Source organism: Aotus nancymaae, unplaced genomic scaffold (genome assembly GCF_030222135.1).
Source record: "Aotus nancymaae isolate 86718 unplaced genomic scaffold, 86718_ANA_hifiasm-v0.15.2.pri h1tg000016l, whole genome shotgun sequence".
Taxonomy (NCBI): Eukaryota; Metazoa; Chordata; class Mammalia; order Primates; family Aotidae; genus Aotus; species Aotus nancymaae.
Genome location: NW_026988428.1, coordinates 40,114,998 through 40,358,301, shown reverse-complemented (window position 1 = coordinate 40,358,301; position 243,304 = coordinate 40,114,998). Strand labels below are relative to the sequence as shown.

Here is a 243,304-nt window from a genome sequence, read left to right as displayed (position 1 = left end):
CCAGACATGGTGGCTTATGCCTGTAATCCCAGCACTTTGGGAGGCCGAGGCAGGTGAATCACTTTAGGTCAGGAGTTCAAGACCAACCGGACCAACATGACACAACCCCGTCTCTACTAACAACACGAAAAAATTAGTTGGGAATGGTGGCACACACCTGTAATTCCAGCTACTCGGGAGGCTGACACATGAGAATTGCTTGAACCCAAGTGTCATCACTTGAGCTGAGATCACGTCACTGCACTCCAGCCTAGGTGACAGAGTGAGACTATGTCTTAAAAACAAAACCCTTCCATGGCTTTTCATTGTCTTCAGACAAATCCAAATTCCTGAAGGAACAAGGCTTGATGTTACGTTTTAATTTGAATCTATCACTATTTTATTTCAAGTAGTCTACAAGGAGAAAGCTAGAGCCAACAAGAGAACCTATGAAATATTTATATCGGCAGATTGCTTATCTAAAGTCTAGTAGGTCCATGTATAGTTTAGGTTTTAAAAATTCAGTTTCCTATACCAAACCCATCAAGTAGATTAAAGAGCAATTGCAATGTCCCAGAACAGGTTTTACTGGCTTCATAATCATCATGCGCTCTGTTAGAGGGAACATTCCTGTGAGATCAATCTAAAACTTTAGCATTTAAACAAATATGACAGCACTCTCTGCTGCTTTTCAATAGTTTATGATAACAAGAGACAGAGCTTATCATATTTAAACTGAGATGTGACTTTGGCCCCATCTCCTTTTGTTTATTATGCTCCTGGGTCAATAGAACATATTTGAAACTGTCCTTATAAACCTTTTAACATTAATCAGGAAAGAAGGCAGGGAAAGAAATAAAAATAAACCAAGCTTACAACACACTCACATTTAATCATTAGGTCAGCTGACTCTCTGACTTGCTTTCTCATAGTTGTTTAGTGCCTATTGTCCTAGAATCACATAGACCGAATAGTATAGTTCCCCTTAACTGCTCTATTACACATATCAACTTAAACGTTAAAAAACGGTTTTCCATTTGAGATATCCTTTTGGTCCTGCATACCAGTGAAACTAATGATATCAGCTGATCTGAAGGACCCCATTGACATCAGCAGTTCTGAAGTATCCCTGACTCACCAAAGAATGCAGACATTCAGGAGATGGACTTGATCTCCTCCCATCTCCTTGCTCAGCCACCCTGCGATCATTAAACTCTTTCTCTGCTGCAAACCCAACTATCTCAGTGTATTGGTCTGTTGCTGTGCAGTGGGCATACAAACCTGCTGGTCCTGTAACATATTCTCTAGTCTCTCTTCTTTATTTTATTAACAAGGAAAATAACTAACACAGGAGTACTTCAAGTTTTCAAGCAACTTACTTGTTTTAACAGGATTTTAACTCCCAAGGCTTCTCATCAAATATTGATAAGATCAATAGTTTATTTTCATTTTAACCAAATAAAGTAGATGATGAATAATTTTGACTTCCACATTCCTTAACTTGGCAGGCAATGCTCTGGCCATGGCTTACCTCTTAGCCCCATCTCTTACTATGCCCTCCATTGAAGTCCAGGCTCTGTCCATATGAAATTATTGGCAGTTTCCCAAAAGTGCCATTTATAGTTTTGTGTCTGTGTTCCCTGTACCAATCTTATCCATGTCTTAAGAATATGCCAAAACCAATAGACAGTTGGGTTAAAAATGCACCTATAACACTTCATTACTTTTTTTTTTTTTTTTTTTTTGACACAGGGCATTGCTCTATCACCCAGGCTGGAGTACAGTGACACAATCACAGCGCACCGCAGCCTCAACCTCCTAGGCTCAAGCAATCCACCTCAGCCTCCCGAGTAGCTGGGACTACAGGCATGAGCCACCACACCACACTAATTATTGTAGTCTTTGTAGAAACAGGGTTTCGCCGTGTTGGCCAGCCTAGTCTCAAACTTCTGAGCTCAAGTGATCCACCTGCCTCAGCCACCCAGAGTGCTAGGATTACAGGCATGAGCCACTGTGCCTGGCCGATTCATTATACTTTTTTTGTGCGTGTGTCTATTGCCCCTACTATTCTATAACTTTCTCAGAAGCAGAAATCATGTCATTAATTATTTTCCCCACAGTCCACCTCAGTGCTCAACACATATGTTCATTAACTATTTGTAGAATAAATGAATGAATTCATGAATGATTGAATTAACCATACCTTTACAGAATAGATCATCCCTTTAGATACTAAAATCATCCAGAGTAACAATAGGACTTAAACTGAAAGGCAATCCTTGAGGCAGAGGTCAAAGTCTACAAACAACATGGGAGAGCCCCATGGGGCAGCCAACATTGGGGCTGACAGATATACCCCGAAAAAAAACTAAAAAGGATGGTAGAGCCAGGTAGTGTAAGGCTTGAAGGAGAAAAGGGTTTTGCACCTATGTGGATGAAATCACAAAGGGAAACTGAAAGGTGATACTGCCTCCCAGTGGTATTTGAGATAAAGGCTTCTATGCCAGAGCACTTTTAAGGTATTTTTCTCACAGTGAGTGGTTCTGAACTATTGAGTGTGTGTGCCAGACATTCCTTAGTTTATCTCATTTAACCTTCCCAATGACTCCTTGTAGAGATACAGCATGTGGTTTTGGGGTTAAATGCATAGACTCCAGAGCCAAGTTGTCTGATTCTCTGCTTAATGTCTCTCCCACTTACTAGCTGTGTGACTTTGGACAAATTAAGTTCTCTGCAAATTGCCCCTTCTTTAAAATAGGAAAAGGCTGGGCACGGTGGCTCATGCCTGTGATCCCAGCCCTTTGGGAGGCCGATGTGGGCTAATTGCTTGAGCCCAGGAGTTCAAGACCAGCCTGAGCAACACAGTGAGATGCCATCTCTACAAAAAATAAAAATAAATTAAAATTTTAACCCTTTTCCAATTTTCCCCAAGAATACTTGCCGGCAGCACTTGTAGCTGCAGCATTTATCCAGAGATAACTTTGCCATGAAATATCTTGCTTTTATTATTATTTCTACATTGCTCTAGTATACTGACTTTGGAAACAAAAGACATCATTCTATTAACAGCATTCTGTTTTCAGTAGTGGTATTTCCACTTACAAAATACAGTAATTCGTGATCACTAAAAATGTCAAATCCTGGAAAACGTAGCATTCTTGATCACTAAAAATGTCAAATTCCTGGAAAACAAATGATGATACTAACATCATTCTTGAACAGTTGTTGGCCAAGACTTATTTGATGAATCTGATTTTTCCAAAATAGATGATTCTGATGATTCCAATGACTTAGATGTTAGTTCTGTTTAGAAATAACTCCAAGAACAGTTTTTATATTTTATTTTCACATTGGAAATCAGTCAGATTTGTTTCAGCCTCAAAGAGCATGCTTATGTAAAATTAAATGAGTTCTAGCAACAAGCTGCATTTTTTTTTCTACACAGGAAAGGGGTTAAAAAAAAAGAAATATATAATAGGGATAATATTGGTACCTATCACATAGAGTTCTCATGAGGGATAAATTCTTTTCCCACCCCCTACCCCCGTGATAAATTCTTAAAATGGTACCTGACATCATGGCAAAAGTTATATACAGGCATACCTCATTTTATTGTGCTTCACTTTATTATGCTCCATAGATATTGCATTTTTTACACATTGAAGCTTTATAGTAACCCTGCATGGAGTGAGTCTATTAGTGCAATTTTTCCAACAGCATGTGTCTGCTTCGTATCTCTATGTCACATTTTGGTATTCCTTGAAATATTTCAAACTTTTTCATTATTATTATATCTGTTACAGTGATCCATGATCAGTGATCCTTGATGTACTATTGTAATGGTTTGGGGGCACAACAAACTTTGCCTATATAAGAAGACAAACTTAATCAGTAAATGTTGTGTGTGCTCTGACTGTTCCTCCAATCTGCTGTTCTCCTGTCTCTCTCCCTCTCCTCAGGCCTCCATATTCCTTGAGACAATATTGAAACTAAGCCAATTAACAACCTACAATGAACTCTAATTGTTCAAGTGACAAAAAAGAGTCCCACATCTCTCACTTTAAATCAAAAGGTAGAAATGATTAAGCTTAGTGAGAAAGGAATGTTGAAAGCTGAGACAGGCCAAAACCTAGACCCCTTGCATCAAGCAGTTAGCAGGTTGTAAATATGAAGGAAAAGTTTGTTGTGGTTTTTTTGAGATAGGGTCTCAGTCTGTTGCCCAGGTTGGAGTGCAGTACCCCAATCTTGGCTCACTGTACTCTCCGCCTCCTGGGCTCAGGTGATCCTCCCACCCCAGCTTCCTAAGTAGCTGGCACCACAGGCCCACGCCACCACACCTGGCTAATTTTTGTAGTTTTTGTAGAGACAAGATCTCGCTATGTTGCCAGGCTGGTCTCAAACTCCTGGACTCAGGCAATCCTCCCACCTTGGCCTCCCAAAGTGCTGGGATTACCGGTGTGAGCCACTGCACTCGGCCTTAAATTTGAGACAGGGTGTTACTCTGTCACCCAGGCAGGAGTGTAGTGGTATGATCTTGGCTCACTGCAACCTCTGCCTGTCTGGCTTAAGCAATCCTCCCACCTCAGCCTTCTGAGTAGCTGGGGCCACAGATGCATGCCATCACACCCCACTAATTTTTCTGGGTTTTTTTGTTTGGTTAGTTTGGTTTGGTTTGGTGACTGACTTTGGAAATAAAAGACCTCATTCTATTAACAGCATTCTGTTTTCAGTCGTGATATTTCCACTTACATAATGCAGTAATTCTCGATCACTTAAAACGTCAAATCCAAGAAAACGCAGAATTCCTACGCATGATGTTAACATCATTCTTGAGCAGTTGTTGGCCAAAGATTGATTTGATGAATCCAATTTTTCCAAATCCATCCATTCTGATGATTCCAGTGACTTTGATGTTAATTCTGTTTAGAAATAACTCCAAGAACAGTTTTTATTTTGTTTTCACATTGGAAATTAGATTTCTTTTCAAATTGCTGTCAGTCGACAACGTTTTGCCACGTTGCCCAAGCTGGTCTTGAACTCCTGAACTCAAGCGATCTGCTCACCTTGGCCTCCCAAAGTACTAGGATTAAAGGTATGAGCTATCAGGCCTGGCCTGGAAAAGTTGATTCCTGAAAAAGTTCTGAAGAAAATTAAAAGTGCTACTTCAGGGAACACACAAATGATAAGAAGGTAAAACAGCCTTATTGCTGATATGGAGAAATTTTTAGTGGTCTGAATAGAAGATCAAACCAGCCATAACTTCCCTAAGCCAAAGCCTCATCTACAGCAAGGCCCTTACTCTCTTTAATTATATGAAAGCTGAGACAGGTGAGAAAGCTGCAAAAGTTTGAAGTCAGCAGAAGTTGGTTCATGAGGTTTAAGGAGAGAAGTCATCTGCATAAGTTAAAAGTGCAAGGCAAGGCTGGACACAGTGGCTCACGCCAGTAATCCCAACACTTTGGGAGGCTGAGGCGGGTGGATCACTTGAGGCCAGGAGTTTGAGACCAGCCTGGCCAACATAGTGAAACCCTGTCTCTACTAAAACTACAAAAATTAGCTCGGCGTGGCAGTGCACACCTATAATCCTAGCTACTTGGGAGGCTGAGGCCTGAAAGTTGCTCAAGCCTAGGTGACTGAGGTTGCAGTGAGCCATGATTGCACCAGTGCATTCCAGCCTGGGCAACAGAGTGGGCAAAAAAATAAATAAAATAAAATAAAACTATGGTTTTCAAGTGACACGTGACTATCAGACTAACCACTCTAGCCCACAATTGCCATAGGTATCATTACACAGTAAGAGTGAGTGGCAGATCGGCACATCAATAGCAAATGGGTTCCCTTCATACTTGTAAAGCTCTTCATGATGCTGCAAGCTTTCTATAATTCATATTTTCGTATAGCTGGGTGTTCCATTTGAGAGACTGAATATATGAACAGTGACCAGATCATGTATAAAAACAGAACTCTGACCCACAATCTACAACGTGCCAGGGAAACCAACCCCCTTATCTATAATAAACAGCACAGGAAGCAAGCCTTCTACAAGTCAGACTTGTAGAAAGTCAGACTGCTATCTCTCTTAATGATCCTAGAGGCCAAACAACAACCCCTGAAGCAATGGGCCCAAAATGCCCTAATATCTTACAGTTTCCTTAATTTTGTCATAGCTTCCAACATAGGTCCAACCAACCAAAGCCAAACATGCACCCCTAAACCAATCACATACCACATCCTACTTCTAGTTTGCCCACGTACAGAGTCTCCATGCCAACAGCCTCCAATTAAAGAATACCTTGATGGATTCCCTTTTTCCCAGTATAAAGCTTTCCTACTACTCTCCCTGCCTTTGAGTTCCTACCAAACGCAAATGATGGTGATTGAGTCGCTTGCTATAGTAAGGTCTGAATAAATAGCCTGTGCTTTTCTTATTTGGTTGATATTTGTTTATTTCCACATATTGGAGCTAGTAATCCACGAAATTCCATGAAGAACTAATTTCCAAAACTTTTTCTTTTTTCTAGACACGGTTCCCTCTGCTGCCCAGGCTGGAGTGCAGTGGCACGATCATGGTGTACCACATCCTTGACCTCCCAGGCTCAAGCCATTGATCCCCCCCCAACTTCAGCCTCTGGGGTAGTTGGGACTACAGGCGCACACAACTACAGCTGGCTAGGGGTGTGTGTGTGTGTGTGTGTGTGTGTGTGTGTGTGTGTGTGTGTGTGTGTGACTGATCTCACAATATTGCCCAGACCGGTGCGGCCTCAAGCGATCCTCCTGCCTTGGCCTCCCTAAGTGCTGAGGTTACAGGCATGAGCCACCGTGCCAGCCTCCAAAACTTTTTAAAAGATACTGGCGTTATTTCTAAAACATCCAAAAAATTTATTTAGATTATTAAGATGAAGTAAAAAGGATGCTCCACGCATCTTCATCTTAATAACCTAAATCTTAATAACTTAAATCTTAATCTAAAACTTCATCTTAATAACCTAAATCAACATGTTACAGGTCTGACATTTCCGGAGATCCTCTTCCTGGAATGCACGCGGCCTTCTACCCACAAGAGCGGTGACCCTAGTGCCCGAGTGCGTAGGCAGAGCGTCACTGCGGCTCCCGCAGCCCCCGCCCCCACCAAGCGAGAACTACAATTCCCGGCGGCCCCCGCAGAAGGCGGGCCGCGGCCCTAGGCGCCTGCGCAGTAGCGGAGCCGCCGGCTGTGCTGTTCCCGCCAATTCTTGTGGTATCCCTGCCTGGGTTGAGTTCCGCGCTCCATGGAGACGTTTGACCCCACCGAGCTGCCCGAGCTGCTTAAACTTTATTACCGGAGGCTCTTTCCCTACTCTCAGTACTATCGCTGGCTCAACTACGGCGGAGGTGATGGAGGCGGGGAATGGGGTCAGGAGCGGATTATGAGGAGGTTGGAGGCGGGGTGTCCTTAGAATGACAATGTGAAGCGCCGTCAGTGCGCCTGGCTTTGTGCCGTGGGCCTTCTTATGCTCTCTCGAGCTCGCCCCACCACTTCCTAGGTGTAAATGGGCCGAGACAGGATATAATGACCAGCCTGCGGCCACACGGTAAAAAAACCGAGCCGCCGCTCCTACCTCTGCGTGGTCGGGCTCACATTAGGTACCCCGTTTACTTGCCGCGGTGCCCAGGGGGTTACTGGGGCGTATCTGCAGAGGCCTGGTTTGCATCAGGAGCGGAAGAGCCTCTCTCAGAGGAGTAGTTTCTTCCTTGCAGCTGAATTTATTAGTGCAAATCAAGGAGAGAGGGGTGGCATTACATATTTAAAATATTTCCGCATCTGTTTCGTCTTTTGTACCTTTCCCTAGCAAATGTGGAATGGTAACCGCTTCCAAATTAGGGACTAGGTCTTGTGGGGTTGTTTGTTTGTTTCTTTGTTTTTACGTCTACCATGGTGTTAAGCATAGGGGGCTCATCACAGATATCTCTGGCTGGGTGCCGTGGCTCAGGCCTGTAATCCGAGCACTTTGGGAAGCCTAGGAGGACGGATTACCTGAGGTCAGGGGGGGACCAGCCTGGCCAACATGGTGAAACCCGTCTCTACAAAAAATACAAAAATTATCTGGGCGTGTTGGCACGCGCGCCTGTAGTCCCAGCTACTCAGGAGGTTGAGGTGGGAGGATCGCTTGAACCCGGTAGGCGGAGGTTGCCATGAGCCTAGATCCCACTTCACTCCAGTTTGGGCGACAAAGCAAGAAGCGAGACTCCCTCTCCAAAAAAAGAAACATTTCTCATTGGCTAAAGTTATGTCCCGAGCCGAATAAAGTAGCAAATTAACTTTAAAATGTACATTTATTTTCCAGTGATAAAGAATTACTTTCAACACCGTGAATTTTCATTCACATTGAAAGATGATATTTACATTCGCTACCAGTCCTTCAACAACCAGAGTGATCTGGAAAAGGAGATGCAGAAAATGAATCCATACAAGATTGATATAGGCGCAGTATATTCCCACAGAGTAAGATCTCTTTTTTTAATGTATTTTGTTGTTTTATTTTGTACACCAAGAATGGGTTGGTTCCTCTAGCATTTTGAGATTAAATTTTTAGAGTTGATTCTAGATGAAAAGCCACTTTTTAATTGGCAAGTATATTAATCCTTTTTTGTTCTTTGACATTTTACATTGCTGATGAAATCGTTTGAGAGTGAATTGGTTGCATTCTTACTAGGACAAGAAACTTGAGTATCTTGCTACTAGGAAGAGGAAGTCAACATGATTTAAAAGAGGAGGCCGGGTGCAGTGGCTCACACCTGTAATCTCAGCACTTTGGGAGGCTGAGATGGGCAGATCACATGAGGTCAGGAGTTCGAGACTAGCCTGGCCAACATGGTGAAATCCTGTCTCTACCAAAAATACAAAAATTAGCTGGGTGTAATTTCAGGCACCTGTAATCCCAGCTACTTGGGAAGCTGAGGCAGGAGAATTGCTTGAACCCGGGAGGCAGAGGTTGCAGTGAGCCAAGATCATGCCACTGCACTCCAGCCTGGGCGACAAGAGCAAAACTGTCACAAAAAGAAAAAAAAGGGGAGGAGGGGAATAAAAGAGAATTACATTCTCTCCCGCCATGGAAGTTATTCTTTTTTTCTTTTAATTGTTTATTTTTACTTAGGTCAAATATGCATATAAAATTTACCATCTTTACCACGTTTATTTATTTATTTTTTTACCACGTTTAAATGTACAGTTCATTCATAATAAATATTTATATTCTTTTTCCTTCATACCCCTGGAGTTATTCTTGTCTCTTCTCTTTCTCACACTCCCATACCCATTCTGTTAGGAAATCCCTTTGGCAATACCATGTATATCTAAAATCCAGCCATTACTACCAGTGCTACCAACATTATCATCTCATCTGAATAACTATAAAAACCTCCTCAGAGTTTACCCTTGTAAAATCTAGAGTCCATTCTCAATACAGAAGCCAGAGTGATCCTTTTAAAACAACTCAGATTCTGTAATTCCTCTACTCAAAACATTCTCTAGTGGCTGCTCATTTCACTGACTAAAAGTCACTCACTTCTCTCCCCCTCACTCACTTCATTCCTGTCACACTGACCCTTGCTCAAGCTGTTTCCACTGCCTAGAACCCGTTTCTACAGGTATCTACTTGGTTCATCTCCTCACCTTCTTCAAATCTTTACTCAAATAGCACCTTCTAAGTGAGGTCTACTACAACCTACCACTCTCCTACCCCCTACCACTGATATATACTAAGTGCCTGTAAGAGTGCCTAGCAAGAGAGAGTACCCCATAAATATATGTTGAGTGAATGAACAAACCAAAATTGCCCCTCTCCCCTTCTCAAATATACACACTGGTGAGTGGAGGGCATATATACATAGCATAATAGCTTTTATGTGGAGTTTTTCATGTTATATAACTTGTTCCTTCTATCAATCCTCATTTTTTTTTACAAAGGAGAAAACAGGCCCAGAGAAGAATTTGAATAGTTTGCCCAAGCTCATACACAATTTTTAAATGATAGAGCTGGGACTTAAACCCAAATACTTTTGCTAACTAATATTGCTACGTCAAGCTTTTTAAATTAGAATTTGCCTGGCATGGCTTTAGGTCTGACTCTAAATCCCAGACCTGTCTCTCATCATCAAAGTAAGGGGAGATGAGGTAATAAAAGGCAGGCAGAAAAAATACTTTGGAGTTGTTTACTTCCTCTTTATAGGTTGAGAATTTAAAAAAAAAACTTCTAAGAATCCAAGTCACAGCACCAAAAAAAGAAAAAAAAATTTTTAAATAAATTTTTTAATAAAATAAAAACATTTTTTAAACTTCTAAGAAAGGTTAGGGTACCAGTTATGTATGCACATGGTTTACAAAATCAAATACTTCTATTTGGTTTTTTTTAAAAATCTGATACCAGGCGGGGTGCAGTGGTTCATGTCTGTAATTCCAGCACTTTGAAAGGCCGAGATGGGCAGATAACACTTGAGTCAGGAGTTCTAGACCAGCCTGGAAAACATGGTAAAACCCCATCTCTGCCAAAAAATACAAAAACTTAGCTGGGCATGGTGGCACACACCTATAGTCCCAGCTACTCAGGAGGTTGAGGCGGAAGAATTGCTTTAACCCAGTAGGCAAAGGTTGCAGTGAGTGAAGATCGCACCACTGCACTCCAGCCTGGGTGACGGTGAGATGCTGTCTCAAAAAAAATCTGCTATCCTTTTTTCCCCTCATTTTTTGCTACCCAGAAGCAACCACATTTTTACTTTTTTTTTTTGAGACGGAGTCTAGCTCTCTTGCCCAGGCTGGAGTGCAGTGACTCTATCTTGGCTCACTGCAACTTCTGCCACCCTGGTTCAAGTGAATCTCCCACCTCGGCCTCCCAAGTAGCTGGGATTATAGGCTCGTGCCACCACAGTCATCTAATTTTTGTATTTTTTTATTAGAGACGGTGTTTGGCCATGTTGGCCAGGTTGGTCTCAAACTCCGACTGCCAGTGATCCACCAGCCTCAGCTTCCCAAAGTGCTGGGATTACAGGCGTGAGCCACCGTGCCCAGTCCCAGAAGCAACCACTTTCTTTTAGCTAATTCTTACAATATTTGCCTGCTTGTTAAACATGCCTGTATTCCTTCTGTTTTTACATTTTAAGCATAATCTTGTCTTTCCACTCTGGCAGATGATGTGCATCGTTTTTCATCTATTATGCTAGATTCTTATGGGACCTTATAACTCATGTACTTCAAAATAAATTTTGGGAAAAGGAAATGCTGGGGAATTTTTTTTGCCCTCAACGCTTAAAAAATTTCCCATTCCCACCTACTCTTAATATAATTTTCATTAAATTAAAAATTAGGGTTAGGGCAGGGCACAGTGGCTCATACCTGTAATCCCAGCACTTTGGGAGGTGGAGGTAGGTGGATCACCTGAGGTCAAGAGTTTGAGACCAGCCTGGCCAACACAATGAAACCCTGTCTCTAATAAAAATACAAAACTTAGCCAGGCATGGTGGTGCATGCCTATAGTCCCAGCTACTCAGGAGGCTGAGGCAGGAGAATCGCTTGAACCTGGGAGGTAGAGGTTGCATTGAACCAAGATAGTGCCACTGCACTCCAGCCTGGGCAACAGAGCAAGACTCTCTCAAAAAAAAAAAAAGAAAATTAGTGTTAGATAACTCATTCAACCCCAAATTCTTTGCCAATTGTCTAATTCTTCCAATATATTCAGACCCAGCAGATAGTTTGTTGATTTTATCTTGAAGAAATTTTCTTCTTTAGCCTTCTGACCTCCAATCTGGATTGATTGCTCTCTAATCCTGAAAAATAAATACAATCTTGTAATCACCCTAGTTTCCTTTCACTTCTGTCCTAATGCTGTAACTCCCTTGTTTAGGTGGAGCACATCCTCCAGGAGATTCTAGAGAAATGATGCATGGAAGACAAAATGTTTGACACCTAGATTTCTGAAAAATGTCTTCATTCTACCTTTATACTTGACTGATGGTTGAGGTTGGAAATAATTTTCCCTTAAAATTTTGAAGACAGTGCCACATTATCTTCTCATTTCCAGTGTTGCTGTTGAGAGGACTAATGCCTTTCTGATTCTTCTTCCAATGTGTTATACCTGGAAGCTCGTAGGATTTTCTTTCAATCCCATCTGTCTCTAATGTTCTAAAATTTCACAATGATGTGCCTTGGTGTGCATCTTTTTTCATCTATTATGCTAGATACTTATGGTCCCATAACTCATGTCCTTCAGAATAAATTTTGAGAAAAGGAAATTCTGGAGAATTTTTTTTTAGAACACAATTTTGACTACCTGTTTTTTCTCGTATCTCTAGAAATCCTAAAATCAGATGGTAGGCCTTTTCAACTGATTTTCTATTTTTCTTTCCTCCTATTTTCCATCTCTTTTTTTGTTCTACTTTCTGGAGGATTTTCTCAGATGTTTTCATTTCTGCTGTTGCATTTTAATTTCTAAGGGCTTTTTTTAGAGCATCTTGTACTTTTTTCATTGATATGTCTTAAATCTCTGCACATATCAATGATACTTTTTTAAGGTTTCTTCTGTTATACTGTTTTCTCCAGGTTGCTTTTTTTCCGTGTTTTTTCCCCTCTCATATTAGAGGCTTTTCCCATATGTCTGATAATTTTTTGTTTGTGCTTATATTTAAGAATGGAATGCTAAAAAGCTGATTGAAAGCCCTGGGCCGGTCAAGCACAGTGTGTCACGCCTGTAATCCCAGCACTTTGGGGTGCCGAGGCAGGCAGATCACCTGAAGTCAGGAATTCAAGACCAGCCTCACCAACATGGTGAAACCCTGTCTCTACTAAAGATACAAAATTAGCCAGGCTAATACATGCCTGTAATCCCAGCTACCTGGGAAGCTGAGGCAGGAGAATCACTTGAACCTGGGAGGTGGAACTTGGTGAGCCATCATTGTGCCACTACACTCCAGCTTGGGCAATAAGGGCGAAACTCCATCTCAAAAAAAAAAGAAAGCAAGCTCTGGGCCAAGTGTGGTAGCTCACACCTGTAATTCCAGCTCCCAGCACTTTGGGAGGCCAAGGTAGGCAGATCACTTGAGCTCAGGAGTTCAAGATCAGCCTGGGCAACATGGCAAAACCTCATCTCTACCAAAAAAAAAAAAAATTATCTAGGTATGATGGCACACACCTGTAGTCCCAGCTACTAGGCCAGGTACTAGGGAGGCTGATATAGGAGGATCTCTTGAACCTGGTAGGTGGAGGTTGCAGTGAGCCAAGATCATGCTATTGCACTCCAGCCTGGGTGACAGAGTGAGACCTTGTCTCAAAAGAGAAACAGAAAGCTCTACACATGGCTGATATTTCTTTACCGCTGTGATCTGGCTGGGCCATGTTATTAGGGAATTACTGATGTCATTTTTTCTAGATCTTTGCTATAATGAAAACTCCACTAGAGCAGAGATCTGTGTTTCGAACAGGGATCTATCCCTGGAGTCTAGAACAGTGCCTGGCACATCTGATCAGATTCTTTTTTTTTTTTTTTTTTTTTTTTTTTTGTGAGATGGAGTCTCGCTATCACCCACGCTGGAGTGCAGTGGCGCCAACTTGGCTCACTGCAACCTCTGCCTCCTGGGTTTAAGCAATCCTCCTGCCTCAGCTTCCCGAGTAGCTGGGATTACAGGTGCCTGCTACCACGCCCAGCTAATTTTTGTATTTTTAGTAGAGACAGGGTTTCACCATTTTGGCCAGGCTGGTTTCGAACTCCTGACCTCAGGTGATCCACCTGCCTAGGTCTCCCAGAGTGCTAGGATTACAGGCATGAGCTACTGTGCCCAACCCTGATCAGACTTTTCTTTGTTTAGATGGAGTCTCATTCTGTCGCCCAGGCTGTAGTGCAGTGGTGCAATCTTGGCTCAGTGCAACCTCCGCCTCCTGGGTTCAAGTGATTCTCCATGTTCCACCTTCCAAGCAGCTGGGACTACAGGCGCATGCCACCATTTCTGGCTAATTTTTGTATTTTTAGTAGAGACTGGGTTTCACTATCTTGGCCAGGCTGGTCTTGAACTCCTGACCTCAAGTGATCTGCCCACCCTGGCCTCCCAAAGTGCTGGGATTACAGGCGTGAGCCACCATGCCCAGCCCTGATCAGATTTCTTTAGAGAGGAATCTTCCAGCCTCCTGCCTGAGTTGGTAGTGAGAGTACAGATGTAGGGGGAAAGTGCTGGGTCTTAACATTCCACATGTAAATGTCTAATTATTCCCCCTAATATCAGTACAACATACTATTCAATTGTACCTGTTGTCAAAGTTCAGATACCTTCTGTATTATGCTCTCCAGAAAATAATTCAGGTGTCTTCTGCCAGGGAAATGAAAGAGCAGTCACCTAGCTCTTCAAGCTAAGTATAGGAACCTGGTGAACTAACTGCTTCTTCGCTATTCTTTGAACCAATCCTTTATTTTTCCCTTCAGTCAAGGGTGGCCTTGAAAATCTTACTGTTTTTCATCTCAGCTTCACCACTAAACACACTTACTCATTCCAGCAATACCTGGTATCACCTATCCCTGAGCTTTTTGGGGATTCTGAGGTATAAATTGGGTTGCACCTCTTATCTTTCCTTACTGACAGCCTAAGATTTAGTTTTTATGAATCTCCTCAGTTACCACTCCCTTCTGACTTAGTTATAAAAAATTGTGGTGATATACCCTTGGGTTCTTTTTTTTTGAGACAAAGTCTTGCTCTGTCACCCAGGCTGGAGGGCAGTGGTGCTACCTCGGCTCACTGCAACCTCAGCCTCTGGAGTAGCTGGAACTACAGGCAGGAGCCACCATACCCGGCTAATTTTTTGTATTTTTAGTAGAGATGGGGTTTCACCATGTTGGCCAGGCTGATCTCAAACTCCTAGCCTCAAATGATCTGCCCGCCTCGGCCTCCCAAAGTGCAGGGGATTACAGGCATGAGCCACCAGGCCCGGCACCTCTCTGGTTCTTTTTTAAAAGGCTTATGTCACCGGGGGCTGGGAGGTAGGGGACTAGGGGAGGAATAGCAGGGGCAAGGGGTATTGGAGAGGGATAGCACTAGGAGAAATACCTAATGTAGATGATGGGGTGATGGATGCAGCAAACCACCACCATGGCATGTGTATATCTGTGTAACAAATCTGCATGATCTGCACATGTACACCAGAACTTAAAGTATATTAAATAAATTTAAAAAAAAAAAAAAAAAAGGTTATGTCATTTAAAAAAAAAATTAACATCATTGTTGTGGGGTTTGGAAGGAACAAACTAAGTACCTGGATTTTGGGCGGTTTGTTTTGTTTTGTTTTAGATGGAGTATTGCTCTGTCACCCGGGCTGGAGTGCACTGGCTATTCACAGGCATGATCCTCCTGCTTCAGCCTCCTGAATAACCAGGACTACAGGCATGCCACCATGCCCAGCCAGTACCTGTACTGAGTCTTCTTTACTTGGTAGATCATAGCCTCTTTTTTTTGAGACAGTCTTGCTGTCTATCATCCAGGCTGGACTGCAGTGAAGCTATCATGGCTCACTGCAACCTCCGCTTCCCGGGTCCAAGCAGTCCTCCCGCCTCAGCCTCCCAATTAGCTGGGACTACAAGCATGTCCCACCATACCCAGCTAATTTTTACATTTTTTTGTAGAGATGGGGCTTCGCCATGTTGCCCAGGCTGGTTTCAAACTTCTGGGTTCAAGTGATCCTCCCACCTCAGCCTCCCAAACTGCTGGGGTTACAGACGTGAGCCACTGCACCCAGATGATACATAGCCTTTCTTTTTCTTCTGAGACAGAGTCTCACTCTGTCGCCTAGGCTGGAGTGCAGTGGCATGATCTTGGCTCACAAGAACCTCTGCCTTCCAGATTCAAGTGATTCTCCTGCCTCATCCTCTGGAGTAGCTGGAAATACAAGCATGTGCCCCTACACCCAGCTAATTTTTGTATCTTTAGTAGAGACAGAGTTTTACCATTGGCCAGGCTGGTTTCGAACTCGTGACCTCAAGTGATCTGCCTGCCTCAACCTCCAAAAGTGCTGGGATTATAGACATGACCCACAGCATCCAGCCTCTCATAGCCTCTTTATAATAAAGCCTCAGTTCAGACTAAATGGGGAGATCTTTTTGAATTATTGAAAAATTTTAAATACCTGTATGTATAGTAACAAGTAAAACACCTCACAATAGGCCATTATTTGTATATGTTCCCTAATCAGAGATCTAAAAACAGCTTTATTATTATCCTTATTGACCAACAAACATTTATGGTGGATATGTATTCATTAAACCCTGCGGTTAAGTTTGTGAAAGTTAAGACCCATCAATTGTGTATGTGTGGGATCCAAAATAATGAACTTTAACTGACATACAGTTGGCATTATAATACTTTCTTTGTTTCTTTTTGGCAACTTTTTCCATCTGTGTAGAAAATAAGCAGATTTAGCAATGTGACAGCTCTTACAGAAACTCATTGATATTTTGTATTTGTAGCCCAATCAACACAATACGGTGAAGCTGGGAGCTTTCCAGGCTCAGGAAAAAGAACTGGTATTTGACATTGACATGACAGATTATGATGATGTGAGGAGATGTTGTAGGTGAGCACTGTGTGTCTTGCTGTTAGGGTGGGTGATGTCACCGACAATGAGTAATGATGACTCTGCTTCAGTTCTGCAGACATATGTCCTAAGTGCTGGACCCTTATGACAATGGCCATACGCATCATTGACAGAGCATTGGAGGGCAAGTATCAGCAGTTTCTGAATGGGGCCAAGTACAAAAATCAGTTTTCCTCTGAATATTAGTCTCTCTATTTTGTGATCAAATCTCATAAATTTATTTCTTTTTTTTTTTTGAGACGGAGTCTCGCCCTGTTGCCCAGGCTGGCATGCAGTGGTGCAATCTCGGCTCACTACAACCTCCGCCTACTGGATTCAAGCAATTCTCCTGCTTCAGCCTCCTGAATATGTGGTATTACAAGTGTACACCACCACGCCTGGCTAATTTTTGTATTTTAGTAGAGACAGAGTTTCACCATGTTGGTCAGGCTGGTCTCGAACTCCTGACCTCATGATCCAACTGCTTCAGCCTCCCAAAGTGCTGGTATTACAGGCATGAGCTACCCGTGCCTGGCCAAACCTCATAAATTTCTAATATATCTCCTTTAAACATATGAAAGGAAAATGAAAGACAAGAATAACATAGTAGTGGAATTTTAAAACAGCTATTTAACAAACCAATGTATCTCCTTTTTTTTCCATTTCAGTCAATTGAGTGGTCAATACCTATGTTATGTACTATCGTAGATGAGGGGAATGTAAAAGATAGCAATGCATACCTCAAATAGGTTATGTAGTCTAAGAAGATGACCATTAAGAAAAGTGAAGATAGCCAGGCACGGTGGCTCACGCCTGTAATCCCAGCACTTTGGGAGGCCGAGGCAGGTGGATCACGAGGTCAAGAGATCGAGACCATACTGATCAACATGGGAAACCCCGTCTCTACTAAAAATACAAAAAATTAGCTGGGCATGGTGGTGCGTGCCTGTAATCCCAGCTACTCAGGAGGCTGAGGCAGGAGAATTGCCTGAACCCAGGAGGCGGAGGTTGTGGTGAGCCGAGATCACGCCATTGCACTCCAGCCTGGGTAACAAGAGCGAAACTCCATCTCAGATAAAAAAAAAAAAAAAGAAAAGTGAAGATAACATTTGTGTTAAGTAATATATACAGGATGCTCTGGGGATCTAGAACAGCAGGAGTATATACTGGAGTGGGAAAAGATTGGATCAGAAAAGGCTTGTCAGGCTGGGCACTGTGGCTCACACCTGTAATCCCAGCACTTTGGGAGGCTGAGGCAGGTGGATCACCTGAGGTCAGGAGTTCAAGACCAGCCTGACCAACATGGAGAAACCCCGTCTCTACTAAAAATACAGAAATTAGCCAGGCATGGTGGCACATGCCTGTAATCCCAGCTACTTGGGAGGCTGAGGCAGGAGAATTGCTTGAACCTAAGAGGCGCAGGTTGCAGTGAGCTGAGATCACACCATTGCACTTCAGCCTGGGCAACAAAACTGTCTCAAAAAAAAAAGAGAAAAGGCTTCTCAACAGAGGTGGTAATGGTGATGATGATGGTAGTTAACTCTTCATAGGGGTCTTATTATGTGCCAGGCACTGTTCTAAGCACTGTAAATATGTTAGCTCTTTTAATATTCCTAGACCAAGTCTTTAAGGATAAATGGCAATTGGTCAGGGACAGTTGGAAGCACTGGGGCATAAAGAAATTCTTCGCAGAGGCTGGGCACAGAGGCTCACGCCTGTAATCCCAGTACTTTGGGAGGCCAAGGTGGGTGAATCACTTAAGCCCAGGAGTTTCAGACCAGTCTGGGCAACATGGCAAAACTCCCATCTCTACCAAAAATTAAAAAATTAGCCAGTCTCATAACCCAATCTCAAAATAAATAAATAATTGATTAAAAAAAATTTTTTTTTAATAAAATAAGTTTTTAAAAAAGAATTTCCTAGCAGAGAGGCCAGGATGGGTAAAGAAATGAAGCAAGAACATGGGGACCACAGGAAACAAGTAATTTAATATATAATAGTTAAGGAGTTTATAGATTTGTTTTAAAACTTATTATTTCTCTCCTCTTCAGAGGACTTTGGATTTAAGCATCGTCTCTGGGTATATTCTGGAAGGAGAGGTGTTCATTGTTGGGTCTGTGATGAGTCAGTTAGAAAATTGTCTTCTGCAGTACGTTCTGGGATAGTTGAGTATTTGAGCCTTGTAAAGGTAAGGTCCTCTGAATTCTAATTTGCACTGCTTTATTTTCTCGATGTTACCAAGCCTGATATGTTTATTGTTAAAGAAAATAAAACTATCTTTAATGGCATTCACATTGTAAAGTAAATGAAGTTACTGATAGACCGTTTAAAGTCATAGTAGCTACATGTTTTTTTTTTTGTTGTTTTGTTTTAATGGAGTCTCACTCTGTCGCCCAGGCTGGAGTGCAGTGGCACGATCTCAGACACTGCAACCTCCGCCTCCCAAGTTCAAGCAGTTCCCCTGCCTCAGCCTCCCGAGTAGCTGGACTACAGGCGTATGCCACCACGCCTGGCTAATTTTTTGTATTTTAGTAGAGACAGGGTTTCACCGTGTTGGCCAGGATGGTCTCAATCTCCGGACCTCATGATCCGCCCACCTCGGCCTCCCAAAGTGCTAGGATTACAAGCGTGAACCACAGTACCCAGCCATAGTAGCTACATGTTTTAAGATATTTCATTTTATTTTGCTATAAATCTTCCTTTGTGACATATGTAAAATGATAAAATAGATTTATTACATATAAAATAATAGAACACATTAAAGTTTGGTTTTGGTTTGGGTGTTTTGTTTTGCTTTGAGACATGGTCTCACCCTGTCACCCAGGCTAGAGTACAGTGGCATGACCACAGCTCCCTACAGCCTCGACCTCCTGGGCTCAAGTGATCCTTCTCCCTCAGTCTTCTGAGTAGCTGGGACTACAGGCATGCACCACCATGCCCAGCTAATTTTTAAATTTTTTGCAGAAACAAGGTCTCACTTTATTGCCCAAGCTGTTCTCAAACTCCTAAACTCAAACTATCCTCCCACCTCGGCCTCCCAAAGTGCTGAGATTACGGGTGTGAGCCACTGCACCCGGCCTAAGAATTTTTTTTGTTTTTGAGACAGTCTCACTGTGTTGCCCAGGCTGGAGTGCAGTGGCGCAATCTTGGCAACCTCCGCTTTCCAGGTTCAAGCAATTCTCCCATCTCAGCCTCCCAAGTAGCTGGGATTACAGGCACCTGCCACCATGCCTGGCTAATTTTTGTATTTTTAGTGGAGACAGGGTTTCATATTGGTCAGGCTGGTCTCGAACTCCTGACTCAGGTGATCTCCCCACCTCGGCCTCTCAAAGTGCTGGGATTATAGCGTGAGCCACTGTGCCCAGCCCTAGAAATTTTTTAATTACAATTATGCATCACTTAACAACGAGGATACATCCTAAGAAATGCATGACTGTTCAAAAGTCATGGAGTATAATTAAACAGACCCAGATGGTATAGCCTACTATACATCTAGATTATATGGTATAACCTATTGCTCCTAGGCTATAAACCTGTACAACATGTTACTGTACTAAATACCGGAGGCAGTTGTAACACAATGGTAAGTATTGATATATTGATGTAGCTAAACATACCTAAACATAGAAAAGTCACAGTAAAAATACAGTATTACAATCTTATGGGATCACCATCTTTTTTTTTTTTTTTTTTTTGAGATGGAGTGTTGCTCTTGTTGCCCAGGCTGGAGTGCAGTGACACAATCTTGGCTCACTGCAACCTCCAACTCCCAGATTCAAGTGATTCTTCTGCCTCAGCCTCCTGAGTAGCTGGGATTACAGGCATGTACCATCAAGCCAGGCTAATTTTTTGTATTTTTAGTAGAGATGGGGTTTTGCCATGTTGGCCAGGCTGGTCTCAAACTCCTGACCTAAGGTAATCCACCCACCTCAGCCTCCCAAAGTACTGGGATTGCAGGCGTGAGCCACCATTCCCAGTAGGACCCACCATCTTATATACTGTCCATCATTGACTAAAACGTCATTATGCTGCACATGATTGTATTTCTTTTATGTTGTATATATGAAGTTCTTTTTTGATGATTTATTTTTCAGGGTGGTCAAGACGTTAAAAAGAAAGTTCACCTAAGTGAAAAAATTCACCCTTTTATCAGGTCTGTTGGAAAAGTCTCCATGCACTTCAAGGTGTCTGATTTACCAGCATGTGCCTTTAGAGTTACCTTGCTGTCAATTTTCACTGCTGGGTAGCATTTTATAATAATAATAGCTATAGTTAATTCAGTGCCTATTTTATGCTGCGGTATTCGTAATAGGTGCTTTATAGATGTTCTTATTGCTCTTCACAACAACCCCACAAGAGACTTGATGGTATCTCCATTTATAGATAAGGAAAGTGAGTTTTAGATTGTATAATGAGCTTGGCATCACACAAGTTAGTTGTTAAATTTAGGATTCATGCCCTGGTCTGTGTGACTCCAAAGCCAATGCTTTTTCCACTGAATTCACTACTTCTCTAGGATAGTGGGAAAAGTGTTAGGAGTAAAAATTCCTATTCTGCCACTTACTATGATCTTGATAAAATATTGCTGCCTCCATTTCCTTATCTCTATGATGGGGAGAACAACATCTACCTGTCGCACAGAGTTGTGGCAATGATTAAGTGAAAGAGTAAATGTTAAGCATATTTGTAAATTGCAAACATTATATGATCGTTGAGATGTTAATACAAGCAATTCACAGTGGAAATTGTGAATTTCTGCATCCCCCATTCTACTACTGATACATTATGGTGTCCTAGGCTGGTTGCTTTCGACCCTTATTGCGTATATTAACCTTCTAAGTTGTGAGATTTAAAAAGTAAACATTTCTTGTATACCTATTCTGTGCCAGGTTATTTTCCCTTAAAGTGTCTCATTTAATTATCATAACCCTACAAAGGATAATATTCCCATTTTACCTAATTAAGTCCTAAAAATGTCATGAAAATAAGCAGTAGTCTTCCCCACAATGGCCGCAATACCTGTGTGGCAAATGTGTTGCTAATAGTGTTAGGACTCTGTTGTTATTGTTGTTCCTACAGAAAATCTATAAACATAATAAATAAATACTTTGAAGACTATGCCTTGGTTAATCAAGATATTCTCGAAAATAAAGAAAGCTGGGATAAGATTTTAGCCCTTGTTCCTGAAAATATCCTTTCCTGTGATCATTTTTGTGTTAACTAGTTGTTTTGATCTGTGATATTATAAATGTGTAGATATGTCTACTTGTAGGTTCTCATATACTTATAAGTATAATCTTTTTTATACAAAATATCTCCTGTATTTCTAGAGTTCAGTATCTCTGGTCTGGCACATAATAAAAAAAAATGAGGCCATGTTGCAAATCAGTTTTCTCATTTTGGAAGTTGGTCCTGGAATTAATGGCTAAAGAATGGTGAATCATATAGTCAAAATACATGCAGACCATGGAAAACTTTACATTATACCTTTTGGTTATTTTGGCATTCTTTCTGTTTATTATCACAATATTTCTACAGGGGAAGATTTCAAGGATACAACTGGTGTTGGTTTGTTTGGTTGTTTTGTTGTTGTTGTGTGGTTTTGTTTTTGAGACAGAGTCTCACTCTGTCACCCATGCTGGAGTGCAGTGGTGCGATCTTGCTTACTGCAACTTCTGCCTCCCAGGTTCAAGCAATTCTCCTGCCTTAGCCTCCTGAGTAGCTGAGACTACAGGCACGCACCACCACATCCAGCTAATTTTTTGTATTCTTTTTAGTAGAGATGGGGGTCTCACCATGTTGGCCAAGCTGGTCTCAAACTCCTGACCTCAAATGACTCACCCACCTTGGCCTCCCAAAGTGCTTGGAATACAGACGTGAGCCCATGCCCAGCTGGATACAACTGTTGAGTTTTAACATTTATGGGGTTGTTTTTTGAGACAGAGTCTCACTCTATCACCCAAGCTGTGGCGCAATGGCACGATCTTGGCTCACTGCAACCTATACCTTCCAGGTTCAAGCATTTCACCTGCCTCTGCCTCCCAAATAGCTGGAATAACAGATATATGTCACCATCCCCAGTTGATTTTTGTATTTTTAGTAGAGATGGGGGTTTCACCATGTTGGCCAGGCTGGTCTTGAACTCCTGACCTCAGGTGATCCACTACGCCTGGCCAACATTTATGTTTTAAGAAATGTTAATAATTACTGTCTAAATATTTATAAGATAGCCTTGTGGTAGCTTTGCACAGTGGCAGTATCATAGCCAGTGAGGTTTATCCAAGGCGTGATTATCACTAATTGAAAAATTTTCCCAATACACCACCATGAGATTTGAAATATAGTCGGCGTTGGCAATTTTTGACAGTCTCTACAGAGACTGAATTAAAAAAAAAAAAAAAAAAGACACCCTTGTGGTAATACATATTGAAAACTAAGTTGTTCATTGATGTCCCCTAAATGAGTCTGTTCCTTAATGACCCATCACCAATTCGTGATGAACTTCAACAAAACTTCCAAAAGTCTCACAGTTCACTTCAGCGTTGGGAGCACTTGAAGAAAGCAGCCAGCAAATGTCAGGTATATTCCATTGAAATCTCTATTATAAATATAATAATGCAATTCTTAATTAAATTGATTGTTTTGCTTGGTCAGTTAAAGATGGTTGCAGATCATTTTTTTAACTTTCTTTAAAGAAATCCTCAACAGTTCCTACTGATCCTCATGCTGGCCTTGTATCTGCTTTTAGAATAACATCAAAAATGACAAATGTGGACCCTGGCTGGAGTGGGAGATTATGCTCCAGTACTGTTTTCCACGGCTGGATATCAATGTCAGCAAAGGAATCAATCATCTACTGAAGAGTCCTTTTAGTGTGCATCCTAAAACAGGTACTACATGAAGAAACTAAGGAAAACTAAAAGAAAAATGAGTTGCTGTTGGCTTTAGTAAGCATGGCTTTAGGTCTGAATATATATAATGTCCTATGATTTTTTAAAGGTAAAAGAATTTCTCTGTCACCTAATACCTAAATTAGTGTTTTGTTGTTTTGTTGTTGTTGTTGTTGTTGTTTTTGAGACAGAGTTTCACTCTTGTTGCCCAGGCTGCAGTGCAGTGGCGCGATCTTGACTCACTGCAGCCTCTGCCTCTCAGGTTCAAGCAATTCTCCTTCCTCAGCCTCCTGAGTAGCTGGGATTACAGGCATGTGCCACCACGCCCAGCTAATTTTTTGTATTTTTTTTAGTAGAGATGGGGTTTCACCATGTTGGCCAAGCTGATCTTGAACTCCTGACCTCAGATGATCTGCCCGCCTCAGCCTCCCGAAGTGCTGGGATTACAGCACCGCGCCCAGCCCAATTAGTTTTTTATATTGTCAGTTAAGTAGCTACCAGATGAATTTCTACTATGTAACTGTTTTTCAGTTGGGTTTCTGAAGTTCCATGTTAGATTTGGAGAGGACAGTCAAAATCTTAGAACAACAGCTCTCATTGTACAGATGAGAAAACAGTGGCCCAAGATGTAACTTATCCAAGGTCATGAAAAGAAAATTGTGTGTGGCCATATGTGGTGGCTTTCTTCTGTAATCTCAGGACTTTGGGAGGGCAAAGTGGGCAGATCAGTTGACCAGCCTAGGCAACATGTCTAAACCCCTCCTCTACAAAAAATACAAAAATTAGCCAGACAGGGTGGTGCATGCCTGTAGTTCTAGCTACTCAAGAGGCTGAGGCAGGAGGATCACTTGAGGCTGGGTGGTCAAGGCTGCAGTGAGTTGTGATGGTGCCACTTGCACTCCAGCCTCGGCGACAGAATGAGACCCTGTCTCATAAGAAAGGAGAGGGAGAGGGGAGAGGGAGGTTTTGTTTTTTTTTTTTCCAGACAGGGTCTCACTCTGTCACCCAGGCTGAAGTGCAGTGGTGGAATATCTCAGCTCACTGCAGGCTTAATCTCCCAATTTCAAGCAATCCTCCTGCCTCACTCTCCTGAGTAGCTGGGACTACAGGCATGTGCTACCATACTCAGCTAATATTTTGTATTTTTTGTAGTCATGGTTTTGCTGTGTTGCCCAGGTTGGTCTCAAACTCCTGAGCTCAAGCAATTCACAGGCCCCAGTCTCCCAAAGTGGTGGGATTACAGATGTGAGACTGTACCCAGCCTCATTATGTCATTTTTGAGCTGTGTTGAAGTCCATATGGTATCCAAGGGGGGTATTATAAAAGAGTAATTTCTATTTCATTTCCAAAATGCTTTCTAAAAGTGTCTGACATGTGGCTATCTGTATTGATCTCAATAAATAAACCAAGCCAGTGTAAATATAATATTTCCATATATTTTGCCTTTTTTTCATGACTCACTAAATCTGAGATTGTCCTGAACTTAAAAATGAAATATTTAAATATACTTTATTTCTAAATATATAAATAAAAGTAGGGATAAGAGCAAATGGGAAACAGCTCAACAGTCTTCACATCTGGGTTTTTTTTTTGGGGGGGCTATTTTTTAAAGAGAAATAAAAGGCATGCTGAACATGGTGGTTCACACCTGTATTCCCAGCAACTCAGGAGGCTGAGGCAGGAGGATTGTTTCAGGCCAGGAGTTCAAGGCCAGCCTGAGCAATATAGTGAGACCCTGACTCAACAAAAACTCAAAAACTGGCCAGGCACAGTAGCTCACGCCTGTAATCCCAGCACTTTGAGAGACAACTGAGGCGGAAGGATCACTTGAGCCCAGGAGTTCAAGCCTGCAGTGAGCTATGACCATGCTACCACACTCCAGCACGGGTGACAAAGTGAGACCTTAACTCTTAAAAAAAGTAAGGGCACAGCTAATGTGAAAGTACTTTAATTTATGTTTCTAAATACTGTTGTTAACAGATAGGTTTAACCCTTTGTCTAAGCCTTAAAAATTTCAACCAAAAATAACTTGCAGGAGGCATCTTTAATGATTTATAGTCCACAATCATCAGTTTACAATTTTTGCTTCTTACAGGTCGCATATCTGTGCCTATTGATTTGCACAAACTGGACGAATTTGATCCATTTACTGTTCCAACCATAAGGTATGTTTCAGATCATTGATCACTCCCTGTTTGTGATTATTGTTCTGAATTTTAAATAAATTAGATTAGCCTCGTACTTAGAGGAAGTAGTTTCATGGGCATGGTATATTTGGTATGGAAACCAAATAAGGTTCAAAGGTTACATGATGATGCCCTAATAGAACAATAAAGCTTTTTTAGCTGCTGTTATGTAAGAAAAAGATTAAGGTCAAATAAGTTTAGGAAATTCTGACTTAAACAGATTAAAAGTAGCTTTTACTACAGTATTTCCCAATCTTTCATATAACATGCATGAAAAACTCCAAGAAGAGATCATGGTGTTTAGAACATCCCAAATTTGGTTGGCTAAATAATTTTTTCACAGTAAATTTTATGTGATTCATGTGCTGTTCTCTTGTTCTGTTACTTGCAGCTTCATCTGCCATGAATTGGATGCCATTTCCACTAATGAAGACAAAAAAGAGAATGAAGCTGAATCTGATATCAAACATAGAACCAGAGGTAAGATAATATATTGAAGCTTCACTTTAATACAGGGTTTTTAAATAGATATCCATCTGTCACTCCAGTAATTAATTCTCTGATTCAGCCAGAATGGATCAGCGTTCGTCCTAGAACTACATACAATGTGTTCTTTTTTCAACAGTTGCCCAAGTGATATTATTGAATCCAGTCTGATTCAACACATATTTCTTAAGCAACTTCTAAATGCTGGGATCTATACTATAGATTAAACTATCAATAAGAATGAATAATCAGTCTCTGAGATTCACCGCCTATTTATTTAACAACTATTATATATGCAGTACTTTCGTTCTTTTTTTTTCTGATGCATCTAGGTGAGTTTTATGGTAAACATATGTCTAAACTGTTTACCAAGGTGCATATTCAAGAATTTGAAGAAGCTAAGGAAGTTCTAAGTCTTCCCGCTAATGGAAGTCAAATCTTCTTCTAACACCTAAGAGATGCTGCAGGCTGGGCATGGTGGCTCACACCTGTAATCCCAGCACTTTGGGAGGCCAAGGTGGGCAGATCACCTGAGGTCAGGAGCTCAAGACCAGCCTGACCAACATGGAGAAACCGCATCTCTACTAAATATGCAAAAAATTACCCGGGTGTGGTGGCATGTGCCTGTAGTCCCAGCTACTCGGGAGGCTGAGGCAGGAGAATCGCTTGAACCTGGGAAGTGGAGGAGCCAAGAGTGCCACTGCATTCCATTTCATTCCTGGGCAACAAGAACAAAATTCTGTCTCAAACAACAACAAAAAAGACAAGATGCTGCATAGCAGCAGTCCCCAGTCTTTTTGGCATCAGAGTCTAGTTTTGTGGAAGACCATTTTTGCACAGACCGGGGAGGAGGCAGGGATAGTTCCAGGATGAAACTTTTTTTACCTCAGATCATCTTAAATTCTGATACGGAATGCACAACCTAGATTCCTCACCTGTGCAGTTCACAATAGGGTTCATGCTCTTATGAGAATTTAATGCTGCTGCTGATCTAACGTAAGGCAGAGCTCAGGCAGTAATGGTCACTTGCTGCTCACCTCACACCTGTACTCCCAGCACTTTGGGAGGCTGAGGCAAGAGGCTTACTTGAGCCCAGGAGTTTGAGATGAGCCTGAGCAACACAGAGAGACTCCATCTCTACAAAATAATAATAATAATAATTAGCTAGACATGTTGGCACGCACCTGAGGTCCCAGCTACTCAGGAGGCTGATTGTTTGAGCCCAAGAGGTTAAGGCTGCAATAAGTCTTGATCACACCACTGCACTCCAGCCTGGGTGACAGAGGGAGACCTTGTCTCAATAAAAGTATAGGGCCGGGCACGGTGGCTCATGCCTGTAATCCCAGCACTTTGGGAGGCCAAGGCAGGTGGATCACGAGGTCAAGAGATCAAGACCATCCTGGTCAACATGGTGAAACTCCGTCTCTACTAAAGATACAAAAAATTAGCTGGGCGTGGTGGCGCCTGTAATCCCAGCTACTCAGGAGGCTGAGGCAGGAGAATTGCCTGAACCCAGGAGATGGAGGTTGTGGTGAGCCGAGATCACGCCATTGCACTCCAGCCTGGGTAACAAGAGCGAAATTCCATCTCAAAAAAAAAAAAAAAAGTATAGGGCCGAATGTGGTCGTTCACACCTGTAATCCCAGCACTTTGGAAGGCCAAGGCAGGCAGATCACCTGAGCTCAGGAGTTCGAGTCCAGCCTGGCCAACATGGTGAAACCCTGTGTCTACTAAAAATACAAAAATTAGCTGGGCGTGGTGGCACATACCTGTAGTCCCAGCTATTTGGGAGGCCGAGGCACAAGAATCACTTGAGCCAAGGCAGAGGTTGCAGTGAGCCAAGATCGTGCCACTGGACTCCAGCCTAGGCAACAGTGTGAGACTTCTCAAAAAAAAAAAGCATAATTTCTTTTTTATTCTTTTTAAAGAACTATATGAGAATTCTTAATTCCATGCAGACATACTAGTAAAATCCAGATTTCATGTGAAAATTCTAATTCTCAATTATATTTTCCCATTGGGTATCATTATAGATTATGTAATTAAATAGATGAATAAAATTGTATATTCTTTTTTTTTTGAGGCAGAGTCTCACTCTGTCACCCAGGCTGGAGTGAAGTGGTATGATCTCAGCTCACTGCAACGTCTGCCTCCTAGGTTCAAGAGATTCTCCTACCTCAGCCTCTCAAGTAGCTGGGATTGCAGGCGCCTGCCACCACGTCCAGCTAATTTTTGTATTTTTAGTAGAGACAGGGTTTCACCATGTTGGCCAGGCTAGTCTCAAATTCCTGACCTTCAGTGATCTGTCTGCCTTGGCCTCCCCAAGTGCTGGGATTACAGACATGAGCCACTGCACCCTATCTATATTCAAATTTTGGTTGTGTACATTTTTTTTAAGCTATTTTATAAATCAAAGAATACTTAATGGAGGCCAGGCAAGCAGATCACCTGAGGTCAGGAGTTTGAGACCAGCCTGGCCAACGTGGCAAAACCCCATCTTTATTAAAAATACAAAAATTAGCCAGGCATGGTGGCGGGTGCCTGTAATCCCAGCTACCTGGGAGGCTGAAGCAGAAGAAATGCTTGAACCCAGGAGGCAGAAGTTAGAGTTAGCCGAGATCGCCCCACTGCACTCTAGCCTGGGAGACAGAGCAAGATGCCATCTCAAAAAAAATAAAGAAAACAGGATACTTAACGCAAAAACTTCTGATAATCTCCAAAAGACCTGAGCCTGAGCAATATAGCAAGACCTTGTCTCTACTAAAAATAAAAAATTACCCAGGTGTGGTGGCACTCGCCTGTGTTCCCAACCACTGGGAGGCTGAGGTGGGAGGATCATTTAAGCCAGGGAAGTCAAAGCTGCAGTGAGCTGCAATTACACCACTGCATTCTAGCCTGGGCAACAAAGCAAGACAATGTCTTAAATGTAAATGCATGGGCCCGGAGCGGTGGCTCACGCCTGTAATCCCAGCACCTTTGGAGGCCAAGGCAGGTCAATCACAAGGTTAGGAGTTCAAGACCAGCCTGGCCAACATGGCAAAACCCCATCTCTACTAAAAATACAATAAAATTGTATTTTAGCTGGGCGTGGTGGCAGGTGCCTGTAATCCCAGCTACTCTGGAGGCTGAGGCAGAAGAATCGCTTGAACCCAGAAGGTGGAGATTATAGTGAGCCAAGATCGCACCACTGCACTCCAGCCCGTGTGACAGTGGGAGACTCCATCTCAAAATAAATAACAAAGGCATGGCCTGACTTCACATTTCCAAGGTCTTGTTTTATTAGTAAAACTATTTATTGTTGAAGCCAGAGTGTCTAAAGAAAAAAAATGTTGAATGGGACTGAACACATAGCAATAGATTATATTGATCTAATACTAGGAAACCTGACTCCCAGAGTAGAGATATGTACATGTGGTTTTCTATTTTAGAGCAGCACGGTCCAATACAGTACCCACGTGTGACTATTAAGCACTTGAAATGTTTTAAATGTAATTTTAATTAATTTAAATTTAAAAATGGATCATTCAATTATTGGAAAACTTAAGTATTTCTTAAAAACTTAGATATGTAAGCCTACTTTTTCAACTGTATTCAGAATTTCTGTCAAAAAACACAAAAATAAAAATCTAAATATAGATAAGTATTTCTTATAATATGGAATCTGAATCGAGATGTACTTTAAGTATAAAATTTACATTAAATTTCAAAGACTTGGCCGGGCATAGTGGCTCACACCTATAATCCCAGCACTTTGGGAGGCCAAGGCAGGTGGATCATGAGGTGAGGAGTTCAAGACCAGCCTGACCAACATGATGAAACCCCATCTCTACTAAAATTACCAAAAAAAAATTAACCAGGTATGGTGTATTGTGCCTGTAATCCCAGCTACTGAGGAGGCTGCAGTAGGAGAATCACTTGAACCTGGGAGGCAGAGGTTGCAGTGAGCCGAGATCATACCACTGCACTCCAACCTGGTCAACAAAGCAAGACTCAGTCTCAAAAAAAAAAAAAAAAAATTAAAGACTTGTCTGAAAGAGAGAATGTCAAATATCTCAATTTTTATTACATGCTAAAATAATATTTTAGCTGAGCATGGTGGCATGTGTCTATAATCCTAGCACTTTCAGAGGCCAAGGCTGGGTGAATCACTTGAGCTCCCTACAAATACCAAAAAAAAAAAAAAAATTAGTCGGGCACAGTGGTACATGCCTGTAATTACGGCTAATCAGGAGGTAGAGGTGGGAGGATCCCCTTGAGTCCAGGTGGTCGAGGCTGCAGTGTCAAGACAGCACCACTGCACATCAGCCTGGGCGACAGTGAAATCCTGTCTCAATAATAATAATTTCACCTTTTTTAATGTGACTAATACAATATTGATAAGTATATATGCTTCTCTCATATTTCAAAATTCTTACAAGAAACTTAGTTACATTTTCAGTTACTCTTACTGCCAGTATGCTAATTAAAATTATAATGTACATTTTTCACAATTTAGATTATAAGAAGACCAGTCTAGCACCTTATGTGAAAGTTTTTGAATGTTTTCTTGAAAACCTGGATAAATCCCGAAAAGGAGAACTTCTTAAGAAGAGTGGTAAGACTATGCCTTTCCCTTCTATCTAGTGGGATCTTAGTATTAGTAAAAATGAGCAATTTTTGAGTCCTAGTCTTTCTTTGCCCTCCCCCCAAAATTTACTGATTTATCTTACTATCTTTAATGTTTCAGAAATTGAGGTTCCTTAATTCAATTCAACACATAGTTATTAAACACGTTCTAAGTATCAGGTATTATAAGGGAGACAAAGATGAATGCCTCCTTGCCCTTAAGAAGTACTAGCTTGGCCAGGCGCGGTGGCTCACGCTCACGCCTGTAATCCCAGCACTTTGGGAGGCTGAGGTGGGTGGATCGCGAGGTCAAGAGGTCGAGAGCATCCTGGCCAACATGGTGAAACCCCATCTCCACTAAAAAATACAAAAAAAATTAGCTGGGCGTTTGGCACGCGCCTGTAGTCCCAGCTACTTGGGAGGCTGAGGCAGAAGAATCGCTTGAACCCAGGAGGCAGAGGTTGCAGTGAGCCAATACTGTGCCACTGTGCTCCAGCCTGGCAACAGAGCAAGACTCCGTCTCAAAAAAAAAGAAAAAAAGGAAAAAGAAAATAAAAAGAAGTACTAACTTGATCAGGCACAGTGGCTCATGCCTGTAATCCCAGTACTTTGGGAGGCTGAGGCAGTTGGATCACTTGAAGTCAAGAGTTCGAGACCAGCCTGGCCAACATGGTGAAACCCTGTCTCTACTACAAATAGAAAAAATTAGACAGGCGTGGTGGCAGGCACCTGTAATCCCAGCTACTCAGGAGGCAGAGGGTTTGCTTGAACCCAGGAGACGGAGGTTGCAGTAAGCCGAGATCGCACTATCACGCTCCCGCCTGGGCAACCGAGCGAGACTCCATCACAAAAAAAAAAAAAAAAGGTACTAACTTTGTACAAACCAAAAAAGTACAAAATGTTAAGAGATTTTATCTGATGGACTCCGACATTTGATATGAAAACAATGGTATCTGAACTTTTCCATGAGCTACTATAAGAATTCTAATTCCTAGCCAGGCACGGTGGCTCATGCCTGTAATCCCAACACTTTGGGAGGCTGAGGCGGGTGGATTGCCTGAGGATCAAGACCAACCTGACAAACATAGTGAAACCCCATCTCTACTAAAAATACAAAAAAATTAGCTGGGTGTGGTGGCGGGCACCTGCAATCCCAGCAACTAGGGAGGCTGAGGCAGGAGAATCACTTGAACTTGGGAGGCAGATGTTGCAGTGAGCCAAGATCATGCCATTGCACTCCAGCCTGGGCAACAAGAACAAAACCCCATCTCAAAAAAAAAAAAAGAATTCTAATCCCTAGGCTGAGCGTGGTGGCACACACCTATAATCCCAGCACTTTGGGAGGCTGAAGTGGGGAATCACCTGAGGTTAAGAGTTCAAGACCAGGCTGGCCAACACAGTGAAACCCTGTCTCTATTAAAAATACAAAAATTAGCTGAGTGTTGTGGCGGGTACCTGTAATCCCAGCTACTCAGGAGGCTGAGGGAGGAGAATTGCTTGAACCCAGGAGGTGGAAGTTGAAGTAAGCCGAGATGGCCCCACTGCACTCCAGTCTGGGAGACAAAGCAAGACTCTGTCTCAAAAAAAAAAAAAAAAAAATACAAAAATTAGCCAGGCGTGGTATTGCATGCCTGTAATCCCAGCTACTTGGGAGGCCGAGGCAGGAGAATCGCTTGAACCCAAGTGGTGGAGGCTGCAGTGAGTCAAGATCGTGCCATTGCACTCCAGCCTGGGTGACAGAGCAAGACTCAATCTCGAAAAAAAGAAAAAAGAAAAGAAAGAATTCTAATCCCTAATGCCAATATACCATACCATAAGGTATGAGAAGCATTTCTACAAGCAGAAATTTGATGAGATATGGGTATAGAGGTGGGAAAAGGCCAAGGGTTGCTCATTCTTGAAGGAACAGCAAGAGCAAAGACAGACAGGAAAGCATCCAGTCACTGTGGAAGCCATCAAGTAGTACAGGTAATCTAGAAAACGGTGTTTCTGGAAGTGGTGGGCTATAAATCCAAAGATGCAAGCTGAATGGCCTTGAATTCCAAGCTTAGGTGTTTGGGCTTGGTTTTGGCCTTAATTCAATAGGAAGCTATTAAAGGTTCTGAGGAAGGGAATGCCATGATTGTAGTTTTATCTAGAAAGATAAATCTGGATGAGGCAGGGAATAAAATAGAGCCCAAGAGGCAGCTAGAACAGTAGCACTGGAGATCTCCAAAAGGTGCAAATACTAGAACCATCCTTGAGACTTGTTAATGATTTAGAAGTAAAGACATGAAAGATAGAAGGGAAAATGTTACAGAGGCCAGGGGAAAAAAATTCCAAGATTATCACATGTCAGATACAGTAGGAAACTGATAAAATCCTGCTGCATATAATAACCGGAAGGAGATGCAAAGAGGATAGCAGTGTCAAATGAAGAGTACTCTGAACGGGAGATACCTGAGCATATGTATAAGCCAATAGGAAAAAAATCAGCAGATTGAATATTATTTCAAGAGATTCATGGATACTCTAGAAAACTGTAACAATGTTATAGCAATACAAATTCTCTTGCCACTTCATTTTTGATTTAAATATGTGATAGTTTAAGGAGTAGTGCCTAAGGTAATGCTCTACTCATAGTAGACACTCAAATGTGTGATTATTGAATAAACAACGACTCTGAACTTGGAAAGCCTGGTTGAAGCTGCCATTTCAACTGGCCGTATTAAGTCCTTTGTATTCTCACTGTTCCATACTAGCTCAGCCTATAGTGTGGGCTTCAGCAAATGTGTAAGCAGATCTTTGTGCATGATGTGAGTTTAGTAGAAGCATTAGGCAAATAAGAATGTAAAAATAAATGGGCTTTGTTTGTTTTCCTTTGCTGTTCTTCCATATATTATCTATTCTATTTTAGATTTACAAAAAGATTTCTGAAGACAGAGCTCCTCAAACCAATGTGGATATCTTCTGCCTTCAACCAAAGATCAAATACTTCAAGAGCCATTTAATAAATATGGCAGAACTATGTATGTGTCTTAAAGCTCAAAGTAAATTTACCTTTTCTTGAGAAATAATTTATGTTGAAAAGATTTCCTGGCCAGGTGCAGTAGCTCATGTCTGTAATCCCAGCACTCTGGGAGGCCGAGGCGGGCAGATCACCTGAGGTCAGTAGTTCAAGACCAGCCTGGCCAACATGGCGAAACCCTGTCTCTACTAAAAATACAAAAATTAGTTGGGCACAGTGGCACATATCTGTAATCCCAGCTACTCGGGAGGCTGTGACAGGAGAATCACTTGAACCGAGGAGGCGGAGGTTGCAGTGAGCCGAGATCGCAGCCACTAGGCGACAGAGTGAGACTCTGTCTCAAAAAAAAAAATTTCCTGAGACCACCAAAGGAAGAGTGTCAAGGTTCCTGGAAGAAGAAATAAAAGGAGGTGGGCCAGTGCAGTGGTTCACACCTGTAATCCCAGCACTTTGGGAGACTGAGGTGGACAGATCACCTGAGGTCAGGAGTTCAAGACCAGCCTGGCCACCATGATGAAACCCTATCTACTAAAATAGAAAAATTAGCCGGGCACAGTGACAGGCGCCTGTAATCCCAGCTACTCGGGAGGCTGAGGCAGGAGAATTGCTTGAAACCAGAAGGTGGAGGTTGCAGTGAGCCAAGATCACGCCACTGCACTCCAGCCTGGTCAACAAGAACAAAACTCTGTCTCAAAGAACAAACAAACAAAAGGCATAAGTGGATTGCAGATAATTTTGTAAAATTTAATATTACATAAAGATAATTCTAAGGCTTCTGATATAAATACCCAGTTCTATCAGTTGCCATATATAGAGGTAAGTGAGCAGTAATAGGCCCAAGACTCTTATCTCACATCACTTTATACGTCATGTTTTTGGGTGAATGAGGGTTTTGTCCTTAAGTTTTAAGCATTTAATTATATCTGGAGGGCCAGTTGCAGTGGCTCACGCCTGTAATCACAACATTTTGGGAGGCCAAGGCAGGCAGATCACTTGAGGTCAGGAGTTTGAGACCAGCCTGGCCAACATGGTAAAACCTTGTCTCTACTAAAAATACAAGAAAATTAGCCAGGTGTGGTGGTGAGCACCTGAAATCCCAGCTTCTCACGAGGCTGAGGCAGGAGAATCACTTGAACCCAGGAGGTGGAGGCTGCAGTGTGCCAAGATCATGCCACCGCACTCCAACCTCAGCAGCTCAATGAGACTCCGTCTCAAAAAAATAAATAAATAAAACCTGTTACACTTGTGAAAACACTTGGGACTTTTTATATATCTAGGTACTTCATTTTTTTTCGGTTTTTGTTTTTGAGACAGTCTCGCTCTGTTGCCCAGGCTGGAGTGCAGTGGCGCGATCTCAGCTCCTGCAACCTCCATCTCCCGGGTTCAAGCGATTCTCCTGCCTCAGCCTCCCAAGTAGCTGGGACCACAGGCACGTGCCACCAGCTAATTTTTTTTTTTTGTATTTTTAGTAGAGATGGGGTTTCACCATGTTGGCCAGGATGGTCTCAATCTCCTGACCTTGTGATCTGCTCGCCTCGGCCTCCCAAAGTGCTGGGATTACCTTTTTTTTTTTTTTTGAGACAGAGTTTCCCTCTTGTCGCCCAGGGTGGAGTACAATGGCACAATCTTGATTTACTGCAACCTCTACCTCCCTGGTTCAAGCAATTCTCCTGCCTCAGCCTCCCAAGTAGCTGAGATTACAGGCATGTGCCACCACACCTAGCTAATTTTTTTGTATTATTAGTAGAGACGGGGTTTCACCGTGTTGGCCAGGCTAGTCTCAACTCCTGACCTCAGGTGAGCTGCCTCACCTGGCTGGTACTTCAATTTTTAAAGTCTGATTTTGTGAAATGGGTTCTAATGTGTCAGATTTTTCTTGCCTTGTTTTACAACCAATCTAAACAAAATAGTCATTCTAGTTTATATTCTGTCTAATGAGAAAATTTGAGAAGCAAGCTGTCAGGCTGGTGCTTTTAATGACAATGAAAATTTTCCTTCCTTTGCATTTCTTTTAACATTGTTTCCTCTACAATTAGTCTTTGTTTTAATCTTTTGGTTTATATGAAACAGACTATAATGCAGTGAACACATTGACTCTTTGACCTATATTTTAAGAAAATTCCTGCCAGGCACTGTGGCTCACACCTGTAATTCCAGCAAGTGATTTGGGAGGCAGGTGATTTGGGTAGATCACTTGAGGTCAGGAGTTTCAGACCAGCCTGACCAACATGGTAAAACTCCATCTCTACTAAAAATACAAAATTAGCCAGTGATGCATACCTGTAATCCAAGCTACTTGGGAGACTGAGGAGAATCGCTTGAATCCAAGAGGCAGAGGTTTCAGTGAGCCAAGATTGCACCATTGCACTCCAGCCTGGGCAATAAGAGCGAAACTCTATCTCAAAAAAAAAAAAGAAAGAAAATTCCTCATTATTTGGTTGGTTGGTTGGTTGGTTTTTGGTGTGTTGTTGTTGTTGTTGTTGTGGTGGTGGTGGTGGTGTAGCTGGAGTCTTGCTCTGTCACCCAGGCTGGAGTGCAATGGTGCAATCTCGGCTCACTGCAACCTCTGCCTCTGCCTCCTGAGTTCAAGCTATTCTCCTGCATCAGCCTCCCGAGTAGCTGGGATTACTCAGGCACACACTGCCACGCACAGCTAGTTTTCTGTATTTTTAGTAGAGACAGGGTTTCACCATGTTGCCCAGGCTGGTATCAAACTCCTAACCTCGGGAGGATCTGCCCGCCTGGGCCTCCCAAAGTGCTGGGATTGCAGGTGTGAGCTACCCCACCCAGCTGAAAATTCCTCATTATTTGAGCTTATGTGTACTATGGATTATTAAGTCTTCAGGTTCTAAATACAAAATTACTAGACACTCATTAGTCCAAAACTAATCAGTAAAGAACTCAGAATGAGAATGGAAAGACTGGTACTGTGCTTTTAAAAAGAGATGTTTTAAGCTTTCATTATTGTTTAATAAATATGTCTAGCATTAAAGTGCCTTAACTCCTGGGCTCATGGGATCCTCATGCCTCAGCTTCTGGAGTAGATGGGACTACAGGTATGCACCACCATGCCAGTCTTATGTTTTGTTTTGTTTTGTTTTGTTTTTTTGTGTTGTGGAGATGGGGGTCTTGCCATCTTACCCAGGCTGGTCTCTCAAGCAATCCCCCTGCCTTGGCCTCCCAAAATGCTGAGATTACAGGTGTGAGCCACAGCACCAGCCAATATTTAGTTCTTAAAGACAGCAAAAATATACCCAAAGACTACTGACTTCCCTTTCCTTGATTTGCCAATTCAGTAATGTATTAGAACCGTAGAAACAAAGGGGCACAGAAATGGCTTCTATCTTCAAAATTGCCAACTTAAGAAAATCACTGGCTGGGCGTGGTAGCTCATACCTATAATCCCAGCACTTCAGGAGGCCAAGTGGGCAGATCACTTGAGGCCAGGAGTTCAAGACCATCCTGGGCAAATGGCAAAACCTCGTCTCTACAAAAAAATACAAAAATTAGCCAGGTGTGGTGGCGTGTGCTTGTAGTCCCAGCTACTCAGGAGGCTGAGGTGGGAGAATCATTTAAGCCCAGGAAGCGGAGGCTGCAGTAAAACAAAAAGAAAATACATCCTTCCTTGACTAGTCATTACCACAGAGGTAGGAAAAAGTGTGCTTGCTGGGGAAGAAAGAAAAATAGTCAATATGAGGCCAGGTGCGGTGGATCACACCTGTAATCCCAGCACTTTGGGAGGCCGAAGTGGGCAGATCACAAGGTCAGGAGATTGAGACCATCCTGGCCAACATGGTGAAACCCCATCTACTAAAACTACAAAAATTAGCTGGGCATGTGGCACGTGCCTATAGTCCCAGCTACTCAGGAGGTTGATGCAGGAGAATCTCTTGAACCCAGGAGACGGAGGTTGCAGTGAGCTGAGATCATGCCACTGTACTCTAGCCTGGTAACAGAGGGAGATTCCATCTCAAAAAAAAAAAGAGAGAAAAATAGTCAATATATAGTTTTGTCTAAGGAGATGATTGGCTATTTCTGGTCCTTTCTTCTGAAGGTAACTGGACTAAAGGACTGCATTGAAAATCTTCCAGATCATATATTAATTATATGTACAATTTAATAGTAACAAACATTTTTTATTTTATATAAAGATTACATGTAATAATTTTATGAGGTAGACTGTTTCTTTTTCCAATTTGTGTGTGTGTGTGTGTGTGTGTGTGTGTGTGTATACACAGACTAATTTAATCTTCCTAACAATCCTATCAAGTAGCTACTATTTTTCCCCTTTTACAGATCAGGAAACTGAGGTGAATATATATATAGGTTAACTACCAGAACTCACCTAATAGATTCAGACAAAGGGGTCTTATTTCAGAATCTGTCTTTAATGACTCCATAATATTGCCTCTCCTATTTGAGGAGGATTTCAGATTTTCCCATTCCTGGTAAACCCCACTATCTCATTTAATTCTAATTCACTAATCCTAATCCTCATTTCACTATGGTAAGGATTTCAGACATGTTAAAGTAGCTTTCAAAGCATTTTAAATTTTCACTGCTTCCCTTAAAAGGCTCCCACACCGGGTATGGTGGCTCACCTCTGTAATCCTAGCACTTTGAGAGGCTGAGGTGGGTGGATTGCCTGAGTTCAGGAGTTTGAGACCAGCCTGGATAACATGGTGAAACCCATGTCTACTAAAATACAAAAAATTAGCTGGGCATGGCAGCATGTGCCTGTAGTCCCAGCTACTTGGGAGGCTGAGGCAGGAGAATGGCTAGAACCCAGGAGGCGTAGGTTGCATTGAGGCAGGATCAGGCCACTGTACTCCAGTCTGGGCAACAGAGTAAGACTCCATCTCTTGGAAAAAAAAAAAAAAAAAGGGCCACAGTCATTTTAAAGCTATTAAATCAGACCAGCCACAGTGACTCATGCCTATAATCCCAACATTTTGGGAGGCTGAGGTGGGCAGATCACCTAAAGTCAGGAGTCCAGGTGTGGTGGATGCCTATAATCCTGGCCACTCCAGAGGCTCAGACAGGAGAATCGCTTGAACGCAGTAGGAGGAGGTTGCAGTGAGCCGAGATCACGCCACTGCACTCCAGCCTGGGCAACAGAGCAAGACTCCACCTCAAAAAATAAATAAATAAAATAATGTTGCCTGGTTTAGCTAATTCAAGTACAGCATGTATTTGTTGAGTTCTTTTCTGGGGCAGAGAGAAGATATGGGAGCCTTTTCATTAACACAACACTGATTTTACATCCTACTTTTCAAGAATACAGTCGAACAAAGTATGATTTCTTAAGGTGGGGTCCCAGACACCTAGAATGAATAAGCTTAGAATATCCAAGAAGTGCCAGGCGGTAGCTCAAGCCTGTAATCCCAGCACTTTGGGAGGCCAAGGTGGGTGGATCACCTTGAGTTCCAGACCAGCCTGACCAACAGAGAAACCCATCTCTACTAAAAATACAAAAAATTAGCCAGGCGTGGTGGCACATGCCTGTAATCCCAGCTACTCAGGAGGCCTAGGCAGGAGAATCGCTTGAACCCGGAAGGCTGAGGTTGCAGTGAGCCGAGATCACCCATTGCACTCCAGCATGGGCAACAAAAGCCAAAGTCTCATAAAAGAAAAATCCAAGAAGTGCCCAAAATAGCAAGCAAAGGAATTGTATATATGCCTATGTTCTTTTTTTCTAGGAAGGAGAATCTGCAGCTTTATAATTTCAACAGCGGCCTAATTCTTTGTGAACCTAAAATAAAAGGGTGAGAATCTATTTAAAGAGTTTATTCAAGGGCAGTGTGAGGATGGACCAACCAGAAAACCAACTCCAAAGAATGGAGTCAACCTTCAGAAGTAGGGAAGTTAAGATTTCATTTATTTAGACAAAAACAAGAGTTTGTAGCTGGATTACGTTATCCATACAAGGTTGGAACATAATTACAGAATATGATTGGTTATAAGCAGCGTTTTTGGGAGGGGTACAACTAACATTGTTACAGAGAGTTTAACAGTCATGAGTCTCTGTCATCTGGTGACATCGTTTGAGTGTCTTTAGTCATTGAACAGAACAAGACATCGAGTTAGATCAATAATCTGAACAGAAGTTTTATGTGTTTCATCACATCTCTTGGTTTAAAATGGGGTTTCGGCTGGGCGTGGTGGCTCACGCCTGTAATCCAAGCACTTTGGAGGCCAAGGCGGGCGGATCACCTGAGGTCAGGAGTTCAAGACTAGCCTGACCAACATGGTGAAACCCCGTCTTTAAAATAAAATAAAATAAAATGGGGTTTCTTTGGGCGGGGGGGAGGGTCCAGCAGCTTTTAAAATGTTAATTTTCACACTGTGTGTTCCAAAAATAATTGGTTAGCCTAGGTCACTTTCACCGTCCAATGCTGTGAATGCAGTTTCTGTAGCATTCGCTATTTTAATGTCCTATCTTCCCTGCACTATTTGAGAAAGGGAAATCGGGAAGTGGCCTTAATACCGCGGTCGCTACTTGGCGGACCGGAGGGCGGAGTCGGCTTCGTACCGAGGACTGCGTAGCTTCGAGTCGAGAGCTCCTGCCAGGCCTGCGCGTCTTGTTCTGAATTCTTACCCTTATTTAGTCCTTGTCACCACCCCCGCCGTGGGAACAGCCCAACGTTCACACAAAGGAAGTGGCTGCCGACAGCTCTTGACCCGGAATCGGATCCTAGTCCCACCCACTCCGCTCCAGGTTTCCTTCTGCAACAGGCGTGGGTTCCGCTCTCGCTCGCTCTCTTTCTGCCGCCATCTTGATTCCGCGTTCCCTGCACAGTAAGTACTTTCTGCGCCGATACTCTCTATCCGCTGCCATCCACCTTTCTTTCGGGCTAAGCTGCCCCGGGGACTGAGAGTTAAGGAGAGTCGGAGGCTTTACGGGGCCACAGGGTTCCTACGCGCCCGTGGGCCTCCGGACAAAATGGGGTCTGCGGTTGGTGTCCTGGCAAAAGCAGGGTAGAAGGGCTGCGCGCCGGGCCCGGAATCCGAGCCTGCAGAGATGGGAGCAGTTGCAGTGTTGAGGGCGGAAGCGGAGTGCGTCTTGTTTTGGGAACTGCTTCATGGAATCCAGAGAGGGTAAGGGGTCACAGACTTAGAACCCCAACACCGTTCTCTTTATGACAAGCAAGTGTTGGACTTACAGCACCGTCTTTCCCCTCTTGGGTTCCCAAAGCCGTCAAACGTAGTCCAAGAGCACAGGCAATGTATTAGGAGTGGAGGGGGTTCACAGTAGCGTCTGAAGTCTTCCATAATCGGAAGCCATACCGAGATCCTTTCTCGGGTTGAGTGCACTGGGAATTGCTGGCCTTGATACAGACGTGAGGGTCACATCATATTTACCTCTCATTCCCAGGTCCTTTGGGGAAGGTTGATTCCCGAACACCCTCATGATTTTTTTCTAACAGCCCTCCGCAGAGTTTTTAAGAATACTTAAAAAAAACTGGGTTGGGCAAGTGAATGTATCCCAGTCAATTCAGGCCTCCTTTTTATTCCTTCAGAAATGCCCGGCGAAGCCACAGAAACCGTCCCTGCTACAGAGCAGGAGTTGCCGCAGCCCCAGGCTGAGACCGGTAGGTTCCCCTACCCCTCTTGCCATTAATTAAAATTGACCCTAAAGCCATTTGGTGAGCAAAATGACAAAGGGTAAATACACTTTGTAAGAGGATGGGGTTGCCCATTTACCAAGGAAGATAGACCGTTAAATTAACTACTGTCCTGGAGATACTACTTTAGGAAATTGGAGTAAAATATATTTTTAAGATTCGTGGACGTTAGAAGTTCTCTAGCTTGCTTTCTATGTTATATGTCTGTTGTCTCAAAAGAAGCTCTTCTGTGGAACCCCCACCTCACGAAGGAAAACTGAGCAGGGAAGGGGTTCAGTGATTCTTACCTATTGGAACTGGATGACACAGGCCAAGGAGCCCGGAGCATTTGTGGAGCTCCAGTCAGCAAGTTGCATCAAGGTTTTAGTTAGCACAGCTTGGCATTGTGCCTTTATCACATGTCTGGATGAGATGCATGCTGGTGGTAAATGTGTCCTGCTGGGCCCCAGAGTCCTCCTAGGTCGGATAGCTTGTTTATGGGTTGAGATATTTCTAGTGTGCTGGAATAGTTCCTGCATCATTGTGTGAAACCCTGGATTGAAATAAATCCTTCTTTTATCCTCAGTGTTGAAATTAATGAGCGTGAAGGCTCATTTTAAATTCTGGTTAAAACATATCTCTGTAGAAAACGTAGGAGGAGGTGGTGAGAAGTTCTTAAAATGATAACCTTTCTGAGTCAGTTGTGCAGAGCTAAATGAAGGAGATCTTCAGGCTGTGATCCTCGTTCTCACCTTTTTATGATTTTTTTTTTTTAATTTCATTTGTTATTTAGGGCAATTCCTGTCCCTTTTTGGAGTTACAGTAGACTTGCTTATAGTTGAAAGCATTAAGCTTCTTCCCACCTGTTTGATTTTAGCAGCTGAAGGGATTAATACAGCTGCTAGGAAGGAGAAAGGGGAGCTCTGAGCTGGCGTATAAACAATATGAAATTCTTTGAGTACAAGGGGTCTAAGAAATGGAAAAAATAAAGTACTGATCTCTTAACGATTCTGTAATTTCAGTACTAAACAAGATTTTAGAGATTGTGTAATTGAACAACTTAATTTTGCAGATATAAAGACTTGAAATTCAGGTGAATTTAGAATAATCTGATTCAAGCTTCAAAACTAATGCCTTTATTTCTGAAACAGTCCTTAGTGCTATTAAACGTATTCCTGAATAGTGTGAGTTGTACAGTAGGTTTATATTAAGGGAGTACCCCAATGATAAATACACAGGATCTTGTCTGTGATGATAGTCTATTAGAATGAAGAAAGAAGCTCAAGGAATTGGTTATGGTGTCAAAGCAAGTATTTGAGGCCTTTTTCCATCTTGAGGTCCAGTCAGAAGAAAATACGTTCCATGTTTTTAATTCTGATGAATATGCTTGGTAGTATTTTCCTGTAATCGTTAGAATTTGGCCTGTCCACTCTCAGGTTTAGCCACCTTGTCTTTTCCATAGTAAGATGCCATAAGAACTTCAGAATTACTGGTTGAGTGAATTTCGAATTTGAATTTTGGTATTATGGGCTTCCCTCCCCTCCTTTAACATTCATTTCTAGACGTTGAGCATTTGTTGATCCAATTCTCTGTTATCTCTTGAATGCCAGAGATAACTTTTACTGTCATGCCAAATATTGGTGTATTTTGACAGAATGAAATACTTAATTCCAGGGTAAGGAGTGGGGATCCAGTGTATTCTCGCCACTCCAATTCTCTCTTGTTTATTTATTTATTTTTGGAAACAGAGTCTCACTCTGTCACACAGGCTGGAGTTCAGTGGCACAATCTCAGCTCACCACAACCTCCGCCTCCTGGGTTCAAGTGATTCTCCTGCCTCAGCCTCCTGAGTAGCTGGGATTACAGGCACACGCCACCACACCTGGCTAATTTTTGTATTTTTAGTAGAGATGGGGTTTCACCATGTTGGTTAGGAACTCCTGACCTCCTGATCCACCTGCGTTGGCCTCCCAAAGTGCTGGGACTACAGGTGTGAGCCACAGCGCCTGGCCCTCCAATTCTCTTCTTCTAAAATAGCATTACAATCTGGTTTAACAAGTTAGGTTACAGTTACATAACACAGTTCTTACCCTTGTGAGTAAGCTGTCTGCCTGGAGGTGTAATTCATCTTGGATTGATGTCTGAAGAATTAACATCACTTAGGAAGGTTTATAGAGACTGTAAGTTCAGTCATTTTATGGTTGGTTTTCTTGTTTGGGTTTTGAGAGTAAGTAAACTGGTAAGGTATAAAGAAGCTAAGTGACTCAATACTTGGTATTAAATTCTGAAGAGTTTCAACTTTAGGAAGAACTGAATTGTGCTATGCACCCCCTTCCCAAAACTAATCTAACAGTTCAATTTTTCCTAGCCTAGTGGAAGTCTGAAAGTATACAACTCCATTTTTTCTCATTCAGTTCAGATTCCCCATCATTATCACTACTCACTACTTTTTGATATCTCTTTCCGTTAGTTCATGATATTTGGGTGGACAGAGTAGCACAGCTGTTCTTCTAGTGGTAATTCTATTGGCTGTGAGAAAGATTTGGGAATGTAGTCCATTTCAGGAAGCAAGGGGAGGACACCACTGGAAAAGAGTAGAAAGCATGTTCCCAACCTACCAAGGGGCTGTGCTCCCCATTTAGAGATAGGCTGCTCTTAGACTGTTCTCCTCACCCTAAAATAGTTGGTTTGCTTTGGTAGAACTTGGGAAGTGTGAGAAATTAGGAGAGGAATGGCTTCTCACCACTGAAAAATGTTTGGGGAAGGTTGTTGTTGCCTGTCACTTTTATCTAATCCTGCGTAGTGACTTAGAGTGTCAGATTTAAACTCCAGAGCTTCCTATGAGGTATGTTGTACCAAGTTGGGCTGCATAACTCACCTTTTTTCTCCCCCCCCCCTTCCTTTATCTCCTTTTGCCTTTTTCCAGCTGTGCTACCTATGTCTTCAGCCTTGAGTGTCACTGCTGCCTTAGGGCAGCCTGGACCTACCCTTCCCCCTCCTTGCTCTCCCACCCCACAACAGTGCCCTCTGTCAGCTGCTAACCAGGCTGCCCCATTTCCTTCCCCCTCTACTGTTGCCTCCACCCCATTTGAAGTTCCTTTTCCCCAGTCATCCTCTGGAACAACCCTACCTTTGGGAACTTCCCCTGAAGCCCCAACCTTCCTACCAAACCTAATAGGGCCTCCCATCTCCCCAGCTGCCTTAGCTCTGGCCTCTCCCATGATAGCTCCAACTCTGAAAGGGGCCCCTTCCTCTTCAGCTCCCTTAGCTCTGGTTGCCCTGGCTCCCCACTCAGTTCAGAAGAGTTCTGCTTTTCCACCTAACCTCCTTACTTCACCGCCTTCAGTGGCTGTAGCTGAGTCAGGGTCAGTGATGCCTCTGTCAGCTCCCATTCCTCCCCCACAACCAAAGACTAATCTTATTAAAGTTCCCTCTCAGGTAGTCCCTAACTTGAAAGGTAACCCCAGTCCTCCAGGTATAGTCAGTGCTGTTCCTTACCACTGTGTGACTCCCTTGGCCTCTCTTCAGTCTGGAGTGGCCTCCTGTCCTCAGATAACACCCACCACTACCCTAGCCATCACTTCCCCTCAGGTCAAAGATTCCACCATTTCCTCAGCTCTGATTTCTCCACAAAACCCAGGAAGCCTCAGCCTGAAGGGGCCTGTTAGTCCACCTGCTGCTTTATCTCTTGCAACTCAGTCTCTTCCTTTGATGACCTCTTCTCAAAAGACTGTGGGTCCCAACACCCACCCAGATTTTCCCATTTCTCTGGGCTCTTATCTTGCACCTTTACATCAGAGTTCTTTTGGTTCTGTCCAGCCGTTAGGTCAGACAGATTCTGGTGCTTTGTTAGACCCTACAGTAAAGACCATTTCTACAGATCATTCTTCCACAGGGGCCTCTTATCCTCCTCAGAGATCTGTAATTCCTCCCCTTCCTTCCAGGAATGAGGTAGTTCCTGCCACTGTGGCTGCCTTTCCAGTGGTGGCTCCATCTGTTGACAAAGGTCCCTCTACCATCACTAGCATAACCTGCAGCCCTTCTGGCACCTTAAATGTAGCTACCTCTTCGTTATCTCCTACGGCCTCTCTCATTCTCAGAAGCTCTCCTAATGCCACTCATCATCCTTCAGTGGCCCAGATTCCCATTTCTTCTGTTGGAACCACCCCACTTGTGGTGACTAACCCCTGTACTATTGCTGCAGCACCTGCTACCTTGGAGGTAGCTACTTGTCTTTCTCCTCCAATTTCCTCAGGTCCCATAAGCAATGTGGAACCAACTTCCCCTGCTGCGTTGGTTATAGCACCTGTGGCTCCCAAAGAGCATTCTCTTCAAGTCACAACCACTCTGGGGATACCAGTCTCTCCTCCTCTGCCGGACCCTAAAGACGTCAAAAATCTCCCCCATTCAGTATTGATTAAATTTCCAACACAAAAAGATCTCCAAACTGTACCTGCCTCTCCTGAAGGAGCCCCTTTCTCTCCAGCCCAGGCAGAACTCACCACCAAGAAAGACTCTGCTGTCTTACCATTAGCCCAGGCAGCCCCAAAAAAATCTCCTTTTTTCCAAAGTACATCCTCTTCTCCGGAGATATCTCTTTCTCCTGAAGCCACCCTAGCAAAGAAAAGCCTTGGAGGACCTCTCCCTGTAGGTAAACCAGCCAGCTCTACAACCTCTCCCCTGGGTGTTAAGTCCCTGGCCTCTGTAATCAAGACAGATTCTGATGCAGGCCCAGACTCTGCTGGTCTGCTTCTGAAAAGCTCTCTCACTACCCCAGCAGTGGCTGCATTTCCTTTGGAAAGTGCCAACCCTACTGGGGTGGCTCCCACAATTGCCAAAGGTACCTCAACTTATACAACTACAGCCAGCCCTTCTCTAGAAGGAACTGTCTCTTTAGCTCCTAAAAACCACCCAGCTAAGGAAGGTACTTCCACTCTTACTACTTTACCCTTGCTTCCTACAGCCTCAGAAAATTGCCCTGTGTCTCTGTCCCCCCAGAATACCTCTGCTTCTCTGACTACCTTAGTGCTGGCCCCTGAAATTCCCAAGTCTGTGCCTTTACCATCTCTTCCCCCAGCTGGGACTCCTCCAGGTACAAAAAAGGTTGATGGTATTTCTCATACTTCAGCACTGGCACCTGTTGCTTCCTCTCCCAAAGGGTGCCCAACTGAGGACTCTGGTGCTTCTGCTACTGCATCTTCCAAAGGAACTCTGACTTACCTAGCTGACTCCCCATCTCCTTTAGGGGTTAGTGTGTCTCCTCAGACTAAAAGACGTCCAACCAAGAAGCGTTCTGCTGGCCCTGATACTCCTATTGGAAATCTCTCATCCCCTGTTTCTCCAATTGAAGCTTTACTTCTTCCAGAGAACAGTCTTTCTTTTCAAGGCTCTAAAGACTCACCAAACACAAAGCATTGTCCTGCTCCTCCATCCCCCAAAGGGGCCCCTACTCCCTCAGCTCTGACTCCTCTGTCTCCCAAAGGAGTAACACAATCACCCAAAGAGACCTCCACTCCTTCAGCTGTGAATCCACCCTCCCCTAGAGAGGGCCCAGCTACCCCAGCCCCCAAACAGGTCCCCGCTCTATCTATGACTTCTTCCTCCCCCAAAAAGGCCCCAGCAACTCCAGCCCCCAAAGGAGGCCCCGCTACCCCATCCCCCAAAAAGACCCCCACACCCCCAGCTGCAACTTCTCCTTCCCCCAAAAGAGACCCAGCTACTCCATCCCCCGGTGAGGCCCCCACTCCCCCAGCTGCAACTCCTCCCTCCCCAAAAGGAGGCCCAGCTCCTCCATCCCCCAGAGTGACCCCCACTTCCCCAGCTACGACTCCTCCCTCCCCCAAAGGAGGCATAGCTAGGCCATCCCCCAAAGGGGCCCCCACCCTCCCAGCTGCGACTTCAGCCTCTCCAAAAGGAGGTCCTGCTACCCCACCCCCCAAGGGGGCCCCAGGTACAACTCCTACCTCCCCAAAAGGAAGTCCAGATACTCCACCTCCCAAAGGGTCCCCCACTCCCCCAGCTGCAACTCCTTCCCCAAAAGGAGGCCTAGCTATGCCACCCCCCAAAAGGGTCCCCACTCCCCCAGCTGCAACTCTGACCTCTCCAAAAGGAGGTCCAGCTACCCTACCTCCCAAAGGGGCCCCCACTCCCCCTGCTGTAACTCCTTCTTCCCCAAAAGGAGATCCAGATACCCTACCTCCCAAAGGGGCTCCCACTCCCCCAGCTGCAACTTCAACCTCCCCAAAAGGAGGCCCAGCTTCCCCATCCCCCAAAGGAAGCCCCACTCCTCCAGCTACAACTCCTCCCTCCCCAAAAGGAGGCTCAGATGGCCCACCCCCTAAAGGAGCCCCCACTCCCCTAGCTGTAACTCCTCCCTCCCCAAAAGGAGGTCCAGGTACCCCACCCCCCAAAGGGACCCCCACACCCCCAGGTGCAATCCCTCCCTCCCCAAAAGGAGGTCCAGGTACCCCACCTGACAAAGGGGCCCCTACTCTCCCAGCTGCAACTCCTCCCTCCCCAAAAGGAAGCCCAGCTACCCCATCCCCCAAAGGAGGCGCAGCTACTCCATCCCTCAAAGGGGCCCCCACTCTCCCAGCTACAACTCCCTCACCTAAAGGAGGCCCAACTACCCCTACCCCATCCTACAAAGAGGGCCCCACTCCCCCGGCTGCAACTCCATCCCCCAAAAGAGGCCCAGCTACCCCATCCCCCAAAGGGGACTCCACTTCCCCAGTAATGATTCCTCTCTCTCCTAAAAAGGCTCCAGCAACTCCAGTTGCCAGAGAAGGCCCAGCTACCCCATCCAAAGAAGACTCTACTCCCCCAGCAGTGACTCCTGTCTCCCCGCAAAAGGCCCCAGCAACTTCAGCCCCCAAAGGAAGCCCAGCTACTCCACACCCAAAAGGGGTACCCACTCTCCCAGCTACAACTCCCTCCCCTAAAGGAGGTCCAACTACCCCATCCTCCAGAGAAGACCCCACTCCCCCAGCTTCAACTCCCTCCCCCAAAGGAGACCCCACTTACCCAGCAGTGATTCCTCTCTCCCCCAAAAAGGCTCCAGCAACCCCAGTCCCCAGAGAAGGCCCAGCTACCCCATCCAAAGGAGATTCCACTCCCCCAGCAGTGCCTCCTGTCTCCCCCAAAAAAGCCCCAGCAACTTCAGCCCCCAAAGGAGGCCCAGCTACAACTCCTTCCCCTAAAGGAGGCCCAACTACCCCATCCTCTAAAGGGGATCCCACCTTCCCAGCAGTGATTCCTCTTTCCCCCAAGGAGCCTCAAGCCCCCAAACAACCCCCTACTTCTTCCTCTCCCAAAAAGGCCCCAGCAACTCCAGCCCCCAAAGGGGCCCCCACTTTGCCAACTATGATTCCTTCTTCCCCCAAAGAGATCCCCACTACCCCATCCTCCAGAAGGGACCCCACTCCCCCAACAGTGACTCCTCCCTCTAAAAAGACCCCAGCAACTCCAGCTCCCAAAGAGGCCCTCATTCCTCCAGCTATGACTCTTCCCTCCTCCAAAAAGACCCCAGCAATTTCAGCCCCCAAAGAAGCCCCAGCTACCGCATCCTCCAGAGAGACCTCCAATCCCCCAGCAGTGACTCCTCCCTCTTACAAAGAGGTCCCCATTCCCCCAACTATGACTTCTCCCTTTCCCAAAGAGGCCCCTACTACTACAGCTGTGACTCCTCCATCCCCCAAAAAGGGCCGAGCAACTCCAGCCCCCAAAGAGACTCCCACTTCGCCACCTGTGACTCCTTCCTCCCTCAAAGACTCTCCTACCTCCCCAGTTTCTGTCACATGTAAAATGGGGGCCACTGTTCCTCAAGCATCTAAAGGGCTTCCAGCAAAGAAAGGCCCCACAGCTCTGAAAGAAGTACTTGTTGCCCCAACTTCAGAAAGTATGCCAGTCATCACAGCTCCCACTGGGAAAGGTCCACAGACTAAGATTTCTGCTACTTCACCTCCTATGTGCCCAGATCCCTCAGCTAATAATGGTACTAAAGGACCTCCTTCCACAGTGGCTCCAGCCCCTCTACTCCCTGCCCAGAAAGGCTCTTCAAAGACAGCAAAAGGCAAAGATGCTTCTCATTTTCCAAAGGGCCCCTTGGCTCCTCCTGAGTCTCAGGCATCCATCCCTCTAACAGCAGCTGCCTCTGAGAAAGACCTTCCTAAACCTGAATCAGCATCTGTCTCTCTAGCACCCACCCCACCAGTCTCTCTGCCTCTTGCTCCCTCCCCAGTTCCCCCTCTGCCTCCTACACAGCAATTTCTGCCGTCCTCTCCTGGGCTGGTGTTGGAATCACCCTCTAAACCCCTAGCCCCTGCTGATGAGGATGAGCTGCCGCCTCTGATTCCCCCGGAACCAATCTCTGGGGGAGTGCCTTTCCAGTCGGTCCTCGTCAACATGCCCACCCCTAAACCTGCTGGAATCCCTGTCCCAACCCCCTCTGCCAAGCAGCCTGTTCTGAAGAACAACAAGGGTATTTGCCTTGGTTTGCTGTGTGCATGGTGTGTCTGTCGCCCACACCCCTCTTGGGGGCTAGCCACCAATACTAACCCTGTGATGCGCCGCTTTCTTCAGTGAATCTGCTTGAGTTTGGACGTAGAACATAGAATGATAATTTTAAATGCGAAAGTTCTAGGAATACAAAACCAAATCTTGGTTTTCATCCCTTCAGATAGATACATAGTACCTTGTATATCATCTTGTGTGGCCCAGGCTACCCTGAGCATGCCATGCCATCTATTTTACCTAGTGGATCTGACATTGAAAACCAAGACCTGCCAGACCTTTAATTTGCTCTAATCCCTACCACATCACTAACCTTGTCCCTGGGCCTGAGATTTGCTAAAATATTAGAGAATTGAACTATTTGTATTTCTTTTTCCCTTCTTATACTTAGTAATGACCAGTTACCCAGGGACTCCCTTTTCATAAAAATGTAGAAACCTGTTTTTCCTAGCCTGAAAATGGTGCAGGTATATGCTTTTTTTCCTCAGTAGTCTTTACTGATGCTTGGCCTTTCAATTGAGAGAAACTTATGTGAATTATATTTGGAAAAATTAGAGTTACAGATCGACATCATTGAGAATCTTCTAACTATATTGATTAGATCACATTGCTGGGGTGAACGGTTTGAAAATGAGGCTGAATATATGTACATGACTGCTTTTGACTTCCTCCAACCCAGTTAAAAGTTGAAGGGAAGCCGGGCCTGGTGGCTCACGCCTGTAATCCCAGCACTTTGGGAGGCCGAGGCGGGTGGATCACGAGGTCAAGAGATCGAGACCATCCTGGTCAACATGGTGAAACCCCGTCTCTACTAAAAATATAAAAAATTAGCTGGGCATGGTGGCGCGTGCCTGTAATCCCAGCTACTCAGGAGGCTGAGGCAGGAGAATTGCCTGAACCCAGGAGGCGGAGGTTGCGGTGAGCCGAGATGGCGCCATTGCACTCCAGCCTGGGTAACAAGAGCGAAACTCCGTCTCAAAAAAAAAAAAAGTTGAGGGGAAGAACACCCTACCTGTTAGGCCTCCAACGTGTGGTCTCATTGTTTTTTTCCACTTAAGTGTATCTTGGGGGCACCTTCTGGCAGAACTTTTCAGGGACAATTGGACTATTGGGTAAAATTTAGAGTCTTATGGGTCATTATTTGCCTGTGCCAAGAAACAAAGACCCTGAGGGAAAGAAAGCAGTATGTTAAACTGTTCAGCTCTTTCTAGTGATTACTCCTCATTTCTGGGTTTACGGCTGGGTCTTTACTAGATATATATGCACTAGTTAGTGACCAAGGGGCTATCAGGGTGGCTTCACACAAGCCAGTTGGTTTACATTTAACATTCTGAGGTCTAGCATGAGGCATTGACTTCTAGTCCAGGCAGGCTGTGGTGAAGTACCTTCTCTTACAATTTCTCCTATAAGGTAGTAAAAGTTGCTTCTCATCTTAGGATCTGGAACAGAATCTGACAGTGATGAATCAGTACCAGAGCTTGAAGAACAGGACTCCACCCAGGCAACCACACAACAAGCCCAGGTGGGTATTCTCTAATAACTGGTATACGTAATTGGGTCAAGGAAGCAGGGTTGATCAGAGCAACTTTTGTATTTGGAACTGTGACCCTTCATAAAGGAAAAACCACATGGAGATTGTACTATCCAGATCTTAGATTCTGGTTAACCAACAGCTGTTTTATTCTCTTAGCTGGCGGCAGCAGCTGAGATAGATGAAGAACCCGTCAGTAAAGCAAAACAGAGTCGAAGTGAAAAGAAGGCACGAAAGGTAAGATTTATTTGAAAAGGATTTCAGGGCCAGGTGTGGTGGCTCATGTCTGTAATCCTAGCACTTTGGGAGGCTGAGGCAGGTAGATCGCCTCAAGTCAGGAGTTCGAGACTAGCCTGACCAACATAGTGAAACCCTGTCTCTACTAAAAATACAAAAAATCAGCTGGGCGTGGGGGCAGGCGCCTGTAATCCCAGCTACTGGGGAGGCTGAGGCAGGAGAATCACTTGAACCCAGAAGGCAGAGGTTGCAGTGAGCTGAGATCACGCCATTGCTCTTGTTGCTGGGCAACAAGAGTGTGATTCCGTCTCAAATAAATAAAATTTAAAAAAAAGAAAAGCGGGGGCCGGGCGCGGTGGCTCACGCCTGTAATCCCAGCACTTTGGGAGGCCGAGGCGGGTGGATCACGAGGTCAAGAGATCGAGACCATCCTGGTCAACATGGTGAAACCCTGTCTCTACTAAAAATACAAAAAATTAACTGGGCATAGTGGCGTGTGCCTGTAATCCCAGCTACCCAGGAGGCTGAGGCAGGAGAATTGCCTGAACCCAGGAGGCAGAGGTTGCGGTGAGCCGAGATCGCGCCATTGCACTCCAGCCTGAGTAACAAGAGTGAAACTCTGTCTCAAAAAAAAAAAAAAGAAAGAAAAAAAGAAAAGGATTTCAGGATCTCATGAAGCACCTTTATAGAGAGTGGAACTCTTTTTTTCTATTTCCGTAGGTTTTGTGGGAACAGGTGGTATTTTGGTTATTCAAGTAAAGCAATAGAAGTAGCCGGGTTAGCAGCTTACACCTGTAATCCCAGCACTCTGGGAGGCCAAGGCAGGTGGATCACTTGAGGTCAGGAGTTCAAGACCAGCCTGGCCAACATGGCGAAACCCCATCTATACTAAAAATACCACACACACAAATAGCACAGTGTGGTGGTACATGCCTGTAGTTCCAGCTACTGAGTTGGCTGAGGCACAGCAATTGCTTGAACCTGGGAGGCAGAGGTTACATTGGGCTGAGATTGCACCACTGCACTCCTGCCTGAGTGACAGAGCAAGACCTGTCTCAAAAAAAAGGTAACAGAAGTTACTATGGCAGAAAAGCCATTCTCTATTGTATGAACTTTTCTTAGCCTGGGGAAAGGCTTTGCTTTGGATGTTTCTTGCTTCTTTAGACTGCTTCTAAAGAAGTTGAAAACCTGATATTTTCTCTTTAGGCTATGTCCAAACTGGGTCTTCGACAGGTTACAGGAGTTACTAGAGTCACTATCCGTAAATCTAAGAATATCCTCTTTGTCATCACAAAACCGGATGTCTACAAGAGCCCTGCTTCGGATACCTACATAGTGTTTGGGGAAGCCAAGGTGAGTAATGTTTTCTTGGGCATTGCTCTAGACCAGGGTTTCTCAACCTCAGCACTGCTGACATTTTGCATCTGATAGTTGTCTGTTATGGAAGGGCTATCCTGTGCATTGTGGATGTTTAGCAGCATTGCAACCAGTTTTGATTACCCAGAATACTCCATTGCCACATACCCCTGGGAGACATAATTACCCTCAGTTGAGAACCACTGCTCTAAACCTAAACAACTACTTTTTATACTGTGATACATACTATGAGTGAGGGCAAGCAGTTTAAAGCTATACAGTAAGTTACCTGAAGTGAGTTTACAGAGAGAATTGTGAAACTATATGATTTCCTTTTCAATGACTGCAGACCGATCTACTTACATGGATCTGTATTCTCTACCCTGTAGATCGAAGATTTATCTCAGCAGGCACAACTAGCAGCTGCTGAGAAATTCAAAGTTCAAGGTGAAGCTGTCTCAAACATTCAAGAAAACACACAGACTCCAACTGTACAAGAGGAGAGTGAAGAGGAAGAGGTATACTAGGAATAGTAAATCTTTTACACTTTTAACTCGTGCCGTATAGCAATGTGTTTGTGTTGGTGAGTGGATTTTATATTGTTTAGGCTCTTGAACCCTGTTAAGTAGTTTTGAGCTATTAATATAGCTCCCAACACTTTGGGAGGCCAAGGCAGGGGGATCAACTAGATTCAGGAGACTCCAAAGCTGAACTGCTGAAATTGTTCTTGCCTTTAATTTACTGCTTTTTCCCTCTCCTCTCTCAGGTCGATGAAACAGGTGTAGAAGTTAAAGACATAGAATTGGTCATGTCACAAGCAAATGTGTCGAGAGCAAAGGCAGTCCGAGCCCTGAAGAACAACAGTAATGATATTGTAAATGCTATTATGGTAAGTGCTCAAGCCTTTGTTCCTTGATTCCCTTTGCCCTGACCAATTATGAGTAACTTTATTTTCTCTGCTAAATATCAGCCAGTTAGGGAACCTCATTCCAGAGCCTCTTCTGAGTTGCCATAGGTTTTAGTGACCTGAATTCTCCTGATTTGCCTATAAGAACCACTAATTATCTTTTCTCTCTCACAGGAATTAACAATGTAACCATCTGAAAGCAACTTTTTTTGGTGTCTCAAAGGAGTAACTGCAGCTTGGTTTGAAATTTGTACTGTTTCTATCATAAATAAAGTTATGGCTTCTTGTTGGATGAACTCAGTCAGTGACTGGTCTCTTCCCCACACTCCCATCCCCCCCCACAAAAAAAAACTGTAAAGGTTCTGGTAATTTATTAATTATTCCTAAGGCCTCCCTCATTTGTTTTTTGTGGGGTTTTTTGTTGTTGTTTTCAACAGCAAGACAGAGTCTTGCTCTCGCCAGGCTGGAGCACAGTGATATGATCTTGGCTCACTGCAACCTCCGCCTCCCAGGTTCAAGCGATTCTCCTGCCTCAGCCTCCCGAGTAGCTGGGACTACAGGTCCCAGCCACCACATCTGGCTAATTTTTTGTATTTTAATGGAGATGGGGTTTCACCATGTTGGCCAGGACAGTCTCAAACTCCTGACCTCGTGATCCACTCACTTCAGCCTCCCAAAGTGCTGGGATTACAGGCATGAGCCACCGCGCCCAAAGGCCTAACTCATTTGATAAGGTTTAGTGCCACAGATTTCCCACTTAAAATCTCAGACTTTCTACCTCTTTTAAGATGTTACTATTCTAGGCTGTTAGGACCTTCTTAGCTTCAGGAAATACAACTTGACTATAAAGTTTCTCATTTCTGGCCGGGCACGATGGCTCACACCTGTAATCCCAGCACTTTGGGAGGCCAAGGCAGGTGAATCGATCACTTTAGCTCAACTAGGAGTTTGACACGAGCCTGGGAAACATGGTGAAACCCCATCTCTACAAAAACATAGGATCACTTGAACCCAGAGGCAGAGGTTGCAGTAAGCTGGGATCGCACCACTGCACTATAGCCTGGGTGACAGAGTGAGATCCTGTCTCAAAAAAACTTGGTTTCTCGACCAGGGGTGGTAGCTCATGCCTGTAATCCCAACACTTTGGGAGGTGAAGGTAGGTGGATCACCTGAGGTCAGGAGTTCGAGACCAGCCTGGCCAACATGGTGAAACCCTGTCTCTACTAAAAATACAAAAATTAGCCAGGCATGGTGGCAGGTACCTGTAATCCGAGCTGCTTGGGAGGCTGAGACAGGAGAATTGCTTGAACCCGGGAGGCAGAGAAGTTGCAGTGAGCTGAATTCATACCATTGTACTCTGTCCTGGGCAACAAAGAGCAAAACTCTGTCTCAAAAAAAAAAAAAAACTTTTATCAATTCCACTTTCTTTTCCAGATGTTAACTGTTAGCAGATCCTGATTCTTCTGTATCTAGTAATCAGTCCCTTCACGGAACTCTAATCTTTTTTTGTTTTTTTTAAGATGGAGTTTCACACTTACTGCCCAGACTGGAGTGCAATGGTGCATGATCTCGGCTCACTGCAACCTCTTTCTCCCAGATTCAAATGATTCTTTTGCCTCAGCCTCCTGAGTAGCTGAAATTACAGGCCTATGCCACCATGGCTGGCTTATTTATGTTTTGGGGTATTTTTGTTTTTGTTTTAATATTTCTAGTAGAGCTAGGGTTTCACCATTTTGGCCAGGCTGTTCTTGAACTCCTGACCTCAGGTGATCCACCCATCTAGACCTCCCAAAGTGCTGAGATTACAGGCATGTGCCACCTCACCCAGCCTGAACTTCAATCTTTCTGAATGCACAATGGGGCTTCTGTGGCCTCTGAGTAGTTTACACTGGCTACAATTTGACATGTAAGAGTTTGGTATAGGGTTGAAGAGGTTGGAGGTAGGTGAAAAGGCTACCTCCTGAAAGGGGAGATTTTGAGTATAGTGTAAACTTTCTGCTCTTAAGCATATTTTCTACACACATTTTAATCTATAAAGTAGCTTCTGGTTAGGATAGCCATAATTACATTAGGACAATAAATGAAAATCAGGATTGTCCCAGGCAAACTAGAACATAACATTTAGTTTACAGGTAGCTATGTAGGAATTCCAAGAAAAACTTAATTCCAACTAGTGAGGCTGAGGCAGGAGAATTGCTTCAATCCAGGAGGTGGAGGTTGCAGTGAGCGTAGATTGGGATATTGCATTCCAGCCTGAGCAACAACAGCAAAACTCCTCTGTCTCAAAAAAAAAAAAAGCCATGCATGATGGCTCACACCTTGTAATCCCAACACTGGGAGGCCAAGGCAGGAGGATCACAGGTCAGTAGTTTGAGACCAGCCTGGCCAACATGATGAAACCCTGTCTTTACTAAAGATAAAAATTAGCTGGGCGTGGTGGCGAGTGCCTGTAATCCCAGCTACTCAGGAGGCTCAGGCAGGAGAATCACTTGAACCCAGGAGGCAGGGGTTGCAGTGAGCTGAGATCGCAGCACTGCACTCCAGCCTGGGCAACATAGCGAGACTCCATCTCAAAAAAAAAGCGGGGGGGGGCTAGGAATCACTAGGGGAAATGCAAATCAGAACCACAATGAGGCCATGCACACAGTTCATGCTTGTAATCCTAGCATTTTGGGAGGCCCAGGCGGGCAGATTGCTTGAGCACAAGAATTGCAGACCAGCCTGAGTAACACAGCAAAACCCTGTCTCTACAGAAAAAAATTAGCCAAGTGTGGTGGCAGATGCCTATAGTCCCAGCTGATAGGGAAGCTGATCACCTCGGCCTAGGAGGTCAAGCCTGTGGTGAGCCGTGATCCTGCCACTACACTCCAGCCTGAGTGTCTTAAAATTTTTTTTGGCCAGACACAGTGGCTCAGAGCACCTGTAATCCCAACACTTTGGGAGACCCAAGCGGGCAGATCACCTGAGGTTAGGAGTTCTAGACTAGCCTGACCAACGTGAAGAAACCCTTTTCTCTAATAAAAATTCGCCAGGCATGGTGGCACATGCTTGTAATCCCAGCCACTCGGGAGGCTGAGGCAGGAGAACCGCTTGAACCCAGGAGACAGAGGTTGCAGTGAGCCAAGATTGCACCATTGCACTCCAGCCTGGGCAAGAAGAGTGAAACTGTCTCAGAAAAAAAAATTTTTGATTTTTTATTTTTGAGATGGAGTCTTGCTCTGTCGCCCAGGCTGGAGTGCAGTGGTGCAATCTCGGCTCACTGCAACCTCCGCCTCCTGAGTTCAAGCGATTCTCCTGCCTCAGCCTCCTGAGCAGCCAGGATTACAGGTGCACGCCACCACACCCAGCTAATTTTTCTATTTTTAGTAGAGACAGGGTTTCACCAAATTATCCAGGCTGGCCTTGAATTCCCGACCTCGTGATTTACCCGCCTCGGGCTCCCAAAGTGCTGGGATTACAGGAGTGAGCTACCATGCCCAGCCAGAAAAAAATTTTTAATTAAATTTCAGCTCACTATAACCTTGGTCTCCTGGGGTCAAGCGATTCTCCTGCATCAGTCTCCTGAGTAGCTGGGGTTACAGGCTTGCAGTATTGTGCCCTGCTGATTTTTGTATTTTCAGTAAAGACGGTTTTACCATGTTGGCCAGGCTGGTCTCAAACCCCTGATCCGCCTGCCTGAACCAACTAAACAGCTAGGATTACAGGCTTTAGCCAATGCACCCAGCCTCATTTGTCAGTCTTAAGATCTCTGTTTTATTTTATTCATTTTATTTTATTTTATTATATGAGACAATCTCACTATGTCCCTCATGCTGCAGTGCAGTGGCAGGATCTCATCTCACTGCAAACTCTGCCTTGTGAGTTCAAGCAGTTCTGCCTCAGCCTCCTGAGTAGCTGGGATTACAGGCACATGCCACCACATCTGGCTATTATTTGTATTCTTAGTAGAGATGGGATTTCACCATGTTGGCCAGGCTGATCTGGAACTCTTTTGTTGTTGTTGTTGTTTTAGGCCTTTTTTTTTTTTTTTTAGATGGAGTCTGCCTCTTTCGCCCAGGCTAGAGTGCAGTGGCGTGATCTCCGCTCACTACAGCCTCCACCTCCCAGGCACCTACAGGCACGTGCCACCACGCCCATCTAATTTTTGTGTTTTTAGTAGAGATGGGATTTCACCATATTGGCCAAGTTGGTCTCGAACTCCTGACCCTGTGATCCACCTACCTCAGCCTCCCAAAGTGCTGGTATTACAGGTGTGAGCTACCACTCCTGGCCTATTTTTGGTTTTTCTGAAATGGAGTTTCGCTCTTGTTGCCCAGGCTGGAATGCAATGGCACAATGGCATGATCTCGGCTCACCACAACCTCAGCCTCCCGGGTTCAAGTGATTCTCCTGCCTCAGCCTCCCAAGTAGCTGAGATTACAGTACACCACCACCATGCCCAGCTAATTTTGTATTTTTTTTTTTTTTTTTTTTTTTTTTTTTTTTTTTTGAGACGGAGTTTTGCTCTTGTTACCCAGGCTGGAGTGCAATGGCGCGATCTCGGCTCACCGCAACCTCCACCTCCTGGGTTCAGGCATTTCTCCTGCCTCAGCCTCCTGAGTAGCTGGGATTACAGGCACGCACCACCATGCCCAGCTAATTTTTTGTATTTTTAGTAGAGACGGGGTTTCACCATGTTGACCAGGATGGTCTCGATCTCTTGACCTCGTGATCCACCCGCCTCGGCCTCCCAAAGTGCTGGGATTACAGGCGTGAGCCACCGCGCCCGGCCCAAATTTTGTATTTTTTTAGTAGAGACGGGGTTTCTCCATGTTGGTCAGGGTGGTCTCGAACTCCCAATCTCAGGTGATCCACCTGCCTCAACCTCCCAAAGTGCTGGGATTACAGGACTAAGCCACCCCGCACAGCCTAAAATTTTATTTTCTACCGTTTCAATACCCAGAAATGAGATAGCTAGATTTTTAATCTCTGAATTAAGCACAAAATTTCCCGACCTGTGTTCCAAGAGTTGCTTTTACAATCGCACTGATTTGTTGATCTAGTTCTTAGAAATCAGCTAGCTCTTGGCAGGGCATGGTGGCTCACACCTGTAATCCCAGCACTTTAGGAGGCTGTGGCAGGCGGTCACCTGAAATTGGGGGTTCGAGACCAGTCTGACCAACGTGGAGAAACCCCGTCTCTACTAAAAATACAAAATTAGCCGGGCGTGGTGGCTCATGCCTGTAATCCCAGCTACTCAGGAGGCTGAGGCAGGAGAATCGCTTGAATCCAGGAGGCGGAGGTTGTGGTGAGCCAAGATTGCGCCACCGCACTCCAGCCTGGGCAACAAGAGCAAAAACTCTGTCCCAAAAAAAAAAGAAAGAAATCTTCATTAAGACCAGGTGCGGTGGCTCATGCTGTAATCCCAGCCCTTTGGGATGCCAAGGAGGGCGATCACCTGACATCAGGAGTTCAAGACCAGCCTGGCCAACATGGTTAAACCCTGTCTCTAAAAAAAAATAAAATAAAAAAGAAACCTTGTCTGTACTAAAAATACAAAAATTATAGCCAAACGTGGTGGCGGGTGCCTGTAATCCCAGCTACTCGGGAGGTTGAGGCTGGAGAATAGCTTGAACCCGGGAGGTGGGCAGTGAGCCAAGATCATGCCATTGCACTCCAGCCTAGGCAACAGTGCGAGACTCTGTCTCAGAAAAAAAAAACACTACAAAAATTAGCCAGGCATGGTGGCAGGTGCCTGTAATCCCAGCTACTTGGGAGGCTGAGGCTAGAGAATCGCTTGAACCCAGGAGGCACAGGGTTGCAGTGATCAGAGATCATGCCATTGCACTCCAGCCTGGGTGACAAGAGCAAAACTCCATCTCAAAAATAAAAATAAAAATAAAAGAAATCTTCATTAACTTAGATCTTTCTCTGCCTTTTCATTTGGTATAAATCTGGCTTAACAAAACAGACACTGCCTACACGCATTTAATAACTCTAAGAAAGCAGCAACTCCCAAAGGACACAAGTTAAGGATGAAAGTTGCTAACTGCTCTTGGCCAACTGTATGATGGAGAGTTGTGTCCGGGAGTGAAGAATTTCCTCTTTTGTTATTTAAAATGGAGACTAAGAGACTGTGGTTAGCAATTCTTAATAGCCTGTGTCTCCAGTCCTTGAGAGTCACTTGGGGCTGGTCCGGTGGCTCACGTCTGTAATCCCAGCACTTTGGGAGGCTGAGGCGGGTGGATCACTTGAGGTCAGGAGCTTGAGACCAGCCTGGCCAACATGGTGAAGCCCCATCTCTACTAAAAACACAAAAATTAGCCGAGGCTGGTGTCAGGCACCTGTAATCTCAGCTACTCTGAAGGCTGAGAAAGAATCACATGAAGCCGAAATGCAGAGGTTTCAGTGAGCCGAGATCGATTCATTGCACTCCCGCATGGGTGACAGAGCAAAACTCCGTCTCAAAAACAAAATAAAAAGAGTCAGGTGGGCGCAGTGGCTCACACCTATAATTCCAGCACTTTGGGAGGTTGAGGCAGGCGGATCACCTGAGGTCAGGAGTTCAAGACCAGCCTGACCAACATGGAGAAACCCATCTCTAGTAAAAATACAAAATCAGCCGGACGTGGTGGCTCATGCCTGTAATCCCAGCTACTCGGGAGGCTGAGGCAGGACAATCGCTTGAACCTGGGAGGCAGAGGTTGCAGTGAGCCAAGATGGCACTACTGCACTCTAGCTTGGGTGACAGAGTGAGACTCTGTCCCAAAAAATAAGAAATTGTAAGATTCTTTTGGCCGGGCGTGGTGGCTCAGGCCTGTAATCCAAACACTTTGGAGGCCAAGGCGGGTGGATCACCTGAGGTCTGGAGTTCAAGACCAGCCTGACCAACATGGTGAAACCCCGTCTTAATAAAAAATAAAAAAATAATAAAAAATAAAAAGATTCTTTTGTGATTTTTTCATTTTAGTTCATTAGTTAGTGTTAGTGTATTTTATTGTGGCCCAAAACAATTCTTCTAACGTGGCCCAGGAAGGCCAAAAGATTGGACACCCCTGGTAAAGCTACTACAGAAATGCAGACAACTAGTGATAGGATGTAATTTACAATGGGAAGCCAGGCACCGTGGCTCACTCCTGTAATCCCAGCACTTTGGGAGGCAGAGGCGGGTGGATCACGAGGTCAAGAGATCAAGACCCTCCTGGCCAACATGGTGAAACCCCGTCTCTACTAAAATAAAATTTAAAAAAAGAGAAAAATTGGCCAGGCGCGGTGGCTCACACCTGTAATCCAAGCACTTTGGAGGCCAAGGCAGCCGGATCACCTGAGGTCAGGAGTTCAAGACCAGCCTGACCAACAGGGTGAAACCCCGACTTTATTTTGAAAAAAAAAAAAAGAAAAAAATTTTTTTATTAAAAGAAGTTGTTTTTTTTTTTAATTTCTTTAAAAATAAAAATTGGGCTGGGCACGATGGCTCACACCTGTATTCCCAGCACTTTGGGAGGTCAAGGCGGGTGGATCACGAGGTCAAGAGATCGAGACCATCCTGGTCAACATGGTGAAACCCCGTCTCTACTAAAAAATACAAAAAATTGGTTGGGCATGGTGGCACGTGCCTGTAATCCCAGCTACTCAGGAGGCTGAGGCAGGAGAATTGCATGAACCCAGGAGGCGGAGGTTGCGGTGAGCCGAGATCGCGCCATTGCACTCCAGCCCGGGTAACAAGAGCAAAACTCCGTCTCGAAAAAAAAAAAAATTAGCTGGGCGTGGTGACTCTCGCTTGTAGTCCCAGCTACTCCAGAGGCTGAGGCAGGAGAATTGCTTGAACCCGGGAGGTGGAGGTTGCAGTGAGCCGAGATCACGCCATTGCACCCCAGCCTGTTGCATGGCGAGGGAGCAACACTGTCTCAAAAAGAAAAAAAAATTTACAATGGTAAGTAAGATTATACTCTCTATTTCCTTCAAGATTCTCCTACCTAGGCAAGCAGAGAATAATAATTTCACCTTTAAGAAACTGAGGGAGGACCAGGCACAGTGGCTCACGCCTGTAATCCCAGCACTTTGGGAGGCCAACACAGGTGGGTCACTTGAGCCAAGAAGTTTTAGACCAACCTGGGCAACTTGGTGAAACCTCTCTCCACAAAAAATACAAAAATTAGCTAGGTGTGGCCAGGCAAGGTGGCTCATACCTGTAATTTCAGCACTTTGGGAGGCTGAGGCTGGTGGATCACCTGAGGTCAGTCGGGAGCTCGAGATTAGCCTGACCAAGATGGAGAAACTCTGTCTCTACTAAAAATACAAAATTAGCCTGGCGCAGTGGCTCACGCCTGTAATCCCAGCACTTTAGGAGTCTGAGGCGGGCAGATCAGGAGGTCAGGAGTTCGAGACCAGCCTGGTCAACATAGTGAAACCCCGTTTCTACTAAAACTACAAAAATTAACCAGGCATGGCGGTACGTGCCTGTAGTCCCAGCTACTCAGGAGGCTGATGCAGGAGAGTCATTTGAACCCAGGAGATGGAAGTTGTAGTGAGCCAAGATCATGCCACTACACTCCAGTCTGGGAAACAGAGTTGTCGGGGACCAGCCCAGACACAACCTAGGAAGTAACAAGGGTCGGTGGAGACAAAGAAATTAAGAGACAAAGACCAGGCGTGGTGGCTCATGCTTGTCATCCCAGCACTTTGGGAGGCCGAGACGGGTGGATCACCTGAAGTCGGGAGTTCAAGACCAGCCTGACCAACATGGTGAAACTCCGTCTCTAAAAAAAAAGAGGCTGGGCTCAGTGGCTCACGCCTGTAATCCAAACACTTTGGAGGCCAAGGAGGGCGGATCACCTGAGGTCAGGAGTTCAAGACCAGCCTGACCAACATGGTGAAAACCCGTCTTTATTTAAAAAAAAAGAAATTAAGAGACAAGAGTAAGAGTGCATGAAGATGGGCTCCCAGGGGGCGGAGGGGAATAGGAGGATGCGAAGGCCCCAGCACTGGAAACCCACACTATTTATTGAATGTTTAAACAAAGAAGCATGTGCTCAGGTATGGAGGGAGGTAAAAAAGAAACATCAAGCAGATGATCTATATAGCTGTGGTGGTTTGGCATTTCCTTTGAAGGTACAGAGAATGCTCTACTTCAGATACAATGAGTAAACAGGGAAAAGCCTGCAGCTACAGCCAGCAAGTCTGACCACATTCTGGTGCTTCAAAGAGGTCTTCCTTACTTTCAGCATGGAGCATGGTCTTCCATTAACTCCCATCCCGTGCCAGATAAGCAGGTCATGCCTCAGCCTTTTTCCCAGCACAGAGTGAGACTCCACCTCAAAAAAACAAACAAAAAAAATTAGCTGGGTGTGGTGGTACATGCCTGTAATCACAGCTACTCAGGAGGCTGAGGTAGGAGAATCACTTGACCCAGGAAGTGGAGGTTGCAGTGAATTGAGATCGCACCATCGTGCCATTGCACTGCAGCCTGGGCAACAAGAGCAAAACTCCATCTCAAAAAAAAAAAATTAGCCAGACGTGATGGCGCCCACCTGTAGTCCCAGCTACCTGGGACGCTGGGGAGGATCACTCAAGCCTGGGAGGTCAAAGCTATAGTGAGCAGAAATCATGCCACTGCACTTCAGCCTGGGTGACAGAGTGAGACCCTTTCTCAAATAAATAAATAAATAAATAAATAAATAAGGATGGGCGTGATGGCTCGCACCTGTAATCCCAGCACTTTGGGAGGCCCAGGCAGGTAGATCACCTTAGGCCAGGAGTTTGAGGCCAGCCTGGCCAACATGGTGAAACCCTGTCTCTATTAAAAATACAAAAATTAGCCGTGTATGGTGGCGTGTGCCTGTACTCCCAGCTACTTGGGAGGTTGAGGTGGAATAATCGCTTGAACCCAAGAGGCAGAGGTTGCAGTGAGCCAAGATGGCGCCACTGCACTCCAGCCTGAGTGAGACCCTATCCCAAAAAATAAATAAATAGCCAGGCATGGTGGCTCACGCCTGTAATCCAAGCACTTTGGAGGCCAAGGCGGGCGGATCACCTGAGGTCAGGAGTTCAAGACCAGCCTGACCAACATGGTGAAACCCTGTCTTAAAAAATAAATAAATAGGCCGGGCGCGGTGGCTCAAGCCTGTAATCCCAGCACTTTGGGAGGCCGAGGCGGGTGGATCACGAGGTCAAGAGATCGAGACCATCCTGGTCAACATGGTGAAACCCCGTCTCTACTAAAAATACAAAAAATTAGCTGGGCATGGTGGCGCATGCCTGTAGTCCCAGCTACTCAGGAGGCTGAGGCAGGAGAATTGCCTGAACCCAGGAGGCGGAGGTTGCGGTGAGCCGAGATCACGCCATTGCACTCCAGCCTGGGTAACGAGTGAAACTCCGTCTCAAAAAAAAAATAAAATAAAATAAAATAAAATAAATAAATAAATAAACAAACAAACAGAAGACACCCTTTTCAGAAAAAAAGGAATAGTTGGTCATCTATATCAACCACTTCTGTCAGAGGCCTTTGAACCAGAGCAATTCCATCTTCAACAGGCGCTGGATAAAATGAGGCTGTAATCCCAGCACTTTGGGAGGCCAACGCAGGTGGATCACTTGAGCCAAGTGTGTCCACTAGGCCAGGCACAGTGACTCAGGCCTGTAATCCCAGCATCACCATATACCACACCTGGCTAATTTTTTATATTTTATAGCGACAGGCTCTCCCTATGTTGTCCAGGCTGGTCTCAAACTCCTAGGCTCAAGCAATCTTCCCATCTTGACCTCCTGGGCTGCATTTCCAGGAGATCAGGAATTCTATGTCACAGGATGAAATAAGAGGTTGGCACAAGATAGAAGTCACAAAGACGACAAAGTGATTTCTGGTCATCCTCACTGCTCATTATATGCTTATAATTCACTAGCATGCTAAAAGACACTCCTTCCAGCATGCTGAGGGTTTACAGATGCCATGGCAAAGTCAGCAAGTTACCCAATAAGTCTAAAAAGGGGAGGAGCCCTGAGTTGGGAGAGGGGATTGCCCATGCCTTTCCCAGAAAACTCATAAATAATCCACCCCTTGTTTAGCATATAATAATAAATAACCATAAAAATAGTCAACCAGTAGCCTTGGGGCTGCTCTGGCTATGGAGTAGCCATTCTTTTATTTCTTTACTTTCCTAATAAACTTGCTTTCACTTTACCATAGGGACTCCCCTGAATTCTTTCTTGCTTAAGGCCCAAGAACCCTCTCTTGGGGTCTGAATTGGGACCCTTCTGTGGTAACACGTCAAAGAGATCAAGAACAAACCTTCGAGGTGGCTCATTCCTGTAATCCCACCACTTTGGGAGCCCAAGGCAGGTGGATCACTTGAGGTCAGGAGTTCGAGACCAGCCTGGCCAACATGGTGAAACCTTGTCTCTACTAAAGATACAAAAATTAGCTGAGCATGGTGGCACACACCTGTAATCCCAGCTACTCAGGAGGTTGAGGCAGGAAAATTACTTGAACCCAGGAGGCAGACGTTGCAGTGAGCTGAGATCCCATCATTGCTCTCTAGCCTGAGTAACAGAGCGAGATTCCTGTCAAAAAAGAGAGAGAGATCAAGAACAGAGACGGAGGGTCAAGCAAGGTGGCTCACACCTGTAATCCCAGCACTTTGGGAGGCTGAAGTGGGCAGATCACCGAGGTCCAGAGTTTGAGACCAGTCTAGCCTGCATGGTGAAACCCCGTCTCAATACAAAAATTAGCTGGGTGTGGTGGCAGGCATCCGTAATCCTAGCTGCTCAGGAGGCTGACACAGAAGAATGCTTAAACCCAGGGGGCAGAGAATGCAGTAAGCCACTGCACTCCAGCCTGGGTGACAAGAGCTAAACTCTGTCTCAAAGAAAAAGAAGAAGAACAGAGACTAAAAAAAAAAGATGCTTTTTTTTTGACACAGTGTCTCTGTCACCCAAGCTGGAGTACATGGCATGATCTCAGCTCATTTCAACCTTGACCTCCTGGGCTCAAGTGATCCACCCACCTCAGCCTCCTAAGTAGCTACGACTACAGGTGCATGCCATCAGAGATGGCTCACTTCAACCTCTGCCTCCCGGGTCCCAATTCAAGCAATTTTCCTGCCTCAGCCTCCCAAGTAGCTGGCATTACAGGCACACGTCACCATGCTCAGCTAATTTTTGTATTTTTATTTTTATTTTTTTAATTTTCATATTTTTAGTATTTTCTCCATTACAGCTAAATTTTTAATATATGCAACAAACATTTTTGAGCATCTGCTATGTGCTAGGCACTGAGAATAGTGAAAAAATATGACAGCAGTGTTCTCACTCAAGAAATGTGTCCACTAGGCCAGGCACAGTGACTCATGCCTGTAATCCCAGCATCACCATATACCACACCTGGCTGATTTTTTTTTTTTTTTTTTTTTTTTTTGAGATGGAGTTTCGCTCTTGTTACCCAGGCTGGAGTGCAATGGCGCCATCTCGGCTCACCGCAACCTCCGCCTCCTGGGTTCAAGCAATTCTCCTGCCTCAGCCTCCTGAGTAGCTGGGATTACAGGCACGCGCCACCATGCCCAGCTAATTTTTTGTATTTTTAGTAGAGACAGGGTTTCACCATGTTGACCAGGATGGTCTCGATCTCTTGACCTTGTGATCCACCCGCCTCGGCCTCCCAAAGTGCTGGGATTACAGGTGTGAGCCACCGCGCCCAGCCGGCTAATTTTTTATATTTTATAGTGACAGGCTCTCCCTACGTTGTCCAGGCTGGTCTCAAACTCCTGGGCTCAAGCGATCCTCCCATCTTCACCTCCCAAAGAACTAGGATTATAGGAATGAACCACCCTGACCAGTCAATAGTCTTATTTTCTATGATATGAACTTCAAATGTAGAAAATACTACAAGGTGATGGTTGAGATAGAACGTTTTTGGCAGCAGAAATGAATTTTGTGCAAGATAATTTTTTCCATGGTGAAGGAATGGTTTTGGAATGAAACTGTTCCATCAGGCATTAGATTCTCATAAGGGGCTGGGTGTGGTGGCTTACACCAGTAATCCTGGCACTTTGGGAGGCCGAGGCTGGTGGATCACCCAAGGTTGAGAGTTTGAGATCAGCCTGGCCAACATAATGAAACCCCATCTCTACTAAAAATACAAAAATACAGTGGCAGGTACCTGTAATCCTAGCTACTAGGGAGGCTGAGGCAGGAGAATCACTTGAACCCGGAAAGCGGAGGTTGCAGTGAGCCAAGATCATGCCACTGCACTCCAGCCTGGGCAACAGAGACCCTGTATCAAAGAAAAAAAAAAGGATTATCATAAACTGAGCACAACCTAGATCCCTGGAATATGCAGTTCACAATAGGGTTTGCACTTCTATGAGAATCTAATGCCATCACTGATCAGGAGGTAGAGCTCAGGCAGTAATGCTGGCTCACGAAGCGTTCACCTCTTGTGTGGCTCAGTTCCTAATAGACAGTAGACCAGTACCCATCCAGCCTGGGGATTGCCACAGCCTGGGGGTTGGGGATGTGGGGTAGAATAACTTTTTTTTTTTTTTTTTTTTTTTGAGACAGAGTCTCCCTCTGTCGCCCTGGCTGGAGTGCAATGGTGTGATCTCAGCTCACTGCAACCTCCACCTCCGGGGTTCAAGCAATTCTCCTGCCTCAGCCTCTCAAGTAGCTGGGAGTAAAGCCATGTATCACCACACCCAGCTAATTTTTGTATTTTTAGGAAAGACAGGGTTTTGCCACCTTGGCCAGACTGTCTCAAGCTCCTGGCCTCAAGTGATCCACCCACCTCAGCCTCCCAAAGTACTGGGATTACAGGTGTGAGCCACTGTGCCTGGCAGAAGACCATTTTAAAAATATTTCAATACATTTCATTTTTACAAGTAAATAGCTTTTAAAAGGCTCTTCTTTCCTGTAAAGATGTTTATGTTGATGCTGGCCCAAGACACACTGGTAGCACCAAACCAAAACTCAGAATATGAGCTCTCTCTTTTCTCTGCAATTGTGGTGTGTGTGATTCACTTTCTTTCTTGCCATGTTGTCTCAAGAGACTCTAAGGATCAAGTGATTCCTGGCCACGAAACAAAAGCAAAGTCATCCCATTCCCCAGTGGATTTGGACGAAAACTTACAATAAAATCAGGTACTACTACAAGAGGAGACATTGGAGAAGAATCAAGCTGAGTCTATAAGGAATTGTACATGAGCAAAACACAAACAAAAACAAAAAAACAAAAAAAAGAAAAAAAAAAGAAAGGCCGGGCGCGGTGGCTCACGCCTGTAATCTCAGCACTTCGGGAGGCCGAAGCGGGCAGATCACGAGGTCAAGAAATCGAGACCATCCTGGCCAACATGGTGAAACCCCATCTCTACTAAAAATACAAAAAATAGCTGGGCACAGTGGCACGTGCCTGTGGTCCCAGCTACTTGGGAGGCTGAGGCAGAAGAATCGCTTGAATCCAGGAGGCGGAGGTTGCAGTGAGCCGAGATTGCGCCATTGCACTCCAGCCTGGCGATAGAGCAAGACTCCATCTCAAAAAAAAAAACAAAAAAGAAAAGAAATTGTACATGAGATGGCACACATTTTTGCTATATCAAGATCACTATAGCCGGGCGCGGTGGCTCACGCCTGTAATCCCAGCACTTTGGGAGGCCGAGGCGGGTGGATCACGAGGTCAAGAGATCGAGACCATCCTGGTCAATATGGTGAAACCCCGTCTCTACTAAAAATACAAAAAATTAGCTGGGCGTGGTGGCGTGTGCCTGTAATCCCAGCTACTCAGGAGGCTGAGGCAGGAGAATTGCCTGAATCCAGGAGGCAGAGGTTGCAGTGAGCCGAGATGGCGCCATTGCACTCCAACCTGGGTAACAAGAGAGAAACTCTGTCTCAAAAAAAAAAAAAAAGATCACTATAATCTTACCACATCAAGCTGAAAATATATAGACAGTTAGATATGCTTTATTGGGAAATGTTTTTTCTCTTGATATGCTGTGCACTAGTAAGTAGGCTGGTTCAGTAATAAATATCTGAGACATTTTGTTTGAACAACAACTATAACAAAAAACCTCAGAATATGAGAAAACTCAGGCATGATGGTTCACCACTGTAGTCCGAACAACTCAGGATGCTGAAGTGGGAAGATCACTTGAGCCCAGAAGGTGGAGGCTGCAGTGAGCCATGATCCTGCCCATGTACTCTGGCTTGGGCTACAGAGAGATATTGTTTCAAAAAAACCAAACTGGTCAGGTGCAGTAGCTCGTGCCTGTAATGCCAGGACTTTGGAAAGCCAATGCAGGTGGATCACCTGAGGTTGGGAGTTCGAGACCAGCCTTACCAACATGGAGAAACCCCATCTTTACTAAAAATACAAAATTAGCCAGGCGTGGTGGCATGCGTCTATAATCCCAGCTACTCAGGAGGCAGAGGTTGCAGTGAGCCGAGATTGTGCCATTGCACAGCATGGGCAACAAGAGTGAAACTCCGTCTCAAAAAAAAAAAAGAAAAAGAAAAAATAATATAAGAAAACTCAGCACAAACTACAGTACTCATTTTGAAACTCTTTCCATTCTACCAAACCAAACCAAACCAAACCAAACAAATAGGCTACACTTCTTTTTTTGAGACAGAGTTTCACTCGGCCTCCTGGGTTCAAGTGATTTTTCTGCCTCAGCCTCCCAAATAGCTGGGACTGCAGGCGTGCACCCCCATGCCGAGTTATTTTTTGTATTTTTAGTAAAGATGGGTTTTCACCATGTTGGCCAGGTTAGTCTTGAACTCCTGACCTCAGATGATCCACCCACTTCAGCCTCCCAAAATGCTGCGATTACAGGTATTAGTATTGCATGCGGCCACCCAGGCAGGTTTTGAACTCCTGGCCTCAAACCATCCTCCTACCTTGGCCTCCCAAAATGTTGGAATTACAGGCATGAGCCACCATGCTTGGCCTAAAACATAAGTAATTTTTAAAATTATTTTATTTATTTTTTGAAAGACAGGGTCTCCCTATGTTGCCCAGGCTGAACTTGAACTCTCGGACTCAAGCAATCCTCTCACTTTAGCCTCACAAGTAGCTGGGACTTCAAGTGGCTACTAGTGATGTTTATATTTAGCTGGGTTGTAAAATATCTTTTAAGGCTATGGCCAATTTTTATTCCCTGTACCCAGAAGACATTCTTACCCTTTGACTTCCTAATGCAAAATTAACAACTTCTAAGTTGTTACTTTATTAGAAATCCCCCTCGGCGGGGCCCGGTGTCTCACGCCTGTAATCCCAGCACTTCGGGAGGCCGAGGCAGGTGGATCACGAGGTCAAGAGATCAAAACCGTCCTGGTCAACATGGTGAAACCCCATCTCTACTAAAAATACAAAAAATTAGCTGGGCATGGTGGCGCGTGCCTGTAATCCCAGCTATTCAGGAGGCTGAGGCAGGAGAATTGCCTGAACCCAGGAGGCAGAGGTTGCAGTGAGCCGAGATGGCGCCATTGCACTCCAACCTGGGTAACAAGAGCGAAACTCCGTCTTAAAAAAAAAAAAAAGATGCTATAATTGACAGAATGTTTCTACATTCCTTTACAAATTTTTCAATTGTTCTAGTAATTTTTCTCTTAGGCAATTGTTAGATTGTTAAATTCAATTTTTTTTGTTTTCTTTTGAGACAGGGTGTTGCTCTGTCACCCAGGCTGGAGTGTCCTGGCTAGATTATGGTTTACTGTAGCCTAGACCACCTGGGCTCAAGCAGATCCTCCCAGTTTAGTTTCCAGTATAACTGAGAACATAGGCACAAGCCACCACATTCACCTAAGGATTCAACTTTTGAAACGGGATCTAATACTGGCCAAATACTTTCTAGTTTCTGCTAATTCAGGCTGCAGATTCCTTGGCCAAAAGCTATGGCCCATAGCATATTTGAATCTAGATTTTGCCCCTCCAGAAACTGAACTTGTTAGTGAATTTGAAAAAGAAACCTCGTTCAACTTGGATTCCACTGGCTAATGGTTGAGATAACATCTAAATGCATGGATAAACCTGATTACAAACTATTTGTGATCCTTTGAGAAAAGTCATTTTCAGAGCTATATTAACATGAAATCCCTTGAAATACATTTATTTTATTTTATTTTTTTCCTTTTTTCTTTTTTTTTTTTTTTTAAAGACGGGGTTTCACCATGTTGGTCAGGCTGCTCTTGAACTCCCGACCTCAGGTGATCTGCCTGCCTTGGCCTCCAAAATGCTTGGATTACAAGCATGAGCCACCACGTCCGGCCTTGAAATACATTTAACGAAGAAGACACAGAGAAGTAAACAACCAGTGTGTGTGTGTGTGTGTGTGTGTGTGTGTGTGTGTAAATAACTGTGAATTAGGCTGGCACAGTGGCTCACACCTGTTATCCCAGCACTTTAGAAGGTTCAGGTGGGCAGATCACTTGAGACCAGGAGTTCAAGACCAGCCTGGGCAACTCATAGAAACCCCACCTCTACTAAAAATACAAAAATTCAAAAATTAGGCTGGGCACAGTGGGTCACGCCTGTAATCCCAGCACTTTGGAAGGCAGAGGCAGGTGGATCGCCTGAGGTCAGGGGTTTGAGACTAGCCTGGCCAACGTGGCGAAACCCCATCTCTACTAAAAATTCAAAAATTAGCTGGCTGTGGTGGCAGGCGCCTGTAATCCCAGCTATTCAGGAAGCTAAGGTAGGAGAATTGCTTGAACCCAGGAGACAGAGGTTGCAGTGAGCCGAGATCACACCACTGCACTCCAGCCTAGGTGACAGAGTAAAACTCTGTCTCAAAAAAAAAAAAAAAAAAAAAAGCGAGGCGCGGTGGCTCACGTCTGTAATCCTAGCACTTTGGGAGGCCGAGGTGGGTGGATCACGAGGTCAAGAGAGCGAGACCATCCTGGTTAACATAGTGAAACCCCGTCTCTACTAAAAATACAAAAAATTAGCTGGGCATGGTGGTGCGTGCCTGTAATCCCAGCTACTCAGGAGGCTGAGGCAGGAGAATTGCCTGAACCCAGGAGGCAGAGGTTGCATTGAGCCGAGATGACGCCATTGCACTCCAGCCTGGGTAACAAGAGCAAAACTCCGTCTCAAAAAAAAAAAAAAAAAAAAAAAAAAAAATGCCAAGTGTGGTGGTGCAGGCCCGTAGTGCCAGCTATTAGGAAGGCTGAGGTGGGAGAATCACTTGAACTCAGGAGGTGGAGGTTGCAGTGAGCCAAGATCATATCACTGTACCAGCCTGGGTACTAGAGCGAGACTCCATCTCTATCTCTCTCTCTTTTTTTTTATGCTGCCACTATGTGGGAGGGGATTCCAGAGAGCTGAAAATCCCGACTCCATCTCAAAAAACTAACAAAATGGAAGTCTGTTAATTAGGATGCAGTGAGTTTGAATTTTTTAAAATGTCTTAAAAAAGGCAGTTTTTCCCACAGAACTTCTTTTGATAAGGGAAATTGCCAGAATTTAGGGTTGCAGTCTTCAGTTCTGTTCTTCTGTTTTAAATTCATCTTATACACGGTTACCAAATTAATCTAAAACACAAGAGTTTAATCTACTCCCCTACTTAAAAAAAAAACTTCAAAAGCATCTGGGTTGCTATCTTCAGTTCCATTCTTCCATTTTAAATTCATCTTGTAGCCAGACATAGTGGTACATACCTGTAATAGCTACTTGGGAGGCTGAGGCAGGAGAATCGCTTGAACCCAGGAGGCGGAGGTTGCAGTGAGCGGAGATTGCGCCATTGCACTCCAGCCTGGGCAACAAAAGCAAAACTCTGTCTCAAAAAAAATTAACAAAATAAATAAATAAATAAATTCATCTTGTACATTGTTACCAAATTAATCTAAAGCATGAGTACTACTCCCCTGCTTAAAAAAAAACTTCAACAGCCTCCCACTGTCAGAGTAATAAGTTACCAATTAGCCTGATATTCAGTATCACCATTATTTAGTTGTGATCTACCTTTTTTTTTGACACAGTCTCACTCTGTCACCCAGGCTGGAGTGCAGTGGCACAATCTAGATTCACTGCAACCTCCACCTCCCCGGTTCAAGCAATTCTCCCACCTAAGACTCCTGAGTAGCTGGGATTATAGGCACACCATACCCAGTTAATTTTTGTATTTTTAGTAGAGACGGGGTTTCACCATGTTGGTCAGGCTGGTTTCGAACTCCTGGCCTTAAGTGGTCTGCCTGTCTCAGTCTCCCAAAGTGCTGGATTACAGGCATGAGCCACCACACCTGGCTGTGACCTACCTTCTTGAACTTATCTTGAATTATTCCCTTAGACTCTGAACTATTTAGGTTAGAGGCTGGCAAACTACAGCCTGCAGACCAAATCCAGCCCACCTGTCAGATTTGTCTAATGTAAGAGTTATAGTTTTCACTTTATTTTTATATTTTATTATTATTTATTTATTGTTTATTTTTTGTTTTTTGAGATGGAGTCTCCCTTTGTTGCCAAGGCTGGAGTGCAGTGGCGCAATCTTGGCTCACTGCAACCTCTATCTCCAGGGTTCAAACAATTCTTCTGCCTCAGCCTCCTAAGTAGCTGGGATTATAGGCATGTGACACCACACCTGGCTAATTTTTTTTTTTTTTTTGAGATGGAGTTTCGCTTTGTCACCCAGACTGGAGTGCAATGGCGAGATCGCAGCTCACTGCAATCTCCACTTCCCAGCTTCAAGCAATTTTCCTGCCTTAGCGTCCTGACTAGCTGGCATTACAGGTATGCCCCCCATGCCCGGCTAATTTTTGTACTTTTAGTGGAGACAGGGTTTCATCATGTTGGTCTGGCTGGTTTTGAACTCCTGACCTCGTGATCCGCCCGCCTCGACTTCCCAAAGTGCTGGGATTACAGGCATGAGACACCGCACCCAGCCTATATTTTATGGATGGATGGATGGATTGATTGAGACTGAGTTTCACTCTTGTTGCCCAGGCTGGAGTCCAATGGAGAGATCTTGGCTTACCACAAACTCCATCCACCACATGGGTTCAAGTGATTCTTCTGCTGCAGCCTCCCGAGTAGCTGGGATTACCAGCATGCGCCACCACACCCTGCTAATTTTGTATTTTTAGTAGAGACAGGCTTTCTCCATGTTGGTCAGGCTCATCTCAAACGCCTGACCTCAGCTGATCCGCCCACCTCAGCCTCCCAAAGTGCTGAGATTACAGGCATGAACCACAGCACCTGACTTATTTTTAGATGAAGTCTCACTCTGTTGCCCAGGCTGGAGTGCAATGGCACAATCCTGGGTCACTGCAACCTCTGCCTCCCAGATTCAAGCAATTCTCCTGCCTCAGCCTCCAAGGTGGCTGGGATTACAAGCTTGTGCCAACATGATGGCTAATTTTATTTTTTTAGATGAGTCTCACTCTGTCGCCCAGGCTGGAGCGCAATCTCAGCTCACTGCAACCTCCACCTCCTGGGTTCAAGTGATTCTCCTGCCTCAGCCTCTGGACTAGCTGGGATTAGAAGCACTTGCCACCACACCCAGCTAATGTTTGTATTTTTAGTACAGACGGGGTTTTGACACATTGGCCAGGCTGGTCAAACTCCTAACCTCAAGTGATCCACCTTCCTTGGCCTCCCAAAGTGCTGGGATTACAGGCGTGAGCCACTGTTCCCAGTCTCTATTTATTTTAATTTTTAAAATTTATTTCTTTTAGACAGTCTTGCTCTGTCACCCAGGCTGGAGTGCAGTGGTGCAATCTCGGCTCACTGCAACCTCCGCCCCTGGGTTCAAGCAATTCTCTTGCCTTAACCTCTCACGTGCATGCAGCCCCACCGGCTAATTTTTTGTATTTTAGTAGACACAGGGTTTCACCACATTGCCCAGGGTGGTCGCAAACTCCTGAGCTCAGGCAATCTGCCCGCTTTAGGCTCCCAATGTGCTGGGAGTACAGGAGTAAGTCGCAGCTTTTTTTTTTTTGAGACGAAGTCTCACTCTGTCTCCCAGGCTGGAGTGCAATGGCAGGATCTCAGCTCACTGCAACCTCTGCCTCCCGGGCGCAAGTGATTCTCCTGCCTCAGCCTCCAGAGTAGCTGGATTACAGGTGCCCACCACCATGCCTGGCTAATTTTTTGTATTTTTAGTAGAGAAGGGGTTTCACCATGTTGGCCAGGCTGTTTTTTTGAGATGGAGTCTTGCTCTATCGCCCAGGCTGGCATGCAGTGGCACAATCTTGGCTCACTGCAACCTCCACTTCGCAGGCTCAGGCGTTTCTCCTGCTTCAGCCTCCCAAGTAGCTGGGACTGCAGGTCTGTGTAACCACATCTGGCTAATTTTGTTGTGTGTTTTTAGCAGAGATAAGGTTTTGCTATCTTGGCCAGGCTGGTCTCGAACTCCTGACCTCCAGTGATCTGCCGCCTTGGCTCCCAAAGTGCTGGAATTACAGGCATGAGCCACCTCCCCTGGCCAGTTTTCAGTCTTTTTGCTTTTTGTTTTTAGAGGAGATTCTCACTCTGTTACCCTGGGTCTTGCCCAGACTGGAATGTAGTTGTGAATTCTTGACTCACTGTAACTTCCGCCTCCCGGGTTCAAGCCATTCTCCTGCCTCAGCCTCCCGAGTAGCTGGGATTATAGGCGCCTGCCAAGACACCCAGCTAATTTTTGCATTTTTAGTAGAGATGGGGTTTCACCGTGTGGGCCAGGCTGGTCTCAAACTCCTGACCTCATGATTTACCCACCTCAGCTCCCAAAGGGCTGGGATTACAAGCGTGAGCCACCACGCCCAGTCAGTTCTCACTTTTTTTTTTTTTTTTTTTTTGAGAGGGAGGCTTGCTCTGTCACCAGGCTGGAGTGCAGTGGCGTGATCTCGGCTCACTGGGTTCAAGCAGTTCTCCTACCTCAGCCTCCGAAGTAGCTGGAATTATAGGCACGTGCCACCACACACAGCTAATTATATATTTTTAGTAGAGACAGGGCTTCACCATGTTGACCAGGATGGTCTCGACCTCTTGCCTCGACCTCCAAAAGTGCTGGGATTACAGGCATGAGCCACTGTGCTTGGCCAGTTTTCACTTTTTTTAGACAAGTCTCCCTCTGTTGCCCAGGCTGAAGTGCAGTGTCGTGACCTCAGCTCACTGCAACCTCTGCATCACGGATTCAAGCAATTCTCCTGCCTCAGCCTCCCCAGTAGCTGGGATGACAGGCATGTACCACCACACCAGGCTCATTTTTATTTTTATTTTGAGATGACATCTTGATCTGTTGCCCAGGCTGGAGTGCAGTGGCATGATCTCAGCTCACTGCAACCTCTGCCTCCCGGGCTCCAGCAATTCTCCTGCCTCAGCCTTCAGTGTAGCTGGGATTACAGGTGCACACCACCATGCCCAGCTAATTTTTTTGTATTTTTAGTAGAGACGAGGTTTCACCTTGTTGGCCAGTCTGGTTTTGAACTCCTGACCTCAAGTGATCTGCCTACCTCTGCTTCCCAAAGTGTGTGAGCCACAGCACCTGGCCTCTGCTCCCATTACTTTTTTTTTGGAGACAGAGTCTCGCTCTGTTGCCCAGGCTGGAGTGCAGAAGCACGATCTTGGCTCATTGCAACCTCTACGTCCCAGGTTCAAGCTATCCTCCTGCCTCTGCGTCCTTAGTAGCTGGGATTACAGGCATATGCCACGATGCCGGGCTAATTTTTTGTTTTTTTAGTGGAGATGGGGTTTCGCCATGTTGGCCAGACTGGCCTCGAACTTCTAACCTCAGGTGATCCACCTGCCTCGGCCTTCTAAAGTGCTGGGATTACAGGTGTGAGTTACCACGCCCGGCCCCCAATACTTTTTGTACTCCCATTATGGCACTAGGCTATCTCCATTTGTGTATTTTGTTTTCCCCTTTAGTAGCCTCCTTATAAGTATAGAATAATATTTAAGAGCCGGCGGCCAGGTCACAATGGCTTATGCCTGTGGTCCCAGCTACTCAGGAGGCTGCGGGGGAGGATCCCTTGTTTGGGAGGTCGAGGCTGCAATGAGCTGTGATCGCACCACTGCAGTCCAGTATGGGCGATAGAGTAAGACTAAAACAATGAGAGCTGGTCCTTAACTTCCCTTTTTTTTCTTTTGAGATGTTTTGCTCTTTTTGCCCAGTCTGGAGTGCAACGGCCTGATCTCAGTTCATTGCAACCTCCGCTTCATGAGTTAAAGCGAATCTCCTGCCTCAGCTTCCCGAGTAGCTGGGATTACAGGCGCACGCCACCATACCTGGCTAATTTTGTACTTTTAAGCCACAGCGCTGGGCCAACTTCCCTTCTTTTTTGAGACAGGGTCTCACTCTGTCGCCCAGGTTGGAGTACAGTGGCATGATCTCTGCTCACTGCAACCTCCGCCTCCCGGGTTTGAGCTATCCTCCCACCTCATACTCCCTAGTTTTTGGCATTACAAGAGCATACCACCATGCCCGGCTAATTAGTATTCTGTGGAGATGAGGTTTCACCATGTTGATCAGGCTGGTCTCGAACTCCTGACCTAGGGAACCACCCTCCTTGGCTTCCCAAAGTGCTGGGATTATAGGCGTGAGCCACCGCGCCAGCCCAATTTCCCTCTTTATCGGCAACTGAGCTAGGGTCCACGTTTCGTAGCTCCCCAATAATCTGCCTTGTACAGCAGACACTAAGCACCTTAATGTTTATTATGAAGCCCCATTCTTCAGAAATATAGCACTTTCCTTAAACCTTTTTCCTGTTCAAAATGCAGTGCATTGGAGTATTTCTCCCCTACTCCACCATTAAGTAGCCTCTTGGTAAGCAGGACTGTGTTGGGTCTCTCGGTTACTATCCCCTACTACACCCTAGTAGTGTGTTGCAGGAAGCGACAGGGAACCCCTTCTCCCCCAAATGATGTGCGTGGAGACGCAAAGTGTCTTAGTCTCTCCATTCCAGAAACCTAGACTCTCCCCTCAAATATCCTTCGTGGCTCATCTACAGCACTAAGGTCTCAAGACAGCGGCAAAAGCCAGCCCCGAATGGCAAATGCTCTTCCTTCGCCAAGAATCTCGAATTTCCGCTGTCCCTGGACAGAGCCTCCAACCTTCAGATAGATGGTGAAGTGAGCCCTTTTCCACAGCACAGGCTTTTCACATGTTTTTGTGGTGGAATGTTCCCTGAGTGAGCTGATTTACTCCCTCAAGAGTAACCAACGCTCAATTTCAATTCTCCACGATCCCGACTCCGCGTTCCTCTGCCTCGGCCTTGCCTCCCGCTGCCAACGCATCCGTTCCTCAGAGAAATCGCCCAAGGCGCGTGGCCGAGCGGTTGGGCAGCCAACGGTTTTCTAACGCGAGAGGACAGCGCGGGAGGAGAGGCGGGAACGCGTAAGGACTAGCGGGGGCCGGGGTGGGGGTAGGGTGGCGGACGAAGGGCGGGGCCGGCGCCAGGAAGGATCGCGAAGGAGCTGGGAGGCCCCGCCCTTTCCGTAGATATCTCTAGAAAGCCGCGCCGGAGCCTGAAAACAAGGACTGCGCACGCGCGGTGGCAAGGCCCGGGCATTTTGCTGCGTCACCAGCCGCCGCCCGGCCTCACCACCCCTCGTTCGCACGCACGCACGTTCATTCTCCGTCCTCGCGCCCCTTTTCCTACACTTTCCTCTTCTCTCCGACCGGAGGAGCCGCTCTTTCCGCGCGGTGCATTCTGGGGAGCTAGGTCGAGCCCGCTGCTGCCGCCGTCGCCTGAGGGAAGCGAGAAGAGGCCGCGACCGGGGAGAAAACGCGGAGTCGCCACCGGAGAGAAGTCGACTCCTTAGCAGCAGCCGCCGCCAGAGAGGCCCTCCCACCCGTTCGCCCGTCCCCCTGCCCCGTTCATAATGTGAGTGCGACACCCCGCCGAGGAAGGGTCGCCCGGAGTGAGGCCAAGGCCGCGTCTGGGGCTCCCGGAATACGGTCCTGGCCCTCCCTCCACTTTCGGCCCCCTAGCCTTTCTCGCATCGGTAGTGGCAGTCGTGCCTGCCTAGGGGCGGGAGGTTCAGTATCCTTGTTCCGGTTACCGTTGGCTGGTGGAGGACATTTTCCTCCAGATGTCCGCTTCCTCCACCTCTGAAAAGTCCCTTGGCTTCCCCGTGCCGGAAATGCTACTTTTTCCCCTTTGGCCATCTGGCCGACTCGCTTCTTTCTGTAACTTCACTGTAGGCCTTGAGCTCCCGGGAGCTGCTCGCCATGCGGCGCCCTGAAGCGTGAACCCTCGTGGGTCGCTTTTCGGCTGCCTGGGCGCTCCAGTTCTGCTGCTCCGTGGTCCCGGGTCCAGGCCCTGGGCCGAGCGCACCTGTAGTGGGTGCCGCCACGTACCTGGCGGAGCTCCTGGGAGAGCCCCACGCGGGCCTCGCCGTGAGCTGCAGGGTACTGCTAGGCAACTAGAGGGAAGCCATGCCCACGCCTCAACTTACTTCCCTCTCCTGTGTCTGGGTTTCTTGAGTGTGGGTACTTCTAGGCCGCCTCCTAAATGCAATCTTTTGAAAACACGGGAGGTTGCCAGAACTCAGCCGCTTCCCTGGCAGCGAGGAGTTACCATTGAGCAGGTAGTTGGGCACGTGTCGACTTTGGAAGGATACTTAACGGACATTTTCAGTGTTCCATGTTAAACTTTAGGTGAGGTTTTTCACTATCCTGCCTCAGTGTAGGATGAAATATATATGTAATTAACTTACTGTTGTCCTAAAGGGCTTAAATTTGATGGTGTGTGGGTTAATACAAATTCCATAGCAATCTTCGTTTTATAGTAAGGGAAAGCCTTGGTTGATTTTAACCGAGTAAGAATTCATGGCACTGCCACGTCCAGTGAGGGCTCCCAGTTTTACAGGGTTTTGTTTTGTTTTGTTTTGTTTTTTGGACGGGACATTATTTTTTAAGTTATTAGCTAAGTCTTAAAAGATACGGAGAACAATTGAAGGGGAACGTTCCCCTCCCCCCCCACACACTCCATTCAGGAGAGAGAGGAGGGGAGTAACTTTATTCCTGTGGAAAAGTAATGAACATTCAAGGGTTTACTTAATTCAAGCCATGATACTGACAGTGAGTATATTGGCTAAAAGTCTAAAGGGTTGAGTGAGGGATACACTGAAGCCAGTTTGTCACCGAGAACAAGCTTATAGAGCACAGCCTGTATTACTGTAAGGGTGTAAATTAGAATTTTGGAGGAGCCCCCTCCCTGAAAGTGGTACGTAAACGGGGTTTTTACAAATTCGAATGTATGTAAGATAGCTTTTGCTTTTCCCTTCTAAGTAATGTAGAAGGGACTTCAGTCTTAACCTTTTATACTCTGAAAATCTATAAGGGGAAAATTTTTGTCAGATGAGGCATTAGCAACTTTTAATACAGCTGAACAAATCTTTTCTCGAAAAATACGTTTAAAATTGGCTTGAGGTAGATGCACTTTCTGGAGGCCACATAAGATATTTAAATAGGTAAGAAATGGCTGTTATGTAAGTAGATTAAAAAACTTGAATGAAAAGTAAATGTAAGTCAGGGCGCAGTGGCTCACACCTGTCCTGCACTTTGGGAGGCTCAGGCGGTCGGATCAGGGGTTCGAGACCAGCTTGGCCAATATGGTGAAACCCCGTCTCTACTGAAAATACAAAAACTAGCCTGGCTTGGTGGTGCTCACCTGTAATCCCAGCTGCTCTGGCAGGAGAATCGCCTGAACCCGGGAGGTGGAGGTTGCAGTGAGCTGAGATTGAGCCATTGCACTCCATCCTGGACAATAGAGGGAGACTCTGTCTCACCAAAAAAAAAAAAAGTGTAGCAGTTAGAGAGGCTATTCCAAAAAGTAGCCTCTCTAGTAAAAAAAAAAAAAAAAAAAAGAAAGAAAGAAAGCTACCTTCAAAACAAGTGATCCGATGCCACATGCAGGGTGTTGAGGGAAAAAACGAATGTTTTGAAGAAACCAGCTAATCTCATCCTTTTAAAACTATTCAGTATGTGTCATTTGGTAAATTCTTCAGGAACTCTTACCAAGTTAAAGATTTAAATGAAATTACAAAATGAATGTTGTAAGTCAGTTGTTTGAGGTGGAAGAATCCTTTACTGGGTCGTCATCCAGTCCTAGGAAGACTCTGACTGATGAGGGTTTATTTATTTATTTTTTTTGAGACAGGGTCTTGCTCTGTCGCCTTGGCTAGAGTGCAGGGGCGCGATCTCAGCTCACAGCAGCCTCCACTTCACCTCCTGCGCTCAAGCGATCCTCCTTGCCTCAGTCTCCTGAGTAGCTAGGACTGCAGGCAAGCACCACCATGCCTGGCTAATAAAACTTTTTAAAGATCTGGAGAGAGATTTATGCTGGGTACATTAAGGGCTTGCTGGGTACATTAAGGGCTTGGGAGTGTGTTTTCTCATTTGATTTACTCATTTGCTCTTTAGCGATTTCCTAGTTACATTTCTTTAAATCCTAAGTTTTGAAAGTTTGTCTCATAGTTTATAAAAAAGCTCTTAATTTCGGACCTGTCTTGGAGAAGGCTGGGATTTTATTTTTAGGTCCTTCCCCCATTTAAGATTTTGTGCTTAACTAACCTTGCAGAGTGCTACTTCACGTTTTTTTTTTTTTTGAATCATTGTCGTTGGACCAATTAAAAATAGATAAAAAGTAAAATTTTTATTTACTTTACAGATATTTAAAGTCATTGTTTTTCCTGTCTAACGTCTTGTGTATAATTAGGAAGTTGTACAGAAACCATGCATCTCTGATTTTGGTAAAAGTCTTAACTTTGCCCTCACTCAGCTGTGTAGGAACAAATCCCCAAAATAAAATTGTCTTTAGCCTTGAAAACAAATTGTCATAGTGAACATATGCTATATTGTTAATTTCTATAAGTTAGAGAATATCTGATGGGTGGGTGGCCTTTGTTCCCTATTGATTTCCTAGCCACTGTAACCTGGCAACTGGATTTTTACTTTTTCTTCCTGTCGGTTAGACTTTAACTAGAAGGCAGTAGAAACTGGAAGAGAAAAACCTGGAGTGCAAGCCAGTGTTTTATTGCTAAATTAAGATTCTCCTGCCTAATTAAATTTTCTACAAGCTATGTCATTTTGTGGTTAGTGATTGTCCCTTTTCTTTTTTTAATTTATTTGTTTATTTTTAGAGGTGGGGTGGAGGGGTGGTTTTTCTCCCTGTTGGTCAGGCTGGTCTTGAATTCCTGACCTCAGGTTATCTGCCTCTTGGCCTCCCAAAGTGCTGGGATTACAGGCATGAACCACCACACCCAGTCTGTCCCTTTTCAAGAAAAAAAAACAACCTTTGTAAATATCAACTGTTTAGATAATCTAGCTCTTAAACACCTAAGATCTTATTTTTTTTTTTTTGAGATGGAGTTTTTCTTTTTTTCTCTTTTTCTTTTTTTTTTTTTTTTTTTTGAGTTTCGCTCTTGTTACCCAGGGTGGAGTGCAATGGTGCGATCTCAGCTCACTGCAACCTCCGTCTCCTGGGTTCAAGCAATTCTTCCTCCTCAGCCTCCTGAGTAGTTGGGACTACAGGCACATGCCACCATGCTCAGCTAATTTTTTTTTTTTTTTTTTTTTAAGTAGAGACGGGGTTTCACGGTGTTGACCAGGATGGTCTCCATCTCTTGACCTCGTGATCTACCCGCCTCGGCCTCCCAAAGTGCTGGGATTATAGGTGTGAGCTACCGCGCCTGGCAACACCTAAGGTCTTATTTACATGAGTTCAAAAAATGCTCTAGTGAGCATATTTTGTTACGGAAATAGTGTATTGAAATTTTTATTGTATAGTGTATGGATTTGCAATGATAGGGTTTGTTTTGTTTTGTTTTTTGTTTTTTTGAGACATAGTCTTGTTCTGTCACCCAGACTGGAGTGTAGTGGCACAATCTCGGCTCACTGTATCCTCCACCTCCTGAGTTTAAGCAGTTCTCTTTTTTTTTTTTTTAGATGGCGTTTCGCTCTTGGTACCTAGGCTGGAGTGCAATGGCGCGATCTCGGCTCACTGCAACCTCCACCTCCTGGGTTCAGGCAATTCTCCTGCCTCAGCCTCCTGAGTAGCTGGGATTACAGGCACGCACCACCATGCCCAGCTAATTTTTTGTATTTTTAGTAGAGACGGGGTTTCACCATGTTGACCAGGATGGTCTCGATCTCTTGACCTCATGATCCACCTGCCTCGGCCTCCCAAAGGGCTGGGATTACAGGTGTGAGCCACCGCGCCTGGTGCAATTCTCTTTTTTTTTTTTTTTTGAGACAGTTTTGCTCTTGTTGCCCAGGCTGGAGTGTGATAGCACGATCTCCTTGGCTCACCATAACCTCTGCCTCCCAGGTTCAAGCGATTCTCCTGCCTCAGCCTCCTGAGTAGCTGGGATTACAGGCATGTGCCACCATGACTGGCTAATTTTGTAATTTTAATAGATAGGGTTTCTCCATGTTGGTAAATCTGGTCTCAAACTCCCAACCTCAGGTGATCTGCCCGCCTCAACCTCCCAAAGTGCTGGGATTACAGGCGTGAGCCACTGCTCCTGGCGGGTTCAAGCGGTTCTTTGCCTCAGGCTCCGGAGTGGCTGGGATTACAGGCACCCGCCACTATACCCGGCTACTTTTTTTTTTTTTTTAAAGATGGGGTTTCACCATGATGGCCAGGGTGGTCTTGAACTCCTGACCTCAGGTGATCCACCCACCTCGGCCTCCCACAGTGCTAGGATTACAGGCATGAGCCACCGCGCCTGAACTCCTGACCTCGTAATTCATATTCTCTCTCTCTGTCTCTCTCACACACACACACTAGAGATGGAGTCTTGCTGTGTGCCTGGGTTGGTCTTGAACTCCTGGGCTCAAGTGATCTTCCTCCCAAAGTGCTAGGATTACAGGTGTGAGCTCCTGTACCCAGTCCTTGGTATACTTTTGAACTTCCGGTTTTCCAGGAATATTCCTTCTTTTTCTGAGACTCTGCCTCACTATTTTGCCCAGGCTGGTATAATCACTCCCTGCAGCCTCAAACTCTTGAGATCAAGCCATCTTCCTGCTTTGGCCCCCCAGTAGCTGGGACTACAGGTGTACACTGCCACACCCGGCTAACTTTATTATTTATTTGGAAACAGGGTCTCTCTCTGTGGCCCAGGCTGGAGTGCAGTGGCGTGATCTTGGCTCACTGCAACCTTCACCTCCCCGTTATTCAAGCAGTTCCTCTGCCTCAGCCTCTTGAGTAGCTGGGATTACAGGCATACGTCACAACATCTGGCAGATTTTTTTGTATTTTTAGTAAAGACGGGATTTCACCATGTTGGCCAGAGTGGTCTCAAACTCCTGACCTGAGGCCATCTGCCTGTCTGGCCTCCCAAAGTACTGGGATTACAGGCGTGAGCCACCGTGCCCAGCCTCTCTTCTCCCATTTTGTATTCCAAAGCTGAATAAAATGTGCTGTCGTGGCTTTTCTGTGCCTCAGGTGCTCATTCACATGAAGCCACACTTTGATAAAAAGTGTTGCTGGTACGGTGGCTCATGCCTATAATCCCAGCACTTTGGGAGGCCAAGGAGGGTGGATCACCTGAGGTCAGGAGTTTGAGACCAGCCTGGCCAACCTGGTGAAACCCCGTCTCTACTAAAATAGAAAAATTGGGCCGGGCGTGGTGGCTCACGCCTGTAATCCAAGCACTTGGGATGCCAAGGCAGGCGGATCACCTGAGGTCGGGAGTTCAAGACCAGCCTGACCAATACGGTGAAGCCCCGTCTTAAAAAAAAAAAAAAAAAAGAAAGAAAAATTACCTGGCTGTGGTGGTGGGTGCCTATAATCCCAGCTACTCAGGAGACTGAGGAAGAAGAATCACTTGAACCCAGGAGGCAGAGGTTGCATTGAGCCAAGATGGTGCCATTGTACTCCAGCCTGGGTGACCGAATGAGACTCCCATCTCAAAAAAAAAAAAAGTATTTATGTCGGCTGGGCACTGTGCCTCATGCCTGTAATCCCACTTATTTCTGGAGGCCAAGGAGGGTGGTTCACTTGAGGTCAGGAGTTCGAGATTAGCCTGGCCAACATAGTGAAACCCTGTCTCTACTAAAAATACAAAAATTAGCTGAGTGTGGTGGTGGGCACTTGTAATCCCAGCTACTTGGGAGACTGAGGCAGGAAAACCACTTGAACCCAGGAGGTGAGGAGATTGCAGTGATCCGAGAATGCAGCACTGCACTCCAGCTTGGCTGACGAGGGAGACTCAGAAAAATAAACAACTGTTTTGTTAGGGCCCTTTCCATCTCACAGAAGGTTTACCTGTATATAGAAAATATCTAAATCGTAGGTGCTTAAATTTTTTTTTTTTTTTTTTTTGAGATGGAGTCCTGCTCCCAGGCTGGCGTGCAGTGATGCAGTCCTGGCTCACTGCAACCTCTGACTCCCAGGTTAAGCAATTCTCATGCCTCAGCCTCCCAGGTAGCTGGGATTACAGGCGACCGCCACAATGCCTGGCTAATTTTTTTGTATTTTAAGTAGAGACGGGGTTTCTCGATGTTGGCTAGGCTGATGTCGCACCCCTGACCTCAGGTGATCTGCCTGCCTCAGCCTCCCAAAGTGCTGGGATTACAGGCGTGAGCCACCGCACCTGGGTGATAGTTTATTTTTGAGACGAAGTCTTGCTGTGTCGCCAGGCTGGAGTGCAGTGATGCAATCTCAGCTCCCTGCAACCTTCGCCTCCTGAGTTCAAGCGATTCTTCCACCTCAGCCTCCCGAGTAGCTGGGACCACAGGCACATGCCACCACGCCTGGCTAATTTTTGTATTTTTAGTAGAGACAGAGTTTCACCATGTTGGCCAGGATAGTCTCGATCTCTTCACCTCATGGTCCGCCCACCTCGGCCTCCCCAAGTGCTGGGAGCCACCGCGCCCGGCCGATTCTTAAAATACCAATTTACACAGCACTAATTTGAGTATTTTATGGGGCTGTCCAAAATAGGATTGTGGCATGTGCCTGTAGTCCCGGCTCCTCCAGAGACTGAGGTCAGAGAATTGCTTGAGCCCGGGAGGCAGAGGTTGCAATGAGCTGAGATGGCGTCACTGTGCAATCCACCCTCGACAACAGAGTGAGACTGTCTCAAAAGGAAAAAAAAAACGCCGAGCACTGTGGCTCATGCCTGTAATCCCAGTACTTTGGGAGGCTGAGGCGTGTGGATCGCCTGGGGTCAGGAGTTCGAGACTAGCCTGGCCTGCATGGTGAAACCCCGTCTCTACTAAAAATATAAAAATTAGCTGGGCATGGTGGCAGGCGCCTGTAATCCCAGCTACTCAGGAGGCTGAGGCAGGAGAATTGCTTGAACCTGGGAGGCAGAGGTTGCGGTGAGCCGAGATCGCACCATAGCACCCCAGCCTGGGTGACGAGAGGAAGACTTTGTCTCAAAAGAAAAAAAAAAAAGCCAAAATAGGATTGGAACCCAGGATTTCTGACAGATGGCTTATTTTTTTGATTTCACAAAAAGGGAAAGTAATTTCTTTGGCTGTCCTTTTATTGCAAAGTAAATAACCATGTCTCTGTATTTCCAGTTTATTTATTACATAATCTAAAGTAGCCTCTGCATACTTGACAGTATGATAATGGAGTCCTGAGAAATTTTGTTATGGAGGCAGTGAGAGAGTGATATTTGACCTTCAATCTTTATTGAACAAAGAAAAACTCTTATCTCCTGGGGATGTTAACAAAAAGCATGCTTCTTCAAGGTCTAAAACCAAAGCAAGAAATTATTATTATTATTATTTTTTAAAAGTACTCAAAAGATAGAATGTGGAAAGCCACAGAGTTGATTGAAAGGAAAGTACTTGGCTGTGCATGGTGGTTCATGCCTGTAATCCCAGCACTTTGGGAGACTGAGGCAGGTGGATCACTTGAAGTCAGGAGTTCTGAGACCAGCCTGCCTAACATGGTGAAACTCTATCTCTACTAAAAACACAAAAATTAGCCAGGTGTGATAGCCCTGGTCCGCACCTATAGTCCTAGCTATTTGGGAGGCTGAGACACAACAATCCTTGAACCTGGGAGGTGAAGGTTGCAGTGAGCTGAGATCATGCCACTGCACTTTAGCTTTGGTGACAGAGTGAGACTCCATATCAACAAAAGGGCCGGGTGTGGTGGCTCATGCCTGTAATCCTAGCACTTTGGGAAGCAGAGGTAGGCGGATCACTTGAGGTCGGCAGTTCAAGACCTGCCTGGCCAACAACGTGAAAGCTTGTCTCTACTGAAAAATTAAAAAAAAATTAGCTGGGCATGTTGGCGCACACCTGTAATCTCAGCTACTTGGGAGGCTGAGGTGAAAGAATTGCTTGAACCCAGGAGGCAGAGGTTGCAGTGAGCCAGATCTCGTTACTACACTCCAGCCTGGGTGACAGAGCGAGATTACTTCTCCCAAAAAAAGAATTGTGAAGTTTTCGATAAACTATTACCTTGAATACATTTCACCTTTGTATTTTAGAATGGGAATTACCAAATAAAGAAACTAGCTAGCACAGAGGTTCTTTCACAAACCTTCCTGATGTATGGTGCCCTTGGTGTCTGAGTTTTGTTGTAATGCTAGGCCAGAAGGAGTAACTAGCAGTTGCTTTGATGACATAGTTGTATCCAGACAACATAAGTATATTGTCTTAACAGCTTAGTAGCTGTTGGAAAAACTAATTTACATTATTTAAAAGAAAAATATGGGGCCGGGCGCGGTGGCTCAAGCCTGTAATCCCAGCACTTTGGGAGGCCGAGGCAGGTGGATCACGAGGTCAAGAGATCGAGACCATCCTGGTCAACATGGTGAAACCCCATCTCTACTAAAAATACAAAAAAAAATTAGCTGGGCATGGTGGCGCGTGCCTGTAATCCCAGCTACTCAGGAGGCTGAGGCAGGAGAATTGCCTGAACCCAGGAGGCGGAGGTTGCGGTGAGCCGAGATCGCGCCATTGCACTCCGGCCTGGGTAACAAGAGCGAAACTCCGTCTCAAAAAAAAAAAAAAAAGAAAAAAGAAAAATATATAGTTTCTTATATAACCATAGCTATTAATGGAATGTGTATGGCTTTTGGTTACTATGTAACTTCTCAAACCTTGAAATGACTTCTATCATCATCTTGTTGCCCATTGATTTTTTTTGGCGGGGGGAGTGTAGTAGGACCTGTGTTTCTTTTTGTTTTTTGAGTTACAGCAACCACCAGATACTCAGTTTTGAGAAGATGAAACTTAGAGATGTTTGCAGTACAATCTCATGTTGAAACTGAACAACCTCATACTGTTTCCTTGTATGTTGACTAATGTTGAGTTTCACTGAATTACTCTGAAATTTAAAATATCCCAAGGCAGTTGTGAGTTCCTCCATGGTGCCCTGATACATCTTGTTACATGATTTGGTAGCCACAGGACTAGGACTAGCAGGTTTATTTAGATCACCTTTTCAGAGAATTTTCTAGTACTACAGCTGATCACAAAAGATCCAAAATAGCTTACGGTTTCCCTGAGCAATGAGTATGTGTGAGGTGAGACACAGAGCTTGATGTCAGACATTTGCAGGCAGGGTGTTTGATACCTAAGAAGGAAAAACTGCTTAATTTATGAACTTAGGAACTACTTTTTTCCTAACCATAGTAGAAATTTGATGTCTCATTCCTCACGTATTACAAATAGATTTTTTTATTTTTAATTTTTTTGAGTTGGAGTCTCTGTCACCCAGGCAGCTGGAGTGCAATGATGTAATCTCAGCTCACTGCAACTTCTGCTTTCCAGGTTCAAGCAATTCTGCCTCAGCCTCCTGAGTAGCTGGGATTACAGGAGCCCGCCATCATGCCCAACTAATTTTTGTATTTTTGGTAGAGATGGGGTTTCACCATTGGCGAGGCTGGTCTCTTTGGTCAGGCTGGTTTTGAACTCCTGACCTCATGATCCACTTGCCGCAACCTCCCTCACTGCAACCTCTCCCTTCAGGGTTAAAGCAGTTCTGTTTCAGCCTCCTGAATAGCTGGGATTACAGGCAACCGCCACAACGCACAGCTAATTTTTTTGTATTTTTAATAGAGAAAGTGTTTCATCACATTGGCCAGGCTGGTCTCGAGCTCCTGACCTCAGGTAATCCACCCGCCTCAGCCTTCCAAAGTGCTGGCGATTTTAGGTGTGAGCCACCATGCCCTGCCCCATTTGTAGTTTTAATGTACTAGCAAATTTGTATAAAGGGTCAGCCATTAAATATTAGGCATTACAGGCCACAAGTATCTCTGTCTCATTCTTTTTTGAGATGGGGTCTCATTCTGTTGCCCCAGACCTGGAGAGCAGTGGCACAATCCCAGCTGACTGCAACCTCTGCCTCCTGAGGATTTTTTTTTTTTTTTTTTTTTTTTTTTTAAGGTGGAGTTTAGCTCTTATTGCCCAGGCTGGAGTGCAGTGGTGCCATCTCAGCTCACTGCAACCTTCGCCTCCTGGGTTCAAGCGATTTTCCTGCCTCAGCCTCCCGAGTAGCTGGGATTATAGGCATATGCCACCACACCTGGCTAATTTTGTATTTTTAGTAGCGACAGGGTTTCTCCATGTTGGTCAGGCTGGTCTCGAACTTCGATCTCAGGTGATCCTCCCCCCTTGGCCTCCTAAAGTGCTGGGATTACAGGTGTGAGCCACTATGCCCGGCCTGGGTTTTTTAATATTTAAAAATGCAAGAATCGTTTTTGGCTCATGGCCTAACCACAGATTTTGATAATTTAAATTTGTTTTATTATCTGGAACATGATTATATTGTTAGCTTGCTAAGGCTTTTATAAAGTATCAAACATTGGGTGGCTTAAATAGCAGAAATTTATTTCCTTGTATTTCCATGAGGCTGAAAATCCAAGATGAAGGTGTCAGCAGGGTTAGTTTCTTGTGAGGTCTTTCCTTGGTTTGCAGATAGCTATCTTCTGTCTTTCCTCTGTGTTAATCTTTTCATATAGGAGGACAGCAGTCATTGGGTTAGGGTCTACCCTAAGATGTCATTTTTACTTGTCATTTAAAGACCTTATCTTCAAATACAATCACATTCTTCAGGTGTACCGGGGGTTAGGACTTCTATGTATTAATCTTTGGGAAGTAATAATAAAATTCTAGGTTGCTTAATTTGAGTTTGAGGAAAGGACAGTGATTGTCCTCTGGTTTCAGTGAAGTTAATAGGAAAGTGGAGATCTGATGTACCTGTGTTTTGTTTGTTTTGAGACAGAGTTTCTGTTTCCCAGGCTGGAGTGCAGTGGCATGATCTCAACTTACTGCAGCCTCCACTTCCCAGGTTCAAGTGATTCTTGTGCCTCAGGCCCAACCCCCAACTAGTTGGGACTACAGGCCTGTGTCACCATGCCCAGCTAAGTTTTTTTTTTTTTCTTTTTTATATTTTTAATAGAGATGAGGTTTTGGTATGCTGGCCAGGCTGGTCTCAAGCACTGGTGGCCTCAAGTGATCGCCTGCCTTGGTCTTCCAAAGTGCTGGGATTACAGGTGTGAGCCACTGCACCCGGCCAAGTAATTTTTTTTTTTTTTTTTTTTTTTTTTTTTGAGACGGAGTTTCGCTCTCGATACCCAGGCTGGAGTGCAATGGCGCGATCTCGGCTCACCGCAACCTCCGCCTCCTGGGTTCAGGCAATTCTCCTGCCTCAGTCTCCTGAGTAGCTGGGATTACAGGCACGCGCCACCGTGCCCAGCTAATTTTTTGTATTAGTAGAGACGGGGTTTCACCATGTTGACCAGGATGGTCTCGATCTCTTGACCTCGTGATCCACCCGCCTCGGCCTCCCAAAGTGCTGGGATTACAGGCTTGAGCCACCGCGCCCGGCGATTTTTTATAGGACTAGATAAATGGCTAACTCTCCTAACCATCGTTTGGTTTTTAAATCCCTCCTGTTATGAAATTGGAATCATTCTGAAACGAAATATTGTTAGAGCCCTATTTTTGCTTTTGAGATGGAGTCTTGCTCTGTAGCGCAGGCTGGAGTGCAGTGACACGATCTCAGCTCACTGCAACATCCACCTCCCAGTCTGGTTCAAGCAATTCTCCTGCCTCAGCCTCCCAAGTGGTGGAGATTATAGGCACGTTCCACTGTTACCAGCTAATTTTTGTATTTTTAGTGGAGATAGGGTTTCACCATGTTAGCCAGGCTGGTCTTGAACTCCTGACCTCGTGATCTGCCTGCCTTGGCTTCCCAAAGTGCTGGGGTTACAGGCATGAGCCACAGCGCCTGGCCACAGAGCCCTGTTTTAACTTGGAATATAGCTGTTAGGGTAAAACTGTAGTTAATGTAATGAACTGCTCCAAAATAATGCTAAAGCGGTATAGAGAAATATGTTTACTTACACAATAAATGTTGAAGGTTAGTATGTAAATGTAATCAATTCCAGCTTGACTTTACCAACTTTATCCTTTTATAGGCAGCCTGCTTCTGCAAAGTGGTACGATCGAAGGGACTATGTCTTCATTGAATTTTGTGTTGAAGACAGTAAGGATGTGAATGTAAATTTTGAAAAATCCAAACTTACATTCAGGTAAATTAAATTTTTTATCTAATGATGTAAAATAGTTATTCACACAACGGAATAACTTTGACTTGCTTGTTTTTTTCATTGATCTTAGACTCTCTGAAGAGGCTTAATTCTTTTCTTTCTTATTTTATACAGTTGTCTTGGAGGAAGTGATAATTTTAAGCATTTAAATGAAATTGATCTTTTTCACTGTATTGATCCAAATGTAAGTAATCTTGATGCTTTAATCCAGAATTAAGTTGTGAGGAAATGGACATACTTTAAGTACTGTTTTTAGCAGTAAGCGTTGGTTCTGTAGTTTTGGTTTTTTTTTAAGACGGAGTTTTCACTCTTATTACCCAGGCTGCGGTGCAATGGCGCGATCTCGGCTCACCGCAACCTCCGCCTCCTGGGTTCAGGCAATTCTCCTGCCTCAGCCTCCTGAGTAGCTGGGATTACAGGCATGCACCACCGTGCCCAGCTAATTTTTTGTATTTTAAGTAGAGACGGGGTTTCACCATGTTGACCAGGATGGTCTTGATCTCTTGACCTCGTGATCCGCCCGCCTCAGCCTCCCAAAGTGCTGGGATTACAGCCGTGAGCCACCGCGCCCGGCCCTTGTTTTGTTTTTGAGACAGTCTCGCTCTGTTGCCAGGCTGGAGTGCAGTGGTGTGATCTCCGCTCACTGCAACCTCCACCTCCTGGGTTCAAGCGATTTTCCTACCTCAGCCTCCTGAGTAGCTGGGACTACAGGGGCGTGCCATCACGCCCAGCTAATTTTTGTATAGAGATGGGATTTTACCATGTTGGGCATGATGGTCTTGATCTCTTCACCTCATGATCCGCCCGCCTCAGCCTCCCAAAGTGCTGGGGTTACAGGCATGAGCGACCGCACCCAGTCTGTTTTTTTTGTTTTGAGACAGTTTTGCTGTCACCAGGCTGGAGTGCAGTGGCACAATCTCAGCTCACTGCAACCTCCGCCTCCTGGGTTCAAGCAATTCTCCTGCCTTAGCCTGGGATTACAGGCGCCTGCCACCACACCCAGCTAATTTTTGTATTTTTAGTAGAGATGGGGTTTCACCGTGTTTGCTAGGATGGTCTCTCTTGATTTCGTGATTTGCCCACCTCTGCCTCTCAAAGTGCTGAGATTACAGGCATGAGCCACTGTGCCTGGCCAGTTCTGTATTTCATAACAGTTGAGGCAAACTACGTATATTTATATTTTGTATTATTTCTTCCAAAATAGGTGCTTGGCCAGTTCTCTTTTTCTTAATAGTTGAGGCAAACTATGTATATTTATATTTTGTAGTAGTATTTCCTCCAAAATAGGTTTCTGCATACTTTTTGTTTTTGCTGTCACTGTTTGGGCTTAGAGTAGTATCCTTGAGGCTTGGCTTGTCTGTGTGTATGTGTGTGTGTGTGTGCGTGTGGTCTGTTTTTGAGACAGTTTTGCTCTTGTTGCCCAGGCTGGAGTGCAGTGGCGCAGTCTACGCTCACCACAATCTCTGCCTCCCAGGTTCAAGCGATTCTCCAGCTTTAGCCTTCTGAGTAGCTGGGATTACAGGCATGCACTACCATGCCTGGCTTTATTTTGTATTTATAGTAGAGACAGGTTTTCTCCATGTTGATGAGGCTGATCTTGAATTCCTGATCTCAGGTGATCCACCTGCCTTGGCCTCCCAAAGTGCTGGGATTACAGGTGTAAGCCACCATGCCCAGCTGAGGCTTGTCTTATCTAAGAATAGAATCGTGGGCTGGGCGCGGTGGCTCAAGCCTGTAATCCCAGCACTTTGGGAGGCCGAGGCGGGTGGATCACTAGGTCAAGAGATCGAGACCATCCTGGTCAACATGGTGAAACCCCGTCTCTACTAATACAAAAAATTAGCTGGGCATGGTGGCGCGTGCCTGTAATCCCAGCTACTCAGGAGGCTGAGGCAGGAGAATTGCCTGAACCCGGGAGGCGGAGGTTGCGGTGAGCCGAGATCGCGCCATTGCACTCCAGCCTGGGTAACGAGCGAAACTCCGTCTCAAAAAAAAAAAAAAAAAAAAAAAAAAAGAATAGAATCGTTAGGCCAGGCACAGTAGCTCACGCTTGTTGTAATCCCAGCACTTTGGGAGGCTGAGGCGGGCAGATCACAAGGTCAGGGGTTCAGGACCAGCCTGACCAACATTGTGAAACCCTGTCTCTACTAAAAATACAAAAATCAGTTGGGCGTGGTGGCGTGCCCTGTAATCCTAGCTACTCAGGAGACTGAGGCAGGAAAATCGCTTGAATCCAGGAGGCAGAGGTTGTGGTGAGCTGAGATTGTGCCACTGCACTCCAGTCTGGGCAACAGAGCGAAACTCCATCTCAAAAAAAAAAAGAATAGAATCTTTAAACCAATCCATGGTTATATCATTTTTACTTTAAGTTTTTAAGGTTTTATTCTGTTTACCGTGTGCAGGGAAGAAAAAAATGGTACCAGGTTAAACTTGAAACTTTGTTGTTGTTGTTGTTCAGATTATTTCAGTAGGAAATAGGAAAAGAATAAAAATTTTGAGAAGTGTAACATATAGGGGTTTCAGGCAGTTGGATAGTTTGAAGTTTTTAGTAGTCAAGGGCATGTTTCAGAGTCTAGAGAAAATTTAGGTAGAGAAATGAAAAAAGTGAGAAATGACAAGCTACTTTCTGTCATCTAGTAGTGATACTGGAGAGATAAATGGTGTGATGGTCCTTTTGTTTTTAGGATTCCAAGCATAAAAGAACGGACAGATCAATTTTATGTTGTTTACGAAAAGGAGAATCTGGCCAGTCATGGCCAAGGTTAACAAAAGAAAGGGCAAAGGTAGGTTTCATTTTCCTTTTTTGAAAAGTTCAATATTTTTATTTTAGGTGATAAAAGATACACTTATTTGATGTAAGGAGTATACTGCTGTGTTTTTGTTTCACAGCTAAGTATAAAGCCTCATGTTCATGTTTTTTTGTCCACTTAGTTTTAACTTAATACGAAGTATGATTAGAATATCAGTTACTAACTGGTGCAGAATCATTTGTACTTAAGAGACAGATTTTGCATACATTACTCAGCCATCACGTGGGAGGGAACAAAACTTGGTGCAATAATAAATTATTCAACTGAAAATAGTTCTTACAAGTAAATTTGTTTTTAAAAGGTATGTTTAACAATTTTCAGGTCTTTTTTTTCCAAAACAGGGTCTCTCTTTGTCACCCAGGCTGGATTGCAGTGGCACAACCTTGGCTCACTGGAGCCTCAGGTTCCCAGGATCAAGTGATCCTCTGACCTCAGCCCCCCAAGTATCTGAGACTACAGGGTGTGCCACCACACCTGGCTTTTTTTTTTTTTTTTGTAGAGAATGGGTATCACAGTGTTGCCCAGCCTGTTCTTGAACTTCTGGGCTCAAGCGATCTGCCCACCTCAGCCTCCCAAAGTGCTGAAACTACAGGCATAAGCCACCACAGTGGCCTAATCTTTTGTTTTGGAGATAGTCTTGTGCCACTCATGGTAGAGTGCAGTGGTCTGAACTTGGCTCACTGCAGCCTTGACCTGGCCTTAAGTGATCTTCCCACCCACCTCAGCTTCCCAAATAACTAGGATTATAGGAATGTGCCATCACACCCAGAAAAGTTGTTTTTTTCTTTCTTTCTTCCCCTCTTTCCCCCAGATACAGGGTCCACTGTTGCTCAGGCTGTGTCGAACTCCTGAATAATCTTTCCACCTTGGCCCCCTAAAGTGTTGGGGTTATAGGTGTGAGCCACCCCATCTAGCTTAGTCTGTTCTTTGTGTGCTAATTACATGCCCTCCTAAAAATACATTCGAAGTTCAAAAATGTTGTTTTGGGCCGGCGTGGTGGCTCAAGCCTGTAATCCCAGCACTTTGGGAGGCCGAGGCAGGTGGATCACGAGGTCAAGAGTTCAAGACCATCCCGGTCAACATGGTGAAACCCCCGTCTCTATTAAAAATACAAAAATTACCTGGGCATGGTGGTGCGTTCCTGTAATCCCAGCTACTCAGGAGGCTGAGGCAGGAGAATTGCCTGAACCCAGGAGGCGGAGGTTGCGGTGAGCCGAGATGGCGCCATTGCACTCCAGCCTGGGTAACAAGAGCGAAACTCTGTCTCAAAAAAAAAAAAAAAAAATGTTGTTTTGCCAGGCACCAGTAGTGTGTGCCTGTAGTTAAGAGCTACTTTGGTGGGCGAAGTGGAAGGATCACTTGCACCCAATTTTGGGTTGCAGTGTCATATGTCAGTCAGGTAGCCACACTAAGTTAACATCAGTATGGTGTTGTCTCAGGAAGTGGGGACCACCAGGTTGTCTGAAGAGGGTAAACCAGACCCTTGGTCAGAAATCAAGCTGGTCAAAACTCACATACTGATCATTAGTGAGATTGCACCTGTAAATGCTCACTGTACTCCAGCCTGGACAACATAGCAAGGCCTGGACTCTTTAGAAGAAAAGAAAATGTAGTCTTGGGTGTGGCAGCTCATGCCTGTAATCCCAGCACTTTGGGAGGCTGAGGCGGGTGGACCACAAGGTCAAAAGGTTGAGATCATCCTGGACAACACAGTGAAACCCCATCTCTACTAAGTAAGTACAAAAATTAGCCGGGTATTGTGGTGTGCGCCTGTAGCCTCAGCTACTCAGGCAGGAGAATCGCTTGAACCTGGGGGGCAGAGGCTGCAGTGAAGAGATCGCACCACTTCACTCCAACCTGGTAACAGAGCAAGACTCCATCTCAAAAAAAAAAAAAAAATGTAGTCTTAAGGTTCATGCTGAATGCAAATTAGCCTAATCTTAGGGTGATTTTGTATCAATTTATAGCTTAATTGGCTTAGTGTGGACTTCAATAATTGGAAAGACTGGGAAGACGATTCAGATGAAGACATGTCTAATTTTGATCGTTTCTCTGAGGTAAGTTCCTTTAAATGGACCTCTCCCCGCTCCAAGTACATAGTACATGTCTGTGTAGTCAGTTTAATTTGGTTTTAGGCATCTATAGTATTCATGATGTTTGTTATTTTTAAGACCATTTTGCAGTAACAGTAAATAGATTTTAACAATGGCAATTTTAATCCTGAAGTTGAACCATTTTAATGTTTTTAAAAGAATCAGTATTGGCTATAAAAGTTAATGTATTAAGACAAACTAACACAGCTAGTTTGCTAATTTCATCATTAGGACTTTTTTTTTTTTTCATGATTGCAGTAGTTGGTTTGGTTTTTGAAGCCATAAAATACGACTATAAACCTATAAACTTCTGGCTCATGCCTGTAATCCCAGCACTTTGGGAGGGAGGCCAAGTGGGCGGATTATGAGGTCAGGAGATCGAGACCATCCTGGCCAGCATGGTGAAACTCCATCTCTGCTAAAAATAGCCAGGCATGGTGGTGGACACCTGTAGTCCCAGCTACTAAGGAGGCTGATGCAGGCAGTTGCTTAAACCTGGGAGGCAGAGGTTGCAGTGAGCCAAGATCATGCCACTGCACTTGAGCCTGGCGACAGATAGAGACTCCATCTCAATAAGTACATGAAATAAGATTACAGGCCAGGCGTGGTGACTCACACCTGTAATTTCAGCACTTTGGGAGGCCGAGGCAGGCAGATCACCTGAGGTTGGGAGTTCGAGACTGTCCTGACAACATGGAGAAACCCTGCCTCTACTAAAAATAGAAAATTAGCAAAGTGTGGTGGCACATGCCTGTGATCCCAGCTACTCAGGAGGCCAGTGCAGGAGAATTGCTTGGACTGGGGAGGCAGAGGTTGCAGTGAGCTGAGATCACACCATTGCACTCCAGCCTGACAAGAGCAAAACTGTATCTCAAAAATGAATAAATAAAAAATAAAATTACAAAAAGCTGGGCGTGGTGGTGCATGCCTGTTACCCTAGCTACTCTGGAGGCTAAGACAGGTGAATGGCTTGAACCCAGGAAGTGGAAGTTGCGGTGAGCTGAAATCATACCACTGCACTCTAGCCTGCGCAACAGAGAAAGACTCTGTTTCAAAAAAAAAAAAAAGTGAAAGTTTACCCTGAGGTGTACAGGGCGAGTTTAAGAAAGTGTTTTCTAAGATGTCACCCAAATAACCTGTTGCCATGGGCAAAGAATAAATGATCTCCATGTAGGCAGAATAGACTTTATCAAATGTAGTAGAATAAAGCTAAGTACAAAAAGAACATTAGGGTGTCAGTTGAATACATACTCACGAAATTCATTTCTTGTTGAAATTTAAAATTTTTCATTAACTAGATTTTGTGTTTTGAGACCTAAGAGTTAAATAAAAGGAGCTAAGTTTCCAGCTTTATGTATATAATTGCTTTATTGAACAATTCTCCACACATGACTCTGGCATGGTGATTTCAACAGGAAGGATGTTCTATTTATGTGATTTTTTTTTTTTTAATTCCTACTTCCCTTACCTGTAGCCGTTGGTGCAAGCCACTGTGTTGCTTAGGCAGGTCTTGTTGAGCTCAAGCTATCCTCCCGCCTCAGCTTCCCATACACAGTGCTGGGATTACAGACATGAGCCACTGCCCCCAGCCTTGTAACGTTGTTTTTTTGCTTGTGCTATCTCTGTTGTTTAGTTTTTGTTGTTACCTCTAAGTAGCTCTTGAATATGTTCGATTTTCTTCTGGTGGTGTATCTTAAGCACATAGCATTGTGCTTGGTACCTTTAGCATTTTTCCTGCCCAAAGAAACTTAAAAAAAGTATTCACTAGTGCTTTTGGAGGTAAGGAAACTTTTTCCCAGTTACTCATTTCATTCAAGATAGATTATCCAGAATTATTATTATTAATTTTGAGACAGAGTCTCGCTCTGTCTCCAGGCTGGAGTGCAGTGGTGCAATCTTGGCTCATTGCAGTGTTCGCCTCCCAGTTTCAAATTACTCTCCTTCCTCAGTCTCCCTAGTAGCTGAGATTGTAGGTGCGTGCCACCACGCCCAGCTATTTTTTTATTTTTAGTAAAGACAGAGTTTCACTATGTTGGCCAGGATGGTCTCGATCTCCTGACCTCATGATCTGCCCGCTTCAGCCTCCCAAAGTGCTGGAATTATAGGTGTGAGCCAGCCCAGAATTTTTATACTGAATCCTTTTGTGTGTGTTTAATTAATTGAGGTTAGAGCATTTCACATGAAATCTGCTATCTTAACAGATTTTTAAGTGCATGATACAGTATTGTTAACTGTAGGCATAATGCTCTACAGTAGGTCTCTGAAACTGTGTTTTGTGTAACTGGAATTTCATACCTATATAATAGCAACTCTGCATTTTTCCTTCCCTCCAACTCCTGGCAGCAACCATTCTACTCTATTTTTATGTGTGTAACTATTTTAAGTATCTCATATAAATGGAATCTTGCATTATTTGTCCTGTGACTGGCTTACACATAGCATGACGTGCTCCAGGTTCTTCATTGTGTTTTGTCACATAACGCAGATTTTCTTTTTTTAAGGATGAATAATTCTTAGTTTTAGACTGAATACGTTCCATTGTATGTTTGACTATTTTTTTTTTATTCACCTTCCTAACTGAATGTTTGACTATCTTTTTAAGGTCCCTTCCCGCTCTAAAATCTGGGTACTCATACATTTTTGAAGTCTGAGTTTTTTTCCATGCATACGTGATTTTTTTTTGTTTTTTTATTTAAACATTACAAAAATGTTTTAAACATGGGAATTAGGTTTAAATCATTTATTGGTTCTTCACAATATCTAAAACCATAATGAGAATACCAGGCCTGGCGTGGTGGCTTACTCCTATAATCTCAGCAATTTGGGAGGCCGAGGCAGGCGGATCACTTGAGGCCAGGAGTTTGAGACCAGCTTGGCCAATATGGTGAAACCCTGTCTTTACCGAAGATACAAAAATTAGCTGGGCATGGTGGCATGTGCCTATAATCTCAGCTACCCAGGAAGTTGAGGCAGGAGAATCATTTGAACCCAGGAACTGGAAGTTGTAGTGAGCCGAGATTGTGCCACTGCACTCCGGCCTGGGCAACAGAGCAGGACTCTGTCTCAAAATAAAAAAGGCCAAGTGTGGTGGCTTGTGCCTGTAATCTCAGCACTTTGAGAAGACAAGGCTGGTGGATCACTATAGCCCAGGAATTCAAGACCAGCCTGGCCAAAATGGTGAAACCCTGTCTCTACTAAATATAGAAAAATTAGCTTGGTATGGTGGTGCACGCCTGTAATCCCAGCTACCCAGGAGGCTGAAGTATGAGAATTGCTTGAACGCAAAGGCAGAGGTTGCAGTGAACCAAGATCACACCACCGCACTCCAGCCTGGATGACAGCAAGACTGTATCCAAAAAATATATATATATATATATATATATATGCGCCAGCTGGGCGTAGTGTCTCGTTGCTGTAATCCCAGCACTTTGAGAGGCCAAGGTGGGAGGATCACCTGAGGTCAGGAGTTTGAGACCAGCCTGACAAACATGGAGAGACCTTGTCTCTACTAAAAATACAAAATTAGCTAGGCATGGTGGTGCATGCCTGTAATCCCAGCTACTCAGAAGGCTGAGGCAGGAGAATCTCTTGAACCTGGGAGACGGAGGTGGCAGTGAGCTGAGATCGCACGATTGCACTCCAGCCTGGGCAACAAGAGCAAAACTTCATCTCAGGGGAACAACAACAATAAAAATACCATAATACACACTCTGCCTAACTTAAGATAGAAAGCTTTGCAACTACAGATGAATCCCATTCACCAGAGGTAACCACTACTCCAGTAGAATTTTTAATGTCTGTCATACATTGATACTTGCTGCATGAGTAGCTTGGTTTTTCTTTAGGGAAAATTCAGTTTTAATTTCCATACAGGTTTTTAGGATTTTGTGTAATTACCTATCTACCTTTTCCAGAAGGGAAAATGCTTACATTTATTTTGCATTTTTCATTTGTGGATATCTGTGGCAGACTTAAGGTTTATTCTGAAGCATGCAGCCTAATAATTAGGGCCTAACGTAACAACATTTTTTAAACTAATTTTTACACTTCAAATAGATGATGAACAACATGGGTGGTGATGAGGATGTAGATTTACCAGAAGTAGATGGAGCAGATGATGTAAGTCTAAAAGTTTTTTTTTTCTGTTTACTTTTATACTATTAAATAGTAAGAAACAACATATTTACAGGTGGTTTTATAGAGATTGAGGATTACTTCTTATTTTGTAAAAAATAAATAAATAAATAAATAAGGAAAAAGCAGTTTTTAAAATCTGCCCATTTTTGAGGAATGGGTATCTACTAGGGAACTGGTTGTTCTGTAGACCATTCCTAAATGGATCAGATTTCAAAAGAATCATTGCATAGAGACATTATATATTAATACCTTACTGAATTATAAGAGTCAATTTAGGCTGGGTACAGTGGCTCATGCTTGTAATCCCAGCAATTTGGGAGGCCGAGGCAGGCGGATCACTTGAGGTCAGGAGTTCAAGACTAGCCTGGCCAACGTGGTGAAACCACCTCTACAAAAATTAGCCAGGCATGATGGCAGATGCCTGTAATCCTAGCTGCTGGAGAGGATAAGGTTAGGAGAATCCTTGAACCCAGGAGGTGGAGATTGCAGTGAGCCAAGATCACACCATTGCACTCCAGCCTGGGCAACGGAGCGAGACTCTGTCTCAAAAAGAAAAAGAATCGGTTTATAGGGATTATTTTGACTAAGAAAGCAAGTTAAATAGGTTTTATGTCAGGATTAGTCAGAGACCAGTTAAACAAATGGATGTTGTAAATCTGTAAGAGGATGATACATTAAACTACATTTCTCAACATCTTCCCAACACCAGCATTTTCACAGCTCCCGGCAAGTTATTTAATGCAGTTTAGAAAAATACATAATAGTCACTCAACAGCTAGGATTAGAGTTCACTGTCTTCTGTCAGTCCATTGTTCTTCATATTGAGCCATGTTTTCTCTTTGAATGCCAAGATAGAATTTAGGGAGGGATTCAAAGGGTGGGCTGAATGTCTCCAAAAGGCACACACCAGTTTTTAACAGGTAGATAGATCCTCTGCTATACATCCATTCACCTTAGGTAAACCTAGTCTTAAGTCCAGTGACTAAATTTCTGTGCTTGATGTACCTACCTACCCGTGCTACTTTAGTCAAAAATACAGCGCTTGAAGTTAAGGTCACTTGTTCAGTTAGCAAAAGAATATTTGGTCAGCTCGGTAACTTTTTTTAATTTTCCCTCTTGCAGGATTCACAAGACAGTGATGATGAAAGTAAGTGTATATAAAAAGTATGTTTACACAGTGATATTTGGCATCAAAAACTAAACTCAAAAAAGTGATGTTAACTTTGGAAGAAAAGTAATTTTTTCTTTATGACCTTGAATAAATAAAGCAGAAATGTGAATTACTTGAGATAGCAAGACCACCTACCTATTCACTGGGAAACAATATATTTTTGATTTTTGGTTGCTTTTCCTTTAAGACATTAAAATTGGTAGATTACTTACCTTGTACTTGATACTAATATTTCTTAAATTCTTTCAGAAATGCCAGATCTGGAGTAAAGGAATATTATCATCACCTGGATTTTGAGAAATAACTTCTCTGCAAGATTTCATAACTGAGAGAATTCCTGAGTTGATAGCTCTAAAGGCAGATGCTGTATTTGCCTACTTTAACCCATTTTTCAACCTGTTTGTTTTTTAAAAGGCTTCACTAAGGGTTGATATGTACCATTGTATGGGGCAATTTTAAGTCAGCTAAGGCAATAACCTTATGCATGAACATTTCCCAGACTTTCATGAAGCTGTTGAAGTCCTAGGCAATTGATGAAGCAGTTATGATAAAAACATCTCACCTAAGTCTCCTTTTCTTCATAACAGATACTGACATAATAGGAAGCTTAGGGAAAGAAAACTAGAGTATAGAACATGGATTCAAAAGTGGCTGGAACAAATTGGCTGACACCTTACTGATAGTAACCTGCTCTTCCTCTGGTATTACCCTTCAGGATTGTTCCACTAAAGTTTATTTTTCAAAAAAAAAATGTACTTCACATTATTCTATGTAAGTGATCACTTGTCAGTGTTCCAGATGTATCTTAGCTAAAACTAGAGAATGCCCTAACTTAGATGGTTTTTGAAGCCTATACATTTGGTATTGTTTGACCCTTAAGCTTTTACATCTCTTAGCATGGAGGACGAAGAAAGCTGTACATTGTTGCTTGAGAGTCTGTACATTTAGACCAGATTTGTATTTGCACTGTCAGTATGGCAAATGAGTGAAAAATGTTGAATACACTATTGGATTTTTTATTTCTTTTTTTTTTGATTCAGCTTGTACCAGGGCTGAAAACCTCAATTTATGTTCATGACAGTGGGGATTTTTTTAAATGTCTACATTCTTTCTAATAAACTGTTGGAAGACTTCTTGGCTGTCCTTTTAAGTGTCTGGCTTACTGTAATTTTTATGTATTTACTGAAATGGAGTTTTTATTTTTGAGGAAGAATTTGGGATTATTCCTCTGTTTGAAAAAAGAGGCTTGCTGTAATGTCACAGGAAACCTTTTTAAAGTGGATCTGTAATAGAATATTGTAGATGCACTTTGCAGCAGTTGGAAAAGAAAGTGTTGTGATTTGATTGAAATAAAACTAAATGTGTTGTCCTCCTCTAAATCTTTGAACTTCTGCATTTTGGCAGTTTTCATTCCCTCACAGCTTCTGTGTTTGCCATAACATAGAGACACTTTGTATTTCCAACACTTCTTTTCGCTCTTGTTACCCAGGCTGGAGTGCAATGGTGCGATCTCGGCTCACCGCAACCTCCGCCTCCTGGGTTCAGGCAATTCTCCTGCCTCAGCCTCCCAAGTAGCCAAGATTACAGGCACGCGCCACCATGCCCAGCAAATTTTTTGTATTTTTAGTAGAGACGGGGTTTCACCATGTTGACCAGGATGGTCTCAATCTCTTGACCTCGTGATCCACCCACCTCGGCCTCCCAAAGTGCTGGGATTACAGGCATGAGCCACCGCCCCCGGCCTTCCACCACTTCTTAATGTCGGATATACAGGACCTGTGTTGCAGGCAGTTAACGTGCTGGTGATACAAAGATTAATATTTCTTTTTTTTTTTTTTTGTAGAGATGGGGTTTCACCATGTTGACCAGGATGGTCTCGATCTCTTGATCTGGTGATCCACTGCGCCCGGCAAAGATTAATATTTCATATTATTGCTGTGCTCTGCTCACAAGCTAGGCTGGGGGACACAGACAAAAACTTGATAGATGGGAAGTGTGATAATAGGTATGTATAGTGTATTATTATGTGTAGGTCTTAGCTTTATGGGGGCGAACATTTAAACTCTTCTGTTTCCTTTTCTCAAAAATCGTGTCTGAGTTTTGGAAATCAGTGATTCATTGGCTTACTGCCCAGCCATTAAACCTATGGCATTATAAAAGGCAGATACAGTAATCCCAGCTGTAATCCCAGCACTTTGGGAGGCTGAGGTGGGCAGATCGCTTGAGATGAGCCTGGGCGACATGGCAAAACTCCATCTTGACAAAAAAAAGTTAGCTGGGTCTGGTGGCACATTTCCTGTAAATCCCAGCTACTCTGGAAGCTGAGGTGGGTGGATCACTTGGGCCTGGGCTGTTTGGGTTGCCGTGAGCCAAGATTGCACCACAGAACAGCCAGGGCGACAGAGTGAGACACTGTCTCAAAAAACAAGGCCAGACACAGTGGCTCACACCTTTAATCCCAGCACTTTGGGAGGCTGAGGCGGGAGCATCACCTGAGGTCAGAAGATCAAGACCAGCCTGGGCAACATGGTGAAACCCCGTTTCTACTCATACAAAAATGCTGGGCATGGTGGCATGCGCCTCTAATACCAGCTACTTGGGAGGCTGAAGCAGGAGAATCATTTAAACCCCAGAGGCAGAGGTTGGAGTGAGCAAAGATGGTACCATTGCACTCCAGCCTGGGTGACAGAGCAAGACTTGTCTCAAAACATTTTCTGGGCTGGGCACAGTGGCTTATGCCTAGCCAACATGGTGAAATCCTGTCTCAAAATACCACTTTAGGATTGTGGGTGAGTTTGTTTTTTTTTTTTTTTTTTTGAGACGGAGTCTTGCTCTGTCACCGGGCTGGAGTGCAGTGGTGCAATCTTGACTCACTGCAACCTCCGCCTCCTGGGTTCAAGCGATTCTTCCGCCTCAGCCTCCTGAGTAGCTAGGACCACAGGCGTGTGCCACCACACCCAGCTAATTTTTGTATTTTCAGTAGAGACGGGGTTTCATCATGTTGGCCAGGATGGGCTCCATCTGTTGACCTCGTGATCTGCCAACCTCAGCCTTCCAAAGTGCTGGGATTACAGGTGTGAGCTACTGCACCCAGCCTGTGGGTGAAATTTTTAAGTTTAGATGAATGGGTGTAGCATATTTTTTGTACGTTTTGATAGGTGGTGATATTGGTGCTATACAGTTTCCTAAACTTAGCTATTTCCAAGGAGGGCAGGTTGAGGGTGATTGCTACAGTAGCATGAAGGTTTTGTCCACCATTTTAGTTCTATGCTAATTGTAATTTGTCCTGTTTAGCATGAATTCTTTTAACAAAAAGTTTTTAGTGGGTCACCCAGCATTGTACCAAATATGAAAAAATACAGGCTAGGTAGGGAGTAGGCTGGAATTTTGTGAAAAACTTAACATCTAGTTGCTTTGATAGCTATTCTCCCGCCTTAGCCTCCCGAGTAGCTGGGACTACAGGCATCTGCCACCACGCCCAACTAATTTTTGTATTTTTATTAGAGACAGGGTTTCACTATTTTGGTCAGGCTGGTCTCGAACTCCTGACCTTGTGATCCACCTGCCTTGGCCTCCCAAAGTGCTGGGATTACAGGCGTGAGCCACCATGCCTGGCCTTAACCAAATTCTTACTTGCCTAAGATACGGGGAAATCTAAGCATGGTAAGTTTGGATACTACAGAGAAAAAATTAACAAATTGATCTCACTAAAAGTTACATAGGTCAATGGGCCGGGCACGGTGTCTAACGCCTGTAATCTTAGCACTTTGGGAGGCCAAGGTGGGTGTATCCCTAGAGTGCAGGAGTTCGAGACCAGCCTGGACAACATGGCAAAACCCCTTTCTACTAAAAACACAAAAATTAGCTGGGTGGGCATTGTGGTGTAAACCTGTAATCCCAGCTACTCGGGAGTCTGAGGCATGAGACTCACTTGAACCTGGGAGGTGGAGGTTGCAGTGAGCTGAGATCGTGCCACCGCAATCCAGTCTAGACGACAGAGTGAAACTCTGTCTCAGAAAAAAAAAAAAAAAAAAAAAAAAAAAACGCCAGGCGAGGTGGCTCATACCTATAATCCTAACACTTCGGGAGGCCGAAGGGGGCAGATCATGAAGTCTTCTAGAGATCATGGCCAACATGGTGAAACCCCGTCTCTACTAAAACTACAAAAATCATTTGGGCATGGTGGTGCGTGCCTGCAGTCCCAGTTACTCGAGAAGCTGCAGCAGGAAAATTGCTTGAACCTGGGAGGTGGAGGTTGCAGTGAGCCAAGATCATGTCACTGCACTCCAGCCTGGGAACAGAGCAAGACTCCATCCAAAAAAAAAAAAAAAAAGGCCGGGCTCGGTGGTTTATGTCTGTAATTCCAGCACTTTGGGAGATCAAGATGGCTAGATCACTTGAGGTCAGGTGTTTGAGACCAGCCTGGTCAAGAGGATGAAACCCCATCTCTACTAAAAATAAAAAAATTAGCTGGGTGTGACGGTGGGCACCTGTTATCCCAGCTACTTGGGAGACTGAGGTAGGAGAATCACTGGAACCCAAGAGGTGAAGTTTGCAGTGAACTGAGATCCCACCACTGCCCTCCAGCTTGGGCAAAAGAGCAAGACTGTCTCATATAAATAAATAAATAAGGCTAGGCGAGGTTGCTTACGCCTGTAATCCCAGTACTTTGGGAAACTGAGGCAGTTGGATCACAAGGTCAGGAGGTCGAGACCAGCCTGGCAAACACAATGAAATCCTGTCTCTATTAAAAATACAAAAATTAGTTGGCCATGGTGGCAAGCGCCTGTAGTCTCAGCTACTCAGGAGGCTGAGGCAGGAGAATCACTTGAACCTGAGAGGCAGAGGTTGCGGTGAGCCAAGATCGTGCCACTGCACTCCAGCCTGGGCAACAGAGTGAGACTCCATCTTAAAAAGAAACAAACAAAACTAGAAACATAAATAGTAGGCCAAAACGTACCACTAAATTAAAAGATAACATTAGAAGAAAACATTTATGGGCCGGGCGTGGTGGCTCATGCTTGTAATCCCAGCACTTTGGGAGGCCAAGGTGGGCGGATCACCAGGTCAGGAGATCAAGGCCATCCTGGCTAACATGGTGAAACCCTGACTCCAAAAAAAAAAAAAAAAAAAAAAGTATAAATTAAAAAAAAAAAAAACGGGCCGGGCGCGGTGGCTCACGCCTGTAATCCCAGCACTTTGGGAGGCCAAGGCGGGTGTATTACGAGGTCAAGAGATCGAGACCATCCTGGTCAACATGGTGAAACCCCGTCTCTACTAAAAATACAAAAAATTAGCTGGGCATGGTGGTGCGTGCCTGTAATCCCAGCTACTTGGGAGGCTGAGGCAGGAGAATTGCCTGAACCCAGGAGGCGGAGGTTGCGGTGAGCCAAGATTGCGCCATTGCACTCCAGCCTGGGTAACGAGAGCGAAACTCTGACTCAAAAAAAAAAAAAAAAAAACATTTACAACATGTTTAACAAAGCATTTGAAGAACACTTAATCATGACAAGCCAATAGGAAAAATTTGGCAAAGATGGAAATAAGTAATTAACTGAAGATATACAACTGGGCAATAAACATCAAAATATTCCATCTTGCTAGCCGTTAGGGCTGGGCATTGTGGCTCGTGCTTGTCATCTCCACACTTTGGAAGGCCAAGGCAGACAGATTGCTTGCTTCAATGTCTCCCCAACCTCGGGAGACACTTGAAACTAGCCATGGGCAACATGTCAAAACCCTGTCTTTACAAAAATTAGCAGGGCCTGGTGGTGTGTGCGTATGACTGTGGTTCCAGCTACTCGGGAGGCTGAGGTGGGAGGATCACTTGAGAATGGGAGGCTCTAGTTGAACTGTTTGAATATTGGAGGCAGAGGCTGCAGTGAACTGTGATCGATTCACTGTACTGTAACCTAGGAGATAGACCAAGACTATCTCAAAAAAAAGAAAAGTGAATTAAGTCAACAATTTCATTATATTAGCAACCTTTAAAAATACAGTTTTGAGCCGGGCACGGTGGCTCATGCCTGTAATCCCAGCACTTTGGGAGGCTGAGGCGGCTGGATCATGAGGTCAGGGGTTTGAGAGCAACCTAACCAACATGGTGAAACCTGGTCTCTACTTAAAAATACAAAAATTAGCCGGGCATGGTGGGATACACCTGTAATCCCAGCTACTTGGGAGGCTGAGGCGGGAGAATTGCTTGAACCCGGGAGGCGGAGGTTGTGGTGAGCCAAGAGCACACCATTGCACTCCAGCCTGGGCGATAGAGTGAGACTCTAGTCTCAAAAAAAATAAATAACAGTTTTGGCAAGGATGCTGGGAACCTGGTAAATTAGCACGATGGTTTGGGAAGGCAATTTGGCAGAATCTTATTTAAGTCAACATATTTTAAGCCAACAATTTTAGGAATATGTATTAAAGGAGTACTAGATGGTATACACAATGATGCTATGAGATTTTTTTTTTTCCTTTTTTTTCCAGTAATGGCTATAAGCAAGAGATTTTCTTTTTTCATCCAATATTACATGTAATAGTCATTTGAAATAACTCAAATGACCATTAATGGAATAAGTATTATGTTACTACATGTTCTTATTAGGGCATAATATGCAGTCATAATCAAGTAAACTTCAATGTATACTGACACAGAGATTCTCTGTAACACAAATACACAAATATCAGAAAACCTTAAAGTTTTCTCTGTGTGATTTTTTTTTTTTTTTTTTAGACAGAATCTCACTCTGTCGCCCAGGCTGGAGTGCAGTGGCATGATCTTGACTCACTGCAACCTCTGCCTCCTGAGTTCAACTAATTTTCCTGTCTCAGCCTCCCAAGTAGCTGGGATTACAGGTGTATCCCACCATGCCAGGCTAATTTTTTTTTTTTTTTTTTGAGACGGAGTCTTCCTCTGTAACCAGGCTGGAATGCAGTGTGGTGTGATCTCGGCTCACTGCAACCTGCACCTCCCAGATTCAAGAGATTCTCCTGCCTCAGCCTCCCGAGTAGCTAAGATTACAGGCATGCACCACCATGCCCAGATACTTTTTGTATTTTAAATGGAGACAGGGTTTCACCATGTTGGCCAGGCTGGTCTTGAACTCCTGACCTCAGGTGATCCATCCGCCTCGGCCTCCCAAAGTACTGAGATTACAGGCATGAGGACCTGGCCTACTTTTTTTTTTGAGACGGAGTTTCGTTCTTGTTACCCAGGCTGGAGTGCAATGGCGCGATCTCGGCTCACCGCAACCTCCGCCTCCCGGGTTCAAACAATTCTCCTGCCTCAGCCTCCTGAGTAGCTGGGATTACAGGCACGTGCCACCATGCCCGGCTAATTTTTTGTATTTTTAGTAGAGACGGGGTTTCACCATGTTGACCAGGATGGTCTCGATCTCTTGACCTTGTGATCCACCTGCCTCGGCCTCCCAAAGTGTTGGGATTACAGGCTTGAGCCACCGCGCCCGGCCCACTTATTATTTTATTTTACAGATATTTTTTATTTTTTTTTTTGAGATGGAGTCTCACTCTGTTGTCCAGGCTGCAGTGCAGTGGCGCGATCTTGGCTCACTGCAAACTTCGCCTCCCGGTTCAAGAGATTCTCCTGCTTTGGCCTCTGGAGTACCCGGGATTAGAGGTGCCTGCCATTACGCCTGGTTACATTTTGTATTTTTAGTAGAGACGGGGTTTCGCCATGTTGGCCAGGCTGGTCTTGAATTCCTGACTTCAGGTGATCTGCCCGCCTCAGCCTCCCAAAGTGCTAGGATTACAGGCCTGAGCCACTGGGCCCGGCCTACCCTAAGAATTTCTATTCACATTTCATAGCTGAGGTCGATCAACTTTCTCCACGGTGGACAATTCTATGTCTCTAGGTGACCCAAATTTATCCCCTCCTCTTCCTGCACCCAGTTTATACTAACCAAGAACCATCGCATTATTGTATTGTCCGCTCACCTGGACCTTTAAAGGAAAGTCCTTAGTCTTATTTATCTTATTTTTGAGTCTTCTCAATGCCCAGTTAAGGAACTGGTTACATTAGTTTCCTTCACTTTTAAATGATAAAGAGCCTGTCTAGGTTGCTAATATGTTCAATCGCCTGGGAGCTTCCAATCTCACTACTTCGAGTTAGAAACCGTGTTTTGGCTCTAAAGAGGGCTCCTGACTTCGCCACGCTCACCTTCAGTGGTGCTTCACGACGCTACCACTTCCCTAACTCCCGCCCCTGTGGCTGTCACCTAGCTCAAGGAGAGAGCCCAAGGACAGGCAAAGACAGCGCACGCACTTTCAACAGGAACTCAGCCCCTTTCCTAAAGGTAGTTCCTCAGAATACTCTCTCCAACTGACTTCGCTATGATCCAATTAGGTTTCGAGGCTCAGAGTGTCGTCCTTTAACCTCACAGTGTCCAATAAAAAAAGGAGTTTCAGATTAGCACTAGTTTTGACCAATGGATGAGAAGATGAGCGTGTAATAACCTATAGAAGCAGCACTGAGAATGATGAGCAGCCAGTTCACCCAATGGGCCTGCCAGCAGCAGCGTAGGCCTCGCCCCAACTGCAGGGGAGCAGGCGGCAGGGTTTGCTGCAGCGCTCAGACTCCACCCGGGCTCCGCCATGTTGGGTCTTGTGGGTCGTGTGGCCGCTACCTCGGCCTCCGGGGCCTTGCGGGGACTGAGCCCTTCAGCGTCGCTACCCTCAGCGCAGCTCTTACTGCGGGCCACTCCAACAGTGGTCTATCCTGGTAAGTACTTTTCTCTAGGAGCTACGTTCCATTTTGCCGCCCCATGACCTTGAGCCGGGGAATGATAGTAGCTCGGGCCTAAGGGATCCGTGGTGCTAAAAGGATGCCTGGAGCTGCGCGTCTTGCTCTCTAATGGCGGGAGAGCAAGAATGGGACACCCGTAGGAGGTTTCTTCGACCTAGCTCTGTTCCATTTTATATAAAGTTCTTTGTGTGACGGAAAAGGTGCGGGCAGGTGCGTTGACCTTACCATTAAATGGGGGTACTGACTGAGCTCTCGAAAAATGGGGTTTTGTGTTTGCTCCTGGGAAGGCCGTGCAGGCGCTTTATCCATCGCTGCGCGGCCTTTCCTCTTGGACATGCCTTTCGTACAAGCGGAAAGAGACCTGACTTCTTCGGCTGAGTCTTCCTCTCCTTGTGTGTTAAGTCTTGGCTTCTGATGGCCTTTAACTGGCCTGACTCCAGGTCTTTCCAATATCTTTTGTCTGTTAGTCAGGGACTATGCGGCGCAAACATCTCCTTCGCCGAAGGCAGGTGCCGCCACCGGGCGCATCGTGGCGGTCATTGGCGCAGTGGTGGACGTCCAGTTTGATGAGGGACTACCACCGATCCTAAATGCCCTGGAAGTGCAAGGCAGGGAGACCAGACTGGTTTTGGAGGTGGCCCAGCATTTGGGTAAGTAGAATTTGCTAGGAATGGTAAAGACTTTGTGTGGCCCAAATATCCCAAAAACCTTGTCTCCCTTCTGTGATGATTTTATCAAAATGACTTTCGTTCTTCTGAGTTTGCTGAAGCCACATTTAGGTACTGAGAAGGAGTCTTGGTTGACTTAGGTCTTAATACCAAATTATCCTTGTGTATAACCCTGCAAGCCTGTATTTAACAGGTGAGAGCACAGTAAGGACCATTGCTATGGATGGTACAGAAGGCTTGGTTAGAGGCCAGAAAGTACTGGATTCTGGTGCACCAATCAAAATTCCTGTTGGTCCTGAGACTTTGGGCAGAATCATGAATGTCATTGGAGAACCTATTGATGAAAGAGGTCCCATCAAAACCAAACAGTAAGTTGCTTTTATTGCATCTATGCACAAAGGAACTTCTGTTATTTGCAGTTTTACATGTTAAGGTGACACATTCTCATAAAGCAGAATTTTTCTGCTGATACTTTCGATTATTAAAATCACACAGTGCAATTTCTCCGGGAGAAATTAGGACGCAGAATTTCTGATTGAGAAGAACCTATTACTTAGCATCCTAGTTGAGTGCGTGCGTGCGTGCGTGCGTGCGTGCGTGTGTGTGTGTGTGTGTGTGTGTTTTGAGTTGCCCCAGTCTGGAATGTAATGGTGCTATCTCACTCACTGCAGTCTCCACCTCCCAGGTTCCAGCTATTCTCCTGCCTCAGCTTCCCGAGTAGCTGGGATTGCAGGCATGTGCCACTATGCCCGGCTAATTTTGTATTTTTAGTAGAGATGAAGTTTCACCAGCTTGGCCAGGCTGGTCTCAAACTCCTGATCTGTGATTCTTCTGCCTTGGCCTCCCAAAGTGCTGGGATTATAGGTGTGGCCCACCGTGCCTGGCCTTTAGCTGAGTATTTTTAGGACCGGTCTTACTGCTTAGTCTAAACCAAAACTTGGAGGTTTTTGTATTTTCTGTTGCTATGTGAGGGAATGCTGTTAGGTTAAAGCTCAGTAAAATGAAAAATTTATGGCAGTTAAAGTGAGGGAATGGGATTACTGTTTCCTAAGATAATGAGTTTCTTTATTGCAAAAAGTTGAGTTAGATCCTGGATGATAGTTTATCTAATTTATATAACAAATGGGAAATAAGACTGTGGTTCCTCAAGTAAAGGGATGGACTTGAGAGTTATAGGGATATGTAAGATTATCATTTGCTTTCTTTCTCTCTCTTTTTTTCTTTTTCTTCTTTTTCTTCTTTTTTTTTTTTTTTCCCAAGACGGGGTTTCACCATGTTGGCCAGACTGGTCTCGAACTCCTGACCTCAGGTGATCCACCCACCTTGGCCTCCAAAGTGCTTGGATTACAGGCGTGAGCCACCGCACCTGGCCTATCATTTGCTTTCAAAAAGGTGAATAGATAGCAGCCCTCTCTCTTCTGCCTTTACAGATTTGCTCCCATTCATGCTGAGGCTCCTGAATTCATGGAAATGAGTGTTGAGCAGGAAATTCTGGTGACTGGTATCAAGGTTGTGGATCTGCTAGCTCCCTATGCCAAGGGTGGCAAAATTGGTATGTTAGTTAAGAGTACATATTTTCTAAACCTAATGTGGGAGGAAAAACTCATACAATGTTATGAGTGGGTATTGACATCTATTCCTCATTGATGAGAACGTTCTGACTTTTGTTCTTCTGAGTTTGCTGAAGCCAGATGCCATTTTTGAGAAGGAATAGGATGGAAGGAAGCAATTCCTTTTTTTGAAGTTTGCTTATTTGGGAAAGCAGAACTCTTAAATATTCTTTCTTTTCAACCTCTTATAGGGCTTTTTGGTGGTGCTGGAGTTGGCAAGACTGTACTGATCATGGAGTTAATCAACAATGTTGCCAAAGCCCATGGTGGTTACTCTGTGTTTGCTGGTGTTGGTGAGAGGACCCGTGAAGGCAATGATTTATACCATGAAATGATTGAGTCTGGTGTTATCAACTTAAAAGATGCCACCTCTAAGGTAAGCACTGGGCTGATTGATGTCCACATGGTAGTTATGCCGGGAAACTATTGCCAACTGAAGCCATGTTCTATATTTTCTTTTCTATTTATTTTTAAAATTTTAATATTTTCATTTTCGTGTCCTAGGACCTACAAAGGAAATTCCCGTTAGTGTTTTTCCCCCAGCTTTCTACACTAATGGACATTTTCTTTCCTCTTTGATATTGACATTAAATAATATTTCCAGGTTTTCTTTTTTTTTTTTTGAGACGGAGTCTTGCTCTGTCGCCAGGCTGGAGTGCAGTGGCACAATCTAGGCTCACTGCAACCTCCGCCTCCTGGGTTCAAGCGATTCCTCCACTTCAGCCTCCCGAGTAGCTGGGACCACAGGCGCCTGTCACCACGCCCGGCTAATTTTTTTTTATTTTTAGTAGAGATGGAGTTTCACCATGTTGGCCAGGATGGTCTCGATCTCTTGACCTCGTGATCCACCCGCCTCAGCCTCCCAAAGTGCTGGGATTACAGGCGTGAGCCACCGCACTTGGCCCAGGTTTTCTTTTTGGTAGATAGTCCCATCATTTGAAAGCTAATTTTTGGGAGGGGTAGATTGGACATGGTACATATGTTTCAGCTAAGCCTGTTTTATAATTTTCACTTAAAACTTGCATAGGTTTTTCTTTCAACTATAGGATCTTTGTCTTAGTAATATAAGAAGCTGTCTTTTCATACATGAGGCCAACAAACATATGAAAAAATGCTCATCATCACTGGTCATTAGAGAAATGCAAATCAAAACTACATTGAGATACCATCTCACGCCAGTTAGAATGGCGATCATTAAAAAATCTGGAGACAACAGATGCTGAAAAGGATGTGGAGAAATAGGAACACTTTTACACTGTTGGTGGGAGTGTAAATTAGTTCAACCATTGTAGAAGACAGTGTGACGATTCCTCAAGGACCTAGAAATAGAAATTCCATTTGACCCAGCAATCCCATTACTGGGTATATATCCAAAGGATTATAAATCGTTCTACTATAAGGACACATGCACACGAATGTTCATTGCAGCACAGTTTACAATAGCAAAGACCTGGAACCAACCCAAATGCCCATCGATGATAGACTGGACAGGAAAAATGTGGCAGATATACACCATAGAATATTATGCAGCCATCAAAAATGATGAGTTCATGTCCTTTGTAGGGACATGGATGAACCTGGAAACCATCATTCTCAGCAAACTGACACAAGAACACAAAATCAAACACCGCATGTTCTCACTCATAGATGGGTGTTGAACAATGGGAACACATGGACACAGGGAGGGGAGCACTATACACTGGGATCTGTTGGGGGGAAGTGAGGGGGACAGCGGGGGGTGGGGAGTTGGGGAGAGAGAGCATGGGGAGAAATGCCACATATAGGTGAAGGGGAGGAAGGCAGCAAATCACACTGCCACATATGCACCTATGCAACAATCTTGCATGTTTTTCACATGTACCCCAAAACCTAAAATGCAATAAAAAAAAAAAAAAAAACAGTCACAAAGATAAAAAAAAAAATTAATTAAAAAAAAATAGGAAGCTGTCTTTTTGGCCAGGCGCGGTGGCTCACACCTGTAATTGCTGTCTTTTTGGCCAGGTGCAGTGGCTCACGCTTGTAGTCTTAGTACTTTGGAAAGCCAAGGCGGGCAGATCACCTGAGGTCAGGAGTTTGAGACCAGCCTGCCCAACATGGTTAAACCCCGGCTCTACTAAAAATACAAAAAATTAGCTGGGCGTGGTGGCAAATGCCTGTAATCTCACCTATTTGGGAGGCTGAGGCAGGAGAATTGCTTGAACCCAGGAGGCGGAGGTTGCAGTGAGCCGAGATTGTGCCACTGTACTCCAGCCTGGGTGACAGAATAAGACCTTCATCTCAAGAGACAAAAAACAAAAAGAATTTGTCTTTTTTGTTTTCAACTGCATCTCTGATAGGGAAAAGAAACTTGCACACAAAATGTTGACACCTTCTGAGAAAGGCTCTGTGGTCGTTTTTCTGATTTGGGAACTTTGGGTATGTGGCTTCTCTACTCCTTTATGATTATGTATGATTACTGCAGGTAGCCCTGGTATATGGTCAAATGAATGAACCACCTGGTGCTCGTGCCCGGGTAGCTCTGACTGGACTGACTGTGGCTGAATACTTCAGAGACCAGGAAGGTCAGGATGTATTGCTATTTATTGATAACATCTTCCGCTTCACCCAGGCTGGTTCAGAGGTAAGAGGGAAGGCTTGAGAGGACCTGGTTCGTTTGGCCTTTCTTTGGAGCTATGCAGATGAGGCTAAAGATGTAGACACCTAAGACCCTTTTTTTCTTTTAGGTGTCTGCCTTATTGGGCAGAATCCCTTCTGCTGTGGGCTATCAGCCTACCTTGGCCACTGACATGGGTACTATGCAGGAAAGAATTACCACCACTAAGAAGGGATCTATCACCTCTGTACAGGTACGAAAAACGACATAGATGAATATCTGATTTGTATAAAGGCAGGGCGCAGTGATGCATCTCAGCTACTGAGGAGGCTGAGGCGGGAGGATTGCTTGAGCCCAAGAGATCAGCCTGCGCAACAAAGCAAAATTCATCTAAAAAAAAAATATGTAGAGAGAGATACACAACTTACTTACATCTCAAAAAGGTCTGTTAACTGAGGTTCATGAGCTGTCTGGAATAATATCTAAAAGTGTGTGTGCGGCTGGGCACAGTGTCTCATGCCTGTAATCCCAGCACTTTGGGAGGCTGAGGTGGGTAGATCACCTGAGGTCAGGAGTTCGAGACCAGTCTGGCCAACATGGTGAAACCCCGTCTCTACCAAAATACAAAAATTAGCTGGGCATGCTGACAGGTGCCTGTAATCCCAGCTACTTGGGAGGCTGAGGCAGGAGACTCTCTTGAACCTGGGAGGCAGAGGTTGCAGTGAGCTGAGATTGCACCACTGCACTCCAGCCTGGGCAATGAGCAAAACTCCGTCTCAAAAAAAAAAAAAAAAAGTTGTGTGTGTATGTTAAAGACCTTAAAAGGTTAAGAAATACTCATGTAAAATAATTGAAGTTAGGCTGGGTGTGGTGGTTAATGCCAGTAATCTTAGCACTTTGGGAGGCTGAGGCAGGCGGATCACTTGAGGTCAGGAGTTTGAAACCAGCTTGGCCAACATGGTGAAACCCCATCTCTACTGAAAATACAAAAAATAAGCCAAGTGTAGTGTCGTGCCTGTAATCCCAGCTACTGGGAAGGCTGAGGCAGGGGAATTGCTCGAACCCAGGAGGCAGAGGTTGCAGTGAGCCAAGATCGAGCCACTGCACCTCCAGTCTGGGCGACAGACTAAGATGTTGTTTCAAAAACCCAAAAACCGTAAATGACGGTATACATTTAAATGTAGATCACAAAGCAATGGTTTCCAGTCTGAGGGGAATCTGGAGCTGTATGGAAACTAAGCATTAAATATTTACTGCATTAGGGCCCGGTGTGGTGGCTCACGCCTCTAATCCCAGCGCTTTGGGAGGCAGAGGTAGGTGCATTACGAGGTCAGGAGTTCAGTACTAGCCAGGCCAAGATGGTGAAACCCTGTCTCTACTAGAAATAAAAAAATTAGCCAGGTGTGGTGGCAGGCGCCTGTAATCCCAGCTACTGGGGAGGCTGAGGCAGATAATTGCTTGAACCCAGGAAGCAGACGTTGTGGTGACCCGAGATTGCACCACTGCACTCCAGCCTGGCCTACAGGGCGAGACTGTCTCAAAAAAAAAAAAAAAAGTTATCTTGGTTCATGCTGTACTTAATGGGATCTCACTTTAGGCTATCTATGTGCCTGCCGATGACTTGACTGACCCTGCCCCTGCTACTACATTTGCCCATTTGGATGCTACCACTGTACTATCCCGTGCTATTGCTGAGCTGGGCATCTATCCAGCTGTGGATCCTCTGGACTCCACCTCTCGCATCATGGATCCCAACATTGTTGGCAGTGAGCATTACGATGTTGCCCGTGGGGTGCAAAAGATCCTGCAGGTGAGTATATTACTATATCGGATCAGTGTCCAGAAAGTCAAAAAGAGGGATTGTGGGGACTATATTAGGACTGGATCTTTCTTAGAGATTTGTGTGATTTGTTTTGGAGCAAGGAAAGTTGAGTCTAGCAGTTGGTAGTGAGAGCTAATGAGGTCTCTTGAGTTTCCAGGTACTTCTGCTTAGGAATGCAGTATTTTTCAAACAGCACCAAACTAGGGCTATGGAGAACAAGACACTGATCTTTCTTGGCTGAGGGCTCTCATAATACCACCACCCTCTCCGCTCCTGGCATGTAACTTTCCCTCTGTTAGCTTGTTCCCACTCTTGGGTTTTTGTCCAAATTAAAGGAATGAGAATACTTAACTCAGGCTTCTTTTTTCTCCTAGGACTACAAATCCCTCCAGGATATCATTGCCATCCTGGGTATGGATGAACTTTCTGAGGAAGACAAGTTGACTGTGTCCCGTGCACGGAAAATACAGCGTTTCTTGTCTCAGCCATTCCAGGTTGCTGAGGTCTTCACAGGTCATATGGGGAAGCTGGTACCCCTGAAGGAAACCATCAAAGGATTCCAGCAGATTTTGGCAGGTGAGATTTTGACTACAAAGCTGAACATAAGATGACAGAAAAGCCAAAATCTTGAATGCTTACTGTGCTGTGGTCCCATTCCAACAACCATCAAGCCAAAAATACATTATACCTAATTATGTTTTTTAATTTATAAAACAATCTTTTCTATTAATTTTGTTTGAAAATGCTCTATATTGGCTGGGTGTGGTGGCTCACGCCTGTAATCCCAGCACTTTGGGAGGCTGAGGCGGGTGGATCACAAGGTCAAGAGATCGAGACCATCCTGGCCAACATGGTGAAACCCCATCTCTACTAAAAATACAAAAATTAGCTGAGCGTGGTGGCATGCGCCTGTGGTCCCAGCTACTTGGGAGGCTGAGGCAGCAGAATCATTTCAACACAGGAGGTGGAGGTCGCAGTAAGCCGAGATTGTACCACTGCACTCCAGCCTGGCGACAGAGCAAGACTGTGTCTCAAAAAAAAAAAGAAAATATATTTACTTTGTAAGAGTGTGATTTGTTATTTGATTCTCTAGCTCTCTTTTATTATTTTATATGTATTTTTTGAGACTGAGTCTCACTCTGTTGCCCAGGTTAGAGTGCACTGGTGTGATGTCAGCTCACTGCGACCTCCACCTCCTGGGTTCAAGCAATTCTCCAGCCTCAGCCTTCCAAGTAGCTGGGATTACAGGGGCATGCCACCACGCCTGGCTAATATTTGTATTTTTAGTAGAGATGGAGTTTTACCACGTTGGCCAGGCTTGTCTCGAGCTCCTGACCTCAGGTGATCTGCCCGCCCTGGCCTCTGAAAGTGCTGGGATTACAGGTGTGAGCCACCATGCCCGGCCCATGTGTTTTTAATTCATACTGTATCATGTCTTGTAAATTTGCAACGGAAATTTAAGCTAAGATGACATGAATTCATCACATTCCAACCGATGCCCTCAAGTGCTGAGGAATATTACACGCTGCAGAAAGTTGATATCCCTTCCCCCCCACCTTTTTTTCCCTCATACAGGTGAATATGACCATCTCCCAGAACAGGCCTTCTATATGGTGGGACCCATTGAAGAAGCTGTGGCAAAAGCTGATAAGCTGGCTGAAGAGCATTCATCGTGAGGGGTTCTTGTGTCTATCCCTCTCCTTGCCCCTAATCCAGAAAGCTTCATTTTTCTGTGTAGGCTACACAAGAGCCTTGATTGAAGATACATTCTGTCTGAACAGTATTTAAAGTTTCCAATAAAATGTACACCCCTCAGAATTTGTCTGTTTCTCTTGGTTCTGACAACATAGTCAACAGTGAAGGGTTATATATTTTTAGATTTAGAGACATGGGGTCTGGCTATGTTACTGAGACATGTCTCCAACTCTAGGGCTCAAGAGATCTCCCACCTGTCTTCTGAGTAGCTGGGGCTACAGGTGTATGGAGTCTCATATCACCAGCACTGTTTAGAGTTGCCATAAGAAGCAGTTTCAGTATGAAGTAGGCCATGTATGTTTGAAATCAGTTCTCAAAAATAGCCATTCTCTTGCTGATAGACAACCATACCTCTTGTGAGGGGTTTCTTGTGGGTGGTGTGATCTTAGGGCCTCAGTTTTGAGCCTTTTGTTCAATGCAAATTGATTTTTCCCGCCTCTATTCTACGTAGCACATTCCTACTTCTTGGTTAAAAATAGGCCTTTTTTGAAGGGCATATTGGGAAAAATTTCTTTCAGAAATGACTTTTTCCAGGGGTTAATCTGAGTTTAATGAATTTTTCAAGAAATAGTGACGAAGAATACTGATCTTTCTTAACATTGAATCAAAAAGGGTCCTCTACTTCTTGGTTAGGAATTCCTGTCTTCAGAAAGTGTACTTAACTACTTCCTGACATTTTGGGCAAGCCTAGATAAAAGTTGCTTGTGATTCCTTGAGGCTGTGCAGAGGCTTATACCATGAAGCCTAGTCTGCCCTCTGTGAAGATCCCTTATGAAAGTCCAGAAAAAATCTTACAAGGGAATAGCAGTATTCAGTGTTGCTGTCAGGGGTTCTAAACTAATGGAGTTAGGTAATTTTCCCTTCATTTTAGCCCACCTTGAGAGGTGCAAGGATAGAAGGTAGATTTCACCATTTCAATTTAAAAGAAGCAGGCAAGGTCAGATTGGGTTCCCCTTGTGTTCTTTCCCGGGACCAGACCTATCCTACTGCCCTCTCGCGGTAGCACTGGAGACTGCAAGAACACTGATCCCATTTTCAAATCCATAAAGGCTGGGATGTGGTTCTCAGTGAAAGACTGTTTACAAACCAGCTGGGGCATTTGTCCTGGGGAGGAGCCTGCATCTATAAGCTCCACCCCTTGAGGCTATCAAGTTAGGTAGAAGCTGGGCGGGGATAAGCTGAGCTCCCAATTCAGAGGCCCCTGGGGGCTGAAGGTTGGGGAGGGCCTTTTGGCGCGGCGCCAGGGGTGGAGTAGGGGCCTCTAAGCTTCCTTCCATCTGCCTATGACGTCCTTGGCAGCAGCAGCCTCTCCCGCAGTCTCTCCTGTGTCATGATCTGGACAGAAGGTGGAGCCCCTGAGCTGCTTGTGCTGGTAGTTTGCTCCCAGGAAAGCCTGGATTTGGGGAAATGCTGAGTTATGGGGGTGGGGACACTTCCTCTAGGTCCTGACTCGGAGTGGGTAAGAAGTTGGTAGAAAAAGCCCTAGGCCCCAGGTCAGCCCTTTCTTTGTTTTCTCACGTCACCCAATACAGACCTGGGAACTGAAATCCTAAAGGTCTTTTGCATCCCTCCACCCCTTCCCCCAACACGTTCATGTCCTTCAGCGTTTATCGAGAACCTTCTCCCTCTCACTAGCTGCAACTATTTATTTCCTTCTCTCTTTGCCGCCCTCTTCTACCAAGCCACTGGAGTGTCAACACAGCTCTAACCTTCCTCCATATTTCTCCTGGTCTGCCCTGTCCTCGCCTCCTCCCTCTCTCCACCCAGAGAAAGCCCCGCCCTTCCCTCCTCCCTCCCCACCCCAGTCTGTCACACAGGGACATCACCCTACAGCAGTTCAGACTGTGTGGTTCGCAGGAAGCATACACTGGCTTTTTTATTCTTGCTAGTTCCCAGCTCACAGTTTGGGAGGATCCAACACCAGCCTTTACGTGAAGCGGGGGCCCAAGGACAGTGAGGAGCTGGGTGATCCCAGCCTGGAGCCCTGCCAGCCTGACATGGGTGAGTATGGGGACCAGCCCCGGGGAAGGCCTGAGGGATGCCTACTCCCTCCCTGGCTGACTCAGCAGGGGTGGGGCCTAACCTTTGCTCGTTTTGGGGGTGAAAGAGAGGAAACAGGACTCTGGGGGGCGGAGGGGGGCTCAGGGCTCAGCTGCCGACCACGGGATCCCGAGTATGGGCAAGCCCCAGCTCTAAGGAAGAGCCTGAGACGCACCTTAGGCCAGGGCTTTCCCAACCCCCTCCCCGCCGCCCCGTGGAGGATTGCCCCTTCTCCTCCCCATTAAAGCTGTTGAGATTCAAGGAAATTTTGACAGTACTCATTGCTAGCCCCCACAAAAGTAAAGCCCGCTTTTGGCCGTGCTAGAAGGTGTTTAAAGTGCCTCCCCTTCCTCTTAATTTATCTAAGGCCTTTTAAGTCTCTGTGTCCTCTCCTCCCCCACCCTGACCCACCTTCAGGTGGGGGCTGCACTGAGCAGCTGCTTCCTGTTGCCCCAGAGACTGAATCAAGGGTGGTGGTGGTTGGGGGAAAACTGAACCAAAGTCGATTCTCATGGTCCCACTTGAGCCTCACTAGGGCTGCTATTGATGGCCCCCACATTACAGTCACTGAGGGCACTGAGTGGGAGGCAAGATTGAGGTTGAGAGGATAGCTTTTTGCCCTCGTGGCTTCCTGATTCCAAAGGCCCCACAGCTGTAGGGATGGAGCCCTGAGGAGCTGAAACACCGGGAACCTGTTCACCTAATTGGTCGCTGCGCGTGACCCCCAGCAGGCTGGGCCTTGAGTTCCTCTTCTTCACCCCTAGGCCTCCTAGGAGCCCATGTAGCTCTCGCAGCCTTCCCCGGCCTCCTTTGTGAAGCCGTCTTTGCTGGTGCCCTGGGAGCGCGGGCAGAGCTCTCCCGAGTCCTTCCGTTCGGACCTACCACCATCCCCCACTTCACCGCAGAAGTTTCTGTCTCTTTCTGGGATCTGTTCTCTGCCTTCCATCCGGGATCCTTCCTGGTTCTGGCCCCTAGGAGACGCCACCCGCTTCCCTCTTCCCTAGAGAATCCTTCGCGTCTGCTCTCCGGAGCAGTTGTCCTCACCCCGGTAGCTCCTGCCCCTTTAAGCGCCATCTCCTCCCCTCCGCCGCCGCCGGCCCAGGGCTGGGGGAGGAGGCGCCGCCGCCACCGCCCGGCTCGGCCACCTGCGCCGCTGCTGCCGCCGCCGCCCGCAGCCCGGCCCTGCTCCAGGTGAGGTCCGGCACCCACCTCCAGCCCCGGAGTTCCCAGGCGGCCCGTTTCTGCGGTATCCTGCCCCGGGATCCCTGCTGCCCCAGGATTCAGAATCTGACTCTCCCCCTGCTGGAGCTGCCCTTCCTCTCTCCCCTTCACTATCTACTCTCCCATTTTCCCCCCTGTCCCCTGCAACCGGAATCTGGAGGCTTCTCACGCCTCTCCGCCATCCTCTCCCAAGTACCCTTCCTATTCTGGGCCCAGGATCTCCCCCTCCCCCGCGCCTTCCTCGCCAGAAAAATCTCCCGCGGTCTGTGTTTCGCCTCCTCCCCTCTGGAACTAGCGCTTTCCCACGCCTTCCTAACCCCAATGGGAGGGGGGATACCCACCCCAACTCCTCTCCTTCCCCGTAGTAAGGGGGGCGGGGGAACAACAGCGACTACACTTACTATCTGGCCTTGCCCCGCTCAGCCCTTTTAAGTTCAGCTAAGTCCCATCTAAAGCTTTTCTGTAGTCCTTACCCCACCCTACAGTTCCAGGAGCTCGGGGTCCAACCTCAGCACCGCCTACTGAGCCCAGGTGGGAAGGGCTCTCCTCTTGGGCCTAGGGTTGGTCGGTTCAGCCTAGGAACGCCCCTCCCCCAGAATCTGGGAGCTGGGGGCCAGGGCGCTGCCGGAATCTTGTGCTTCAGGAGCAGTTGGGAGAGAGTGGGTGGGGAGCTGGGGCGGTGGGGAAGGCTAGGGAAGTCCAGTTTTCTCTGTTCAGATGCAAAGGAAGCCCTTCCACCCCCTAGGAGATAAGGGCTTTCTCTAACTTCCAGTACCACTATAGAGAATTCCACTAAGAAGTTTGGAAACAAGACTGAGTGAATTTGAAGGGCCACCTGTCGACTTAAAGGGGAGAACTGGGACCGGTGGAGTATTTCACGCCTGTAATCCCAGTACTTTCGCCTGTAATCCCAGTATTTTGGTAGGCCAAGGCGGGTGGATCACTTGAGGTCAGGAGTTCAAAACCAGCCTAGGCAACACGGCAAAACCACATCTCTACAAAATACACAAAAATTAGCCGGGCATGGTGGCTACTCAGCACAAGAATCGCTTGAACCTGGCAGGCAAAGGTTGCAGGGAGCTGAGATCATGACACTGCACACTAGCCTGGGCGACAGTGCAAGACTCTGTGTCCAAAAAAATGAAAAAAAAAAAAAAAAAAAAGGTGGGGAAGGGAGAAGGGGAATGGTATGGTCTTTGTGATGTATTATGGGAGAATCTAGCCTCCCCAGAATGTAGAGGGGGTAAAGACTTTTGCTTTAACCTGGTGGTGGGGTCCAGTTGGAATGGTTACCCAGCTGAGAGCCATCTCCCTGCTAGATAGACCCTGTTAACAGTATGATACATTCAGCCGGTGACGGGAAGGGAGGTCTTTAATAATTATCCCACCTCTATTAGGGAATTCCCCCTCTGCCCCCAATCCAGCTGCGCCCCTAGCTCTGCTCTTTCATTTCCCACTCCTCACCTCCAGAATTAGGGGACTGGGTGTCAGGATCTGTTTCAGACTCTTCTGAGTCATGTTTGGAGGGGGATACTGGGGGGAGAGAGTGGTCAGCAGTTTGGGGTTGGATGCCAGGAGTATCTGGTGGGGGAGAGGGAAAGACATAGAGGGATGCAGACGAATCCCCTTCTCTCTCTTCCCCGTCCCAGTCCCAGCCCCAGCCACCTGGCTCCAGAGTGGAGCCAGGCACTGTGGCAGCTGACCCCAGAGTCAGGGAGGTGCCACAGGAACATGGGGCGGGGGGCAGGTAAGAAAAGGGGAGCAGGTGCTAATTTGTCCCTCCCCATTCTCTTCATTACTAGTCCACTGGCCTGGCTTTAGGGAGGGTCAGTCTATTCCCTGGACACTCTTCTTACAAGTTGCTGATAAAATGACCATTTGCCTCTTCCCCTTTCTAGTAGCTTCCTGTAGGGAAATGGTTGTGCAGAAGAGAGGTAGTTGGGTGATCAGCCACATCTGATGGGATTGAGGAATGTTTGGGGACATTTGGGGTCAGTCTGCCCTCTGTCGTCTGGATGGGGGGAGAAGCACAGCTGCAGCATGGGGTGACTTCTGGCAGGAAGTAAACATCCAGCTGTCGGGCATACTGTCACCCCAACCTCATCCTTCCTCAGAGCAGGGAAGATCCTGATTAGATGAGGCAGGGTCTCATTCAAGGATGAAAATGATTGTAGCCTTTCTGCACCAGATGGGAAGAATGGATACTACCTCATTTTCTTTTCTAATCCCAAGTGGTCCCCTCCTATCTAACACCCTCTCTTCCTAACCGCTCTTGGCTGGAATAGTCCTAAAGGTTGCCCTGGAGACTAGGCCTGGGGCTCGGAAGGGGTGGGGGCAGTCAGTGGGGCACAGGAGTAACCGGCTCTTCCGGAGCAGAGTGGAGCCAGGGGTGGGTGTGTGTGGGTGTGGGGAGGGGCGTGGCTATACCCGTCTGACGGGCCCAGGCTCCTCCCCTGCCTGCCCAGTTCCCGACTGGTCCCCTCCTTAAGATTGGGGGCGGGAGGTAGGAAGATTCTCCTCTGCCCTGGAAAAGGGAAGGGAAGAAAAAGGGATACCAGTTTCCTTCCCCTCCACCCCCTTCCTGCTGCCCTTGAGATGTCAGTTCCATGACCTGAGCTCTCTTCACCTGCCTTTGTTTTTTACTTGGGGTTAGAGAGTTGCCGGAGCCCTCCTTTCTTCAGAAGGAAAGAAACTCTCCCCTGAGTGTGACCTCCACTTACTCAGGGTCAGCAGGCTGTTGGAGGAGTATTTTTTGTTTTTTCCAAGGTGACCTGTAAATCTGTTGTTTTGACAGGGAGGAGAGAAGGGTTTTGGTTTCTACCTGCCTATTCACTCCACTGGTAATCTACTTATCTGGAGAGAGGAAGAGAAACCCCCTTAGCCTTCTCTGTCTCTGGCCCACACACACTGTGAGGCTTTGCTAAAGCTAGCTTCCTTATCCTCTCTGAGCCAGTTGTAGTGGGGGGTGGAGTTTGTCCCCAAAACTCAGGAAAAGCCCACCCCTCTATGGAGTAAAGAAATCCAATCTGGACTGATGGATCTCACCCCCAACTCTGCCCATTTTTCAGATCTCTTTCCTCCTTGGACCCCCAGAGGAAAATGTATTTGTTGACACCCCTTCCAACTTGCCAGAATTTCATCATTCCCACTCTGTTGCTTTTCCAGAATATTCAGCAGCCTGAGCTTTGCACAGTTTAGGCAATTGTTTCTAGAACTGCATTGCATTGAATTGAATGGGAATTATCTTGAAGCCTGCAGAGCGTTGAGTTGCAAGGAAAGGAAACATATTTTATCCACTGTTTGACCTTGAAGAAGTCAGTGAGATTTGGGCCTTAATTTCTTCATCTGATGAAGGAGAGAAGGTTGAACTAGAAATTCTCTGAGGTCTAACATCCTATGACACTGTTCTCCATCCTGGGGCCCTGCAATAGACATTTTATGTGACAGCCAAACTCTAGTCCTCTGCTAGATTTTACTTTTCTGTTCTGAGTTTTCACACAATTATGTAGCCCTGTCAGAAAAAATTACCACAACTATAGAATGGGTAGACATTTGTGGCATCTTTTTGCTGATTAGTTTTCAGCTTATCCTTTACTTCTGACTGCATTTAGGCTACACTCAGGTCTTTGCTGTCTGGTTCCAGAGCCGAACCTTCTTTCCCCCACGCACAGGAATCTTTCCTTTCCGGTGACCAGGGCCCTGCAGATGTTGCAAGGAAAGTGGTGATCCAGGCAGGACCAGGCTGCACTGAAGGGACAGAGGTGAGTGGGTGGCAGACTTGCCTGTCTTCATCCCTTTACTGAATCGCGCTCTGACTAACCTTTCTATTTCCACGTTTCCATTACCCTTCCTGGGAAATAACTGCCCCCGAAATTCCCCTGACTCTCACCCCCTACCAGCCCGTTAGAGAAGTGGCACATGCCTTTGGGCCTAGACATTTGGTCTAGTCTTTCAGGTTAACCTTGGGACTGTGGCACCCCTTTCAGTTTGCCCTGTGTGAAGCAGGACTACCACCGCAATGAGATGCGGGTGCAGAGGGAGCTGCCAGGTGGGCAAGGTGGCCAGGGTTGCAGGAGACACAGCGGCGCTAGGACCCAGGTCCGAGTCGGGAAGCGAAGATGGCGGGCGTTAGGACCCTGTGGCTGAAGCCGCGTGAGGAGACTCTCTCTTCGCTAGGCTTCTCCGCCCCCTCCGGCTCCGACTCACTCCTCCCCCGCCGGCCATGTTGGCTCCGCTTGGGCCCCGCGGTTGAGCCGCGTCCCCCTCCCCCTCCCGGACCCCAGACCCCCTCCCTTAGCGGGCGTCTCCACCCCTTCTGGCGCCCGGAGCGTGGCCATGTGAACCGCCTGTACCCCGGGGAGAGACGAGCCCCGAGCCCGGCTGGACGCCTCTGCCTCAGGTTTGTGGGGTCTGTGGCCAGGGGCCTGAGGGGGAGGGAGCCCCGCTTTCATCTGTGGCTTCTCTCGGGGAACAGAGGCTTCAGAGCCTGCTGGAGCCTCGCGGGGGATGGAAGCAGACAGGAGCTTACTTCCTACGAGGATCCAACCTGAGGCGAGGGTCTCCTTGCCCTGGGGGCTGGGAGGAGAACCGGGCTGGCGGGTCTGCTGGGGATCCCGGACTGGCCGCGGGGGCTGGAGGAGATAGCTGTAGGGGCTCCCAGCGACAACAGCGAGGAGGCGGAGAAGCCGCCTGGCTGGTGGAAATGACTCCTGTGGGGGACTCGGGGTGGAATCCCCGGGAGGGGCTCCACCTCCTTGGGTGGGGGTGGGGATTGCCTGAACGTGAGGGGTGGGTGAGGGGGTTCCCCGGGCGGGTTAAATGCTCCGTTTGCTCGGAGCTGGGCGTTTTGGCTGCGGTGAGTGGAGGGCCGAAGGGGTTTCCAGGGGTCTGAGGATGTCTCCCTCAGGGAGCGCACCCGTTCTCTTGAGCGTGGAGATCGGGAGATGGCCTTCCTTGCTGAGGGCGGTGCTGTGCTTGGCTCGGGGCCCGCGCGTCCTGGGAGAATCCCCCACTCCAAGGATGAAGGTTTGTAGGGCTTCCGCTGAGGCTTTCGAATTTGAGCTGGGCTGAGGGGCAGAAGGGAAGAATAAAGAGGAATTCCGTTTTCCGAGGAGTTTCCTCAATGAGGGGATCCCCGCTTCCGTGGCATAAAGATGATCTCACATCATCTTTCTTTCCCAGTGTTCCCAATTTTCAGGAGGAGGCAATGCCAATAAGCAGTTATTCTTTGTAAGGTTTATGGGAGTGAGGGATTTGTCTGCTTTGGGGGCGATGGAGGGGATAGCTTCCACCTCCGTCTGTACACAAACAGCCCCTCCCCCAGCCTCCCGCAGGAAGTGGCCGGGAAATGGCAGCTGTGCGTTTGCTGCTGCGTCTCTTGTTGTTTTGAAATGTCCATTTTAATCAGATTTGGTTTCATTTTCTGAAGCCTTCTGGGCAAGCTTGGATGTTGCCAACCATGTGGTCCAAGAGACCTTTCGCTGGACTTTTTTTTTTTTTTTTTTTTTTTTTTGGTTAACTTGTCAACTGGAAGTAGTCAACTTCAGTTGACTCACATACCCCAATCCCTCCTCCAGAACATCTCTGTGTTCCTGTCTGGTTTCATTTTGTTTTCCCCTGAGCTAGAGGTCATAGAGAAGCAAACTCAGTTATCCACCATCGGGGTACACTCAATATAAGTAATGCAAATTCCCTCAGCATAGAGAGCTATCAGGGAGACTAGGGATCTTCTGTGGCACTAGTAGCTTCTTGGGGTCCTACTTAGTGTAGTTCTTATGACAGTTTCTATATTGCAGAGCACCTGAGCAAGTGAGCTTGTGAAGAAGGGTAGATTCTGACAAATGGAGGAAAAGGAAGAGATGAGGAAGATTTAACTATTAGAGGGATTTCTATGTTGGGGGTACGCACTGATTTACAGACTGAGATTGGTGAACTTGTTCCTCAGTGGTGGTTCTAACCTAAGGGCAGCCCCTGTGGAAAGCCTGTTATTTGACTGAGGGTGCTGGAGATTTTACCTTCTGCAGAACCAACTAATTAGAATGGTACAGTTTTTTTTATCACGACTTACTCTTTAATCCATAAAAGAATATCTCCCCTCTTACTATTATTCTTGGAGAGTAGTAAGGTTTTCCTCTGTTCTCTGCAAAGTCATGTGCCCAGATTTTTTTTTCTTTCTCTGCACTTGATAATCCCAGGAGAGCTCTCCTACAGCATATAGCAATGGACTGTGTGCTATGTCCACAGGCATCTTGTTGCACACTGGATTTGGTTAGGGGCAAGAGTTGGCAACAGGATTTTGTTTCTTTTTTTTTTTTTTTTTTTTTTTGAGACGGAGTTTCGCTCTTACCTAGGCTGGAGTGCAATGACGCGATCTTGGCTCACCGCAACCTTCACCTTCTGGGTTCAAGCAATTCTCCTGCCTCAACCTCTCAAGTAGCTGGGACTACAGGCGTGCGCCACCATGCCCAGCTAATTTTTGTATTTTTTAGTAGAGACGGGGTTTCACCTTGTTAACCAGGATGGTCTCAATCTCTTGACCTCGTGATCCACCCGCCTCGGCCTCCCAAAGTACTGGGATTATAGGCGTGAGCCACCGCGCCCGGCCCCCGTTTTTTTGTTTTTTTTTTTTTGTTGTTGTTGTTGTTGTTTTTTTTTTTTTTGAGAAGGAGTTTCGCTCTTGTTACCCAGGCTGGAGTGCAATGGGGCGATCTCGGCTCACCGCAACCTCCGCCTCCTGGATTCAGGCAGTTCTCCTGCCTCAGCCTCCTGAGTAGCTGGGATTACAGGCGTGCGCCACCACGCCCGGCCAGGATTTTATTTACTTTTCTTTTTTTGAGACGGAGTTTTGCTCTTGTTGCCCAGGCTGGAGTGCGGTGGCACGATCTCGGCTAACTGAAAGCTCCACTTCCCGGGTTCAATTGATTCTCCTGCCTTAGTCTCCCCGGTAGTGGGTATTATAGGCGCTCGTCACCACGTCCGGCTAACTTTTTGTGTTTTTAGTAGAGATGGAGTTTCATCATGTTGGCCAGGCTGGTCTCAAACTCCTGACCTCAGGTGATCCACCCGCCTTGGCCTCCCAAAATGCAGGGATTACAGGTGTGAGCTACCACGCCTAGACTCTTTCTTTTCTTTTTTTTTTTTTTTTTTTTTTTTTTTGAACCAGGGTCTTACTCCAAAGCTTAGGCTGCAGTGCAGTGGCACCATCACAGTTCATGGCAGCCCTGACCTCAGCCTCCTGAGTAGCTGGGACCACAGGTGTGCACCACCACACCTGGATAATTTTTTGTAATTTTTGTAGAGGTGGGATTTTGCCACTTTGCCCAGGCTGGTCTTGAATTCCTGGGCTCAAGTGACCTGCCTGCCTTAGCCTCCCAAAGTACTGAGATTACAAGCATGAGCCACCCTGCCCTGCCTATGGCCCCAGGACCACAGGATTTTGGATTTTGAAAGATAATTTTTTAAGATTATTTGAACTACTCTGAAAGCTACCTAAGTCTGGCATTTTTTTTTTTAATTTTTATTTTTTTACTTTTTTTTAAAGATGGGGTTTCACCATGTTGGTCAGGCTGGTCTTGAACTCCTGACCTCAGGTGATCCGCCCGTCTTGGCCTCCAAAGTGCTTGGATTACAGGCGTGAGCCACTATGCCCAGCTAAGTCTGGCATTTAAATCATCCTTTCACTATTTATTTTCCAGGCAAAAATCTCCCACCTAGATGAAGATCCCTAGATTAAAGATCCAGTATGGGAGCAGATAGGCATTTAGGATTGTGTGAAAGTGGCATCATCACTAGTAAGATAGCATAATTGCTCTTCTCACTGGGGTTGTTGGGGTTTTTGATATTCTGAAAACAGTAAAAACATGTCCATCTGATGTCAGCATTCTTTTTCTTGTCCCTGATTAGTTCCTTTAAGTTGCTGTCTGATTGGGTTGATTTGATGCTGATTTTAAGTTCCCCCTTTCTTCAGCCTTTGCTTACCTGAATTGGCACTTGACAGAACAGCAAGTTGATTTTCCCTGCTGGGGGTTAAAAGAGTAAAGAAAGGAGGAAGGACTACTCTTGAATCTTCCGAGTTTTTTTTTTTTTAGTTGGAGTTTAGCTCTGTCGCCAGGTTGGAGTGCAGTGGCACGATCTCAGCTCACTGCACCCTCCACCTCCCGAGATCAAGTGATTCTTCTGCCTCAGCCTCTCGAGTAGCTGGAACTACAGGCGCGTGCCACCATGCCCAGCTAATTTTTATATTTTTAGTAGAGACAGGGTTTCACCACGTTGGCCAGGATAGTCTCAATTTCTTGACCTCGTGATCCACCCGCCTTGGCCTCTCCAAGTGCTGGGATTATAGGCGTGAGCCACCACACCTGGCCCAGTATTTGGGCTTTTAAAAGCAAAGCTGATTTTGAGAAAATAGTGATTTTGGACCACACCTGGTGGCTCACGCCTGTAATCCCAATCCCAGCACTTTGGAGGTGAGTCGGGTGGATCACGAGGTCAGGAGTCTAAGACCAGCCTGGTCAACATAGTGAAACCTCATCTCTACTAAAAATACAAAATAGCTGGGTGTGGTAGCAGGCGCCTATAATCCCAGTTTCTTGGGAGGCTGAGGCAGGAGAATCGCTTGAACCCCGGGCTGGAGGTTGCAAGGAGCCGAAATCGTGCCATTGCACTCCAGTCCAGGTGACAGTGGGAGACTCAGTCTCAAAAAAAAAAAAATTGTGCAAAATAAAAAAATCCCATCTTTGAAGATATCTGGAAATTCTTTGTCACTAGCAGTAAAAGTAGCATTGGTTTAGTGTTTTGTCTTTCTCCTAAAGAGAATAATTATTATGGGGGCATTTTGCATACTGAAATACTGTAATCTTGCCAAAAATTTACCCAAAAAAAAAGGAAGTTTTTAAGAGATAGGTGGTCTTCCTGCTTTTAGTCTTTTGAGGTTGGACTCTGTAGCTTGCCTCACTAATGGGGTCCTTAACCTGCCTGCTCAGCTCATTTTTGGGGTGTGGAAAGGATAGAGACCTTAATTGTTAGAATTGAAGTTCTGGCCGGGCCCAGTGGCTCAGCCTGCAGTCCCAACACTTTGGGAGGCTGAGTTGGACGGATCAGCCGAGGTCAGGAGTTCAAGACCAGCCTTACCAATATGGTGAAACCCCATCTCTACTAAAAATGCGAAAATTAGCTGGTGTGGTGGTTCACACCTGTAATCCCAGCTACTTGGGAGCTGAGGCCGGCGAGTTATTTGAAACTGGGAGACGGAGCTTGCAGTGAGCTGAGAGCACGCCACTGCACTCTAGGCTGGGCGACAGAGCCACACTCTGCCTAAACAAATAAAAAAGAAAAAGAAAAGAAATTCTAAGAAACAATCAGAGCTAAAAGAGGGAAATAACCTTAATATAACCTCTGGACTGTGGCTTTTAGTGTCCTGCAATTTCAGAGGCATTCCTGGTCTTCTGACAGTGAAGTGACTGGAAATGTGGCAGAACACCTAACCTGTAGTTTCTTTATTTAATAAATATTTAAAAACTTACTATATATCTCGCATGTTCAGTTAAACCAACCAGAACGTTTTACTAATTTAGAGCTTACATTATTGCTTTTTTTGTTTTGTTTGTTCGCTTGTTTGAGAGCAGTGGTGCAATCATAGCCCACTGCAGCCTGCAGCTCCTAGGCTCAAATAATTCTCCCACCTCAGCCTCTGGAGAACCTGGGACTACAGGCACATGCCACCACGCCTAGCTAATTTATTGCCTTTTTACATTATCGGTACTTCCCTATTTCTAGGCCTTATTTTCTTCAAGGTGTGGCTATCTAAATATGTCCAGATTGGGGCCTTTCTTCCCTCTTGAAGTTATTATCTCTGTGAAGGATGAAGCTGACTTTTGTTGGTTCTCTGAAAACAGTAAGAGCAAAGCCCCATGTCTTCCATTGGGTGAGTAAGCTGGTAGTGGCAGAAAAGGTAGATTTACTCATTCATTTGTTCAGTCCATGGACTATTTCCTTTGGTTCTTTTATGTACTTAGCACTAAATTAGGTGCTGGAGATATAATAATGGTAGAACTTACTATCCAACTGATGCTGTGGAATCGACATAATGTAGAAGAAATAATGACAGAGAAGTCATCTTTGAATTCTTCTGAGCAGCCTGGACATGACAGTTTTCTTTGAGTAGTCCCTCATAATATAATCTTCTTTCTTTCATTCTCTTTGTTCCGCCTCACTTGGAGTTCTGACTAGGGAAGGTAGTTAAGGAGATGATATTTTGAGCTTCAGTCTAGGTATATGATATAGTTTGTCTGAGTCAGCAAGGGAAGCTTGTTACCAAGGCAGTCAGAATGAGTTATCCTGATTGGAGAAGAGGGCATATTTATTTTGTGGCTTTGTACTTGGAATTTATTTTATTTATTTTATTTTTTATTTTTATTTTTTTATAAAGACGGGGTTTTACCATGTTGGTCAGGCTGGTCTTGAACTCCCGACCTCAGGTGATTCACCCGCCTTGGCCTCCAAAGTGCTTGGATTACAGGCATGAGCCACCACGCCCGGACTGGAATTTTTTTTTTTTTCAATATAGAGATGGGTTATCACTATGTTGTCCAGGTCAGTCTTGAACTCCTGGCCTCAAGTGATCTTCCTTAGCCTTCCAAAGTGCTGAGGTTATAGGCATGAGCCACCTCTCCCAGCCTACTTGGAACTTTTTATTGGTGGAGGAAGATGGCTTAGCAAGGGAGATGAGGTTTTTAGATACAAAAGTCAAAGCATCCTCATGTGCAGTGTCAGGAACCGGGAACAGTGAAAACTTGGAACTTTCCCAAGGTGTGGGGCAGGAATGGGACAGCTTTTGCATTAGAACAGGGTTTCTCAGCCTCGGCACTATTGATATGTGGGCCAGATAATATCTTTGTTGTGGGGATCTGCTGCCCTGTGTGTTGAAGGATGCCTAGTATCATCTCTAGCTTCTACTTACTAGATGCCAGAAGCATACACTTTCAGAGATTACTAAATGTCCACTACGGGGCAAAATTGCCCCTGATGAGAACCTCTGTATTCAAATGTGGTGAGTAATCCAGAGATGTGTAGTTAAGAAATATCCTTCATGATGTTCACAATTACAAAGCTAAAATGCAGTGGTATTTTTACTATAGAATTTGCCTTTGCTGTTTTTTTTTTTTTTTTTTTTGGTTTTGGTTTCTGAGATGGAGTCTCACTCTGTCACCCAGGCTAGAGTGCAGTGGTGCACAATCTTGGCTCACTGCAACCTCCACCTCCTAGGTTCAAGCAATTCTCCTGCCTCAGCCTCTAGAGTAGCTGGGACTACAGGCACATGCCACCATGCCCAGCTAATTTTTGTATTTTTAGTAGAGACGGGGTTACACCATATTGACCAGGCTGATCTTAAACTTCTGACCTTGTGATCTACCCACCTCAGCCTCCCAAAGTGCTGGGATTACAGGTGTGAGCCACTGCATCTGGCGCCTTTGCTGTTTAGTCAGGATAAACATTTGAAGTCTTTTCCCCCTCACCCCAAGTTAGAAACCTCCCATTTGTGAGATTTTGGTGTGCTACATGAGAAGAATGAACTAAAGAGCTGCAGGGACAACTGCAGTATCCAGGTGGAGGATGTTAATGTGTCTTGTCCTGGGGAGTAGCCTCAGAGGCTGGAGGGTTAAAATTGGTCAAGGAGGACACCTGTAACAGTGTTGAAATATGTAATATTTATTTCAACACTTTGTGTGTTGTCAGCCTTTTTCTATTAAAACCATGTCACAGGCCCACAGAGTAGCAGCCCTTTGATTGCAACTGAGAGAAAAGCAACCTATTGGGCCCTGTGGGGAGAGCTTTATTGCTTCAGGCTTATAGGGCAATGTGCCTTATTCATATAAATGAAACATAGGAGCTCTTAAAAGATCCATTTATGTACAACTGGGACTGGACTGGGTGCTTGCCTGAATATACTTCCTGGTATGAGAGTTGTCTGCTACTCTAGGGGTTGGACACTGGCTGATTTCTTTTCTCATTTGGCGAAAATCCTATTAGTTCAAAGGGAGATATCCTCCTTTGCTTTATTGTTTGTACTAGCTCTGGATGAGAGGACAGAGTTTACCTTCAGGCTTTATTGTGAAAAGCATCTTGGGTAGGAAGGTTAAGATGAAATAAATTTATTGATGAGAGGAGGTGTTCACATTTTCTAGATTTATTGATGAGAGGAGGTGTTCACATTTTCTAGATTTATTGATGAGAGGAGGTGTTCACATTTTCTTTGTATTCCCATACTGTGATCCCATATTTAAATAACATCTGAAATAAGGAGTCAAATTGCATATAAGGAAGCCTGGCTGGATCATCCCTAGTTTTGTTGTATCTCCCATGTTGGTCGTATTTTTTTTTTTTTTTTTTTTTTTTTTCTTAAGACGGAGTCTCACTCTGTCGCCCAGGCTGGAGTGCAGCGGTGCCATCTTGACTCACTGCAACCTCTGCCTCCCGGGTTCAAGTAATTCTCCTGCCTCAGCCTCATGAGTAGCTGGGACTAACAGGTACGTGCTACCATGCCTGGCTAATTTTTTGTATTTTTAATAGAGACAGGGGTTCACCATGTTGGCCAGGCTGGTCTTGAACTCCTGACCTCATGTGATCCATCCACCTCAGCCTTCCAAAGTGCTGGGATTACAGGCATGAGCTCCCAGCTAGACCTGCTTATCTTTTTGAAAACTATACACACAGTCTTAGGCCGAGCACTATGGCTCACGCCTGTAATCCCAGCACTTTGGGAGGCTAAGGTGGGAGAATTGCTTGAGGACAGGAATTTGAGACCAGCATGGGCAACATAGCTGACCCTGTGTCTACAAAAAATTTAAAAATTAGGTGTGGTGGTGAGTGCCTGTACTCCTAGCTACTTGGGAAGCTGAGGCAGAGGAGGATCACTGGAGCCCAGGAGTTCCAGGTTGCAGTGAGCTATGATTATGCCACTGCATTCCACTCTGGATAACAGAACGAAACTCTGTCCCAAGAATTACAGGCACTCGCTAACGTTTTGGAGTGCTTGCTGGATGACAGACACTATGCTGAGGCTTTAATACAGATTTTCTCTTTTAATCCTCACAAGTGCTGAGAGTGGGTACAAAAATTTTTACAGATGATGAAACTTATGCCCAGCAAATGTAAGTAACTTGTCCAAGGTTAAACAGCTAGCTAGTAAATAGTAGAGTTGGGATTTGAACCTAGAGCCCACTATATTGCACAGCTCAAAGACAATTTTATGTGTCTGGGAAGCTTCTTGTAAATGAAGTGGTTGTGGTTCTGAAGACTGTTAGTAGAGATAAGTAGAGAAACTGATCTCAAATACCAGATAACTTCCCATTCCTTTTACTTCTGATTTCTGTGAGCCATCCACATACTGTTATTAATATTTACAAAAACAGGATATGCTGTGATTTTCCAGAGCAGCAGAAAGGAGGTCTCAACTTTTTTGATGAATTCAAATAGAGAATGGAAAAATGAACTGTGGCCCATCATTGAGGAGGAGGATATAGTCCACTGCACATAGGAGGGAAGTTGCATGTGTCCTCTATAGCAGGGGAGGTATGGCTGTGCAAAAAATGGGGAGAGGAGAGGCGAGGATCAGATGAAACTGGCTCTCTAGGCATAGTATTTCCAGGACTTCTGAAGTGAAGTATTGAATGTCCTCTTTGCTCTGTGGTATAAACTTTGAAAGACCCTAACTAGAGACTAAGGAACGAAGTTTCCTTTATTTCTTGCACTTCAGAAGGATTATTAGTCTCATGACACTTATTTTTCAGACCCCCTACTGCTGAGGAGTGGCTAATAACTATAATAGGGAAATCCTGGCTGGGCGTGGTGGCTCACGCTTGTAATCCCAGCACTTTGGGAGGCCAAGGCAAGTGGATCACTTGAGGTCAGAAGTTCGAGACTAGCCTGGCCAACATGGTGTAACCCCATCTCTACTAGAAATACAAAAAATTAGCCAGGCGTGTTGGCAGGTACCTGTAATCCCAGCTACTGGGGAGGCTGAGGGAGGTAAATAGGTTAAACTTGGGAGGCAGAGGTTGCAGTGAGCTGAGATCATACCCTTGCACTCCAGCCTGGGCAACAAAAGGGAAACTTCACCTCAAAGAAAAAAAAAAAGGAAATCCTGGGGGACCCTGTGGTCTTTTTTTTTTTTTTTTTTTTTTGAGACCGTTTCGCTCTGTCACACCCAGGCTGGAGTACAGTGGCATGATCTTGGCTCACTGCAATCTCCACTTCGCAGGCTCAAGTGATCTCCTGCCTCAGCATCCCAAGTAACTGGGACTGCAGGGACTCACCACCATGTCTAGCTAGCCCAGGGTCTTTTCACTATAGAGACTTAGTTTTTTCATTGATGTATAGCAGGTTTAGGTCTGCTACTTAATTTAGGGCAAGCTTGTCCCACCTGCCCAGGACAACTTTGAATGTGGCCCAACACCGATTTGTAAACTTTCTTACGAGTGTGTGTGTGTGTGTGCGTGTGTTTAAGCTCATCAGCTATCATTAGTGTAAACTTTAAGGCATGGAGGGGGGTGTGTGTGTGTGTGTGTAAGCTCATCAGCTATCATTAGTGTATTTTATGTGTGGCCCAAGACAGTTTTTCTTCCAGTGTGGCCCAGGGAAGCCAAAAGATTGGACACCTCTATTTAGACTAAAGATGATAAATCCTACATGGGAGATAAGTCACTCCTAAAAACTTTTCCCTCTTAAATCAACAAAACACAAATTGCTTTTATTTTTCAGAGATGGGTTCTTGCTATGGTGTACAGGCTAGACATGAACTTTTGGGCTCAAGTGATCTTCCTGTCTCAGCCTCCTGAGTAGCTGGGACTACAAGGAGGAACCATCATGCCCAGCTAATTTCTTAATTTTTTTGTAGAGATAGAGCCTTGCTGTTTTTCCCAGGCTGGTTTCAATCTCTTGACCACAAGCTATCTTCCTGCTTTGGCCTCCCAAAGCACTAGGATTACAGGCATATGCCACCATGCTTGGCCTATTTTTATTTTTAAATTTTCAGTTAAAATTGATTAAGACATAGACAATTTTCCATACTATGCAGTGTCTATATTTCATGCTCAGAATTATGTTATATTCACATTTATACCAGTGGTGTCTAATTTGTAGTAATGTAGCATAATCATGAATGTAACTCTTGCAGACTGGCCAGTAATCGTATGTGTGTGTGTGTGTATATATATATATATATATATATATTTTTTTTTTTTTGAGACGGGGTCATGCTTGGTCACCCAGGCTGGAGTGCAGTGGCATGATCATGGTTCACTGCAGCCTCAACCTTCTGGGCTCAAGTGATCCTTCTGCTTCAGCCTCTCGAGTAAGCTGGACCACAGGTGTGCCCTACCACACCCTGCTACTTTTAAAATTTTTTGTAGAGATTGGTCCCATCATGTTGTCCAACTTGGTCTTAAACTCCTGGCCTCAAAAGGTCCTCCTGCTTTGGCTTCCAAAGTGTTGGGATTTTAGGTGTGAGTAACTATGCCAGGCCGTATCATATGTATACTTAACCAATGTATTCGTTCTTTTTTTTTGAGATAGAGTTTTCACTCTTGTCACCCAGGCTGGAGTGCAATGGCACGATCTTGGTTCACTGTAACCTCTGCCTCGCGGGTTCAAGCAATTCTCCTTCCTCAGCCTCCCGAATAACTGGGATTACAGGCGCCCAACACCATGCCCAACTAATTTTTGTATTTTTAGTAAAGACAGGGTTTCACCATGTTGGCCAGGCTGGTCTCGAACTCCTGACCTCAGGTGATCCACCCACCTTGGCCTCCCAAAGTGTTGGGATTGCAGGTGTGAGCCACTGTGCCTAGCCTATTCATTCTTAAAAAGCTTTACACCTGGTTCCTTTTAAACAAGGTTATTTTAAACATTTACTTAGGTTTGCTTATTGCCTCATCTTAGGAGCTTCATAAAGAAAACTTTTGTCTGATTTCTTTTCTTTTTTAAAACGTAGTAACATAATTCAAGGAGTTGCTTTTGGTGTGTCAAGACAGATTATGTTTCTCACGTTATCAAGTTGGTATGCACTAGGATATCACAAGAATCCGAATGTTACGTTAGACTTTACCAATACTGGCTTCTGCTTTCTTTCTTTCCTTTGCTCTACCAAGGTTAAATTCATTCTGATCAAGGGCTTCTCATCATTCTTAGTAGTATTCAGGAGAGGGTGAAAAACTTTTTTTTTTTTTTTGAGACGGAGTTTCGCTCTTGTTACCCAGGCTGGAGTGCAACGGCGCGATCTCGGCTCACTGCAACCTCCGTCTCCTGGGTTCAGGCAATTCTCCTGCCTCAGCCTCTTGAGTAGCTGGGACTACAGGCGTGCGCCACCATGCCCTGCTAATTTTTGTATTTTTAGTAGAGACGGGGTTTCACCATGTTGACCAGGATGGTCTTGATCTCTTGACCTCGTGATCCAACCGTCTTGGCCTCCCAAAGTGCTGGGATTATAGGCGTGAGCCACCACGCCCGGCCAAAAAACTTTTTAACCACGTCTCAATGCAGTTTACAAATTTAACTATCTTGCTATTATTTCCATGACCCTTTCTTTATATTTAAGCCACAAAACTAAAACATAAGGAAATAACCATAGTAGACATAACAGAATAATATTTTTTCGGATACCTTGTTATTTAATCAAATTTTTACTGCTGACATTTTTCTGACCTATGTTCTTAGAGAGCATAAAGAGTATAAGTATTGCTGGGTGATTTGAGGTTTGCCATTATGGTCACCTTTCTGTAACGTAGTCTCCTTTTCAAATCCCTTTACTAATGTAACTACTATCTTGAGATGTCCAGGGCTATGGATAGGATAACTAGAAATAATGCTTAGCTCAAGTTTAATAATGAAACAAAGAGTGTTTATCAAATACGCTTTTCTGTCAAAAAGATGGCTTTGAGAACCTTTTGTGGGCCTGGGAGGAAGACTTTAACATTAGATGGAGAATATTAAATGTTAAACTAGAGGGCTAATATCTAATATAGAAAGTTAACCTGGGCTGTTAATACAACCTGGGCTTATACTCCAGAGTATAAGCCCCTCTGAAGACTCCTCCAGGCTTGTATCTTGGTTTTTCTCACTAACTTGTTTTGTTTTTTAATCTACAAACCTGGCTTTAAAAGACTATTTCATAGGGTCATTGCCCAGGCTAGGGGCATATTTTCTCCTCTTTGCATAGCTTGTACCTTCCCTCACACAGTACTTGGGTAGGAGAAGGGTAAGTAGGTGGAGGGGAGGTGTCATTCCCCCTGGAAGATTCCAGGTGACATATCCTTGTTTAACCGCCAGTATTTTTTTTTCCCCTCTCTCTCCCCTCCTGCAGAAATGGAGGCAAACGACCATTTTAATTTTACTGGCCTTCCTCCTGCACCTGCTGCCTCAGGACTGAAACCCTCTCCTTCCTCAGGGGAGGGCCTCTACACTAACGGGTCTCCCATGAACTTCCCCCAGCAAGGGAAAAGTGAGTGTGGGGGCTGTTTGGCCTGGGGAGGGAATGGGCGTCATTTCTTTAGGGCAGATTCATGGGAGCCTATTTGGTTCTACTTTGGGCTAGCTATCCCTCAGCAGCTCTTCTTCCTGCCAGGTGTGGAGGGAGGAAGTGAATCCACAGAATTCTAGCTGCTGGAGAGTAATCAACTTCTAAGAATAAGTTCTAGGGTTTTGGAAACTTTTTTTTTTTTTTTGAGAAAGGAGTCTTGCTCTGTCGCTAGGCTGGAGTGTGGTGGTGCAATCTTGGCTCACTGCAACCTCCACCTCCCAGGTTCAAGTACTTCTCCTTCCTCAGCCTCCCCAGTGGCTTGGACTACAGGCATATGCCACAATGCCCAGCTAATTTTTGTATTTTTAGTAGAGACGGGGTTTCACCAAATTGACCAGGATGGTCTCGATCTCTTGACCTTTTGATCCCCCTGCCTCAGCCTCCCAAAGTGCTGGGATTACAGGTGTAAGCCACCGTGCTGGCCTTGGAAACTTTTTTTTGTATTGACTTAAGGTTGGAAGAGATTAGAAAAACCCACTTGCTTTTTCATCTTAGCCTATTCTTCTGTCAGCTCTGTTCCCCTAGCTGCTGACAGAGCAGTGAGGTGGCTACTGCTGCTGATAACTAGGTTGGACTCCTGAGAGAGATAAAGGACCAGACTTCCAAGAAGCTGTTTGCAGAGGTTAGGGAAGCTCCAGTGGGCCAGGACTGAGAGTTGAATGAAGGTTGCAGTGTATTGCCTTTTAGTTTGTACATCAGAGAAAAGCAGATGCTAGAAGTACCTATGCCACCTTCTGTCCTTGGATGGAAGGTAGGGACAAGGGAAAGTTTAGTGCTTACCTAGTTCCCCAGAGAGAAGTTCATAATTCCATATGGAGGTGTTGCTGTTAGGATTGGATCTTTCCTGGATTTGGCTTATCAGTTGTTCCGTACCATGATTCTGCCAGGTACCTCTATAATCTTGCTTGGCTTTCAGGTCCTTCATGCTTGGAAGCAGAGAGAAGCACACATGCTTCCCTCCTTCCTTGCAGCAGAAAAATACTGCTACTTCCCCCTCCTATCCTCTCCGAGAGGGTTGCCGATGATAGAAGCTCCTTTATTTCATTGGATTCCCCCCTACCCAAAAGCTTCCTTGTATCTTGGTTCTTTTTGTTTGATTTTCCTTCATTCCAGAGGTTGCCATTGATATTAAGAGCTGAATTCTACAGCACTGCATGCAAAGGTTCCCCCGACCCCCCAGCTGGCATATTAACCTTCCAGTGCCTATGGGAAAGGGCCAAGCCCAGCCTCCTGAGCTGGGATCTTGTCGCTGTGGTGACTGCAAATTCTATTCTTAGCCCAGCACAAAGTGCTGGATCTGCATGTGCCAGTGAGGTGGAGGCTGTCCCTTCTGGTGCCACTGTGGGGCCAAATAGGCACCAGGGAGAGGGGGGCCTTGGAGAATTCAGTCATGCCCCTCCAAGGGAAGAAATCCCCTAGGGAATAAGAGTAGGGCAGAATGTAAGTCACTGTAGGGAGTCTGCAAACAGCTTCATTTAGTAAAAAAAAAAAAAAAAGCCAGCAGCAACCAGCTCTGCTGGTGCCTCCTGTGGTAGGCCTAGAGAGCTCTCCAGCCCCCTACTCAGCAGCCTCAGCAGCAGTTGTTAAGCTTATATCCAGGAGCCTCTGGGCTTGGTGTTCTCCAGAGACCGAAAAACTAAATATAGCAGGGGAAGAATCCCCGTTCCCTTTACCTTGTCTTTTTCTAGTCAGTGTTACTACTTTGGGTTTGTTTTGGTAGAGTTGCTTGCCTAAAAATCTGTAACTGACCTTATCTTTCCCTCTCTACCAGGTTTGAATGGGGATGTGAATGTTAATGGCTTATCTACTGTATCTCACACTACTACTTCAGGGATTTTGAACTCTGCTCCCCACTCCTCCAGCACCTCACACCTCCATCACCCCAGCGTGGCCTACGACTGTCTCTGGAACTACTCACAGTACCCATCTGCCAATTCTGGCAGCAACCTCAAGGACCCACCCCTTCTCTCCCAGTTCTCTGGGGGACAATACCCACTCAACGGCATCCTTGTGGGCAGCCGGCAACCTTCATCCCCAACTCACAACACTAACCTTCGGGCTGGGAGCCAAGAGTTCTGGGCCAATGGTACCCAGAGTCCCATGGGGCTTAACTTTGATTCACAAGAACTGTATGATTCCTTTCCTGACCAGAATTTTGAGGTGATGCCCAATGGACCCCCTAGTTTTTTTACCTCCCCACAGACTTCTCCTATGTTGGGATCTAGCATTCAAACCTTTGCACCCTCCCAGGAGGTAGGCAGTGGTATCCATCCTGACGAGGCAGCAGAAAAGGAGATGACTTCAGTTGTGGCAGAGAATGGCACTGGCTTAGTAGGCAGCCTGGAGCTGGAAGAAGAGCAGCCAGGTATAACTGGGTTGGTGAACTGGGTAGGGAAAGGGAAAATGGAGCTGGGGGGACAGTGGCTTTTTGAGGTGAAGAAAACTTGTCTTTTCAGCTCTGTGCAGTGGAGGCTGATTTGCATGTTGGTGATTAACAATTAGCAGAGCCAAGTGGCTGGTGTTTTTGTGGCAGCAGCACCAGCTCCACGAGTGGGAGTGCAAATTATTTCAAGCTCATGCAGAGCTGCTGGCCTGGAGAGGGCAGGTGGGCGAGCCCAAAACAGCCCCAACAGATAGCTTGCATTAAGAAAGGCTTCTTTCAAAATATACGAAGGGGTTAGGGTCTAGCAGTGGGCATTGAGGTTGTTTTAACTGACTATGGCAGGATCTGACTGGCTGCTGAAGTGGGCTGAGCCCAAGTAATGATTGGCATGCGAAGGAGGGAAGGAAGCAGGCAGAGCATATATCATCGTTTGTCTACTCAGTTTTCTTTTTTTGTTGTTTAGCATTAGTACATGTGACAACCCCTCTCATCTTTTTCCTCAAAATAGATAAAAGCTTAGCTTGCAATTGATTCCTGGTAAAAGAGTAACCACCACTCTAGAAAATTTTAGGGTGTTTTCTTTGTTTCCCACTGGATGGGGGAGATACCTGAGAACATGATGGAATTCTTGTCTCAGACCCCTCTCTCTTTTCCTCTCTTTGACCGCTGTAGGATTGATTTTACCAATACATCTCTGCTCAGAGTAAATGTTGAATGAATGAACATCCTTCTAGCAAAGATTGACTGCCTACTGTAGCTAAGTAAAAGTGAACCAGTTGAAGGCACTGATTATGACTTTTGGTCTCTCCTGGGATTTCCTAGAACTGAAGATGTGTGGCTACAATGGCTCTGTCCCTTCTGTGGAATCGTTACACCAAGAAGTCTCAGTCCTTGTCCCTGACCCCACAGTGAGCTGTTTAGATGATCCTTCACATCTTCCTGATCAACTGGAAGACACTCCAATCCTCAGTGAAGACTCTCTGGAGCCCTTCAACTCCCTGGCACCAGGTAGGCCTGGAGGCTGGCTCCTTTTAACTTATCCATGCAGAGAATAGCCAACTTTTACCTAAAAGAGACAGTAAAACAGGGAAAGTATTAGGGAATCAGGGGCACTGGGACTTCCAGATAGGCCTAAGGCAGACTACAGTTACATGCTACTGGCCTTGCTGTGCTCACTGAACTCTGAGCTGAATTGGTTCATGTCCCAGGTTCTTTTCCAGTATTCCTTTTGGCCAAGAGCTCTGGGCTATAATAATTCACTGGATCCAAGGAACTTACCACAACACAGTTGGTCTTTCTGGGTTCTAACTAACTAGGAAGAAAGCATTTATCAGTGAGTGGTTACCTTTTACCTCACTGAAGTATAAGAAAGACATACTTTATGATAAATGCTAGAATTTTGCCTAGGTCTCTGGGTAGATAATACCACCAATGCCTTTCCTTTCATTTTCACCTCAAACTTTATTTTTGTAGAGATGAGGTCTTCCTATGTTGCCCAGGCTGGTCTTGAACTCCTGGCCTCAGGCATTCTCCTGCCTCGGCCTCCCCTCAAACTTTTATGATCCCTACAGTCTCATGACTACTCTTTCAGGGAGAGGGCTGTAGTTGTTACCTAATTTAATATTAAGAAGAATCTTCACACTGTGGGAATTAGAATTGGATATTTTCTGACCAATGTTTCTTAAATCTTGCTTTCTGTTTTTTTTGTCATTATTCTGCTCTGATTTTTCTACTCCTGTGAACAGAGCCAGTGAGTGGAGGACTATATGGTATTGATGACACGGAGCTGATGGGTGCAGAGGACAAGCTGCCTCTTGAGGACAGCACTGTGATCTCTGCCCTTGATTGCCCTTCCCTCAATAATGCTACTGCCTTCAGTCTCCTGGCAGATGATAGTCAAACATCAACCTCTATCTTTGCCAGTCCCGCCTCTCCACCTGTCCTAGGGGAGTCTGTCCTGCAAGGTAAGTGAGGGTAGGTAGGACAAAGAAAGACGTTGACCTGAGAAAAGATTAGAGAGTAGGTTTCATAGTTAGGGCATTAAGAGTGGGAAATCTGTAAGACCACCTTGCTGGGAGCTGAGGGGCTGTGTGATAGTATATGGTGGGACTAAAGGAGGCACAGGCTGCTACACTCTGACCTGGGCTTTCTGCTTGTAAGAACTTGTGAGGCTTGGAATTTGTAGGGAAAAGGAGGCTAGCGGCCTTATTGGCACCAGGTAAAAGGTACTGATTGCTTCACACAGTGACAGCTGTAGCAACTTTGCCCTTTAATCTTCATGATTGGTTGGAATAAAAGCCAGAAGCTACTTCTTTTTTCAGCCTTAGGGAAGAGCCCTTGAAGTAACCCTGTTTAGCTTGGTCCAGGTTTGACTGAAGAGATTCTCTGGTTTTATGTGATGCTTTTTTTTTTTTTTAAGTCTATCCTCTCCCTTTGGATTCTAGATAACAGCTTTGACCTGAATAATGGTAGTGATGCTGAACAAGAAGAAATGGAGACTCAGTCTTCAGATTTCCCACCATCCCTAACTCAGCCAGCTCCCAATCAGCCATCCGCTATTCAGCTACATTCAGTAACCTCACCAGCAGTCTCGCCAACAGCCTCCCCAGCAGTCTCCCTAGTGGTTTCTCCACCAGTCTCCCCAGAAATCTCTCCAGAAGTTTGTCCAGCAGCTTCTACAGTTGTCTCTCCAGCAGTCTTCTCAGTGGTCTCTCCAGCTTCCTCAGCAATCCTCCCAGCAGTCTCCTCAGAAGTCCCCTTGACTGCTTCAGTGGCGTCCCCAAAAGCCTCTCCTGTAACTTCCCCAGTAGCTGCCTTCCCAACAGCCTCCCCAGCAAGTAAGGATATCAGCAGCTTCCCAGAAACCACTGCTGACCAGGAAGAGATCACTGGAGAAGGACTCACTACTTCTGCTAGTGGTGAGTATCCAGATTCTATTCTATTCCTGTCGGGTTCCAAGAAACTTTCTGTCTCATGTTGCATTTAGCTCTTCCCTCCTGGAGTATTGTTTGAATATCTTGCTTGAACTGTTAACTTGGGTATCTCTTATCTTCCTCCCAAGGTGATGTCCTGAGGAGACGTATTGCTACCCCAGAAGAAGTTCGTCTTCCCCTCCAACATGGGTAAATGCTCTAGTTTGCTTCATGCATTGACCTTGACAAGTTTAATGCACAACTCTAGAAAGAAGGGAATGCCTCTTTTCCTCTGGGGTGGGGGAGGAATTGGGCCAGACAAGAGTAGATGACCGTATAGTTATCTGCAATGATAATGTTTCTTGGCATGAGATTCTTAGATTTTACTTCTTTTCTCAAGGTCTGTCTTCTATCACATATTCTTTGTTCATCTTGTAGTAACTTGGTTTTGCTCAGCTCCAGCTGAGGAGCTCCAGCTATTATCTTTTCCAAACCCTAGGGCTTATATCCAAACTAGCTGGCTTGTCCTATTTCTGTGAAGAAGGGATAGTAATGAATGAGGAGTGATTTAGTACTAATGAATTGGGATGATTTTGTTGCTGTTTTTTTTTTTGAGACGGAGTATCGCTCTTACCCAGGCTGGAGTGCAGTGGCACGATCTCGGCTCACCGCAACCTCCGCCTCCTGGGTTCAAGCAATTCTCCTGCCTCAGCCTCCCGAGTAGCTGGGACTACAGGCGCGTGCCACCATGCCCAGCTAATTTTTGTATTTTTAGTAGAGACGGGGTTTCACCTTGTTGACCAGGATGGTCTCGATCTCTTGACCTCGTGATCCACCCGCCTCGGCCTCCCAAAGTGCTGGGATTATAGGCGTGAGCCACCGCACCTGACCTTTGTTGCTGTTTTAATGCTCTTTGGAGAGGTAAGGGCAGGAACAGTATGTAACCAAAATGAACAAATCAGCTGGTACCAGGGCCTTGTGGAAATAACTGCTTTCCTGGATCTTCCCCACCCCTGCCCCTCAAGGCTACTTGTGGTCACCAAGTCTGAGTACTGCTTAAAATTTTGAGAGAAAAATGAGTCTTAGAATAATATTGCTCAGAACTCAGAGTTCCTAACTAAACCCTGGCATATTGAGTCATTTCATGGAGTCAGCAGCAAATTTACTTTTCTGCTTGCCTTCCTGCCCTTTGTCTTCTGCATTTATTCCCCTTAGGTCTTGATCCTCTTTACTGGAAATCCAGTAACTGCTCTTAATGGCATCAGGGAGGGGTTTCTGGCTGCTTATCTCACTGATTTTGTAAAGGAGGGGTGGCGATCTCTCTGAGCTTGTGCAGTTTGGTGTATTGTTTTTCTCCTAAGGGCATTGATGTGTTTGCTGGAGCTCAAGTCAGCCTTCTAGCCAAGCTTCTCTCTCCAGGTGCTTTTGGATCTGCATGTAGTTCTAGTGATACAAATGTGGGGAGGACCATCTGCTCAGAGGGCTTGGCCCTTAGGTGGCATGGGAGTGGGTAGGGGTGTGACCTGGCGGCAGGGCCCATGTGCTTCTCTGGCAGGTGGCGGAGAGAGGTACGCATCAAGAAGGGCAGCCACCGGTGGCAGGGGGAGACCTGGTATTATGGCCCCTGTGGGAAGAGGATGAAGCAATTTCCAGAAGTGATCAAGGTAATGTAGCTTTTTAAAAGGAAGCACAGTGGCAACAGGCTGGCATTGTCTACTCTGGGCCTTTTCTCCTTGTGCCTTTGCTGGCCAAAGACATGGTAGGATTCCAACTTCATTAATGTTACTTTACTTCCTCCTCGTAGTACCTGAGCCGCAACGTGATACACGGTGTCCGCCGTGAGCACTTCAGCTTCAGTCCCCGTATGCCTGTTGGAGATTTCTTTGAAGAAAGAGACACACCAGAGGTGCAGACCCAAGGGTTTAATATGCTTGTGGGGTTTGAAGGTTCTGGGGCATTGAATGGTTCCAAGGGCTTATGGCCTGCACTGATTCCTTCCCACTGTAACAGTCTTCCTTGCTACCTTAGGGCTTGCAATGGGTGCAGCTCTCAGCAGAGGAGATCCCATCAAGGATTCAGGCAATTACTGGCAAACGGGGTCGACCTCGAAACACTGAGAAGGCTAAGACTAAGGAAGTCCCCAAGGTGAAACGGGGCAGAGGTCGGCCACCTAAGGTCAAAATTACTGAGGTGTTGAACAAGACAGACAACCGCCTCCTAAAGAAACTGGAGGCCCAAGGTACAGTGGTGTTTCTTACTTTGGGATTCTGCTCCCTCCGTGAAGTATCTAAAATGTTGATGAATTGCTAATACCTGGATTTCCCAGGAGTGTGACTAACATCTGGGAAGAATAAATCTGAATCAGCTTCTCCTTGGAATCCAGCATCAGAGTCCCAATGCATTGGAATACTTCTTTTCTAGCCATACTCTTGCTTGAGTTGCTGTTACCAGTGAAACCTTGGGCTGTCCCCAGATGTGTTTATGTAGCCCAGAAGAGAGGATTTTCTTGCCCTTTCTTTCCATCTCATAGCTCCTTGTCTAACTGGTTTAGTTGTACACTCTTACCTTGCTCATTTCTACTATCATGGAGGTTCAGAATTCACATCTGAATTCAAAAGATAATTGGAAACCAGGCGTGGTTGTATATGCCTAATATTCCCAGTTACTCAGGAGGCTGAGGCAGGCAGGAGAGGATCACCTGAGCCTAGGAGTTTGGAGGTTGCAGTAAACTGCAATTGTGTTACTGCACTCCAACCTGGGCAACAGAGTAAGACCCTGTCTCTAAAAAAATAATAATAATAGTAATAGTCACTGCTTTAGTGGATGGACAGGTGAGAAATACCTAAATTTTTAGTAAATATTGTGTTTATCCTGGTGTACTGTGAAGAATGTGGAAAAACTTAGTCTTTTGATTATCAGACACTGAGCTCTGTCATGTTTCAACCATATGACCTAGAGCAAGTCTCATACTTTAATCAAAGCCTTAAATAATTTGTTTCCCCATAATATCTGTTTTAGAGGTTTGCCATGTAGACATGTGGTGGTGGTTCTGTACCAGAAACAAAAGAGTACATATTGTCATGTCAGGACTGGGTACGGTGGCTCATGCCTGTAATCCCAGCACTTTGGGAGGCCAAGACGGGCAGATTGTGAGGTCAGAAGATCAAGACCATCCTGGCTAACATGGTGAAATCCTGTCTCGACTAAAATATAAAACATTAGCCAGGTGTGGTGGCACGTGCCTGTAATCCCAGCTACTTGGGAGGCTGAGGCAGGAGGATTGCTTGAACCCGGGAGGCGGAGGTTGCAGTGAGCTGAGATCACCTCACTGCACTCCAACCTGGGTGACAGAGACTCTGTCTCAAAATACACACACACACACACACACACACACACACACACACACACAGAGTCATGTCAGAAACATCAATTATGAAATACTCTATTGTTTGCAGAATTATACTTCAACAAGTCTTCCAGAAAGGAAGAAATTCAGAACTTTTAGTGAAGCAAGACCTGGAGCTGAGCATGATCAACAACTATGTCAGTGTTGATCTGATTCTTTTGAGGTGTCCGCTGTGTGGGCCCTTTTTTTCTGGCACACCCTTAGTTAATCAGTGCTTCTAACTACTACCCTCTTTCCCTGGCAGTTTGGCTTGCTATTTCCTTTCTCTGCTCTCTGCTCTAAAATCAGTCTGTGGGTTGCTGCCCTTGTCAGGTACCCTGGGAGAGAGATTGGCTACAAGGCTACTCTGTCATTGTGGCCTCTTTTCTATCAGCAGGACACCTTCTAAAGCAGTCCGATTGGAGCCAGGGGCTGGTGCTTCTGGGCAGGAGATGTCATTTGAGTTCTTTGTGCCACCCCCATAGCAGGTGCCTCTCCTACATTTTTTTTCCCAATGTTTTACTATGTATACTTTAAAAAAAAACTACTCTAGATTCTTCAGGGAGCTGCTTGGGAGGCCAGCTTTGAGACAGGCATGTGTTGCCCAGGATGCTAGAGATGTGCCTTCTTGCCTCACTTGTTTCATTTTCCTTTCTGCTCCCACAGAAACATTGAGTGAGGAGGATAAAGCAAAGATTGGTAAAAGCAAGAAGAAGATGAGGCAGAAAGTACAACGGGGAGAGTGTCAGACTACTATCCAAGGGCAGGTGAGGGACATCAGAGAGATTACACAGTAGGTTAATTTTTCCTACAACCTACTTCATCTTTTCTTTTCATCTCCCGTATCTGCCACTCCTTGCGTAGCAGCATATCTCTATTACCCTGAAATTTCTTGCACTTGATTTAGAGAATTGGGCTTGTTCAAAAATAACATGGGCATCTCTAGGGTGAGAGAATCAATCCATTGCCAACCCCTCATTCCATCTCTCACCTCTCCTCCCCAGCACCCTTGTCTGTTTTTGAATCCTAGCCCAAGCAGAGATGCTTTCAGAGTTTGAGGAGAAATGACTTCCCTTATGGTTTACAGGCCAAAAACAAGCGGAAACAAGAGACCAAGAGCTTAAAGCAGAAGGAAGCTAAGAAGAAATCCAAGGTAGGTGCATGTACACGCTTGCAAGTATAATTTCGAAGCCACTGCACTGATTTTGCAAGATACGTACATCAGTCTTGTTTTATAGTGAGATTTCTGGGCTCTGAGGTTGGGAGGACTGAGACCAGGGAAGGTTAGTAACTGGTATCTTTATGGCATTTTTGGTTCCTCTTTTCCTTGGGTAGGCCGAGAAAGAAAAGGTAAAGACAAAGCAGGAAAAATTGAAGGAAAAAGTCAAGAGAGAAAAGAAGGAGAAGGTGAAAATGAAGGAAAAGGAGGAAGTGGCCAAAGCCAAGTCAGCCTGTAAAGCAGATAAGACCCTGGCCACACAGAGGCGCTTGGAGGAACGGCAGAGGCAACAGATGATCTTGGAGGAAATGAAGAAGCCGACAGAGGATATGTGTCTGACTGACCACCAGGTAGTGAGGAGAGAGTAACAATTCCTGGGTCATGCAGGGGCCAGTTGGGAGGACTTTCCTTTTGAAAAGTATAGGGATTTCTGCAATGGGAGAGACATTTCCATTAAGATTAAAGGTGGGTCATGCCTGTAATCCCAGCACTTTGGGAGGCCAAGGGGGTCGGATCATCTGAGGTCAGGAGTTCAAGACCAGACTGACCAACATGGTGAAATCTCGTCTCTATTAAAAATACAAAAATTAGCCAGGTGTGGGACACACGCCTGTAATCCCAGCTACTCAGGAGGCTAAGGCAGGAGAATTGCTTGAACGCAGGAGGTGGAGGTTGCAGTGAGCTGAGATCATACCACTGCACTCTAGCCTGGGTAATAGAGTGAAACTCCAACTCAAAAAAAAAATTAATAAAGGAAGGCTGGGTGCCATGCTCCACATCTGTAATCCCAGCACTTTGGGAGGCTGAGGCGGGCAGATTACTTGAGCCCAGGAGTTCAAGAGCAGCCTGGGCAACATGGCAAGGCCTTATCTCTACAGAAAATATAAAAATTAGCTGGGTGTGGTGGCATGCCCCTGTAGTCCCAGCTATTTGGAAGACCAAGGTGGGAGAATCACTTGGGCTTAGGAGGTTGAGGGTGCTGTGAGCAGAGGTTATGCCACTGCACAGCTTGGGTGACAGAATGAGATCCTATCTCAAAAAAAAAAAAAAATCACATAAAGATTAAAGGAACCCTTTGTAGACTTCCAAATTGTCACCTTCTGTTATGTTTAACAGAACATCCTACTCACTTTTATCTCTCCAGCCCCTGCCTGACTTCTCACGAATCCCTGGTCTGACATTGCCCAGTAAGGCCTTCTCAGACTGCTTGACCATTGTGGAGTTCCTGCATAGCTTTGGCAAGGTGCTGGGCTTTGATCCTGCCAAAGATGTGCCTAGCCTGGGGGTCCTGCAGGAGGGACTCCTGTGTCAAGGCGACAGCTTGGGTGAGGTGCAAGACCTGTTGGTGCGGTTGCTGAAAGCTGCACTCTATGATCCTGGCTTGCCCTCCTACTGTCAGGTGAGTGCAAGTCCCTCCCAGAGTAATCTGGACAAGTAAAAGAGATACAACTACTTACTGTTTCTCTTTTCCTTATATTTTTCATTTGTTTTTCTTCCTGACTCCTCACTTCTTACTTTGTTTTTATTTTATTCTTTTCTTTTGTGGTCTTCTTTCATATTCCATCATAACCCTGATAGTTCTCTTCTGATGTATTTTCCTCTTGCACATTCACCCAACTTGGTTGTCTTTACCTACTCACTCCTATTATGTTCTCTTCCACACAGTCCCTAAAGATCTTGGGGGAGAAGGTGTCTGAGATCCCACTGACAAGAGACAATGTGTCAGAGATCCTGCGTTGCTTCCTTATGGCATACGGAGTAGAGCCAGCCCTCTGTGACCGCCTGCGCACCCAACCTTTTCAGGCCCAGCCACCCCAGCAGAAGGCTGCTGTCCTGGCCTTCCTTGTGCATGAGCTCAATGGCTCCACCCTCATCATCAAGTGAGAGGCTGGGAGTGGGGATGGTCATTGTATCCCTTGCATCAGAATGGGATGGAGGACTAGCCTTCCAGAAGTCCTCAGAAATGTGTGTTCACTGCCATGCTCTGAAGATGCTAGAGTGACTTGGGACTGAATTGCAGTGCCCTCCCTGGGAGAGCCTAAGCCTTTCTTTGTCATTCATCTGATCTAGGTTCTAGGCTCCTTTTTCAGCTGCAGCCCCTTTACCCTTGAGCCTTCTTTTCCTTTTTTTGTGCTGCCACTTCATCCCATTTCCTATTCCCCTGCAGTGAGATTGACAAGACTCTGGAGAGTATGTCCAGCTACAGGAAAAACAAGTGGATTGTTGAAGGCCGACTCCGGAGGTAGGGATCAGACAGAGGGTAGTGCCCAGAGAGAGAGAGAGAAGTGGGGAGGGTGAAGCACAGCCAGGATTTTGGCCTGAAATGTGGTGCCTTTAGCCCCTTCCCTGGGTTTGGAACTTTACTAGGGCCCAGGATGGTTTAGAGTCCAGGTATTTCTTTTGTGACACTATCATGTTCCTCATCAGTTTCCCTTAATCTTTTTTTTTTTTTTTTTTTTTTTGAGATGGAGTTTTGTTCTGTCGCCTAGGCTGGAGTGCAGTAGTGCGATCTTGGCTCACTGCAACCTCTGCCTCCTGGGTTCAAGCAATTCTCCTGCCTCAGCCTCCCGAGTAGCTGGGATTTCAGGCGCCCACCACCACACCTGGCTGATTTTTGTATTTTTGGTAGAGATGGAGTTTCACCATGTTGGCCAGGCTGGTCTCAAACTCCTGACCTCAGGTGATCCACTTGCTTCATCCTCCCAAAGTGCTGGGATTACAGGCGTGAGCCAGTGCACTTGGCCTTCCCTTAATCTTTCTCCATCTATTTCAAGACTGAAAACTGCTCTGGCCAAGCGAACTGGGCGGTCTGAGGTAGAGATGGAAGGACCAGAGGAAGGCCTGGGACGGAGACGCAGTTCTCGGATCATGGAAGAGACCAGTGGCATGGAAGAAGAGGAAGAAGAAGAGACTACAGCAGCTGTCCATGGCCGCAGGGGTCGAAGAGATGGAGAGGTACTGGCCCAAGATCAAGGAAAGTGGGAGTTAGAAAATAGATTCCTTTTTCTTGAATCTGATAACTTCCTTTTTCTCAATGGCCACGTGTTTCTTCCCAGGTTGATGCCACAACATCTAGCATCCCAGAACTAGAGCGCCAGATAGAAAAACTCAGTAAGGTATTGTGCTCCTAACCTCCCAAGAGTTGGAGATGTGGGCTGGGCAAGAATTGATCACTTATTTTTTAAATTTAATTTTAATTTTTATTCTTTTGAGATGGGGTTTCTATTACCCAGGCCGAAGTGCAGTGGCACGATTATGGCTCACTGCAGCCTTGACCTTCTGCGCTCAGGTGATCCTTCCAAGTAGCTGGGACTACAGGTGGGAGTCACCATGCCTGGCTAATTTTTGTAGTTTTTTTAGAGACAGAGTTTTTGTGTGTTACCCAGGCTGGTTCTGAACTCCTGGGATCTAGCAATCCACCTGCCTCAGCCTCCCAAAGTGCTGGGATCACAGGTGTGAGCCACCGCACCCGACCTTAATCACCTTCTGAGTTACGCCCAGGTGGTATCACTTTTATAGAGAGACTGAAAGCATTTGCCTTTCTCTGATAGACTAGATGAATTCACCATCGCTCTGGAAATGTGTTTATTTGTCTTCATTTTCATTGTCTACCCAGCGTCAGCTTTTCTTTCGCAAAAAGCTACTTCACTCATCCCAGATGCTTCGGGCAGTCTCCTTGGGTCAAGACCGCTACAGACGTCGCTATTGGATATTGCCGTATTTGGCTGGTATCTTTGTAGAAGGAACAGAGGGGAACTTAGGTAGGTGCGTCTGTGGGAATGTGGATTCTGAGTCCTATCAAACAAAAATTAAATAATTCCTTTTTCTTTACTTAGTATTCTTGGGCTTCTTTCATTTTCTGATAATATAGCATAATGCTTAGGAGCACATATTCTAGAGTCAAGCTGCCTACCCACCTGATCTGCCATTTACCAATTGTATGTTTCTGTTTCTTCATTTGTAAAGTTGAGATAATAATAGTATATGTACTTCATAAGGCTACTGAGAGGATTAAAATAAGTTAAGTCTCTTAGAATAATACTTAACCTGTAGTTGGTTCGCAGTAAATGTTTAGCGTATGATTGTGCTGCTGATGGTGATTACTTAGGAGAATAGTGTTTCTTCCCCAGATGCTGTGTTCATTGTCATATAAGCTCTTCCTAGTGGAATCTCAGAAAAGGGGGACTAAGTCCAAGAGAAAGAGTATAGATTCTAAGTTTGTACACCCTCTTACTTTCCCCTTGTATGTTAGCATATGTCTTAAGCTCTTTACTTCTCTTTACAGTTCCTGAGGATGTGATAAAGAAGGAAACCGACTCCTTGAAAGTGGCAGCCCATGCCTCACTCAACCCTGCACTCTTCTCTATGAAGATGGAGTTAGCTGGCTCCAACACCACTGCCAGTTCTCCTGCCCGGGCCCGAGGCCGACCTCGAAAAACTAAGCCTGGGTCTATGCAACCTCGGCACCTGAAGTCCCCTGTCAGGGGTCAGGATTCAGAACAGCCTCAGGCACAGCTTCAGCCTGAGGCTCAGCTTCACACTCCTGCCCAGCCCCAGCCTCAGTCCCAAAAGGGGTTCCTGGAACAAGAAGGCTCCCCTTTGTCACTGGGTCAGAGCCAGCATGACCTCAGCCAGTCAGCCTTCCTGTCTTGGCTGAGCCAGACTCAGAGCCATAGCTCCCTGTTGAGCAGCTCAGTCCTCACGCCTGACAGCAGTCCTGGAAAACTAGACCCAGCTCCCTCACAGCCCCCGGAGGAGCCAGAGCCTGATGAGGCAGAATCCAGCCCTGATCCTCAAGCACTCTGGTTTAACATCTCAGCCCAGATGCCCTGCAATGCTGCCCCTACACCACCCCCTGCAGTTTCTGAGGACCAACCCACTCCCTCCCCTGAGCAGCTTGCCTCCTCCAAGCCAGTAAGTAGCCAGAATTAGTAGTATGCACTTGATTTCATCTTGCCACAGGCACCAGTGCCTGGCTGTGGAGCTGCTGCCTCAAGTTGAGGGAACCTAGAAATATGAAAACATCCTCATTTCCTTATGTCTCATTTTATTCACAGATGAATAAACCCAGTGCTGCCAACCCTTGTTCTCCAGTGCAGTTCTCTTCCACGCCCTTGGCTGGGTTGGCCCCTAAGAGGCGAGCAGGAGACCCTGGAGAAATGCCACAGAGTCCCACAGGGCTGGGACAGCCCAAACGAAGAGGGAGACCTCCCAGTAAGTTCTTCAAACAGATGGAACAGCGTTACCTAACCCAGCTGACAGCCCAGCCTGTCCCACTTGGTGAGTGATCTTGGGGTGAAAGTGGAGTGAGAGTGGCATTCGGTGTGGGCAGTGATTCACAGCTGGCACCCCACATCTATCTCACCTGCTCACAGAGATGTGCTCAGGCTGGTGGTGGATACAAGATCCTCAGACACTGGATGCCATGCTCAAGGCCCTACATCCCCGAGGTATCCGAGAGAAGGCACTTCACAAACACCTTAACAAGCACAGGGACTTCTTGCAGGAAGTCTGCCTACGGCCCTCAGCTGGTAAATACATTCCTACATGCAGCTTGAGCTGAAGAGCCCAGGGTGAGGATTGAGCTTCTGGTATGGACAACAGCCTGATGGGCCTCTCCCTCTGCCTCCTCTTTTCTCAGACCCCATCTTTGAGCCCAGGCAACTACCTGCCTTTCAAGAAGAGATTATGAGCTGGTCCCCCAAAGAGAAGACATATGCGACAGACCTAGCAGTGCTTCAATGGGTTGAAGAGCTGGAGCAGCGGGTTATCATGTCTGATCTGCAGATTCGGGTATGCTGGGATTGGCACTGTGTAGGAAGTTGTTTGAGAAAAGCATTAGTCCCTTTTGCCCTGTTAGAAAAAAACCCTGGGTCCCTACTCACAGGCGACCCACCATGACCTTAAATGGTCATGTTTGTTTGTTTTTTCTATGCCAAAGTTTCCTCCTTTTACAATGAGTTTTATTCCTCTCTCTTAACTGAAGGGGTGGACATGTCCTAGCCCAGACTCTACCCGTGAAGACTTGGCCTACTGTGAGCACCTCTCCGACTCCCAGGAGGATATCACCTGGCGAGGTCGGGGCAGGGAAGGACTGGCACCTCAGCGTAAAACTACCAACCCTTTGGACCTGGCTGTGATGCGGCTGGCTGCCCTAGAACAGAATGTAGAACGGCGGTACCTGCGGGAGCCCCTCTGGCCAGCTCATGAGGTTGTGCTGGAGAAGGCCCTGCTTAGCACACCTAATGGTGCCCCTCAGGGCACCACTACAGAGATGTGAGTGACTCTCACCCTCCATTCTTGGTCTTAGAGAGAAAGGGATAAGTTCCCTCTTTAGTGGATCCTGTTCCTTATCCAAAGATCACCACTTTTTCCCTCCAGATCATATGAGATCACCCCTCGCATTCGTGTCTGGCGCCAGACCCTCGAGCGCTGCCGGAGTGCAGCCCAGGTGTGCTTGTGCCTGGGCCAGCTAGAGAGGTCCATTGCCTGGGAGAAGTCTGTCAACAAAGTGGTAAGAGGCTGACAGACCCTGGAAAGGCAGAGGGGCCAGCCAGCAGGGACGGGTGGGGTCACTGGCAGGTAGAGGATTGAGAGCTCACTCTGCCTCCTCACAACCTTGGTCCAGACGTGTCTAGTCTGCCGGAAAGGTGACAATGATGAGTTTCTTCTGCTTTGTGATGGGTGTGACCGTGGCTGCCACATTTACTGCCATCGTCCCAAGATGGAGGCTGTCCCAGAAGGCGATTGGTTCTGTACTGTCTGTTTGGCTCAGGTAAGGCTTCTGCTCTTTCTTTCCCACACTCAAACAGAAAGCAGAGATTATCCTCAGTCTCTCCTCTCGTTGGAAAGCATCCCAGACTGGATGTTAGGGGACCTGGGTTCTAAGTCCTTTTTGGACAAGTCACTTAATTCTGTAGCTTTAATTAATTTTTCTATAAAGTGAGAATAGCTATATCTTCTTCCCTTTTACCTACTTTATTGGGTTATGTGAATAAACCAATGCCAACTTAACGCATGATAGTATTTTGAAGCCTTAAATCACAATTAGGCAGAGATTGTAGTAGGGCAAGCAGTGCATCTCCAGCTATTGCCAGTCTAACCTGTTTCCTATACTCAGCAGATAGAGGGAGAATTCACTCAGAAGCCTGGTTTCCCAAAACGAGGCCAGAAACGGAAAAGTGGTTATTCCCTGAACTTCTCAGAGGGTGATGGCCGCCGACGCCGGGTACTGTTGAGGGGCCGAGAAAGCCCAGCAGCAGGGCCTCGGTACACGGAAGAAGGGCTGTCCCCCTCCAAGCGGCGGCGACTCTCAATGCGGAACCACCACAGTGATCTCACATTTTGCGAGTGAGTTGAGTGAATCCTGGGGGGGACAGTTGGCTCTACCTCTGCCAGAGGAAAGGGCTGGGAGGGGTCAGAATATTTGCTTCCTGAGATGGAGCCATCACTGTCCCTGTAATGATAGGATTATCCTGATGGAGATGGAGTCCCATGATGCAGCCTGGCCTTTCCTAGAGCCTGTGAACCCACGTTTGGTGAGTGGGTACAGACGCATCATCAAAAATCCTATGGATTTTTCCACCATGCGGGAGCGGCTGCTCAGGGGAGGGTAAGTAGATGAAGGTGCATCTTCCTGCTCTTTGCTACTGCTGCAACTCCTACCCAGCTCACAGCTTTGCCCCTGCCCTGTCCAGGTACACCAGCTCGGAGGAGTTTGCGGCTGATGCCCTCCTGGTATTTGACAACTGCCAGACCTTCAACGAGGATGACTCTGAAGTAGGCAAGGCTGGGCACATCATGCGCCGCTTCTTCGAGAGCCGCTGGGAGGAGTTTTATCAGGGAAAACAGGCCAATCTGTGAGGCAAGGGAGGTGGGGAGTCACCTTGTGGCATCTCCCCCAACCTTGCAAACAAAAACCTGCCATTTTCACCTGCTGATACTGCCCTGGGTCCAGACTCAAGTCAGATACAACCCTGATTTTTGACCTTGCCCTTGGCAGTGCCCCACATCCTCTTATTCCTATATCCCTTTGTCCCTTTCCTCCTCTTGCTCCTCAAATAAGAGGTGCAGAGATGAGGTCCTTCTGGACTGAAAGCCAAAAAAAGAAAGAAAAAAAATAATTTTTCTTTTCTGTTTTATTTCCTAATTAAAAATGGGGAGGGGGAAAGACGTCCCTGCTTCCTCCTCCCTGCTTCCTCTCCTCCCCTGTACATGCCCCAGCGTTCTGGGGTTATTTAACAATAGCAATAGTTCTAGTGAATGTGTGAAACCAAGAAACACTCTGTACTGTGTGCGGACCCGCAGTGACGGCCAGTAAAGTGGACTTAACTCCTAAGTGTGTCGCGCCGGACACTGGGCCCTGGACATGCTGCTTCCATGCTCAGTCCCTTCCCTGCTTCTTGCTGTTTTTCTTTTCCTACCTCCCACCCGCCAAGTTTCAGATTTTCTCCCATCCAATAATGGAAAACTATCGTGTACGGGTTCCTCCCTCCTTTTCTCTTCTCACAAATCTTTTCCCTTCAAAGAAAAAAAAATTCAGAGGTCCCTGTCTTTTTCTCTGTCCTCATCTTCCTGCCAATAGCTATCCCCTGTATGACATTGGATGCTCCTCACATGCTGAGTTTCCAGCCTTTTCTGAAACTCAGTAGCTGGGGAGAGGGCAGGGAGGCCTCCTGGGCCTTCCAGCCTCCTTCCCCACTTCCTTCCCAAACCCTCTTGGGAACTCCTCAGGGACAACTACTGCTGAGTTTGGGTGCACCCCAAGATGGAGGCCAGATAGCAATGGACCGGCCTCGGAGAGCGAGCGTGCTGTGTGTGTGTGTGCGTGTGTGAGTGAGAGAGAAGATGCTGTGCTTGTTACCGTGTATTGTTTGATAGGATCCATTCAGTTTCCCCAAGTATGTTTTCATTCCCATCTTTCCCATTGTTTAAAACCATCACTTTTTTGTCTTTGGGAAACCACAGGAACAATTTCTCTGGAGACAAGGCTGTGTCTCTCTCCTGGTCATTTTTGTTCCAGCCTCTTCAGACTGTGCAATCTTTCAGCAGGAACTCCCTCTCCTCTCGGTAGCTTTGAATCTTAAGCTTCTACAGGGAGAGTGGTAGAACTGGATCTTTTCCTAATCCCATTGAGTTGTGCTTTTCTTTTTTACTTCATACCGCAGGACCCCTTCCCCAGCAGCAGAGACCCTGGAGCACAGAAGAGTAGGGAGGAGGGGTTCTGGGTCCATCACTGCCCTACATGTGACTATGTCCAGGTTAAGCCCCCAACATGAGAGGAGAGCTGCTGACTCCCAGCTATAGCCATGGGCGCTTGGTCCCCTGCTTTCCTGTTCAGCAGAGCCCCTCCCTTCAGAGATTACGGGTACTTGCACTGGGGAGGTGGCTGCTGGCTGGCCCAAGCAGAGAGCTGAGGCATCCAAGAAATGTTCCATTGGGGGTAGGGGTGCCAGGTGAGGTGGAGCATTCCTTGTATTCTGGTAGCACTGAAGAGCCACTGAAGGGGGTAGGGGCAGTGTAGGTAGGTCCTGGGGCAGCCCCTTTATTCCTTTATGCCCCTTCTCCCCCAGAGCCTATTTCTAAAGTCGCCTTTTCTGTCAGCTAAACCTCAAAACTTTTAATTTTATTTGAGATTTTTTTTTTGCTTTTAAATAAGAGGTGGATTGAAGAATATTTGAATTGACTTTATATTATGCATAAATATTTATATTTTATCTAAATAACTGTGCTGTAACAAACTTTGTGTTAGACAGTTGAAACTGTTAGAGTTGGGGGCTCCACTTTTTCCCCCTGGCAGTTGTCCCCGGGTATAAGATGTGCTAGATTAATTTCATTGTTGGAGGTGAGGTGGATAGGGGAATGAAATCTCCGTGGTTCCTACTTTGTGTTCCTCTCCCAGCTCCATCTCTTTCGCTAGGGACCAGGCACTCATATGGTAGGGTGGGGTCCTAGCCTCAGTTTGAAGTAGGGGCCAGAGGGGGGAGTGGGGATAGGACATGATCAAAGGGGCCATTTCTTGCTTTTCTTTCCTCATCTTCACTGCCCCTTTGAGCTAGGTGGATTTTCTCTTCGTGACAAGAGTATTTGGTAGGGAAAGCAGGTTTAAAATAAAAAGACAACCCACCCCCTGCCCTTTTGCTCCCCCCTCCCCATCGGTCTGGTTGACAGGAAGAAACCACACCGTCAACACCAACAAGTTTCCATGTTCCTTTTACAACAAAAGGGACTTTTTATATAACCAAATGTGGTGTTTTAGTGACTTTTTGATAATGTACAGTTTTTTGTGAATTTAAATTTATTTCTTTCTATATTTTTAGGACCAATCTCATTTTTAATAAGGTGAAAAAAAAGTCTAGAGAAAAAAACTCCTGTTTTTGCCATGTGATGTTCCACAAGTGCAGCTGTAGAAAAGTGCTTGTCAGTTGAATAAAAAAAACCACATTTGATAGAGATTCAAAAGACTCTGTGTATTCATCCTCCCTTCTACACACCTGAGGGGGAGATGGGGTTGGGATAGGTATGACTGGCTTAAGAGACCACAGGTAGGGGAACAACACGCTCGCCTTTTCTGTGCAAACGGCACTACAAGCCAGATTCCTGTTCCACACCCTGTTTGTGTGGATGGAAAGGGTTATTATTAGTGCTCCTGCCTAAATGTCTGGCTGAGTTGCTGGAGTAAAGTGGGATTCAGTGCACCCAGGTCCTGCCTTGTGAGATGTGGCCCCAGCTTTCTAAGCTGTCACCTGTGTTCCTGTCATAGCAAACATGGGCCCATCACCAGCTTCCCACTTCCCACTCATGGATAAGACACCAAGACGTAGACTTTTGTGTTTTATTAAAAGAAAAAGGTTGAAGTAAGACAAAATGGACCTCTACCAAATTGTAGGGAAGGACAAGGAGAAGACCAGGGGTAGAAAAGGAAGAGTAAGTTAGAATGGTGGCACTGGCATAGATGTGGGAAGTATATAAAACTAGTCTCCAGATAAAAAATGTACAAAATGTGTAAGTATAAACATTTTCTGTCCACATGAAAAAGAGTATTCACCCACCCAAAAAGGGTGTATGTTGGAGTGGGGACTTCTTCACTCAGGCTAGAAAAGTATTACCCTCCAGCCTGGAAAATCTGTCTTGGTGAACACCCGGAAGTGTGTATTAAGGTAGAGAAGGAACATTTGCTTCCAGCCTTATATCACAAACTTCCTCTTTGGTATATGGTTACCTTCACAGCTATACACCAGCCACCGATCAGCTTTCTTGTCCTCTTAAGTTCTAAGCTCTGCTCCTATGCTGGTGTCCTCCAACCATTACTTATTACCCTGAGCAGTCACTGCACAGCCTACTCCCCTGGCCTATCACAGCAGGACCTATCTGGAGAGTTCACACTATTCTAGGGTGATCAGTGAGCTAAAAATCCCAGAGAAAACATTCTAGGAATGGAAATTCCCAAGAGTTTTAAAATTTAATTATGAGCCTTTTCTAGTCCTCAGCTTCCCAACCCTCATAGAGAGAAGGAAAGAAATAGGTAAATCAGGTATTTATGCCCTTGTTGAATTGTGAGATTGTGAGGTAGATGTGTAACAACGACAAGGAAATTGGGGGATCTGCTTGGAGAATGCAGATTTATTCAAAACAAACAAGTGGACAGGTCAGTGGTAACTGGGGTGATGAGGGCACCTAGCTTTTGTCTAGTTATATGGGGACTGTGCCCTGGGAGGAGCAGCAAAGATCAGAAGGGAGACAAGCTCACAGTCTGGTTTTAGCTGCCGACTCCTATGGAAGGCCTACCAAATGAGGGAATTTCAGGAATCTGCTAATGCTTGGGAGGATTGAAAATGCAGGCAACACAGAAATGGAGTAGTTGGTTTAAAAGGGAATCAGGAAGGATTGGTATAACAAGGCACAAGGTTTGGAATCTACCCTTTACAGACTGGCTTTTATAACACCCACCCTCCTCTCTCAAGCCTGCTGATTCAGGGCTAGTAGAGCCTAGGGGCAAGGTTGGGCCAGATCACCCGCCCAAGTTTACCACCCTTGGCTAAGAATGCAAAGCCCCTCATGAGTGCAATGTTGTCACTTTCCCAGAAGGTGGGGTATGTGCACAGTGGCAATAGTTCTTTTCTAGAAAACTAGTAGTCACTGCTTCTAGGGGGATCCCTACCATTCCAGCAAGGCCTGTCACAGCATCTGTATGATGCAAAGTAACAGCTCACGTGCAGGCCTCAACTCCCAATGGGTTGACATTGGAGTGACAGGTAGTAGGCACTGGAGACCTTGAGAGTGAATGAGCTCACTGATGGCAAGTTAGGAAAGGAAAGGGAATGGAATGGAGCTGAAGTGGCCCAACGTAAGCATGGCCTATGAAGCAGCAAAGTCTGGTCTTCGTCCTCAGTGTGAATTCTGCCACTCCCTATGTGTTACTGAAAAGGTCTATTACCTTTTAGAGCCACCAGGCTTCCTAGCCTGGGAAACTCTTCAAATTCTTTGGCTAAAGACAGTACAAAGGGCCAGGTGCGGTGGGTAATCCCAAGCACTTTGGGAAGCCAAGGCAGGCGGTTTATTTGAGCCCAGGAGTTCAAGACCAGCCTGGGCAATGTGGCGAAACCCCATCTCTACTAAAAATTAAATTAGCCAGGCGTGGTGGTATACCACTACTTGGTGGCTGGGGAAGGGGCACCTGAGGCAGGAGGATCACCTAAGCCTTGAGAGGTCGAGGCTCCAGTGAGCCAGGATGGTGCTACTGCACTCCAGCCTGGGCCACAGAAGGGAAACCTGCCTTTAAAAAAAAAAAGCTCCCAAACATTAAAAATAACATCTCATCCAAGCATAAAGGCTCATACCTATAATCACAACATTTTGGGAGGCTGAAGTGGGAGGCTCACTTGACAGGTGTTAAAAGACCAGTGTGGGCAACACAATAAGACCCCTGTCCCTACAAAAAACTTAAAAAACTAAATGAGCATGGCAGTACGTGCCTGTAGTTCCAGCTACTTGGGAGGCTGAGGTGGGAGGATCCCTTGAGTCCAGAAATTCAAGACTTGTAGTGGGCTATGACTGCACCACTGCACTCCAGCCTGGGTGACAGAGTGAGACCATCTCTAAAAAATAAAAACATCTCTCTCCATCATCCCCACATCTTCCTGACCTCTCCTGGCACCCTCCTCCAAAAAGTCCAATCAGTTTAGGGTCTGAGTATCAACTCAGAGCCTGAGATGTGGAGTTATAACACTGGACAGGAGATGGCTAGGCAGGCTCAGAGCCTGTAAAGGATTATGCCATCTGAGGAAGGGACTCTGGTATGTTCTATTTGACTGAAAACAGAAAAATGCCAAGTACTAAAATATTTTAAGAATGTTATGAGCATCTGTAATGAGTCGGGGTGAGATGTAAAGTACAAAGAGAGTAAGATCTGAGCTCCGTGAAGACAGGATTCAGAAAACACTAGGCGTAGTGTTTAAGAGCCCAACCCTAGACTGTAAGCTGGAAGGCTCCCCCACAATTCCTCTGCCATCACCCCAACCAATTAGACTATTTCATGGGAGAAACAGTATCCCCCCTTTCCTCCAAACACTCACCCACTGTTACAATGAACTAACAATTAGGTGGGAAAATGAGAGTAAACCCAAAGCACCAAAATGGAAATTCCTCAGTGCCATTAGCCACTGCAAAATAACTTGAGGCTCCCTATCACTCCCCATGCCCAAACCAGAAACACACGTAATACAATCTAACAAGTAGATTCACATGAGGAGAAGCCCAAAAGGTAAATTCAAAACTTAAAACAAAAAATTAGAGCCATTTAAACATTTTTTTAAATATAGAGAAAGAAGACAGAATCGGGAGTTCTGTGAGGCAGAGGAGAGGGGAGTGGCCGTATCAACAATGGTTTCCATGCATGAAAGGCCCTTCCTAAACCTCCTAACATACATAGCAAAGCTCCCCCCGTCTATCAGATGAACAGATTTCTAGAGTTGTTTTCTCTTTCTCTCAAAGGCCACTGACAAGAAAGCAGCTATGGTATATTTTCCTTGACTGACAGCTGGAGACTCAAAAACAAAAGCTATCTGCCCAGCCAAAGCCCTCTAGAAGGTAGAAGGTAGTGGGCTTGGGGCTATTTTACACTGGATGAGCCCTTCTTGAGGTTGGAAGCATCAATAGGAAGACCACAGCAATTCTGTCCTTTACATTTTATATCCTACCCATTGCGTCGCACTCCCTCAACCCCAGATGTACATAGAAAGTCGACACTAGGGGGCACTGGGACTCTCAATTCTGGGGTGGCTGGGAAGGGAGGGAAAGCTGGGCCAAGCTCTATGTGCAACAACTGATACTACAGTTTCTTCTTCCCTGCTGTCACCCCCTTCCTCTCCCTATGGCCCGCCTAATGAACACCTGTCTCTCTATCCTTCATCATTTGCCTTTGTTTGACTTGTTTGGCACCTGGCCTTGGAGTACAGGGGAGTGGAATTTTCCTTTCAGTGCATAAGGGAGTGACTGGGAGAAGACAGGAGCAGGATTTTATTTCCTAGAAGATGGGCGAGGCTTTCTTCAATCTGTCTCCATGTGTATAGAGTCATATCTTGCTGAAGGGAACATTTAAAGACCAAGACATAGGCTTTTTAAAAGGACTCCTAACCTCATAAAGAGTTGGAATTTATTGCTCTTTTCTACCCTCGCTCCCTGTTGTCCTTCCATAAGAAGGAAAATTATTTCTGATGTCCTAGTTCCCTGGGCATGGGGTCCAAGCACACCAGGGCAGGGCAGGTTGCTCTGGACAGTTTAGAGAGCTTTGTCCTTTCCCACCATTGCACAGCACACACCAGAAGAGTGCCCACCTGAATCCTTCTGAGCACGTGTGTGCACTCAGCATGGAGCCACAACTCTTTCAAAGATCAATCTTGCTATATGCAGAGGTATCAAAGGTCAAAGTCTGGGGAGAATCCTAGGATCTCAGTCTGGTCCTTCCCAAATAGCTGCATGAGTGTTAAAGGCACTGTCTGTCCAGGGTTTGGGTGAGCATTTACCCTAACCCGGGAGGCAGGGACAACACCGTCTATATCAGTGTTTCCCAAACTTGGCATTACTGACCTCTGGAGTCAGATAATTCCTGGCTGAGGGTAGTGGGGACTGTAGTATGCAGTGCAGGATGGTTAGCAGCAACCCTGGTTTCCAGCCACTAGATGCCAGTAGCACACACATCTCACCTCCAGGCGTGGCAATCAAAAATGTCTAGATGTTGCCAAAGGCCTCTGAGGGACAAAACCACCTCTGGTTGAGAACCCCTGGTCTGAGGTGAAGCAGCAGATCTTCCACAGTGCGGAAGGAGCCTATGTGGATTCAACTAGGTCACAGCTGCAAAGGCTCTAAGCACAGCAACGTGCGCAGGGAAGAGAAGGGCCGTGAAGCCCAGGACAGACAGGAGGCAGGTAAGGCAGGTACTCCAAAAGCTGTAGCTGGAAAAGACATTTCCTCAGAATCTGTTGGCCTTGGCAGTGAGAAGAGTTGGTCAAAGTAAGCCCATTCTTCTGGAACTTGCCAGGGAAGACCTAGTCTTCAACCAAATTTGGCTCAAGGGTGTGTTCTCAGGGCTGAGGAATTGTCTCATTAGTAAGCCTGGGTCACATCTGTGCTTTCTGAAGCCAAAGTCTAGTTGTTTCTCCCAGGAGGTGGCAGCCTGGAGGAGAGAACAGCCACTTCCATGGCCTACTTAGTGTTCTGCCTTGTTCCTTGCCCAGCCTGCCCACCCCACCCCAAATCCCACAAGAAATTTCATTTTTAAATATCCATAAAATTAAAAGCTGTAGAAGGGCAAAGTAGGCAGCCTCAGCTGTTTAGAAAAGAGGAAAAAACAATCTGGAAAAGAGAAAGAAGGAATAACATGGGTGAAGAGGAGATGGGGTGTGGGAGCTGAGGGTTTTACAAAACAAAATTTTTAAAGTCTGCACACTTTTTAAAATACATACACACACACACACATCAAAAAAGCCCATCACTAAGCTCAGTAAGCAGGGCTCCTACATCAGTGCTCTAGCACCACAACTTTGTTTTGTTTTGGGTTTTAAAGAAATAATTACAAATTGTTTTAAAAGCATCCCCAAATAATTCCAATACATCAAAAACTTTTTCCTATAGACGAGAAGAAGCTCCAACCACCATGTCTCTTCAGGGTAGGGAACAGTACACTGCAGTTAAAAACAAAAAACTTTCTTTGCAAAAGAAAAAAACTTTTGGATCTCCTTGAATGTAGTACACACAAAAAGTGATGGTTCCCCCAGGCTCCATCAGCAATGGAGAAAGAGCAGAAGGCAGGAACGTAGAGATTTCTTTTTCCAGGCCCAGGCCTGTGAAAAACGATGGCTAAGTGTTAGTCCTTAGCAGGGCCGACAGATGGTCTGCATTCCTGGTTAACCCTCTGGAATCTGGGAGCATGAGTATCTCCAAGACTTCATTTCTATTCAGTAAAGATGGGGAGGGGAATCCTAAAGAAGGCATAAGCCAGAGAGGAGACAAGACAAATATGAGAACCTGTCTGACTTCAGGCCGGGCTGAGCTGCTGTCTGCCAGCACAGCCTTCCCTGCCCCCCAGCACGTGGTTCTTACCCACTGTTACTTGTTGAACTGGAAAGAATAGACCCCATGCTCTGAGGGCACGTCCATTGCCACTTGGTTCTGCTGGCTGCTGCTCTCCTGTGCCATAGCCAAGGAGGGGAGTCATCTTGCATGTTCCTTTCCTCATCTCCCACTACAGCAGCCTCACCAAAGCCTACCCACTGTCAGTGCCCTCCCCAACCCACCCACTCTCCACACTCATGTGTGAGCACTCCCACCCATGGCACCACTTCCCTAACCTCCCTAGCAGCCTGTCCTCTTCCCAAGACACATTTGTCAAAACAAGTCAGCATCCTGGTGTTAACTACTGCCTGGCCAAACATGAAGAAGGGCCTCATTCATGAACTCAGACCAAGTCCTTCTTTCCTACATCTGTTGTTGTTTTTTAAAATATGAAATGCTTCACAAATCTGCATGTCATCCTTGCACAGGGGCCATAATCCCTGTGTCATTCCACTTTTAGAATGTGTGCTGCTGAAGCAAGCACATCCTTCCTACAGGCTCCATATACCTACCAGCTAGCTACCTGTCAACACAGAACCAGCATCATTGTGAGAGGAAGATCTTGATCAGTGTGAAACCTGCCTCTGTTCATTTTCCTAAAAGCAACCCAAAGAAATGATAACACACTTACCTCAACTGAAACACTGGAAGAAGGCACGGGGGCGTACTGGGAGACGTAAGCTCCTTGCATAGCTGCAGCCGTCGGCATATACTAGAAAGAGAAACATCAACGGGCTTACAGCAATGATTCTTGACTACATTTGAAGCAGCTGGGGAGTTTTAAAAAATTACTGACACCTGTGTTCTGTCCCAGACATTCTAATTTAATTGATTTGAGCATTGGCTTCTTAAAAGCATTTCAGGTGGTTCTAAAGTACACCGGCTTAACAGAGACGTCTCCCTATATGACTTACTTTCCTTCTCTTTCCTGACTTTCTTCTCCTTTTCCTTGACAGGCTCCCTTCTCTACCCTTGAGCCCTTCTATATAAAAAGGAATGCAGTAAGCCTGAAAGAAACCTAATGAGCTTCCTCCATCCTTCCAGGTACTATTTTGATGAGGATTCCTAGGACATGTTTGTATCTTAAACTAATATGCAGACAGAAGCACTATTCATGAGGTGCTTGAGTAGGAATCAGTTAAGAGTGGGGCTGGGGAGCAAATGGCTGTATTCCTGGCTCATGGAGCACTACCACTATAGTTTATGTTCTGTTCTGAGTGTACCCTGGGTGACACTGAAGTCATGCCATCATTATTCATAAGTTACTTATCCTGAAGAGTATTACACAGGTATGCCTTGCTCAGTAGGAGAGTTTACAATCAGAAACATGCTGCTTTACCGTGCCCGTGCTGCTGAGGGAGAGGTGGCCCAGTTGCTGGGTAAGAGGTCCCATCATGGAGGCTGGCTGGAGAGAAATAGGATGGTCCATCCCTGGTGTCAGAACTGAACCCTAGAAGCAGCAACAAAGGGCAGGGTTAGCTGCAGCATCCTGTGAGGCTGCCTAAAGCAGTGATTGGTAGCTGTCAGGACCACTGGAGACAGGCATTTAAGAATCCTGGGAAATGGTAAATGAGCAGCAACCCAACTATGCAACAGGAATAGGAACTCTGCCTGTCAGTGTGGAAGGACCCTCATCCAAGAATAACAAGCTTAGGCCTTACTTCTGGGTTGCACAAGGGTCTAAGCCAGAACTCACACCTACATCTCCTGGCATCAAAGCCCATTATTTTTTCTTTTTTTTTTTTGAGATGGAGTTTCATTCTTGTGCCCAGGCTGGAGTGCAATGGTGCAATCTCGGCTCACTGCAACTTCCGCCTCCCAGGTTCAAGCAATTCTCCTATCTCAGCCCCCGGAGTAGCTGGGATTACAGGTGCCTGCCACTACACCCGGCTAATTTTTGGTATTTTTGGTACAGAAGGGGTTTCACCGTGTTGGCCAGGCTGGTCTCGAATTCCCGACCTCAGGTGATCCACACGCCTCAGCCTCCCAAAGTGCTGGGATTACATGTGTGAGCCACTGTGCCTGGCCTATTGTTTATTTACATCAAATTGCCTCTTTGGCTTCTGCCCACTTCTGAACACTCACTGAAGGTTGCATGAGGTATGAATGGTGGTGCATCCAAGATGGGTTAGGTACTTGTAGAGGAGATGTCTGAGTCACTCTCTAAAACAAGCAAAAACAAAAATGTTAATTGCCTGGAAACTACCGTTCAGCCCAAGGATCTGGCAATGTTCAGCAAAGCCCAGAAAAGTTGGAATGCCCCACTAAAAATAGAAACATTAAGAAAAACTGTTTTAAAAATATTAGCAACTCTTAAAACTCAATAAATAAACCAGTGGAAAAAAAGGGCAAAAAGGAGTTCAAAATTACAGTGAGCTATAATTCTGACACTACACTTCAGCCTGGGTGACAGAGAGAGACTCCATCACTAGAAAATTTAAAAAGAAAAAAAAAAGGGTTTGGAAAGAAGATATACCAGTAGCCAATGAGTACATGAAGGAGGATCAAAAGCAAATCAAAACCACAATGGAATACCACTTTATACCCACTAGGATGGCTACAATTATTATTTCCATTTTTTGAAACAGGGTCTTGCTCTCTGTTGCCCAGGCTGGAGTGCAGTGGTGGGACTAGAGGTGTGCGCCACTACACCTGGTTAATTTTTGTAGAGCCATGTTGCCCAGGCTGGTCCCAAACTCCTTGGCTCAAGTGATCAGTCCACCTCAGCCTCCAAAAGTGCTAGGATTACAAGTGTGAGCCAGAGTGCCAGGCCAGCATGGCTACAATGAAAAGGACAGAATGACAAGTGTTTTATGCTGCTGCTGCTGGTGGGAATGTAAAATGGTGCAGCTACTCTGGAAAACATGTTGGTAGTTCCTTAAAAAATTAAATATACAGTTACTATGTAGACCAGCAATTCCACTCCTAGGTATATACCCAAGTGAAATGAAAACATATGTCCACACAGAAACTTGTATGTCAATGTTTATAGCAGTATTATTCATAATAGCCAAAAGGAAACGACTCAAATGATGATCAATTGATAATTGGATAAACAAAATGTGGTATACCCATATAATGGAATATTATTCAGCAATAAAAAGAATGAAGTACTGATAAACACTACAACATGGACAAATTTTGAAAACAAGTGAAAGAAGCCAGACAAAAATCTGCATGTTGTATGATTTTACTTATGTGTAATCATACGATCATACAATTTTCTGGGCTTTGCCTATTATGTCCAGAATAGGGAAATCTATAGACACAAAAAGTATATTATGGGTTGCAGGGACATTTCAATTCAAATTGGATTTGAAATAATCCAAAAAGTTACATTATTTAATAATTTGGTGCTAGGCCAACTTGTTAACACTCTGAAAGAAAACAGGACTCCTGGCTGGGCGCGGTGGCTCACGCCTGTAATGACAGCACTTTGGGAGGCCAAGGCAGCTGGATCATGAGGTCAGAAGATCAAGACCAACCTGGCCAAAATGGTGAAACCCTGTCTCTACTAAAAATACAAAAATTAGCTGGGTGTGGGGGCGTGTGCCTGTAATCCCAGCTACTCAGGAGGCTGAAGCACAAGAATCGCTTGAAACCAGGAGGCAGAGTTTGCAGTGAGCCAAGATCACGCCACTGCATTCCAGGCTGGCGACAGAGCAAGACTCCATCTGAAAAAAAAAGAAAAGAAAAAAAAAACACAAAAAAAACCAGGACTCCTATCTTTTTTTTTTTGAGATGGAGTTTCGCTGTTGTTACCCAGGCTGGAGTGCAATGCTGCGATCTGGGCTCACTGCAACCTCCGCCTCCTGGGTTCAAGCAATTCTCCTGCCTCAGCCTCCCGAGTAGCTGGGACTACAGGCGTGCGCCACCATGCCCAGCTAATTTTTTGTATTTTTAGTAGAGACGGGGTTTCACCATGTTGACCAGGATGGTCTTGATCTCTTGACCTCGTGATCCACCCACCGCGGCCTCCCAAAGTGCTGGGATTACAGGCTTGAGCCACCGCGCCCAGCCCCAGGACTCCTATCTTATGTCATACACAAAAATAAAATCCTGATTAGACATTTAAATGTAAATATAAAACATAAAATCTTAGAGACCAAAACCTAAAAAAAAAAACAAAAAAACTTGGAGACCAGATACATAGTTTAGAGTCTGAGAATACTTTTTAAATTAAGAGAAGAAATTCAAAAGTTTTTTATAAAAGGAAAAGAAAAATTTAACTATATATAATTTTTTTTTTTAGGTGGAGTCTATCTCTGTTGCCTAGCCCATCTGGAGTGCAGTAGCACAATCTCGGCTCACTGCAACCTCCGCCTCCTGGGTTCAAGCGAGTCTCCTGCCTCAGGCTTCCAAGTACTGGGATTACAGGTGCATGCCACCACACCCAGCTAATTTTTGCATTTTTAGTAGAGACGGTGTTTCACCATGTTGGCCAGGCTGGTCTTGATCTCCTGACCTCATGATTTGCCTGCCTCAGCCTCCCAAAATGCTGAGATTACAGGCATGAGCCACCGTGTCCAGCCAACTATATACAAATTTTACTTTTTTTTTTTTCCAGACATGGTCTTGCTCTGTCAACCTCTGGGGTCAAGCGATCCTCCTACTTCAGCCTCCCGAGTTTCTGGGATTACAGTCATGCACCACCATGCCCAGCTAATTTTTGTATATTTTGTAGAGATGGGGGTTTCACCATGTTGCCCAGGCTCGTCTTGAACTCCTGAGCTCAAGTGATCCGCCTGCCTCTGCTTCCCAAACTGCTGGGATTTCAGGCATGAGCCATCACACCTGGCCAACTTTTATATGTCAAAGACTAGTGATTCCCACAGTATGTTCCCTGAACCAGCAGCAGTAGCAGCAGCATCACCTAGGAACTTGTTGGATATGCAAATTCTTGCCTTCTACCCTAGTCTTACTGAACCAGAAACTCTGAGTGTGACGCCTGCAACCCAGGTTTCAATAAGCTTTCCACATGATTCTGATACACCACTAAAGTTTTAGGACCACAAAGTCAACAGCCGAAAAATAAAACTGGAAAAAAAAATGTGTAACAAAGATAACATTCAGAAGATTAATACTTACGTATAGTTTTTATAAATTTATGAGAAAAGAACAAATAAATAGAAACATAGGCAAAGCATATGAATAGCAATCAGAGAGAAGCAAATCAAAATATAACAAACAAAATGATTAAATTCACCTATAGTCAGGGACATGCAAATTAAAATAACAATGTACTTTACATTCATCAAGTCAGGAAAAAAATTTTTTTTTTTTTTTTGAGATGGAGTTTCACTTTTATTGCCCAGGCTGGCGTGCAGTGGCACAATCATGGCTCACTGCAACCTCCACCTTCTGGGTTCAAGCGATTCTCCTGCCTCAGCCTCCGGAGTAGTTGGGATTACAGGTGCCTGTCACCATGCCCAGCTAATTTGTGTTTGTTTGTTTTTTGAGATGGAGTCTCGCTCTGTCACCAGGATGGAGTACAGTGGTGTGATCTCGGCTTACTGCAACCTCTGCCTCCCTCCAACCTCTGCCTCCCTCCAACCTCCCAGGTTCAAGCAATTCTCTTGCCTCAGCTTCCCAAGTAGCTGGGACTACAGGCATGTGCCATCATGCCCGGCTAATTTTTGTATTTTTAGTAGAGACAGGGTTTCACCATGTTGGCCAGGATGGTCTTGATCTCTTCACCTTGCACACGTGTAATCCCAGCACTTTGGAAGGCTGAGACGGGTGGATCACGAGGTCAGGAACAATTTAAAAAGAGCAGTAACACCTATGTCTGGAGGGAAATGGGTACTTTCACACAAGGCTGGTAGAAATGTGAGGTAACGCAGCCTTTGTGGAAAGCAATCTGGCAACGTCTATGAAACTGAACATCCGTACACCATTCAACCTAGCAATCCAACTCCTGAGACTCTAGCCCCCAGAAATAGAAGCACTTATATGTAAAAATATAGCACAAGAGTGTTTAGTGGAGCATTATTGATAGCAGCAAAAAAACGAAATCTAAGTGAATGCTCTCATTGGGTATAGCTAAAGAATTCTGGCACATCTGCAGCATGAAATATAATGTAACCATTAAAAAAGATAAAATTAGAGCAGAGATAATGTTAGCTGCAACAGAATCACCTGGAGGGCTTATTAAAACCCAGATCACGTCTGGGTGTGGTGCAGCACTTTGGGAGGTCGAGGTGGGCAGATCACCTGAGGTCAGGAGTTTGAGATCAGCCCAACCAACATGGTGAAACCTCATCTCTGCTAAAAACACAAAAATTAGCTGGGTGTGGTGGCATATGCCAGTAATCCCAGCTATTTCAGAGGCAGAGACAGGAGAATCACTTGAACCCAGGAAGCGGAAGTTGCAGTAAGCTAACATTGTGCCACTGCATTCCAGGCTGGGCAACTAGATCGAGACTCCATCTCAAAAAAAAAAAAAAAAAAAAATCAAACAAGGCCGGGCACAGTAGCTCATGCCTGTAATCCCAGCAATTTGGGAGGTTGAGATGGGCAGATCATGAGGTTAGGAGTTCGAGACCAGCCTGGCCAACATGGTGACACCCCGTCTGTATTAAAAATACAAAAATTAGCCCAGCATGTTGGTATATGCCTGTAATCCCAGCTACTTGGGAGGCTGAGGCAGGAGAATCATTTGAAGCTGGGAGGTGGAGGTTGCAGTGAGCTGAGTTCTTGCCACTGCACTCCAGCCTGGGCAATAGAGTCTCACTCTGTGGCAAAAAACAAAACAAAACAAAAACCCAGATAGCCGGGCCCCATACTCAGAGTTGGTAATTCAGTAGATTTGGAGGGGAGTCCAAAATTTCTGTTTTCAAAAGTTCGCAGATGCTGCTGACACTGCTGGTCTAGGACCACACTTTGAGAATCACTGGTATAGGATACTGTTAAGTGAGATGAGTGAATGTAAAAATATATTTAATATGGTCCAATTTTGGTAAAATAAACAACTTCCCAAATGCTATACAAATGTGTATATTCACATGAAAAAATATGACCAATGCTACACAGTAGGACATTAACATGAGTTTACTTGTGGAGGTGATGGAAGGGGAGTAAGAGGACACCATTAAAACTACATACTATATGTATCACTACACACACACAGGTCATCTTTTACACTGCTACGTAAAATTGTGTGTGATATGATTAAAAGAAAAAACAAAAAATAACAAGTTCCTAGCCTTATATTACTTAAAGCACAATAGTAGGGAAAACCACCGCGCCCTTTTTCAGGCATGAACATACCTGATACGAAGACACGGGAGAGGAAAGGTATGGGGAGAGTGCAGACTGAGCAAGCATCCTGTTGGGGGTGATGTTATAAGGGGCCGGGTAAAACCTGTGGGAAGGAAGCTCAATCAGTACTGAGTCACAGGAAACCACAAGGGAAGAGCCCCAATTGAAAGGCAAAGCCAACTTTCCCTTGACTTTCAAATAGAGACAATCAAGATGAAACATTTGAGTGTCTGGACATAGGCCATTATCATTTTCAGGTGGCCTGGTTATATAAAACACACTTACCCATTCTGAAGAGATGTGGTGGGGTCATAGGTCAAGGCCATGCTACCCTATAAAGAAAGAAGACCGTGTTCACATTGTGAGTCCTTGTGTGAGAACAGGCCCAGAATGCCCAAGGCTGGGAATGTATTTAGTTTAACGAATTAAAGCCTGGACAAGTCCCACTACAGCTGTTCCAGAGTTTTTCTGATTGTTCAGGCTGCAAAGCCCCACTCAAGAACACACTGGCAGTATGTTAACAGCCAGCATCTCTCAGTTACCTACTGTAGCTCTCAAGCTTTCCACCTGAGCTCACAGAAACCATGCCATGATCATTCCCATTCCATTTTAATGTCCTTAGTACTCGTCTCCTCAGAGGTCCTCTTACCATGTCTCCATTCCTTGGCCAGGCCCGTCCATTTTGCACAAATTTTCCTTGGTTCTGTCGTTTCTTTGGCCCGCCATCAGCAAATTTGCAAAGCAAGGGATCGGATGGGGCTGCCAAGAGAGAAAGCAGATGTGCAGCTGAGTCCCACCTCACGTGGCCCAGGCACACTCATGCAAAGCTGCTCCAGAATCTTCACTGGAAGTAACAACCTGCGGCCCTCTCAGCCTGAGCCCCACATGCCTCACCTGGTACTCCAGGGGGTGTCTTAATATATTTTCCATTAAAGTGGGTGATGATGGCTTCACACTTCTCTGTGGACTCCATCCTAAGGAGCATAAGAGGGGTTAGGCTCTAGCTTCTCCAGGATCTGTGCTTTCCACACTTTCAAAGAGAAAGCTCTAAGTTCCCAGCCCCACAAATGCTCCAAATATTATGACTATAGAAACACAGAGTGTCTGCCACACAAATTCAAGGTTCTTGAAGAGGTAACCCCAACTTGTAATGAAGGTTCTCTCAACTGGTCCTTGTATGGGATCCTCATAGGAATAATGGCAGTCTTCAGACTATTTTTTTTTTTTTTTGAGATGGAGTCTTGCTCTGTTGCCTAGGCTGGAGTGCAGTGGCTCAATCTAGGCTCACTGCAACCTCTGCCTCCCAAATTCAAGCAATTCTTCTGCCTCAGCTTCCTGAGTAGCTGGAACTATAGGTGCACACTACCACATCCAGCTAATTTTTGTATTTTTTAGTAGAAACAGAGTTTCACCATATTGGCCAGGCTGGTCTCAAACTCCTGACCTTGTGATCCGCTCGCCTCAGCCTCCCAAAGTGCTAGGATTGTAGGTGTGAGCCACTGCATCCAGCCAGACTATTAACATGGGCCCTCTATTGTGTCTAGCACATAAATAAGAATAGAAGAAACAGAGGCTGTTACCATTATTTTTATTATTTTTGAGATGGAGTCTTGCTCTGTCGCCCAGTCTGGAGTGCAGTGGCACGATCTTGGCTCACTGCAACCTCCACCTCCTGGGTTCAAATGATTCTCCTGCCTCAGCCTCCCAAGTAGCTGGAATTACGGGCGTGTGCCACCACACCTGCCTCATTTTTGTATTTTTAGTAGAGACGGGGTTTTACCATGTTGGTCAGGCTGGTCTTGAACTTTTGACCTCGTGATCCGCCTGCCTTGGCCTCCCAAAGTTCTGGGATTACAGGCATGAGCCACTGTGCCTGGACACTGTTATTTAAAAATTCTCAATAGAAATTTTTCCTTGGGATTACAGGCATGAGCCACTGCACCTGGCCACCATTATTTTTTATTAAAAAATTCTGAATAGAAATTATTTCTTTAATTTGATAAAATTATACAAGCTAAGAATTTGCCAATATTTATTTTTTGCTTCTTGTTGTAATTAAGGTCAAGGTCTAATTAGCTACTGATAATATCATTAATATTTCACCAATCTGTGGAAGGAAAAAGCAGTAAGAAAGAGTTCATGGCCCATAGTGATAGAAAAAGGAATGCTGGAATCTACTGAGTTAGTTTCTTGTTGGAGAAAGAGGAATAAGGAATCAGAAGACTGAGATTCCAGCACCCAGAGCTCTGTGTTAGAACACTCACAAAAACCCTCTGATCGGCCAGGTGAGGTGGCTCACATCTATAAACTCAGCACTTTGGGAGGCTGAGGTGGGTGGATCACTTGAGGTCAGGAGTTTGAGACCAGCCTGGCCAACATGGTGAAACCCTGTCTCTACTAAAAATACAAAAATTACCCGGGTTTGGTGGTGCATGCCTATAGTCCCAGCTACTCGGGAGGTAGAGGTGAGAGAATCGCTTGAACCCAGGAAGCAGAGGTTGCAGTGAGCCAAGATCATGCCACTGCACTCCAGCGTGGGTGACAGAGCGAGACTCAGTCTCAAAAAAAAAACCAAAAAACAAAAACAGCCAGGCGTGGTGGCTCACGCCTGTAATCCCAGCACTTTGGGAGGCCAAGACAGGTGGATCACAAGGTCAAGAATTCGAGACCAGCCTGACCAAAATTAGCCAGGCATGATGGCGGGCGCCTATAATCCCAGCTACTCGGGAGGCTGAGGCAGCAGAATCGCTTGAACCCAAGAGGTGGAGGTTGCAGTGAGCTGAGACTGTGCCACTGCACTCCAGCCTGGGTGACAGAGCGAGACTTTGTCAAAAAAAAAAACCGAACAACCAGAAACCAAAAAAACCCTCTGATCCACTCCTTATTTATGCTTTAGAGATAACATCTATCTCCCCTACCACACAGTGCTGTATACATCAAAGGAGATAATGTATAAACGTGTTCTAAAAACTATAAGGGACTATATAGAACAGGGAACAGTATCTTTACCTATTTCCATATTTAAAGTAAGACTCAGTATATTTAACCTATTTCCATATTTAAAGTAAGACTCACATTTGCTATGCCAATGACCACCAGAAATATGAACCATTCCTATAAAAGAGGTAACTTTAAAAAGTCCTCAGATTGAGCCTTTTAGAGAAATCCACACATTAGGTATCCTAGAGCAGTGGACTTCTGTCGGGTATTTCTACTCCTTATAGTCTTTGCAAAGGGTGAGCAGCCCATGGAGCATTTCAGAACCTCAACTTTCTCTAAAACAGCTAAATCTCATGTGCCTGAGGGAGAGCTCCTGATGGCTAATGATCAAAGCTGAAGTCCCTTGTTACAATAGCTCCTCTCAAATGGTTTCCAATTCTTTAGAATCAACAAAGTTGGGGGACTTTAGCAAGATGTCAATTCACACATTAAAAAAATCAATTTTGATGACAGAACACTTTGGTTCTTGCCATGTAATTCGAAAGGAATTTTTTTTTAGACGGAGTTGTGCTCTGTCACCCAGGCTGGAGTGCAGTGGCGTGATCTGGGTTCACTGCAACCTTATTCTCCTGGGTTTAAGTGATTTTCCTGTCTCAGCCTCCTGAGTAGCTGGGATTACCAGCATGCGCCACCATGCCTGGCTAATTTCTATATTTTTAGTAGAGAGAGGGTTTCATCATGTTGGCCAGGCTGGTCTCAAACTCCTGGCCTCAAGTGATTTGCCCACCTCAGCCTCCCAAAGTGCTGGGATTACACAGGCATGAGCCACCACACCCAGCCAAAATTTTTATTTATATAAAATTTTTGTATTTTTAGTAGAGATGTGGTTTCACCATGTTAGCGAGGCTGGTCTTGAACTTCTGACCTCAGGTAATCCACCCACCTCAGCCTCCCAAAGTGCTGGGATTACAGGTATAAGCCACTGTGCCCATCCTTGTACAAACATTTTAAGATAACTTTTTTTTTTATTTTTTGGACTCTCACTTTGTTGTCCAGACTGGAGTGCAGTGGCATGATCTCAGCTCACTGCAACCTCCACCCCCAAGGTTCAAGCAATTCTCCTGCCTCAGCCTCCCAAGTAGCTAGGATTACAGGTGCTCACTAACACACCCAGCTAACTTTTATATTTTTAGTAGAGATGGGTTTTACCATGTTGGCCAGGCTGGTCTCGAATGCCTGACCTCAAATGATCCACCCGCCTCAGCCTCCCAAAGTGCTGGGATTATACAGGCATGAGCCACCACACCCAGCCAAAATTTTTATTTATATACATATTTTTGTTGCAGAGAAGTATGACAAGATGATCCATAAAGACTTTTAATTATAAAAATGTTTTACACTAGAATACAATTCTATAGAGAAATGGAATAAAAACACAAGATCAAGAAGAAAAAAAGGAATGTTATAAGAATGATATGAGATTTATGACTACAGTAGTCCCTCCTTATCCTCAGGAGATGCATTCCAAGGCCCCTAGTGGATGCCTGAAACCATGGATAGTATCAAACCCTAGAAATACTGTTTTTTCATCTGATGGCCACAATAGCTACTAAGTGACTAATGGGAGGGTAGCATTTGCAGTGTGGATACGTTGGACAAAGGGGGGATGGAGCTGGACAACATGAAATTTCTTTTTGAGACAGAGTCTCACCGTGTTGCCCATGCTAGAGTGCAGTGGTACGATATTGGCTCACTGCAACCTCCACCTCCAGAATTCAAGTGATTCTCCTGCCTCAGCCTCCTGAGTAGCTGGGACTACAGGTGCACGCCACCATGCCCAGCTATTTTTTCTATTTTTAGTAGATATGGGGTTTTACCATGTTGACCAGGCTGGCCTTGAACTCCCGACCTTAAGTGATTCGCTCGCCTCCAGCTCCCAAAGTGCTGGGATTACAGGTATGAATCACCTCGCCCGGCCTGAAATTTAATCATGCTACTCAGAATGGTATATGATTTAAAAACTTATGAACTGTTTTTGTTTGTTTGTTTCTCTGAACTGTTTATTTCCAGATTTTTCCATTTAATATTTTTCAGTTGACTATGGGTAACTGAAACCATAGAAAGTGAAACCATAAATAAGCGGGGAACTACTGTATTAAAAAAAAAAAAAGATGGCCCATGGTTTTTTTTTTTTTTTTTTTTTTGGTGTAGGGGTAAAGGTAAGGAGGAATAGAAAGTGGCTGGGGATCCTGTGGGTCCACAGCTCCATCCTCAGGGCAAGACCCATCCCATCTGCCTCCAGCTCTACCCAGACTCCTGTATGTATGTATGTATGTATATATTGAGACAGGGTCTCACTCTGTAGCCCAGGCCAGAGTGCAATGGTATGATCACGATTCACTGCAGCCCTAACGTCCTGGGCTTAGGTGATCCTCCCACCTTAGCCTCCCAGGTAGCTGGGACTACAGGCACATGGCACTATGCCCAGCTAACTTTTTTAAAAAAATAATTTTATATCTATTTTAGCCACAAGATTAGAAATTAGCCCAGCTTTTTTTTTTGTTTTTTTTTTTGGTAGAGATGGGGTTTCACCATGTAACCCAAGCTGGTCTTGAACTCCTGAGCTCAAGTGATCCCCCCACCTTGGCCTCCCAAAGTCCAGTATTTTTTAAATGAATGATTTGTGTATCAGATTGCTATGATATTTAGATCTTGTTTGAATACATTTTTAAATGAGGTAATAGTTTTATCTTAAATGTCAACATTTATAATTTGCTGGAAATCATACTTTGGATGAATCTAAACATACTAAGAAAACTTATAGACATTAACATAGAAACATACAAGAGATTTCATAGTTTTATAAACATCTCTAATGCCACAGTTCCTGAGCTGTGCTCTCGGGCACTGTGGGTCACTGTAGTGAACTCAGAGAGGCACGGTGAGGGATATTTTAACTCTTTGAAGAAAAACAGCAGTATCTGTTGGAGAATGTGTGCACTACTGACTCAAAGTTGTTCACTGTTTCAACATTAGTTCCCCCTATAATCTTTTTGATAACATCATATTTTTGCAAAGATGGGTTTAAATAGTTGTTATGACAAAAGCAAATACCGTAAGAAAAAACAGTATGTACCAGGAAATGAGGGTGTAAGTGTCCATTCTGATACCAGATTTTGAGAAGTTGTGCAATTCCAACAGGCACATATTCCATTAGTAAGTATAGTTAGAATGAAATAAAGACATTCTCTCTTTCAATGTTTGCATATTATTTTTTCAAGCAGCCACAAAGTTGTTAAAGCATAAACACTTACTAAGTTGTGTGGACCATGAAGTTATTGCTGTCAGGAAATTTTTTTAAAAAGTTGTGTGGACCATTCAGTTACTTAATAAATTGAACTGTGAGGTACTTCTTTTGGTCTCGGGTAAAAAAGTATTATGACAACTAAGGGTGTCACAAACGGAGAAATGTTGAGAACCTCTGCTAGGAACTCTCCTTCAGTTAAACCTGGGATTGCCAGCAGGTGGTGCTACTAAGATTGAGTCAGCTGGGGAAGAGGAACTCTTCCTTTCTTTCTTTTTCTTTTTCTTTTTTTTTTTTTTTTGAGAGGGAGTCTCACTCTGTTGCCCAGACTAGAGTTCAATGGCTTGATCCCGGCTCACTGCAACCTCTGCCTCCCAGGTTCAAGTGATAAGTGATTTTCCTGCCTCAGCCTCCAGAGTAGCTGGGATTACAGGTGCCTGCCACCATGCCCAGCACCATGCCCAGTTAATTTTTGTATTTTTAGTAGAGACAGGGTTTCACCAGGTTGGCCAGGCTGGTCTCAAACTCCTGACCTCAGGTGATCCACCTGCCTCTGCCTCCCAAAGTGGGTGGGATTACAGGTGTGAGCCACTGTGCTCGGTCAAGAGGAACTATTTCTTGTTCCCAAGGTCCGAAACACTCAGAGTAAGGGAGTGTTCATGGATTAGACAAGATATTATAAAGCAAAAAGGGGTGCTTAGCTCACTTAGTCCAGTCATTTTCAAACTAAAAAAAAAAAAGGCAAAAGAATCTCCTTTCGAATCAGAGCCATTTCTTAAGTGGGCTAAGGGAGACTGATGCCTTATGACAATGAGGGCAGATGCCAGAGCCCAAAGAAGCGCACCCTGGAAAACTGCAGGTATGGGGAATACTTTGGGAAAATTACTCATCTGAATCAATCTCCACTTCAGTGAGTGAACCAAGGCTCACAAAGATCTGTTATCACAGGCACAGAATTGTTCTAGAATAGAGGTCTCCCAACAGATCTGAAAAGGAAGATCAAAACGTCTTCATCCTATTGATCTCAAAGCCAGAAGGATCAGGGCTCTGCTCTAACACCCACTCCTGTGAGACCCTGGGCAAATCACTTAATACTGACAAGTTTACTTTCCTCATCGGTAAGATGGAGAATAATTATCTCATAGGGCTGTTAGAAAGATTGAATGAGATAACAAGATGAGAAATAGTAAACTATAAGAATATACAGAATTTTTTACTCTGCTTGGGTCTGGATCAAAGGAACAAAGGAACAAAGCCTAGAGTAGCAGGAAGTAGGGAAAGAATAATGATTTGGGAGCTTAGCTGAGTGTGGTGGTTCATGCTTGTAATCCCAGCTGCTTAGGTGGCTGAAGCAGGAGGATCACTTGAGCCCAGATGTTCAAGAGCAGCCTGGACAACACAGCAAGACTGCATCTTTATTAAAAAAAAATATTTAGGTAGGGCTAATGGGTTTTTAAGTATTGTATTGTAACCTATAATAAAATGAGCTTTTTTTTTGAAACAGAGTCTTACTCTATTGCCCAGACTGGAGTGCAGTGGTGTGATCTTGGCTCACTGCAACCTCTGCCTCCCAGGTTCAGGCAATTCTCCTGCCTCAGCCTCTCGAGTAATTGGGATTACAGGCGCCCGCCATCACACCTGGCTAATTTTTGTATTTTTATTTATTTATTTTTGATTTTTTTTTTTTTTTTCTTTTTGAGACGGAGTTTCGCTCTTGTTACCCCAGGCTGGAGTGCAATGGTGCGATCTTGGCTCACCGCAACCTCCACCTCCTGGGTTCAGGCAATTCTCCTGCCTCAGCCTCCTGAGTAGCTGGGATTACAGGCACGCACCACCATGCCCAGCTATTTTTTTGTATTTTTAGTAGAGACGGGGGTTTCGCCATGTTGACCAGAATGGTCTTGATCTCTTGACCTCGTGATCCACCCGCCTCGGCCTCCCAAAGTGCTGGGATTACAGGCGTGAGGCACCGTGCCCGGCAATTTTTGTATTTTTAGTAGAGATGGGGTTTCACCATATTGGCCAGGCTGGTCTCAAACTCCTGACCTTAGGTGATGTGCCTGCCTTGGCCTCCCAAAGTGTTGGGATTATAGGCGTGAGCCACTGCACCCGGCCTAAAATGAACTCTGGACTTACCGTCAAGTATTTTTGACTAATAGTCAAGTATTTTGACCTTGTGTGGGAAGAGGCACAGATTTTGTTTTTTGGTGACCCCTAAGTGACATTCGTTATTAACCTCATCATTTCCCCACTCCTGCCATCCTCACCTTGCAAAGCCAACCCCTCTGCTGGTCCCACTGGTGTCTCGAAGGATACGGGTGGAGATAACCTGGCCAAAGGGCTTCAGCATCCCCTCCAGTTCCTGCTCATCCATTGACAGTGGGAGGTTTGAGATGTATAAATTCGTGGGGTCCTGTTCCTGTTGCTATGGAAATAACAGTGAGAAAATGAGGCTATCCCTCTCCCACCCTCGGCCCTCCTCACAAAATGACATTTCAGAAAAGAAACTAGAGGAAGGGTCCCACATAAACAAAGATTATCCTACATCCAGTCCCACTACAACGGGTGTATATTGAGTTCCAGGAGGGAAAAGCGCAGATTTTATATTTCTAGTACTATACAAGCTCATCACACAAGTCATGAATGGTGTTTGGCTCTTTTTTTTTTTTTTTTTTTGAGACAGAGTCTTGCTCTGTTGCCAGGCTGGAGTGCAATGACGCAATCTTGGCTCACTGCAACCTCCGCCTCCCGGGTTCAAGCGATTCTCCTGCCTCAGCCTCCTGAGTAGCTGGGACTACAGGCGTGTGCCACCAGGCCCGGCTAATTTTTGTATTTTTAGTAGAGCCGGGTCTCACCATGTTGGCTAGGATGGTCTCAATTTCTTGACCTTGTGATTCGACCGGCCTCCCAAAGTGCTGAAATTACAGGCATGAGCCACCTCGCCCAGCCGGCTGTCTCTTTAACAAACAGGCTGTGTAGCTAGATACATTTTATTAAAAAAAAAAAAGAAGAAGAAAAGAAGAAGAAGAAGAAAAGAAAGAGGCAGGGCTGCTGTGGCTCACACCTGTAATCCCAGTACTTCAGGAGGCCGAGGCAGGCGGACCATGAGGTCAAGAAATTGAGACCGTCCTGGCCAACATGGTGAAACCCTGTCTCTACTAAAAATACAAAAATTAGCTGGGCGTGGTGGCATCCGCCTGTAATCCCAGCTACTCGGGAGGTTGAGGCAGGAGAATCGCCGGAACCAGGGAGATGGAGGTTGCAGTGAGCGAGATCATGCCACTGCACTCCAGCCTGGCTACAGAGCAAGACTCCGTCTCAAAAAAAAAAAAAGAAAAAGAAAAGAAAGAAAGAAAGAAACAGGCAGAGCAGCATTCCCGCTGTCCCCCAGCAGCCATCCTGAGGCTGGATTCCCCTGGACTGCCTTGCTCCTTGGCAGGCTTGTTTTGAGCAGCCCCTCCCCTTTCTCTTCCGGCCATGCAGAATCCTCTAAGTAGGAATGCCTGTCCACTCCCTGATGGAGGAAGAGCAGGAAGAGGGGAGAGAGACAGGGAAAGAGCCAGATGTGGAGTTCACTGGGTCACCATGAAGCCCTGAAAGCTACAGTCTCCTAGGAACCCTGAGGGCTCCTAAATCTTTGAGCTTTTTTCAGAGGGTTTTACTCCTGGAAGAAGAGGTAGGAGAGCCCTTCCAGAGGACTGAACGTGCAAAACGGCAATATCATCCAATAGCTGTATTTTTAAGAATTTAAGCAGTCACTCTGCCATATACAGTGGTCACCAGCAACCTTAATCCCCTTCTGCCTTTTCCTTTCATTTCCTTTTTCTTTAACCATTACAGAAAAGGTGGCTGGCAGGCTTGCATCACAAGCTCTATGTATACTACTTCTAACAGCTTCAGAAAGGCAAGGGGACAATCCCACCTAACAGAAGAAGTGAGAGAAAAAAGCTTTTAGATTTCTGGTAGTCGAGGTGAAGACAACAGTTTCAGACAGATCTGAGGAGAAGGGACAGTTTCTTCCCTTGATGCGGCTTCCCTCCTGCCTCCCCAGCCCACTACCCTGGCCCCTATGGGGAACAGCATTGGGAGGTGGAGAGCATTGTTCTGAACTTCTGAGTTGCACAACTGACTTGTTCAGAGAATGTTGCAAAACCACCACAAGCTGTCTGGTAGGGAAGTGGGGCCAGGGTGAATAATACAGGGAAAGTAGGGAAGCAGCAGGAGTACTGGAAGAGGCCACCTTACCCTCTTTCTTGCTGCCAGTAACTTGGTGAGAGGAAGAGTTGACAGAGCTACTTGTCATAGACTTTGAATACGTCTTCCTCCAGCAGCCGGGGTACTCATGGACTGTCTATAAAGCACTGCGGATAGCCCTTTCCCACTCAATTTCATGGTTCCTAAGCCCTCTGGAAACCTTAGAACGGGAACTTTGGTGCTAACTATAAACCCTTGGAGGAACAGACATGGGGGGATACCCTTACCTTTGCCATCTGTGCCTGTACACCGCTGGCCTTCAGTGCTGTTACAGCTTTCTGTGCTGCTGAAGGGCTGTCAAAATCTACAAAGCCATAGCCTGGGACAGAGAAACAGCATCACTGGGAGGTGGGAGGTGTAAGGGACATAGGGAGGTCCAGGTTTTTCAGGAGACAGAGTCTAGAAGAGTTATCATCCATGTAACAGAAGTAGGAGGGAGAAAGAGCTATTGAGAGGTTTCAGGTCGTTACCTACTTGCTTCTCAAACCCTGACGTGTGATCTACTTTGTGGCAAAGAATGCTAAGGCAATGAGCTACTGTGGTGTCCCTGCCTTTCTCCCTCCCCCTTAAGAAATTTGAGGTTTCACGAACTAGGCTCTTCTAATAACCCAAAGCTCCCCTATACCTCTAAAAAAATCCCCCGCTCTTCTCTTGATATATCCCAGAAATGCTAGGAATGTAGGGAATGCAGCCTCTCCAGAGCAGACCACCAGCCACCTGCTGGAAGAAGGCGCTCACCACCCCAACCTGTAGCCCTTTCTCTTCCTTCTACTCTTCCAGCTTTATCTAGAACTGCTCAAACCCCCAATAAAACTACTCACCCTCAGAAAATAATACCCACCAAGATACTCCCAACAAAATGCATTTACATGGCTTTGCTAAGCAGAAAAAAATCTCAATTACCCACTTCTACTGCACCATCCAGGGAAATACAAGGTCCAAAACAAGCCCAGTAGACTTAAAGGTGTTTGGTACAGTCTTCTGGCCTTGGGGCCCCTAAACAGCATTTTCAGCTCTAGCTATCTGGTCACCAGAGAATCTAAATATCTCCTAATCTTTTAAGCCTAAAAATTTCAGGTACTCTTCGCTGACACTGTAGACTCAGGACTCTCAGCGGTAAAGGGCAGTGGCAAGGGATGGCCTCACTTACTGGTGCTCTCCGTCACCAAGGACAGTTGTTCTCTCACCTTTGCATTTGTTTGTGGTCTTGTCCAGTATGGCCTTAGTGGAAACAATCTTGCCATATCTAAGGGAGAGGAAAATGCAAAGTAATAATCTGGGGGCAGAGACTAAGAATAGGACAGAGATTCAGACATCTCGACAGATCCATGCCCTTTCCATGCTCCAATTTTTCCTACTCAAACCTTAATGAAAATAAAAAAGAAATGGGGGATGGTGGCTCACGCCTGTAATCCCAGCACTTTGGGAGGCTGAGGCTGGTGGATCACTTGAGGTCAGGAGTTTGAGACCAACCTGGCCAACATGATGAAACCTCATCTCTGCTAAAAATATAAAAATTAGCTGGGTGTGGTGGCACATGCCTGTAGTCCCAGCTACTCGGGAGGCTGAGGCAGGAGAATGCTTCAACCTGGGAGGCAGAGGTTGCAGTGAGCCGAGATTGTGCCACTGCACTCCAGCCTGGGCAACAGACGGAGACTCGTCTCAAAAAAAAAAAGAAAAAATTAAAAAAAAGAAATGGGTTAAAAATGCCACTCTTAATATAAACTCATCCTCCCCAAAGGTGCCTAAAAGAACACAACGTCTGGCTAATTTTTAAAATTATTTGTAGAGACAGGATCTTACTATGCTGCCCAGGCTGGTCTTGAACTCCTGTCTTTAAGCAATCCTTCTGCCTTGGCCTCCAAAAGTGCTGGGATTACAGCTGAGAGCCACCATGCCTAGCTCTAAGAAAATAATCTCATAAAAAAAAAATTCATCTAAATTTTGGTAATCAGGCAAAAGGGCTGCATATCCTTTCTTCTTCTTCTTCTTCTTTTTTTTTTTGAGATGGGGTTTTGCTCTGTCACCCAGGTTGGAGTGTAATGGCACGATCTTAGCTCACTGCAACCTCTGCCATCCAGGTTCAAGCGATTCTTCTGCTTTAGTCTCCTGCGTAGCTGGGATTACAGGCGCTTGCCATCACACCCAGCTAATTTTTACATTTTTAGTAGAGACGAGGTTTCGCCATGTTGGCCAGGCTGGTCTCAAACTCCTGACGTCAGGTGATCCACCCGCCTGGGCCTCCTAAAGTGCTGGGATTACAGGTGTGAGCCACCGCACCCAGCCTTGCATATCCTTTCAATGTCATTCTGAAACACTGTCTAAAAGACTCATTCAAGGAATATTTTGTTATCCAGTGGGATGTTTCTTCCTTTGACTATTTACTACTGATTAGGGCCCAGACTTGGTAAAGATATATGCTAACTGATAGATTTTGGGGTTTTTATTTTATTTTATTTTTTTGAGATAGGGTCTCACTCTGTCACCCAGGTTGGAGTGCAGTGGTGTGATCTGGCTCACTGCAACCTCTGCCCCCTGGGTTCAAGTGATTCTCCAGCCTCAGCCTCCTAAGTAGCTGGTACTGCAGATGCATGCCACCATGCCCAGCTAATTTTTGTAGTAGAGAAGGGGTTTCACCATGTTGGACAGGCTGGTCTTGAATTCTTGGCCTCAAGTGATCTGCCCACTTCAGCCTCCTAAATTGCTGGCATTACAGGTGTCAGCCACCACACTCAGCCCAGAGCAGAATCTTGATTCAACTTCACCATATATTCATCCCTTAGTATTTGTGGGGGGTTTGTTCCAGGATCTCCTCCGTCCCCCTGCATGGATACCAAAATCCACTGATGCTCAAGTCTCCCCACTTTTTCTGTGACAGGATCTTGTTCTGTCACCAAGGCTGGAGTGCAGTGGCTCAATCGCAGCTAATTGCAGCCTGCAAGATGAAGTTTAGCAGTGATCCTCCTACCTCAGCCTCCAGAATAGCTAGGATTATAGGCACATGCCACCATACTTGGCTAATTTTTTGTATTTTTTTTTTTTTTTTGGAGAGATGAGGTTTCATCATGTTGCCCATGCTAGTCTCAAATTCCTGCACTCAATCAATCCTCCTACCTCAGCCTCCCAAAGTGCTGGGATTACAGGTGTGAGCCACTATGCCTGGTCTATTTATTTTATTCGGACAGGGCTTCGCTCTATCACCCAAGCTGGAGTGCAGTGGCATGATCATAGCTCACCGTAGCCTCAACCTCCCAAGCTCAACTTCCTGAGTAGCTGGGACTACAGGTGCAGGCCTCCGTATCTGGCTAATTTTTAAATTTTTTGTAGAGACAGGGGTCTCACTATGTTGCCTAGGCTGGTCCTGAACTCCTGGGCTCAAGTGATCCTCCCACCTCAGCTTCCCAATGTGCTGGAATTACAGGCATGAGCCACTGCACTTGGCCAAGTTATATATATTTGTCCAGTAAACATGCAAATGATTTCTGTACAGTAGAAAAAATAATTGCAAAGGTTAGTGGCTTTACTATCCTGTAGGACATAAACCGGTTTTTTATCTAATGTAGCAATCTTATTCTAACATTCTTTCTTCATTTCCTATAAATAGTTCCTCAAATGCTTTTTGAACTCATTTTGCCATCCTTCTGGTTTCCTCATTAATGAGTTAAAAAAACTTTTGACACATGTTCATTTTATATTTGTATGACAGTTGTGTTTTTCTTTCTTTCTTTTTTTTTTTTGAAATGGAGTTTCACTCTTGTTGCCCGGGCTGGAGTGCAGTGGCGAGATCTCGGCTCACTGCAACCTCCACCTCCCGGGTTCAAGCTCCTGCCTCAGCCTCCCGAGTAGCTGGGCTTATAGGCATCACCACCACACCCAGCTAATTTTGTATTTTTAGTAGACACAGTTGTGTTTTTCTTTGTTTTTTGAAACAGAGTTTCACTCTTGTTGCCCAGGCTGGAGTGCAGTGGCACAATCTCTGCTCACTGCAAACTCTGCCTTGCGGGTTCAAGCGATTCTCCTGCCTCAGCCTGCCAAGTAGCTGGGATTACAGGCATGCACCACCATGCCCAGCTAATTTTGTATTTATAGTAGAGACAGGGTTTTGCCATGTTGGTCACGCTGGTCTTGAACTCCTGACCTCCCATGATCCACCAGTCTCAGCCTCCCAAAGTGCTGGGATTACAGGCATGAGGCACTGTGCCCGGCCTGACAGTTGTATTTTACAACTTTTTGAAAATTATACTTTGGTAGCAGAGTCACATGGAACTTCTAAAACTTTAGTAGAGAATCACAGTCAGGGATTATATTAGAGTTGTTCCACTAGAAAAAAGCCTCTACTTTCTACTCCAGGAGGGTGAAAATATTAAAGAGACAGAACAGAAATCACTAACCAAAAAAAAAGTACAAGAGCTAATTGCAAATAGTTGGTAAGGACTGAATATGAGAACAATACCCCAAACAAGCAATTTTCCCATCTCTCCTTCCATCCCTAAAGAACATATGACGAGGGCCGGGCGCGGTGGCTCAAGCCTGTAATCCCAGCACTTTGGGAGGCTGAGGCGGGTGGATCACGAGGTCAAGAGATCGAGACCATCCTGGTCAACATGGTGAAACCCCCGTCTCTACTAATACAAAAAATTAGCTGGGCATGGTGGTGCGTGCCTGTAATCCCAGCTACTCAGGAGGCTGAGGCAGGAAAATTGCCTGAACCCAGGAGGCGGAGGTTGCGGTGAGCCGAGATTGCGCCATTGCACTCCAGCCTGGGTAACGAGCGAAACTCCATCTCAAAAAAAAAAAAAAGAACATATGACGATTGATTTGTTTTCACTCCTTGGCGGCATCTCACTGACTTTTCTTAGTGGAACTTCTGTGATCCAAAGGATTAGACAGAATAAGCCAAGCAATGCCCTGGAGGCTGGGAACAGAACACGTTTAAAGGAGGGTGAGGATGGATGTGGCTATCCTAGCCCTTCCAGGCTACATACTTGGATTCATTCCCAAATTTAGGCAAGGGGAGGGACTCATGAGAAGTCTGACTGAAGGGCAGAGGACACACATGCTGCTATCCCTATCAAGGCCCCAGGGTGGAGCTTGCTGTGGTCTAGCAGCTGAGACTTTGAGCTCAGAATTTCCACTGCAGCTGGCAACAGCTGGGTCACTGCTGCTGCTTCCTTGAAGGAGCCCCTCCAAGAACCAGGAGTTCCAGTCCTAGACTCCACGCCTCTCCTTCCCACATACCAGACTTTAGGATCCAGCAATATTTACTTCCTCTACAACCCAGGGAGAGACAACTGGGACAAAGGGAGGAAGTCCTTCTACGCATGAGAAACATCCTTCCTAGAAAGGCTTAACTCCCTGCTCACATCGGACAGAGGGCTCCGCCCACCTGCTCTGCTCAGCCTCCTTCTCCTCAGGACTCCTCTGGCACCTCTTTCATCCCTGCCTCTCCACAGTCTCTTTTTGGTCTCCTTCGATCCTACATGCTGCCCTTGACTATTCTTATCCTTCAGACACAGCAAAAGATAAGGCAGCTGTTCAGAACAGCAAAATAAAAGTCTCTCTGTATCCGTGGGTGTCCCACTTGTGGATTCAACCAGCCATGGATTGAAAATATACAGGAAAAAAATAGCCCAAAACACTGTTGGGTGCTATGCTTAGTACCAAGGTGACGAAATAATCTCTATACACCAAATACCTGAATCCCGAGTTCACCTATATAACAAACCTGCACATGTACCCTTTAACCTAAAATAAAAGTTAAAATATTTTTAAAAAAGGATGGTTGAGGCCGGGCATGGTGGCTCAAGCCTGTAATCCCAGCACTTTGGGAGGCCGAGGCGGGAGGATCACAAGGTCAAGAGATCGAGACCATCCTGGCCAACATGGTAAAACCCCGTCTCTACTATAAATACAAAAAAATTAGCTGGGCATGGTGGTGTGCGCCTGTAGTCCCAGCTACCCAGGAAGCTGAGGCAGGAGAATTGCTTGAATCCGGGAAGCAGAGGTTGCAGTGAGCTGAGATCGCGCCACTGCACTCCAGCCTGGCGCCTGGCAACAGAGCGAAATTCTGTCTCAAAAAAAAAAAAAAAGGATGGTTGCATCTTTACTGAACATGTACAGACTTTTTTTCTTGTCATTCCCTAAACAATATAGTATAGCATTTATTTACATGGCATTTGTATTGTATTAGGTATTATAAGTAATGTAGAGATAATTTTAAGGTGTATGGGAGCATGTGCGTAGGTTATATGTAAATACTACACCATTTAATTTTATTATTATTATTTTTTGAGACAGAGTCTCACTTTGTCACCCAGGCTGGAGTACAGTGGCATGATCTTAGCTCACTGCAACTTCCACTTCCCAGGTTGAAGCGATTCTTCTGCCTCAACCTCCCGAGTACCTGGGACTATAGGTGCCTACCACTACACCTGGCTAATTTTTGTAGTTTTAGTAGAGATGGGATTTCACCATGTTGGCCAGCCTGGTCTCAAACTCCCGAACTCAGCTGATCTGCCCACCTTGGCCTCCCAAAGTGCTAGGATAACAGGTGTGAGCCACCGTGCCCGGCCACTACACTGTTTTGTATAAGGAACTTGAGGCCAGGAACAGTGGCTCATGCCTGTAATCCCAGCTTTTGGGGAGGCCGAGGTGGGAGGATTGATTGAACCCATTAGTCTGAGACCAGCCTGGGTAACATGATGAAATCTCATCTCTTAAAAAAATGCAAAAAATTAGCCAAACATGGTGGCATGTACCTGTAGTTCTAGCTACTCAGGAGGCTGAGGTGGGAAGATCACTTGAGCCTGGAGGCTACACTTAGCTGTGATTACGCCACTGCACTCCAGCCTGGGTAACAAAAGCGAAACTCTGTCTCAAAAAAAAAAAAAAAAAAAGGGTGGGCTAGGTGCAGTGCCTCACACCTGTACTCCCAACACTTTGGGAGGCTAGGCGGGCAGATCACCGGAGGTCAGGAGTTTAAGACTAGCCTGGCCAATATGGTGAAACCCCATCTCCACTAAAAATACAAAAATTAGCTGGGTGTGGTGGTGGGTGCCTGTAGTCAAAGCTACTTGGGAAGCTGAGGCAGGAGAATCACTTGAACCTGGGAGGTTGCAGTGAGCCAAGATCGCACCACTGCACTCCAGCCTGGGCAACAGAGTGGGACTCCATCTTAAAAAAAAAAACAGGCCGGGCACGGTGTCTCATGCCTGTAATCCCAGCACTTTGGGAGGCCGAGGCGGGTGGATCACAAGGTCAAGAGATCGAGACCATCCTGGTCAACATGGTGAAACCCCGTCTCTACTAAAAATACAAAAAATTAGCAGGGCACAGTGGCACGTGCCTGTAATCCCAGCTACTCAGGAGGCTGAGGCAGGAGAATTGCCTGAACCCAGGAGGCGGAGGTTGCAGTGAGCTGAGATCGCGCCATTGCACTCTAGCCTGGGTAACAAGAGCGAAACTCCCTCTCAAAAAAAAAAAAATGGTGGGGACATGAGCATCGGTGAATTTTGGTATCCATGCCGGGGGACAGAGGAGGTCCTGGAACAAATCCCCCACAGATACTGAGGGACAAATATACGATAAAGTCTAATAAAGATTCTTCTCTGGCTGGGCGCGGTGGCTCATGCCTGTAATCCCAGCACTTTGGGAGGCCAAGGTGGACACATCATCTGAGGTCAGGAATTTGAGACCAGCCTGGCCAACACGGTAAAACCCCATCTCTACTAAAAACACAAAAATTAGCCAGGTGTGGTGGTATGTGCCTGTAATCTCAGCTACTTGGGAGGCTGAGACACAGTCTTAAAAAAGAAAAAAAATTCTGCTCTGTCTTCTGGTGTGAGAGAATTTTTGTAGCATATTATATTTAGTACAAGAAACAAAATGTAGAAATTCAGGACCTAGATTGATATGATACTCTTTCCCTCCCTTATAAAGCAACATTTATGCCAATTCTCACCTCTCAAAAATTACTAGTCCAAGACAGTCCCTTCAGTTCCACTTACATACCTTTCTAGCAAGGTAAGCTGAGATAACGGACCAGTTTTTAAAATTAAGAAATTTTTTTTTTTTTACTATATTTTTTATAGAGACAAGGTCTTACTATGTTGCCCAGCCTAGTTTTGAACTCCTGAGCTCAAGTGCTCCTCCTGTCTTGGCCTCCCAAGGTGCTAGGATTACAGGTGTGAGCCACCACGCCCAGCCCAAGGACCAGTTTTCTATATACTCCAGACTTTATTTTTTATTGTTTATTATTTTTTGAGCTGGACATCTGTGCGCTCTTGCCGTTTTTCCAGCATTCTAATTGGGCAATTCCATGATTCAAATCTGCTAAAAAGAACTCCAAAGGGACTTTATGGGGTAGATCCAGAGTGATCGTTTCTATTTCCACCTTCTTTGCTAATTTGAGGTCTCCATACACAAGGAATATCTCCAGCAGCAGAAGTCTCCAAAGAGCATGATTCGACTGGCGAGTCCCACTTTCTTCCATCCCCACTGCCAGCTCTCTCATGCCTTCTAATTAACATCTATAGAGATACTGAACATTTCTATTCAAGGTTTAAGGACAGCAATCTTTCCACTAAGATCATCAGATTGGGGGTGGTGCTGGAAATAAAGCTGGATATTAGGCTTTAAAGGCCAGTGCGACCCTGGCTTTCCTTAAAGAAACACATAAAGGCTTTATCATATATATCAGTAGGAGGCAGAATTTTTTAAGAGAGAGGCTGCTGAGAAAGTTTGTGTCTATGGAGTAGAAACAAAATGCCATTGCATTTTAGGATAAGTGAGTTGGCAAGGCCAGGAGTGGTGGCATAAGTCTGTAATCCCAGCTACTGAGACAGGAGGATCACTTGAGCCCAGGAGTTCATGACCAGCCTGGACGATATAACGAGGCCCTGTCTCAAAACCAAATCTATACTGTCCCTGGAAGCCTACCCACATGTACTCCAACTTACGGCTGACACAACTTGACAAGATCTTGGTCAGTAGTGCCTGGCTGCAATCCTCGGATGTATAGGTTGGTTTTGCTCAGCTGGTCATTTCCATTGCTTCCACTGCTGCTGTTAGGGGTACTGTTGCTTGGGCTAGGTGGTGCCATCTGCTGAGTCAATGACACATATGGCTGCAGGGAGACATGAGGAAGAGGTAGAAGGATTATCATTTACATGTTGGAGAGTGAGGAAGATCCTGGCCCTCTTGAACAAAATGATTTCAAACTACATATAATCACAAATGTACACCCACTTGGATGCACGTGATCCACTTTGATCCTTAGCTCCATATTTTAGTAGAGAAGAAGAAATCTAATACAACATTCTGAGACAGCCCAAAGACTCAAAATCCCACTGTAGCTTTTAATACATCCTTTATACTTCCTATTCCTTTCTCCTTCTTTTGCCAGCACTTAGACTAGGATTTCCCAGATAACAGGCTATAGGCCGGGCGTGGTGGCTCACACATGTAATCCTAGCACTTTGGGAGGCTGAGGCAGGTTGATCACTTGAGGTAAAGAGTTCAAAACCAGCCTTGCCAACATAGTGAAATCCTGTCTTTACTAAAAATACAAAAAAATTAGCCAGATGTAGTGGTGGGCACCTGTAATCCAAGCTACTCAGGAGGCTGAGGCAGGAGAATTGCTTGAACCCTGGAGGCAGAGGTTGCAGTGAGCCAAGATCATGCCACTGCACTCCAGCCTTGGTGACAGAGTGAGACTCCATCTCAAAAAAACCCAAAAAAACAAAAACGAATAAACCCAAAAACACTCTGTGTACCAAAGGAATATGTTCTATTCTTCTGTGATAAAAATGATATGTCAATTGATACAGTCAATAAGGGAAAAACAGTGCATGGGGCATGGGCATTTTTTAAAATAAAATTCAGGCCAGCCATGATGGCTCACGCTTGTAATCTCAGCACTTTGGGAGGCTGAGGTGGGTGGATCACCTGAGGTCAGGAGTTCGTGCCCACCCTGACCAACATGGTGAAACCCTGTCTCTACTAAATACAAAAAATTAGCCGGGCATGGTGGCACATGTCTGTAATCTCAGCTACTCATGAGGCTGAGGCAGGAGAATAACTTGAACCTGGGAGGCAGATTGCAGTGAGCCAAGATTGTGCCATTGCCCTCCAGCCTGGGCAACAAGAATGAAACTCTGTCTCAAAAAAAAAAAAAAGTAACTTTCAGATGACAGAACAAAATAAGGCAAATAAGGCTTAACATCATACTACCAGTACTGGAGATGCAAGTACTTACTTTTTTTTAAAAGAGACAGTGTCTTGCTCTGTTGCCCAGGCTGGAGTACAATGGTGCAATTATGGCTCACTGCAACCTCGACTTTCTCGGCCTAAGGGATCCTCCCACCTCAACCTCCTGAGAAGCTGGGATTACAGGCATGCACTACAAATGCCTGCTAATTTTATTTTTATTTTTTGTAGAGATAGAGTCTCCCTATGCAGCCCAGCAATCCTCCTGCCTCAGCCTTCCAAAGTGAGATTATAGGCATGAGCCACAGCACCCAGCCAAAAAGTCGGCAAAAGACATAAACAGACACTTTTCAAAAGAAGAAATACATGTGGCCAACAATCATATGAAAAAAAGCTCAACATCACTGATCATTAGAGAAATGCAACTCAAAACTACAATGAGATACCATCTCATACCAGTCAGAATGGCTAGTATTAAAAAGTAAAAAAATAACAGATGCTGGTGAGGTTATGAGGCTATGGAGAAAAGGGAACACTTATACACTGTTGGTGGGAGTGTAAATTAGTTCAACCATTGTGGAAGACAACGTAGTGATTCCTCAAAGACCTAAAAACAGAAATATCATTTAAACCAGCAATCCCATTGCTGGATATATACCCAAAGGAATAGAAATCATTCTGTCATAAAGACACATGCACGTGTATGTTCACTGCAGCACTATTCACAATAACAAAGACATGAAATCAACCTAAATGCCCATCAATGGTAGACTGGATAAAGAAAATGTTGTACATATACACATGGAATACTATGCAGTCATAAAAAAGAACAAGATCCCATCATTTGCAGGAACATGGTTTAAGCTGGAGGCCATTATCCTTAGCAAACTAACGTAAGAACAGAAAACCAGATACCGCATGTTCTCACTTGTAAATGGGAACTAAATGATGAGAACACATAGTTACGTTAAGGGAACAATACACACTGGGGTCTGCCCGAGGGTGGAGGGGGAGAGGAGAGAGAAAACAAGAAAAATAACTAGTGAGTTACTAGGTTTAATACCTGGGTGACTAAATAATTTGCAAAACAAACCCCCATGAGACAAGATTACCTACTTAACAAACCTGCACGTGTACCCATAAACTTAAAGTTAAATAAATTTTAAAAAAGAATCACTTTAAAATTTCTGATTACTAGCTCTGCAATAATAATAATATACTGGTTCAGGCACAGTGGCTCACACCTGTAATCTCAGCATTTTGGGAGGCTGAGGTGAGAGAGCTGCTTAAACCCAAGAGTTTGAGACCAGCCTGGGCAACATAGCAAGACCCCGTCTCTGCAAAATAATACAAAAATCAGCTGAGGCCAGGTGCCATGGCTCATGCCTGTAATCCCAGCACTTTGGGAGGCCAAGGCAGGTGGATCCCTGAGGTCAGGAGTTCAAGACCAGCTTGGCCAACATGGTGAAATTCTATCTCTACTAAAAGTACAAAAATTAGCCAGGTGTGGTGGCAGGCACCTGTAATCCCAGCTACTCAGGAGGCTGAGGCAGGAGAATTGCCTAAACCCTGGAGGCAGAGGTTGCAGTGAGTCAAGGTTGCAGTGAGTGGAGGTTGTGCCACTATACTCCAGCCTGGGCAACAAGAGTGAAACTCTGTCTCAAAAAAAAAAAAATTAGCTGAGCATGGTAGCATGTGCCTGTAGTCTCAGGTACTTGGAAGGCTAAGGTAGGAGGACTGCTTGAGCCCAGGAGGTTGAGGCTGCAGTGAGACACGATCATGCCATTGTACTACAGCCTGGGTGACAGAATAAGACTCTGTCCCAAAAATAAATATATATTGGTGGGTCTATTCCCCCTCCACTATCACTACTATCATGTGATTTGCACCATCTGACTTAAAATACAGTCAATGGATAGAGAAAATGTGGTACATATACACCATGGAATACTATCTAGCCATAAAAATAATGAGATCATGTCTTTTGCAGGAACACGAATGGAGCTGGAGGCCATTATCCTCAGCAAACAAATGCAGGAACAGAAAATCAAATACTGCATATTTTCACTTATAAGTGGGAGCTAAATAATGAGAATCTATGAGCACAAAGAGGGGAACAACAGACACTGGGGCCTGCTTGAGAAAGGAAGGTAAGAGGAAGAAGAGGAACAGGAAAAATACTACCAAGTACTATGCTTAGTACCTGGGTGATGAAATAATCTGTATACCAAACCCCCGTGACACAAAGTCACCTATATAAAAAACCCGCACATACCCCTGAACCTAAAATAAAAGTTCTTTAGAAAGGTCTTTATATAGCAAATCAACATGTCTTTTTGCTTAAGCAATCAGTGCTAAATAGAATGTATGGTGAACATTACTCCAATTTGGCTTTCTATTTATTGGGAATAAATACTGTCCACAACTGCGATGTGTTATTTGTAGAGAAATGCTTGTAAAAAGCAGCCTAGAACTTTCACTCTAATCTTGTTATTTTAAAAAGTCATGAAGGTTGTGATAAATATATATTTGATAAAAATAAAATATAGTCAAGAAGACTATGACCTATGGCTGGGTGCAGTGGCTCACACCTGTAATCCCAGCACTTTGGGAGACCGAGGTGGGTGGATCACTTGAGGTCAGGAGTTCAAGACCAGCCTGGTTAACATGGTGAAACCTCATCTCTATGGAAAATACAAACATTAGCCAGGCGTAGTGGCACATGCCTGTAATCCCAGCTACTCAGGAGGCTGCGGCAGGAGGATTGCTTAAACCTGGGAGGTTGAAGTTGCAGTGAGCCGAGATTGTGCCACTGCACTCCAGCTTGGGCTACAGAGGGAGACTCGGTCTCAAAAGAAAAGAAAAGAAAAGAAAAGTCTGCTTTTGTGCATCAACAACAAAAAAAGAAAATCAAAGAAAAAAAAGATTGTGACCTAAATTCTTTTTTTTTTTTTCGGGATTTCAGCTCACTGCAACCTCCACCTCCCAGGTACTAGTTCCAGCAATTCTCCTACCTCAGCCTCCCAAGTAGCTGGGATTACAGGCATGAGCCACCATGCCCAGCTAATTCTTTTTTGTACTTTTTAGTAGAGACAGGGTTTCACCATGTTGGCCAGTCTGGACTTGAACTCCTGACCTTGTGATCCGCCTGCCTCTGCCTCCCAAAGTGCTGGGATTACAGGCGTGAGCCACTGCACCCAGCCATGACCTAAATTCTTTTTTTTTTTTTTTTTTTTTTTGAGACAGAGTTTCGCTCTTGTTACTCAGGCTGGAGTGCAATGGCGCAATCTTGGCTCACCACAACCTCCACCTCCTGGGTTCAGGCAATTCTCCTGCCTCAGCTGGGATTACAGGCACGCGCCACCATGCCCAGCTAATTTTTTGTATTTTTAGTAGAGACGGGGGTTTCACCATGTTGACCAGGATGGTCTCGATCTCTTGACCTCGTGATCCACCCGCCTCGGCCTCCCAAAGTGCTGGGATTACAGGCGTGAGCCACCGCGCCTGGCCAACCTAAATTCTTAATTGCAGTTCCTGAGTTTAGAATAAGGAGTCACTGCTGGAGATCATTAAATAAGATAAGTCCTTCTTTATCTCTAAGGAGTTGCTATTATTGATCCTTAACTGAGAAAACTAAGCTGCTTCTCTGAATATGAGACTGTAGGTCTGTCGGTGATGAGGGTGATGATGATGATAGCCATGATGTCAACAGTAACAATGATAATAAAAGCATCTCTCAGCTGGCGCAGTAGCTCAAACGTGTAATCCTACCTAGCTCCAGCCTATAATCCCACCTGCTCAGGAGGTTGAGGTGGGAGGTTGGCTTGAGGCCAGGAGTCAAAAACTAGACTGAGCAACACAGTGAGACCCTATCTCTTAAAAAAAGAAAAAGAAGCCAGTCATGGTGGCTCAAGCCTGTAATCCTGGCACTTCAGGAGGCTGAGGCAGGCAGATCCCTGAAGCCCAGGAGTTCAAAACCAACCTGGGCGACCTGGTGAAACCTCGCATCTACAAAAAATACAAAAATTAGGTGAGCATAGTGGCACACACCTGTAGTCCCAGCTACGTGCAAGGCTGAGGTTGCAGTAAGCCAAGATCACACCACTGCGCTCCAGCCTGGGTGACAGAGTAAGACTCTGTATCCAAAAAAAGAAAAAAAAAAGGAGAAAGAAAGAGAAGGAAGGAAGGAAGGAAAGAAGAAAAGGAAGGAGGGAGGGAAGGAAGGGAGGGAGAGAGGGAAAAAAAAGCAACTCTAGTAGCACCATACTATGTGGCAAGCACTGGCAGATGAGGAGACCACCTGCCTCAGCTGGCGTTCATCTATCCCCTTTCTCAATGTGAGATAATGTTTCTAAAAGAAAGTATCAACGATGCCAGGACTGTCCAAACAAGAATATAAGAGTTACTAGGGAAATAAATAAATTGAAAAGAGGCGGCTGGGCACAGTGGCTCACACCTGGAATCCCAGCACTTTGGGAGGCCAGGGCAAGTGATTACCTGAGGAGTTCAAGACCAGCCTGACCAACACGGAGAAACTCCATCTCTACTAAAAAATACAAAATTAGCCAGGTGTGGTGGTGCATGCCTGTAATTCCAGCTACTCCAGAGGCTGAGGCAGGAGAATTGCTTGAACCCAGAAGGTGAAGGTTGTGGTGAGCCGAGATCCCATCATTGCACTCTAGCCTGGGAAATAAGAGCGAAACTCTGTCTCAAAAAAAAAAAAAAGAAAAAGAAAAGAGGCTATTGGTTTGCTACCATGGTTACCATCTTGGTTTTAATACTAAGGTCTTAGCTATAGTTTTAAAATATGACTTAGTCAATAATAAACTTACTACAAGGCCTTAAAAAATTTCTAGAAAAGAAGATATGGCTCAGAAGAAAACAACTTTTTTTTTGAGCATCTGAAATCCTTTATTAGAACATCATTGCTGTTTGCCAAACAGAAGACACAGACAGCAGACAAACAGTGAAAACAGAGCCCAGTGACCAGGCTGGCCCCTTGGCTAGGGACCCTCCCCTACTACTTGGTGGACCAGTCTAGCAACCTCTGTCCCTCCCCAGACCCCCAGACCTTTGGCATAATGCCGATAGGCGGCTGCAGGCAGTGAAGCCCCTTGACTCAATGCAGACTTGAATGGGTGTTGGAGAGTGGGGACAGTGGAGAGGCCAGAAAGGGCTGGGCTGAGCAGCACAAGTGGAGGAAGCCAGGAGCAGGGGAGATGGTATCTATCTGGAGAACAACTTTTATCTCTTGCTATTCTCATGCACCTTCTGAAATTGTGCATAGGTTTGACACCAAAGGAAAAATGGTAGAAAAATATTCACTTTAAGGGTAAGAGAATCTGGGTTGGGAGGAAGGTTAAGAAAGACCCTAAGTAAAGCTTATCTGACTTCCTAAAACAATTTGCAAAGACCCTGTAAACTAATCATATGTGTACCTATAATATGTAAGAGAGAAAGGGGTAATACATATGAGCGCTCAGGGAATTGACATACACTTACTGGAGAAAGGAAGAATAAAAAGAAGCTACGGTTTCTCCAGTGCCCTACAATAGATTCTCTCTTTATGATTCTCAGCTGAGGAATTTCTAATTCCTTAACAAGAGAGCCTCATAAATTCATTTATATCCAAATTGATGGAGAGATGAAGGCTAGGATAGGCAATGGCTTACTATAGAGCAAAAAGCCTAAAGAATTTACCTCTTGATCAGAAGGAACAAGTCCCACGTGTTTTTGCTGACTGTAAGCTCCATAAGGGCAGAAAATTGTCTGAGTTGCCCATCTTTGAATCTATAGTGACTAGCACGTGGTAGACATTAAATATTTATTGATGAATAAATAATATCATCAGTTAATATTATCAGCTAATATCATCATGAATGAGCTGAATTCTCAGCTCTGTTCAATCACTGATAAAGTGAATTAACAGGGGAGCAGTTTTATCTCTATACTTCTTTCATGTTATTTTGGCCTCAAATATAGTTCAGAATGTGGTTGGTATTAGTTTTCAGCAGCTGCTTAAAAGCTAAAAGACAGGCCAGGCACGGTGGCTCACACCTGTAATCCCAGCACTTTGGGAGGCTGAGGCGGGTGGATCACCTGAGGTCAGGAGTTCAAGACCAGCCTAACCAACATTGTGAAACCCCATCTTACTAAAAATGCAAAAATTAGTTGGGTGTGGTGGTGCATGCTTGTAATCCCAGCTACTAGGGAGGCTAAGGCAGGAGAATCAGTTGAACTCAGGAGGTAGAGGTTGCAGTGAGCTGAGATCATATCACTACACTCTAGCCTGGGTGACATAGTGAGACTCCATCTCAAAACAACAAAAAAAAGCAAAGTAATGTTTAGTATTGTAATCATTACAGTGACGTACTTTTGCATTAAGCACTTTAGATCCTATGATCCCCAGAGATTTTTATAGGGTATTTTATAGCATAATTCTCTATCCTTTATTTATTATTATTACTATTTTTCAGAGACAGGGTCTCGCTATGTTGCTCAGGATGGTCTTGAACTCCTGGGCTCAAGCAATCCTCCAGCCTTGGCCTCCCAAAATGCTGGGATTACAGGCCTGAGTGAGCCACTGTGACCATCCTGTCTATTTTTTAAATAGCATACCACCAATTTATAGGGAATTGAGGTCTTTCTCACATCCTCCCTTTCTTCCTTTTTTTTTTTTAAGACACAGACTCTAGCTCTGTCTTCCAGGCTGGAGTGGTGTGGCATGATTATGCTCACTGTAACCTCAGACTCCTGGGCTCAAGTAATCCTCCTGTGTCAGCAAGTAGCTAGGACTACAGGCACACACCACCACACATGGCTAATTTTAAAAAATATTTTGGCTGGGCACGGTGGCTCATGCCTGTAATCCCAGCACTTTGGGAGATCAAGGTGGGTGGATCATGAGGTTAAAGAGATTGAGACCATCCTGGCCAGTATGGTGACACCCCGTCTCTACTAAAAATACAAAAATTAGTTGGGTGTGGTGGCGCATGCCTGTAATCCCAGCTACTCAGGAGGCTGAGACAGGAGAATCACTTGAACCTGGGAGGTGGAGGTTGTAGTGAGCCGAGATCGCACCACTGTGCTCCAGCCTGGCGACACAGTAAGACTCCATCTCAAAAAAAAAATTTTTTTTTTGGCTGGGTGTGGTGGCTCATGCCTGTAATCCAGCATTTTGGGAGGCTGAGTAAGAGGACTATTTGAGGCTAGAGTTTGAGACCAGCCTGGGTAACACGGCAAAATGCTCTCTCTACAAAAAACACAAAAATTAACTGGGCATGGTGGCACATACCTGTAGTCCCAACTACTCTGGAGACTGAGGTGGGAGGATCACTGGAGCCCAGGAGGTGGAGGTTGCAGTGAGCTGAGATGGTGTCACTGCATTCCAGCTTGGGTGACAAAGTAAGATCTGGTCTCAAAAAAAACCCCCAAAATTTGTAGAGGTGGAGTCTTGCTATGTTGCCCAGGCTGATCTCAAACTTCTGGCCTCAAATAATCCTCCCACTTCAGCCTCCCAAAGTGCTTGGATTACAGGTGTGAGCCACCATACCTGGCCAAGGTCTTCTTAACATTATATCTTGAAGATCTCAGTCTCAGTCCTAGACGATTAAAGAAGAACAAAACAGAAGGATTTGCTATATAATCTTGACAGAAGTAACTTTCTGAGTGAGTCAGAGAGAGGTAGTCCTCAACATGTTCAGGGCCAGCTCACTGAGTAGGTATCCATGTACTTGGCTGCCTGCCTGAAATCCCTAAATCTTTAAGTGTTTATATTCTTTTACTCAGAAATTCCACTTGTAGGGATGCTTACATATGTGCACAAATATATATGTACAAGGATATTCGTTGCATCATTCATTTATAAAAGACTGAAAAGGCATATGCTCATCAGTGAGAAAACTAGTTACATAAATTATAGTGCATACATAAAAGGAGTACCATGTAAGCCATTAAAAATAATATGGCACATCTGGCCAGGTGCTATGGCTCATACCTGTAACCCCAGAACTTTGGGAGGCCGAGGTGGGCGGGTCACCTGAAGTCGGGAGTTCAAGACCAGCCTGACCAACATGGAAAAACCCTGTCTCTACTAAAAATACAAAATTAGCCAAACATGGTGGCACATGCCTGTAGTCCCAGCTACTGGGGAGGCTGAGGCAGGAGAATCACTTGAGCCCAGGAGGTGGAGGTTGCAGTGAGCCAAGATCGCGCCATTGCACTCCAGCCTGGACAAGAAGAGTGAAACATTGTCTCAAAATAATAATAATAATAATAATATGGCACATCTATATATCTTTTCCTGGAAGGATACTAAAAAATACCATTAAATGAAAAAACTAAGCTGTTTAGTACCATTATTACCAATGTTAATATTATCATTTAATTTATTTAAAACATTTTAAGTTCCGGGATACATGTGGTTTGTTATATAGAAAAACAGGTGCCACGATGGTTTGCTGCACCTATTAACCCATAACCTAGGTATTAAGCCCCACAGGCATTAGCTATTATCTTGATGCTCTCCCCCACCTGGCCCCACAACAGGCCCTAATGTGTGTTGTTCCTCTCCCAACGTCCATGTGTTCTTATTGTTGCGCTCCCATTTGTAAGCAAGAACGTGCGATATTTGGTTTTCTGTTCCTGTGTTAGTCAGCTGATGATAATGGCTTCCAGCTCCATCCATGCTCCTGCAAAGGACATAATCTGGTTCCCTTTTATGGCCACATAATATTCCATGGTATATATGTACCAGATTTTCTTTATCCAGTCTATCACTGATGGGCATTTGGTTGATCTCATGAAAAGAGAAAGCTCTAAATCTTTAAATCTGCTTTCCACAAAGGCATCTCAAGTTCTCCTCAATCCTTGACAGCTGAGAGGGGAAACATCAAGCCTCTGCAGACAGATGACAGCTCAATATGGGTGAATTATCTATATCTGCAAAGGAAGAAGAATTTTGCCCTTCATTCTAATTTTAAAAGAATTCAGCTGGGTGTGGTGCCTTACGCCTGTAATCCCAGCATTTTGGAAGGTTGAGGCGGGCGGATCACTTGAGGTCAGGAGTTCGAGACCAGCCTGGCCAACATGGTGAAACAGTGTCTCTAACTAAAAATACAAAAATTAGCTGGGCGTGGTGGCATGCAACTACAGTCCCAGCTACTTGGGAGGCTGGGACAGGAGAATCATTTCAACTTAGGAGGTGGAGGTTGCAGTGAGCTGAGATTGTGTCACTGGACTCTAGCCTGGATAACAGAGCAAGACTCTGTCTCAAAAAATAAATTAAATTAAAAATTATTTTATGGCCGGGCGCTGTGGCTCACGCCTGTAATCCCAGCACTTTGGGAGGCCGAGGCGGGTGGATCACGAGGTCAAGAGATCGAGACCATCCTGGTCAGCATGGTGAAACCCCATCTCTACTAAAGATACGGAAAATTAGCTGGGCACGGTGGCGCGTGCCTGTAATCCCAGCTACTCAGGAGGCTGAGGCAGGAGAATTGCCTGAACCCAGGAGGCGGAGGTTGCGGTGAGCCGAGATGGCGCCATTGCACTCCAGCCTGAGTAACAAGAGTGAAACTCCGTCTCAAAAAAAAAAAAAAAAAAAATTATTTTATGAAAAAAAGACTCAATTTTTAAAAAGACTCTTGGTCAGATGCAGTGGCTCAAACTTGTAATCCAAGCACTTTGGGTGGCCAAGGTGGGTGGAACGTTTGAGCCCAGGAGTTTGAGACCAGCCTGGGCAACATGGTGAAACTGCCTCTACTAAAAGAAATATGCAGGGCACAGTGGCTCATACCTGTAATCCCAGCACTTTGGGAGGCCAAGGCAGGCAGATCACCTGAGGTCGGGAGTTTGAGACCAGCCTGACCAACATGGAGAAACCCTGCCTCTACTAAAAATGCAAAATTAGCTGGGCTGGTGGCACATGCCTGTAATCCCAGCTACTTGGGAGGCTGAGGCAGGACAATCACTTGATCCCAGGAGGCAGAGGTTGTGGTGAGCCGAGATCGCACCATTGCCCTCCAGCCTGGGCAACAAGAGCAAAACTTCGTCTCAAAAGAAAAAAAAAATACAAAAATTAGGGTTGGTACAGTGGCATGATCATGACTCACTGCAGCCTTGACCTCCCATGCTCAAGCAATCCTCCCACTCAGTCTCCCAAGCAGCTGGGACTAAAGGTGCTTGCCACTAGATTTTTTTTTTGAGACGCAGTTTTGCTCTTGTTGCCCAGGCTGGAGTGCAATGTGTGATCTTGGCTCACCACAACCTCCGCCTCCTGAGTTCAAGCGATTCTCCTGCCTCTGTCTCCTGAGTAGCTGGGATTATAGGCATGTACCACCAAGCCCAGCTAATTTTTTTATTTTTAGTAGAAACGGGGTTTCTCCATGTTGGTTAGGCTGGTCTTGAACTGCCGATCTCAGGTGATCCGCCCACCTTGGCCTCCAAAGTGCTAGGATTACAGGTGTGAGCCACCGCACCCGGCGCCACTAAATTTTTTAATTTTGTAGAGACGGAGTCTCGCTATGTTGTCAGGGCTGGTCTCGAACTCCTGGGCTAGAGGGATACTCCTGTCTCCACCTCCCAAAGTGTTGGGATTACAGATGTCAGCCACTGCACCTGGCCTGTGGGCCTGTGCTAGGTATTATTTTATATCTACTATCTCAGTTATCCTACCTGTTTTGCTTTCCTTTGCTTTTACGTGTGGCTGCTCACTCTGAGAAGGGAGTGATGCTTCTGGGAAATAGAAATGTCCTTTCTACATGGGCGTCTTCACATATCTTTATATGCTATTCCAGTCATCCAACTAACCTTAAATCTGCTGTTCTCTAGCATCCTGCTTTGAATTTAAATGATCAATCAAAGTCCTTTTCTGTCTTGGTATCCAAGTAGGTACCTGTCTAGGTTTCACCGGCAGATCCAAAGTCAAAAAAGCCCCAGCCTTCAGACTACTTCCCACCGCCAGGGAATAAAACTCAAATTCCTGCATTTCACACACACCAAAAATCAGTGAAATACTAGAACTTTCTAAAAACATTAGTATCTCCTTTATATGCCTACATTTCTAAGGCAATATATTAGCTTTTAGTTAATAAATCAAACTTCAAGACTCATCATCGCATTACCAGGCTTTTCATGCTTTCCCTGCATAGTCTTAAAATTTTTTTTTATTTTTTTATTTTAAGAGACAGGGCCTTACCATGTTGCCCAGGCTTGAACTCCTGGGCTCAGAGGATCCTCCCACGTAGCTAGGACTATAGGCATGTACCACCACCATACCTGACTAGTTGTATGTGTGTGTGGTTTTTTAAGTACTCAATTTTTTTTTTCCCCGAGATGGAGTCTCGCTCTGTTACCCAGACTGGAGTGTAGTAGCCCGATCTCGGCTCACCGCAACCTTGGCCTCCTGGGTTCAAGTGGTTCTCCTGCCTCAGCCTCCCAAGTACTTGGGACTACAGGTGCACGCCACCACACCTGGCTGATTTTTGCGTTTTTAGTAGAGATAGAGTTTTGCCATGTTGGCCAGGCTGATCTTGAGCTCCTGACCTCAGGCCATCCACCCACCTCAGCCTCCCAAAATGCTGGGATTACAGGCATGAGCCACCATGCCTGGCCTCAAGTACTCAAATGTTTACTAAGTGAATGAATTAATCCATGTTTATTCTGAAAGCATTCAATATATATCCATCAAGCAGATAATCTCAAATTCTGCAAGTCTAAAATTAATTTCTGCACCTTTTCCTGAACTCCCTTATTTCTAGTATCTATTAACTCGTCTGACTGCCTCTGTTCTCCTACAACTCCAAACCACCCTCAATAATGCAGCTAGCATTAGCCTTCTCAAGTATATGTGATCATGTCATTTCTTTCTATATAAACCCATTAATGTTTCCCATTCACTTCCAGTGTACTTCGTAAGAAGACTCATACCTACAATACTCTTTTACTGGATAACTTTACATATGATATAAATTTTTGTACATGATGATATGCTACCATCGCTTACTTCTAAAAGCAAATCTAGTATCATCCCAGACATCTAAAATTTTAGGCCAACTGTGATGGCTCTGCTTAAATCTTGAAATCATGAGGGGCATAGTACAATTATGAGTCCTCTTCTAAATGGCCACTAATTAAAATGACTTCTGTCATTCCACCTCATGAGCATAAACCAAGGTTATGAGTAAAAACCTGCAAGGCTTTCTTTTCTTCTACAAGCCAAATAAAACTGCATGCCATTCATAGGGGTGAAGCAAATTGATGGATATTATAGCAGAAATCTAACCCTTTCTTTATCTTTTTATCTTTTTTTTTGAGACAGGGTCTTGCTCTGTCACTCAGGCTGGAGTACAGTGGTACAGTCATAGCTCACTGCAGCCTCAAACTCCCGGGCTCAAGTGATCTTCCTGCTTCAGCCCGCCAAGTAGCTGGGACTACAGGTGCATGCCACCATACCTGGCTAATTTCTAAATTTTTTGCTATGTTGCTCAGGCTGGTCTTGAATTCCTGGTCTCAACTGATCCTCCTGCCTCAGCCTACCCTTTCCCTTCCTTTTTTTTTTTTTAAATACAGAGTCTTGCATTGTCACCCAGGCTGGAGTGCAGTGGCATGATTTTGGCTCACTGCAACCTCTGCCTCCTGAGTTCAAGTGATTCTCCTACCTCAGCCTCCCGAGTAGCTGGGATTACAGGAACCCGCCACCACGCCCTGCTAATTTTTGTATTTTCAGTAGAGACAGGGTTTCACTATGTCGGCCAGACTGCTCTCAAACTCCCTATATCAGGTGATCTACCCACCTTAGCCTTCCAAAGTGCTGGAATTACAGGTGTAAGCCACCATGCCTGGCCTTTTTTTTTTTTTTTTGAGAAAGGGTCTCACTCCATCACCCAGGCTGGAATGTAGTGGCACAATCACAGCTCATTCTAGCCTCAACCTCCTGGGCTCAAGTGATCCTCCCACCTCAGCCTCCTGAGTAGCTTGGACTACAGGCACACGCAGCCATGCCTGGCTAATTTTTCTATTTTTTTGTAGAGACAGGGTTTCACCATGTTGATCAGGCTGGTCTCGAACTCCTGAGCTCAAGCAATCCACCCATCTCAGCCTCCCAAAGGCATGAGAGCCACTGTGCCTGGCCTAGTCTATCCTTTTTTTTTTCTTTTTTTTGAGAAGACGGAGTCTTGCTCTGTTGTCCAGGCTGGAGTGCAGTGGCATGATCTGGGCTCACTGCAACCTCCACCAGCCAGGGTTCCAGCGATTCTCCTGCCTCAGCCTCCTGAGTAGCTGGAACTACAGGTGTACACCACGATGCCTGGCTAGTTTTTGTATTTTATTTTCATAGAGATGGGGTTCACTATATTGGCAGGCTGGTCTCGAACTCCTGACGTTGTGATTCGCCTGCCTTGGCCTCCCAAAGTGCTGAGATTACAGGTGCGAGCCACGGTACCTGGCCGTCTATCCTTTTCTCTTTTTTTCTTTCTTTTTTTTTTTTTGAGATGGAGTTTCGCTCTTGTTACCCAGGCTGGAGTGCAATGGCGCGATCTCGGCTCACCGCAACCTCCGCCTCCTGGGTTCAGGCAATTCTCCTGCCTCAGCCTCCTGAGTAGCTGGGATTACAGGCACGCGCCACCATGCCCAGCTAATTTTTTGTATTTTTAGTAGAGATGGGGTTTCACCATGTTGACCAGGATGATCTCGATCTCTTGACCTCGTGATCCACCCGTCTTGGCCTCCCAAAGTGCTGGGATTACAGGCGTGAGCCACCGTGCCCGGCCCTATCCTTTTCTTAAGAGAAACTTGGAGAACTGACAATTCAGTCAATTCAGCTCCTCTAATAACCCCGATACTAATTATCACATGAAAATGACATTTAGGACATATCAATAAACAGTAAATGAGATTTAAGATTTAGAATCTGCTGTAGTTGATGAAATCCATCATAGTACAGGATTAAGGAAAAAATCTGGCTTTTCATTTTCTAGCATAGGGCCTGACATAGGACTGATGGCCCCTGAGAACTATTTCAAACTAGTAGGAGTGACAACACAGTCCTATCCTTCCCTTTCCCAGAATATTCATTAATTTGGGGAAAAGGCTGATAGGATATGGACATAAAAATATATAACTCCTTCATCTCTCACCCAGAAAAAGAAAAATTGAGTTCCCCTGTTCCCGTAGCAAAAACTTCATGTTTCTTGTCTTATTGAGTCACATGAAACTAGGAGAAAAGAGTATCCTTCCATTTGCTCTCTTTCAAGAGATCATAATGATAGGGTGGCACAATGCCTACTTCCCAATCACTAGGTTTTCATCAGATCTTTTAAGAGAATGATCCAATCAGATGAGCTACTTGTAATCAGAATCCAGTATAAGTTTAAACACTGTCTTTAAGGAAGCTGTATTTCTGGCCAGGCCCAGTGGATCAAACCTGTAATCTGAGCACTTTGGGAGGCAGAGGCAGGTGGATCGCTTGAGACCAGGAGTTCAAGACCAGCAACATGGTGAAACCCTGTCTCTACTAAAAATACAAAAATTAGCCAGACGTGGTGGCACACACCTGTGATCCTGGCTACTCAGGAGACTGAGGCAGGAGAATCACTTGAACCTGAGAGGTGGAGGGTGCGATGAGCCAAGATCATACCTCTGCATTCCAGCCTGGGCGACAGAGTGAGACTTTGTCTCAGAAAACAAAACAAATAAAAAAGCTGTATTTCTCAAAATTAAGCTCTCCAATCAAGTGTTCATTTAGCCTAGTTTAATAAAATTCATGAATCCTGTATCTATTAATTTGCCATTAAAGTGATCCTCACCCTGGGCCCCTAACTATGAATGCCTAGAGCAGAAGAAAATCCGATCCCACGTCTGATAATCTGACTAAGTTCCTGGAACATAATAGGCATGGATATTTGTTAAAAGGAGTGAAATAAACACAGGGTTTGTTAATTGTGTATCATGTTAATACATCCCTAAAAAGTCTCACAGATACACAATCCAGTGGCCTAACATCAAAATTCCTAATGCAACCAGAATGCGGATGATCCACAAAACATGTTCCTGGAGCCAGTGGTCTCTAGGACATATAACATATCTGAACATTTTGCCTAAAATACACTATTTACTGGGTTCCAAGTCATTGTTGTGTCACCTAGTAAGAGAAATCCACTTTCTCTGAGAAGTAACAGACCCTGTAATAATTAGCCATGAGATCCTTTGCGCTATTTCAGTCATTCAGCAAATATTTGTTTGTTTTTTGAAACAGAGTTTCGCTCTATTGCCCAGGCTAGAGTGCAGTGGCACAATCTCAGCTCACTGCAACTTCTATCTCCCAGGTTAAAGCGATTCTCCTGCCTTAGCCTCCCAAGTACCTGGGATTACAGGCATGTGTCACTGTGCCTGGTTAATTTTTGTATTTTTAGTAGAGATGGGGTTTCACCACGTTGGCCAGGCTGGTCTCGAACTATTGACCTCATGTGATCTGCCCACCTTGGCAACCTCCCAAAGTTCTGGGATTACAGGGGTGAGCCACCATGTCCAGCCAAGCAAATATTTGAATACCAGCTATGTACAAACACTGCTTGATGCTGTGGGGACTCATAGATGAGTGGTGTATGAGTGAAATATTTAATAATATATTTATGTATTAACATGCTCCACAGGGAAGTACATAATAAATTTAAATGCACACCCACAAGGAGTCACTAACAATTCACAAACTAGAGCTTATAATCTAGAAAAGTAGCAGAATGTGCTTGGCTCTGGCTCATGCCTGTAATCCCAGCACTTTGGGAGGCTAAGGTGGGTGGATCGCCTGAGGTCAGGAGTTCAAGACCAGCCTGGCCAATATGGTGAAACCCCGTCTCTACTAAAAATACAAAAAAATTAGCTGGATGTGGTGGTGGGCACCTGTAATCCCAGCTATTAGGGAGGCTGAGGCAGGAGAATTGCTTGAACCTGGGAGGCAGAGGTTGCAGTGAGCCAAGGTTGTGCCATTGCACTCCAGCCTGGGCGACGAGAGCGAAAGTCTGTCTCAAAACAAAACAAAACAAGATTTGCACTAATGGTCTAAGAATATGAACGAAGACAGTTAATTCCTGAGGGTGAGGCTCTTAAAAAAGACACTTGGGCCTTGAAAGGATAAGCAGAACAATAATTAATTTTTTTTTTTTTTTAAATAGGGACAGGGACTCCTTATGTTGCCCAGTCTGGTCTCAAACTCCTGGACTCAAGCAATCCTCCTACTTTGGCCTCCAAAAGTGCTGGGATTACAGGCATGAATAATAACCTTTTTCTTTTAGATGGAGTTTCGCTCTCGTTGCTCAGGCTTTAGTACAGTGTCACAATCTCAGTTCACTGCAACCTCCACCTCCTGGGTTCAAGCGATTCTCCTGCCTCAGCCTCCTGAGTAGCTGGGATTACAGGCGCACACTACCATGCCCAGCTAATTTTTACAATATTTTTAGTAGAGACAGGGTTTCACCATGTTGGCCAGGCTGGTTTCGAACTCTTGCCCTCAAGTGATCTGCCCATCTCGGCCTCCCAAAGTGCTGGGATTACAGGCGTGAGCCACCTCACCTGGCCCAGAACAATCAACTTTTAATGTAAAGCCATCAGGGAAATGCAAATCAAAATCACAACAAGCTATCACTTTATACTTACTAGGATGGCTATAATAAAAAAGATAACCAGTTCTGGTAAGGGTGTGAAGACACTGGAACCCTCATATACCACTTATGGCATTGCAAAACGATGCAGCTGCTTTGGAGGACAGTTGGGCAGTTCCTCAAACGGTTAGAGCATAGAGTTACCATATGACCTAGCAACTCCAATGCTAGAGAATTGAAAACATGCCCACACAGGGCCAGGTGCGGTGGCTCACGCCTGTAATCCCAGCACTTCGGGAGGCTGAAGCAGTCGGATCATTTGAGGCCAGGAGTTTAAGACCAGCCTGGCCAACATGGTAAAATTCTGTCTCTACTAAAAATACAAAAATTAGCCAGGTGCTGTGGTGCATGCCTGTGTGGGAAGTAGAAAAGTTCCTTTTTAAAGTTTCCTTTCCTGTTAAAGACTAAGTATGCTAATAACTTTGTTAAGCCCTATCCTATGTAGCTGTTGGACATGCTGTGCTTACAGGCACGTAGTACATTCTATGTCCTTGTACTTTAACCAAAATATCTGTGCTGGATGTGCTCACAGGCATGTCCCAGCTCTCCATTGCTTTTACCTGTTTAGAAAAGTTTTAAGTTCTTAGCCAGTTGGGTTTTAGCTTAGATGTGAGGTCTGGCTCCAACCAACAGAGATCAGACACAGAAGGAAGGATGACCCCAAATGCATAAGGAATAAATTTGTCTGTTTTCCTTTGTTCATTGTATTCTCATGGCACAATGGCTAGCAAGGGTACCCTTCCTGCAGTCCGTGAAGTACAGATTGCATTGCTGAAAGATCCTTTGTCTCAGTGCTAATTTTCTTTGTAGCACCAAACATCTATTTCCAGCACCTGTAATCCCAGCTATTCAGGAGGTTGAGGTACAAGAATCGCCTCAACCCAGGAGGCGGAGATTACAGTGAGCCGAGAGGGCAACAGAGTAAGACCTTGTCTCAAAAAAAAGGAGAGAAGAAAAGAAAAGCATATGCTTACACAAAACCTGTACACAAATTTCACAGCAGCACTATTCATAATAGCCCAAAGTGGAAACAAGACAAATGTTTATCAACTGTTAGCCAGATAAATAAAATGTGACATATTCATACGATGGAATATTTATCAGCCATAAAAGGGAAGGAAATACTGAATATGAATTAAGTCTGAAACATTATGCAAAGAGACAGAAGCCAATAACAAAGGACCACATGTTGAATGATTCCATCTATATAAAATGTCCAGAATAGGCCAATCTATAGAGACAGAAAGTAAGTTACTGACTACCTAGGGCAGTGGGAAAGGAGTAATGGGAGGATTAAGTGGTGATAGGTAAGTAGGCAGGATTTCCTTTTGGGGATAATGAAATGTTCTAAAATTGATTATGGTAGTGGATGCAAAACTGCATATACTAACAGCCAATGAATTGTATATTTTAAGTGTATCATGTGCGAACTTTAAATTGTATGATATGTGAATTATATCTCAATAGAGCTGTTATAAAAATGTGATGTGGTGCATGTTTATAGCAGCACAATTTGCAATTGCAAGGATATGGAACCAACCTAAGTGCCCATTGACCAACAAGTGGATAAAGAAAATATGGTAAACAAAGGGATGGAGGAAGATTTACCAACCAAACAGAGAGCAAAAATAAATAAATAAATAAAAAGCAGGAGTTGCAATTCTCACCTCTGATAAAATAGACTGTAAAGCAACAAAGATCAAAAGAGGCAAAGAAGGACATTACATAATGGTAAAAGGATCAATGCAACAAGAAGAGCTAACGATCCTAAATATACACACACCCAATACAGGAGCACCCAGATACGTAAGACAAGTTACTTATAAAGAGACTTAGACTCCCACACAATAATAGTGGGAGACTGTAACATCACATTGTCAATATTAGACTGATCAACGAGACAGAAAATTAACAAGGATATCCAGGACTTGAACTCAGACCCAGAACAAGTAAATTTAATAAACATTTATAGAACTCTCCACTTCAAATACACAAAACATACATTCTTATCAGTACCATATCACACCTATTCTAAAAGTGACTACATAATTGGAAGTAAATCACTCCTCAGTAATTGCATAGCATTTCATAGGTTTAAATGAAATATTGGCTGACTGCTTGTTTGTTATTTTCTTCCCTTATTCCTTCCTGTCTCCATTGTTAAGCATAAAAGAGGTTTTCAATACCCATTTCTAGACTGCATTCTAGCCTGGGCAATAAAGCAATACCCCCGTTCAAAAAAAAAAAAAAGAAAATATGGCATATATACACCATGGAATACTACTCAGCCATAAAAAGGAACAAAATAATGTCTTTTGCAGCAACTTGAATGGAGCTGCAGGCCATTATGCTAAATGAAGTAACTCAGGAATGGAAAACCACATATTATATGTTCTTACCTATAAATGAGAGCTAAGTTATGAGGATGCAAAGGCACAAGAGTGATATAATGGACTTTGGGGACTGCAGGGAAAGGCTGGAAAGGTGTGAGGGATAAAAGACTATATATTGGGTATAGTGTAAACTGCTGAGGTGACAGGTGCACTAAAATCTCAGAGATCATCACTAAAGAACTTATCCAGGTAACCAAAAACCACTTGTACTCTAAAAACTATTGAAATTAATATATGGTTTTAAAAAATGTGATGAGGTTAGGAGGCCGACATGGGTGGATCACGAGACCAGCCTGGCCAAGATGGTGAAACCCTGTCTCTATCAAAAAATACAAAAATTAGCCAGGCATGGTGGTAGGCGCCTGTAATCCGAGCTACTCAGGAGGCTGAGGCAGAAAAATCGCTTGAACCCGGGAGATGGAGATTCCAATGAGCCAAGATCATGCCACTGCACTCCAGCCTGGGTGACAGAGCAAGACTCCATCTCAAAAAAAAAAAAAAAAAAGAAGTGATGAGGGCCTCACCCTATAATCCCAACACTTTGGTAGTCTGAGGCAGGTGGATTGCTTGAGCCCAGGAGTTCAAGACCATCTTAGGCAACATGGCAAAACCCTATCTCTACCAAAAACATTTAAAAATTAGCTTAGCATGGTGGTAAGTGCCAGTAGTCCCAGCTACTCAGGAGGCTCAGGTGGGAAGATCATTGACCCTGGGAAGTTGAGGCTGCAGTGAGCCGTGGTTCCTAGCCTGGGCAACAGAGCAAGACCTCGTCTCAACAACAACAACAAAAAGGTAATGAGGATGGATAGACAGAAGAAGACATTCCAACCACTGAAACTATCTTGAGACGTTAGGTTACCACAGGTTACCATGAACTAGCACAGAATTCAGCCTAGGTGGCATCACTCTACTTCATTTCCAGGTAGAAAAGTCAGTCACAAGATAAATACATTTTATTGAAGCTCAAATCATATAAGAGAAAGAAACAAATATTTCCTGCAATTCCTCTACCTAAACACAACACAGTAAAACAAGAAAGGCATCTTTAAATACATAGAGCCTGAGGCAGAGGATACATACCACATAACTGCCCAGCATACTGGTTTTTATTTTTTATTTTTTTGGAGATGGAGTTTTGCTCTTGTTACCTAGGCTGGAGTGCAATGATGTGATCTTGGTTCACTGTAACCTCTATCTCCTGGGTTCAAGCGATTCTCCTGCCTCAGCCTCCCTAGTAGCTGGGATTATAGGCACCCACTACCACGCCCAGCTAATTTTTTGTATTTTTAGTAGAGATGGGGTTTCACTATATTGGCCAGGCTGGTCTCAAACTCCTGACCTCAGGTGATCCACCCGCCTCAGCCTCCCAAAGTGCTGGGATTACAGGCATGAGACACCATATCTGGCTCAGCATAGCTGGTTTTAAAAGGTGACCCTTGGCCGGGCGCGGTGGCTCACGCCTATAATCCCAGCACTTTGGGAGGCCGAGGCGGGTGGATCACAAGGTCAAGAGATAGAGACCATCCTGTCAACATGGTGAAACCCCGTCTCTACTAAAAACACAAGAATTAGCTGGGCATGGTGGCGCGCCTATATTCTCAGCTACTCTGGAGGCTGAGGCAGGAAAATTGCTTGAACTCAGGAGGCGGAGGTTGCAGTGAGCCGAGATGGCACCACTGCACTCCAGCCTGGGTAACAAGAGCAAAACCCCGTCTCAAAAAAAAAAAAAAAAAAAAAAAAGGTGACCCTATGGCTAGATGTGGTGGCTCACACCTGTAATCCCAGCACTTTGGGAGGCTGAAGTGGGTGGCTCATCTGAGGTCAGGAGTTCAAGACCAGCCTGGCCAACATGGTAAAACCCTGTGTCTACTAAAAATACAAAAATTAGCTGGGCATGGTGGTGCGCACCTGTAATCCCAGCTATTTGGGAGGCCAAATCAGGAGAATCACTTGAACCCAGGAGGCAGAGGTTGCCGTGAACTGAGATCAAGATCGCACCACTGCACTCCAGCCTGGGGGACGGAGCAAGACTCCATCTCAAAAAAAAAAAAAAAAGAGGTGACTCTAGGCCCAGTGTGGTGGCTCACGCCTGTAATCCCAACACTTTGGGAGGCCAAGGCATGTGGATCTTTGAGGTCAGCAGTTTGAGAGCAGTCTGTATTCTAGCCTGGGCCACAGAGCAAGACTCTGTCTCAAAAAAATGGTGACTCTCAGTACTTTCTACTATTTACTTTTAGATTAAATAAACAACATCTCCAGCTCCCTATCAACTCCTCACCTCTCTTCTGTGGCTCTTTTTTTTTTTTTTTGAGATGGAGTCTCACTCTGTTGCCCAGGCTGTAGTGCAGTGGCGTGATCTTGGCTCAGTGCAACCTGCGCCTCCTGGGTTCTAGCAATTCTCCAGCCTCAGCCTCCTGAGTAGCTGGGATTACAGGTGGTCACCATCACGCCTGGCTAATTTTTGTATTTTTAGTACAGATGGGGTTTCACCATGTTGGTCAGGCTAGTCTCAAACTCCTGACCTTGTAATTTGCCCGCTTTGGCCTCCTGGATTACAGGTGTGAGCCACCATGCCCGGCCCTCTTTTGTGGCTCTTACCAGTATGTTATGTTTCCCTCATCCCTTGAATACTAAGGTGGTAACTGTAAGGTGCAGCAGCCACGTGGCATCCAGGGAGTTACTTATAGTCATACCAGGTAGTACTCAAAGTGGGTCTCAAGTATAAAACTGACATTTTAAAACCCTGAGCAAAAATAACTGTGGACTCCTCAGTTAAGCATACAGCCACGTCACCCAGGAATCTACTTGCCCTTCCAGATCCACTTGCCATTCTTGTCCACCTTGCTGTATGCTCCAGGAAGGCAACCACATGGAGTGCATCAACAGACTCCCTTCCCTGTGGTTTCCAGTTGGGTTTGGCCAACCAGATGTATACCAGAAGGAGTCTGAAGGGCAGGAGCAAAATGAGATTAGAGTATTTATTTCACCAGTTACTTCCCCTGCCAGAACACCATGATTTGGTTGAATGCTTCTACTGAAACCCATAGCTCTCTCCCTATAGCTCCTCTCAGATTCCGGTACTCTTTCCAACTCCTGCACCTTCAGATTTAGAGGTAATGTAGGCTTTGTAGTTACTGACCTTACAGTACTCTGCTCTCTCACACTGGCTTCCCTAAAATCCCTTTGTAAATAGTCCCTTTATCAAACCTTTCTCAAATTACTCAGTTTGGGTATTCCATCTGTTTCCTTTGGGATCCTGAGTAATGAACCAACCACTCTACCCTACTGACTCAGGTGGAAGAGGATTTGTGTCAGAAGCTCTTGATGAAATCCTGCTTTCTTCAAGATATAATAAAGAACGTCTTCACTGTGCAAAAATCCTCAAGGCACAACTTAATGAATTCTGCTCTACACCCATCCCCTTTAAGACTTGGAAACTGAGGGTCAGACTTACATCAACATTCCCTCTGGCCGGGCGCGGTGGCTCATGCCTGTAATCCTAGCACTTTGGGAGGCCAAGGTGGGTGGATCACCTGAGGTCAGGAGTTCAAGACCAGCCTGGCCATCATGGTGAAACCCCATCTTAAAAAAAAAAAAAAAGTTAAAAAAAATTAAAAACAACAACAACAACAACAACAAAAAAAAAAACATTTCCTCTGTTATATCACTCTGCTTCTACTTATTATTGCTCTATATTAAGGACAGAAACCCTGACAAATATTCCCAGTCCCCAAACCAGGACAAACAGCTAAGTAAACACATAAAGCAGCCCTTTATATGACCTTACATCCTTTGCTTCTTTCCCTTCTGGAAAAAGAACAGTTCTTATTTGTTTTGCTTTGTTTTTAGAGACGGGGTCTCACTATGCTGCCCAGGCTGGAGTGCAATGGCTATTCACAGGGACAATCACAGCACTATTAGCCTTGAACTGAGGTCTTGAATGATTCTCCTGCCTCATCCTTCCAAGATGCTGAGACCACAGGCACGTGCCACCACACCCAGCTGGAAAAAGAATAGTGCTAAGTTCTCTAGAAAAAGATAATATCTACTTAGGGTAGAATATTTATAACAGCCGGGCGAGGTGGCTCATGCCAGTAATCCTAGCACTGTGGGTGGCCGAGGTGGGCTGATCACGAGGTCAGAAGTTCGAGACCAGGCTGGCCAGCATGGTGAAACCCTGTCTCTACTAAAGATACAAAAAATTAGACAGGTGTGGTGGCATGTGCCTGTAATCCCAGCTACTCGGCAGGTTGAGGCAGGAGAATTGCTTTAACCCGGGAGGCAGAGGTTGCAGTGAGCCCAGATTGCAACATTGCACTCCAGCCTGGGTGACGGGTTGAGACTCTGTCTCAGAAAAAAAAAAAATAATAAGGCATATTTAGAACAAAGACATCTTTGTTCTAAATATTCTTTTTAGTTCTAAATATTCATATCAGTCAGGCTGGTCTTGAACTAATGGGAAATTCTCATTTGATTTATCTGAACTATAAATCTGAACTATAAATCAAATGAGAATTTCTCTGAACTACAAATGAGAATTTAAAGGAAAATCTGTTACATAAAACTGATGCTGGGCCAGACACAGTGGCTCACGCCTATAATCCCAGCACTTTGGGAGGCTGGAGGTGGGCAGATCACTTGAGGTCAGGAGTTCAAGACCAGCCTGGGCAACATATTGAGGCCCTATCTATCTCTTTCTACAAAAAAATTTAAAAAATTAGCCAGGCATGGTGGTATATGCCCATGGCCTACTCAGGAGACTGAGGCAGGAGGACTGCTTGAACCCAGGAGTAAGAGGCTACAGTGGGCCGTGATTTCACCACTGCACTCCAGCCTGGATGATAGAGCAAGACCTCATATATATATAAAAAAAGACTGATGCTTACTTATACAGATGAACTAGCACAAGAACCCTCAATTGAAGGACTTGGCAATAGTATGGTGGGCATAGCCCTTTTAGGCATAGTGTTTTTAGGCAGCACAAGCACATGCCTGCAACTAAGCCCATGGAACGATTAACGATGACACCAGTATGTGGTAACATGTCCGGGTGGCAATAACTCATGTGCTCATGAAACATATTTATTGATCAAAAAGTTTATTAACGACCGGGCGCGGTGGCTCACGCCTGTAATCCCAGCACTTTGGGAGGCCAAGGCGGGTGGAACACGAGGTCAAGAGATCGAGACCATCCTGGTCAACATGATGAAACCCTGTCTCTACTAAAAATACAAAAAATTAGCTGGGCGTGGTGGCACATGCCTGTAATCTCAGCTACTCAGGAGGCTGAGGCAGGAGAATCACTTGAACCTGGGAGGCGGAGGTTGCTGTGAGCCAAGATCACACCACTGGACTCCAGCCTGGGTGACAGAATGAGATTCTGTCTCAAAAAAAAAAAAAGTCTTTATCTGGTATATTCTCAGGAGTTTTGGGTAAAAAAAAAAAAATGTTATAATTATCTTTTTTTTATTTTTGCGATAGAGTCTTGCTCTGTCATCCAGGCTCAAGTACCATGGAATGATCTTGGCTCACCACAACCTCTGCCTCCCAAGCAATTCTCCTGTCTCAGCCCTCTGAGTAGCTGGGCCTACAGGTGACACTACCACGCTCAGTTAATTTTTGTATTTTTAGTAGAGACAGGGTTTCACCATATTGGTCAGGCTGGTCTTGAACTCCTGACCTCAGGTAATCAACCTGCCTTGGCCTCCCAAAGTGCCAAGATTACAGGCATGAGCCACCCTGCCAGGCTTGATAACTATTTTTTAAAACTAGGATAGAATATTAAAACACTTGAGGCCAGACATGGTGGCTCATGCCTGTAATCCCAGCACTTTGGGAGGCTGAGGCAGGTGGATCACCTGAGGTCGGGAGTTCAAGACCAGCCTGGTCAACGTGGTGAAACCCCATCTCTACCAAAAATGCAAAAATTAGCTGAACATGGTGGTGGGTGCCTGTAATCCCAGCTACTTGGGAGGCTGACATAGAATTGCTTGAACTCAGAAGACAGAGGTTGCAGTGAGCTGAGATGGCACCACTGCACTCCAGCCTGGGTGAACAGAATGAGCCTCTGTCTCAAAAAAAAAACCAAACCCAAAAAACAAAAACAAAACATTAGCCGGGCATGGTGGTGGGTGCGTGTAATCCCAGCTACTCAGGAGTCTAAGGCAGTAGAATTGCTTGAACCCGGGAGGCGGAGGTTGTAGTCACCTGAAGCCAAGATCACGTGATTGCACTCCAGTCTGGGTGACAGAGCGAGACTTCGTCTCAAAACAAAACAAAACAAAAAACACTTGAGTCTGCACAGCCTCGCTAACTCCCAGACCCATGTGCTTCTAATTCCTAACATACCTGGAATCACAAAAAGACAGCAATCTGAACAAAATCAGTCCTTGGGAGAGTGTTAACCAAACTTATCAAACTCATTATCTTTTTCTTTTTTTTTTTTTTTTTAAAGAGGTAGGGTCTCCCTCTGTCACCTAGGCTGGAGTGCAGTGGTATGATCATGGCTCACAGCAATCTCAACCTCCTGGGCTCAGGTGATCTTCCTGCCTTAGCTTCCCTCCCAAGTAGCTGAGACTACAGGCAAGCCACCACACCCGGATAATGTTTTTATTTTTTGTTGGGACAGTCTTGCAATGTTGTCCAGGCTAGTCTCAAACTCCTGGTCTCAAGCTCCTCCTGCCTTGGTTTCCCAAAGTGCTGATATTATAGGTGTGAGCCATCACACTTAGCTCCAAACTCATTATCTTTAAGTTTGGGAATGAGGTAGAAGTTGGAGGTAAGGAGTGTTATAGAGGTGAGGACTAGTTGCCAAAATGAGAACGGAATACCAAAAGCCAATTACATAAGCAAAGGAATAACGTCTTCAAAAAAGGAGAAAGTTCTATCCAGTTCCTGGAGAGTGAGTGATATGGAAGATGAAGATTAAGAATTTCCACAGTGGGGCTGGGCATGGTGGCTCACGCCTGTAATCTCAGCACTTTGGGAGGTCAGGGCAGGCAGATCACAAGGTCAAGAGATCAAGACCATCCTGGCAAACATGGTGAAAACCTGTCTCTACTAAAAAATAAAAAAATTAGCTCGGCATGGTGGCGTGTGCCTGTAGTCCCAGCTACTCGGGAAGCTGGGGCAGGAGAATCGCTTGAACCCAGGAGGCAGAGGTTGCAGTAAGCCAGGATCATGCCACTGCACTCCAGCCTGGCAACAGAGCAAGACTCTGTTTCAAAAAAAAAAAGAATTTCCACAGGGTCACAGTATCCACAGTCACATAAATATGGTCAGCCCTCTTTATCCATGGGTTCCACATCTGTGGATTAAACCAATCACAGATTGAAAATATTCAGAAAATTCAGGCTGAGCACAGTGGCTCACACCTGTAATCCCAACACTTTCGGAGCTAAGGCAAGGTTCAACACCAGCCTGGGCAACAGGCATGCACCACCACACCTGGCTAATTTTTGTATTTTTAACAGAGATAGGGTTTATCCATGTTGGTCAGGCTGGTCTTGAACTCCTGATCTCAGGTGATGTACCCATTTCAGCCTCTCAAAGGGCTGGGATTACAGGTGTGAGCCACTGTGCCCGGCCTGTTTAGTCAATTTTCAAAAAAGTATTTTTCTTGACTATAAATCCCATTAACCAATAGAAAATGGTTAAAACACTGGCTCAAAAATCACATAGAATTAGGGGTTTTGGGGTTTTTTGAGTCAGGGTCGCACTCTGTTGCCCAGCCTGGAGTGTAGTGGCACAATCATTATTCACTGAAGCCCCGAATTCCTGGGCTCAAGCAATCCTCCCACCTCAGCCTTCTGAGTAGCTTCAACTACAGGCACATGATATCACATCCGGCTAAAATTTGAATTTTTTATAGAGATGTAGTCTTTCCATGTTACCTAGTCTGGTCTTGAACTCTTGGGTTCAAGTGATCCAATCCTCCTGCCTTGACCTCCCAAAGTGCTAGGATTACAGGTATGAGCTACCAAGATTTAGGTTTCATTCTAGCATTGCCTTGTACTAGCTGTGTCACTTTGGATAAGTTGCTTAACCTCACCTATAAAATGGGGACAGTTAACAGCACCTGTGAAATAGGACTGTTGTGGAGATTTAAATGAATGCATGTAGCCAGGTTTGATTATTCTTGCCTATAATCCCCGCTACTCCGAAGGCTGAGGTGAGAGGATCATTTGAAGCCAGGTGTTCGAGATCAGTCTGGGCAACATAGTGAGATCTTGTCTCTTAAATAAAAACTTTTTAAAAAATCGCTCTGTGTGTCAGTGTACATCTGTAGTCCTGGCTACATGGAAAGCTAAGGCAGGAGGTTCACCTGAGCCCAGGTGTTTGAGGCTGCAGTGAGCTATGATTGTACCACTGCACTCTGGCCTGGGACACAGAGTGAGACCCCCTTCAGCAATAAATAAACACATACACACACACACACACACACACACACACACACACAGACGTAAAACTCTTACCATGAAACATAAAAGGAGCTGACATCTATTCAGTCAGTAAATATTCAATGCCCACTTTAGAGTACCAGGCACTATGTTAGGTACCAAGGACAAAATGCTTAGCTAACCCAGACATGGTTTTGGTCCTAATGAAATTTTCAGGGGTGTTGAGTGGGGAGAGAGACATTAATCAAATAATCATAAAATACTTAATAATTACTCACTGTGATAAATGAGCTAAAAAAAAAAAAAACGGAAAGCTGTGGCCTATTTTCATTAGGCTAGTCAGAAAGATGACATTTAATGACAAAAGACTTCAAGGATGAGAAGAAATTAGCCATTCAGAAGATGAAAGAGATCATTCCAGAAAGAGGGAGCAACATGGTTAAAAGCTGTAAGGTGGGACTTTCAACAGAAATTGGAAGGAATAGAAGGCCAGTGAAGCTGGAATGTAATGAAGCATCCGGCCTCTCAGATGCTTTTTAGAAGGCTTATGTGAGTCAAATTTTTTAAAGGGCTTAGAACAGTAACTGGTATGCTCGGGAGGCTGAGGCAGGAGAATCGCTTGAACCCGGCAGGCAGAAGTTGCAGTGAGGCGAGATCACACCATTGCACTCCAGCCTGGGCAACAAGACTGAAACTGTCTCAAAAAAATAAAAGAACACTAACTGATATATAAAAATGCTGCTTATTATATAAAATAAAACTAAGAAAACAAGGCAATTAACTCCAAGGAAAACAAAAATTGAACAAAGGAACTATTATAGCATATGATATAGTTTAGCTAGAAATAATACTTATAAAATCATAATATAAATACTGAATACTGATATAACTAAAAATCATGACACAACTTATACACAGAAGTTGGGAAGAAAGGGGAAGCTAGAACATAAGGACACAAGGCTTAAGAGAAATAAATTTTTACCCTCTATAACAGAAAGGCAATATCTGATTCACTGAATCAATACACAAAAATAGACTTAATGAACTGCTGAATTCTGGCCAGGCACGGTGGCTCAGGCCTGTAATCCTAACATTTTGGGAGGCTGAGGTGGGCGGATCACTTGCGGTCAGGAGGTCCAGACCAGCCTGGCCAACATGCTGAAACATCATCTCTACTAAAAATACAAAAAATTAGCTGGGCGTGGTGGTACACACCTGTAATCCCAGCTACTTGGGAGGCTGAGGCAGGTGAATCGTTTGAACCTGGAGATGGAGGTTGCAGTAAGCTGGGATTGCACCACTGCACTACAGCCTGGGCAACAGAGCAAGCTCTGTCTCAAAATAAAAAGAATTGCTGAATTCTATGTAATTACAAAGAATGATTTGAAAAGGAAATTAAGAAAACTGTTCCATTTCTAATAGCACCAAAATAATAATATGCTTAACCAAGGAGGCAAAAGACTTGTACACTGAAAGCTAAAAACATTACTAAAAGAAATTGCAGGCCAGGCGTGATGGCTCACACCTGTAATCCAGCACTTTGGGAAGCTGAGGTCAGGAGTTTGTAGACCAGCCTGGTCAACATGGTGAAACCCTGTCTCTATTAAAAATACAAAAATTAGCCAGGCATGGTGGCAGGTGCCTATAATCACAGCTACTCCGGAGGCTGAGACAGGAGAATTGCTTGAACCTGGGAGGCAGAGGTTGCAGTGAGCCAAGATTGCGCCACTGCACTCTGGCCTGGGCAACAAAGAGCAAAATTCCATTTCAAAAAAAAAAAAAAGAAAGAAATTGCAGAAGACGCTATGTTAATTACATAGAATTCAGCAATTTTTTTTCTTTGAGACAGAGCTTGCGGAAGACACAAATATATGGAGAGACACCCCATGCTCATGGATTGGAAGAATTAATATTGTTATGATATCAGTACTTTGGAGATCAAAAAGTCCAAAAGATAAAAAAAAGAAAAAAAAGAGATATCAGTACTACCCAAAGCAATCTGCAGATTCAATGTAATCCCTATCAAAATCCCAAAAATGGGCTGAGTGTGGTGGCTCATGCCTGTAATCCCAGCACTTTGGGAGGCTGAGGTGGTGGATCAAATGAGGCCAGGAGTTTAAGACCAGCCTGGCCAACCTGGCAAAACCCCATCTCAACTAAAAATACGAAAATTAGCTGGACATGGTGGTGCATGTCTGCAATCCCAGCTACTTGGGAGGCTGAGGCAGGAAGAGTCACTTGAACCCAGGAGGTAGAGGTTGCAGGGAGCCAAGATCGTGCCATTGCACTCCAGCCTGGGCAAAAAGAGCAAAACTCCCATCTCAAAAAAATAATAATAAAATAAAATAAGCAAAGGACTTGAATAGACTTATCTCCACAGAAAATTTACAAGTGACCAATAAGCATGAAAAGATGTTCAACACCACTAATCATTAAAGAAACACAAAACCATGAAATACCACCTCACACCCATCAGCATCAGGATGGCTACTTGTCAAAAAAAAAAAAAAAAAAAGCAAAAATTTCTCTGCATCCTTACCAACACTTGTTGGTAAGTGAGACTCCATCTCAAAACAGGTGATCTGCCCGCCTTGGCCTCCCAAAGTGCTGGGATTACAGGCGTAAGCCACCACGCCCAGCCAAGTTTCAGTTTTGTAAGATGAAAAGAGTTCTGGAGATGGGTTGTGCAATAATGGAAATGCACTTAATGCTACTAAACTGTACACTAAAGTGTTCAAGATGAGCTGGGCGTGGTGGCTCACATTTGTAATCCCAGCATTTTGGGAGGCTGTGGCAGGTGGATTGCTTGAAGTTAGGAGTTCAAGACCAGCCTGACCAACATGGTGAAATCTCATCTCTACTAAAAATACAAAAACTACCCAGGCGTGGTGGCAGGCACTTGTAATCCCAGCTACTTGGGAGGCTGAGGCAAGAGAATCACTTGAACCAGGGAGGCAGAGCTTGCAGTGAGCCAAGATCCTGCCACTGTACTCCAGCCTGGGCCACAGAGCAAGACTCCATCTTAAAAAAAAAAAAAGTTCAAGATGGTATATTTTATGGTATGTATATTTGCCACAATTAAAAATAAAAATAGGGATGGGTGCAGTGGCACAAGCCTGTAGTCCCAGCACTTTGGGAGGCCGAGGCAGGTGGATCACAAGGTCAGGAGATCAAGACCATCCTGGCCAACATAGTGAAACCCTGTCTGTACTAAAAATACAAAAATTAATTGGATGTGGTGGCACGTGCCTATAATCCCAGCTACTTGGGAGGCTGAGGCAGGAGAATGCCTTGTACCTGGGAGTTGGATGTTGCAGTGAGCTGAGATCGTGCCACTGCACTCCAGCCTGGTGACAGAGCGAGATTCTGTCTCAAGAAAATAATAATAATAATAATAATAATAATAATAATAATAGGCAGGGCACAGTGGCTCACGCCTGTAATCCCAGCACTTTGGGAGGCTGAGGTGGGCAGATCACGACAACGTCAGGAGTTGAGACCAGCCTGGCCAGCATGGTGAAACCTCATCTCTACCAAAAATACAAAAAATTAGCCAGACAGTGGCATGTGCGTGTAGTCCCAGCTATTCAGGAGGCTAAAGCAGGAGAATTGCTTGAACCTGGCAGGCGGAGGCTGCAGTGAGCCAAGATTGCACCACTGCACTCTAGCCTGGGCGACAGAGTGAGACTCCATCTCAAAAAAATAAAATAAAATAAAAATAAATAAATGTCTTACTAAGAAAAAGAGTGAGAGGTAAGAAAACAGAGACTCTATACAGACTACTCTTTCAAGAAGCTCAAGCCAGGCATGGTGGCTCACGTTTGTAATCCCAGCACTTTGGGAGGCCAAGGCAGGAGGATTACTTGAGCCCAGGAATTCAAGACCAGCCTGAGCAACATGATGAAACCCCATCTCTACAAAAAATTAGCTGGGCAGAACTTCTGACCTTAGGTATTCTGCCGCCTCGGCCTCCCAGAGTGCTGGGATTACAGGCATGAGCGACCATGCCAGCCTTTTTTTTTTTTGAGATGGAGTTTTGCACTTGTCGCCCAGGCTGGAGTGTAATGGCGTGATCTCAGCTCACTGCAACCTCCACCTCCTGGGTTCAAGCAATTCTCCTGCCTCAGCCTCCCAAGTATCTGGGATCACAGGCGTGCACCACCACACCCGGTTAATTTTGTATTTTTAGTAGAGACAGCGTTTCACCATGTTGCCCAGGCTGATCTTGAACTCCTGACCTCAGGTGATCTGCCCACCTCGGCCTCCCAACGTGCCAGATTACAGGTGTGAGCCACTGCACCCAGCATAAATTTTATACAGTGTTGATGGGAACAGATTTGGTACAATAGTTAGGAAATAAATTTAGCATTATCTCCCAAAGTAGAATATTTGCATACCTGATGGCTCAGCAATACCACTCCTAGGTGGAAACCCAAGAGAAACTCTTGCACATATATATGACATATATAAGAATGTTCAGAGGATATGACATATATAAGAATGTTGAGGGCCGGGCGCGGTGGCTCACGCCTATAATCCCAGCACTTTGGGAGGCCGAGGTGGGTGGATCACAAGGTCAAGAGATTGAGACCATCCTGGTCAACATAGTGAAACCCTGTCTCTACTAAAAATACAAAAATTAGCAGGGCATGGTGGCACGTGCCTGTAGCCCCAGGTACTCAGGAGGCTGAGGCAGGAGAATTGCTTGAACCCAGGAGGCAGAGGTTGCGGTGAGCCGAGATCGTGCCACTGCACTCCAGCCTGGGTAACAAGAGCAAAACTGCGTCTCAAAAAAAAAAAAAAAAAAAGAATGTTCAGAGAAGCAATTTCAAAAATAGCAAAAACGAACATACAAAATCTAGAAACAATCCGAAAGTCCATTGGTAGGGGAATGGATAAATTCTGGTATATGCACAAATGAAATATTATAAAGCATGGGAAAAGAATGAATAAACCACATCTACATGCAACATGAATGAATTGTGAAAACACAACATTGAAAGTAAAAAAACAAAAAAACCCAGAAGACTATGTGCTGCAATAAGATATGGCAGCAGTGGTTGCAAGCACAGATCTGGAACTAATTACCTGGGTTCAAATCCCAGTGGGGTCATTCACTAGCCATATGATTTTCAAACTCTCTGTAACTGACTTTTTCCTCTTCTATAAAATAATAATGATGCAGTTGTAAAGATTAAATAAGATATAGTTATATAACTATATATTATATAGATACAATTATATATAGTTACATAAAGTACTTAGAACAATGCAAACAAGTTAATGAAACGTGATGTTAAAACTATATATTTTTGGGAAGACTTTCAGTTCTGAAATGGCAGTATAGAAGTACACTGGCTTCACTCTCCTCCACAGAAAACTAAAACTGTTTTTAAAAAGAAATAGGCCTGCTGGGCACAGTAGCTCATGCCTGAAATCGCAGTACTTTGGGAGGCCGAAGTGGATGAATCACTTGAGATCAGGAGTTCGAGACCAACCTGGCCAACATGGTGAAACCCGGTCTGTACTAAAAACACAAAAATAATCCGGGCATGGTAGTGTGCGCCTGTAGTCCCAGCTACTCAGGAGACTGAGGCATGAGAATCCCTTGAACCTGGGAGGTGGAGGTTGCAGTGAGCTGAGATCGAGCCACTGCACTCCAGCCTAGGTGACAGAATGAGACCTTGTCTCAAAAAAAAAAAGTAATAGGGCTGGGTGCCATGGCTCACACCTATAATCCCAGCACTTTGGGAGGCCAAGGCATGAAGATCGCTTGAGATCAGGAGTTCGAGACCAGCCTGGGCAATATAGTGAGACCCTGTCTCCACAAAAAAATTAAAAATTAGCTGGGCGTGGTGACGCACACCTGTAGTCCTAGCTACTCAGGAGGCTGGGGTGGGAAATTGCTTGAGCCAGGGAGGTCAAGGCTGCAGTGAACCATGATTGAGCCACTGAGCTTTAGCCCTAGTGAGAAAATGAGACCCTGTCTCAAAAATAAAATAAAATAAAATGGAAGAGAATGATGAAGACAGAATTTAGGACAGTGGTTACCTCTAGAAGAGGTGCAGAGGATGAGACGGAGAAATTCCTGTGTATATAATTTATAGGCAATGAATCTAGTCTAGTACTTGAGAGTACCTCTTACTGGTGTTCCTCTATTATTACACTTTATAACTACATGTAAACTTTTTTATTATCAGACAATATACTCAAAATAATAAAAGAAAAAAGAACGGAAGGAAGTAAATTAGAGACAGGAAGTATATATGACTCTTGAATAGATAGCTCTTTCAAGATGTTTTACTGTAAAGGGAAGAAGAGAAATGAAACAGTGGCTAGAAGAAAAAAAAGAAAAAAAAAAAGGTGTTTTTTGTTTGTTTGTTTTTGAGATGGAGTCTCACTCTGTCGCCCAGGCTTGAGTGCAGTGGTGCAATCTCTGCTCATCGCAACCTCCGCCTCCTGGGTTCAAGTGATTCTCCTGCCTCAGCCTCCCTAGTAGCTGGGATTACAGGCATGTGCTACCATGCCTGGCTAATTTTTTTGTGTTTCTAGTAGAGACAGGGTTTCACCACTTTGGTCAGGCTGCTTTCAAACTCTGACCTCACGTGATCTGCCCACATCGGCCTCCCAAAGTGTTAAGATTACAGGCGTGAGCCATCGCACCTGGACAATTTTTTTTTCTTTTTTATACTCCATAGTTTCACAATGTATGTTTGTTTGTTTCTGAGATGGAGTTTCTCTCTTGTTGCCCAGGTTGAAGTGCAATGGCACAATCTTGGCTCTCTGCAACCTCTGCCTCCTGAGTTCAAGTGATTTTCCTGGCACAGCCTCCCAAGTAGCTGAGATTACAAGCACGGATCACCATGCCCAGCTAATTTTTTTTTTTTTTTTTCCTGAGACGGAGTCTCGCTCTGTCGCCCAGGCTGGAGTGCAATGGCGCGCTCTTAGCTCACTTCCACTTCCACCTCCCAGGTTCAAGTGATTCTCCTGCCTCAGCCTCCCAAGTAGCTGGGATTACAAGTGCATGCCACTATACCCAACTAATTTTTGTATTTTTAGTAGAGACGGGGTTTTGCCAGGTTGGTCAGGCTGGTCTCAAACTCCTGACCTCATGATCCACCCACTTTGGCCTCCCAAAGTGCTGGGATTACAGGCTTAAGCCAATGCAGCCGGCCTAATTTTGTACTTTTTAATAGAGACGGGGTTTCACCATATTGGCCAGCCTGGTCTCTAACTCCTGACGTCAGGTGATCCACCCACTTCACCTCCCAAAGTGCTGAGATTTCAGGCATGAGCCACATACTCGGCCCACAATGTTTTTTTTTTAAATAAGAGAAATAACCCCCAATATACAGGGTAATATGTGATTATAAACATTACCAATCCTCAAAATAATTCAATAAAATATATCAGTACTTTTTTTTTGAGACGGAGTCTCGCACTGTCACCCGGGCTTGGAGTGCAGTGGCCTGATCTCAGCTCACTGCAACCTCTGCCTCCCAGGTTTAAGCAATTCACCTTGCCCCAGCCTCCCAAGCAGCTGGGATTACAGGCGCCCACCACCATGCCTGGCTACTTTTTTTGTATGTTTAGTAGAGATGGGGTTTTACTATATTGGCCAGGCTGGTCTCAAACTCCTGACCTCATGATCCACCCACCTCAGCCTCCCAAAGTGCTGGGATTACTGGCGTGAGCCACTGCGCCCGGCCAGTTATTCCAGCACTTTGGGAGGCCAAGGTGGGCAGGTCACAAGGTCAGGAGTTCGAGACCATCCTGGACAATACAGTGAAACGCTGTCTCTACTAAAAATACAAAAATTAGCCAGGCATGGTGGCGGGCACCTGTAGTCCCAGTTACTCAGGAGGCTGAGGCAGAAGAATCGCTTGAACCCAGGAGTCAGAGGTTGCAGTGAGCTGAGATCACGCCACTGCACTCCAGCCTGGGCGACAGAACAAGACTCCATCTCAAAAAAAAAAAAAATGCTATATTAGGTATTTGGTGAGATAATAAACTGAATAACTGTCTCTACGCTTAAAGAGCTTATACTCTAGGGCCGGGTGAGGTGGCTCACGCCTGTGATCCCAGCACTTTGTGGGAGACTGAGGTGGGTGGATCACCTGAGGTCAGGATTTTGAGACCAGCCTGACCAACATGGAGAAACACCATCTCTACTAGGAACACAAAATTAGCCAGGCGTGGTGGCACGTGCCTGTAATCCTAGCTATTCAGGAGACTGGGGCAGGAGAATTTATTGAACCCAGGAGGCGGAGCTTGCCGTGAGCCAAGATGGTGCCATTGCACTCCAGCCTGGGCAATGAGAGTGAAACTCCATCTCAAAAAAGAAAAAAAAAAAAAAAAGAGCTTACACTCTAGCAATGAAGATAAGACAATTACCTAAATGATTCCAATACAATGCAAAATTATATAAACATCATATAAGATATATAAAACATGATGGTGGTTCAGAAAAAAGTCACCTTTGGGAAAAACAGTCCACTCTGGGGCTGGGAAATGGAGAAATTAGCAGAAGCTTTATATAAGAGGCAACATTTCAACTGAACATAAAGGTATGGGTAAGATTTTTTTTTTAATAATAATTTAAGTGAGAGGGTAAGATTTTTAAAGACAGTTTTGACTGTGAGTTCTTGAAGGGCTACAATCATGCCTTAACCCCAGGGCCTAGCATGTTGCAGCTGTTCAATAAATATAAGTAATAGGAGTGAAGTAAACCAATGAACGAAAGGCCATTCTAGAATTAAGTAACAACAACAAAAAGGATCAGAGGCTGAATGCACAAGACACAAGAACAACAAAAAGATTAGAGCTGGAGGGATACGAACATGCATATTTAGAGAATAAGTATCAAGTAACTGGTCATGATTCTCTTTACATTTGGCTCCTACATCTCCCATCTTTAAGAAAATTATCTCAGCCTGGTGCAGTATCTCATGCCTGAAATCCCAGCACTTTAGAAGGCCGAGGTGGGAGAATCACTTGAGCCCAGGAGTTCGAGACCAGCTAGGACAATATAGTGGGGCTCCATCTCACAAAAAATTTAAAATTTAACCAGGGATGATGGCATAAGCCTGTAGTCCCAGCTAATCGGGAGTCTGGACTGAGGTAAGAGAATCATTTGAGCCCAGGAGGTTGAGTCTACAGTGAACCATGAATTGCACTGCGCTCCAGCCTGGGCAACAGAGCAAGACCCTATCTAAAAAAAGAAAAGAAAATTCTCTCTTGACAGCACTCCTATCCTCTTCCATCTTTTATCTCATTTCTCTGCTCCCTTTAAAAAAAAATAACAACTCCACTGAGATGTAATTCACATACCACACATGTCATCCATTTAAGTTTAAATTCAGAACTAGGCACAGTGGCTCATGTCTGTAATCCAAGCACTTTGGGAGGCCAAAGCAGGAGGATCACTTGAGCCCAGGAGTTTGAGACGAGCCTGGGCAACATAGCAAGAGCCCATCTCTACAAAAAAAAAATTTTTTTTAATTAGCTAGGCATGTGGCACTGCAATCTCAGCTACTTGGGAGGCTGTGGCAGGAGGATCCCTTGAGCCAAGAGTTTGAGGCTTCAGTTAAGCTATGATTGTGCCACTGCACTCCAGCCTGGGCAACAAAGTGAGACCCTGTCTCTAAATAAATAAAGCATAAATTCAGTGGTACTTAGATCACAGAGTTGTGTAATCATAACCACAATCAATTTTAGAACATTTCATTATCTCAAAAAGAAACACAATACCCATTACCAGTCACTCCCCATTTCCCCACCCAGCCCTAGGCAACCACTCATCAACTTTCTGTCTCTATGGATTTCCATATTCTGGGCATTTCCCGTAAATGGAATCATACAACATGTAGTCTCTTATAACTGGCTTCTTTCATGAGCATAATGTTTTTAAGGTCATCCACTTTTAGCATGTATCAGTATTTCATTTCTTTTTTTTTCCCCCAGGGCTTTTTTTTTTTTTTTTTTTTTTTTTTGGAGACAGAGTCTTGCTCTGTTGCACAAGCTGGAATACAGCGGTGTGAACTTGGCTCACTGCAGCCTCCATCTCCCACCTCAGCCTTCCGAGTAGCTAGGGCTACAGGTGTGTCGCACACCATGCCTGACTAATTTTTGTACTTTTTATAGCTCCTGGGCTCAAGAAATTCCCCCACCTCGGGCTCCCAAAGTGCTGGAATTACAGTCATGAGAAAGTATACTCAGCCTAGTACCCCATTCCTTATTATTGCTGAATATTTCATTGTATGGGCACACAGTATATTTTATATGTCCATTCATCCTAAAGGTTGAATATATCCTAAAGGTTGATGGCCCTTTAGGTTGTTTCCACTTTGGACTATTAAGAATAACGCTGCTATGAACATTTATGTAGAGGTCTTTGGGTGAACTTATGTTTCCATTTCTCTTAGGCATATATCTAAAAGTGGAATTCCTGGGTCTTTGCTTAACCTTTTGAGGACGAGCAGCTATACCATTTTACATTCCCACCAGCAGTGTATGAAGACTCCAGTTACTCCATATATTTATTCTCTCTTTCCTTCCTTCCTTCTTTCCTTCTTTCCTTTCCTCTTTCTCTCTTTCTTTCTTCGACAGTCTTGCTCTGTCACCCAGAATGAAGACAGTTGTGGAATCAACCGAAGCCTTGACTTCCTAGGCTCAAATAATCCTCCTGTCTTAGCCTCCCAAGTATTAATTGCTAGGACTACAGGTGTGTGCCACCACACCCAGCTAATTTTTGTACAGATGGGGTTTCACCATGTTGCCCAGACTGCTCTCAAACTCCTGGGCAACATGGTGCCCAGAAGTCTTTTTTATTATCTGTCTTTTTGATTATAAACAGCATAGTGGGTATGAAGTGGTATCTCGTTGTGGCTTTATTTTACATTTACTTGATGACTAATGATATTAAGCATCTTTCTATAGAGCCTGTGGATAAATATCTATTCAGACCTTTTGCCTACTTTCTATTTGGATTCTGCTCTACATCTTAATCAAAGTCCTTAAAAGATTAGTGTATATATACCATCTATACTTCCTTACCTTTTTTCACTCAACCTACTCCGATAATCTTGCTTTTGCTCCCCATTCCTCTGAAATTGCTTGTCAAAGTCATCAACCACCTTGACACTAACAAATTTAAAGACTATGCTTCAGTCCTCATCTTCCAGCATTATAATTTTATGATTTACATATTTGACTTTTTTTTTTTTTTTTGAGACATGGTCTTGCTTAGTTGCTTCGGCTGCAATGCAGTGGTGTGATCACAGCTCCCGGTAGCCTCGACCTCCACCTCCACCGGCTCAGGTGATCCTCCCACCTCAGAGCCCTGAGCAGCTGGAACTACGGGCACACACCATCATACCTAGCTAATTTTCGTATCTTTTGTAGAGACAGGGTTTTGCCATGTTGCTTGGGCTGGTCTAGAACTACTAGCCTCAAGTGATCCTCCCACCTTGGCCTCCCAAAGTGCTGGAATTATAGGCATGAGCCACTGTGCCTGGCCATATTTGCCTTTTAATTCCAATTTACTTCTTATTCTAATGATATTTTCCTTTGTCCTGTTTCTTTTCTATATTTTTTTGTTATACTACACATTGTCCTATGGAATAAGAAATGTAAACCAGCAACCAAAGCATATTATCTAGAAAACTGCATTAACACAACTGGCCAGTAGAGCAAATGTAACAGAATCAAGAGGGCATGGTGGCAGGGGAAATGGAGAAGATAAGGAAAAGTCAGACAGATAGTGGGTGCTGGGCCAGAGATTTGCACTTTGTTCAACAGGTAATACATAGCCATTAAAGTTTTTTTTTTTTTTTTGAGATGGAGTATCGCTATTGTTGGCCCGGGCTGGAATGCAATGGCACACTCTTGGCTCACTGCAACCTCCATCTCCCAGGTTCCAGTAATTCTCCTGCCTCAGCCTCCTGAGTAGCTGGGATGACTGGTGCCTGCCACCACGGCCAGCTAATTTTTGTATTTTTAGTAGAGACGGGGTTTCACCATGTTGGCCAGGCTGGTGTCAAACTCCTGATCTCAGGTGACCCACCCACCTTGGCCTCCCAAAGTGCTGGGATTACAGGTGTGAGCCACCGTGCTCCGCCTGAAGTGTTTTATACAGGTAATAGCGCTAGACTGCTGGATTGTAGGAAGACTGTGCTGGCAGCAGGTATAAAATTACTTGGGGGCAAGGAATAGGAAAGTAGAGAAATAGGAGGCAAGGAAATCATGCTGGATGTTTATTACAGTAGTAAAGGTAGTCAGTAATGAGGCCATAAATTAGAGTAGTAGCGTTAAAAATGGAAAGGAGGGGTCAACAGAAAAACATTACCACAAAACTTTATTTATTTATTTATTTATTTTAGACAAAGTCTTGCTCTGTCATCTAGGCCGGTGTCCAATGGCGCAATCTCGGCTCACTGCAACCTCCGCCTCCTGGGTTCAAGGGATTCTCCTGCCTCAGTCTCCCAAGTAGCTGGGATTACAGGTGCCTGCCACTACACTCGGCTAACTTTTTTTTGTATTTTTAGTAAAGACAGGGTTTCACCATGTTGGCCAGGCTGGTCTCAAACTCCTGACCTCTGGTGATTCACTCGCCTCAGGCTCCCAAAGTGATAGGATTACCGGTGTGAGCCACCACACCTGGCCTACCACTAAACTTTAACCATTTGTTATTCTGTTATTACAGATAACAGAACAGCTGCCCCAGTTAAGAGATGTTAGACCTACAAGTTTTTAATTCTCAGTCCTATTACATTTGATTTGATGGAAACTAGAAGGAAAAGTAGTAAACATACACACAGAAAATTCTCTATCCTGTTAGAAGTACAGTTTGTCACTTCTCTGTCCTGAGTAAACACTCTTGACAATCTCAGGTAACAAGCTTCTCAAAGAGTAAGGATCTGGCAGTACCCACCAGCCAGCCTTACTTTCATCATTACCTCCCACTCCCCATTAGTCTTCAATATACTAATATTGAGAAGAAATAGAAATGTATGCAAAATATGTTGGGGAAGGTGAATTATCCTAAGTTAAACACAGTCCGTTTTCTTTTTTTCCAAAGGAAATGGTTGTTGATCCTATGAGGAGTTAAATTATAATAACACATGCCAAGGAGATGATGTCAAGAAAGGCGTGGTTAGGCCCTTTACAAGTTTGAAATTCCTTTAGTCCCAAACATTTCCTCTTTCAGTCTCACCTATACTCAAATCTCCCTACTGAGGCAACTTCTGCAAACATTGAAGAAACAGTGTTGAGACCCCATCTCTTTTTACTTCAGCCTTTTTTTTTTTAAGGAACCAAGTTATTGAAGGGTATTAAAACTGATGTTAAAAATAATACCACAAAATTATCTTGCAGAATCCCTCTTTGAAATCCACATTTTTCCCCTTTAGTAACTATTTTAATTCCAGAGAAAGAAAAACAAAATTTAACACTATATCCTGAGAAAAAAAATCTGCCTTTATTAGGCATTTTTTATTATTTTATTATTTATTAGCCATACATTCGTTGGCTGCATTCCTATATTTACCACCAGCCAATGAAGAGTAAGAAAACTATGACTATCATGGGCTCCTCAGGAAACATCTTTCCTGATAAATATATTTCAAAGTAATAATCCTACTTTTAATTTTTTAAAAATTTATTTATTTATTTATTTATTTATTTATTTTTGAGACAGAGTCTCACTCTGTCGCCCAGGCTGTGTGCAGTGGCACAATCTGGGCTCACTGCAGCCTCTACTTCCTGGGTTCAAGTGATTCTCCTGCCTCAGCCTCCTGAGTAACTGGGACTACAGGCACTCGCGACCACACCCAGCTAATTTTTGTGTCTTCAGTAGAAACAGGGTTTCACCACGTTGGCCATGCTGGGTCTCAAACTCCGGACCTCAAGCCATCTGCCTGCTTCCACCTCCCAAAGAGCTGGGATTACAGGCGTGAGCAATGCGCCCAGCCAAAGTTAAATTTTTATAACTTTTATTAGTTTGAGTAAAAAACAATAACTTTTATATAAAAGTTATATATAGGTCGGACACGGTGGCTCATGCCTGTAATCCCAGCACTTTGGGAGGCCTAGGCGGGTGGATCACTGGAGGTCAGGAGTTCCAGACCAGCCTGGCCAACACAGTGAAACCCCATCTCTACCAAAAATATAAACAATGAGCCAGGTGTGGTGGTGGGCATTTATAATACTAGCTACTCAGGAGGCTGAGGCAGGAGAATCACTTGAACCCAGGAGGTGGACGTTGCAGTGAGTCGAGATTGCACCACTGCACTCCAGCTGGTGACAGAGCAAGACTCCATCTCAAAAAAAAAAAAAAAAAAAAAAAAAAAAAAGTTGGCTGAGGTAGGAGGCTTGCTTAAGACCAGGAGGTGGAGGTTGCATTGAGCTGACATCGTGGCACTGCCCTCCAGCCTGGACTACAGAGTAAGATCCTGTCTCAAAAAATACATAAATAGGCCGGACAGTGGCTCATGCCTGTAATCCCAGCACTTTGGGAACCTGAGGCAGGCGGATCACTTGAGGCCAGGAGTTCGAGACCAGCCTGGCCAACGTGGCAAAACCCCATCTCTACTAAAATTACAAAAATTAGCAGGGCATGGTGGCACACACCTGTAGTCCCAGCTACTAGGGAGGTTGAGGCAAGAGAACAACTTGAACCCAGGAGACCAAGCTTGCAGGGAGCCAGGATCATTCCACTGCACTCCAGCCTGGGTGACAGGGTGATACTCTCTCAAACTAAATAAATAAACAAAATTAATTGGGTATGGAAAATACAAATTACCTAAGCAAATGCATCTAAAACACTTTCCAGAACAGAGAAACAAACACAGTAAGCCCTACTTGCTAATACCAAGACAAAGAGCAACATAATAATGCTGTAGTTTAAAAACACCCTCCCTGGTCATCTAGTGTTGAGGGAAAAAATTAAGTAAAATTAAAATAAAAATATGGGGCCGAGCACGGTGGCTCATGCCTGTAATTCAGCACTTTGGGAGGCCAAGATGATCAGATCACCAGAGGTCAGGAGTTCAAGACCAGCCTGACCAACATGGTGAAACCCAGTCTCTACTAAAAATACAAAAAATAAGCTGGGCATGGTGGAGGGCACCTGTAATCCCAGCTACTCGGGAAGCTGAGGCAGGAGAATCACTGGAACCCAGGAGGCGGAGGTTGCAGTGAGCTGAGATCAAGCCACTGAACTCCAGCCTGGGTGCGACAGAGTGAGACTCCATCTTAAATAAGTAAATAAATAAAAATATGGGCAGGGCTTGGCAACTCAAAGTGTAATCCCAAAACTTTGGGAGTCCAAGGCAGGTGGATCACTTGAGGTCAGGAATTTGAGACCAGCCTGGCCAACATGGTAAAATCTCGTCTCTACTAAAAATACAAAAAATTGACTGGGTGTGGTGGCACACTCCTGTAGTCCAGCTACTCGGTGTGGTGGCACACTCCTGTAGTCCAGCTACTCGGTAGGCTGAGGCAGGAGAATCACTTGAACCCAGGAGGCGGAGGCTGAGGTGAGCTGAGATCACGCTGCTACACTCCAGCCTCGGTGACAGAGTGAGGCTTCATCTCAAAAAAAGAAAAGTCTCTACATTCACAAACTTATATAGACACAAAAGGAATCATATGCATAGCCATAAAGTGACACACATATGCAGCATCCTTGGATGTGATCATAAGATTGACTTATAAGAACCCAAAGAATTGACAAATACATTAGGAATTAATAATTATGTATCTACCCAACCTCCCTCACCAATCCCAACAATTCCTGAATTGCCAAACCTTACAGTTATCAGAAAGAGATAAGAGATTTCAACCCAAATTCACAACCATACCTCTTATCCCCTATACTATCCTAGATTTAGAAGCTAGTTAAATTTTTCCTCTACTCCAAGGTGGGAAAGTAGAGAGCGAAAAGAGATTTTTAGATAACTTCAAATACATGAAACCTCTAATAGGGAAGTAATTCGTTGTGGGAATTCATTTTATTTTCATGAGTTCTAGGTAACTGGAGAGACTAGGAAGGAAAAAAATCAGGAAGAAAATTTTCACATAGTACTCTACAAAGTTTGAAGAGAATAAAGACACATGAAATATTTCCCTTTCAAATATATATAATATATAATGTATTATCTATATATATGTTTGATAAAGGGATATCAGTATATGTACATAGAAACATATATTTATAACCAACAAATATGTATGAACTCATATTTCATTTCTTGTTTTTTTTTTTTTAGATGGTGTCTTGCTCTGTCACCCAGACTGGAGTGCAGTGGCGAGATCCTGGCTCACTGCAACCTTCACTGCCCTACCAGGTTCAAGTGATTCTCCTGCTTCAGGCCGGCAAGTAGCTGGAATTACAGGCTCGTGCCACCAAGCCTGGCTAATTTGGGGGTTCACCATGTTGACCAAGCTGGTCTCAAACTCCTGACCTCAAGTGATCCACCCCCTTGGCCTCCTAAGTGCTGGGATTATAGGCATAAGCCACCGTGGCCAGCCTCATTTATTTTTTATAAGTACCACATGCTAACCGATTGAGCCAACAGAGCCACCTCATTTCTTTTTTAAAGTAAATTTTATTGTGTACATTTTTTTTTCTCAACCTCATGATATTGTGTACATTTAAGGTATACAAGTATGGGATACATATTGATAGCAGAAAGGTTACTAGAGTGAAGTAAATTAATCATCCCACATAGTTATCCCTTTTGTTTCTTTTTGTGGCAAAAGGAGCTAAAATCTGCTCATTTAGCAGGAATCCCATATACAGTACAGTTTTATTATCTATAATCCTTACGTTGTACATTGGATCTCAGGATTTCTTCATCCTACATATCTACTGCTTTATATCCTCTAACCCATAGCTCCCCATTTCATCTCCCCTCTACCCTTATTTCTTCAGGATATAAACAGAATGAGTACCACATAGACTAAGCCCATAAACCAACACTGTTTTGGATCTAAACATTTACCCACTGCATTGACCAGACACTCTTTAGGTCCATGAGAAAGCAGCAGGAACTGTTCCTCACCCTCCAACATTCCATTAGATGAGCAAAAGATTCCCTAAATGTCTATGTCACATTTTTTCTTCAAAGTACAACTACAACATGAAGAGAGTCTTCTTCCTGCTAATGTGTGAAATTCCTCCTAATCAATATACTGTGTGCCCTAAAATGCCAGAAACAGCCAAAGATATTCCTTGTCAAGTATGGACAAGATTGTCCATCTCTCCCCAGACTGCCCATGTGCCCAAGGACAGCACAACTCTCTGGCAGCCATGGGTTAATCATAAAGACTCCTAGGATCACTGCAAAGTCTGGCTATCTGCAGAGCTCCAAGTATCAGCTCAAAAGCAAGACCCAAGTATCCCAGCACACCGTGCCTTAATCCCAAACTGCGTTGTCTCTCAAGACTCCTTCTCTACAGGCTGGGTGGGTAGGATCTGTAGTCTAGGAGAGTAAATCCAGCTCTTGATAAACTGTTGTTTCACTGACTTTCTATGATTTCAGCTATCTAATACTACCGGTGATATGGGTAGGAGGGAAGGTTGGGGAGAGAATGGAAACAGTTAATCAAAAAATAAAATAATCTTGTGGTGGGTGGACTGGGGGACAGGGTCTGAGATGACATATTATCCTTGTGGAGATTGATAGGTCAGCAGGAAGTCAAAGTAACTTCATTTCATAAGGATACAAACTTGCAAGCTTGATTTGTTTTTAATTCCCCTGTCTTTTCAGGCCTCACAGAGACCGTAAGTTCCTTAAAACTCCAGAACCAGGTGAGAAAAGATGCAGAAAAAAGTAGTGGAAAAGGGAGAAGCGCCGTGAGGAATTACAAACCTTGAGAGAGGAATCCCCTTCCCCTCTTTAAAAAGAATGTTAAAACCAAGGGCATTGCCAGATTCCCAGAAAAGGAAGTAGCTAGATACCAAAAAAGCGCTTTTCCCTACCTTCTTGTTGTTTCTACTGTAGCCCAAAGTCGAAATTCCAGGCCTGGAAGTCACGGATAGCAGCATTTTCTCTTTAATGTTAGGGAGCTGAGTGAGTAAGACAGACAGAGAGAGAGAGAGAAAAGGAGGGAGTAAGAAAGAGGGGGAGGGAGGAGGAGAGCAAGGGACAGGGGGAGAGGGAGAAAGGAGAAAAGGGAGGGAGAGGGAGAAGGGAGGGGGAGCAGAAAGGGGGAGAAAAGAAGCCGGAGGGAGAGAGATGAAGGGGGGCTGTGGGCAGAGAATGAGCTCGGGCTGCTCCTTTACGTCACCAGAGAAGTTAACAGAGTCTGAATGAGGCAGAGGCACTTCCACTGGGTCCTAATGCCCAAGATGTTATTTTTGTTTGTTTTTTATAGTCTCAGGAGTTAAAGCTAGAAAGAAGAGTTCTTAGGTCTAACCCCTTTCAAATTTATCCCCTTTCCTCTAGAACAACTTCTGATTCTCATTTAAAGACAATGAAGTGGTGTTTTTTTTTCCATCCTTCGATCTCAGCTGTAAGATTTCAAGCTTGATTTTAGGCCAGGTGCGATGGCTCACGCTTGTAATCCCACCACTTTGGGAGGCCGAGGCGGGCGGATCACGAGGTCTAGAGATCAGGACCATCCTGGCCAACATGGTGAAAACTCATCATCATTATTAGCTGGGTATAGTGTCATGTGCCTGTAGTCCGAGCTACTCGGGAGACTGAGGCAGGAGAATCACTTGAAGCCTGGAGGCAGAGGTTGCAATGAGCCGAGATCGCGCCACTGCACTCCAGGCTGGCAACAGAGTGAGACTCTGTCTCAAAAAAGAAAAAAAGAAAAGAAGATTTTAAGCTTGATTTTAAAGGCGCTTCTAAGACATTGCCTTGGAGAACATGCAAAAAAAAAAAAAAAAAAAAAAAACAGAGTTATAGACTGAGTGTGTGAGATGAGCTCAGGACTTCTCCCACTTTACATTTACAATGATTTTTTTTTTTTTTTTTTTTTAAAGACGGGATTTCACCATGTTGGTCAGGCTGGTCTTGAACTCCGGACCTCAGGTGATCCGCCCCCCTTGGCCTCCAAAGTGCTTGGATTATAGGAGTGAGCCACCGCACCCGGCCTTTTTTTTTTTTTTTTTTTTTTTGAGACAGAGTCTCACTCTGTCACCCAGGCTGGAGTGCAGTAGCACAATCCCGGATCCGGCTCACCACAACCTCTGCCTTCCACAATTCTCCTGCCTCAGCCTCCCAAGTAGATGGGATTACAGGCGCCTGCCACCACACCGGGCTGATTTTTGTATTTTTTAGTAGAGACGGGGTTTCCCTATGTTGGCAAGACTGGTCTTGAACCCCTGACCTCAAGTGATCCGCCCACCTTGGCCTCCCAAAGTGCTGGGATTACAGGCATGAGCCTGCGCGCCTGGCCCATTTGCAGTGATCTTAATGTTCAATGGAACAAACAGAGGAACACACCAAAGAGCAGAGATAAGCAAAACAAAGTATGGGGTATAACTAGTTTCAGATCCTTAGATCTGTTTGTCTTGTATCACACCAATGGGCTGGGCTGATGCCCCTCACTCCTATTTCAGATTCTCCAAGGAATGAGTTCATACTTAAGAAGCAATTATCAAACTGAACTATATCATGAAACTTGGTGCCTAGTCATTTCTTTAACAATTGGAGGCTACCTTATTTAGCACTTTACTATTGCTTCATCTTTAAGATCCATGAAACTGAAACAATTAAGATAACTCACCAAACCTGGAATTTATGTCTAAACTAAAGTCCACAGAGTTGGGATGTCTGCTTCTAGTTGTCTCCGAGCTGTTAAAAACAAAACAAAACAAAACACTTTTTAAAAAGCATACAGTTCAAACAGAATGAAAACACAAAATTCTTAGGAAGGAATATAAATGTAAGAGTCAAGAACCTAATAGAGTTGCAACACTTACCTCTAATAGTTTCCAAGGAATGTCCTTGTAGGAGTAACCTTAACAAGAAAAGAAACCAAAAACTTAAGAGTGATATCCAGTAACCCCTACCAATCCAAGTGGAATAGGGATGTAAAATGAAAGCCTTCAAATCCCTTTATAAGGCCATTTTGCTGCCATCCTCAGTATTCTCTTGAGATATGATTTAACCCTGTCTGTTTTGTCACAACAAACATGAAGCCCAAACCCTCCCTCAAATGAAGTTCAGGTGTCTATTCTAGTTTCCCTGTCACATTTTGCTGTGATAATGGAACAGATAGTATTAGCATTCTGCAGAGTAAATACATATACCCTACCCCCAATCTCTAACTTTCATTTCCAATAGGACAGGAAGTGCCTGCTCAGCTCAAGGGACACAGGAAGGGTGGGACAGCCTCAGTGTGGGAATTGCAGCTGAAATTGAAAACACAGCAGCCAGTAAATAAATAAATAAAAGCATCGCTCAGTGGTATCTTTTTTTTTTTTTTGAGACAAAGTCTTGCTCTGTCACCCAGGCTGGAGTGCAGTGGTGCTCTCCAGTGGTGGCTCACTGCAACCTCTGTCTCCCAGGTTCAAGCAATTCTCCTGCCTCAGCCTCCCCAGTAGCTGGGACTATAGGTGTGTGCCACCATGCCTGGGTAATTTTTGTCCTTTTTTTTTTTTTTTTTTTTTGAGACAGAGTCTTGCTCTTTCGCCAGGCTCCAGGCTGGAGTGCAGTGGCACAATCTCAGCTCACTGAAACCTCCACCTCCTGGGTTCAAGCTATTCTCCTGCCTCAGCCTCCTGGATAGCTGGGACAACAGGCACATGCCACCATGCCCAGCTAATTTTGTTTATTTTTAGTAGAGACGGGGTTTCACTATGTTGGCCAGGCTGATCTTGAACTCCTGGCCTCCTGACCTGCCAGCCTTGGCCTCCCAAAGTGCTGGGTTTACTGGCGTGAGCCACCACACCCGGCCAGTGACCCCCCCAATTCTGTAACCAACATTCTATTTTCTGCTACCATGAGTTGTTTCAGATTCTAAGTGAAAACTTACAGTATTTGTCTTTCTGTGCTTGGCTTATTTCACTTTCACTTAATATTATGTTCTCCAATTCCATCCATGTTGTCACAAATGACAGAATTTCCTTTTTTTGAGACGGAGTTTCGCTCTTGTTACCCAGGCTGGAGTGCAATGGTGCGATCTCGGCTCACCACAACCTCCGCCTCCTGAGTTCAGGCAATTCTCCTGCCTCAGCCTCCTGAGTAGCTGGGATTACAGGCACGCGCCACCATGCCCAGCTAATTTTTTGTATTTTTAGTACAGACGGGGTTTCACCGTGTTGACCAGGATGGTCTTGATCTCTTGACCTCGTGATCCACCCGTCTCAGCCTCCCAAAGTGCTGGGATAACAGGCGTGAACCACCGTGCCTGGCCCTTTTGTTTTGAGACAGAGTCTTGCCCTGTTGCCCAAGCTGGAGTGCAGTGGTGTGATCTCAGCTCACTGCAACCTCTACCTCCCGGGTTCAAGTGATTCTCCTGCCTCAGCCTCCCAAGTACCTGGGATTAAGGTGTGTGCCACCACACCCGGCTCAGATTTTCCTTCTTTTTTAAAGCTGAGGCTGAGCGAGGTGGCTCCCAACCTGTAATCCCAGCACTTTGGAAAGCTAAGGTGGGAGGATCACTTGGGCCCAGGAGTTCAAGACCAGTCCAGGCAACACAGTGAGACCCCATCTCTACAAAAAATAAAAAAAATTAGCCAGGCATGGTAGTGCATGCCTGTGGTCCCAGCTACTTGGGAGGCTGAGGATGGAGGATCACTTGAGTCAAGGAGTTCGAGGGCTGCAGTGAGCCATGATCACATCACTGTTCTCCAGCATGGGTGACAGAGTGAGACCCTGTCTCAAAA

At 45.1% G+C, this 243,304-nt stretch overlaps 6 protein-coding genes, 3 non-coding genes and 1 pseudogene across 28 annotated transcripts; 8 read left to right on the top strand and 2 right to left on the bottom strand.

Moving 5' to 3' along the window:
- The first annotated feature begins 7,183 nt into the window (after positions 1–7,183).
- PRIM1 (DNA primase subunit 1) lies at positions 7,184–40,428 on the top strand. Of its 3 annotated transcripts, none has more exons than XM_064377249.1 (14): positions 7,184–7,350; positions 8,304–8,461; positions 16,452–16,558; positions 16,630–16,703; positions 18,610–18,746; positions 20,653–20,711; positions 21,638–21,747; positions 23,046–23,137; positions 23,307–23,448; positions 25,544–25,613; positions 26,026–26,114; positions 30,616–30,714; positions 39,432–39,497; positions 40,341–40,428. In XM_064377249.1, exons 1-13 carry the CDS (start codon positions 7,248–7,250, stop codon positions 39,470–39,472), a joined length of 1,281 nt encoding a protein of 426 aa, XP_064233319.1. In that variant the 5' UTR covers positions 7,184–7,247; the 3' UTR covers positions 39,473–39,497; positions 40,341–40,428. The 3 variants fall into 3 exon arrangements, with proteins under 3 accessions (XP_064233319.1, XP_064233318.1, XP_012305935.1); XM_064377248.1 differs by lacking the exon at positions 40,341–40,428 and adding an exon at positions 40,195–40,251; XM_012450512.1 differs by lacking the exons at positions 39,432–39,497; positions 40,341–40,428 and adding an exon at positions 33,622–33,734.
- On the top strand, positions 22,798–22,937 carry LOC135275585 (U4 spliceosomal RNA). The gene has a single exon (XR_010343199.1). It is a non-coding gene; the product is annotated as a U4 spliceosomal RNA (small nuclear RNA).
- A 17-nt stretch (positions 40,429–40,445) lies between the features above and the next one.
- NACA (nascent polypeptide associated complex subunit alpha) lies at positions 40,446–54,178 on the top strand. Of its 6 annotated transcripts, none has more exons than XM_012450507.3 (9): positions 40,446–40,530; positions 41,253–41,324; positions 44,263–49,815; positions 51,284–51,369; positions 51,538–51,615; positions 52,822–52,968; positions 53,361–53,489; positions 53,738–53,860; positions 54,053–54,178. In XM_012450507.3, exons 2-9 carry the CDS (start codon positions 41,255–41,257, stop codon positions 54,065–54,067), a joined length of 6,201 nt encoding a protein of 2,066 aa, XP_012305930.2. In that variant the 5' UTR covers positions 40,446–40,530; positions 41,253–41,254; the 3' UTR covers positions 54,068–54,178. The 6 variants fall into 6 exon arrangements, with proteins under 6 accessions (XP_012305930.2, XP_012305933.1, XP_021521736.1 ...); XM_012450506.2 differs by lacking the exon at positions 40,446–40,530 and adding an exon at positions 40,555–40,830; XM_012450510.3 differs by lacking the exon at positions 44,263–49,815.
- Positions 54,179–78,355: 24,177 nt separating this feature from the next.
- Positions 78,356–102,879, top strand: PTGES3 (prostaglandin E synthase 3). Of its 2 annotated transcripts, XM_012450504.3 has the most exons (8): positions 78,356–78,643; positions 91,158–91,271; positions 91,404–91,473; positions 93,974–94,072; positions 96,067–96,156; positions 100,249–100,311; positions 101,452–101,476; positions 101,750–102,879. In XM_012450504.3, coding segments are annotated over exons 1-8 (483 nt in total). In that variant the 5' UTR covers positions 78,356–78,641; the 3' UTR covers positions 101,770–102,879. The 2 variants fall into 2 exon arrangements, with proteins under 2 accessions (XP_012305927.1, XP_012305928.1); XM_012450505.3 differs by lacking the exon at positions 100,249–100,311.
- Positions 102,880–110,085: 7,206 nt separating this feature from the next.
- ATP5F1B (ATP synthase F1 subunit beta) lies at positions 110,086–118,769 on the top strand. The gene is made up of 10 exons (XM_012450503.2): positions 110,086–110,234; positions 110,726–110,908; positions 111,120–111,294; positions 112,357–112,478; positions 112,728–112,912; positions 114,998–115,156; positions 115,260–115,382; positions 116,727–116,939; positions 117,326–117,527; positions 118,527–118,769. Exons 1-10 carry the CDS (start codon positions 110,108–110,110, stop codon positions 118,625–118,627), a joined length of 1,590 nt encoding a protein of 529 aa, XP_012305926.1. The 5' UTR covers positions 110,086–110,107; the 3' UTR covers positions 118,628–118,769.
- Positions 110,975–111,049, top strand: LOC135275523 (small nucleolar RNA SNORD59). Its single transcript, XR_010343145.1, has one exon. It is a non-coding gene; the product is annotated as a small nucleolar RNA SNORD59 (small nucleolar RNA).
- On the top strand, positions 112,565–112,635 carry LOC135275524 (small nucleolar RNA SNORD59). The gene has a single exon (XR_010343146.1). It is a non-coding gene; the product is annotated as a small nucleolar RNA SNORD59 (small nucleolar RNA).
- A 1,757-nt stretch (positions 118,770–120,526) lies between the features above and the next one.
- BAZ2A (bromodomain adjacent to zinc finger domain 2A) lies at positions 120,527–167,766 on the top strand. 7 transcript variants are annotated; one of them, XM_064377239.1, is made up of 30 exons: positions 120,527–120,707; positions 125,663–125,728; positions 139,324–139,461; positions 141,311–141,904; positions 142,745–142,930; positions 143,668–143,886; positions 144,367–144,840; positions 144,984–145,044; positions 146,390–146,498; positions 146,639–146,740; positions 146,863–147,073; positions 148,886–148,986; positions 149,307–149,372; positions 149,555–149,788; positions 150,583–150,837; positions 151,104–151,318; positions 151,606–151,680; positions 152,213–152,393; positions 152,495–152,554; positions 153,055–153,199; positions 153,724–154,352; positions 154,496–154,718; positions 154,814–154,969; positions 155,080–155,231; positions 155,425–155,714; positions 155,820–155,952; positions 156,067–156,213; positions 156,559–156,788; positions 156,907–157,050; positions 157,136–159,892. In XM_064377239.1, exons 3-30 carry the CDS (start codon positions 139,326–139,328, stop codon positions 157,299–157,301), a joined length of 5,694 nt encoding a protein of 1,897 aa, XP_064233309.1. In that variant the 5' UTR covers positions 120,527–120,707; positions 125,663–125,728; positions 139,324–139,325; the 3' UTR covers positions 157,302–159,892. The 7 variants fall into 7 exon arrangements, with proteins under 7 accessions (XP_064233309.1, XP_064233307.1, XP_064233306.1 ...); XM_064377237.1 differs by having other exon boundaries at positions 125,639–125,728; XM_021666068.2 differs by lacking the exon at positions 125,663–125,728 and having other exon boundaries at positions 120,596–120,707; positions 141,311–141,699; positions 141,790–141,904.
- Positions 135,436–241,736, bottom strand: RBMS2 (RNA binding motif single stranded interacting protein 2). 6 transcript variants are annotated; one of them, XM_064377244.1, is made up of 16 exons: positions 241,397–241,736; positions 241,201–241,268; positions 198,511–198,696; positions 192,765–192,931; positions 184,995–185,053; positions 184,035–184,126; positions 181,821–181,978; positions 174,204–174,283; positions 173,959–174,068; positions 173,595–173,641; positions 173,319–173,412; positions 168,135–168,212; positions 167,389–167,499; positions 166,681–166,761; positions 166,038–166,124; positions 160,259–165,916 (listed from the first exon to the last, which is right to left on the bottom strand). In XM_064377244.1, the coding sequence occupies exons 4-15, from the start codon at positions 192,905–192,907 to the stop codon at positions 166,044–166,046; spliced, it is 1,134 nt and encodes a 377-aa protein (XP_064233314.1). In that variant the 5' UTR covers positions 192,908–192,931; positions 198,511–198,696; positions 241,201–241,268; positions 241,397–241,736; the 3' UTR covers positions 160,259–165,916; positions 166,038–166,043. The 6 variants fall into 6 exon arrangements, with proteins under 6 accessions (XP_064233310.1, XP_064233311.1, XP_064233314.1 ...); XM_064377243.1 differs by lacking the exon at positions 198,511–198,696; XM_064377240.1 differs by lacking the exons at positions 160,259–165,916; positions 198,511–198,696; positions 241,201–241,268; positions 241,397–241,736 and adding exons at positions 135,436–142,988; positions 239,444–239,748.
- Positions 166,433–166,533, bottom strand: LOC135275497 (U6 spliceosomal RNA; annotated as a pseudogene).
- Positions 241,737–243,304: the final 1,568 nt, after the last annotated feature.

What these genes read in the sequence shown, in the direction of transcription:
- ATP5F1B (XM_012450503.2), top strand. Translation starts at nt 110,108, where the DNA reads ATGTTGGGTCTTGTGGGTCGTGTGGCCGCTACCTCGGCCTCCGGGGCC. An exon ending in TGCCAAGGGTGGCAAAATTG is followed by an intron (nt 112,479 to 112,727) that starts GTATGTTAGTTA and finishes AACCTCTTATAG; the next exon opens with GGCTTTTTGGTGGTGCTGGA. An exon ending in TCACCCAGGCTGGTTCAGAG is followed by an intron (nt 115,157 to 115,259) that starts GTAAGAGGGAAG and finishes TTTTTCTTTTAG; the next exon opens with GTGTCTGCCTTATTGGGCAG.
- PTGES3 (XM_012450504.3), top strand. An exon ending in ATTTTGATCGTTTCTCTGAG is followed by an intron (nt 96,157 to 100,248) that starts GTAAGTTCCTTT and finishes CACTTCAAATAG; the next exon opens with ATGATGAACAACATGGGTGG. An exon ending in ACAAGACAGTGATGATGAAA is followed by an intron (nt 101,477 to 101,749) that starts GTAAGTGTATAT and finishes AAATTCTTTCAG; the next exon opens with AAATGCCAGATCTGGAGTAA.
- PRIM1 (XM_064377249.1), top strand. Translation starts at nt 7,248, where the DNA reads ATGGAGACGTTTGACCCCACCGAGCTGCCCGAGCTGCTTAAACTTTAT. An exon ending in AAGCAGCCAGCAAATGTCAG is followed by an intron (nt 23,138 to 23,306) that starts GTATATTCCATT and finishes ATCTGCTTTTAG; the next exon opens with AATAACATCAAAAATGACAA. An exon ending in TATCAAACATAGAACCAGAG is followed by an intron (nt 26,115 to 30,615) that starts GTAAGATAATAT and finishes TTCACAATTTAG; the next exon opens with ATTATAAGAAGACCAGTCTA.
- BAZ2A (XM_064377236.1), top strand. An exon ending in CTTCAACTCCCTGGCACCAG is followed by an intron (nt 142,931 to 143,667) that starts GTAGGCCTGGAG and finishes TCCTGTGAACAG; the next exon opens with AGCCAGTGAGTGGAGGACTA. An exon ending in AGGGGAGTCTGTCCTGCAAG is followed by an intron (nt 143,887 to 144,366) that starts GTAAGTGAGGGT and finishes TTTGGATTCTAG; the next exon opens with ATAACAGCTTTGACCTGAAT.
- RBMS2 (XM_064377240.1), bottom strand. Translation starts at nt 239,509, where the DNA reads ATGCTGCTATCCGTGACTTCCAGGCCTGGAATTTCGACTTTGGGCTAC. An exon ending in TACAGGCACAGATGGCAAAG is followed by an intron (nt 181,979 to 184,034) that starts GTAAGGGTATCC and finishes TTATTTCCATAG; the next exon opens with CAACAGGAACAGGACCCCAC. An exon ending in AGAGGGGTTGGCTTTGCAAG is followed by an intron (nt 174,284 to 181,820) that starts GTGAGGATGGCA and finishes TATGCTCCTTAG; the next exon opens with GATGGAGTCCACAGAGAAGT.
- NACA (XM_012450506.2), top strand. An exon ending in CAACCACACAACAAGCCCAG is followed by an intron (nt 51,370 to 51,537) that starts GTGGGTATTCTC and finishes TTATTCTCTTAG; the next exon opens with CTGGCGGCAGCAGCTGAGAT. An exon ending in AGGAGAGTGAAGAGGAAGAG is followed by an intron (nt 53,490 to 53,737) that starts GTATACTAGGAA and finishes CTCCTCTCTCAG; the next exon opens with GTCGATGAAACAGGTGTAGA.